The following is a 288,358-nucleotide window of genomic DNA, read 5'->3' on the forward strand; positions in this document are numbered from 1 at the left end:
AACGTCCAACAACTTGGAGTCCTCCAAGTCGCCAGTGGCCGCAGGCACCACAATAGGTTGGTTCAGGTGAAACGCTGATACCACCTTAGGGAGAAAATGCGGACGAGTCCTCAGTTCTGCCCTATCCGAATGGAAGATTAGATAAGGGCTTTTATAAGATAAAGCCGCCAATTCAGATACTCTCCTGGCGGAAGCCAGGGCCAGTAACATAGTCACTTTCCATGTGAGATATTTAAAATCCACCTTTTTCAATGGTTCAAACCAATGGGATTTGAGGAAATCTAAAACTACATTTAGATCCCACGGTGCCACCGGAGGCACCACAGGAGGCTGTATATGCAGTACTCCTTTAACAAAAGTCTGTACCTCAGGAACTGAGGCCAATTCTTTTTGGAAGAATATTGACAGGGCCGAAATTTGAACCTTAATAGATCTCAATTTGAGACCCATAGACAATCCTGATTGTAGGAAATGTAGGAAACGACCCAGTTGAAATTCCTCCGTCGGAACACTCCGATCCTCGCACCACGCGACATATTTTCGCCAAATGCGGTGATAATGTTTCGCGGTGACTTCCTTCCTTGCCTTAATCAAGGTAGGAATGACTTCTTCTGGAATGCCTTTCCCTTTTAGGATCTGGCGTTCAACCGCCATGCCGTCAAACGCAGCCGCGGTAAGTCTTGAAAGAGACAGGGACCCTGTTGTAGCAGGTCCCTTCTCAGAAGTAGAGGGCACGGGTCGTCCGTGACCAACTCTTGAAGTTCCGGGTACCAAGTCCTTCTTGGCCAATCCGGAGCCACTAGTATTGTTCTTACTCCTCCTCACCGTATAATCTTCAATACCTTTGGTATGAGAGGCAGAGGAGGAAACACATATACTGATTTGTACACCCAAGGTGTTACCAGTGCGTCCACAGCTATTGCCTGTGGATCTCTTGACCTGGCGCAATACTTGTCCAGTTTCTTGTTGAGGCGAGACGCCATCATGTCTACCATTGGTCTTTCCCAACAGTTTATTAGCCTGTGGAAGACTTCTGGATGAAGACCCCCCTCTCCCGGGTGAATATCGTGTCTGCTGAGGAAGTCTGCTTCCCAGTTGTCCACGCCCGGGAAGAACACTGCTGACAGTGCTATTACGTGATTCTCCGCCCAGCGAAGAATGTTGGCAGCTTCTGCCATTGCACTCCTGCTTCTTGTGCCGCCCTGTCTGTTTACATGGGCGACCGCCGTGATGTTGTCCGACTGAATCAACACCGGTTTTCCTTGCAGGAGTGGTTCCGCCTGGCTTAGAGCATTTTAGATTGCTCTTAGTACCAGAATGTTTATGTGAAGAGACTTTTCCAGGTTCGTCCATACCCCCTGGAAGTTTCTTCCTTGTGTGACTGCTCCCCAACCTCTCAGGCTGGCGTCCGTGGTCACCAGGATCAAATCCTGTATGCCGAATCTGCGGCCCTCCAATAGATGAGCCTTTTGCAACCACCACAGAAGATATACCCTTGTCCTTGGCGACAGGGTTATTCGCAGGTGCATCTGAGGATGCGACCCTGACCATTTGTCCAACAGATCCCTTTGGAAAATTCTTGCATGGAATCTGCCGAATGGAATTGCTTCGTAAAAAGCCACCATTTTTCCCAGGACTCTTGTACAGACACCTTTCCTGGTTTTAGGAGGTTCCTGACAGGTCGGATAACTCCTTGGCTTTTTCCTCGGGAAGAAAAACCTTTTTCTGAACCGTGTCCAGAATCATCCCTAGGAACAGCAGACGTATCGTCGGAAAACAGCTGCGATTCTTGGAATATTTAGAATCCAGTCGTGCCGTCGAAGAACTACTTTAGATAGTGCTCTTCCGACCTCCAACTGTTCTCTGGAACTTGCCCTTTTTAGGTCGTGCAAGTAAGGGATAATTTAGATGCCTTTTTTCTTTGAAGAAACATCTTTTCGGCCATTACCTTGGTAAAAAGGCCCGGGGTGCCGTGGATAATTCAAACGGCATCGTCTGAAACTGATATTGACAGTTCTGTACCACGAACCAGAGGTACCCTTGATGAGAAGGACAAAATTTGGACATGGAGGTAATCCTTGATGTCCAGGGACACCATATAGTCCCCTTTTTTCCGGTTCGCTATCACTGCTCTGAGTGACTTTATCTCGATTTGAACCTTTTATGTAAGTGTTCAAAACATTTTAGATTTAGACTATGTGTCACCAAGCCGTCTGGCTTCAGTACCACAATATAGTGTGGAAAAATAATACCCTTTTCCTTGTCGTAGGAGGGGTACTTTGATTATCACCTGCTGGATATACAGCTTGTGAATTGTTTCCAATGCTGCCTCCCTGTCGGAGGGAGCCGTTGGTAAAGCAGACTTCAGGAACCTGCGAGGAGAAGATGTCTCGACTCTCCAATCTTTACCCCTGGGATAATACTCGTACGATCTAGGGGTCAACTTGCGAGTGATCCCACTGCGCCCTGAGACTCTTGAGACTACCCCCCCACCTTGAGTCCGCTTGCACGGCCCCAGCGTCATGCTGAGGACTTGGCAGACGCGGTGGAGGGCTTCTTTTCCTGGGAAAGGGCTGCCTGCTGCAGTCTACTTCCCTTACCTCTATGTCTGGGCAGATATGACTGGCCTTTTGCCTGCATGCCCTCATGGGAAAGGAAAGATTGAGGCTGAAAAGACGGTGTCTTTTTTAGCTGAGATGTAACTTGGGGTAAAAAAGGTTGGATTTCCCAGCTGTTGCTGTGGTCCCCAGGTCCGATGGACCGACCCCCAAATAACTCCTTCCCTTTATACAGCAATACTTCCATCTGCCGTATGGGATCTGTATCACCTGACCACTGTCGTGTCCCTGACATCTTCTGGGAGATATGGACAACGCACTTATCTTGATGCCAGAGAGCAAATATCCCTCTGTGCATCTCACATACATATATATAGAATGCATCCTATTAAATGCTCTACATGAATAAAATATTTTCAGTCAGGGAATCCGACCAAGCCAACCCAGCACTGCATCTCCAGGCTGATGGCGATCGCTGGTCGCAGTATAACCACCGTATGTGTGTATATACTTTTTAGGATATTTTTCCAGCTTCCTATCAGCTGGCTCCTTGAGGGCGGCCGTATCTGGAGACGGTAACGCCACTTGATAAGCGTGTGAGCGCCTTATCACCCTAAGGGGTGTTTCCCAACGTACCCTAATTTCTGGCGGGAAAGGGTATAACGCCAATATTTGCTATCGGGGTAACCCTACGCATCATCACACACTTCATTTTATTTTATCTGATTCAGGAAAAACTACAGGTAGTTTTTTCACTCCCACATAATACCCTTTCTTGTGGTACTTGTAGTATCAGAAACACGTAACACCTCCTTCATTGCCCTTAACGTGTGGCCCTAATGAGAAATACGTTTGTTTATTCACCGTCGACACTGTATTCAGTGTCCGTGTCTGTGTCTGTGTCGACCGACTGAGGTAAATGGGCGTTTTTTAAAACCCCTGACGGTGTTTCTGAGACGCCTGGACCGGTCCTAATAGATTGTCGGCCGTCTCATGTCGTCAACCGACCTTGCAGCGTGTTGACATTCTCACGTAATTCTCTAAATAAGCCATCCATTCCGGTGTCGACTCCCTAGAGAGTGACATCACCATTACAGGCAATTTCTCCGCCTCCTCACCAACATCGTCCTCATACATGTCGACACACACGTACCGACACACAGCACACACACCGGGAATGCTCTGACAGAGGACAGGACCCACTAGCCCTTTGGGGAGACAGAGGGAGAGTCTGCCAGCACACACCAAAAACGCTATAATTATATAGGGACAACCTTATATAAGTGTTTCTCCCTTATAGCATCTTTTATATATATACAATATCGCCAAAATCAGTGCCCCCCCTCTCTGTTTTAACCCTGTTTCTGTAGTGCAGTGCAGGGGAGAGCCTGGGAGCCTTCTCTCCAGCTTTTCTGTGAGAGAAAATGGCGCTGTGTGCTGAGGAGATAGGCCCCGCCCCTTTTTCGGCGGGCTCGTCTCCCGCTATTTTTGAAGTTAGGCAGGGGTTAAATATCTCCATATAGCCTCTGTGGGCTATATGTGAGGTATTTTTTGCCTCTAATAAGGTTTTTATTTGCCTCTCAGAGCGCCCCCCCCAGCGCTCTGCACCCTCAGTGACTGTTGTGTGAAGTGTGCTGAGAGGAAAATGGCGCACAGCTGCAGTGCTGTGCGCTACCTTTATGAAGACTCAGGAGTCTTCAGCCGCCGATTTTGGACCTCTTCTCTCTTCAGCGTCTGCAAGGGGGCCGGCGGCGCGGCTCCGGTGACCATCCAGGCTGTACCTGTGATCGTCCCTCTGGAGCTAGTGTCCAGTAGCCAAGCAGCAAATCCACTCTGCACGCAGGTGAGTTCACTACTTCTCCCCTAAGTCCCTCGTTGCAGTGATCCTGTTGCCAGCAGGACTCACTGTAAAGTAAAAAACCTAAGCTAAACTTTCTCTAAGCAGCTCTTTAGGAGAGCCACCTAGATTGCACCCTTCTCGTTCGGGCACAAAATCTAACTGGAGTCTGGAGGAGGGTCATAGGGGGAGGAGCCAGTGCACACCACCTGATCTGGTAAAAGCTTTACTTTTTTTGTGCCCTGTCTCCTGCGGAGCCGCTATTCCCCATGGTCCTTTCAGGAACCCCAGCATCCACTTAGGACGATAGAGAAATTAGGGTCCATTAAGGTTCAAATTTCGGCCCTGTCAATATTCTTCCAAAAAGAACTAGCTTCAGTTCCTGAAGTCCAGACGTTTGTCAAGGGGGTACTGCATATACAGCCTCCTTTTGTGCCTCCAGTGGCACCTTGGGATCTCAATGTAGTTTTGGGGTTCCTAAAATCACATTGGTTTGAACCACTCACCACTGTGGACTTAAAATATCTCACATGGAAAGTGGTAATGCTGTTAGCCCTGGCCTCAGCCAGGCGTGTCTCAGAATTGGCGGCTTTATCCTATAAAAGCCCTTACCTAATTTTTCATACGGACAGGGCAGAATTGAGGACTCGTCCTCAATTTCTCCCTAAGGTGGTTTCAGCATTTCACTTAAACCAGCCTATTGTGGTGCCTGCGGCTACTAGGGACTTGGAGGATTCCAAGTTGCTGGACGTAGTCAGGGCCCTGAAAATATATGTTTCCAGGACGGCTGGAGTCAGAAAATCTGACTCGCTGTTTATCCTGTATGCACCCAACAAGCTGGGTGCTCCTGCTTCTAAGCAGACGATTGCTCGTTGGATTTGTAGTACAATTCAGCTTGCACATTCTGTGGCAGGCCTGCCACAGCCAAAATCTGTAAAAGCCCATTCCACACGGAAAGTGGGCTCATCTTGGGCGGCTGCCCGAGGGGTCTCGGCTTTACAACTTTGCCGAGCAGCTACTTGGTCAGGGGCAAACACGTTTGCTAAATTCTACAAATTTGATACCCTGGCTGAGGAGGACCTGGAGTTCTCTCATTCGGTGCTGCAGAGTCATCCGCACTCTCCCGCCCGTTTGGGAGCTTTGGTATAATCCCCATGGTCCTTTCGGAGTCCCCAGCATCCACTAGGACGTCAGAGAAAATAAGAATTTACTCCTAGTGGACCGATAATTCTATTTCTCATAGTCCGTAGTGGATGCTGGGCGCCCATCCCAAGTGCGGATTGTCTGCAATACTTGTACATAGTTATTGTTACAAAAAAATCGGGTTATTATTGTTGTAAGCCATCTTTTCAGAGGCTCCTCTGTTATCATGCTGTTAACTGGGTTCAGATCACAAGTTGTACGGTGTGATTGGTGTGGCTGGTATGAGTCTTACCCGGGATTCAAAATCCTTCCTTATTGTGTACGCTCGTCCGGGCACAGTATCCTAACTGAGGCTTGGAGGAGGGTCATGGGGGGAGGAGCCAGTGCACACCAGGTAGTCTTAAAGCTTTTACTTTTGTGCCCAGTCTCATGCGGAGCCGCTATTCCCCATGGTCCTTTCGGAGTCCCCAGCATCCACTACGGACTATGAGAAATAGAATTATCGGTAAGTAAATTCTTATTTTTGCAAATGGGGTGGAACTGGTACAATAACCTGTGATTCCACCAACTTCTGGATGACTTCCTGTAGGATAGCCCTGTCCGCCAGCAAAGCTGGCAAGCCTGATTTGAAGAATCGGTGAGGAGGGAGATCTTGAAACTCCAGCCTGTACTCCTGGGACACAATATCTTGCACCCAGGGATCCAGGGCTGACGACACCCAGATGTGACTGAAATGCCTGAGTCTCGCCCCCACTGGCCCCACCTCCAGGCCGCGCGGTCCACCGTCATGCTGAGGACTTTGGCGTACCTGAAGCAAGCTTCTGTTCCTGGGAACCCGCAGCAGCAGGTTTCTTGGATTTTGGCCGACCTCCTCTAAAGAAGGTGTTGGACGGCTTGGCCTTTCTTGTTTTAGCAGCCCGAAAGGACTGTGATGCAGCTGAAGAAAAAGGTTTCTTCGTAGCAGGTGCAGCTGAGGGAAGAAAAGGTGACTTACCCGCTGTAGCCGTGGAAATCCACGCATCCAACGCTTCCCAAAAGAGAGCCTGACCTGTGTAGGGTAGGGTCTCCACACCTCTCCTGGATTCCGCGTCAGCAGATCACTGGCGCAGCCAAAGTCCTCTACGAGCTGAGACAGACAAAGAAGATATCCCTGCAGCCATGGAATCCAGGTCTTTCATGTATTCCACCATAAATCCTGCAGAATCCTGAATGTTTCGTAAAAACAATTTAATGTCACTTTTATCCATTGTATCCAAATCCTCAAGTAACGTGCCTGACCACTTTACTATAGCTTTGGAAATCCGTGCACAGGCAATAGTAGGACGTAGTATCGCCCCTGAAGCCGTATATATGGATTCGAGCGTAGTGTCAATTTTGCGATCAGCCGGTTCTTTTAACGCAGTAGATCCTGGAACAGGTAAAACCACCTTTTTTGAGAGTCTGGATACAGACGCGTCAACTATGGGTGGGTTTTCCCATTTTTTCCCAATCCTCCTCAGGGAAAGGGAAAGCAACCAGAACCTTTCAAGGGATCTGAATTTTTTTTCTCCGGGTTTTCCCAGGCTTTCTCAAATATAGCATTTAATTCCTTTAGACGCAGGAAAGGTTAGTGAGGCTTTCTTATTGTCAGTGAAGTAAGCCTCCTCCAATTGCTCAGGCGTTGTATCAGCAATATTCAACACGCCTCTAATGGCCTCTATCATCAACTGCACCCCTTCTGCAAGAGAAGCCGCCCCCCGCAGCACATCCCCATCACCGTCTGCCGTGTCAGAATCGGTATCTGTGTCATCTTGCATAATCTGGGCAAGAGCACGTTTGTGGGAACATACAGTAGGGGGCCATGAGGTAACAGAACCGGACCAAACTGCCACAGAGTTTTGTAAAACTTGAATTGCAGACTCATTCTGTGCAACCCTAGTAGAAATCTGAGAAATCATAGTTTTAATAGAGGCTAACCACTCAGGCTCCATTGCTGGGACCTGCGCTAACACAGTGCAATCCTGATTACATGGAATGGGATCATCCTGAGAGGACACATCCTCCGCAGCATATGACACAGAGTCCCTGGACATACACTACACACACACACACACACACACACACACACACACACACACACACACACACACACACACACACACGCAGACAGTTTCCCCACTAAGAATGGCAAGAGAGACACAGAGATTGGAGTCAACCCACACACAGCGCTAATAGATAGGGAGACCCCTAACCAGCGCTTACTGTGTACCTTAATAGGTAGCACAGTACAGATATACAGCCTCCCCACCCTTGTACAACCCCCTGGTACCGTAAGAGATAGCTGGAGTTGATGTGGAGGGACAGCTCTCCCTGACAGCGCTTCTGCAGGCAGGAAAATGGCACTGAACGCTGCTGGGTCCGCTCTGAGAAGCTCCGCCCCCTTTCATGGCGCTGCTTCCCACTCTTCTGAAGATTATACTGGCCTGAGGAAAAGTGCTGGCAGCGATCCTGGGACCCCGACAGATAAGGCTTGGTGGTCAGTGTAGTGTGTAGGCGCTGGCTCATGGCGCCCCTCACAGCGCAACACTATGTACCACTGAGCCCCGGAGCGCAGTTAGTACTGCGCTCCATACCCTGTTACCGCCCTCTACACATCGGCTCCCCCATTGCCAGGGGGGCTGGTGACTAACTCGACACTGATCTTCTGGCTCTGTAAGGGGGTGGTGGCATGCTTCTGGGGTGAGCGATCCCCTGTGGCGGGGAACGTTTGATCCCCTCAGGAGCTCAGGGACAGATTTATTAAGCCTGGTGAAGTGATAAAGTGGAAGGTGATAAATGACCAGCCAATCAGCTCCTAATTTCCATGTTACAGGCTGGGTTTGAAAAATGACAGTAAGGAGCTGACTGGCTGGTGCGTTATCACCTTCCACTTTATCACTTCACCAGGCTTAATAAATCTGCCCCTCAGTGTCCTGTCAGCGGAGATAGTGGCTCAGACGCCCCCCCTCTTTGCGCCTCGAAGCAGGGAGGCTGTTGCCAGCAGCCTACCTGTGCCTAAACTCTATTTAAAATATTAAAACTAAAAGAACTCCTATGGAGCTCCCCTAGCTGTGACCGGTTCCTCCGGGAACATTTTCTAAACTGAGAGTCTGGTAGGAGGGCCATAGAGCGAGGAGCCAGCCCACACTCTCAAACTCTTAAAGTGCCAATGGCTCCTAGTGGACCTGTCTATAGCTCATGGTACTAATATGGACCCCAGCATCCTCTAGGACGTAAGAGAAATCAACATTAACAAGGAGAGGACAATGGATAAAATGTGAATTAAACTGTATTTCTCAGTTTGTTCACAATTGTAAAATGCTACTCAGTGTGCAGGTACTTTATAAATAAATGTTAAGAATAATACTACGAAATGTAAATCTAGATAGTAAACTTCTCTATATGATGTCTCAGAACATTCAGCACAGTCACCACTTTTACCCAAAGGACCTGAGTTACTTACTCCAGTCCAGATGCAATTGCTACATTTCGTAATAAATATGAAACGGGATCTAAATGAAAGGCATATAAAGCATGAAATCAGGGAGCTACAGCCTGGTACAGCTAAGCAGACATAAGGAAATATAGTGTGATTTGGATAAAAGGCAAGCGCCACGCCTGACACACCATCACATCACAAGTCACACAGCATTATCATTATCAGCCCCGTGACCGTGAATGCCGGGGTGCAGCGCAGACAATGGGGAAACTACAATTCCCAGACGGCACTGTGCGCTACTCTCGCGAGTTTTGTCCCGGAGGCGGGCACAGGGCCTTGTTGTTGGTGTCAGTGATGGCGGCAGCGGCGGTGGTGGCTCCCCAGGCTGAGGCCTCGGAGTCGTGGTACTTAGCATTGCTGGGTTTCGCCGAGCACTTCCGCACCTCTAGCCCACCCAAGATCCGCCTGTGCGTGCACTGCCTGCAGGCCGTCTTCCAGTTCAAGCCGCCGCAGCGTATCGAGGCCCGGACTCACCTGCAGCTCGGCTCTGTACTGTACCACCACACCAAGAACAGCGAGCTGGCCCGGCAGCACCTGGAGAAGGCGGTGAGAGGAGACTGCGGCACACGGCATGCCCGGGGGGGGGGGGCGGGGAACAGTGGGCTTTGGGGGGGTATCCGGAGTATGGGAGCGGGGCATTGATCTGGGAGGTGGTGGGGGCTAATGTGTATTAGGGGCATCTCCCATCCTAGTGTTGGCAGAGCTCCAGCATTGCCAGCCCAGCTCCATTAGATCAGCTCTGAATTCACAGACCTCTGATCAGCCCCAGCTACTAGTATCACTGGCTGTGCAGCTACGGATCATATTTGTTCATTAGGATTAGTGCCCAGGCAGAGCTAATGTAGTGTATGACATGTAACTTTATATCCAAATGGCATTTGTTACACACTGCTCGGAATTAATGTTTGAGTCCTCACATATAAATGGCAATGCCAGATCAGTTCTGTCCCCGCACACAGTGCCCTATCGCATCTGTTTCTCACCACAATATATACTCTCCTACATAGCCCTGACAGTGTATCATTGGTAACACTGTTAAATTGTCTCTGGTCACCTGTCTGCAGGAAATCTGTTATCCTGTTACTTATATCTATTCTCTAACAGCAGTTCATAAGGGCCTGACACGCTGGTCGATATTTTAAACAATATAGCTAATTTTCACCCTTCTGAGCGTCTTTGTTTAAAATATCGCCCAGTGTGGCCAGTATGAATGATGTGCGCTCCCGCAGGTCGTCAATGAGGTCGTCGGTCCCTGCAGCTCAATTCTGACTATGTCGTTGATGACACTGTGCATATCGTTCAGTGTTGCCAGTGCAAATGATGAGCGATGACATGTAAATGCAGAACAAACACAGGTGCCGAAACCCAGTGTCAAGCGATTTAGGCATATTGTTTATTAAATTGCTCAGTGTGGCTGCTCTATCACGTTCATTATTGTTAATCTGGGAAGTTCAAGGGAAAATATTGAACAATATTGTTCATGTCGTCCAGTGTGGCACTGCCTATAGCATTTTTATCCAGTAGGTCAGTTTTACCCCTTTTACACCGCCAGCATATAACACGGGTTATTGTACATGAGTGTGCACAACCCGTGTTTCTGCTCGGTGAAAAAGGGCCGCGTTGGAATAATCCAGGTCGAGTGATCCAGTATTCCAACTCGGGTAGTTTGCTGGGTTGAACACGTGTTCATCCTGGCAAACTGCAGTGTAAACGGTAGCTGGGTTGCATTGACCTGGCTTCCCGTTTACAATGAATGTACGGACGGCACTTGGAGATCATGTGATCGCCAAGCTTTGCTGCGTCACAAGCAACATCACCAACCTGACAATATGCTGGGCTGGTGACTACGGTGGGAAAGGGGGTTGATGCGGGTCGCAGCCAGGTAGCTCCCGTGTCAGGCTCCCGGCTGCGACCCGTGATATTGGTCTAAAAGAGAGAGAAATCACAATGTTTACTCCATTTTTTAATTTTTTATTTAAATCGTCTTTCTTGGTATCGTGAAAGGGCATTATCCTGTAAATGTATTAACTATTTTTACGGGTTCACTACGGCTGGCCGGCGGTCGGGCTCCCGGCGACCAGCATACCGGCGCTGGGAGGCCGACCGCCGGCTTACCGACAGTGTGGCGAGTGCAAATGAGCCCCTTGCGGGCTCGCTGCGCTCGCCACGCTATGGGCACGGTGGCGCGCTACGCGCGCCACACTATTTTATTCTCCCTCTATGGGGGTCGTGGACCCCCACGAGGGAAAATAAGTGTCGGTATGCCGGCTGTCGGGCTCCCGGCGCCGGTATACTGAGCGCCGGGAGGCCGACCGCCGGCATACAGAAGACCACCCATTTTTACACCTGGCCTTGTTTATTTGACCCTTTATTACTAATGGCGGTGCTTTAATTGCATTTTACTGTACATTCCTTTATTCAAAAACCCCACAGCACTTGTTGTCAAATGCCCTTGTTGCGTTGATAATCACTTGTAATATGCTTCACTAGTTTGGTCTTATTTACTAAATTATTTAATGCAAAAAGGTAAATTTATTTTACTTGCATGTTACAACTTCATGTATTTGTTTAATGGGGCGCTTTTTTTTTTTTTTTTTCTTCTTTTTTTTACTTCTGATTTTCTCAAAGAAAGAATAGTGGGAATTTTTGTCTCAAATGACCAATAAATGATGCCAGTGCCGCCATCTGGGCTAGAAGTTGAGTTTAAAGTCAAATTAGTTAGTATAATTTACTGTGGTCGTGTTATTGTACCATAGAGCAGTAATGGAGATACCGCATTATTGGTAGCTGTCATTAGTTTGTGTCCGCTCTGAGTCTATAAACATGTCAGTAAATTAAAGTCTGGTGTGTAAAGTGTTACTTGTGTAATAGGTCTGGATTTTATGGAACTAGCAGGATTTTAGAGAGACTGCAACTAAATTAAAAGTAATAAAGGCTTGTTCAGCCTTATCACTGATTACTGCTTTAAAGTTAGTGGTAATGTCGCTTTAATCCTGTTGGTTCCATGAGCGGAACAGAATGCATAACTCCCTGTAGCTCTGGGTTTCATCTTGTTTTGTACTAGTTGTAGATTACGGGATGTAGATATGTGACCTGACTGCTGGTCACAATACCGCCGGCTACATCCCGTCACCTCTAAATGCAGAGTAACAGTGACTTTTCCCACTTGTGGGTGTCCACGACCCCCATATACTGGGAATGGAACCTGCTGTGGCGAGCGCAGCTTGTCACCCAGCCCACATGGGGCTTCGTTGTGCTCGCCTCCCAGGGGCCACGACGTCTGTATGGTAACCGGCACAATCCCAACTACCGGTCACCCATACCCAATCCGTAGATTACATACTTTTCTTTATATGAGGTTGTAACTAATAAACTCTCTTTCTGGTCTTGTTTTTCAGTGGTTCATTTCTCAACAAGTATCCTTTTTCTGAGTGCTGAAAGTGAAAACAGCTTTTATTGATTGATTCATTTTTATTTTCTTGGTACTGTACAGGCATCTATGCATTCAGCAGGCATGGACAGCAGCCTTGTATAATCAGTGCATTAGGTTTCTACACCCCAAGTAAATGCACAGGAGAACAGCACTTTGTGGTGGTGTATTTATCAAAGCATGAAGAGAGATAAAGCACTAATCAATCAACTCCTGTCACTTTTTTTACTGTCTTTTTTTCAAGCACAGCCTGTAAAATGAGCGATAAAGGCTGATTGGTTAGTGCTTTATCTCTCTCCATAGGTGCTGGGCACGCCCCCAACAGTGACGCCGCCCACGCCCCCTGTAGCAACATCTGTGGGCCACACCGCCCACTTAAATGACGTTGTTTGGCCACGCCCTGCTTCGGACTACGCGCGCACACATATATCCTCGCAGTCCGGCGCCCTGCCCTCTACAATTTCTAGAGGTAACACTAATTACACATGGATTTCAGACCTAAACATGATCACAGTAGGTGCTTACACCCCAATGTTACAGGTTAAAACAAGTCCTTGTACAGTACGGATGGTGTAATGGTTAGCATTACTGCCTCACAGCACTGAGGTCATGGGTTCAATTCCCTCCATGGCCCTAACTGTGTGGAGTTTGTATATTCTCCTTTTACTTGCATGGGTTTTCTCCGGGTACTCCGGTTTCCTCCCACGATCCAAAAAGATACAGGTAGGTTAATTGGCTCCCAACAAAATTAACCCTAGTACAAATGTTTTTGCGTGTACATATGATAGGAAATATAGAGATTGTAAGCTCCACTGGGGTATGTGAATGGCTAAATGTTCTCTGTAAAGTGCTGTAAAATATTTGCGCTATATAAATAACTTGTAATAATAAGTCCTTGGACAGTGGGAAAAATGCTTGACGTTTTAACATTACATTAAAGGAAAAAAAGAAACCTTCTATATAATTGGGCAATGTGCCGTTTTAGCACCCCAGCAATAATCGCATATCACCTGCAGCTTCATAATGCTGTTGTGCAGCCATTAGACAGGTAATCTGCTCAGTTACCAGCATGGAGTAGTGGTAAGAAGTTATGCTCGGGGACATCCATATGTGAGACCTGGCCTGCATAGCGCCACCATAACAGATGGACCTCAGTATGTTAGCTGGTTGGAGAAATCTTTATATGCACAGATTCTGTAACTGGAATTGATTGTGTCTTCCAATTGAGTGTCGAAACAACCTATGCTCATCTGATTAAAGCTATTACTGTTCTAATTGTAAAGCGCAACGGAATGTGCTGCACTATATAAGACACTGTTAATAATAATAACAATTAAATGTATGTGTGTGTGTATATATATATATATATATATATATATATATATATATATATATATATATATATATATATATATATATATATATATATATATATATATATATATATATATATATAGTGTGTGTGTTTGTACACGTTACCAATTAATACGGTAGCCAAACATCACTAATTTTCCTGTGGACTTCTATGAGGAGCGAGGGGAAATTACTGATCATGAACTACCTTCTCCAGACTATTCCATGGCTTTTACAAACAACAGTTACAGTGGACTTCATAAGTAAATAATATTTTTGCATGGTTAAAACAGAAGAAGAAAAACGCATCTGGTGTTCTATCAACGTTTGCAAGCTTAACTCACTGTCTCTAGATTCCCCAGTTTGAAGATGTGAAGTTTGAAGCTGCAAGTCTTTTGTCAGAGTTATATTGTCAGGAGGTGAGTTATACCGCTTTCACATCGCTAATGCCGGATCCCACCCGGTAAAAGAAACGTGTCCTTACCGGGTGGGATCCGGCATTTGCTCCCGTCTGCAGGCTTTCCGACCCAGCAATATACCGGGTCGGTTGCCATAGCAGCGGGAGGGCGCAGCAGCAGCAGGGGCGGGGGTGGAGGCGGCGCTGGGAGATGAGCTCATCTCCTGCGCCGCCTCTCCCTATGCTGTGAATGGGAACCGTGTCGCATCGACACGGCTCCCATTCACACCGCACCTGACCCGGTAATCAACCCGGGTATAATCCTTCTTTTATACCGGGTTGAATTACCGGGTCAGGCGACCCGCTAATTCACAGAAAGTGCTTTCACATCGCACACTGACCCGTGTCGACACGGCAATTTGCCGTGTCGATACCGGGTTATTTGTGCGATGTGAAAGGGGTATTAGAGAGCTGTAGTGAATATTGTGAAACTAGCAATCACTTTGTAAGCAACTTATGAAACAGTGAGTTCTACATGTATAGAGATATATATATATATATATATATAGATTTATTATTACAAATTTGGTAACAAAATAAATAAATAAAAATTGTTTGCCTTTAAAACATGTACTCTGTCAATATAGAGGTTTTGGTTCCTTCATGAAGAATTGTGGTACTTTTTTATTTGTTTATTTTATGATCCTCTATTTCCTGGTGATAAAGAATTTTTGCTTGTTAACACAACTCAACTTCTCTGAGCTATATTGTTGTAAATCATGTATAGTTGTTCATTTAGTGCCTCACATTTAATGTTAATTGAGGTATATATGTGCAGGCTCCAGATGTTTAGCATGTCTCATATATTCTGTTGCAGAATTCTGTGGATGCTGCCAAGCCTCTCCTACGTAAAGCAATCCAGATCTCTCAACAGACCCCATACTGGCATTGCAGGCTGCTTTTCCAGCTCGCTGTGAGTAACTTCTTTGTGACTCTGTGAATGGAGTGTCTGCAGAATGAGTTTATATCTGATGGGGCAGTGTTCCTCTAAATACTTTAGTTACTCTTTTGTAGCAACTTCACACACTTGAGAAAGACTTGGTGTCAGCATGTGACCTGCTTGGAGTTGGTGCTGAGTATGCACGTGTCGTGGGCTCAGAGTACACCAGGTAAAAGCTATAAATATATACATACACCACTGGCAAAAACTAAATGTACCAATTATTTACAAAAAGTATTGCTGTTTTCAGTAAGTAGAAATGGGGTGTGGTTCATCAAATCGACAGTATCTAGGTCGACAATGTTTAGGTCGACCACTATAGGTCGACAGTCAATAGGTCGACATGGGTGGAAGGTCGACAGGGTTTCTAGGTCGACATGTGCTAGGTCGACGGGTCTAAAGGTCGACATGAGGATATATTTTTTTGGGTGTCGTTTTCTTCGTAGAGTGACCGGGATCCCAAATTAGTGCACCGCGTCCCCTCGCATGGCTCTTTTCGCTCGCCATGCTTCGGGCATGGTGCCTTCGCTTCGCTCGGCACAGATTACCGTTCCAATCGTAGTCCGCGTGGATCGTTAAGTATGAAAAAAAAAAAAAAAAAATGTGAAAAACTCATGTCGACCTTTAGACCTGTCAATCTAGCACATGTCGACCTAGAAACCCTGTCAACCTTCCATCCTAGATACTGTCGATCTTCAGACCGGATCCTGTAGAAATGTGTGTGTAAAAGTAAAGTTGTAAATGATTATGATCATTCACAAAGTAAATTTACTGACTGTCATTAATTAGACCATTATCTGTTGTACATATTGACACTTGCATATATACATTCCATGGCTTTCTGGACAGTATTCCAGTTGTCTGTTTTAGCTTTCTCCAATTAATCATATTTTTTTATTTATTTCAAATTATCTATCTATGACTCTATTTGATTACATTGCCTGATTATATCCTTACATAATCCTTTGTTGGCTTAACTAAGACTAAATGACTGGTATTTGAGATTTTGCCATATTTGAGTCTTCATGTTTTATTTTTAATCTCAAGTTTGTTGAATTAACTTCACTTTATGAATAGGTGTAGTGTTTGACACCACAGTATTCCAGTAATTGTTTAATAGTCGCTGTTCAGGGTATTACTGATTGCTCCAGCTAAGTACACACTGGCGGATATTTTTCGAAAATTGTGCCGATTATTCACCTAGGGGTCTGTTCAATGCCTGTTGGAAAGATGGCACTTTCCAACTTTTTTTAGGTCGAATCAGGATTAGACCTATTCAAATTTGTCGTTTTTCCGACTTGTCGGAAAACACGTGGATAGGCGGATTAACTGCAGATCCACGTATTTCGACAATGCTGATTCGATGTAAAAAAAAAAGTCAGATCAGCATTGTCAAAAACAGGTAAATGCCGGGAAATTGAATACTGAACTGTCTGATCCTCTCCGTCGGAGAGGATCCGACAGGCATTGAATTAACCCCCTAGACTGGGTTCCCGATATGTCTGTGCTATACACGTTTTCTCTTACGTCCTAGAGGATGCTGGGGACTCCGTAAGGACCATGGGGAATAGACGTGCTCCGCAGGAGACATGGGCACTATAAATAAACTTTAGAATGGGTGTGCACTGGCTGCTCCCTCTATGCCCCTCCTCCAGACCTCAGTTAGAACCTGTGCCCAGAGGAGACTGGGTGCTTTCAGGGGAGCTCTCCTGAGTTTCTCTGTAAAAAATAATTTTGTTAGGTTTTTTATTTTCAGGGAGTCCTGCTGGCAACAGGCTCCCTACGTCGTGGGACTGAGGAGAGAGAAGCAGACCTACTTCAGTGATAGGCTCTGCTTCTTAGTCTACTGGACACCATTAGCTCCAGAGGGATAGGAAAGCAAGTCTCACCCTAGCCGTTCATCCCAGAGCCGCGCCGCCGTCCTCCTTGCTGAGGCGGAAGATAGAAGCAGGGTTAGTATACGAAGAAAGAAGACTTCACAGGCGGCAGAAGACTTCGGATCTTCACTGAGGTAACGCTGCGCGCCATTGCTCACACACACACACACACACACACACACACACACACACACACACACGTGCAGGGCTCAGGGGGGGCGCCCTGGGCAGCAATAATCCTCTTGGCTGGCATAAATAAGTGTATATTAAGCTGTGGCATTACTATATACAGTCCCCCGCCAGGTTTTTTGGTATTTTGAGCGGGACCGAAGCCTGCCGCTGAGGGGGCGGAGCTTGATCCCACAGCACTGCTGAGAAGCTGGCTCCCCGGACTCTCCCCTGCTGAACACGGTGACAGAGGGCTTTAAAGGAAGGGGGGCACATAATTTTGGCGGTCAGTATATAAAAAAAGCGCTATATATATCTGGGAATTGTGTTTCCAGGGTCATTGGCGCTGGGTGTGTGCTGGCATACTCTCTCTCTGTCTCTCCAAAGGGCCTTGTTGGGGACCTGTCTCCAGATTAGAGATTTCCCTGAGTGTGTGGGGTGTCTGTACGTGTGGGGTACGGTACGCTCTGTTTCCACATAGCCTTCCTCGTCAAACATGCCGACACAAGCGTACCGACACACCACACACACAGGGGATGCTCTATTTGAAGACAGTTCCCCCACAAGGCCTTTTGGAGAGACAGAGAGAGAGTATGCCAGCACACACCCCAGCGCTATATTACCCAGGAGTCACACAGTAACTTAGTGTTAACCCAGTAGCTGCTGTATATACTGTTTCTCTGACGTCCTAGTGGATGCTGGGGACTCCGTCAGGACCATGGGGATTAGCGGCTCCGCAGGAGACAGGGCACAAAAATAAAGCTTTAGGATCAGGTGGTGTGCACTGGCTCCTCCCCCTATGACCCTCCTCCAAGCCTCAGTTAGGTTTTTGTGCCCGTCCGAGCAGGGTGCAATCTAGGTGGCTCTCCTAAAGAGCTGCTTAGAAAAAGTTTTTAGGTTTTTTACTTTACAGTGAGTCCTGCTGGCAACAGGCTCACTGCAACGAGGGACTTAGGGGAGAAGAAGTGAACTCACCTGCGTGCAGGATGGATTGGCTTCTTAGGCTACTGGACACCATTAGCTCCAGAGGGATCGAACACAGGCCCAGCCATGGAGTCCGGTCCCGGAGCCGCGCCGCCGACCCCCTTGCAGATGCCGAAAAGTGAAGAGGTCCAGAAACCGGCGGCAGAAGACTTTTCAGTCTTCGTGAGGTAGCGCACAGCACTGCAGCTGTGCGCCATTGTTGTCACACACTTCACACCAGCGGTCACGGTGGGTGCAGGGCGCTGCGGGGGGCGCCCTAGGCAGCAATGAGAATACCTTGTTCTGGCTAAAAAATACATCACATATAGCCCCTGGGGCTATATGGATGTATTTAACCCCTGCCAGGTCTCAGAAAAACGGGAGAAGAAGCCCGCCGAAAAGGGGGCGGGGCCTATTCTCCTCAGCACACAGCGCCATTTTCCCTCACAGAAATGCTGGTGGGAAGGCTCCCAGGCTCTCCCCTGCACTGCACTACAGAAACAGGGTTAAAACAGAGAGGGGGGGCACTTATTTGGCGATATGATTATATATATTAAGATGCTGTAAGGGAAAAACACTTATATAAAGGTTGTCCCTGTATAATTATAGCGTTTTGGTGTGTGCTGGTAAACTCTCCCTCTGTCTCTCCAAAGGGCTAGTGGGGTCCTGTCCTCTATCAGAGCATTCCCTGTGTGTGTGCTGTGTGTCGGTACGTGTGTGTCGACATGTATGAGGACGATGTTGGTGAGGAGGCGGAGCAATTGCCTGTAATGGTGATGTCACTCTCTAGGGAGTCGACACCGGAATGGATGGCTTATTTAAGGAATTACGTGATAATGTCAACACGCTGCAAGGTCGGTTGACGACATGAGACGGCCGGCAAACCAATTAGTACCTGTCCAGGCGTCTCAAACACCGTCAGGGGCGTTAAAACGTCCTTTTACCTCAGTCGGTCGACACAGACACGGACACTGACTCCAGTGTCGACGGTGAAGAAACAAACGTATTTTCCTTTAGGGCCACACGTTACTTGTTAAGGGCAATGAAGGAGGTGTTACAAGGCGCTCACACGCTTATCAAAACAAGTGGCGGTACCGTCTCCAGATAGGGCCGCCCTCAAGGAGCCGCCCTCCCTGATAGGAGGCTGGAAAATATCCTAAAAAGTATATACACACATACTGGTGTTATACTGCGACCAGCGATCGCCTCAGCCTGGATGTGCAGCGCTGGGGTGGCTTGGTCGGATTCCCTGACTGAAAATATTGATACCCTTGACAGGGACAGTATTTTATTGACTATAGAGCATTTAAAGGATGCATTTCTATATATGCGAGATGCACAGAGGGATATTTGCACTCTGGCATCAAGAGTAAGTGCGATGTCCATATCTGCCAGAAGTTGTTTATGGACACGACAGTGGTCAGGTGATGCAGATTCCAAACGGCACATGGAAGTATTGCCGTATAAAGTTATTTGGGGTCGGTCCATCGGACCTGGTGGCCACGGCAACAGCTGGAAAATCCACCTTTTTTACCCCAAGTCACATCTCAGCAGAAAAAGACACCGTCTTTTCAGCCTCAGTCCTTTCGTCCCCATAATGGCAAGCAGGCAAAAGGCCAGTCATATCTGCCCAGGGATAGAGGAAAGGGAAGAAGACTGCAGCAGGCAGCCCATTCCCAGGAACAAAAGCCCTCCACCGCTTTTGCCAAGTCCTCAGCATGACGCTGGGGCCGTACAAGCGGACTCAGGTGCGGTGGGGGGTCGTCTCAAGAGTTTCAGCGCGCAGTGGGCTCACTCGCAAGTGGACCCCTGGATCCTACAAGTAGTATCCCAGGGGTACAGATTGGAAATTCGAGACGTCTCCCCCTCGCAGGTTCCTGAAGTCTGCTTTGCCAACGTCTCCCTCCGACAGGGAGGCAGTATTGGAAACAATTCACAAGCTGTATTCCCAGCAGGTGATAATCAAAGTACCCCTCCTACAACAAGGAAAGGGGTATTATTCCACACTATATTGTGGTACTGAAGCCAGACGGCTCGGTGAGACCTATTCTAAATCTGAAATATTTGAACACTTACATACAAAGGTTCAAATCAAGATGGAGTCACTCAGAGCAGTGATAGCGAACCAGGAAGAAGGGGACTATATGGTGTCCCGGGACATCAAGGATGCTTACCTCCATGTCCCAATTTGCTCTTCTCACCAAGGGTACCTCAGGTTCGTGGTACAAAACTGTCACTATCAGTTTCAGACGCTGCCGTTTGGATTGTCCACGGCACCCCGGGTCTTTACCAAGGTAATGGCCGAAATGATGATTCTTCTTCAAAGAAAAGGCGTCTTAATTATCCCTTACTTGGACGATCTCCTGATAAGGGCAAGGTCCAGAGAACAGTTGAAGGTCGGAGTAGCACTATCTCAAGTAGTTCTACGACAGCACGGGTGGATTCTAAATATTCCAAAATCGCAGCTGTCTCCGACGACACGTCTGCTGTTCCTAGGGATGATTCTGGACACTGTCCAGAAAAAGGTGTTTCTCCCGGAGGAGAAAGCCAGGGAGTTATCCGAGCTAGTCAGGAACCTCCTAAAACCAGGAAAAGTGTCAGTGCATCATTGCACAAGGGTCCTGGGAAAATTGGTGGCTTCTTACGAAGCGATTCCATTCGGCAGATTTCACGCAAGAACTTTTCAGTGGGATCTGCTGGAAAAATGGTCCGGATCGCATCTTCAGATGCATCAGCGGATAACCCTGTCTCCAAGGACAAGGGTGTCTCTTCTGTGGTGGCTGCAGAGTGCTCATCTACTAAAGGGCCACAGATTCGGCATTCAGGACTGGGTCCTGGTGACCACGGATGCCAGCCTGAAAGGCTGGGGAGCAGTCACACAAGGGAAAAAATTTCCAGGGAGTGTGATCAAGTCTGGAGACTTCTCTCCACATAAAAATACTGGAGCTAAGAGCAATTTACAATGCTCTAAGCTTAGCAAGACCTCTGCTTCAAGGTCAGCCGGTATTGATCCAGTGGGACAACATCACGGCAGTCGCCCACGTAAACAGACAGGGCGGCACAAGAAGCAGGAGGGCAATGGCAGAAACTGCAAGGATTCTTCGCTGGGCGAAAAATCATGTGATAGCACGGTCAGCAGTGTTCATTCCGGGAGTGGACAACTGGGAAGCAGACTTCCTCAGCACGACCTCCACCCGGGAGAGTGGGGACTTCATCGGGAAGTCTTCCACATGATTGTGAACCGTTGGGAAAGACCAAAGGTGGACACGATGGCGTCCCGCCTGAACAAAAAACTGGACAGGTATTGCGCCAGGTCAAGAGACCCTCAGGCAATAGCTGTGGACGTTCTGGTAACACCGTGGGTGTACCAGTCGGTGTATGTGTTCCCTCCTCTGCTTCTCATACCTAAGGTACTGAGAATTATAAGACGTAGAGGAGTAAGAACTATACTCGTGGCTCCGGATTGGCCAAGAAGGACTTGGTACCCGGAACTTCAAGAGATGCTCACAGAGGACTCATGGCCTCTGCCGCTAAGAAGGGACTTGCTTCAGCAAGTACCAGGTCTGTTCCAAGACTTACCGCGGCTGCGTTTGACGGCATGGCGGTGGAACGCCGGATCCTAAGGGAAAAAGGCATTCCGGAAGAGGTCATTCCTACCCTGGTCAAAGCCAGGAAGGCGGTGACCGCACAACATTATCACCACATGTGGCGAAAATATGTTGCGTGGTGTGAGGCCAGGAAGGCCCCACGAAGAAATTTCAACTCGGTCGATTCCTGCATTTCCTGCAAACAGGAGTGTCTATGGGCCTCAAATTGGGGTCCATTAAGGTTCAAATTTCGGCCCTGTCAATTTTCTTCCAGAAAGAATTGGCTTCAGTTCCTGAAGTCCAGAAGTTTGTCAAGGGAGTATTGCATATACAACCCCCTTTTGTGCCTCCAGTGGCACTGTGGGATCTCAACGTAGTTCTGGGATTCCTCAAATCACATTTTAAACCGCTCAAATCTGTGGATTTGAAATATCTCACATGAAAAGTGACCATGCTGTTGGCCCTGGTCTCGGCCAGGCGAGTGTCAGAATTGGCGGCTTTGTCTCACAAAAGCCATATCTGATTGTCCATTCAGACAGGGCAGAGCTGCGGACTCGTCCCCAGTTTCTCCCTAAGGTGGTGTCAGCGTTTTACCTGAACCAGCTTATTGTGGTACCTGCGGCTACTAGGGACTTGGAGGACTCCAAGTTGCTGGATGTTGTCAGGGCCCTGAAAATATAGGTTTCCAGGACGGCTGGAGTCAGGAAAACTGACTTGCTGTTATCCTGTATGCACCCAACAAACTGGGTGCTCTTGCTTCTAAGCAGACGATTGCTCTTTGGATTTGTAGCACATTTCAACTTACACATTCTGTGGCAGGCCTGCCACAGCCTAAATCTGTCAAGGCCCATTCCACAAGGAAGGTGGGCTCATCCTGGGCGGCTGCCCGAGGGGTCTCGGCATTACAACTCTGCTGAGCAGCTACGGGGTCGGGGGAGAACACGTTTGTAAAATTCTACAAATTTGATACCCTGGCTAAAGAGGACCTGGAGTTCTCTCATTCGGTGCTGCAGAGTCATCCGCACTCTCCCGCCCGTTTGGGAGCTTTGGTATAATCCCCATGGTCCTGACGGAGTCCCCAGCATCCACTAGGACGTCAGAGAAAATAAGATTTTACTTACCGATAAATCTATTTCTCGTAGTCCGTAGTGGATGCTGGGCGCCCATCCCAAGTGCGGATTGTCTGCAATACTTGTACATAGTTATTGTTACAAAAAAATCGGGTTGTTATTGTTGTGAGCCGTCTGTTCAGAGGCTCCAACGTTTGTCATACTGTTAACTGGGTTCAGATCACAAGTTGTACGGTGTGATTGGTGTGGCTGGTATGAGTCTTACCCGGGATTCAAAATCCTTCCTTATTGTGTACGCTCGTCCGGGCACAGTATCCTAACTGAGGCTTGGAGGAGGGTCATAGGGGGAGGAGCCAGTGCACACCACCTGATCCTAAAGCTTTATTTTTGTGCCCTGTCTCCTGCGGAGCCGCTAATCCCCATGGTCCTGACGGAGTCCCCAGCATCCACTACGGACTACGAGAAATAGATTTATCGGTAAGTAAAATCTTATTTTTTGCGCCAAATTTATGTGCCCCCCCTCTCTTTTTACCCTCTTTCTACCGTGATCCTGCAGGGGAGAGCCTGGGGAGCTTCCTCTCAGCGGAGCTGTGGAGAGAAAATGGCGCTGGTGAGTGCTGAGGAAGAAGCCCCGCCCCCTCAGCGGCGGGCTTCTGTCCCGCGTTTTGTATAATGGCGGGGGCTCATGCATATATACAGTGCCCAACTGTATATATGCTGCTTTTGCCAAGAGGTACCTAATTGCTGCCCAGGGCCCCCCCCCCCCCCCCTCCCTGCACCCTACAGTGACCGGAGTGTGTGGGTTTAGTGTGGGAGCAATGGCGCACAGCTGCAGTGCTGTGCGCTACCTCATATGAAGACTGGAGTTTTCTGCCGCCGATTTCGAAGTCTTCTTGCTTCTGACGCCGGCTTCTGTCTTCTGGCTCTGCGAGGGGGACGGCGGCGCGGCTCCGGGATCGGACGACCAAGGGTGCGTTCCTGTGTACGATCCCTCTGGAGCTAATGGTGTCCAGTAGCCTAAGAAGCAGGACCTATCTTCTAGTGAGTAGGGCTGCTTCTCTCCCCTCAGTCCCACGTAGCAGAGAGTCTGTTGCCAGCAGATCTCTCTGAAAATAAAAAATCCTAACAAAATACTTTCTTTCCTAGCATGCTCAGGAGAGCTCACTAAGGTGCACCCAGCTCGTCCGGGCACAGATTCAAACTGAGGTCTGGAGGAGGGACATAGAGGGAGGAGCCAGTGCACACCAGTATCCTAATTCTTTCTTAAAGTGCCCTGTCTCCTGTAGACTAAGAAGCAGAGCCTATCACTGAAGTAGGTCTGCTTCTCTCTCCTCAGTCCCACGACGTAGGGAGCCTGTTGCCAGCAGGACTCCCTGAAAATAAAAAACCTAACAAAATTATTTTTTACAGAGAAAATCAGGAGAGCTCCCCTGAAAGCACCCAGTCTCCTCTGGGCACAGGATCTAACTGAGGTCTGGAGGAGGGGCATAGAGGGAGGAGCCAGTGCACACCCATTCTAAAGTTTATTTATAGTGCCCATGTCTCTTGCGGAGCCCGTCTATTCCCCATGGTCCTTACGGAGTCCCCAGCATCCACTAGGACGTTAGAGAAAATAAGATTTTACTTGCCGGTAAATCTATTTCTCGTAGTCCGTAGTGGATCCTGGGCGCCCGTCCCAAGTGCGGACTTCTTCTGCAATACTTATATATAGTTATTGCTTACATAAGGGTTATGTTATGGTTGCATCAGGGTTATCTGATGTTCTGTTGTTGTTCATACTGTTAACTGGGTAAGTTTATCACGAGTTATACGGTGTGATTGGTGTGGCTGGTATGAGTCTTACCCTGGATTCCAAAATCCTTTCCTTGTACGGTTAGCTCTTCCGGGCACAGTTTCCTTAACTGAGGTCTGGAGGAGGGACATAGAGGGAGGAGCCAGTGCACACCAGTATCCTAATTCTTTCTTAAAGTGCCCTGTCTCCTGCGGAGCCCGTCTATTCCCCATGGTCCTTACGGAGTCCCCAGCATCCACTACGGACTACGAGAAATAGATTTACCGGTAAGTAAAATCTTATTTTCGGCATGTCTGAAGCGGAAGGCTCTTCTAGGGAGGAGGTGGAGCATATGAGTGTGGTGTCTCCGTCGGCAACGCCGACACCTGATTGGGTGGACATGTGGAATGTTTTAAATGCAAATGTGAATTTATTACACAAAAGGTTGGACAAAGCGGAGTCCAGGGGAAAGTACAGGGAGTCAATCCCTGCCTTTTACTATGTCACAGGGCCCTTCTGGGTCTCAGAAGCGCCCACTATCCCAAGTAGTAGACACTGATACAGACACGGATTCTGACTCGTGTCGACTACGATGATGCGAGGTTGCAGCCAAAATTGGCGAAAAGTATTAATTATATGATTATTGCAATAAAAGATGTGTTGCATATCACAGATGACCCCTCTGTACCTGACACGAGGGTCCACATGTTTAAAGAAAAGAAACCTGAGGTTACTTTCCCCCCTTCACATGAGCTAAATGAGTTGTTTGAAAGGGCTTAGGAAAATCCAGAGAAGAAACTGCAGATTCCCAAAAGGATTCTTATGGCGTATCCTTTCCCGGCTAAGGACAGGATACGGTGGGAATCCTCCCCCAGGTGGACAAAGCGTTGACGCGCTTATCCAAAAAGGTGGCACTGCCGTCTCAAGATACCGCAACCCTCAAGGATCCTGCTGATCGCAGGTAGGAGACTATCTTGAAGTCGATATACACACATACTGGTACATTACTCAGACCGGCGATAGCATCGGCTTGGGTTTGTAGCGCTGTAGCAGCGTGGACAGATACCTTGTCTGCTGAAATTGATACACTGGATAAGGATACCATTTTATTGACCTTGGGTCATATTAAGGATGCTGTCCTATATATGAGAGATGCTCAGAGAGACGTTGGCCTACTGGGTTCCAGAGCCAACGCCATGGCGACTTCTGCTAGGCGAGCCCTGTGGACCCGCCAATGGACGGGTGATGCCGACTCAAAGAGGCATATGGAGGTTTTGCCTTACAAGGGGGAGGACTTATTTGGGGAAGGTCTCACGGACCTGGTTTCCACAGCTACTGCAGGTAAATCCACATTTTTGCCTTATGTTTCCTCACAGCCAAAGAAAACGCCACATTATCAGATGCAGTCCTTTCGCACAAATCCGAAAGAGTACGGGGATCTTCCTTTCTCACCAGAGGTAAGGGCAGAGGGAAAAAGCTGCCAACTACAGCTAGTTCCCAGGAGCAGAAGTCCTCCCCGGCTTCTACAAAATCCACCGCATGACGCTTGGGCTCCGCTGAGGGAGTCCGCCCCAGTGGGGGCACGTCTTCGACTTGTCAGCCACGTCTGGGTTCAATCACAGGTGGATCCCTGGGCAATAGACATTGTTTCCCAGGGTTACAAGCTGGAATTCAAAGAGGTGCCTCCTCGACGGCTTTTCAAATCTGCCCTACCAGCTTCTTCCCCAGAGAGGGAGGTAGTTTTAAATGCAATTCAAAAACTGTGTCTTCAACAAGTGGTGGTCAAAGTTCCCCTGCTTCAACAGGGGACGGGGTACTACTCAACCCTGTTTGTGGTCCCGAAACCGGACGGTTCGGTCAGACCCATTCTGAATTTAAAATCCTTAAACCTATACTTGAAAAGGTTCAAATTCAAGATGGAATCGTTCAGAGCTGTCATCGCCAGCCTGGGGGGGGGGGGGGGGGGGGGGATTATATGGTGTCCCTGGACATAAAAGATCCATACCTTCATGTCCCCATATAGCCTCCTCATCAGGCGTTCCTGAGATTTACTGTACAGGATTGTCATTACTAATTTCAGATGTTGCCGTTTGGGCTTTCCACGGCCCCGAGGATTTTCACCAAGGTAATGGCGGAAATGATGGTGCTCCTGCGCAAGCAGGGAGTCACAATTATCCCGTACTTGGACGATCTCCTGATAAAAGTGAGATCGAGAGAACAGTTGCTGAACAGCGTATCACTCTCCCTGAGGGTGTTGCAGCAGCACGGCTGGATTCTCAATCTACCAAAGTTACAGTTGGTTCCAACGACCCGATTGCCTTTCTTAGGCATGATTCTGGACACGGAACAAAAAAGGGTTTTTCTCCCGTTGGAAAAGGCCCAGGAACTCCAGAACTTGGTCAGGGACCTGTTAAAGCCAAAAAGGGTGTCGGTCCATCAATGCACTCGAGTTCTGGGAAAGATGGTGGCGTCTTACGAGGCGATTCCCTACGGCTGGTTCCATGCGAGGACCTTTCAGTGGGACCTTCTGGACAAGTGGTCCGGGTCACATCTACATATTCATCAGATGATCAGCCTGTCCCCCAGGGCCAGCGTATCTCTCTCTTGTGGTGGCTGCAGAGTGCTCACCTTCTAGAGGGTCGCAAGTTCAGCATTCAAGACTGGGTTCTGGTGACCACGGACGCGAGCCTCCGAGGATGGGGAGCAGTCACACAGGGAAGAAACTTCCAGGGACTGTGGTCAAGCCAGGAGGCTTCTCTACACATCAACGTACTGGAATTGAGGGCCATATACAACGGCCTGCGTCAAGCAGAGAATGTTCTTCGCGACCTACCGGTTCTGATTCAGTCAGACAACGTCACAGCAGTGGCTCATGTAAACCGCCAAGGCGGAACAAAGAGCAGAGTGGCAATGGCAGAAGCCATCAGAATTCTTCGCTGGGCGGAAAATCATGTAAGCACTCTGACAGCAGTCTTCATTCCGGGAGTGGACAACTGGGAAGCAGACTTCCTTAGCAGACACGATCTCCATCCAGGAGAGTGGGGACTTCATCAAGAAGTCTTTACAGAGATTGCAAGTCAGTGGGGACTGCCTCAAATAGACATGATGGCGTCACGCCTCAACAAGAAGCTTCCGAGGTATTGTGCAAGGTCAAGGGACGCTCAGGCGGTAGCTGTGGACGCCCTGGTGACACCGTGGGTGTTTCAGTCGGTCTATGTGTTCCCTCCTCTTCCTCTCATCTCAAAAATATTGAGAATCATCAGACGAAAAGCAGTACAGACAATTCTCATTGTTCCAGATTGGCCTCGAAGGGCCTGGTATCCGGATCTGCAGGAAATGCTCACAGATGATCCATGGCCTCTTGCTCTCAGAGAGGACCTGTTGCAACAGGGGCCCTGTCTGTTCCAAGATTTACGGCGGCTGCGTTTGACGGCATGGCGGTTGAACGCCGGATCTAAGCTGGGAAGGGCATTCCGGATGAGGTCATTCCTACTCTGATAAAGGCTAGAAAGGAGGTGACAGCGAAACATTATCACTGTATCTGGAGGAAGTATGTGTCTTGGTGTGAGACCAAGAATGCTCCTCCGGAAGAATTCCATCTGGGCCGTTTTCTCCACTTCCTACAGACTGGAGTGAATTTGGGCCTAAAATTAGGCTCCATTAAGGTACAGATTTTGGCCCTGTCCATTTTCTTTCAGATGGAATTGGCTTCTCTCCCAGAAGTCCAGACTTTTGTGAAGGGAGTGCTGCATATCCAGCCTCCTTTTGTGCCCCCAGTCGCACCATGGGACCTTAACGTGGTGTTACAGTTCCTTAAGTCTCACTGGTTTGAGCCTCTTCAAACCGTGGAATTAAAGTATCTCACTTGGAAAGCGGTTATGTTGTTGGCCTTGGCATCTGCAAGGCGAATGTCTGAGTTTTCCATGAGGATAGAGCTGAGTTGCGGACTCGTCCTCAATTTTTGCCTAAGGTCGTTTCCTCTTTTCATATGAACCAACCTATTGTGGTGCCTGTGGCTACAAGGGGCCTGGTGGATTCAGAGTCCCTTGATGTGGTCAGGGCTTTAAAAATGTATGTAGCCAGAACGTCTAGGGTTAGGAAAACAGAGGCTCTGTTTGTCCTGTATGCAGCCAACAAGGTTGGCGCTCCTGCTTCTAAGCAGACTATTGCTCGCTGGATCTGTAACACGATTCAGCATGCTCATTCTACGGCTGGATTGCAGTTACCTAATTCAGTAAGGGCCCATTCCACTAGGAAGGTGGGCTCTTCTTGGGCGGCTGCCCGAGGCGTCTCGGCGTTACAGCTTTGCCGAGCGGCGACTTGGTCGGGTTCAAACACTTTTGCTAAATTCTACAAGTTTGATACCCTGGCTGATGAGGACCTCATGTTTGCTCAATCTGTGCTGCAGAGTCATCCGCTCGTTTTGGAGCTTTAGTATAATCCCCATGGTCCTTACGGAATCCCCAGCATCCTCTAGAATGTAAGAGAAAATAAGATTTTAAACCTACCGGTAAATCTTTTTCTCCTAGTCCGTAGAGGATGCTGGGCGCCCGTCCCAGTGCGGACAACATTCTGCAAGACTTGTATATAGTTATTGCTTGCATAAGGGTTATGTTACAGGTTTGTTCAGTCTTTGACTGATGCTGTTCTGTTTCATACTGTTGACTGGTTCGTATATTCCAGGTTATACGGTGTGGATGGTGTGGATGGTGTGGGCTGGTGTGAATCTTGCCCTTGGATTAATAAAATCTTTCCTCGTACTGTCCGTCTCCTCTGGGCACAGTTTCTCTAACTGAGGTCTGGAGGAGGGACATAGAGGGAGGAGCCAGTGCACACCCATTCTAAAGTTTCTTTATAGTGCCCATGTCTCTTGCAGAGCCCGTCTATTCCCCATGGTCCTTACGGAGTCCCCAGCATCCTCTACGGACTAGGAGTAAAAGATTTACAGGTAGGTTTAAAATCTTATTTTTGCCTCTGAAAAATCCTGTTTTTTGTTTTTTTCCCTGACATCTTAAGAAATCGGGCGATGGAAAAAATCTGCCTCAACCACACACTACACGATTTACCCACCCTAACACATGGTTAGATTATTTATGAAAATTAATTACACCTCGGGCGCTACCACAAAAAGATTAAAAAAACAATCACACATGGAATCAAAATGAAAAATAAAATCGATAATAGTCCAAATGTATTCTCAACAAACTTGAATTTTTCAAAGGAGTGTCCTCCGTAGCATTGGTTTTCTTATAGACCTCTTTTCTGCATGAAGATACTTGCAAAATTATCACCGGGACATATAAAAAGGAAGAAGAACAAATGTATATAGTGTAATATGTCTTTAAAAAAAAGTCACAATTTAGTTTCCAATAAAACAAGAATATGGCCGTATTTTTCATCCAAATATATCAAATAAAATTTCCACCATAAACTTCAGGTAAAAATGGAGCCGTAACGAGCTTTCCAAGCTCCTGGCAAGTAGCAATGGAAAGAGCAATCAGTGGGAGGTTCCGGAACCCTTCCTTCCTCCCTCCAAGCTATTCACCAGCAGCAGGACACTGCGTGTTCCTCTCGATTCGTGGATGTAGGTGAATGGACCAGAACGCCGCCAACGTGTTTCGAGTTATCAACTCTCCCTCAGGGAGCTAGCACACCTAATCATAAACAACCAGAAATGCAGGTGCCATTCAAGTTGATGGAGGGGTTCTTTTTTCCAATATCATTCTGTCAGGGTCAGATTAAGGTGCCTAGGGATGATATTGTGTTGATGTTAAAAAGTATAAGGTATACATTCAGAGAGCACCACAAGTACACACAGTAACCCTAGTTCACATTTGCCACAATGCCCCCAATACTGTTGGTGTAGCTTTGGTGGTGGGTGGGGTCTGTGAGCGACCATCTCTGTTGCCGTGTTGTTAATCCAGCACTGCATCCTGTACAATGCTAACCTTGGGTTGTACATGACATTTCTTTAAAAAAAAATATTTGTAATCAGTCTATAGCTCTACACACCATATATTAAGGAAATCACTTTGGTACCGGATAATCTTTCCTCCCGCTCTACCAGATCAGTGAGCACATCCTTTGCAGCACAGCATGTAAACTTGGTTGAGCAATTGTAACCTGCTACCTGCTTCTCAGTTCATGCTTTTTGTGCAATTAATCACTGCTCTAATGGTATACAGCAGCTTTGTTAAATTAGAACAGTAACTATTTAAATTAGAAATGGAGCGCTTTATGAAGAAAAAAGAAAAAATATCAAAAAGAAAATGAGGGGAATGTGACACACAAACGTGAATACCTGTGAATGTAAAATGGATGTGGTTAGTGATGTTTACAGCACTTTTAGGACTGTGTGTAGAGTCCATACACTGCTGATGCCAGGGTTCCTTTAATTATCGGGTGCGGGAGCCGCACTATGTGGCAGTACTTGAGGCTAACTCTCTGACCCTACTGCTGCCTACCTCTTGTGCTTACCGTTGTGCTCTGGCTGGTTCCCTCGCTGTGTCTCTGCTCGCTGGCCCTTCGGTGCCTAGCAGATTGTCAATGTTCTTTGTGTATGGTTGTAGCGTTTTACCAACGTGTTTCGGGCATTCGAGCTCTTTCTCCAGGGTAGAGTTCTGATCTGAGGTCTCTTTTTATTAGGAATCTCTGTTGATTGATTTCAATTAAGTGTTAATTGAAGCAAAAACAACAAAAATGTGTCCCTTCAAAAAAACTTTAAAATACACAGGTATTACGTTTATATGTAAAAAAAAAAAAAAAGGGGGATTAGAAAAAGGGGGACAGGGAAGATGAAGGTTTATAATTTGAATGATAAATGTTGGAATTGTTTAAAAATGATAAAGCATTAAATTCAAAGTCTATATTTAACCCTGTCGGTTCCAGCGTTTGTAGGAAATATATCCATTTTGATTCCTTCCTTTTTTAACTCTTGCACAATATCGCCACCCCTCCAATTTGGACTGATTGATTTTTTTTTTTTTTTTTCTGTATTCCAGAAAAAGTGTATATCAGCCGGGGTTTTTTTGTGCTTTTCCTCAAAGTATTTTGAAACACTATAAGTCTTGAGTTCTTTCTTTTTTTTTTTTTTTTTTTTTGTATGTTGTAAATGTGCTCTGCTACACGTTCCTTTAGTTTCCTTTTAGTTTGTCCTACATATTGTAGCCCACAGGGACATTATTACAAATTACTCCTGTGTCACAAGAGATTGTTTCCTTCATTTTGTATACTTTTTTCGATACGGTGCCAGTGAAACTTGATACAGGCTGGGTAGATGCTTTTTTTTAAAGTTTTGCATGCTGTGCAGTTTAGACAAAAGAAATGTCCTCTTCCTGCTGTGGAAGTTGTTTCCTTTTTCTTTTGAATTAAACTTCTTACCAGTTCATGGCAGCGGCGGTGTACGGACTTCACACAGTCCTAAAAGTGCTGTAAACATCACTAATCACCCCCATTTTACTTTCACAGGTATTCACGTTTGTGTCACATTCCCCTCCATTTCTTTTTGATATTTTTATTTTTTCTTCTTTTTTGATTTATTCATAAAGCACTCCATTTCTCAGTTCATGCACTCTCCAAATACTATGGCTTTGTGTTCCAGAATGCCAGCTTTTGGCGAGTTTGCAATATATGAGTGTACTCGATCCTAGGGGCTGATTTGGAATTTCCAAGGTTAGCCGTTCACCTCAGTGCGAATAAAAGAAAAAAAACAACTTTATTTTTCACTGTTTGTATTTGCTGTTAAATCCATTTTTCCAGATCCCTTTCTGGGCATTGTGTTCCCATCCCCTTTTCACTGTTTGGTCCATGGTTTGATTTGCTTGCTTGTTCTTTTCTATCTACAGTATGGTATGCAATCCCTTGTACTTCTCAATCCGGGGAATTCACGTGTGACTGATAGTGAGCCTGCATAATTATTCAAGATTAAAAATAAGGCAAAAACCATAAAAATCAAAATCTTCTTGAGCTCCAAGATTAGATGGTTATAAACATAAAAGATTTATTGTCTGATCTGGCTGGTTGGAATGAAAATCCGGTGATGTATGGGAGCAAATGAAAATTGACAATCTGCTCCGAAAACGCTGGAAAACCGTCAAAAACGATCAATCAGGCAAATTGGTTAAATCCATTTGATTTAACCAATTTGTGTGAACGAACGTTTTTGTTTTACGGCATTTAGGAGCAAATGGTCAATTGCCACTTGCTCACATAAAGCACCGGATTTTCATTCCAAGCAGTGAGATCGGACAATAAATCTTTAGGTTATGACCAGCTTTAGGCTGAGCCCTCCAAGCTCATGCCTGTGTCTTTGATTTGACTTGCCTTCCTCCCTTGTGTCAGTGACTGTGTCTCTCGGACTCTGGTCTTGTTACTGTTGGTAAACAGACCATGGCAGCTGCCCCCTGTACAGAGTTGCCCAAATCCGATCTTCACTATAGGCAGGGGAGGGGCTAAACACAGGATGATGGGTCACAACAGGACTGAAGGAATCGGAAAGATGTACTCCCGCTTTCCTACTCCGGACGACTGTCAGTCATACGCTGGCTGCCCTGCTGCTGTTGGCTTTGATATAGGCCCTACACACTGGCCGATTTTCAGAAAGATATGAACGATCTCGTTCATAAATGAACGAGAACTAGTTCATATCTTTCAGTGTGGAGACTCCAGCGATGAACGATGCGCGTCCCCGCGCTCGTTCATCGCTGGTCTCCCCGCGCTCGTTCATCGCTGGTCTCCCGTCGGCTGTGCATGCAGGCCAATATGGACGATCTCGTCCATATTTGCCTGCACTTCAATGCAGCCGCGTGACGGGGGGAGTGAAGAAACTTCACTCCCCCCGTCACTGCCCCCCCGCCGCCGGGTCGCTCGTCGGCCGTATCGCCCGTCTGGCACCTCCGGCGGCGCATCGGGAAATGAGTAGGGCCCTTTAGTCTGTAAACTGACATCAGATTGGTTTATGGATGTAGAGTTACAACACCAAGGTCAGCTGTGTTGTCTTCTAAAAGTGAATACTGTGTAATGTGTTTAATAGTGCAAAGGTCCTTCTTCTTTTGTTTCCCCCTAAAATATCTGAAAATAATGTTGCACTGTCCTGTAATCATCAGGAGCTACTGCCCAGTCACTCCTTCCAGCTGTAGTATGCACTGGTTTATACTTCACTTGTCCATTGCCCTAATGGGGCATAAAATGGGTAATTCTGTTCTAAGAAGACTGCTCCTTTATATTTGAGGGGATTACGTTTCCTTTATCCCATCCGCTCTAGCCATATTTGGGTTTCCACTTGTAATGAGATACTCATATTTAAATTGGAAAACTCCTTTAATGTTTGCATTTGTATAGCTTTTTGACTTGAGTTTTGTGCATCTTTTTATTTATATTGGTCATTATTAAAATCTTGCCTACTTTTTGCCATTTTACATCTAATTTGGAGCATCAATAAATGAAAGGATGGATTAAGTTTTTTTTTTTTTTTTTTTTAAACCTTTTTATTAATCTTGAATTTACCAAACAAGTTATAAATATGAATTTATTATATTTATGTATTAGTATCATTTAACACTTTATCACTTTGTCCAGGTCATGGCCAGCAGCAAAGTTGTTTTTATAAAGAATAGCCACACGTTCCTGGCTGGTTTTATTTTATGTAGCAGCTGTGCTCCAGAAATGGCCACATACAACCGAGGCAATGGGGTTTAGTGTCTTTGGCTTGTTGCTTACACTTTTTCTCTTATTTTCAGAGCATTGTTCTTGCTGAGCAAAGGAATGGTAATTGTTTTTTGTATTTCTTCATAAATATTTGCCTGTTCTTCATTAGCTGTATTACCAGTTCTTAAATGTGTTATTAAATGCATAATCCTTGTGTTAGATGCTTTTGTCATGTTGATCCATGGCCTTGCATGCATCTTTACTGGTTGGCTGCATAAAGAAATGCATCAGTATGTGTTGTATGAGGCGTGTTTTCAGGCATTCATTTACTGTTTGTGTTTTAGTTATTGTTGATGGAGCGGAAGCTACAAGAAGTACACCCACTGCTGACGTTATGCGGACAGATTGTTGAGAATTGGCAGGGAAACCCTATTCAGAAGGAGTCCCTCCGGGTTTTCTTCCTGGTTCTCCAGGTGACACATTACTTGGATGCAGGACAGGTATGACTGACTCTACCAATCTCCAGCTGTCTCAGGTTTGATGGGTGCCTTCTCCAGACTGCATGTTTCAGCTCATTCCATAGATGTTCTTTAGGATTCAGATCATGGTTCATAGAAGACCACTTCAGAACAGTCCCAATATTTAGTTCTATCCATCCTAGGGTGCTTTTAGCTGTGTGTTTTGGGTCATTATACTGTTAGAGAACCCATGACCTGTGCTGAGACAGAGCTTTATGACACTGGGCACTATGCTTTGCACCAGAATGTTTTGATACCCTTGAGAGTACATTTTGCCCAGCGCAATTTCAATATAAAACAAAGATAATTTTAAAAACTGTGCAAACACTTGTAATTGTAGCCTTTGAAAGCCAAAATGGAGCCTTTACCGCCAACAAGTAAAAACCGTTTAGTAAAAAATGTCCCACAATGGCTCATCCACAGTACAAATAGATCAGCATATCAAATAAAGTCTTACTCTTTTAATGGTTCAAAAGTTGATGTGTTGGATTTTTTTCTTATGGTTGAATGCAATTCCTTTTATAGGACAAAATATTTTCACTGCACACTCCTCTTATAATGTATTTTCATTCTCACAAGCAAATAGGAAAACTAGTGCTATATGGCACAAAAATGGGTAACATTTATTTATTTATTTATCTATCACTCTCACATTTAGCATATATATAAAAGCATATATTGCCATAATAGGGTGTTAGATTCCCAGTGACCACTCGAAATCAGGTGCACCGTAATTATCCTCCTCCAAAGGAAACAGCTGGAGCTTCCAAGTCCCAGACACGGGTGCTCCTGTTCGCTGCCCAAGGTGACAATTTGAGACTGAGAGACCACTGGAGGAACCTACCTTTGCCTGACCAGTGAGCAGGAGCATCGGTGTCCAGGACTTGGGAGCTTCAGCTGTTTCCTTTGGAGGAGGGTAATCGTGTGGTACCTGATTGCGAGTGGCCCCTGGGAATCAAACCTACTATTGTGGTGGTATATGTTTTTATGTGTTTGTTAAATGTTAGTGCAATGGATAAATAAACTAACCCTTTTCTACCAGTATTGCACTGTTTTTTCTGCTTCTCTGTGTGCTTTTGAGAGTGAAAATACATCAAAAGGGGAGTGTGCAGTGAAAATATTTTGCCATATTAAACGGACTGCATTAAACCAGAAGAAAAAAAGGAAAGAAAACCCTACGCATCAACTTTTGAACCAGATTTGATGCACCTCGTGTCAAGTGCCGCAATGCCTCTTGCACATAACCAGTCCTGCATGTTTTACGGTAGGTATGGTGTTCTCTTCTTTTGAAGGATTCATTTTTATGTATTTTTAATTTGTGAACATAGAGCTGATTTGAGTTGCCGGGATGCTCCAGTTTTGACTCGTCTGTCCAAAGGCCATTTTCCAAGAAGCATTGAATTGTATCCGTATGCATTTTAGCAAACTCCTGTCTTGCTTTTTCTATGTTTTTTTTTCCCAAAAACTGAGGCCTCTGGGTCTTCTTTCATGGAGCCCACTGTCGCTCAAAAAGCATTGGATGGTGTAATCAGACACTGACACTTTGACCTTGGAGTTTAGCTTGTATCTCTTATTATAAGTTTTCCTCTGCCCATTTATACCATTATCGCTTTTGTTCAGTTTAATGTGGGGTTGATTTATCCTTTTGTGGTCGCGACCAGGCAGGTTGGCTACAGACACCTGGATTCCAAACTTCTTAATGTTTATAACAGTAGTCACAGGACTATCATGCTGCTTGAAAATGGTCTGATAGCTTTTACCTTTAACATGCTTGTCGATAATAATCTTTCTAATCTCCTCAGACAATTTGTGTCCTTTGCTTTCACTGGTCCATGCTCACTGTGGTGCACACAATGATACCAAACAGCAGAGTGATTACTGTTCTCCATTTGAATAGGCTGAATGACAAATTATTGGATTGAAGACGTGTGCTGCTAATTCAAGAAAGCAATTAGTTTGAAATATCACAATAATCCAATTTAATTATTTTCTAAGGGGTACCAGCACATCTGTCCAGGCCATTTTACAATATCTTTGAAGAATAAGAAGTAATACTGTATCTCTATGCAGTTTCTTTGTTTTATTCTATGACATAGTAAAGTTATGCAGTTATATGTGTGACAATAGCTCTTAATCTAATCCCTTTTCAATATGCTATCCATTGCAGTATAGATTGTCTGTTCTATAGACTCCAGCTGTACTCTGTTGGATAGAACTGACGTTTGTGTAAAGGATGTCTGGTTTTCTAATGTGCACCTTAGATGGCGACACATCAGTTTTACATAAGTAAAACTGGTTTGTACCGGTTTAAGCACATTCTTAGTTGGCAGCACTTTTGTGTCATGTACATTACTTATTTACATGTATAGAGCGTGCAGTGTTTTGTGTTGCAGGTGAAGAGTGTGAAACCTTGCCTCAAACAGCTGCAGCAGTGCATCCAGACTATTTCCACTCTCCATGACGATGAGATTTTACCCAGCAATCCAGCTGACCTGTTCCACTGGCTGCCTAAAGAGCACATGTGTGTTTTGGTTTACTTGGTAGGTTTCAACTTGCCCTTCTGTAAGAGTGTCTATCAAAGGAAAATGTGCTTTACAGTTCTGTCCACAATTATAAAATAACATTTAACCATCCGTATGTCGGTTTCATTAAAAGTTCTGTTCTTACCTTTTGTAATCTCTCATTGAGGCAGCTTGTTTTTGCTTTCCTTAGCTATGTCACATTTTATCTAATCTGCAGATCAGTTTGGTTTCATTTTCAACATCAACATGTGCACAGCACTTTGCATTAGTGAAAATGTAGGCTTTGGTGTAATGAATGGAAAGTCATTTTATTTCAGTGGTTCCGCCAGTGCAAAGTCATTTTATTTCAGTGGTTCCGCCAGTGCAAAGTCATTTTATTTCAGTGGTTCCGCCAGTGCAAAGTCATTTTACTTCAGTGGTACCGGCTTTATGTATTCATGCACAGGTGAGTTACTGTATTTGCGGGTTCAGTAACTGTCCCACCTGCTTCCGCCGACAGAAGTCCTCAAACATGACTTGTTAGGGGACTCTTGAGGGTTGAGAATCACTGGTTTAGTGTCATTTTATAGTGGTATATTTTTTTCATTGGGTGTAAATGATACAGCATCTTGTAGAGTACGATATATCTAAAGTCATAATGTTGATGTTCCATCATGTATACATGATTGAAATGTTAGAATGTTGACGTATCGTCCCAGGTGGCCGAGCAGTGATTTACCTTCTCCTGGCAGCTGCATCTTCCGAGTCAAACCTCCAATGCTGCAGTCCAGTGCTTCTTTCTACACTATCCCTAACTCTCCCTCTAGTGCCTAGCCTCGACCACCCCTCGCAGCTTAACCCTTACACCCACAGCTTAAGGGGTATATGCAATTGCTGTCGAATTCCCGAAATTGTCGAATTTCGGGTCATTTTCGACCAAAAAAAAAAATCGCCTATGCAATTCAGTGCTTTCCGCCCAAAAAACGGACTTTCAAAATTCGACTTTTTGAAATTCGAATTTTTGCAAATTCGACTTTTCTGCAATGATACAAGTGCTGCAATTCGACCAAAGCATATTCAATTCAAGTTTGGAAATTCGCCTGCAGTGCTTTTAGACAGCAAATTCGTCATTTTCAATCCGCCACACTTTGGAGGGTGAAAACAAATAAAAAAATTTTAAACATGTTTTTTTTTTGTGTTTTTTTTTGGGGGAATAGCAGATCTATTTATATTAGAAGGGATTAGGTACTTTTTTTTTTTTTTTGGGAGGCACAAATATTATTTATATATTTTTTTAAAATATTATTTTTTTTTATTATTTTTTTTTTTATGCTGGAACGGTAAAATCTGAAAAAAAAATGGCGTGGGGTCCCCCCTCCAAAGCATAACCAGCCTCGGGCTCTTCGAGCTGGTCCTGGTTCTAAAAATGCGGGGGAAAAATTGACAGGGGATCCCCCGTATTTTTAAAACCAGCACCTGGCTCTGCGCCTGGTGCTGGTGCCAAAAATACGGGGGACAAAAAGAGTAGGGGTCCCCCGTATTTTTAACACCAGCATCGGGCTCCACTAGCTGGACAGATAATGCCACAGCCGGGGGTCACTTTTATGCCGTGCCCTGCGGCCGTGGCATTAAATATCCAACTAGTCACCCCTGGCCGGGGTACCCTGGGGGAGTGGGGACCCCTTCAATCAAGGGGTCCCCCCCCCCCCCCCCCCCAGCCACCCAAGGGCCAGGGGTGAAGCCCGAGGCTGTCCCCCCCCCCATCCAATGGGCTGCGGATGGGGGGGCTGATAGCCTTTTGTGATAATAAAAAGAATATTGTTTTTTCCAGTAGTACTACAAGTCCCAGCAAGCCTCCCCCGCAAGCTGGTACTTGGAGAACCACAAGTACCAGCATGCGGGAGAAAAATGGGCCCGCTGGTACCTGTAGTACTACTGGGAAAAAATACCCAAATAAAAACAGGACACACACACCGTCGACAGTAAAACTTTATTTCATACGTCGACACACACATACTTACCTATGTTCACACGCCGACATCGGTCCTCTTCTCCATGTAGAATCCACGGATACCTGAAAAGAAAAGTTCAATATACTCACCTCAGCCATGGTCCAGAGATAAATCCACGTACTTGGCAAAAAAACAAACCGAACACCCGCTCCATGCCGGACTGAAAGGGGTCCCATGCTGACACATGGGACACCTTTCCACGAATGAGACCTGTCAGTGACAGCTGTCACAGAAAGGTCTCTAAGCCAATCAGGAAGCGCAACTTCGTTGCGCTCACCTGATTGGCTGTGCGCTGTCTGTACTGTGACAGCACATCGCAAAGCCGCTCCATTACTTTCAATGGTGGGAACTTAGCGGCTAGCGGTAAGGTCACCCGCCGGTCAGCGGCTGACCGGCGGGTGACCCCACCGCTACCCGCAAAGTTCCCACCATTGAAAGTAATGGAGCGGCTTTGCGATGTGCTGTCACAGTACAGACAGCGCACAGCCAATCAGGTGAGCGCCACGGAAGTAGCGCTTCCTGATTGGCTGAAGGGACGTCAGTGACAGGAGTCACGTGATGTCCCGGCATTCGGGAGAAAGGGGTCTGATGTGAAAGCATTGGACCCCTTTCTAGTCCGGTATGGATCGGTGTTCGTTTTTTTGTTTTGCCAAGTACGTGGATTATCTCTGGACCTGGATGTACCTCTGGACGCTGGAAGGTGAGTATAATTTTTTCACAGGTACCCTCGGATCGTCGGAGACCGTGGCAGTCGGCGTGTCAACATAGGTAAGTATGTGTGTGTCGGTAGTGTGTAATAAAGTTTTACTATCAAGGTGTGTGTGTCCTGTTTTTATTTGGGTATTTTTTTCCCAGTAGTACTACAGGTACCAGCGGACCCGTTTTTCTCCCGCATGCTGGTACTTGTGGTTCTCCAAGTACCAGCTTGTACTACTGGAAAAAACAATATTCTTTTTATTATCACAAAAGGCTATCAGCCCCCCCATCCGCAGCCCATTGGATGGGGGGGGACAGCCTCGGGCTTCACCCCTGGCCCTTGGGTGGCTGGGGGGGGACCCCTTGATTGAAGGGGTCCCCACTCCCCCAGGCTACCCCGGCCAGGGGTGACTAGTTGGATATTTAATGCCACGGCCGCAGGGCACGGCATAAAAGTGACCCCCGGCTGTGGCATTATCTGTCCAGCTAGTGGAGCCAGATGCTGGTGTTAAAAATACGGGGGACCCCTACTCTTTTTGTCCCCCGTATTTTTGGCACCAGCACCAGGCGCAGAGCCCGGTGCTGGTTTTAAAAATACGGGGGATCCCTGGCCAATTTTTCCCCTGCATTTTTAGAACCAGGACCAGCTCGATGAGCCCGAGGCTGGTTATGCTTTGGAGGGGGGACCCCACGCCATTTTTTTTCCGGGTTTTTCACGATTTTTACCGTTTTTTAAAATCGCGGCAAAATCCGCCAAATCGGCCGATTTTCGCCCGCGACTCTGGCGAATCCGTTTTTCATTGAATATGGTGAATTCCGGAAGCCACCTTCCGGGATTCACCTGTCGAATTGAGTCGAATTAAAAAACGGCGAAAATTGCCGCGAATTCGACCGCAATTGCATATACCCCTAAAACTTCTGAGAATGTTGACATGTTACCGGTGAACGTTTTGACAGTGCTGACCTCATAACTGTCAGTGGGGCAGATGTATTAACCTGGAGAAGGCATAAGGAAGTGATGAACCAGTGATATGTGCAAGGTGATAAAGGCACCAGCCAATCAGCTCCAATATGTAAATTAACAGTTAGGAGCTGATTGGCTGCTGCGTTTATCACCTTGCACATATCACTGGTTTATCACTTCCTTATGCCTTCTCCAGGTTAATACATCTGCCCCAATGTTTGTTGTTGTTGATCTGCTAATTACTTCCCCATTTTGACACTGTTGGAGAAAAGTAATGCAATCCTATCGTCACTCATGAAAATATTTATAGACTTATTTTATTTCTGAAATATTTACATTTGGTCCCTTTCTGTAAAATTACAAACTACAGGGATAAAGAGGATGTAGTCCAGTGGCTCTTCTGAGATTGTATACAATTTCTTTATGCATTGGCTTGTGCATTTAATGTAAACATACCCCTCCTCATTCCCCGTACTGTCCTGACAGCTCACAGTCTGCTACTGTTTGGTAAACCTAAGTAAATGGTTTCAGTATTTGTCACCAAATAAATGTGTGTGATCTTATGTCTCCCTGAGAAACGCTTCCAGTATTGGGTTGGAAATATTGTATAGGAGATCACTAATGTGAAATTTGTTTTTGCATTTTTTCTGTTTCCTGTGAATTTCATTATTGTAGTTGTGTATATGTTTTTGGTATGATTTCATCAAGGTTATCTCTGTATTGTTGATCTGACAGGTGACAGTCATGCACTCCATGCAGGCAGGCTATCTGGAGAAGGCTCAGAAATACACAGATAAGGCACTCATGCAGCTAGAGAAGCTTAAGAGTAAGTATTATGGGCTTCTGTTATTTGTGCTATACAGACTTCTAAGACAGTTATGTATGTTTACAACTACAAGTTAGGAGCACAGACACTTTCAAACTACAGGTGGTAGCATGGGTCAAAATGGTTCAAAAGCCAAAGGAAATGTACTGTTTGAGATCTCGTGTGTGTGAATGCACTGGGGGACATCTGTAACCTTTCACATAACCTCTCACAGGCAGGTACTACAACCCTCCACTAAAGTATTTCCACCTCAGTAACGAATAAGACCATTCAAGTGCTGTCCGGTATTGCCTAATTGAGGAACTAGTCAAATGGAAAATCGTCAATGCGGTTTGTTTATGAAGTTGGAGATAATTCTGGCACTAGTAAATGTAAATATGCCCAATTTAATGGCTATAATTCAAGTGAGAGAAAATAAAAAAAGAAGCATATGAAACAAAAAACATAAATGACTTACCTTTTAATGGTGAGATACACTGGGGTATCCAATAGCTGCGATAACGCGGCTTCGCAATATTTTATCGCATTTGCGATAACTTTTCGCAGCTAATTGGATACCAAGTTATCGGAGAAAAGTCTCCATAGGGCTTATCACAAATGCCTCTTCACCATCTCTAAGCAGATAAGTAGTGCAAAATCCCTATATTAAGGTAAAACGTATGCTGATTTGGTTAAGAGCCTCTGGGACACCTCCCCTAATGACTAATTAGGCATTTACATGTGTTTAATTATTTTTAATTGGTCAATTTTGGAGTAAAAAGTAATGCAAATTGATGGAAATTGGGGTACAAGGTATGGGACAGGTATATTGGGGTGCTTAATGAGTGAGACAAGCGTTTTTAGACTTGCAGGTGTGAATCGGTCCATTTCCACTTTTTTGAAAAAGTCCCCTAAAATGACCCAAATATTTAAAACGGGAATGCACAGTCTGCGATAAACTGATTTTTCGGGAGATTGGTGCGATTAACTTTAGTCGTGATCACGTTATTGTAGATAATTTGATACCTCGCCCATAGGTACCAAACAGTGGTGGTCAAAATATTCTCCTTTTATGCAGTCATTATTCACTGGGCTTCACATCCACATACTGTATAAAGAGAAGAGGTGCCACAATGGTATAGTATATGTAATATCAAGCTCAAATTTATTCAATATTAAAAAAACAAACAAAAATAAACCTCCAAGTAAGTATAACATGATATAGGCATAAGATCACATCAGCTGGTAAAGTAAGCAATGGGAACTATACCAGAAAGTTGCCCCTGCCACTTTTGTCTTACGTAATGGTCACTGGGTAGACCCTTTAAGTAGCGTGGCACCCGCCAGGGCTGCCCCATTTCCCCACGTATATTTGACCTAGCTATCAATCCCCTCCTATGTAGACTACAAAACGACACCCACATCAAGGGAATTACTGTTGGTTCCAAGGTATTAAACTAACAGCCTTTGCGGATTACATATTATTATACATTTCTAACCCTTCCAGGGGCGTCAGAATGTTTTCAGTTTGGGGGTGTGGGGGCAAGATAAACTCTTGTTTGGCGTCCCTAATTTATGGCTACCTTAGACGGGTCACTTGTACCTGTACGGAACTCTATGGAGCAGCTGGGAGTGAGTGACCCCCTAATATACAGTACATTATGTATGGTAGAGCTCCCTTACACACAATATGCCTGGTAAAGCCCCTTCTATACATTATTTCTGGTAGAGCCTCTTACACACATTATGCCTGACAGAGACCATTATATACATTGTAGAGCTCCCCCTCCTCCTCATTCCTCTCTCCTCTCTTTCTCATTCCTGTGCTCCACTTCCCTACCCCTTCTCCACGGTCAGCAACTATTCAGCTGAGAAAAAAATTGTATTTTCTCTGGTACGCAAAATGGGGTCAGCCTTAACAATTAGTACACTAGTGGGGCGCTTCCCACACCCCAGTGGGCAGTAACAAATAAAAATTTGTGTATCAATTGTTCCAGGTGCTCCCTTCTAAGATACACCCACAATATTGCATCAATAATATAGATCAATTGGGCAAATTTATTCGGGCATAAACAGAGATAATGCAGTAATTATATACTTTTCGGTCATATGCTTTTTACTTTGCATGTAATTCCAACTTTAGGCGCTTATTTTTTTTCCCTTGTGATGTCAGTCACAGTCATATAAAAAACAAGACTATATGAAGATCTCATGCAATACGTTTTTTAAGTTGGATGATCACGCAGACAGAAATTCCATACGTCACATGAAAAAATTACTCTTAAACTGTAAAAATTCTATTAAAAAAAGGTCCTTTAAACCATATAATCACACAGCACACATCGCACAGGTGAGGTCCCAGTATCGGACCAAAAGGAGGTAATTACCGGAAAGTCTGAGAACTGAACCAGTCCTCAAACAGATGTAAAACAATGACTCCAGATGGCCTCCCATATAAGCTACGTTATGGATTTCGATACAGAGCCCCTCTGGATCCAAACATGGTAGTCTCCTGTGCACCACCAACACGTTTCAATCCTTCCTAGGCCATTTTCAAGAAAATTTTATTAGGGGGGAGGGCCCAACCTGCCGAAGGGTTAATGGTCCCATTCCCCGCTGAGGGTCCTATTCGCAAGCCTCACCACGGCAAGCATACATACCCGCAGTACGCCGCCACCACTAACAGAGCCTGAAGAGTGGTGAGTAGGTCGCCGGCGGTAATGGCAGCATCAGGGTAGGAGCGCTGCATGCACACTGCGCTCCAGGCTTCAGGGGCACTGTGTGACCGCTGTGAGGGGCAGCTGGAGCCAATGTTATTACCCACTACTGGCACATATTACAGGGGTTTTAACCCACTGTAACCCTTATTCTGTCACCTCAGCCAGTATAAAAAGCGGGAAGACCGCGCACCATTAAGGGGGCGGGGCCTTCACTATGAGTGGATTTAGCAGCTCACCAGCACCATTTTCCCTTCTGCAGCTGAACACAGACAGCCTGACGGGAAAGCGCAGCTCCTCCACACGGACTCCAGAGCACCTCAGCGGTACCAGGGGGTCATAGCAAAGGGAAGGGGGGGGTGAGCAATAATCTGGTGTACTGAACCCTATTAAGGGTACTCAGTTTGCGACCCAGCTAAGTCTATACTTTAGCTATAGGGACGCTGTGTGGCTGGCTCCAATACTCTTGTCTCCCCCTAGAAGGGCTCTGTGTGGGTTTAACTGTGCTTATTAACCTATTCCTCTGTGTGTGTGTGTGTGTGTTCTTTTACATTATTATGCCAAAGGAGTGTGTATCATGCACAGCAGGGTGCTTTTCTCAATCGCAGGGATCATTAGTGTACTCGGGATAGTACACGTTCTCCAGCTAGTGGATCTGAACCTATATGGTTAGATTAATTAAAAGGGATGATTTCAAATATTTCAAACAAATTGTCCCAAAATGAGAAGGAGACGCAATACTTATGGCAATCTGTAGATGACCTGATGAATAGAGATTCAGTGGTCATCCTGGCTTCTCAGACCCCTGCTATTTGTCACCAGAAGCGTACTCAGGCCAAAATCATGCAGGCTGATACCGATGATGATGTATCAGACCCAGAGGAGGGGGAGGTGGGCTTGATGGGGGGGGGGGTGGGATGCAGCTTTAGCACAGGTAATACAGGCCCTGATTGATTAGAGAGGTCTCAGTGTTCACAAAACGTATTTTACCCGATTTTGAGGCACGGTAACTCACTTTTTCAATATGGGTGGGTCCTCGAGGACTCGCTCCACCTGGATTGGCTACAGGTTTAATGAATGATGTCTCCCTTGCCCAGCTGCAGAGAAGACACTAAAAGGGCAAATGAGACATCATTCATTAAACCTGTAGCAAATCCCACTGGAGCACGTCCCTGGGGACTCCCACCCATTCTGAGAAAGTAAATATGCCGCCAGCAGGGTGCCGCGCTCGGGAGTTAATGTTCCGCCTACCCACTAGTTCCTCCCGTGGCGAGCAGCAGCAGCCTATGCCAGAGCTGCTGGTGGAATTCCGATACCCAGTGGTGTAACTACCATTGGCAGCGTCCCACGCACCAGCCACACTGCAAGTTCAGCAATACAAACAGCCCTTCTCCGGTGGATAGCGGTGCTGAAGGAAGCAATGGACTCCGCGGCAGCTGGAGGGGCTGGCGGAGTGCCTGCTGCAGCAATACAGGGGCTCGGCCCGGAGAGACTGCGCAGAGGGACCCACCACTGGATGGAGTCTGCTGTGCCCCAGTTGTGGGGGTTTCCTTTTGTGACCCGGTGACTGCGGGCATACATAGCATGAGTTTAGAGCCTAGCAGGCGCTGCTGGGTGTCCCAGGGGGACATAGACAACTCTCCCCGCCAGACATGTGTACTGCTCTTACAGCTGGTGGATTGGTGTGTGCCCAGGAGCCAGGGCTAGCAGTACTAGGGCAACACTGAGCTGCTGAACACGGGTAACTCAGCCCGTGGACCATACCCTGTATGTTACTGATCATGCCGACATTGTGTGACACACTGTAAATGTGTGTGTGTGTGTGTACGTATGACCCCAACAGAGGCCAGGGCCACCGGAGGCGGGCATCCACAAGGTGACGGGCCGCTGCAGGCAGGATATAGTTGCAGAAAGTATGGAGAAGGGGTAGCAGAGAAAGTACATAGAAGACAGTGTGTGGCTGTAGTGACAGGGTAGTAGTGATTGATTATAGTGTGTGTCTTTAGTAAGAGTGCAGTGATTGCGGTGTGTGGCTCTAGTGACAGAGCGGTGAGCTAGGATCACAGCAATTTTTAAGTGTTATTACACTTAAAGCATTGAACACTACTTGCCCCTGCTGCTATCTACCCTTTCCTCTTCCGTACCCCCAGTATTGTCTGCCTCTAACCCCCGCCTTGCCCCCCAATACTACCCCAGCCGCTGTATACCCTTTGCCCCTCACTATCCCTAGCACTGCCTGCTCCTAGCCCCTTCCTTGCCCCTCAGCACTATCCCAACTGTTATCTTCACTTACCCCTCCCTTCCCCCAGCACTGCCTGCCCTTACCCCCTCTACCCACAGCTGTACTCTAACTTCTCCCTTCCTCTACCTCCAGCTCAAACCGGCTTCTCCCTGCCTCTTCTCCCATAATATGTGATGGGACCCAGAAACAGTGGAGTAGGACCCCAATTTTTTAACATAATTGGTCCCTGGGACCCACAAATTTTTTCGCTCAGCGCGATCACTGGGTCTTACACATTCCTGACAAGGTGTCAGAGGATGAGGAGGAATCCTTTTTTAATGTGAAAAAGAAATCCTCTGCTACTTTTCCTGCACCTAGGGAATTAAATTCCCTCATTGACGCAACTTCGGTTAATCCTGACAGGAAGTTTCAGATTCCAAAAAGGTTAATTACATCCTTTTCGTTCCCTCAGGATGACAGGGAAAAAGTGGGAAAACCCACCGATAGTGGACGCTTCGGTTTCCAGGCTGTCACATAATATAGTTTTACCTGTTCCTGGGGCAGCTTCGTTGAAGGATGCTGCAGACCGCAAGATTGAGTCCACTCTTAAGTCTCTGTACACAGCGGCGGGGGTGGCCCAAAGACCCACTATAGCTTGTGCATGGATCACTAGGGCCATTGCAAAATGGTCTGGTAATCTAATTGACGGATTAGATTCCTTATCCAGGGGAGAGATTATTTTACTCCTACAGCATATACAGGATTCTGCTAACTTTTTATGGTGGAGGCCATAAAGGAGATTGGATTTTTCAACGCATGCACCACTGCCATGGCAGTGTCAGCGGGTGTGGTTCATCAAATCGACAGTGTCTAGGTCGACAATGTTTAGGTCGACAGTCACTAGGTCGACAGGGTTTCTAGGTCGACATGTGCTAGGTCGACAGGTCTAAAGGTCGACATGAGGATTTTTTATTTATTTTTTGGTGTCGTTTTCTTCGTAGAGTGACCGGGATCCCAAATTAGTGCACCGCGTCCCCTCCCATGGCTCGCTTCGCTCGCCATGCTTTGGGCATGGTGCCTTCGCTCCTCTACCGCTTCGCTCGGCACACTTTACCATTCCAATCGTAGTCCACGTGGATCGTTAAGTATGAAAAAATCCCCCCCCCAAAAAATGTGAAAAACTCATGTCGACCTTTAGACCTGTCGACCTAGAAACTCTGTCGACTTTCCATCCATGTCGACCTAGTGACTGTCGACCTATAGTGGTCGACCTAAACATTGTCGACCTAGACACTGTCGATCTTCAGACCGGATTCCAGTGTCAGCACGCAGGGGCTTGTGGCTCCGCGAGTGGACTATGGATTCCAGGAAAGGCGTGGAAAGCCTTCCTTTCACAGGTGAAGCCCTTTTTGGAGATGAACTGGATATGTGGGTATCCAAGGCTACTGTGGGTAAGTCTACATACCTTCCTTCCACAGCACTCCCGGCTAGAAAATCTTATTCTGCACCTACTTTGCAGTCCTTTCGGACAGCAACATTTAAAGGTAAGGCCAAGGGTTCTTTTATTGCCTTCAAAGGCAATAGAGAAAAGCCTGCAAATGCAGTCTCACAGGATCAGACCTCAGGTTCTGCTTCCACAAAGCCTTCAGCATGACTCTGGACAGCACTGCCTGGTCAACAGGCAAGTGGGAGCCCAGTTACGATATTTTAGTCACGTATGGACCACATCATGCCTGGATCCATGGGTTAAAGATCTTATTGTCCAGAGCTACAGAATGGAGTTTCAGGAAATCCCACCTCCCAGATTCTTCAAACCTGGCTTACCAGCTTCACCGGAAGCAAGTATGACCTTACAAGCAGCAATTCAAACACTGTTATAGACTCTGGTCATTGTTCCAGTTCCTCTTCATATCGGTACATCTGTGCATTCACCTCCTGGGAAAGATGGTAGCCTCTTACGAGGCACTGCAGTACGGAAGGTTTCACGCAAGGACCTTCCAGCTGGATCTGCTGGACAAATGGTCCAGCTCGCATCTACACATGCACCAGAGGATCAGTCTGTCACCAAAAGCCAGGATTTCTCTATCGTCCTAGTGGATGCTGGGGTTCCTGAAAGGACCATGGGGAATAGCGGCTCCGCAGGAGACAGGGCACAAAAAGTAAAGCTTTTCCAGATCAGGTGGTGTGCACTGGCTCCTTCCCCTATGACCCTCCTCCAGACTCCAGTTAGATTTTTGTGCCCGGCCGAGAAGGGTGCAATCTAGGTGGCTCTCCTAAAGAGCTGCTTAGAAAAAGTTTAGCTTAGGTTTTTTATTTTACAGTGAGTCCTGCTGGCAACAGGATCACTGCAACGAGGGACTGAGGGGAGAAGAAGTGAACTCACCTGCGTGCAGGATGGATTGGCTTCTTGGCTACTGGACATCAGCTCCAGAGGGACGATCACAGGTACAGCCTGGATGGTCACCGGAGCCGCGCCGCCGGCCCCCTTGCAGATGCTGAAGTCAGAAGAGGTCCAGAATCGGCGGCTGAAGACTCCTGCAGTCTTCTAAAGGTAGCGCACAGCACTGCAGCTGTGCGCCATTTTCCTCTCAGCACACTTCACACGCAGTCACTGAGGGTGCAGGGCGCTGGGGGGGGGCGCCCTGGGAGGCAAATGTAACCTATATAAAGGCTAAAAATACCTCACATATAGCCCCCAGAGGCTATATGGAGATATTTAACCCCTGCCTGGATTCACTAAATAGCGGGAGACGAGCCCGCCGGAAAAGGGGCGGGGCCTATCTCCTCAGCACACGGCGCCATTTCCTCTCACAGCTCCGCTGGTCAGGACGGCTCCCAGGTCTCTCCCCTGCACTGCACTACAGAAACAGGGTAAAACAGAGAGGGGGGGCAAATTTATGGCGATATTTTGATATATATAAAGCAGCTATAAGGGAGCACTTATTATAAGGCTATCCCTGTTATATATAGCGCTTTTGGGGTGTGCTGGCAAACTCTCCCTCTGTCTCCCCAAAGGGCTAGTAGGTCCTGTCTTCGTTAGGAGCATTCCCTGTGTGTCTGCTGTGTGTCGGTACGTGTGTGTCGACATGTATGAGGACGATATTGGTGTGGAGGCGGAGCAATTGCCAAATATGAGGATGTCACCCCCTAGGGAGTCGACACCAGAATGGATGCCTTTATTTATGGAACTACGGGATAGTGTCAACACGCTAAAGCAGTCGTTTGACGACATGAGACGGCCGGACAATCAATTAGTGCCTGTCCAGGCGACTCAAACACCGTCAGGGGCTGTGAAACGCCCTTTGCCTCAGTCGGTCGACACAGACCCAGACACAGGCACTGACTCCAGTGGTGACGGTGACGAATCAACCGTATTTTCCAGTAGGGCCACACGTTATATGATTTTGGCAATGAAGGAGGCGTTACATTTAGCTGATACTACAGGTACCACTAAACAGGGTATTATGTGGGGTGTGAAAAAACTACCTATAGTTTTTCCTGAATCAGAAGAATTAAATGACGTGTGTAATGAAGCGTGGGTTGCCCCTGATAAAAAGCTGATAATTTCAAAGAAATTATTGGCATTATACCCTTTCCCGCCAGAGGTTAGGGAGCGCTGGGAAACACCTCCTAGGGTGGACAAGGCGCTAACACGCTTATCTAAACAAGTGGCGTTACCCTCTCCTGAGACGGCCGCACTTAAAGATCCATCAGATAGGAGGATGGAAAATATCCAAAAAAGTATATACACACATGCAGGTGTTATACTACGACCAGCTATAGCGACTGCCTGGATGTGCAGTGCTGGGGTAGTTTGGTCAGAGTCCCTGATTGAAAATATTGATACCCTGGACAGGGACAATATTTTACTGTCGTTAGAACAAATAAAGGATGCATTTCTTTATATGCGTGATGCACAGAGGGATATCTGCACACTGGCATCACGGGTAAGTGCTATGTCCATTTCGGCCAGAAGAGCTTTATGGACGCGACAGTGGACAGGCGATGCGGATTCAAAACGACATATGGAAGTTTTGCCGTATAAAGGGGAGGAGTTATTTGGAGTCGGTCTATCAGATTTGGTGGCCACGGCTACAGCCGGGAAATCCACCTTTCTACCTCAAGTCACTCCCCAACAGAAAAAGGCACCGACTTTTCAACCGCAGCCCTTTCGTTCCTTTAAAAATAAGAGAGCAAAGGGCTATTCATATCTGCCACGACGCAGAGGTCGAGGGAAGAGACAGCAACAGGCAGATCCTTCCCAGGAACAGAAGCCTTCCCCGGCTTCTACAAAAGCCTCAGCATGACGCTGGGGCTTCTCAAGCGGACTCGGGGACGGTGGGTAGTCGTCTCAAAAATTACAGCGCGCAGTGGGCTCACTCGCAGGTAGATCCCTGGATCCTGCAGATAATATCTCAGGGGTACAGGTTGGAATTAGAGACAGATCCACCTCGCCGTTTCCTGAAGTCTGCTTTACCAACGTCCCCCTCCGAAAGGGAGACGGTTTTGGAAGCCATTCACAAGCTGTACTCTCAGCAGGTGATAGTCAAGGTACCTCTTCTACAACAAGGGAAGGGGTATTATTCCACTCTTTTTGTGGTACCGAAGCCGGATGGCTCGGTAAGGCCTATTCTAAATCTGAAGTCCTTGAACCTGTACATAAAGAAGTTCAAGTTCAAGATGGAGTCACTCAGAGGAGTGATAGCGAACCTGGAAGAGGGGGACTTTATGGTATCCTTGGACATCAAGGATGCGTATCTCCACGTTCCAATTTACCCCTCACACCAGGGGTACCTCAGGTTCGTTGTACAAAACTGTCACTATCAGTTTCAGACGCTGCCGTTCGGATTGTCCACGGCACCTCGGGTCTTTACAAAGGTAATGGCCGAGATGATGATTCTTCTTCGAAGAAAAGGCATATTAATTATCCCATACTTGGACGATCTCCTAATAAGGGCAAGGTCCAGAGAACAGCTAGAGATGGGATTAGCACTGTCTCAAGAAGTGCTAAAACAGCACGGGTGGATTCTGAATATTCCAAAATCCCAGTTAATGCCGACAACTCGTCTGCTGTTCCTAGGGATGATTCTGGACACGGTTCAGAAAAAGGTTTTTCTCCCGGAGGAAAAAGCCAAGGAGTTATCCGAGCTTGTCAGGAACCTCCTAAAACCAGGAAAGGTGTCTGTACATCAATGCACAAGAGTCCTGGGAAAAATGGTGGCTTCTTACGAAGCAATTCCATTCGGCAGATTCCACGCAAGAATTTTCCAAAGGGATCTGTTGGACAAATGGTCAGGGTCGCATCTTCAGATGCACCTGCGGATAACCCTGTCTCCAAGGACAAGGGTGTCTCTTCTGTGGTGGTGGCAGAGTGCTCATCTATTGGAGGGCCGCAGATTCGGCATACAGGATTGGATCCTGGTGACCACGGACGCCAGCCTGAGAGGCTGGGGAGCAGTCACACAAGGAAGAAACTTCCAGGGAGTATGGACGAGCCTGGAAACGTCTCTTCACATAAACATTCTGGAACTAAGAGCAATATACAATGCTCTAAGCCAGGCAGAACCTCTGCTTCAGGGAAAACCGGTGTTGATCCAGTCGGACAACATCACGGCAGTCGCCCATGTGAACAGACAGGGCGGCACAAGAAGCAGGAGTGCAATGGCAGAAGCTGCAAGGATTCTTCGCTGGGCAGAGAATCATGTGATAGCACTGTCAGCAGTGTTCATCCCGGACACGATCTTCACCCGGGAGAGTGGGGACTTCATCCAGAAGTCTTCCACTTGCTGGTAACCCGTTGGGAAAGACCAATGGTGGACATGATGGCGTCTCGCCTCAACAAAAAACTGGACAGGTATTGCGCCAGGTCAAGAGATCCGCAGGCAATAGCTGTGGACGCGCTGGTAACGCCTTGGGTGTACCAGTCGGTGTATGTGTTTCCTCCTCTGCCTCTCATACCAAAAGTATTGAGAATTATACGGCAAAGAGGCGTAAGGACGATACTAGTGGTTCCGGATTGGCCAAGAAGGACTTGGTACCCGGAACTTCAAGAGATGATCACGGAAGATCCGTGGCCTCTACCTCTAAGGAGGGACTTGCTTCAGCAGGGTCCCTGTCTGTTTCAAGACTTACCGCGGCTGCGTTTGACGGCATGGCGGTTGAACGCCGGATCCTAAAGGAAAAAGGCATGCCGGAAGAAGTCATTCCTACTTTGATTAAAGCAAGGAAGGAAGTAACCGTGCAACATTATCACCGAATTTGGCGAAAATATGTTGCGTGGTGCGAAGATCGGAGTGCTCCGACGGAGGAATTTCAACTGGGTCGATTCCTACATTTCCTGCAATCAGGATTGTCTATGGGTCTCAAATTGGGATCTATTAAGGTTCAAATTTCGGCCCTGTCGATTTTCTTTCAAAAAGAATTGGCTTCAGTCCCTGAAGTCCAGACCTTTGTTAAGGGAGTGCTACATATACAGCCTCCTGTGGTGCCTCCAGTGGCACCGTGGGATCTCAATGTGGTTTTGGACTTTCTAAAATCTCATTGGTTTGAACCACTAAAGAAGGTGGATTTGAAATATCTCACATGGAAAGTGACCATGCTTCTAGCCCTGGCTTCGGCCAGGAGAGTGTCAGAACTGGCAGCTTTATCTTACAAAAGCCCATATCTGATTTTCCATTCGGACAGGGCAGAACTGCGGACTCGTCCGCATTTTCTCCCTAAGGTGGTGTCAGCATTTCATCTGAACCAGCCTATTGTAGTGCCTGCGGCTACAAGTGACTTGGAGGACTCCAAGTTACTGGACGTTGTCAGAGCATTAAAAATATATATTGCAAGGACAGCTGGAGTCAGAAAATCTGACTCGTTGTTTATATTGTATGCACCCAACAAGATGGGTGCTCCTGCGTCTAAGCAGACGATTGCTCGTTGGATCGGTAGCACAATCCAACTTGCACATTCTGTGGCAGGCCTGCCACAGCCTAAATCTGTAAAGGCCCACTCCACAAGGAAGGTGGGCTCATCTTGGGCGGCTGCCCGAGGGGTCTCGGCATTACAACTTTGCCGAGCAGCTACGTGGTCAGGGGAGAACACGTTTGTAAAATTTTACAAATTTGATACTCTGGCTAAGGAGGACCTGGAGTTCTCTCATTCGGTGCTGCAGAGTCATCCGCACTCTCCCGCCCGTTTGGGAGCTTTGGTATAATCCCCATGGTCCTTTCAGGAACCCCAGCATCCACTAGGACGATAGAGAAAATAAGATTTTACTTACCGATAAATCTATTTCTCGGAGTCCGTAGTGGATGCTGGGCGCCCATCCCAAGTGCGGATTATCTGCAATAATTGTACATAGTTATTGTTAACTAATTCGGGTTATTGTTGAAGGAAGCCATCTTTCAGAGGCTCCGCTGTTATCATACTGTTAACTGGGTTTAGATCACAAGTTGTACGGTGTGATTGGTGTGGCTGGTATGAGTCTTACCCGGGATTCAAAATCCTCCCTTATTGTGTACGCTCGTCCGGGCACAGTACCTAACTGGAGTCTGGAGGAGGGTCATAGGGGGAGGAGCCAGTGCACACCACCTGATCTGGAAAAGCTTTACTTTTTGTGCCCTGTCTCCTGCGGAGCCGCTATTCCCCATGGTCCTTTCAGGAACCCCAGCATCCACTACGGACTCCGAGAAATAGATTTATCGGTAAGTAAAATCTTATTTTCTCTTCTGTGGTTGCTACAAACTTCTCACCTGACGGAGGGCTGAAGGTTCAGGATTCAGAATTGGATTCTGCTAACCACAGACGCAAGCCTCGGAGGTTGGGGAGCAGTCACCCAGGGGGAACACTTCCAAGGAAAATAGTCAAGTCAGGAAACCATTCTTCCGATCAACGTTCTGGAACTAAGGGCCATATACACCGCCCTTCTGCAGGCTTCTCATCTTCTTCACAATCTAGCCATCCAGGTTCAGTCAGACGATGTGACTTACAATAACTGACAGGGCGGAACGAAGAGCAGAGCAGCAATGTCAGAGGTGACAAGGATCATCCTCTGGGCAGATAGACACGCGGTGGCGCTGTCTGCGATCTTCATTCCTGGCGTCGACAACTGGGAAGCAGACTTCCTCAGCACACACGTCCTCCACCCAGGAGAGTGTGGCCTTCACCCGGAGGTGGTCGGGTGCTTAACTCGTCAGTGGGGGACTCCTCAGATCGACATGATGTCCTCTCGTCTCAACAAGAAGCTCCAGCGGTATTGCTCCAGGTCAAGAGACCCACAGGCAGTGGTGGTGGAGACTCTGGTGACTCTGTGGGTCTATCAGATGGTGTATGTATTTTCCCCACTTCCATTGATCCCAAGAATTCTCAAAAGGATAAAAAGGGAAAGGGTTCAAACAATTCTCATTGCTCCGGATTGGCCAAGAAGGGCTTGGTACACAGATCTACTGGAACTGCTTCTGGAGGATCCGTAGCCTCTACCTCTTCGGAAGGATCTTCTCCAACAAGGGCCATTCGTCTATCAATACTTACTGTGGCTACGTTTGACGGCATGGAAGTTGAGTGCCTAATTCTAGCCCAGAAAGGGATTCCGGACACGGTAATTCTACCTTGATCCAAGCCAGAAAAGGGGGTAACGTCTAAACATTACCACTGGATTTGCAGAAAATACATCTCTTGGTGTGAAATCAGGAAATTTCCTGCAGAGAAATTTCAGCTGGGTCGTTTTCTGTTTTTTCTGCAGTCTGGTGTGGATGTGGGCCTACGCCTAGGATCCGTAAAGGTCCAGATTTCTGCCTTATTAATTTTCTTACAGAAACAGTTGGTTTCCCTTCCAGAGGTTCAGACGTTCTTGAAAGGTGTTCTGCACATCCAGCTGCCTTTTGTGCCCCCCACGACACCCTGGGATCTCAACGTGGTGTTGCAGTTTCTACAATCTGGTTTGAGCCTTTACAGGAGGTTGATGTAAAGTTTCTTACGTGGAAGACCATCGCACTGTTGGCCTTGGCTTCGGCAAGATGTGTGTCGCATTTGCGGGCGTTGTCTCACAAGAGCCCCTATTTGAGTTATCATGAAGATAGAGCTAAACTCAGAACTCGTCAGCTGTTTCTTCCAAAGGTGGTGTCTGCGTTTCATTATTCCGGTGCTTACTGTCACCTCTTCTACTTCAAAGTCCCTGGATGTTGTGCAGTCTTTGAAGATCTATGTCAAATGGACAGCGCGTCACAGAAAATCCGACTTGCTGTTTGTGCTTTATGATCCCAAGAAAATTGGGTGCTTCTAAGCAGTCTATTGCTCGCTGGATAAGGCTTACTATCCAGCATTCTTACTCTACAGCAGGTTTGCCTGTGCCTAAATCTGTTCATGCCCACTCTACTAAATCTGTGGGTTCTTCCTGGGCGGCTGCCGGGGTGTCTCGGCCTTACAGCTGTGCCGAGCAGCCGCTTGGTCTGGTTCGAACACGTTTGCTAAGTTCTACAAGTTCGATACTTTGGCCTCTGAGGACCTTCAGTTTGGTCAGTCAGTTTTGCAGGAACCTCAGCACTCTACCACCTGGTTTGGGAGTTTTGGTACATCCCCATGGTACTTATGTGGACCCCAGTATCCTCTAGGACGTAAGAGAGCGGTTTTAATTACCTACCGATAAATCCTTTTCTCGTAGTCCGTAGAGGATACTGGGCGCCCGCCCAGTGCTTTGTGTTTCCTTCATGGTTACTTGGTTAAGTATTGTTGGTTAAGCTGTTGCGGTTCCTGTTCCCGTTGTGTTAACATGATTTTTGTGATGCACCTATGCCCCCACAGTGCCAGATACACACACATGCCTCCACAGGATGCCTGGCAGGTGGGCAGGAGCAGGCGCCCCCTACATTTTCAAACAAGTCTCCAAGTCCCTCCACTGCTACGTCCAGCCCCAGCATAGTTTGTGCATTTTTAATGAGCGCTCATTACATATGCATGCTCGATGCAGTACTACACAGGAGGGGGGAGTACAGGCGCGTCCGCAGCAGCACTGACTATCGATAACAGTGAAGTCAGTGAATCACGGTACGCAGCCGGAGCGCCCTCTATGTGCAGCGCCTTACTCTGCCACATACTGTATTTATAGGGCTGGCACTGCTAGTATCGGCGGCGGCAGGCACAAGCGGGCAATCGCGGGTCTGGGTGAATGGCGCCTGTCATGTTTGGGGGAAACGAGCTGCCCCCACCCCCATTCCGACGCCTCTGAACCCTTTTGACTTATAAGTACATATAATTGATACATTGAAATTATTTGGGGAAGTATCTGGTTTCACTGTAAATTGGGCTAAATCTGACGTTTTTGGTTGTGATCCTCCTCTTTTTGTAGTGGATGCTGCCTCATTATCCTGGCAATCAGGTTTCTTACTATTGCCTATCTGGGGGTCAAAAACCCACAAAACCTGGGACTTCACTTACATTATTTTACTTGTCAGCTGTGTGAGCTGGAAGTTCCTCCCCATTTCATATATTGGTAATGAAAACCTCATTAAAATGATAACTTTCACCGTCTTGTGTACCTGATCCAGGTCTTCCCGTTACCATTGACTCCTAAAGATGTTACACATACATTTCTCTTCCGACGTTTTATTTGGCAAGGATGAAGGCCCCAAATTAAACTGCGGTATTCATTTCTGTAATGTACAGTGCTATTCCCAAGCAGCTCTCTTACGTTATCTCGAAGACTTGCTACATGATCAGATAGTTTATGCTGATACACCCTCGAGAGGAAATTTATGCTGATACGCCCTGGAGAGGAAATTTTGGGAAGGGGGAGATTCAGTCGCTTTTTTACACCTCCACGATTAGAAGGTTGCGATTTAGTGAGCGAGAACCCACTTCTTTGGCCTCTCAAGAGATTGTCGCGCACACTGCGCCACAAACATGACAAATCTTTGTATCTTAATTTCATGTCCAATTCTGACTTTCATGAGGGTCAGGCTATGTACCCCTCAGTGACGTGCGGTGAGGTCAATGGTGGGGGAGGCACTGGCTTCTCCAGTACATACCCAATCGCACAGGCAGATACATTAGAGTTCATGGGGGGTGGGGGGTGCAGCAGCCATTGTGTATATACTCTGATTACAGGAAGCACCCAGACAATAGCCAGGGCCGGCTCCAGGCGTACTAGCACCCTGAACGAAATCTTTTTGAAGCATCCCCCTCCCCCCAATGTGCACAATGAAGGCTTCTGGGAAAGTGGGCATAGCCTCACAACTATATATTAAGTTATCAAATTACAAATTGACTGCTCAAAAAAATAAAGGGAACACTAAAATAACACATCCTAGCTCTGAATGATTGAAATATTCTTATTAAATACTTTGTTCTTTACACAGTTGAATGTGCTGGCAACAAAATCACACAAAAATTATCAATGGAAATCAAATGTATTAACCCATGGAGGTCTGGATTTGGAGTCACACTCAAAATGAAAGTGGAAAAACACACTACAGGCTGATCCAACTTTGATGTAATGTCCTTTAAAACAAGTCAGAATGAGGCTCAGTAGTGTGTGTGTGTGTGTGTGTGTGTGTGGACTCCACGTGCCTGTATGACCTCCCTACAACACCTGGGCATGCTCCTGATGAGGTGGCAGATGGTCTCCTGAGGGATCTCCTCCCAGACCTGGACTAAAGCATCCGTCAACTCCTGGACAGTCTGTGGTGCAACGTGGCGTTGGTGGATGGAGCGAGACATGATGTCCCAGATGTGCTCAATTGGATTCAGGTCTGGGGAACGGGCGGGCCAGTCCATAGCATCAATGCCTTCGTCTTGCAGGAACTGCTGACACACTCCAGCCACATGAGGTCTAGCATTGTCTTGCATTAGGAGGAACCCAGGGCCAACCACACCAGCATATGGTCTCACAAGGGGTCTGAGGATCTCGTCTCGGTACCTAATGGCAGTCAGGCTACCTCTGGCGAGCACATGAAGGGCTGTGCTGCCCCCCAAAGAAATGCCACCCCACACCATTACTGACCCACTGCCAAACCGGTCATGCTGGAGGATGTTGCAGGCAGCAGAACGTTCTCCTTGGCGTCTCCAGACTCTGTCACGTCTGCTCAGTGAGAACCTGCTTTCATCTGTGAAGAGCACAGGGCGCCAGTGGCGAATTTGCCAATCTTGGTGTTCTCTGGCAAATGTCAAACGTCCTGCACGGTGTTGGGCTGTAAGCACAACCCCCACCTGTGGACGTCTGGCCTCATACCACCCTCATGGAGTCTGTTTCTGATCGTTTGAGTAGACACATGCACATTTGTGGCTTGCTGGAGGTCATTTTGCAGGGCTCTGGCAGTGCTCCTCCTGTTCCTCATTGCACAAAGGCGGAGGTAGTGGTCCTGCTGCTGGGTTGTTGCCCTCCTACGGCCTCCTCCACGTCTCCTGATGTACTGGCCTGTCTCCTGGTAGCGCCTCCATGCTCTGGACACTACGCTGACAGACACAGCAAACCTTGTCACAGCTCACATTGATGTGCCATCCTGGATGAGCTGCACTACCTGAGCCACTTGTGTGGGTTGTAGACTCTGTCTCATGCTACCACTAGAGTGAAAGCACCGCCAGCTTTCAAAAGTGACCAAAACATCAGCCAGAAAGCATAGGAGCTGAGAAGTGGTCTGTGGTCACCACCTGCAGAACAACTCCTTTATTGTGGGTGTCTTGCTAATTGCCTATAATTCCCACCTGTTGTCTATTCCATTTGCACAACAGCATGTGAAATTGATTGTCAATCAGTGTTGCTTCCTAAGTGGACAGTTTGATTTCACAGAAGTGTGATTGACTTGGAGTTACATTGTGTTGTTTAAGTGTTCCCTTTTTTTGAGCAGTGTATATAAATCGTATTATCACCCTCCTACACACACACACAATTGGCAGCCTTACACGTAATGCCTAATTATAGTGCCAGTAACACATAATGCCCCAGCATAGTGCCAGGTACACGTAATACGCCAGTATAATGCCGGGTACACGTAATACGCCAGTATAGTGCCAGTTACACGTAATACACCAGTATAGTGCCGGTTACACGGATGTGGGGGTGAACTGCCCCCCCTGCCCACACTACTTGTAGTCACTTTTCCTTCAGCCCCTCTCACCTGGGTCCTGTGCAGCCAGAGCCTCTGGCGGGAGAGTGCAGCAAGGCGCCAAAGCTTCTGCCTGAGAGAAGGCAGAGGAGGAGGAGAGCGCAGGTCGCCGCACGATTCACTTATACTGTAGCTCTGAGCTTCCTTCTGCCGCCATGCAGGTTAGTTCCTGCGCATTGCGGAACTTGTCTCTGCCCCCTCCCTGGTGCTGGCAGCTGCGGGGTAATGGGGCAAATCAATGAGTGGGCGCTGGTGGGTGGCCGCTGGCGGCTGCTGTCAGGCTCCCAACTCCAGCAGGATAGGAGTCAGGGGATTTATTAAATTGTTTATGGTCTTGACCCTAATTTGTAGATTTTGGCTACAAGAGCTCCTTTACGCTCAGGAACATTTTTTTACACCTCCACGATCAGAAGGTTCTGATTAGTGAGAGAGAACCCGCTTCTTTGGCCTCCCAGGAGATTGTGGCACACAATGCGCCACAAACATGACAAATCTTTGTATCTCCCTTTCATGTCCAATTCTGATTTTCAGGAGGGTCAGCCTATGTACCCCTGTTATCTGGAGAGTATGAAGAGTGAATATGTCATTGTCATTAACCTCTGAATGGGCATTGTTTAGTATTTTCCCATGAGGGCTTAGAATCTCAAATGGAGGCAGGTGGTTACTACTGGCAGTCAGCGCAGCAGGCCAAAAGTCTACTTTGCAGGTCTGGATATATCCTTAGTTCCCTACCATACAGTATCTCTTTTTAAAACAAAACTATTTTATCTCTTCCGCATGGCGTGGGTGGAGGTTGTGCAGGAAAAAGAGGCTAAAACCGAAATATTTCTTGAAATGTGGGAGAGCTTTGTGACCCTCTCCACAGCCATAAAGACCCCAATTCAGAACTTGGTACCTCCTAGGCATGTATGGTTAAGGGTGATCCTCCAATTTCAGTGTAATTGTGGGGGGAGGGTGCTCGGTCAGACTTTATTAAAGTTAAACATCATTTAATTGTCATTTTCTATTTGCTTGCTTTATTTCTGTGGGGCTACCAACGCCTGCTTTTTTTCTTTGACAACTGTACAACCAACTGTCCACAATATACCTTTGTCCAACAAATGTCTTCATGTTGGGCTTTCTTAAATATGTACATGCACTAACTACTTTGTACTATGTTTAATATTTCATGCATTACGTCAATAATAATGAAAAAAAACCCAAACAAACTGCTGCAGTGCACCACAGACAACCTAATAGGTTGACGTTCCCATCTGTTCTATTTCAGTGCTGGATAGCAGTCCAATCTTGTCGTCCTTCCAAGTTATCCTGCTGGAACACATAATCATGTGCCGTCTGGTCACAGGCCACAAAGCCACAGCTTTACAAGAGGTAAGTGGGGAAATGAGTGCACACCCTTATTAAGTGTTGAAGCCTTTATTAAAATTACTCTCCTCCCTTTTGCTTAGATCTCCCAAGTCTGTCAACTGTGTCAGCAGTCGCCTCGGCTATTTACTAATCATGCAGCTCAGCTCCACACGTTGCTGGTAAGGTGTTGCCCATCTACTGATTAAAGTATTCACATAGACATTTTTAGCCCGTTATTTTGTTCATAACATTTGCAATAAGCAGCGTGAAAACATAAGTTCATGTAACTAGCCCCAAGTAATGCCCAGGCACCTTATAACCTGAACAATGCATGCTATTTCTGCAGTATTTTTTATAGAGGTCCATCTTATATCATAATTCTGAACATTACTTCTCCCTCTAGGGTTTATACTGCATCTCTGTGAACTGTATGGATAATGCAGAGGCGCAATTCACGACTGCTCTTAGGGTGAGTTTACAATTTGCAGTTATTTGTACGTGTGAGCAAAGGCAAAGAAGTGGCAGTCCTGGGTGTATTTCTTCCTCTTGTGTTTCCTGAGGGCATATTCTCTTGTGCATTGAGATATTGGTGATCAGCTGGCTCCTCAGTACTGAGGAAACTGATTTAACGTCCTCCGTTGCAGTGTCACTACATTGATTATATATTTGCCAGTTCTTCCAATTTAGTCAACAGCGTTTTGGAGCTTTCGTTATCAATTTTTGTATCTTTGACAGCTCACCACGCACCAGGAGTTGTGGACTTTTATAGTGACAAATCTAGCAAGTGTTTATATTCGAGAAGGAAACCGACACCAAGAGGTAAGTAGAACCAAAGTTTCACAAAAAACATGGCAATCTGTTACTCAATCCCTGACCATATCTTGTCCTGAGACATTTTGAGGTGTATGTGAGTGTCTGATTTAACAAAAGATATTTCCGCAGCGGGGTACACTGGTATTCCACAGGGAATAACATCAGGGTGTAGAGTTGGATCTTGATCCGAGGCACCAACAGGCTAAAGCTTTGACTGACTGTTCCCAGGATGCACTGCACCGCCTCCTCTATAGCCCCGCCTCCAGGCACTGGAGCTCAATTTGTAAGTTTTTGCCTGCAGTGCAGGTCACTAACAGGTGGGGCTGCACTAGGCAGCCCTGAAAGAGTTTTTTTTTTTTTTAGAAGACTTCAAGGGCCGCAGCACTTTCTATGTCTTTATGACATGCTGTGCTGCGGCTCCATCACCTCCATCAGCGGCGCTTCATACTCCCGTGGCCTGGTTCCCGGGTACTTGCAGCAGAGATGCACAGGTTTTCTTCAGGCACACCACCGCTGCTGTCGCACAGGGACCCCACTATATCCACCAGGGCAAGGAGCACAGGTCGGATTTATTAAAATCTATTTGCACAAGGCTCCACAGTACCCGGTGGTGAAGTTCAGCAGAGGGGATAAGGCCCCTCCCCCAGGTTCGAGCGCCATCTTCTGCTGGTGTTCCCACCCTGAAGCTGCATCTCTCTCCCTCACTCCCTGAAGAGATTTTGGCGCCATTACATAGCTGGGCTGATCTCCGTGACTGCTGGGCACTGTATCCTTTGTAAATCCGCCTGTATCATCAGCGCTGTGCATTTACAGACACAAGTATTCTACATGTCATTTTAGACAGTGTTAGTTAAGAACAAGTGTACCTCTATCTGCATATTTAGTACAAGTATTCTGTGATATACATCCAGTGTTTGCTGTGCATTGTAATATCTGTATACATGCATATCTATGTGCAATTACTACTCCAGTGCAGTTTTATTGTTATATTATGATAATTCCTGCTTTGTGTGCCTGAGTGTGCCTATAGCTGCTGTGTGGATTACACTCTTGTGTATCGCACGTTTGCTATTACTATATTCTGTACCCTGGGGAACTAGGTGTGTCAGGGTCTCATATAATATATAGTGCTACACGGTTTATATTTCTCACTGTGTTTTTCAGTCACCCCACACCACTTTTATCCACTGTTTGTGCTCTGTATTTACTGACACAAAACACAGGATTATTTGCTGGGTTTTTTTTGTGTTTGTCTGACTATATTGTACTATTACATCCTAAGGCTACATCCCACATGATGTCTGCTACACAGGTTGGGACATCTGCGGACGCTCCTGCAGCATGCTGTGCTGTCGTCATGGATTCACCAGTGGGGGAAGTGTTAGCTGCTGGTTCAGGTGCTGGTGGTCATACATCTCCCAGTCCGTCTGTGGCACCTGTGGTCATTCAAGACCCAGCTTTTTCAAATATGCTGACTATGCTTGTAACGCGTCTCACGCCCCCTGTGGGGCCTCCTTTGCCATTGCAGCCATATATTGTCCCTTTAGTTAATCCGCCATCATGGGCGGATACTTTGTCTACCCAGTTACAACAATTAAATCAGACTTTGGTTAAACAAAAGTCCACCTCATGTCCCTCTGGGGCCAAGGGGTCATCTAAGCGGGCCATTTCTTCCTCACAATCCACTAATATTTTGGATTTCTCTGACGTCCTAGTGGATGCTGGGAACTCCGTAAGGACCATGGGGAATAGCGGGCTCCGAAGGAGGCTGGGCACTCTAGAAAGATTTATGACTACCTGGTGTGCACTGGCTCCTCCCACTATGACCCTCCTCCAAGCCTCAGTTAGATTTTGTGCCCGGCCGAGGTTGGATGCACACTAGGGGCTCTCCTGAGCCCTTAGAAAGAAAGTATAGATTTAGGTTTTTTATTTTCAGTGAGACCTGCTGGCAACAGGCTCACTGCAGCGAGGGACTAAGGGGAGAAGAAGCGAACTCGCCTGCTTGCAGCCGGATTGGGCTTCTTAGGCTACTGGACACCATTAGCTCCAGAGGGATCGACCGCAGGCCCAGTCCTTGGTGTTCGGTCCCGGAGCCGCGCCGCCGTCCCCCTTACAGAGCCAGAAGCAAGAAGAGGTCCGGAAAAACGGCGGCAGAAGACATCAGTCTTCACCAAGGCAGCGAACAGCACTGCAGCTGTGCGCCATTGCTCCTCATACACACTTCATACTCCGGTCACTGAGGGTGCAGGGCGCTGGGGGGGGCGCCCTGAGAAGCAATAATAACACCTTGGCTGGCAAAAACTCCACAATATATAGTCCCAGAGGCTATATATGTGGAAAATACCCCTGCCAGAATATGGAAAAAAGCGGGAGAATAGTCCGCGGGAAAGGGGCGGAGCTATCTCTCACAGCACACTGGCGCCATTTCTCCTTCACAGATCCGCTGGAAGGAAGCTCCCTGGCTCTCCCCTGCAGTCTACACTACAGAACAGGGTAAAAACAGAGAGGGGGGGCACTAAATTTAGGCGCAGTATATAATATATAGAAAAAGCAGCTATAGGGGACATAACTCAGTTAGTCCCTGCATTATATAGCGCTCTGGTGTGTGCTGGCATACTCTCACTCTGTCCCCTCAAAGGGCTTTTGTGGGTCCTGTCCTCATTCGGAGCATTCCTTGTGTGTGTGTGTGTGTGCGGTGTGTCGGTACGGCTGTGTCGACATGTTTGATGAGGATAATGATGTGGAGGCGGAGCAGATGCCTTTAGAAGGGATGTCACCCCCTGCGGGGCAGACACCTGAGTGGATGAGCTTATGGAAAGTAATGAGTGCACGTATAGACTCCTTACATAAGAAAATTGACGACATGCCAAATGTGGGACAGCCGACTTCTCAGCTCGTGCCTGCCCAGGCGTCGCATGGGTCGTCAGGGGCTCTAAAACGGCCGCTACCGCAAGCAGACCCAGATGTCGACACTGATACTGACACCAGTGTCGACGACGATGAGTCTAACCTGATGCCCACTAAGGCCATTCACTGCATGATTGAGGCAATGAAAGAGGTGTTACACATTTCTGATATAACTACAGGTACCACTAAAAAGGGTATTATGTTTGGAGAGAAAAAACTACCCGTAGTTTCTCTATCGTCCTAGTGGATGCTGGGGTTCCTGAAAGGACCATGGGGAATAGCGGCTCCGCAGGAGACAGGGCACAAAAAGTAAAGCTTTAGGATCAGGTGGTGTGCACTGGCTCCTCCCCCTATGACCTTCCTCCGAGCCTCAGTTAGATTTTTGTGCCCGGCCGAGAAGGGTGCAATCTAGGTGGCTCTCCTAAAGAGCTGCTTAGAAAAGTTTAGCTTAGGTTTTTTATTTTACAGTGAGTCCTGCTGGCAACAGGATCACTGCAACAAGGGACTTAGGGGAGAAGAAGTGAACTCACCTGCGTGCAGGATGGATTGGCTTCTTGGCTACTGGACATTAGCTCCAGAGGGACGATCACAGGTACAGCCTGGATGGTCACCGGAGCCTCGCCGCCGGCCCCCTTGCAGATGCTGAAACGAGAAGAGGTCCAGAATCGGCAGCAGAAGACTCCTCAGTCTTCTTAAGGTAGCGCACAGCACTGCAGCTGTGCGCCATTTTCCTCTCAGCACACTTCACACGGCAGTCACTGAGGGTGCAGGGCGCTGGGAGGGGGGCGCCCTGGGAGGCAAATGAAAACCTTTTTTGGCTAAAAATATCTCACATATAGCCTCCGGGGGCTATATGGAGATATTTAACCCCTGCCAGAATCCGTTAAGAGCGGGAGACGAGGCCGCCGAAAAAGGGGCGGGGCCTATCTCCTCCGCACACAGCGCCATTTTCCCTCACAGAAAGGCTGGAGGGAAGGCTCCCAGGCTCTCCCCTGCACTGCACTACAGAAACAGGGTTAAAACAGAGAGGGGGGGCACTAATTTGGCGTTAGAAATATATAAAAAAGATGCTATAAGGGAAAACACTTATATAAGGTTGTCCCTATATAATTATAGCGTTTTTGGTGTGTGCTGGCAAACTCTCCCTCTGTCTCTCCAAAGGGCTAGTAGGTCCTGTCCTCTATCAGAGCATTCCCTGTGTGTGTGCTGTGTGTCGGTACGTGTGTGTCGACATGTATGAGGACGATGTTGGTGAGGAGGCGGAGCAATTGCCTGTAATGGTGATGTCACTCTCTAGGGAGTCGACACCGGAATGGATGGCTTATTTAGGGAATTACGTGATAATGTCAACACGCTGCAAGGTCGGTTGACGACATGAGACGGCCGACAAACGATAAGTACCGGTCCAGACGTCTCAAAAACACCGTCAGGGGTTTTTAAAACGCCCGTTTACTTTAGTCGGTCGACACAGACACAGACAGGGACACTGAATCCAGTGTCGACGGTGAATAAACAAACGTATTCCTTATTAGGGCCACACGTTAAGGGCAATGAAGGAGGTGTTACATATTTCTGATACTACAAGTACCACAAAAGAGGGTATTATGTGGGATGTGAAAAAACTACCGTAGTTTTTCCTGAATCAGATAAATTAAATGAAGTGTGTGATGATGCGTGGGTTCCCCCCGATAGAAAATATGGGCGGTATACCCTTTCCCGCCAGAAGTTAGGGCGCGTTGGGAAACACCCCTTAGGGTGGATAAGGCGCTCACACGCTTATCAGAACAAGTGGCGGTACCGTCTATAGATAGGGCCGTCCTCAAGGAGCCAGCTGACAGGAGGCTGGAAAAATATCATAAAAAGTATATACACACATACTGGTGTTATACTGCGACCAGCGATCGCCTCAGCCTGGATGTGCAGAGCTGGGGTGGCTTGGTCGGATTCCCTGACTAAAAATATTGATACCCTTGACAGGGACAGTATTTTATTGACTATAGAGCATTTAAAGGATGTATTTCTATATATGCGAGATGCACAGAGGGATATTTGCACTCTGGCATCAAGAGTAAGTGCGATGTCCATATCTGCCAGAAGATGTTTATGGACACGACAGTGGTCAGGTGATGCAGATTCCAAACGGCACAAAGGTGTATTGCCGTATAAAGGAAGAGGAGTTATTTGGGGTCGGTCCATCGGACCTGGTGGCCACGGCAACTGCTGGAAAATCCACCGTTTTTACCCTAAGTCACATCTCTGCAGAAAAAGACACCGTCTTTTCAGCTTCAGTCCTTTCGTCCCTATAAGAGTCATATCTGCCCAGGGATAGAGGAAAGGGAAGAAGACTGCAGCAGGCAGCCCATTCCCAGGAACAGAAGCGTTCCACCGCTTCTGACAAGCTCTCAGCATGACGCTGAGACCGTACAGGACCCCTGGATCCTACAAGTAGTATCCCAGGGGTACAGTTTGGAATGTCGAGACGTTTCCCCTGCGCAGGCTCCTGAAGGCTGCTTTACCAAGGTCTCCCTCCGACAAGGAGGCAGTATGGGAAAAAATTCACGAGCTGTATTCCCAGCAGGTGATAATTAAATTACCCCTCCTACAACAAGAAAAGGGGTATTATTCCACACTATATTGTGGTACTGAAGCCAGAAGGCTAGGTGAGACCTATTCTAAATCTAAAAAAATTTGAACACTTACAAAGGTTCAAATCAAGATGGAGTCACTCAGAGCAGTGATAACGAACCGGGAAGAAGGGGACTATCTGGTGTCCCGAGACATCAGGGATGCTTACCTCCATGTCCCAAATTTGCCCTTATCACTAAGGGTACCTCAGGTTCGTGGTACAGAACTGTCACTATCAGTTTCAGACGCTGCCGTTTGGATTGTCTACGGCACCCCGGGTCTTTACCAAGGTAATGGCCGAAATGATGGTTCTTCTTCGAAGAAAAGGCGTCTTAATTATCCCTTACTTGGACGATCTCCTGATAAGGGCAAAGTCCAGGGAACAGTTGGAGGTCGGAGTAGCACTATCTCGGATACTGTTACAACAGCAGGGGTGGATTCTAAAGATTCCAAAATCGCAGCTGATCCCGACAACAAGTCTCCTGTGCTTAGGGATGATTCTGGACACAGTCCAGAAAAAGGTGTTTCTCCCGGAAGAGAAAGCCAGGGAGTTATCCGAGCTAGTCAGGAACCTCCTAAAATCAGTGCATCATTGCACAAGGGCCATGGTAAAAAAATGGTGACTTCCTTCGAAGCAATTCCAGTCGGCAGATTTCATGCAAGAACTTTTCAGTGGGATCTGCTGGACAAATGGTCCGGATCGCATCTTCAGATGCATCAGCGGATAACCCTATATCCAAGGACAAGGGTGTCTCTCCTGTGGTGGTTACAGAGTGCTCATCTTCTAGAGGGCCGCAGATTCGGCATTCAGTTTTGGATGTTGGTGACCACGGAGGCCAGCCCGAGAGGCTGGGGAGCAGTCACACAAGGAAAAAATTTCCAGGGAGTGTGATCAAGTCTGGAGATTTTTCTCCACATAAATATAGCTAAGGGTAAATTTATAATGCTCTAAGCTTAGCAAGACCTCTGCTTCAAGGTCAGCCGGTATTGATCCAGTGGGATAAAACATCACGGCAGTCGCCCACGTAAATAGACAGGGCGGCACAAGAAGCAGGAGGGCAGTGGCAAAAACTGCAAGGACTTTTCGCTGGGCGGAAAATCATGTGATAGCACTGTCAGCAGTGTTTCATTCCGGGAATGGAAACTGGGAAGCAGACTTCCTCAGTAGGCACGACCTCCACCCGGCAGAGTGGGAACTTCATGGGGAAGTTTTCCACATAATTGTAAACCGTTGGGAATTACCAAAGGTGGACATGATGGCGTCCCGTCTGAACAAAAAACGGGACAGGTATTGCGCCAGGTTAAGAGACCCTCAGGCAATAGCTGTGGACGGTCTGGTAACACCGTGGGTGTACCAGTCGGTGTATGTGTTCCATCCTCTGCTTTTCATACCTAAGGTACTGAGAATTATAAGACGTAGAGGAGTAAGAACTATACTCATGGCTCCGGATTGGCCAAGAAGGACTTGGTACCCGGAACTTCAAGAGATGCTCACAGAGGACTTATGGCCTCTGCCGCTAAGAAGGGACTTGTTTCAGCAAGTACCATGTCTGTTCCAAGACTTACCGCAGCTGCGTTTGACGGCATGGCGGTGGAACGCCGGATCCTAAGGGAAAAGGCATTCAGGAAGAGGTCATTCCTACCCTGGTCAAAGCCAGAAAGGAGGTGACCGCACAACATTATCACCACATGTGGCGAAAATATGTTGCGTGGTGTGAGGCCAGGAAGGCCCCACGAAGAAATTTCAACTCGGTCGATTCCTGCATTTCTTGCAAACAGGAGTGTCTATGGGCCTCAAATTGGGGTCCATTAAGGTTCAAATTTCGGCCCTGTCGATTTTTCTTCCAGAAAGAATTGGCTTCAGTTCCTGAAGTCCAGAAGTTTGTCAAGGGAGTATTGCATATACAACCCCCTTTTGTGCCTCCAGTGGCACTGTGGGATCTCAACGTAGTTCTGGGATTCCTCAAAACACATTGGTTTAAAACCAGTCAAATCTGTGGATTTGAAGCATCTCACATGAAAAGTGAACATGCTCTTGGACCTGGCCTGGACCAGGCGAGTGTCAAATTGGTGGTTTTTTTCTCAAAAAAGCCCATATCTGTTGTCCATTCGGACAGGGCAGAGCTGCGGACTCGTCCCCAGTTCTCTCCCTAAGGTGGTGTCAGTGTTTCACCTGAACCAGCTTATTGTGGTGTCTTGCGCCTACTAGGGACTTGGAGGACTCCAAGTTGCTAGATGTGGTCAGGGCCCTGAAAATATAGGTTCCAGGACGGCTGGAGTCAGGAAAACTGACTTGCTGTTATCCTGTATGCACCCAACAAACTGGGTGCTCTTGCTTTTAAGCAGACTTTTGCTAGTTGGATGTGTAATACATTTCAGCTTGCACATTCTGTGGCAGGCCTGCCACAGCCAAAATATGTAAATGCCCATTCCACAAGGAAGGTGGGCTCATCTTGGGCGGCTGCCCGAGGGGTCTCTGCTTTACAACTTTGCCGAGCGGCTATTTAGTCAGGGGCAAACACGTTTGTAAAATCCTACAAATTTGATACCCTGGCTAAGGAGGACCTGGAGTTCTCTCATTCGGTGCTGCAGAGTCATCCGCACTCTCCCGCCCGTTTGGGAGCTTTGGTATAATCCCCATGGTCCTTTCAGGAACCCCAGCATCCACTAGGACGATAGAGAAAATAAGAATTTACTTACCGATAATTCTATTTCTCGGAGTCCGTAGTGGATGCTGGGCGCCCATCCCAAGTGCGGATTATCTGCATTACTTGTACATAGTTACAAAAATCGGGTTATTATTGTTGTGAGCCATCTTTTCAGAGGCTCCGCTGTTATCATACTGTTAACTGGGTTCAGATCACAGGTTGTACAGTGTGATTGGTGTGGCTGGTATGAGTCTTACCCGGGATTCATAAATCCTTCCTTATTGTGTACGCTCGTCCGGGCACAGTACCTAACTGAGGCTTGGAGGAGGGTCATAGGGGGAGGAGCCAGTGCACACCACCTGATCCTAAAGCTTTACTTTTTGTGCCCTGTCTCCTGCGGAGCCGCTATTCCCCATGGTCCTTTCAGGAACCCCAGCATCCACTACGGACTCCGAGAAATAGAATTATCGGTAAGTAAATTCTTATTTTTTCCCCCATCAGATGAATTAAATGAAGTGTGTGAAGAAGCGTGGGCTTTCCCTGATAAAAAATTGGTAATTCCTAAGAAGGTACTAATGGCGTTCCCTTTCCCGCCAGAGAATAGGTCACGTTGGGAAACACCCCCCAGGGTGGATAAAGCGCTCACACGTTTGTCTAAAAAGGTGGCACTACCGTCTCCGGATACGGCCGCCCTCAAGGAACCTGCTGATAGAAAGCAGGAGGCGATCCTGAAGTCTGTATATACACACTCAGGCATTATACTTAGGCCAGCTATTGCGTCAGCTTGGATGTGCAGTGCTGCCGCTGCGTGGTCAGATAAACTGTCAGAAAATATTGACACATTAGACAGAGACACGATCCTGTTAACCATAGACCATATAAAAGACTCAGTCTTATATATGAGAGATGCACAGAGGGAAATCTGCCGACTGGCATCTAAAGTAAGTGCATTGTCCATTTCTGCTAGGAGAGGATTATGGACTCGCCAGTGGACAGGAGATGCAGATTCTAAAAAGCACATGGAAGTGTTGCCATATAAGGGTGAGGAATTATTTGGGGATGGTCTCTCGGACCTAGTTTCCACAGCAACGTCTGGGAAGTCAGCATTTTTACCCCATGTCCCCTCACAGCCTAAGAAGGCGCCTTTTTATCAGGTTCAGTCCTTTCGGACCCAGAAAAACAGGCGTGGAAAAGGCGGGTCCTTTCTGTCCAGAGGCAGAGGTAGGGGAAAAAGGCTGCAACAAACAGCAGGTTCCCAGGAGCAAAAGTCCTCCCCCGCTTCTTCTTCCAAGTCCGCCGCATGATGGTGGGGCTCCACAGGCGGAGCCAGGTACGGTGGGGGGTCGCCTCAAGAATTTCAGCGATCAGTGGGCTCGCTCACAGGTGGATCCCTGGATCCTGCAAATAGTATCTCAGGGGTACAAACTGGAATTCGAGGCGTCCCCACCCCACCGGTTCCTAAAATCTGCCTTGCCGATTGCTCCCTCAGACAGGGAGGCGGTGCTAGCGGCAATTCACAAGCTGTATTCCCAGCAGGTGATAATCAAGGTACCCCTACTTCAACAAGGCCGGGGTTATTATTCCACACTATTTGTGGTACCGAAACCGGACGGTTCGGTGAGACCCATTTTAAATTTAAAATCCTTGAACACGTACATAAAAAAATTCAAGTTCAAGATGGAATCGCTCAGGGCGGTTATTGCAAGCCTGGACGAGGGGGATTACATGGTATCCCTGGACATCAAGGATGCTTACTTGCATGTCCCCATTTACCATCCTCACCAGGAGTACCTCAGATTTGTGGTACAGGATTGCCATTACCAATTCCAGACGCTGCCGTTTGGCCTGTCCACGGCACCGAGGGTATTTACCAAGGTTATTGCGGAAATGATGATACTCCTTCGAAAAAAGGGAGTTTTAATTATCCCGTACTTGGACGATCTCCTAATAAAAGCAAGGTCCAAGGAACAGTTGTTGGTGGGAGTAGCACTATCTCAGGAGGTGCTGCACCAGCACGGCTTGATTCTGAATATCCCAAAGTCACAGCTGGTTCCGACGACACGGCTACTGTTCCTGGGTATGATTCTGGATACAGTCCAGAAGAAAGTGTTTCTCCCGGAGGAGAAAGCCAGGGAGTTGTCATCTCTAGTCAGAGACCTCCTGAAACCAAAACAGGTATCAGTGCATCGCTGCACACGGGTCCTGGGAAAGATGGTGGCTTCTTACGAAGCAATTCCCTTCGGCAGGTTCCATGCCAGAATCTTTCAGTGGGACCTGTTGGACCAGTGGTCCGGATCGCATCTTCAGATGCATCGCTTAATAACCCTTTCTCCAAGAACCAGGGTGTCTCTACTGTGGTGGCTGCAGAGTGCCCATCTTCTAGAGGGCCGCAGGTTCGGCATACAGGACTGGGTCCTGGTGACCACGGATGCCAGCCTTCGAGGCTGGGGGGCAGTCATACAGGGAAGAAACTTCCAAGGACTATGGTCGAGTCAGGAGACTTCCCTTCACATAAATATTCTGGAACTAAGGGCCATCTACAATGCCCTAAGTCAAGCAAGATCCCTGCTCCTACATCTGCCGGTGCTGATCCAGTCAGACAACATCACGGCAGTCGCCCATGTAAATCGACAGGGCGGCACAAGAAGCAGGATGGCGATGGCAGAAGCCACAAGAATTCTCCGATTGGCGGAGAATCATGTACTAGCACTGTCAGCAGTGTTTATTCCGGGAGTGGACAACTGGGAAGCAGACTTCCTCAGCAGACACGACCTCCACCCGGGAGAGTGGGGACTTCACCCAGAAGTCTTCCAGATGCTGGTAAACCGTTGGGAAAAACCACAGGTGGACATGATGGCGTCCCGTCTCAACAAAAAGTTAAAAAGATATTGCGCCAGGTCAAGGGACCCTCAGGCGATAGCTGTGGACGATCTAGTGACACCGTGGGTGTACCAGTCGGTTTATGTGTTCCCTCCTCTGCCTCTCATACCAAAGGTATTGAGAATAATAAGAAAGCAAGGAGTAAACACAATTCTCGTGGTTCCGGATTGGCCAAGACGAGCGTGGTACCCGGAACTTCAAGAGATGCTCTCAGAGGACCCGTGGCCTCTACCGCTCAGACAGGACCTGATACAGCAGGGGCCCTGTCTGTTCCAAGACTTACCGCGGCTGCGTTTGACGGCATGGCGGTTGAACACCGGATCCTAAAGGAAAAGGGTATTCCGGAAGAAGTCATTCCTACGCTTATTAAGGCCAGGAAAGATGTTACGGCAACGCATTATCACCGCATATGGCGGAAATATGTTGCATGGTGCGAGGCCAATAAGGCCCCAACAGAGGAATTTCAACTAGGTCGATTTCTGCATTTCCTGCAAGCAGGAGTGGATATGGGCCTAAAACTAGGCTCCATTAAAGTACAGATCTCGGCTCTGTCGATTTTCTTTCAAAAAGAACTAGCTTCAGTACCTGAAGTTCAGACATTTGTGAAAGGAGTGCTGCATATTCAGCCCCCGTTTGTGCCTCCTGTGGCACCTTGGGATCTCAACGTGATGTTGAGTTTCTTAAAATCACATTGGTTTGAGCCACTAAAAACCGTGGATCTGAAATATCTCACGTGGAAAGTGGTCATGTTATTTAGCCTTGGCTTCAGCCAGGCGAGTGTCAGAATTGGCGGCTTTATCATGTAAAAGCCCTTATCTGATTTTCCATATGGATAGGGCAGAGTTGAGGACTCGTCCCCAATTTCTCCCTAAGGTGGTGTCAGCGTTTCACCTGAACCAGCCTATTGTGGTGCCGGCGGCTACTAGTGAATTGGAGGACTCCAAGTTGCTAGACGTTGTCAGGGCCCTGAAAATATATGTTTCCAGGACGGCTGGAGTCAGAAAATCTGACTCGCTGTTTATCCTGTATGCACCCAACAAGCTGGGTGCTCCTGCTTCTAAGCAGTCTATTGCTCGCTGGATTTGTAGTACAATTCAGCTTGCACATTCTGTGGCAGGCATACCACAGCCAAAATCTGTAAATGCCCATTCCACAAGGAAGGTGGGCTCTTCTTGGGCGGCTGCCCGAGGGGTCTCGGCTTTACAACTTTGCCGAGCAGCTACTTGGTCAGGGGCAAACACGTTTGCAAAATTCTACAAATTTGATACCCTGGCTGAGGAGGACCTGGAGTTCTCTCATTCGGTGCTGCAGAGTCATCCGCACTCTCCCGCCTGTTTGGGAGCTTTGGTATAATCCCCATGGTCCTTACGGAGTTCCCAGCATCCACTAGGACGTCAGAGAAAATAAGAATTTACTCACCGGTAATTCTATTTCTCGTAGTCCGTAGTGGATGCTGGGCGCCCATCCCAAGTGCGGATTGTCTGCAATACTTGTAAATAGTTATTGTTAACTAAAGGGTTATTGTTGAGCCATCTGTTGAGAGGCTCAGTTGTTTTTCATACTGTCAAACTGGATATAGTATCACGAGTTGTACGGTGTGATTGGTGTGGCTGGTAAGAGTCTTACCTGGGATTCTAAATCCTTCCTTATTATGTCAGCTCGTCCGGGCACAGTATCCTAACTGAGGCTTGGAGGAGGGTCATAGTGGGAGGAGCCAGTGCACACCAGGTAGTCATAAATCTTTCTAGAGTGCCCAGCCTCCTTCGGAGCCCGCTATTCCCCATGGTCCTTACGGAGTTCCCAGCATCCACTACGGACTACGAGAAATAGAATTACTGGTGAGTAAATTCTTATTAATTCTTCTGATGAAGATGGGGAATATACTGATCCGTCATACACTGATTCAGTTGCTTCTGATGAAGAATCTGCAACCCGGGTTGCTGTTCCTGACCTTGTGGAGGCTATCAAGCTGATTCCATTGAGCCTCCTGTTACTTCTAAGAAGTTTAAACGTCAGAAGGTTGCTAAAGTAGTTTTACCACATTCTGACCTCTTAATTGACATACGTCAGGAATCCTGGTCATCTCCAGGAAAGAAATTTTCCCTGTCTAAAAAGATGCTAGCTTGTTATCCTATCCCTGCGGAGTTGATCAACAAGTGGGAAACCCCGCCACCAATGGACTCGCATGTAGCCCGTCTTGTGGTGTCATCTACTCTGCCTGTCACCACCGTCTCCTCACTGAAGGAACCGACAGATAAGCATGTGGAGGGATGCCTGAAGTCTATTTACACTCTTACCGGTGCTGTACATAGACCCACTATGGCTGCCTCTTGGGCGGCAAAAGGAATTGAAGTATGGGTTCAGGTAAATGAAGAGGAGCTACCTCAGGATTTTTCTGACACTGCCAGACAATACCACAGCCTCTCACTATATACAGGAGGCGGCTTCTGATGCAGGGGTCATGGCAGCCAAGGCTTCTACTACGTCTATCCTGGCTTAGCGGATTCTGTGGTTGAGGTCCTGGAAAATGGACCTGGACTCTAAAAAGACCTTGGAGGTACTCCCTTTCAAGGGAGACATCCTGTTTGGGGAAGATCTGAATAAGATTGTGACTGATTTGGCGACGGCCAAGACTGCGTTTCTCCAAAGTACTAATTCTTCTGCTCAGAAGGCTAAGAGTACCACTTTTCGTTCCTTTCGACCTCCAAGTTAAGCAAAAGGTCAGGCGTACCCGAGACAGGCTCGTACTTCCAAAACCACTAAGCACAAATCTAAACAATCCAGGGCCGCCCGTTAGCCTGCTTCCAAACAAGACAAGCCTTCTGCATGATGGGATGGGCCTCCCCCTGGGGGACCCCAGGGTGGGAGGACGACTTCTGCATTTCGCCCAGGCCTGGTTAAAGACCACTTCAGACACCTGGGTACGGGAAGTTGTCTCTCACAGGTACGCAATCTCTTTCAAGAGATGTCCCCCTCGCCAGTTCTGTTCAACGGTTAGCCCCTCAGATCCGTTGAAAGCGCAAGCTCTACACCTGGTTGTACAATCCCTCCTGGACACAGGAGTGGTAATACCGGTACCTCTGTCCTAGAGAGGCAGGGGATACTATTCGACCCTGTTTCTTGTTCCGAAACCGAATGGGTCTTTCTGGCCTATCCTCAACCTCAAATCATTGAACAACTTTGTAAGTGTGTCCAAATTCCGTATGGAAACTCTGCGCTCTATTGTACTGGCCATGGAACCCGAGGACTATATGGTATCCCTGGATATACAAGATGCTTACCTGCACATACCTATTGCCATTTCGCATCAGCAATATCTGTGGTTTGCTATTGGCAACCTTCATTTTTAATTCCAGGCTCTGCCATTTGGACTGGCCACGGCACCTCGGATTTTCACCAAGGTAATGGTCCTGATGACGGCTTTTCTCCGTCGTCAGGGAAACAGAATCCTGCCATATCTGGATGACTTGCTGTTTCTGGCGAACTCCCAAGATGTCCTCCTCAGTCAACTGCAGATGTCTGTTTAATTTCTTCAAGCCCACGGGTGGCTCATCAATTGGAAGAAGTCCTCGCTGGTCCCTGCTTGGAGCATGGTGCACCTGGGGACGCTGCTGGACACACAGCCAAAGACTGTTTCCATTTCCTGAAACTTCAGGACAAGATCAGATGCTTCCTCTCTAGGCCTCATGGTGTCTGCTTTCGACATGGTGGAGTACGGTCCATTTCATTCCCGCCCTCTACAGAGGTTAATCCTTTCCAAATGGGACCGCCTGCCTCGTTAGATCAGGTCTCAAATGATCTCTTTGACTCCGGAGGTTCGTCTGTCGCTGAGCTGGTGGCTACAGGACCAACAGTTGAGCAGGGGCCGTCCCTTCTGGATCTCCAGTTGGGTCCTCCTGACAACGGATGCCAGTCTGCGAGGTTGGGGTGCGGTGTTGGAGCAACACTCTCTCCTGGGTCGGTGGACCAGGGAGGAATCTCTCCTCCCGATAAATATTCTGCAATTGCGGGCAGTAACATAGTAACATAGTATCTAAGGTTGAAAAAAGACAATTGTCCATCGAGTTCAACCTATTTGTGGTCTCCTATGCAAGATTATTTTGTCAGTGTTCAATGCGTTAACACTGGCAATACTTCTGCTACAGAACAGGCCTGTTCAAGCACAATCAGACAACGCCACCACGGTGGCGTACATAAATCATCAAGGCGGCAATCGAAGCTGCTCGGCAATGATAGAAGTGTAAAAAATTCTCCAATGGGCGAAACGCCATCTGCCAGCCATATCTGCAGTGTTCATTCCGGGAGTCCTCAACTGGGAAGCGGACTTCCTCAGTCGTCGGAGAGTGGAGTCTTCATCCCGAAGTCTTTCAACTCCTAGTGGACAAGTGGGGCCTACCAGATGTAGACCTGTTGGCATCTCGACACAATCACAAGGTTCCGGTCTTCGGAGCACGGACAAGGGATCCTCAAGCAGCGTTCATGGACGCACTGGCAATTCCATGGAACTTTCGGCTGCCATACGTGTTCCCTCCAGTGTCACTCCTGCCCAGGGTAATACGGACGTTCAAGCAAGAAGGAGGAATACTACTTCTAGTCACTCCAGCGTGGCCCAGACGGCATTGGTTCTCAGACCTGCAGGGTCTATTGATCGAGCGTCCTCTTCTACTTCCTCAACACCCAGACCTACTCGTTCAGGGCCCTTGTGTCTACCTGGACCTGGCCAGACTGGCTTTGATGGCGTGGCTCTTGAAGCATCACTCCTGAGAGCAAGAGGATTTTCTGAGGCGGTTATTAAAACTATGTTGAAAGCCCGTAAATCAGCTTCGGCTCAGATTTATTACAGGGTCTGGAATTCTTACTTCACATGGTGTGCTGCTAAGATGCATGTACTTTCAAAACTTCCAGACTTTTGGCTTTTCTACAACAAGGCCTAGACTTGGACCTTCGTCTGGCCTCCCTGTAAAAGTCAAGTTGCTTTCTAACAAATATTTAAAAATGCCAGCTCTAATATATACTGTGGATGCCTGCGCATCTTATTACCATGTGCTATGAATGTGCGCTATACATTGCAAAAACACTACATCCCATAAGAGAAAACAATACACCCACACATTATCTGAGTTCCAAAGCTCATTGATGTATATATTTGTTATTAAAAGGATATGTATTCAATATATCACAATGTACAGTGTGTGTGTGTGTGTGTGTATGTATGTGTGTGTGTATATATATGTATATATATGTATAAATGTGTGTATATATGTGTGTGTGTGTGTATATATAATATATATATATATATATATATATATATAAATATAATTTATTTACATGGTTACAATTTATACAGTAAGCAGTTATTACAAACTAATTCAAATTCAGACGCGGCCAGCATTACAATGACCATATTTTGCTCAAATGCTCACTACGCTCCCCCCCTCCATGCTCACAGCAACGTATGTTCAGCATCTTGGACAAACAGGGCCATCTGTGTGTGTGTGTGTTCAGCAATACACTGAGAGTTGGGGGCGTGCACAGGTCTCTTGTTATTAGTCTAGGGGAGGGAACTTTCTCATTCATGATGAGTCATTGGCCAGTTCATATGCAAGCCTTGAAGACATCAAAAGGGCTGGCCTGAGTTTCCTGTCCATAACATGCTTTAAATGGGATGTCCATTGTTCTCATCAGAATTGTGGCTTTATATTCCTACATTCAATCATAACTACTCATGGCAATGTGCTACAACTTAATAATAGACCTAAAATAAATCTACACATTAATCTGGTTACTTTGACACCAAGCACGACATGTCCATCTTGCTCCGCTCCAATGATACACATACATGACGTTACTCCATTATATAATTTAAAACATTATGATGTTTGGCGCTTGATATGTTCAGTTTATGTGCTGTATGAAATATGTGTCGAATCTATCTTTGTTGCATGTCTGTGTAAATGCGTATGTTACCATATTTGATGTGCTCGCTGCGCGTATTTGCAAGCATAGCGACTCATAATGTGTGGAGTCTGTATGTTCTCTCTATGTAATATTTTTGACTTCGACATCCCCTAAAGTTCATATTTCTGCCTTGGTGTGGTCTCAGAGAAAAATTGTGTCTCTTCCTGACATTCACATTTTCACTCAGGGTGTTTTACAGATTCAGCCTCCCTATGTCCCTCCTGTGGCTCCATGGGATCTGTCTGTCTTAAATGCAAGAGTCTCCATTTGAACCTCTTGAGTCTGTGGACCTTAAATGCCTTACGCTTAAGGTCGTATTTCTTTTGGCTATTGCCTCTGCTAGGAGTGTGTCGGACTTGGCCCTTTATCCTGTCCGACACACTCCCTTTCTGATTTTTCACCGTGACTGGGCGGTTCTTCGAACTCGCCCTTGTCATTTGCCTAAGGTGGTATCATCTTTTCACCTTTACCAGGTTCCGGCCTTCAACCCTTCTGGTCTATCTTCCAAAGGAAAATCTTTGGATGTGGTACGGGTTCTCCGTGTTTATGTGGAGAGGACTGCCTCCATCAGGAGGTCAGATTCCATTTTTGTACTTTTTTTTTTTTTTGGTTTTCACAAACGTGGCTGGCCTGCGAATTAGCAGACCGTGGCCAGATGGATTAGAATGGTGATTGCACAGGCTTATGCGTAGGCTGGGCTCCCAGCTCCTGCTGCTATCAAGGCCTATTCTACTCAGTCGGTTGGACCTTCTTGGGCGGCCTGCCGTGGTGCATCCGCTGAACAATTGTGCAAGGCATCTACATGGTCCTCTGTGAACACGTTCATCAGGTTCTATGCCTTTGATACTTCCGCCTCCCAGGATGCTTCCTTTGGATGCCGTGTTCTTGTGCCCGCTACGGTGCGTCCCCTCCCATGAGGAACTGCTTTAGGACATCCCCGATATTATTCCCTGTGGCATACCGGTGTACCGCGCTGCAGAAAAGGAGATTTATGGTAGACTTACCATTGTTAAATCTTTCTTTCTGCGAGGTACACTGGATTCCACAGGAGGCGCCCACCCTGACGCACTTAGCTTCTTTGGGTTTGTATGGCATGATCTACTAGTCCCTTCTCCTGTCATGAAAATGTGGTTCTATGTGACTAACATCTACCATCTCTCTTGCCTGCTACTGCATTGGACTGGTTAACAGAACTGAGCTCCAGTGCCTGGAGGCAGGGCTATAGAGGAGGCGGTGCAGTGCATCCTGGGAACAGTCAAAGCTTTAGCCTGTTGGGGCCTCTGATCAAGATCCAACTCTACACCCCGATGTTATTCCCTGTGGAATCCAGTGTACCTCGCAGAAAGAGATTTAACAATGGTAAGTCTACCATAAATCTCCTTTTCTCGTTGCTCTTGTATTTAATTTTTAGTTAACTGCAAATATTTGCTGGTGGTTTTATGGGGAAGATGTCCACCTATTTTGTGAACGTTGTCATTTGTTCATTACCACCTTTAAACATTTTGTTCCTGCTGAAGACTCTACACATCAATCTCTTTTCAGCTGGTTTCCCACAGCCATTGCATGTTCTAGCATTTGTTTACATAATTTTGTGGCGTAAAACGCAACTTTCTGCAAATGGTTTAGTAATGGTCCCACCTTTTTGGGAGGGGACAGTTATGGTTAATAGTAGGGTTAAAATACTTACCAGGATCTGTTGGGATGCTACTGTCAGTATTCTGATGGTTGGGATAGAGAGTGCTGGGATTTCGATACCAACCCTTAGTCGTGCATTGCATAAAGTGCTGAAAATTGCACCATCTCACGAGGGGCAAAGTAGGTGCAAACCTTTGGCAGTAAAAGGCTTAAAAGGAGTTGCTGTCCACAAATAGAATACCCAGTTCATGAGATTAAGCATTGCTCTGATTTCAGTCTGGAGTGAATTCATTTCCCTGCTAATTTTACTAATTTCAGCATGTTAGGCATACTGTTTATTAGTTAGTGAGTGGTGACTGCTCACCTTGCATTATACGAGGTAGCCAGTTGACATTCTCAAGGTTTTACATGTTTTTAATGTTGACATGGCGACACACCATTATGTCTGCATGATTAAAATATCAATGTGTTTAGAATGTTGACATTTAACACGTCAGCATATACTTTTTGTTGATGGGCTAAAATAAGCATAAACCATGTTGACTTTCTAAACGAGTAGATATTGTAACCTTGTCTACTTACGTGAGTGTTGACATATTGGTTGTCAACCGAACATCCATGTTGACTAGTCATGCCACACCCATCTATAAAATTGTGCAGTGTCTAAACTAGCTGTAAAAGATGGACTTCGTGAAGTTTACTACCTGGTGTGCGGGTTGTTAGGTAATATATGCTTAAAGCTTTCAGTAATCTTGTTTAAAGCAACTTGTTTTTTTGTGTGTTTAATACAGCTTTATAGTTTACTGGAAAGAATTAACCCAGATCATAATTTCCCAGTGAGGTAAGACTCGTCTGTATCTATATTGTGCATTAAATGGTTTCTATTCTAACATAAATTACATTAACTTGTATAAGCTGCCATATACCACATAAACCTTTTTAATGTGACATTGGCCATTTTAGGGTAACCGTAGGCAGAAATTTCCGGTTTATTGACCTGGTAGTAAAGTATATACACATCATAAACATTGCTGCTTCGTTCTCATTCTGCATTACTTACTGTACAGTACTGCAGAGTGTATAAAATACACTCATCACGTAATAATTTCTTTCTATATATACGTAGTATAAGATTGTTTCATAGTTGATTTTTTTATTTTTATTTGGTCATATACCCAACATTGCACAATAGTTATCAGTTCGTCAAAGTGATGGAACAACAAAACTGTAATGTCAGTGCTGGCGGCTGTCCGTCTGAACGGAGCAACACTTGAATTGCTCCATAAGGCGCCATCTAGTGGCCGCTGGTGTGCAGAACACTTGAATTCCCCACCATAGAGGGGAGGAGCAGCGTTGTCCTTTTATTTTAGAGCATATCCCTGGAATGTTATGTAGTCAGGATCCCAGTGGTCAGAATACCGATGCTGGGATCCCGACCGCCAGAATGCCGGCAGCGCCGCCACAGCTATTACCACGCCTGGGTGTCCATGACACCCATGAAGTGGGAATAGAACCTGTAGCGAGCCACCGAGCCCGCAAGTGGCTTCGTTGCACTCACCCCCCTACTGGCATTCTGGCGGTTGGGATCCCGGGGTCTGTATTCTGACCGTCGGGATTCCATACACAACCCCTCTGGAATAGAAAAGTCGGCAATACACAGGAGTTGTTGTTGGTGGTTTTATTTTATTTTTTTGATTTTTATAGAATCAGTGAGTAGCACTGTTAAAACCATTTATGTAAAGCAGTGACTTCCAAACTTTAGTTCCATAACTCTTCCTGTGTTGGGAATGGGTCATGTACATGGTTGAACTGTTACTTACACCGAGACTGGTTTTGTACTGACTTCTCATTAGATACTGCTCTCTGTGCTGCTGACTACAAGGTGCAACCATGTGCATTTATCCACAGCATATGCTCTACATGTATACTACTTGGTGTAGAGCTTTCTTGACATTGTTGTGTATGGTAACTGTCCTGGAACGTCATTTGTTTTTGTACAGTAAAATGTTGCAAAGGACATTTATTTCAGTTGTGAAATAGTTGTTTACTGTATGAGATCCAGTTTAATGTACTTAGCATGTAACATTTCTGTCCTAATTGTGTGTTCTCTTTTAGCTCACATTGTCTCCGTGCTGCTGCCTTCTATATTCGTGGACTTTTCTCTTTCTTTCAAGGCAGATACAATGAAGCAAAGTAAGTCATTAAAGGGTCTGAAATTCATTTAATGGGCTCAATTACATCATGTGTGTGTGTATGTGTATATATATGTATGTATGTATGTATGTATGTATGTGTATATATATGTATGTATGTATGTATATATATATATATATATGTATGTATATATATATGTATATATATATATATATATATATATATATATATATATATATATAATATTTATTTTATTGTATATGTATGTGTGTATGTAGGTATAAAAGTTCACCGTGTTTGTAATGCACTGTCTAACACCAGTCTTGTCATCGCCTCAAGTCCTGGCTAATTCAACCTTACCAATACTGTATATAGGGGGTTATTCAGAGTTGTTGGCAAACCCAAAAAAGTTAGCAGTTGGGCAAAACCATGTGCACTGCAGGTGGGGCAGAATGTATCATGTGCAGAGAGAGTTAGATTTGGGTGGGGTGTGTTTAAACTGAAATCTAAATTGCAGTGTAAAAATAAAGCAGCCAGTATTTACCCTGCACAGAAACAAAATAACCCACCCAAAATAAGATTTTAAACCTACCGGTAAATCTTTTTCTCCTAGTCCGTAGAGGATGCTGTGGACTCCGTAAGGACCATGGGGTATAGACGTGCTCCGCAGGAGACATGGGCACTATAAAGAACTTTTAGTATGGTGTGCACTGGCTCCTCCCTCTATGCCCCTCCTCCAGACCTCAGTTAGAAAACTGTGCCCAGAGGAGATGGACAATATGAGGAAAGGATTTTGTTAATCTAAGGGCAAGATTCGTACCAGCCCACACCAATCATACCATATAACCTGGAATATACACAACCAGTCAACAGTATGAACAAAAAACAGTATCCGTCAAAGACCGATTCCAACTGCAACATAACCCTTATGAAAGCAACAACTATATACACAAGTCTTGCAGATTTAGTCCGCACTGGGACGGGGGCCCAGCATCCTCTACTGACTAGGAGAAAAAGATTTACCGGTAGGTTTAAAATCTTATTTTTTCTTACGTCCTAGAGGATGCTGGGGACTCCGTAAGGACCATGGGGTTTATACCAAAGCTCCAAACCGGGCGGGAGAGTGCGTATGACTCTGCAGCACCGACTGAGCAAACGCAAGGTCCTCCTCAGCCAGGGTATCAAACTTGTAGAATTTTGCAAAAGTGTTTGAACCCGGGACCCAGACACCCCCCTTTGGTACTCTGACTGGCTTCCTGAGCTGCATGCGCTTGAGGGACGGGAGGTGTGGGCCCCTAGAGCAGTGGTCTCTATTTCCCAACTCTACCTAAATGACTCACTCAAATCCTTCCAGCAACTGAAAGATGAGTTTGGCTTACCCAACTCATTTTTTTTCAGATACCTTCAACTTCGACATGCCCTCCAGTCCCAGTTTGCGGATTCCCCCCCGCGAATCCTCCCATTTCCCATCAAGACTTTTGTAACTACATTGGGTCGAACCAAGATGGTTTCCCTTGCGTATGGATATCTTCTCACCAAAATCCATGCGGACCCGCTGACACGTCTCCGTGGAAAATGGGAGGAGGATGTAGGCCTTATGGGTGAGGAGGACTGGGCTCTTGCTCTGGAATACCCCGCCACGGTCACCAAGTCCCTCAGATACCAACAGATTCAATTTTTCATTCTACATAGGACATATATGACTCCAGCTAGGCTGGCCTCTTTTGGGACTGGTAGATCTGGTCTCTGCCCTAAGTGCGAGGCGGATATGGGAACATTTTGGCATATGGTGTGGGATTGTCCAAGGCTGAGGGTGTTCTGGTCGGGGGTTAGATCGGTGCTGGGGAGTACGGGAGTGACTGGCGGACTGCTTACCCCACAGTTCTGCATTTTGGGGATAGGAGGCTCTACTTCTGAGACTGGCCCAGTTGATCTGTATGCTCGCAATGTATGTGCCTTGGCTAAGGTGTGCATTGCGAGACTGTGGATGGCCCCTAGCGGTCCTTTAGTCTCTGCATTCAAGACCTTGGTTAATGACACAATACTTAAGGAAAGATATATTTATATGAAGCAGAACGCATCGGCCAAGTTTGAAAGAATTTGGTCTCGCTGGCTGGAATCTCCCCACTCCCACCTAGTCCCTTGATCATAATTGATACCGAAGAGCTATTGTGCCACTGATCTGATCTAATATATAATGATGTATATCTAGAGGGCTGACAGCGTAGCTCTGCGGGCTTGCCTTAATACATATGCGACTGACAAGGTCCTAGTTCAGATGACATTACGTCCTTCTTATGTTTCTTATTTCTCTTTCTTTTTCTTTTTCTTTTCTTTTTACGTACCCTTATGTGGGTTAGTTTAAGGGTAAAAATTAAAAAATCGATATGTTGATTCATATATTGGATGCAGATGTTGCAAGTGCAGACGGGCTGACAAAATGTATGGTAAAGAAGATGCGATTAATGTGATGATGCGATATGCTGATGATATGCAATGTCTGTAACTCAATCTACATATTATTGAATAAAAATTACTTTATTAAAAAAAAAGTGTTTGAACCCGACCAAGTTGCTGCTCGGCAAAGCTGTAATGCCGAGACGCCTCGGGCAGCCGCCCAAGAAGAGCCCACCTTCCTAGTGGAATGGGCCTTCACGGAATTTGGTAACGACAATCCAGCCGTAGAATGAGCCTGCTGAATCGTGTTACAGATCCAGCTAGCAATAGTCTGTTTAGAAGCAGGAGTGCCAACCTTGTTGGCTGCATACAGGACAAACAGAGCCTCTGTTTTCCTAACCCTAGCCGTCCTGGCTACATAAATCTTTAAGGCCCTGACTACATCCAGGGACTTGGAGTCCTCCCAGTCCCCCCGTAGCCACAGGCACCACAATAGGTTGGTTCATATGAAATGAAGAAACCACCTTGGGCAAAAATTGAGGTCGCGTCCTCAACTCAGCTCTATCCACATGGAAAATCAAATGGGGGCTCTTGTGTGACAAGGCCGCCAATTCGGACACCCGCCTTGCAGATGCCAAGGCCAATAACATGACCACCTTCCACGTGAGAAATTTTAATTCAACTGTTTGAAGAGATTCAAACCAGTGAGACTTCAGGAATTTTAAGACCACGTTAAGGCTCCACGGTGCCACTGGGGGCACAAAGCGTGGCTGGATGTGCAGCACTCCCTTCACAAACGTCTGGACTTCTGGGAGAGAAGCCAATTCCCTCTGAAAGAAGATCGATAGAGCCGAAATCTGTACCTTAATGGAGCCTAACTTCAGGCCCATATCCACTCCTGTCTGTAGAAAGTGGAGAAACCGGCCCAGATGGAAATCTTCCGTAGGAGCATTCTTGGCTTCACACCAAGATGCATACTTCCTCCAGATACGGTGATAATGCTTTGCCGTCACCTCCTTCCTAGCCTTTAGCAGAGTAGGGATGACCTCCGGAGGAATACCTTTCTCAGCTAGGATACGGTGCTCAACCGCCATGCCGTCAAACGTAACCGCGGTAAGTCTTGGAACACACATGGCCCCTGCTGTAACAGGTCCTCCCTGAGAGGAAGAGGCCACAGATCTTCTGTGAGCATTTCCTGAAGATCTGAGTACCAGGTCCTTCGAGGTCAATCTGGGACAATAAGTATTGCCTGCACTCTCTTTTTTGTCTTATGAGTCTCAATATTTTTGAGATGAGAGGAAGAGGAGGAAATGCATAGACCGACCGAAACACCCATGGTGTCACTAGGGCGTCTACTGCTACTGCCTGAGGGTCCCGTGACCTGGCACAATACCTCCGAAGCTTCTTGTTGAGGCGTGACGCCATCATGTCTATTTGAGGAATTCCCCATAGACTTGTTATCTCTTGAAAAAATTCTTGATGAAGTCCCCTCTCTCCTGGATGGAGATCGTGTCTGCTGAGGAAGTCTGCTTCCCAGTTGTCCACTCCCGGAATGAAGACAGCTGACAGAGCGCTTACGTGATTTTCCGCCTAGCGAAGAATCCTGGTGGCTTCCGCCATCGCCACTCTGCTCCTTGTCCCGCCTTGGCGGTTTACATGAGCCACGGCTGTGACGTTGTCTGATTGAATCAGAAACGGGAGGCCCCGAAGAAGTTTCTCCGCTTGTCGTAGGCCGTTGTATATGGCCCTCAATTCCAGTATGTTGATGTGTAGACAAGCCTCCTGGTTTGACCATATTCCTTGAAAATTTCTTGCTTGCGTGACTGCTCCCCATCCTCGGAGGCTCGCGTCCATGGTTACCAGAACCCAGTCTTGAATGCCGAACCTGTGACCCTCTAGAAGGTGAGCACTCTGCAGCCACCACAGGAGAGACACCCTGGCCCTGGGGGACAGGGTTATTTTCTGATGTATTTGTAGATGGGACCCGGACCACTTGTCCAGAAGGTCCCACTGAAAAGTCCTCGCATGAAACCTGCCGAAGGGGATGGCCTCGTAGGTTGCCACCATTTTTCCCAGTACTCGAGTGCATTGATGAACAGACACTCTTTTTGGTTTTAGCAGGTCTCTGACCATGTTCTGGAGATCCTGGGCTTTTTCCAATGGGAGAAAAACCCTCTTTTGTTCCGTGTCCAGAATCATGCCTAGGAACGATAGTCGAGTCGTTGGAACCGATTGTGACTTTGGCAGATTGAGAATCCAACCGTGCAGCACTTTCAAGGAGAGCGACACGCTCTCCAGCAATTTGTCTCTCGATCTCGCCTTTATCAGGAGATCGTCCAAGTATGGGATAATTGTGACTCCCTGCCTGCGCAGGAGCACCATCATCTCTGCCATTACCTTGGTGAAAATCCTCGGGGCCGTGGATAGCCCTAACAGCAACGTCTGAAACTGGTAATGACAGTCCTGTACAGCGAATCTCAGGTACTCCTGATGAGGAGGGTATATGGGGACATGAAGGTATGCATCCTATATGTCTAGTGACACCATAAACCCCCCCCCTTCCAGGCTGGATATGACCGCTCGGAGTGATTCCATCTTGGATTTGAACTTTTTCAAGTACAGGTTTAGGGATTTCAGATTTAAAATGGGTCTGACCCGAACCATCTGGCTTCGGAACCACAAACAGGGTTGAATAATACCTTTTTCCCTGTTAAACCAGGGGAACCTTGACCACCACTTGCTGTTGACACAGCTTTTGAATTGCAGCTAACACTACTTCCCTTTCCGGTGTCGAAGCTGGCAAGGCCGACTTGAAAAATCGGCGGGGGGGGGGGCACCTCTTCGAATTCCAGCTTGTAGCCCTGGGAAACAATTTCGATTGCCCAAGGATCCACTTCTGAAAGAACTTAGATTCGACTAGGGGAGCCCCAGCATCATGCGGTGGATTTTGTAGAAGCCGGGGAGGACTTGCTCCTGGGAACTAGCCAACGCAGGTGTTCTCTTTCCTTTACCCTTGCCTCTGGCAAGGAAGGAGGAGCCCCGACCTCTTCTGGCCTTATGCGACCGAAAGGAATGCATCTGATACTGTGGAGTTTTCTTTTGCTGATAGGGAACAAAAGGTAAAAAGGTAGATTTACCCGCGGTAGCTATTGCAACCAGGTCCGCGAGCCCCTCCCCAAACAACACTTCACCCTTGTAAGGTAAAACCTCCATATGTTTCTTGGAGTCTGCATCACCTGTCCATTGGCGGGTCCATAGAGCTCGTCTCGCAGAAATAGCCATGGCATTGGCTCTGGAACCCAGCAGCCCAACGTCTCTTTGAGCGTCCCTCATAAATAAGACTGCGTCTTTAATGTGGGCTAATGTTAATAAAATGGTATCCCTATCTAGGGTATCCAGGCCATCTGACAAGGTATCTGTCCATGCTGCAACTGCGCTACATACCCATGCCGATGCTATTGCCGGTCTGAGCAAAACATCCATATGCGCATAAATAGACTTTAAAGTAGTTTCCTGTCTGCGATCAGCAGGATCCTTGAGGGTTGCCGTGTCTGGAGACGGTAGCGCCACTTTTTTGGACAGGCGCGTCAAAGCCTTGTCCACCCTGGGAGAGAATTCCCTACGCACCCTGTCCTAAGCAGGGAAAGGATACGCCATAAGAACCCTTTTGGGAATCTGCAGTTTTTATCTGGAGTTTCCCAAGCTTTTTCAAACCACTCGTTAAGCTCATGAGAAGGGGGAAAGGTTACCTCAGGTTTCTTTTCCTTATACATGCGCACCCTCGTGTCAGGGACAGAGGGGTCATCTGTGATATGCAAAACCTCTTTCATTGAAATAATCATACACTGAATACCCGTAGCCACTCTTGGGTACAATCTTGCATCATCGTAGTCGACACTGGAATCAGAATCCGTGTCTGTGTCAGTGTCTGCCATTTGGAATAGGGGACGTTTTTGAGACCCAGACGGGCCTTGTGACCCAGACCAATCCGTGAATTGACCCCCTGCATTTTCCCTGGACTCTGCCAGGTCCAGTCTCTTATGTAATGAGGCCACACTTGCATTTAACATATGCCACATGTCCATCCACTCATGAGTCGGCGTTGCCGACGGAGACACACCACTCATTCGCTCCACCTCCTCCTTGGACGAACCTTCCGCCTCAGACATGCCGACACACACACGTACCGACACCCCCACACACACAGGGATATATCTATAAGGGGACAATTCCCCAACAAGGCCCTATGGAGAGACAGAGAGAGAGTCTGCCCGCACACACCCAGCGCCTAGAAATACTGGAAAATCACCCAGATAGCGCTTTTTATTCTCAAACAATGTGTAAAACACTCACTGCGCCTTGAAAATGCCCCCCCCCCCCCCTCTTTTTCAGCCCTCTGTCACCGAGTTCAGCAGGGGAGAGTCCGGGGAGCCAGCTTCTCTACAGCGTTCTGTGGAGAAAATGGCGCTGTTAGTGCGGAGGGATCAAGCTCCGCCCCCTCCAGAGGCGGGCTTCGGTCCCGCTTCAATATGTAAAAAATGGCGGGGGATTTTTTCATTTACTGCCTCCGGAGCCTAATGTACCCAGAAATGCCATACCCGAGGTTTATTGCTGCCCAGGGCGCCTTCCCCCCCCCCCCCCCCCCCCCCCCCCCCCGCGCCCTGCACCCATCAGTGCCTGTTCCGTGTGTGTCTTGTGTGGGAGCAATGGCGCGCATACCCCATGGTCCTTACGGAGTCCCCAGCATCCTCTAGGACGTAAGAGAAATATAACTTTCTCTGCAAATGTTATATCTGCCTCCCCTGCAGTGCAACATGGATTTGCCCAATTGCTAACATTTTTGGTTTGCTAAAAACTAAATAACCCCCATAGTGTTTCAACATTGTACTTTCAAAATAAGACCTTGGAAACCTGTATAAGTGTGACTATTATTTTCCAGGTATTTCATTGAGAAGTATATACTTTAAGGTGTTTCAGGATCATAATTATAGAGCAATACTTATACAATGTATACGACCATAAATTATTTTATAATGTACTATGCTGCTGTATGCAAATAATAGAATTAAGTCAGAAATATATTTAATACGGTTACCCCAGATAAGGTTTCTGGTTCTTCTTGCCTATCCTTGTTTGATATCTAGGTATTAAATGGCAATAATGATGATGCCGGTGTGGGTGTCGATAGATCAACACTAAAAAGGTCTACAGTCAATAGGTCGACCACTAATGGTAGACATGCATTAAGTCGACAGGGTCAAAGGGTTGACTGTTTCACTATGATATGTCGGCCATCAGTATACAGACAGCGGCGTTTTGCCCACAAGTATGTTGGAAGCGTGGCGAGCGATAGGAAGCCCCTTGCAAGTACGGTGGCTCACTGCGCTCGCCACAGGTTATGTTCTCTCTCTCTATGGGTGTTGTGGACACCCACGGAGGGAGAATAGCCTATGTCGCTGGTATTCCGTCGTTGGCGTTTTACCGCTTGTTGGGATTCCGGTATCTGTATTGTGGTCGCCAGGATCCCAACTGGCGGTTTGGTAACCCCTTTCCGACATGACAATGGTCAAGATAAGTTTAAAATGTTGTGTGTTTTTTTTAAATTCATACTTAACCATCCACGTAGACTACTATTGGGAATAGTATGCAAAGTGAGATCTAATCTCTACTAATATATCAAAATGAAACGTATGTTTGTTGTTCAATCATGGGCAAACCTTAGAATAGACTGACTTGACAATTGGCAAAGAATAGCTTAGAGGCCAAGTTAGAACGTAGGGGGTGTGTTTTTTTTTTTTTTTTCCCAATCGCTCCCACTCATTCCTTATTATTGGGTACTGGTATACCAACTCCAACACGCATGTGTGGCTTGGAACCTACCACGCACAGCACATAATAGGGAGATCTGTAGTTCTGCCAGTCACACAGCCATTTAAATGCAAGCGTACAGTGATCATGCACACCAGTTTAGACACAGCCCTTTTAACTTTGTTTAAATCTTTACAGTTTAAAGGCGAACTACACTACTATTTTTGTTCTTCAGAATGTTCCTTTAAATGTCACTCCCCTTTCAGTTTTACTCTGATGTTTGGTCGTGAGCTTGCCTGGGCAGCAAAGTAATATTGTCTCATAAGACAAACCAAAATGTCCTTGTCATGATGTCACAAAGCAGTCTGTGTGCAAAATATTCATACTTCATGGGACTTGACATATAAATATGTTGTCCTATCTTGCAAAGTGTAGACATTCATGGTGAGATATACTAAGCCTTGGGGAGTGATAAAGTGGAGAGGGATAAATTACCAGCTAATCAGCTCCAAACTGCCATGTTACAGGCTGTGTTTGAAAAATAACAGGAGCTGATTGGCTGGTACTTTATCTCTCTCCACTTTATTATTATTATCAAAGTCTTAGTACAGCTGCCCTGCAGCACTTTATTGCACATGATGGAGAGAATCAAACCTCAGACTTATGTACGTTTCACTAAAACGCGATCACAGATGGGGGAGGTGTAGTGTTCCCCAGTGCTATTAAAGTTTTGAATGGGAGTGACAGGATTGTTCTCTAATTTGGCCATAGGCATGGGTGATCAAATTGCGCTATCTCTGTTAGTATGGATAGGAAATGATGCCTGGCTAGGGAGGCCAATCCCAGACCATTTTTTCAATCCCGGGCATCGGGATTGAAAAATTTTCAATCCCCTGTGTGGCTGCCCCCCTTGCCCCACCCCGCACACATAACTCACCATACACCAGGGGTGGGCAGGTGGGCAACATCAGCTGCTCTCTCCCGGTGGCTCTTAGGGGCTTGTGACAGCGCAGCATGACCTCTCACTGCACGTCACGCTGCGGAGTCGGGAGGAGGAAGCCAGACAGCGTCTGAGCGTCCTGAAGACAATCCCTCAGTTCCTCGGATTGGAGCCCAGGCGTTTTTGGGCCTAAATCCTGGGATCCCGCCGATCCCATTCCCTGGATTGGCCTTCCTAGCACTGGCCAATAGCATCTTCAGCTAATAATGTTTTCCAACAAGCTGAAAACCAAATCGGTTTTCATCAGATTATTACCAGACAAATGACTCGTGTTTGGGGGCACATGCTTCCAAATGGTCTGTATTACGTGTAGTTTAATTGTGCGTGTGTGTGGCCAGTTACGGTAATACGCATCATTTGTTGTATGCATTTGCAGACTAACTTTTATTATAAAACTCTTATTGTGTGTCATGACTGTGCTGCTCTGTCTGAAACTGTTCTAATACAAGCAACATTATACTGTGATAGCTACCAATATATTATATATATTGTTGCAATAGTCCTTGTATGTTCACAAAGATGTGTTTATAAGCTTGTCCTTTCACTCTATGGCCAATACGTCGGCTACATTGTAGGGATGACATTTGTGCACATGTGCAAAAGAATGTGGATAGCTACTGCGCACGTACATTACTTACAAGTGAGGGTATTTTGCCATCGGAATACTACCATCGATGGCTAAACTGTTTACCATGAGGAGGGAACCATCGATTGCCAACCATGCTTTATAGATTATTTGACACAGCCCACTAAGAACAATGTTAAAGAAATACTGCATTGAAGCTCCCCACCCCTCACACTCACTCGGTAACAACCAAGGCGGAGAATGGGGGAGAAGTGGAATCTGACTTGGAATGATTGTTGGTGCCACACAATGTGGTTGAGTATTGGCCCACATACATTAAAGATATATTGGGGCTATGTCCCGATCCCCCGATAGCAGGGTCAGACAATTGGGAATATTAACTGTAAAAGGGGAGAGAGAGAAGGCTCTTGTGTGGGCGCACTCTTTAGAAAGAAAGGAAAATTCCTATACCATATGAAAAGAAATGTTTAAAACATAATTTTTAATGTTAACATTTAAAACGAGATTACCCATATAAATGGTGGGGACATTACCAAGGAACTCTACAAGAAAGAGAGCGAATGGATCTATCGTCTCAACAGCCTCAGGCCCTTTGGCCTGAATGAAAACATCAATTATGCTGTTTTCCTTGAATTGCAACCAACTCTAGCTCCTTCACCTTTTTTCCTTTTCCCTTTTCTTCCCTCCCTCTTTTCAAACTCCCCCCCCCCCCCCCTTTCTTCTCCCCTTTCCTCCCCCCCCCCTGTTTCCCCTGCCAGCCCATCTTCCCACTTTCGCACAATCCTTTACATCCATACACCCCTACACAGAGTAACACGGCCATCACAACACTCCTGCCCCCCACACTCCATATTCACCATTTTTCACCACAGTCACATTTTCATCATTCGGCAAATCCTTTCCCTGACACCTTCTGCATCCTTTACATCCTTTACCTAATTCCTCAGTATCACATCCACAGGCACTCATTCACTGGTCCATCCTATCAATTTGCACCTTCCTCATCTATTTTTAACTCACATCCCCTTTCTTTATTCTTCACTCTCTTAATTTTTCACCTCCTCCTTCCTTCTGGTATTTACCCCATTCATCTCACCTTTCAGTGAGTGTTAGTGTCTCCTCTCCCCTCCCCCCACCCCTCACCTATTCAGGATCTCACCTCCACATTGTCCCCCCAACTAACGTCCAACACGGCCGCCTATACACCTCAACCATCCCTCTTCTCACTTCATTCCTTACTCACACCAATATCCAGCTATTGACACCGGTCCATTTTGTATTATTTTAGGTCCATTACACACTCACTATTGCATGAATTTCACAACATATTAATTTTATTTCATTTTATTATATATATGTATTATTTTATTATATATTTTCTCTTACGTCCTAGAGGATGCTGGGGACTCCGTAAGGACCATGGGGTACAGACGGGCTCCGCAGGAGATAGGGCACCTAAAAAGAACTTTGACTATGGGTGTGCACTGGCTCCTCCCTCTATGCCCCTCCTCCAGACCTCAGTTAGATCTTGTGCCCAGAGGAGAATGGGTGCACTGCAGAGAGCTCTCCAGAGTTTTCAGTTGAAGAAGAATTTTGTTATGTTTTTTATTTTCAGGGAGTCCTGTTGGCAACAGGCTCCCTGCATCGTGGGACCGAGGAGAGAGAAGTAGAGCTGGCTTGTTAAGTTGGGCACTGCTTCTAAGGCTACTGGACACCATTAGCTCCAGAGGGAGTCGGAACACAGGTCTCACCTGGGGTTCGTCCCGGAGCCGCGCCGCCGTCCTCCTCACAGATGCCGAAGATAGAAGCCGGATGAGAAGGCAGAAGACATCTTAGGCGGCAGTAGACATCAGATCTTCATGAGGTACCGCTGCGCGCCATTGCTCCCAGTCTCACACACACAGAGCAGCACTGAAGGGTGCAGGGCGCAGGGGGGGGGGGGCGCCCTGGGCAGCAATAAACCTCACATTTGGGCAAATGCAGATTGATTAGGCTGCGGAGGCAGTAAATCTATGATCCCCCGCCATTTTTATTGAAAAATCACTGGGACCAAAGCCTGCCGTCGGGTGGGCGGGGCTTGATCCTCAGCACTAACCAGCGCCATTTTCTCCACAGAAGCTGCATGAGGAAAACGCTGGCTCCCTGGTCTCTCCCCTGCTGAACTTCACAGGCTGGAAAAAAAAGGAGGGGGGCACATTAGCGACGCAGTGAGTGGGAATTGCCATATTGTATATAGAAAAGCGCTATCTGGTCATATTTTTCCAGTGTTTTTAAGCGCTGATGTGTGCTGGCATACTCTCTCTCTCTCTCTGTCTCTCCTTAGGGCCTGGTTGGGGTTTTGTCCCCTTATAGGTTAATCCCTGTGTGTGTGGGGTGTCGGTACGTGTGTGTCGACATGTCTGAGGCGGAAGGCTTCTCCAAGGAGGAGGTGGAGCAAATGAGTGGTGTGTCCCCGTCGGTTGTGCCGACTCCAGATTGGATGGACATGTGGCATATGTTGAATGCAAGTGTGGCATCTTTACATAAAAGGCTTGATAAGGCTGACTTAGGGGGGACATCAGGGGGTCAATCCTCGGATTGGACCGACTCACAGGGCCCGTCGGGGTCTCAAAAGCGTCCCTTAACACAAGACACTACTACCGACACGGATTCTGATTCCAGTGTCGACTACGACGAAGTAAAATTGCACCTAGGGTGACTAAAACCATTCAGTGTATGATTGTGGCAATAAGGGACGTGTTGCATATTGAGGATGAACCCTCGGTCCCCGACACAAGGGTACACATGTTTAAGGAAAAGAAACAGATTATTAACTTTCCCACATCTCATGAATTGAATGATTTCTTTGGAAAAGCTTGGGAAACTCCGGAAAAGAGACCGCAGATCCCCAAAAGAATTTATATGGCATACCCCTTCCCTAAGCAGGACAGGGAGATTTGGGAATCACCCCCCACTGTGGACAAGGCCCTGACGCGCTTGTCCAAGAAAGTGGCGCTACCGTCTCCTGACACAGCAGCCCTTAAGGACCCTGCAGATCGCAGGCAAGAAACTACCTTAAAGTGTTTTTATTCTCATACGGGTGCTGTGCTAAGACCGACAATTGCGTCGGCATGGGTGTGTAGCGCAATTGCAGCTTGGACAGATGAGCTGACAGATCAATTTGGTAATATGGATAAGGATACTATATTCTTAACTCTAGCCCATATTAAAGACGCAGTCTTATTTATGAGGGATGCTCAAAGGGACATTGGATTGCTAGCTTCTAGGGCCAATGCCATGTCTATCTCAGCGAGAAGATCCTTATGGACTCGCCAATGGACGGGTGATGCGGATTCCAAAAAACATATGGAAGTACTACCCTATAAGGGTGATGTATTGTTTGGGGATGGGCTGACGGACCTGGTTTCCACAGCTACAGCAGGTAAATCACATTTTTTACCATATATTCCCCAACAGCAAAAGAAAGTAACACCCTATCAGATGCAGTCCTTTCGGTCGCACAAGTCCAAAAGAGGTCGGGGATCCTCTTTCCTCGCCAGAGGTAAGGGCAGAGGCAAGAGAGCACCTGCTTCGGCAGGTGCCCAGGAACAAAAGTCCTCCCCGGCTGCTCCAAAACCCACAGCATGACGCTGGGGCTCCCCTGAGGGAGTCCGCACCGGTGGGGGCACGTCTTCGACTTTTCAGTCAGGCCTGGGTCAGTTCGGACCTGAATCCCTGGGTGTTGGAAATAGTTTCCCAGGGTTACAAATTGGAATTCGAGGAGGTGCCCCCGCGCCGATTTTTCAAATCGGCCCTACCAGCTTCCACATCGGAAAGGGATATAGTGTTAGCTGCAATTCAAACGCTGTGTATACAGCAAGTGATAATCAAGGTTCCCCTGCACCAGCAGGGAAGAGGTTACTACTCAACCCTATTTGTGGTCCCGAAACCGGACGGTTCGGTCAGACCTATTTTGAATCTGAAATCCCTAAACCTGTACATAAAAAGATTCAAATTCAAAATGGAATCTCTCAGAGCGATAATAGCCAACATGGAGGAGGGAGAGTTTATGGTGTCTCTGGACATAAAGGGTGCGTACCTTCATGTCCCCATATATGCCCCCCATCAGGAATACCTGAGATTCGCTGTACAGGATTGTCATTACCAATTTCAGACGTTGCCGTTTGGACTCTCCACGGCCCCGAGGATTTTCACCAAGATAATGGCGGAAATGATGGTGGTCCTGCGCAAGCATGGAGTCACAATTATCCCATACTTGGACGATCTCCTGATAAAAGCGAGATCAAGGGAGAAATAGCTGAGCAGTGTGGCGCTCTCTCTGAGAGTGCTCCAGCAACACGGTTGGATTCTAAATCTACCGAAGTCACAGTTGATTCCGACAACTCGACTACCGTTCCTAGGTATGATACTGGGTACGGAACAAATGAAGGTCTTCCTCCCAATAGAGAGCCCAAGACATCCAGAACATGGTCAGAGACCTGCTAAAACCGAAAAGGGTGTCAGTTCACCAATGCACTCGAGTTCTGGGGAAAATGGTGGCGGCCTACGAGGCCATTCCATTCGGAAGGTTCCATGCAAGGACTTTTCAATGGGACCTTCTGGACAAGTGGTCCGGGTCCCATCTGCACTTACATCGGAAAATAACTCTGTCCCCAGGGACCAGAGTGTCCCTCCTGTGGTGGTTGCAAAGTGCTCACCTCCTGGAGGGTCGCAGGTTCGGAATTCAGGATTGGATCCTGGTTACCACGGACGCGAGCCTCCGAGGATGGGGAGCGGTCACACAGGGAAAAAAATTTCAGGGTCTTTGGTCAGACCAGGAGTCCTGTCTACACATCAATGTGTTGGAACTCAGGGCCATTTACAACGGCCTTCGACAAGCGGAGAGTTTTCTTTGAAACCTACCGGTTCTGATTCAATCAGACAATGTCACAGCAGTGGCTCATGTGAACCGCCAAGGCGGGACAAGAAGCAGAGTCGCGATGGCGGAAGCCACCAGGATCCTTCGCTGGGCGGAAAATCATGTAAGCGCTCTGTCGGCTGTCTTCATTCCGGGAGTGGACAACTGGGAAGCAGACTTCCTCAGCAGACACGATCTCCATCCAGGAGAGTGGGGACTTCAGCAAGAAGTCTCTGTAGACGTAACACGTCTTTGGGGAACTCCTCAAATAGACATGATGGCGTCACGCCTCAACAAAAAACTTCGGAGGTATTGCGCCAGGTCTCTGGACCCTCAGGCAGTAGCAGTAGACGCTCTGGTAACACCGTGGGTGTTCAAATCGGTCTACGTGTTTCCTCCTCTTCCTCTCATCACAAAAGTGTTGAGGATCATAAGACGAAGAAGAGTACAGACGATACTCGTTGTCCCAGACTGGCCTCGAAGGGCCTGGTACTCGGATCTACAAGAGATGCTCACAGGAGAACCCTGGCCTCTTCCTCTGAGGGAAGACCTATTGCAACAGGGGCCCTGTGTATTTCAAGACTTACCGCGGTTACGTTTGACGGCATGGCGGTTGAACGCCGAATCCTAGCGAAAAAGGGGATTCCGGAAGAGGTCATCCCTACTTTAATAAAGGCTAGGAAGGAGGTGACGGTAAAACATTATCACCGTATCTGGCGAAAGTATGTGTCTTGGTGTGAGACCAAGAATGCACCTACGGAAGATTTTCATCTGGGTCATCTTCTCCACTTCCTGCAGACAGGAGTGGATATGGGCCTGAAATTAGGCTCTGTTAAGGTACAGATTTCAGCCCTCTCGATTTTCTTTCAGAAGGAATTGGCTTCTCTTCCAGAAGTCCAGACGTTTGTAAAGGGAGTGCTGCACATCCAGCCCCCTTTTGTGCCTCCAGTGGCACCATGGGACCTGAACGTGGTGTTGCAGTTCCTAAAATCACACTGGTTTGAACCGCTTAACAAGGTTGAGTTGAAATTTCTTACCTGGAAGGTGGTCATGTTGTTGGCCTTAGCATCAGCAAGGCGAGTGTCAGAATTGGCGGCTTTGTCACACAAGAGCCCCTACTTGATTTTTCATGTGGATCGAGCTGAATTGAGGACACGTCCGCAATTTTTGCCTAAAGTGGTTTCTTCGTTCCATATGAATCAACCTATTGTGGTGCCTCTGGCTACAAGTGACCTGGAGGATTCCAGATCCCTGGACGTAGTCAGGGCCTTAAAAATGTATGTAGCCAGGACGGCTAGAATTAGGAAAACAGAGGCTCTGTTTGTCCTGTATGCGGCCAATAAGATTGGCGCTCATGCTTCGAAGCAGACTATTGCTCGCTGGATCTGTAATACGATTCAGCATGCTCACTCTACGGCTGGATTGCCGGTACCAAATTCGGTTAAGGCCCATTCCACTAGGAAGGTGGGCTCTTCTTGGGCGGCTGCCCGAGGCGCCTCGGCATTACAGCTTTGCCGAGCGGCGACTTGGTCGGGGTCAAACACTTTTGCTAAATTCTACAAGTTTGATACCCTGGCTGATGAGGGCCTAGCGTTTGCTCAGTCGGTGCTGCAGAGTCATAAGCACTCTCCCGCCCGATTGGATGCTTTGGTATAAACCCCATGGTCCTTACGGAGTCCCCAGCATCCTCTAGGACGTAAGAGAAAATAAGATTTTAAACCTACCGGTAAATCTATTTCTCCTAGTCCGTAGAGGATGCTGGGCGCCCGTCCCAGTGCGGAAACTCTGCAAGACTTGTATATAGTTGTTGCTTACATAAGGATTATGTTACAGTTGACCTCGGTCTTGGACCGTTACTGTCGTTTGTTCATACTGTTAACTGGTTATGTATGTTCCAGGTTACATGGTATGATTGGTGTGGGCTGGTATGAATCTTGCCCTTGGATTGCTAAATCCTGCCTTGTATTGTCCATCTCCTCTTGGCACAGTTCTCTAACTGAGGTCTGGAGGAGGGGCATAGAGGGAGGAGCCAGTGCACACCCATAGTCAAAGTTCTTTTTAGGTGCCCTATCTCCTGCGGAGCCCGTCTGTACCCCATGGTCCTTACGGAGTCCCCAGCATCCTCTACGGACTAGGAGAAATAGATTTACCGGTAGGTTTAAAATCTTATTTTTTAATTATTTTACCCCCTTTCCCTTTTCATTGACCCAAGTTCAAACTTTAATCCTGTTATGTCAGGCGCAAATATGACTAACCCAATAATTCTTTGACTATTGCAAATTTCATGTTATCTCCAGTGTCCCTCACTACCCTTCAAACTATTCTCTACCCTGGTATCTTTCCCATCACACTGTCTCCCAACCCTGTTTGTTATCCATTCTCCACGACTTTTCCCTTCCTCTCTGTTCCTCTATTATACATTTGCCATCTACCAAGATGGCGCCCGGGGTCTCGCGGTCTTCGTTCCTCTATGGCCACCTGACCATCCTTCCCCTACAGTGTCACGAACTGCCAGCTAGTAATATGGCGCCTTAGGTCTCGCAATCCCCGCCTCGCAATCCCCGCCACGCTCCGTCTCAATCACAGCTGACCGGCGCTCCGTAGCGGCAGCTGATAGCTCCGGCCCACTGCGCCCGATTCACCGGATAATTGGTCAGCGCTCACCTATTAGCTGCCTTAAAACCCCGTTCCCCACCCACCCCTCCAAACCCGGAAGTGAACAAGCCCGCCAGGGCGAAACGCGTCTTCCACGGGGGGGACCGCATATGGAGTGAACTCTTGGCTCCTGCATTTGTACCTGACCTGCCCATCCTGACTCTTTCAATCCTGGTGATCGTAAGCCCACAGCTGTCCTGTGTAGAATACACACAAACAGCAATATTATATCTGTGTACAATTATATTCTGTATTTCACCACATATCCTAGCAGACTCATGAAGTGTACATACAGATTGTTGCCATAGGCTTTATTCCCAAACAGAAGCTGTATATACATATATTTTTTCCATTTGATTTGCTATTGCAGTACCTGGTAGATACCTTACACTGTTTGGCTGATTTATCACCAGCCGAGGCCAGTATACTGCTATATGATTTCCATCCATTGTGATCTTCAGTGCTATTTTGGTTACTGATAATAATATTGCTTTTCTGGCTTAGTCTGTGTGATTTATAACACTTGATTTTCCAACGTAAATTAATTTCTCCACTCAGCACAGGGTGTATTATGATCCTTAATGAGATTCCTCAAATTGATGCTTAAATACCACGATTGCATTGTTTGCCCAGCCAGAGTAAAATGCTATGTATTTAAATCTTGGAAACTAATTTTCTCTTTCCACCTTTGTGCAAATACCAGCGCTTATTGTTAAGGGCTGATTTCTCTGGTGACACAGATAATTATTGTATGATCTATCTGATTTCTAACGCAATCTCTCACCAGTTTTTGTGCTGTCTTTTGTTAGACAATTTAACCAAAATCAGATTTTGTGTCTCCTGTTCATGCTCTACTATTTTTCTGTGGACTCTCATCTGCGATCCACGGAGCACAATACCACAGACGTGGGATCTGATGAGCCGTGCCTAACGTAGAAAGCAGATCCACACAATTTCTACTTTACTTATTCATCTCTTTCTTTGGCTTCCCAAACTCTCTCCACTCTCTCTTATTTCGTATATAGGTGCACTCTCATTGGTGTACTATCATATAAATTCTCTACTATCATACCACGCTGCCAATGTCCGATCTTGGAAGCCAAACCGCGTTGGGCCGGGTTAGTACCGGGAGAGGAGACTTCCTGCGAATACCTGGTGTTGTAGAGCAGGGATTATTTCCCTTTCTATGTGAGTTGTTACGCCAACAGCAGTATCGCCACTAATTCTTACTTCTATGATATTCTTTCATATTTGAGGCTTACGACCAATCATTGTGGCATACGTCAGAAAGTCAGGTCCTTTTGAATGCTGGTGACCATTAATTCTTGAATTTAAGTAGCCCTATTGGGACGCACTTATCAAACAATTCTTTATGACCACTCCCCGATCCCATCAATACAGATATTCTATACTGGTCAGGGGAAATGGGGGTAAGACGATCAAGTGTCTACAACCTTTCCATTCACATACTGTGATAAAATAGACCATAACATTTTAAAAATCTTTAATTATTATATCTTTATTTCGCATGGATCATTTATATGGGTAATCTCGTTTTAAATGTTAGCATTCAAAATTATGTTTTAAACATTTCTTTTCATATGGTATAGGAATTTTCCTTTCTTTCTAAAGAGTGCGCCCACACAAGAGCCTTCTCTCTCTCCCCTTTTACAGTACATGTACTCTCTGGCTCTGGGCGCACCACCAACTAGGATGACGCCATTAATTTAAGAAAAAACAGCAGCTTTTTTCTTTCCAATTTTGGAGTGTCTATTTGTCCGATTTTGGTTTTCTCATATCAATACTGTATCAATTTGACTGGTGCCCGATCGTCGTCTGTCTAGTCAATTGGGAATATTAAACAGGTTTACAAATCCAGATTCCCAGATACCAACTGAAAAAGGGTTGGGATAATCAAATCATGCATTTGTAACATGTTTGATTTCCCCAATACTCTAACTGATCTCTGGCCGACTAGCGGTGTCGGTTGATTGGCGAATCGGGCCGCCTGATGTATAGGGGCCATATCTCAGAAAATGTTGGATTCTTGCACACAATTTACAGACTGTGGTACACAAAACAAAAACTTAGTGAGTGGCAGTTTTGTGAGTGAGGCAAAAGCATATTTGCCAGTTTATCTCTGCATCGTGTAGTGGGGCAGGACCCCAGTACCGCCCCTAATAAGCATCACGTTCCCCCCAGCCCCCTATCAATATGGCATTGAAAACATGAATCAAAGGTTCCATCCTGCAATATTTTAATGGTTCGGGCTGGTAGTTTGGACATGATTTTCTTGAAATCCATTTAGGCTCCTTAAATATCAAGTGAGCAAATGAGAACACAATGGTTACAAAGGAGACAGAGCTGCATGTGGACTATCCCGCTGAAATCAGACATTGACCTTCACAGGAAAAAAAACACACATTGGCCCCCACAGTAATAACACATTGGCCACACACACAAACACAGGCCCCCACAGGAAGAAAAAAAAAATATTGCCCTCCACAGAAAAAATAAAAGATAAAGTACATGAAATTGCCCCTGCTTTAACACAGAAGACTGACACCTGGCCTAGCCGCAATACATTTGGTGCAGCGGACAATCAAAATCACCTGATTCCTGTTGGCTACTACTGACTGTTGAATGTCCACTGTGGTTGACTGGTCAATCGCAATTAACACTTTGGCCACCACTGATTTGCTTTTTCTTTTTTCTTTTTCTTTCTTTTTTTTATAGCTTTTCAATGTAAAAACATTGCTATTACAAAGAAATAGAAGATCAATTAAAACAGTTCACAGTTGGGGGAGTGTGGCCTGGACATGCATGGAGTAATAGACACATGTCTTGGTGCTATCCAGCCTGTTTCTCATGTGCGTATTCTGTTGCCATCCAGGAACTTCACTCGCATATGTATAATGCAGGAATCCCTTCTGACACTCTGAGTGACCTGGCTGGATTCTGGTACTGTTTAGATGCTTCTGCCTCCTTTTTCAGCTGTGTAGTCTCTACTTGCTATAGACCCCTCTGGGTCATCTTGGAATCACCTTTTCTGCTCTCCCAGCTGATTACGGTGCCTCTGTCATCCATTCCATCATATCCTGTGCAGGATATGGGATATTTGCCTGTGGTACTTCATCACTGTGAGTGGTACCAGTTTCCGGCAGCATTATACTGTTCAACTGCCCCCCGCCCAGCTGGTAATTAACTATGAGTCCCTGCAGTGCTGGCTTCCTGCTTGGTTCTTCTCTGTGCTATGGCCACCTTCAGGACCCTGGTTCCCATCTGTGCGAGGCTCAAGGCTACTGTATTTCTGCTTAATTAAACCTGCTTCTATACAATGTCTCTGCCTGTCTCTGTGCAGTGTCTCCAGGGGCTCCTGCGTATTGCTTCAATTGTGCTGCCCTGTATGAACTGCTGAGAAGCCTGCGTTCAGCCTACTGCTGTTCCCTTGTGTCCTGCTGAGTCCTCCTGTGGCCCATTGTTATCACTCAGCCAAAGTTGTCCTGCATTGCTGCTTCTGTTCTAATGGAGCCTCTACTGTGGACACTGCTGATTTTCATCTGCAAGTGGGCTTCATGTTGCCTTCAATAATTGTTTACATATTCTCTTACTGCATTGGTATATGCCTTTGTTCCTGCAGGCTGCAGGTATATCCCCATGCCTCCAGGTTTTCTTCAGGAAACATGTCCTGTATATCTGTCATGTTTTTACGTTCTTCTGGTTCAGGGACGTTTTTTTTTTTTTTTTCTCTCATAATCCACGTGTTTTACATGTCTTTATTACTGTGTTTTATGCATTTGCCTCTTCTGGCTGTGGGTATTCCCATGGTAGCGTCAAGATTCTCTTCGTGCAGAGGACCTTTCCCATAACCCCCTGGGTCCATGTCACAATCTATTTGGAATAGAAAAGTGTGGCGAGCGGAGCGAGACACCGAGCCCGATGCGAAGCGAGCCCGCGAGGGTCCACTGCTGCATAGAAAAAACAAAACAAAAACCCAGACGATCGGAGAACGAAGAAAACATTTAGGAGCTGTAAGGGCGGAGGTTCTGTCCTGCCCTCTCGTTTTGTCACGTCCAGGTCCTTTGCACGAAGGCAACATAGACACAACCGTATTCCCATGCCTTCAGGGTTTCTTCAGAAATCCTGTCCTCCTTCCCATGATTTTATTTTCTCTTACGTCCTAGAGGATGCTGGGGACTCCGTAAGGACCATGGGGTATAGACGGGCTCCGCAGGAGACATGGGCACTTTAAACAACTTTTGAATGGGTGTGCACTGGCTCCTCCCTCTATGCCCCTACTCCAGACCTCAGTTAGTTCCTGTGCCCAGAGGAGGTAGGGTGCATTACAGGGAGCTCTCCTGAGTTTCTCTGAAAAATAATTTTGTTAGGTTTTTTTATTTTCAGGGAGCACTGCTGGCAACAGGCTCCCTGCATCGTGGGACTGAGGAGAGAGAAGCAGACCTACTTAAATGCTTCTTAGGCTACTGGACACCATTCGCTCCAGAGGGTCGGAACGCAGGTCTCACCCTCGCCGTTCGTCCTGGAGCCGCGCCGCCGTCCTCCTCACAGAGCCGGAAGATAGAAGCCGGGTGAGTATAAGAAGAAAGAAGACTTCAAAGGCGGCAGAAGACTTCAGATCTTCTCTGAGGTAACGCTGTGCGCCATTGCTCCCACACACACAGCGGGCACTGAAGGGTGCAGGGCGCAGGGGGGGGGGGGTGCCCTGGGCAGCAATTATAAACCTCTAGGGACTGGCTAATATATAGGCTGCGGAGGCAGTATATTATATAATCCCCCGCCAGTATAGCAAATTTGAGAGGGACCGAAGCCCGCCGCTGAGGGGGCGGAGCTTGATCCTCCAGCACTAACCAGCGCCATTTTCTCCACAGCACACAGCTGAGAAGCTGGCTCCCCGGACTCTCCCCTGCTGAACACGGTGACAGAGGGCAAAAAAGAGGGGGGGGGGGGGGGGCACTTTTTATTGGCGCAGTGAGTGTATATTTATATAAAAGCGCTGTTTTGTCTGGGAATTTGGTTTCCAGTGGCAGTTGGCGCTGGGTGTGTGCTGGCATACTCTCTCTCTGTCTCTCCAAAGGGCCTTATTGGGGAACTGTCTCCATATAGATATATCCCTGAGTGTGTGGGGGTGTCCTTACGCGTGGCGGCATGTCTGAAGCGGAAGGCTCATCTATGGAGGAGGTGGAGCAGATGATTGTGGTGTCTCCGTCGGCAACGCCGACACCTGATTGGTTGGATATGCTGAATGTTTTAAATGCAAATGTGTCTTTATTACATCAGAGGTTGGACAAAGCAGAGTCCAGGGATAGAACAGGGAGTCAATCCATGGCTTCGGCTGTGTTACAGGGCCCTTCAGGGTCTCAGAAATGTCCCCTGTCTCAAGTAGCAGACACTGATACCGACACGGATTCTGATTCCAGTGTCGACTACGATGATGCGAGGTTACACCCAAGGGTGGCCAAAAGTATTCATTATATGATTATTGCAATAAAGGATGTTTTACATATCACTGATGACCCCTCTGTCCCTGACAAGAGGGTACACATGTTTAAGGAAAAGAAACCTGAGGTAACCTTTCCCCCATCTCATGAGCTGAACGCGTTATTTGAAAAGGCTTGGGAAACTCCAGACAAGAAACTGCAGATTCCCAAAAGAATTCTTATGGCGTATCCTTTCCCTGCGCAGGACAGGTTACGGTGGGCATCCTCACCCAGGGTGGACAAGGCGTTAACACGCTTGTCCAAAAAGGTGGCGCTACCGTCTCCAGACACGGCAGCCCTCAAGGATCCTGCTGATCGCAGACGGGAAACTACCTTAAAATCTATTTATACACATACGGGGGCCTTGCTCAGACTGGCAATAGCGTCTGCTTGGGTTTGTAGTGCTGTTGCTGCTTGGACGGATACTTTGTCAGCTGACATTGATACCCTGGATAGGGATACCATTTTATTGACCTTAGGTCACATTAAAGACGCAGTCTTATATATGAGAGACGCTCAGAGAGACGTTGGTCTGCCAGGTTCGAGAGCCAACGCCATGGCGATTTCTGCTAGGCGAGCCCTGTGAACCCGCCAATGGACTGGTGATGCCGACTCAAAGAAGCATATGGAAGTTTTACCTTACAAAGGTGAGGATTTATTTGGGGAAGGTCTCGCGGACCTGGTTTCCACAGCTACCGCGGGCAAATCTACTTTTTTACCTTATGTTTCCCCACAGCAAAAGAAAACGCTGCAATATCAGATGCAGTCTTTTCGGTCGCATAAGTCCAGAAGAGGTCGGGGCTCTTCCTTCCTCGCCAGAGGTAAGGGAAGAGGGAAAAAGCTGCCTGCTACGGATAGTTCCCAGGAGCAGAAGTCCTCCCCGGCTTCTACTAAATACACCGCATGACGCTGGGGCTCCACTGAGGGAGTCTGCGCCGGTGGGGGCACGTCTTCGACTCTTCAGCCACGTCTGGGTTCAGTCAGATGTGGATCCTTGGGCAATGGAAATTGTATCCCAAGGCTACAAGCTAGAATTCGAAGACATGCCTCCTCGCCGGTTTTTCAAATCGGCTCTACCAGCTTCTCCCCCAGAGAGGGAGATAGTTTTAGCTGCAATTCAAAAACTGTGTCAACAACAAGTGGTTGTCGAGGTTCCCCTAGTTCAACAGGGGAAGGGGTACTATTCAACCCTATTTGTGGTACCGAAACCGGATGGCTCGGTCAGACCCATTCTAAATTTAAAATCCCTAAACTTGTACTTGAAAAAGTTCAAATTCAAGATGGAATCGCTCCTGGCAGTTATCTCCAGCCTGGAGGGGGGGGGGGATTTATGGTGTCACTGGACATAAAGGACGCATACCTTCATGTCCCCATATATCCCCCTCATCAGGCGTACCTGAGATTCGCTGTACAGGACTGTCATTACCAGTTTCAGACGTTGCCGTTTGGGCTTTCCACGACCCCGAGGATTTTCACCAAGGTAATAGCGGAAATGATGGTGCTCCTGCGCAGGCAGGGAGTCACAATTATCCCATACTTGGACGATCTCCTGATAAAGGCAAGATCGAGAGATCAGTTGCTGAAAAGCGTGGCGCTCTCCCTGAGAGTGCTGCAGCAACATGGCTGGATTCTGAATCTACCAAAGTCACAGTTGGTTCCAACAACTCGGCTATCTTTCTTAGGCTTGATTCTGGAACGGAATAAAAGAGGGTTTTTCTCCCAATGGAAAAAGCCCAGGAACTCCAGAACATGGTCAGAGACCTGTTAAAACCGAAAAGAGTGTCAGTCCATCAATGCACTCGAGTACTGGGAAAAATGGTGGCGACCTACGTGGCCATCCCCTTCGGCAGGTTTCATGCGAGGACGTTTCAGTGGGACCTTCTGGACAAGTGGTCCGGGTCCCATCTTCAAATTCATCAGAAAATAAGCCTGTCCCCCAGGGCCAGGGTGTCTCTCCTGTGGTGGCTGCAGAGTGCTCACCTTCTAGAGGGTCGCAGGTTCGGCATTCAAGACTGGGTTCTGGTAACCACGGACGCGAGCCTCCGAGGATGGGGAGCAGTCACACAAGGAAGAAACTTTCAGGGGATATGGTCAAGCCAGGAGGCTTGTCTACACATCAACGTACTGGAATTGAGTGCCATATACAACGGCCTACGTCAAGCGGGGAATCTTCTTCGCGACATACCGGTTCTGATTCAGTCAGACAACGTCACAGCTGTGGCTCATGTAAACCGCCAAGGCGGAACAAGGAGCAGAGTGCCAGTGGCAGAAGCCACCAGGATTCTGCGCTGGGCGGAAAATCACATAAGCGCTTTGGCAGCAGTCTTCATTCCGGGAGTGGACAACTGGGAAGCAGACTTCCTCAGCAGACACTATCTCCATCCAGGAGAGTGGGGACTTCATCAAGAAGTTTTTTCAGAGATAACAAGTCATTGGGGACTTCCTCAAATAGACATGATGGCGTCACGCCTCAACAAGAAGCTTCGGAGGTATTGTGCCAGGTCAAGGGACCCTCAGGCAGTAGCAGTGGACGCCCTGGTGACACCGTGGGTGTTTCAGTCGGTCTATGTGTTCCCTCCTCTTCCACTCATCTCAAAGATATTAAGAATCATAAGACGAAAAAGAGTGCAGACAATACTCATTGTTCCAGATTAGCCTCGAAGGGCCTGGTATTCCGATCTTCAGGAGATGCTCACAGAAGATCCGTGACCTCTTCCTCTCAGGGAGGACCTGTTGCAACAGGGGCCCTGCGTGTTCCAAGACTTACCGCGGTTACGTTTGACGGCATGGCGGTTGAACACCGAATTCTAGCTGGGAAAGGCATTCAGGAAGAAGTCATCCCTACTCTGATGAAGGCTAGAAAGGAGGCGACGGCGAAACATTATCACCGTATCTGGAGAAAGTATGGATCTTGGTGTGAATCCAAGAATGCTCCTACGGAAGTTTTCCATCTGGGCCGTTTTCTCCACTTTCTACAGACAGGAGTGGATATGGGCCTAAAATTAGGCTCCATTAAGGTACAGATTTCGGCCCTATCAATTTTTTTTTCAGAAGGAATTGGCTACTCTCCCAGAAGTCCAGACTTTTGTAAAGGGAGTGCTGCAGATACAGCCTCCTTTTGTGCCCCCAGTGGCACCATGGTACCTTAACGTGGTGTTACAGTTCCTAAAATCTCACTGGTTTGTACCTCTTCAAACGGTTGAATTGAAATTTCTCACTTGGAAGGTGGTCATGTTGTTGGCCTTGGCATCTGCAAGGCGGGTGTCTGAATTGGCGGCTTTGTCTCACAAAAGCCCCTATCTGATTTTCCATGTGGATAGAGCAGAATTAAGGACTCGTCCTCAATTTTTGCCTAAGGTGGTTTCATGGTTTCATATGAACCAACCTATTGTGGTACCTGTGGCTACGAAGGACTTGGAGGATTCCAAGTCCCTTGATGTAGTCAGGGCCTTAAAAATATATGTAGCCAGGACGGCTCGGGTTAGGAAAACAGAGGCACTGTTTGTCCTGTATGCAGTCAACAAGGTTGGCGCTCCTGCTTCTAAGCAGACTATTATCTGTAACACGATTCAGCAGGCTCATTCTACGGCTGGATTGCCGTTACCAAATTCGGTAAAGGCCTATTCCACTAGGAAGGTGGGCTCTTATTGGGCGGCAGCCCGAGGCATCTCGGCATTACAGCTTTGACCGAGCGGCGACTTGGTCGGGTTCAAACACTTTTGCTAAATTCTACAAGTTTGATACCTTGGCTTAGGAGGACCTCATGTTTGCTCAATCGGTGCTGCAGAGTCATCCGCACTCTCCCGCCCGGTCTGGAGCTTTGGTATAATCCCCATGGTCCTTACGGAGTCCCCAGCATCCTCTAGGACGTAAGAGAAAATAAGATTTTAAACCTACCGGTAGATCTTTTTCTCCTAGTCCGTAGAGGATGCTGGGCGCCCGTCCCAGTGCGGACATGTTTCTGCAAGGCTTGTATATAGTTATTGCTTACATAAGGGTTATGTTACAGTTAAGATCAGACGTTGGCTGATGCGCTTTTGTTCATACTGTTAACTGGTTGCGTATAATCCATGTTATACGGTGTGGGTGGTGTGGGCTGGTATGAATCTTGCCCTTAGATTAACAAAAATCCTTTACTCGTACTGTCCATCTCCTCTGGGCACAGTTTCTCTAACTGAGGTCTGGAGGAGGGGCATAGAGGGAGGAGCCAGTACACACCCATTCTAAAGTTCTTTATAGTGCCCATGTCTCCTGCGGAGCCCGTCTATACCCCATGGTCCTTACGGAGTCCCCAGCATCCTCTGCGGACTAGGAGACAAAGATTTACCTGTAGGTTTAAAATCTTATTATTTTTTCACGCCTGGTTTCGGAAATGGGCTTGGTTGATGCATGGCACCAAAGGTCTCCAGAAACCTGCAGCTATTCCTGTTTCTCTGTCACATAGGGGTATATGCAATTGCGGTTGAATTCCCGAAAATGTAGAAAAACTGGACATTTTCGCCCAAAAAAAAAATTCGACAATGCAATTCAGTACTTTTCGTCAAAATAACGGACTTTCCAAATTCAACATTTCTGCAATGGTACAAATGCGGCAATTCGACAAAAGTATATTCTATTGAAGATTGTAAATTCGACAACAGTGCTTTTAGACCGTAAAGTCGTCATTTTCAATCCGCCACACTTTGCTGGCGGAATCTAATACAGGTTGAGTATCCCATATCCAAATATTCCGAAATATGGAATATTCCGAAATACGGACTTTTTTGAGTGAGAGTGAGATAGTGAAACCTTTGTTTTTTGATGGCTCAATGTACACAAACTTTGTTTAATACACAAAATTATTAAAAATATTGTATTAAATGACCTTCAGGCTGTGTGTATAAGGTGTATATGATATATAAATGAATTGTGTGAATGTAGACACACTTTGTTTAATGCATAAAGTTATAAAAAATATTGGCAAAAATGACCTTCAGGCTGTGTGTATAAGGTGCATATGAAACATAAATGCATTCTGTGCTTAGATTTAGGTCCCATCACTATGATATCTCATTATGGAATGCAATTATTCCAAAATACGGAAAAATCCAATATCCAAAATACCTCTGGTCCCAAGCATTTTGGATAAGGGATACTCAACCTGTAAAAAAAATTTAGAACATGTTTTTTTTTTGTTTGTTTTTTATTGGTAATAGCATATCTATTTTATATTAGAAGGGATTAGGTACATGGTTTGTCTATTTAGGAGGCACAAGTATTATTTATATATTTTTAAAAATATTTTATTTTTAATGGAATGGGGTAAAAATCAGAAAAAAAAATGTGTGGGGTCCCCCCTCCAAAGCATAACCAGCCTCGGGTTCTTCGAGGCTGGGGGGGAACCCCTTGATTGAAGGGGTCCCCACTCCTCCAGGGTACCCCGGCCAGGGGTGACTAGTTGGGTATTTAATGCCACGGCCGCAGGGCGCTGTATAAAAGTGACCCCCGGCTGTGGCATTATCTGTCCAGCTAGTGGAGCCCGGTGCTGGTGTAAAAAATACGGGGGACCACTACGCTTTTTATCCCTCGTATTTTTTGCACCAGCACCAGGCGCAGAGCCCGGTGCTGGTTTTAAAAATACGGGGGATCCCCCCTGTCAGTTTTCCCCCCGAATTTTTAGAACCAGGACCGGCTCGAAGAGCCCAAAGCTGGTTATGCTTAGGAGGGGGGACCCCACGCAATTTTTTTCCGGGCTTTTTACCGTTTTTACCCGTTTTTTAAACATTTTTAAAAATCTAATCAAAATCCGTCAAATCGGCCGTTTTTTTTCGACAGCGGGACTGTCGAATCCGTTTTTTATTGAATATGTTGAATTTTGGCACCCACCTGCCGGAATTCGACGGTCGAATTGTGTCTAATTAAAAAACGGGCGAAAAATTGCCGCGATTCGCCGGCAATTGCATATACCCCATAATGTTTTCTCTAGCATTGACATGGCTTTGCTTTCCTGGTCTCTGCTTCCTGTGGTTACTCAGATTATTTGTCAAGAGGTGTTGCGGACCACTCCCCTCTGCTGTTGACCTTTTTTAAGGGCCAAATTTACAGCAAATTTCGAAACTTGCCTATTCAATTGTCCATGAAAATTAATTTGTGGTAATTTTACCACAAATTTCAATTCACCACCTCTGAGCAGGTAAAAAGTGAAAAATGTTGTGATTTGGTTCAGGACCCCTGGATACCACGGGATCCGGACTGAAAGTCGACAGTAACTAGGTCGACAATGTCTAGGTCGACCACTATTGGTCGACAGGGTGTCTAGGTCGACAGGGTCTTTAGGTCGACATGTTCTAGGTCGACAGGTCAAAAGGTCGACATGAGTTTTTCACAATTTTTCTTTTTCATCCACTAGGGGTCACTGGAGTACTCTTGGGGATATGGACGGCTTCCACCGGAAGAAGGCACTGAATAAATTAATTTTGAGACTACTCCTCCCCTCCATATCCTGCAGCACTTCAGTGTTTTTTCTGTGCTCGACACAGTTAGAAGGCATAGTGGAGCTCGTCCACAAAGTATTGGAATTTTTTTTTTCTAAGTTTTTTTTCGTCAATTTCCACGTCCTTTCCCCCCTTCTAACAGGCGTGGGTCAGGGACAGTGGAAGCGGCTGAGTAGCCGTGAGTGTCGGACCTCTCTGTAAAGAGCTCCCTCACTCCACTTGCAGGCTGCCTGCAGGAAAGCTGGACGGAGCTTGGATGAAAGCCCCGTCATAGACTTCTGTCACGGTCCAGGTATGTTGGGTTGGGGCGGTCAGCGCTTGCTGCCGCTCCACTGTGGGCCGGCCCCCAGCATCCTAGGAGACCGCTGCTCCCTGCGCAGCAGCAGCGCTGCTTGGCTACACAGACACGCCGCCATGCTGTGTGTGGCGGGCGGGAGCACGTGTGCATAGGCCGCTCCACGGCTCTATGCAGCACGCTCTCTGCTTCCGCCATCCGCCCGCAGCAGCCGAGGAGTTCCGTTGTCCGGGGCCTACAGGACAGGCCGCTCACACGGCCCTTTGCAAAAACTTCCACAGGCCCAGACCCGGTGCTGTACACGGAGGTCGTGGGAGTGGGGGGGGGGGAGACTTTAACAGTATTGGGCAGTGTTAAGTTTTAAGAAAAAAAAAAAACTTGGTGCTTAGTATGTTTAATGTTCTCCTGTCTGTTCCAGGTTTCCTATTTTACATCTCAGCTAAGAGTGGTACTAGGGGAATTTTTGGGTCAGTTTTCGTATTAGCAGGCACTGCACTTGCCTAAGATATATACCAGGAACTTTGGTGTTATTACTGAGTCGTGCAGTCTGTCTGTGTGGAGTTTGTATTGTCTGTCATAATGAGTAAGACACCAGCAAAATCTAAGAAACATTTGTCATGTCATGTCTGTAAGAGTGTGTTGCCTGATGGATCCACCACATGTACAGCATGTGTTGTTAATACAGCCATAAATACGATTTCCATTCCAGAAGTAAAGCCAGCATCTCAGGACCCTCCGTGGGCTTTACTTGCAGATGTATTAGTTGGTTTACAATCAGAGCTGGCCGCCTCTCGTGAAGAAAGAGAGGCGGCAAGATCTGAGTTTAAAATGAGACCATTTGAGTTACCTGGAGAATCTCAAGCTGGTCATAAGTCCACCTTGAGTGGAAAAGATAAGTTTCCTTTTCCTACTAATTTTCCTGTCTCTGGGATACTAGATCTCACTGAACAGGAGTATGAGGAGGGCGAAATAGAACAACAGTCAGAAGGTGACGACTTTGACAGCCCAGGTATTGACAATCTCATCAGAGCAGTTCGTCAGTCGCTGGAGTTTACAGAAACTGAGGAGCCACTGACGAATGATGAAGTAGTCTTTACTAAACGACAGAGATCTCCGATGTGTTTCCCTATCTCGGAATCTCTTAATAAAATGTTACTGGAGTCACGGAAAAATCCGGACAAACGGTTTTCTATTCCTCGTAGATTTAAATCGAGTTACCCGTTTCCAGAGGCCATGACAGCTACATGGGAGAACCCACCATTGGTGGATTCATCCGTATCTAAACTTACGAGGAAGTTAACCATACCAGTACCAACTGCTACTACACTTAAAGACCCTGCAGATCGTAAAATAGAGGCTATGCTAAGGTCCATGTATACAGCAACTGGAGTGCTGTTAAGACCTGGGTTGGTTGGCATTTGGGTTACTAAAGCTTTAATGGTATGGATAAAAGAGCTCAAGTCGGCTCTGCAAGATGATCATCTTATACTTCTCGCAGATCAAATCTGGGAAGCTGCTGAATATTTATGTACAGCTTCTACTGACGTCTGTCAGCTTACTTCTCGCCTGTCCTCATCGCTAGTCATAGTACGACGAGCACTTTGGCTGCGTTCGTGGCAGGCGGAGACGGAGGTTAAAAAAGGTATAGAGGCATTGCCTTATGATGGCGAGAAACTTTTTGGTCCTGAATTGGACAAATGGATTTCTGAGGCTACTGGAGGGAAGTCTGTTTTTCTTCCTTCGCCTACAACTATACCTAAACGGAAATATTCTGGTCCGGCGTTCAAATCCTTTAGAACTCAGCCCTTTCGTGGGCAGGGCACAGGAGCAGTCACGCCGGGCAGAAGAGGTCGGGGACGTAGTGCCCGACAATCCAATGCACGTCGTCAAGACACCAAGACCACTAACAAACCAGTGGCATGACGGGCTCCCAGCCCATCTCGGATCCCCAATTGTGGGAGCACGCCTTCAGAGCTTTCAGGGGGCGTGGCTGCAGACGTCCACAGATGGGTGGATCCGCAATTTAGTATTAGAGGGTTACAAAATAGAGTTCGATTATCTTCCGACAGGAAGATTTTTCACGACAGGACTGCCTGTGTCGGACGACAAGAAAGCAGTTCTGCAGGTTGCCATTCAGTCTCTGCTGAATGCTGCAGTGATAATTCCAGTCCCTGTGCAGGAACAGGGGCAGGGTTATTATTCCAGTCTGTTTCTGGTACCAAAACCAGATGGCTCAGTCAGGCCAATATTGAACCTAAAAGGTCTCAATCATTACGTCACTTACCACAGATTCAAGATGGAATCTCTCAGGTCAGTAATTGCAGGGTTAGAGCCACAGGAATTCATGATTGCACTAGATCTCAAGGATGCGTATTTGCACATTCCGATTTGGCCACCTCACCAAAGTTTTTTAAGGTTTGCGATAAGGCGAGACCATTACCAATTTCAGGCTCTACCGTTTGGCCTCTCATCAGCGCCTCGGGTATTCACCAAGGTAATGTCCGTGATGACAGCTCATCTCAGGTCCCTAGGGGTAATAATTGTTCCGTATTTAGACGATCTACTCATAAAGGCTCCGTCTCAACAATTGCTTCTCCAACATGCCTTGCTAACGTACAATGTACTAGTTCAGCACGGTTGGATAGTCAGTTTAAAGAAATCACATCTAATTCCGTGTCAACGACTTCAATTCCTAGGGATGATTCTCGATACAGTAAAACAAAGGGTTTACTTGCCACAACAGAAAGTACAGGGCATTCGTCATCTGGTGCAATTAGTGCTCAAGCCACGCACAGTCTCAGTACATTTGTGCATTCGCCTTTTAGGCACAATGGTGGCGGCTTTCGAAGCACTTCAGTTCGGAAGATTTCACTCACGTCCGTTTCAACTGGAGGTGTTAGCACAGTGGTCGGGATCACATCTGCAGCTGCACCACAGGGTGAGGTTGTCACCACAAGTCAGGGTGTCTCTTCTCTGGTGGTTAAAAATACACAATCTATCTGCAGGGAGACGATTCGGAGTCGCGAATTGGATAATTCTGACAACGGACGCAAGTCTCAGAGGTTGGGGAGCTGTAGTTCAGAGTTATCGGCTCCAGGGCCTCTGGGCGGATCACGAAAGATCGCTATCCATAAATGTTCTGGAACTCAGGGCGATTTACAATGCTCTAAGACAAGCGGTGTACATGTTTCGTTTTCAGACTGTGCAGGTGCAGTCAGACAATGCGACGGCAGTCGCATACATAAACAAACAAGGAGGAACGAGAAGCCGCATGGCTATGCGGGAAGTAGCTCGGATCCTCAGATGGGCCGAATATCACCAGGTGATATTATCGGCAGTGTTCATTCCTGGAGTGGACAACTGGGAGGCAGATTTCCTCAGTCGTCGGGATTTTCATCCAGGAGAGTGGGCATTAAATCCAGAAGTTTTTCAGATGTTGATCCAGAAGTGGGGTTACCCTCAGGTGGATCTAATGGCATCCCGCCACAATCATCAGGTGTCAAGATATGTGTCCAGAACAAGAGATCCAGGGGCAGTGGCGGTGGATGCTCTCACAGCCACGTGGCCATACAGCCTTGTGTATCTGTTTCCACCGTTTCCGCTGCTCCCGCTGGTGCTAAAACGGATCAAGAGAGGGTTCGTCACAGTCATTCTAATAGCGCCTCATTGGCCTCGGAGGGCTTGGTTCTCGGATCTTCTCGGGTTACTCGCAGACGATCCATGGCCACTCCCACTACGTCCGGACCTGTTACAACAGGGTCCGTTCCTCTACCCCGATTTAGCGCGGCTGCGTTTGACGGGGTGGCTGTTGAAAAGGCCATCTTAAGGAAAGAGGGCATTCCTGAGTCTGTTATACCAACCATGGTACGAGCTAGGAAGCAGGTTACGGCAGCTCATTATTATAGAATTTGGCGTACTTATATAGGTTGGTGTGAAGCTCGGAAATTTCCGACATCGTCTTTTAAATTATCCCGTCTTTTGTTATTTTTACAAATGGGGTTAGATGGAGGACTACGTCTTTCCACACTAAAGGTGCAGGTATCTGCGTTGTCAATTTATTTTCAAAGGAAATTGGCCTCGTTGCAGTCAATACATACGTTTCTACAGGGTGTAAAGAGGATACAGCCTCCTTTCATTCCACCTACAGCACCATGGGACTTGAATCTGGTTTTAGATTTCTTACAGTCCGATTACTTTGAACCCTTACAACAAGTGGATATTAAATTTCTCACTTGGAAAACGATTTTTCTTTTAGCCTTAGCCTCGGCTAAGCGTGTTTCAGATTTGGGTGCCTTGTCATGCAAGTCACCGTATTTAATTTTTCATGATGACAGAGCGGAACTTCGGACGAATCCCGTTTTTCTACCAAAAGTAGTGTCGTCTTTTCACATCAATCAACCAATAGTAGTTCCTGTGTTAACAGGAGATTCTGGAATGTTGGATGTAGTTCGCGCATTGCGCATCTATGTTTCCCGAACGTCTACTGTGCGTAAGACAGATACGTTGTTTGTTCTCTATGACGCAGCTAAGAGGGGTTGGCCAGCCTCTAAGCAGACCTTATCCAGATGGATCAAACTGACTATACGTCAGGCTTACCTTTATGCTAAGTTACAGCCACCTACTTCAGTAACAGCTCATTCCACACGTTCTGTGGGGACGTCATGGGCAGCGAGTCGTGGGGCTTCTACGACACAGCTTTGCCGTGCGGCTACTTGGTCGTCAGTGCACACGTTTGTGCGCTTTTACAAGTTTGATACGTTCGCGGCATCAGCATCTAGCTTTGGCCGTTTAGTGTTACAAGGGCCAAACAGCTCTCCCGCCACGGAGGAGACTTTGGTACATCCCAAGAGTACTCCAGTGACCCCTAGTGGATGAAAAAGAAAATAGGATTTTGGTACTTACCAGGTAAATCCTTTTCTTTGAATCCATAGGGGGCACTGGACGCCCACCCAGAGCAGTTTACCTGTTTTAGGAGTTCAGTGGTTCTTATGGTAACACACTTTCACGACTGGTTTAAATTTAACAAGGGTTAATCAGTTATGGTGTCAACTGTTTAGTTGTCTGTTACGTTGTGTCAACTTTATTGTTGTCTGTGAGACTATATGTAATTCTCCTTTTGTCAATCTCTCTATCGATCCTGTTCGGCTCAGTAAAAAACACTGAAGTGCTGCAGGATATGGAGGGGAGGAGTAGTCTCAAAATTAATTTATTCAGTGCCTTCTTCCGGTGGAAGCCGTCCATATCCCCAAGAGTACTCCAGTGCCCCCTATGGATTCAAAGAAAAGGATTTACCTGGTAAGTACCAAAATCCTATTTTTTCTTTTTTTGAACTTTTTCATACTTAACGATCCACGTGGACTACGATTGGAACGGTAATCTGTGCCAAGCGGTAGCGGAGCGAAGGCACCATGCCCGAAGCATGGCGAGCGGACGCGGTGCACTAATTGGGGTTCCCGGTCACTCTACGAAGAAAACGACACCAAAATAACATTAAAAGCTCATGTCGACCTTTTGACCTGTCGACCTAGAACATGTCGACCTAAAGACCCTGTCGACCTAGTTATTGTCGACCAATAGTGGTCGACCTAGTTACTGTTGACTTTCAATACAACACCCGGATACCACCCTGACTGACTAATTGGGCAATTAGAATTTTTTTATTATTTTTAATTGGCCAATGATGACAGGTAATTTTTGGGGTGAAAGTGCAAAAAGATTGAAATTGGGGTACAAGGTATGGGACAGATAAATCGTGATGCTTTTATGAGTGGGACAAATATTTTTACGCTTGCAGATGGGAGTAATCTGTTTTTTGGGAGGGTTAAGCTTTTTTCAAAGTGGCGTAAAATGACAAATTTATACTTACTGTATACCCATTTTTATGTACAGCATTTTCATTTTAGCACTTATTCCGCGGAAAAACGGCTGCTTTCTATAAAAAATTTTTTTTACTTTATAACAATTCATATAACAGCTGTTTGACCCAATTTACTTTTATTATAACCAATAATAAACTTTTATACTGTTATTTGGTTAGTTTAGCTTTTGGGGTGGGGGGGGGGGTACAGGAAGATATGCCCATTTTTCACTTTGAACTGCCAACAACAATTTTCGTGGTAATCCAGTTTTCGTGAATCAAAGTGACCTCTTTACTTCATAGCTCATGACTACTATGTACAGGCAGATCTAGTTAGCAGATGAATGGCATTTATGGCTAGAGTGGAGGTTTCTCCTGCTACTGTGCAGAGATTACAATATGTCACTGTTGGCTCATGAGGGCACTCCTGTGGTGGTTGCTGTTTTAAACACACTTTACTGAAATTTACCACTTCTAGAGCTCTTTGTTCTCTTGCAGAAATACTGTAGCTTCTTTTAGATCAGTTAATCTTGCCTTCCCTGCCTGATTCTAGTCAACAGTATTTGTAGTCCAGAGGATGTTATTTAATTAGTTCCCATCCTGGGGTAGATGTTCTCCCTACTGAATCATACAGACCTCATTTGGGCTTTTTTTTTTTGGTCCCTAAATTATTGGAGGTTTTTGAGGCTTTTTGAAGATGGGTTTCCTCCTCTGCTTTTAGTGGTTGTTCCGAAGCTGGGTAAAGATGCAATATAATCTGACTTCTATCGTCCCATCTCTTTATTATCCATTGGCAAAACGTCTTGCTCTCTGGCTAAATAAGTTAATTATCCAAATTAATTATCCCAAACAAATGATCTTAATGCTTGAGAGATCCGATGCCATTAATCTTAGAAGTCTCTATACCAATTTACAAGTACCTACTGATTGTTGACGCTGTGGTTGTATCCCTCGACGTAAAGGCGTTTGATTCTGTGGAATGGCCGTACTTCTGGGAAACACTTTCTATATTGGGGAGTAAGTCTGCGATTTCCTGGTTTGGGTTAAATTACTATTTCTCTAACGTCCTAAGTGGATGCTGGGAACTCCGTAAGGACCATGGGGAATAGCGGCTCCGCAGGAGACTGGGCACAACTAAAAAAAGCTTTAGGACTACCTGGTGTGCACTGGCTCCTCCCTCTATGACCCTCCTCCAGACCTCAGTTAGAATTTTGTGCCCGGCCGAGCTGGATGCACACTAGGGGCTCTCCTGAGCTCTTACAAAGAAAGTAATATTTAGGTTTTTTATTTTCAGTGAGATCTGCTGGCAACAGACTCACTGCTACGAGGGACCTAGGGGAGAGAAGCGAACCTACCTGCTTGCAGCTAGCTTGGGCTTCTAGGCTACTGGACACCATTAGCTCCAGAGGGATCGAACACAGGCCCAGCCTCGGTCGTCCGGTCCCGGAGCCGCGCCGCCGTCCCCCTTGCAGAGCCAGAAGCAAGAAGACGTTCCTGGAAATCGGCGGCAGAAGACTTTGGTCTTCATTAAGGTAGCGCACAGTACTGCAGCTGTGCGCCATTGCTCCCCAGGCACACCACATACTCCGGTCACTGATGGGTGCAGGGCGCTGGGGGGGGGGGCCCTGGGCTGCAATATAAGTACCTTACTTGGCAAATTGACACACAATATAGCCTTTAAGACTATATATGTGTAAAATCCCCTACCATAACTGTATAAAAAAAGCGGGAGAAGTCCGCCGGAAAAGGGGCGGGGCTATCTCCCTCAGCACACTGGCGCCATTTTCCCTCACAGCTCCGCTGGAAGGATCGCTCCCCAGGCTCTCCCCTGCAGTTCCAGACTACATAGGGTAAAAAAGAGAGGGGGGGCACTAAATTTAGGCGCAATCTGTGATATATAAGCAGCTATAAGGGGTAAAATCACTGTGTAGTGTGTATCCCTGTTTTATATAGCGCTCTGGTGTGTGCTGGCATACTCTCTCTCTGTCTCCCCAGAGGGCTTTGTGGGGTCCTGTCCTCAGTCAGAGCATTCCCTGTGTGTGTGCGGTGTGTCGGTACGGCTGTGTCGACATGTTTGATGAGGAGGCTTATGTGGAGGCGGAGCAGGTGCCGATAAATGTGATGTCACCCCCTGCGGGGTCGACACCTGAGTGGATGGATATGTGGAAGGAATTACGCGACAGTGTCAGCTCCTTACATAAAAGGTTTGACGACATATCAGATGTGGGACAGCCGGCTTCTCAGCCCGTGCCTGCCCAGACGTCTCAAAAGCCATCAGGGGCTCTAAAACGCCTCCTACCTCAGATGGCAGACACAGATGTCGACACAGATACTGACTCCAGTGTTGACGATGATGAGACTAGTGTACATTCCAATAGAGCCACACGTTACATGATTACGGCAATGACAAATGTGTTGCACATTTCTGATATTACCCCAGGTACCACAAAAAAGGGTATTATGTTTGGGGAGAAAAAACTACCAGTGGGTTTTCCCCCTTCTGATGAATTAAATGAAGTGTGTGAAGAAGCGTGGGCTTCCCCCGATAAGAAACTAGTAATTTCTAAAAAGTTACTAATAGCGTACCCTTTCCCGCCAGAGGATAGGTCACGTTGGGAGACATCCCCTAGGGTAGATAAAGCGCTCACACGCCTGTCAAAGAAGGTGGCACTACCGTCTCCGGACACGGCCGCCCTAAAGGAGCCTGCTGATAGGAAGCAGGAGGCTATCCTGAAGTCTGTTTATACACACTCGGGTATTATACTGAGACCAGCTATTGCTTCAGCATGGATGTGCAGTGCTGCAGCTGCGTGGTCAGATTCCCTGTCAGAAGATATTGATACCTTAGACAGGGACACTATATTGCTAACCATAGAGCATATTAAAGACGCAGTCTTATACATGAGAGATGCACAGAGGGATATTTGCCGGCTGGCATCTAAAATAAGTGCAATGTCCATTTCTGCCAGGAGGGGTTTATGGACTCGGCAGTGGACAGGGGATGCAGATTCTAAAAGGCACATGGAAGTTTTGCCTTACAAAGGTGAGGAGTTGCTTGGGGATGGTCTCTCGGACCTCGTTTCCACAGCGACAGCTGGGAAGTCTACATTTTTACCCCATGTTCCCTCACAGCCAAAGAAAGCACCGTATTATCAGGTACAGTCCTTTCGGCCCCAGAAAGGCAAGCGGGTTAAAGGCGCATCCTTTCTGCCCAGAGGCAGAGGTAGAGGAAAAAAGCTGCAGCATACAGCCAGTTCCCAGGAACAAAAGCCCTCCCCCGCTTCCTCTAAGTCCACCGCATGACGCTGGGGCTCCACAGGCAGAGCCAGGTACGGTGGGGGCCCGTCTCAAGAACTTCAGCGACCAGTGGGCTCGCTCACGGGTGGATCCCTGGATTCTACAAGTAGTATCTCAGGGGTACAAGCTGGAATTCGAGACGTCTCCTCCTCGCCGTTTCCTCAAATCTGCCTTGCCAACAGCTCCCCCGGACAGGGAGGCAGTGCTGGAGGCAATTCACAAGCTGTATTCGTAGCAGGTGATAGTCAAGGTACCCCTCCTTCAACAAGGAAGGGGTTACTATTCCACAATGTTTGTGGTACCGAAACCGGACGGTTCGGTGAGACCCATTTTAAATTTGAAATCCTTGAACACCTATATAAAAAGGTTCAAGTTCAAGATGGAATCGCTCAGGGCGGTTATTTCAAGCCTGGAGGAAGGGGATTACATGGTATCACTGGACATCAAGGATGCTTACCAACATGTCCCCATTTACCTTCCTCACCAGGAGTACCTCAGATTTGTGGTACAGGACTGTCATTACCAATTCCAGACGTTGCCGTTTGGTCTGTCCACGGCACCGAGGGTATTTACCAAGGTAATGGCCGAAATGATGATACTCCTTCGAAAAAAGGGAGTTTTAATTATCCCATACTTGGACGATCTCCTTATAAAGGCGAGGTCCAGGGAGCAGTTGTTGGTCGGGGTAGCACTATCTCGGGAGGTGCTACAACAGCACGGTTGGATTCTGAATATTCCAAAGTCACAGCTGGTTCCTACGACACGTCTACTCTGTCTGGGTATGGTTCTGGACACAGACCAGAAAAAGGTGTTTTTCCCGGAGGAGAAAGCCAAGGAGTTGTCGTCTCTAGTCAGAGATCTCCTGAAACCAAAACAGGTGTCGGTGCATCACTGCACGCGAGTCCTGGGAAAAATGGTAGCTTCCTACGAAGCAATTCCATTCGGCAGGTTCCATGCAAGAATCTTTCAGTGGGATCTGTTGGACAAGTGGTCCTGATCCCATCTTCAGATGCATCGGCTGATAACCCTGTCTCCAAGGACCAGGGTGTCTCTGCTGTGGTGGCTGCAGAGTGCTCATCTTCTAGAGGGCCGCAGATTCGGCATACAGGACTGGGTCCTGGTGACCACGGATGCCAGCCTTCGAGGCTGGGGGCAGTCACACAGGGAAGAAACTTCCAAGGGCTATGGTCAAGCCAGGAGATTTCCCTACACATAAATATTCTGGAACTAAGGGCCATCTACAATGCCCTAAGTCAGGCAAGACCCCTGCTTCAAAACCAGCCGGTACTGATCCAGTCAGACAACATCACGGCGGTCGCCCATGTAAACCGACAGGGCGGCACGAGAAGCAGGACGGCGATGGCAGAAGCCACAAGGATTCTCCGATGGGCGGAAAATCACGTGTTAGCACTGTCAGCAGTGTTCATTCCGGGAGTGGACAACTGGGAAGCAGACTTCCTCAGCAGGCACGACCTCCACCCGGGAGAGTGGTTACTTCATCCAGAAGTCTTTCAGCTGATTGTAAATCGCTGGGAACGGCCACAGGTGGACATGATGGCGTCCCGCCTCAACAAAAAGCTAGAAAGATATTGCGCCAGGTCGAGAGACCCTCAGGCAATAGCTGTGGACGCTCTAGTGACACCGTGGGTGTACCAGTCGGTTTATGTGTTCCCTCCTCTTCCTCTCATACCCAAGGTACTGAGGATAATAAGACGAAGAGGAGTAAGAACTATACTCATTGTTCCGGATTGGCCAAGAAGAGCTTGGTACCCAGAACTTCAAGAGGTGATCTCAGAGGACCCATGGCCTCTGCCGCTCAGACAGGACCTGCTGCAGCAGGGGCCCTGTCTGTTCCAAGACTTACCGCGGCTGCGTTTGACGGCATGGCGGTTGAACGCCGGATCCTGAAGGAAAAGGGCATTCCGGAGGAAGTCATCCCTACGCTGATTAAAGCTAGGAAAGAAGTGACCGCAAACCATTATCACCGCATATGGCGAAAATATGTTGCGTGGTGTGAGGCCAGGAAGGCCCCAACGTAGGAATTTCAGCTGGGCCGTTTTCTGCACTTCCTACAGTCAGGGGTGACTATGGGCCTAAAATTGGGTTCCATTAAGGTCCAGATTTCGGCTCTATCGATTTTCTTCCAGAAAGAACTGGCTTCACTACCTGAAGTTCAGACATTTGTTAAGGGAGTGCTGCATATTCAGCCCCCTTTTGTGCCCCCAGTGGCACCTTGGGATCTCAACGTGGTGTTGAATTTCCTAAAGTCACATTGGTTTGAACCACTTAAAACCGTGGATTTAAAATATCTCATGTGGAAAGTGGTCATGCTGTTGGCCTTGGCTTCGGCCAGGCGTGTGTCAGAATTTGCGGCTTTATCATGTAAAAGCCCTTATCTGATTTTCCATATGGATAGGGCGGAATTGAGGACTCGTCCCCAATTTCTCCCTAAGGTGGTTTCAGCTTTTCATTTGAACCAGCCTATTGTGGTGCCTGCGGATACTCGTGACTTGGAGGATTCCAAGTTGCTGGACGTAGTCCGGGCCCTGAAAATCTATGTTTCCAGGACAGTTGGAGTCAGAAAGACTGACTCGCTATTTATCCTGCATTCAAAGCAGACTATTGCTCGCTGGATCTGTAGCACGATTCAACTAGCACATTCTGCGGCTGGACTGCCGCATCCTAAATCTGTAAAAGCCCATTCCACGAGGAAGGTGGGCTCTTCTTGGGCGGCTGCCCGAGGGGACTCGGCTTTACAACTTTGCCGAGCAGCTACTTGGTCGGGGTCAAACACATTTTCTAAATTCTACAAGTTTGATACCCTGGCTGAGGAGGACCTAGAGTTCGCTCATTCGGTGCTGCAGAGTCATCCGCACTCTCCCGCCCGTTTGGGAGCTTTGGTATAATCCCCATGGTCCTTACGGAGTTCCCAGCATCCACTTAGGACGTTAGAGAAAATAAGATTTTACTCACCGGTAAATCTATTTCTCGTAGTCCGTAGTGGATGCTGGGCGCCCGTCCCAAGTGCGGATTGTCTGCAATACTTGTATATACTTATTGGTTAACTAAAGGGTTATTGTTGAGCCATCTGTTGAGAGGCTCAGTTATATTTCATACTGTTAACTGGGTATAGTATCACGAGTTATACGGTGTGATTGGTGTGGCTGGTATGAGTCTTACCCGGGATTCCAAATCCTTTCCTTATTGTGTCAGCTCTTCCGGGCACAGTATCCTAACTGAGGTCTGGAGGAGGGTCATAGAGGGAGGAGCCAGTGCACACCAGGTAGTCCTAAAGCTTTCTTTAGTTGTGCCCAGTCTCCTGCGGAGCCGCTATTCCCCATGGTCCTTACGGAGTTCCCAGCATCCACTACGGACTACGAGAAATAGATTTACCGGTGAGTAAAATCTTATTATTCCTCGCCCGCTGTCCGGGTTAATGTTAATGGTTTTGTTACTGGTTCCTTTTTATTAAAACTGGGCTCTAGACTGTGCTGTCTCCACTGTTCACTATTGCCATGTGTGATTAGAACCTCCTCAATATTTCCAAGTTAATAATTTATGTCCGTGTGCAACAAAATGGTCTGTATGCGAACTATCTGGTTTTACTTATGGGATGCTCTCCACCTTGCACTGCTTTTATTTGATGGATAGTTTAGGAACTTACTTGGGTATCCACATTAACTAGGATAAATCTGTCTCTAAACCACCTGACTTTGATTTTCCCTTCACTTGTATACACAGTTTACATACCTTGCTATTCAAGTTACACACTCCCTGGCTGACTGCGTTCCTCTCAGTCTCTGTACTCCAATTGAGTTGTTGAAGGCCAAATCTCATGTCTGGGACACCCTTTATCCATTACAGGGAGGTGTAACTTTGATAAAAATGGTGATTTAGCCAAAATTCTTGATTTGCAAAATTCTCCTGTATACATTCCTGTAACTATTTGCATCTCCCGCCCATTTTGTGACTTCGTTGTTCTACAGGAACAGAAGAACCTGTATAGCCTATAGGACACTCTATAGCAGGCCTGGCCAACCTGTCACTCCCCAGCTGTTGTGAAACTCAAAATCCCCAAATGGTTTGCCACAGTTTTGCTGTTATGGAATGCTTAAACTGTGGCAGGGCATGCTGGGATGTGTAGTTTTCCAACAGCTGTAGAGCCACGGGTTGGTCAGGTCTGCTCTCTATAGTGTCAATCTGTACAGTTGCGTGAATGGGCATGATCAATGGAACGTAGGGATGCGCCTCAGTCTCTCCTGACAGGGCTGGTTTGAAGCATACTCCGCTCCAATGTCTCTTTGCTAAAATTTTGCTTTCCCGTAGCCTCACCCACCCCGCCACTACAGTCTGATAGAATTTGGATTGTAGTTGATTAGCTTTTGTGTGACTCTGGATTTGACCCATGTTCATCAATAGGCTCTCACAGAGCTGCAGAAGCTTGAGGGCGTCTTCATATGGAAGTCTCATGAAATTGATGCTGTAGGTCATTTATACCATAATGGGATCCTACATTAATTTGCATACCTGTCCTCCACTTTTAGCCTTCCCTCTCAATTGTTTATTAGATACATAAAGCTTAAACATGCTCTCTGTGCATAGTAGGTGAGAGATGCCCCTGTTTTTTTCCAAATCTCCAATCCATTGTAGTCCTCACCCTCTCTAGTCGGAATTCCATTTCTCAAATATTCCTCTCTTCTATCTCACCTTGGGACCATTGGGCTGTGCACGCTTAGAAATCACTGGGATACCGACTTTATCTTGACTGAGGAAGATTGGAGTTCCCTGTTGGGTTCTCTTTAGGCCACTGTGGCTTATGCCAGTTATCGCCATATTCAACTTTATATTTTACTTAGTGTTACTGGACTCCTGTACGACTTCACTGTTTTGCGGGACTGTCCAGAGACACCTGTTCCAAGTGTGCAGGCTCCTTTGCTGGTTTCTGGCATTTACTCTGGTCCTGTCCCTGGGTTGCTTTTTTTTGGTCTCGAGTTTTTACATGTATACAAGACACTGGAATCCAAAGCCTGTGCTTGTCTTTTTGGTCTCTTCCTGGTGCATTCTCTCAACACCTCCTTCCTACTATATGCCAACAGATCCCCTTTTCCCTTGTGTTGCTTTGGTCAATGTTACTATCTCACATGAACGTTTTATGTATCCTAAGCGGAACTGTCCCCTTGCATTTGACTTGTTTTGGCCCTATAGCAATTATCTAGGTATGCTATTGAGCGGCATCGGTATGAATGGCCGATGGACGGGATGCCGGTGGTCTGCATACAGACACTGGCATCCCGTCCATCATAATCCTGACATTCCCCCGATAAGCCCCCTAACTTCCCCCCCCCGGTGGTGCCTATCCCTAACCCTCCCTTCCCCGCTGCCTAAACCTAACCCTCCTCGCTTGATGCCTAACCTTTCCCCAGCTACATGCCTAACTTTCCCTGGTCCCTAACCTTCCCTGCGCTTAACTCTATCCCTGCTTCTTCAGCCCAACTCTAACCTCCCAAGCAGTCCCCTCCGCAACAGGACGTTCGGGATGCCGGCGTCGGTACGTAGACACCGGGATAGCTTCCTTCATCGGTATGCCGGCATCAGTATAGCGACTGCCAGCATCCCGGGCATCGGTTATGTAACTGCTTCCCTTGTGAGCCTCCCACTCCAGACCAACCTTAGTCCCCTTGAGTTGTGCCTACTGGGTGCCCCTGCCAGTTTCTCTTATCCTGTTATAATATTGTGTTTTTACTCTTACTCTTAACATTGTCTTTCTTCAGTACTCCTATTCCTCTTACTGTGGAATTGCTTTGTTTGTACAGATATTGTCTGCTTCTGTACTAAAGTGCATTGTTATGCTCGGGTTCTCTTCTTATGGTGTTAATGCATATGCCATACTTTTGTGTATTGTACTCTTGTTGTATGTGTTAAGAAAAAAATCCTTCAATAAGAATTCTTGATTACAACAAAACATATACAGTAACAGCCTTTCAAAAATGGTAGGAAGAGCAGGAGTCCGTTCAGCTCCCTAAACCATTTAATATTTTTCATATGCTTTTCCAAACTCCACCAAACACTAAGTGGCATCCCTTCCCACATGTCAGATGAGTCAGGGTTTAAAGAGGAATTCATCAAACATTCTTAACTTAAGAGGAGAACTGGAGTTGTTGCCCGTACCGACCAATCAGATTCTAGCTATCATTTGAGAGTTATACAGCTAAATGATAGGTAAAATCTGGTTTGATGCTATGGGCAACCCCTCCACTTGTCCTGATTAGAAGCTTTGATGAATTTCCCCCTTACACCTTGACTCATCTGACAGATGTTAGAATGGATGCCCGTTACCATAAAGGTCTGTGAGAGAAAAGCAGTTTGTTTACTATGGAAGTTCTGATAATTAAGATAACCATGGAGAGGGAATTATTTGAGTCCTAGAGTTTTGGCATTCTGAAAGATCTAGTTCTGTTCCATAAGATGCATTCAGCAAGCCGCACAGCCAAGTAATATTGCTTAAAATTTGGAATACCCAGACTTCTGCCCTGCAAGGATTTTTGAAGGACCAGCAGATGTAGCCATGGACGTTTACCTTCCCATATAAAGTGGTGTGTGCAATTCTTGCTGTGAAGGGTCCTATAATTAGCACAAAAAATTCTGAATGGAGATGATGACAAGCCAGTGTCTCTAATGGCAAACAATACAGGATTGATAATGCATCCAGAAACTTCCCAGAAAGGCACACTAACCCAGGCACGCCAAACCTGAATGGCTAGAAGATGCAGTCAAATGCTTTTTCTGGGTCTAATGCTGGGATAAGAGAGAGAAGTTTTAATTTATGTATGGAGTGGATCGTGTCTATGGTCTAGCTAGTGTTTTCTAGGGTCCTTCACACTGGAATAAACCTGACTTGGTCATGATATTAGTGTGTACAGAGGAGACCACTCATTTTTAGCATATATTTCCAAGTTGGCATTTGCAGAGGCCTGTAATTTCTACACTTGATGGGAGCTCTCTCCAGGTTTAGAATCGCCACTATGTTTGCCAAAGTGATTATTAAAAGGAGATCCCCTTAAGTACACTTTTAAAAAGATTTGTAAGGTGTAATTCTTGGCTGTTAGCCTTTCAGTCCCAGAACCAACGAGAATTTGAGGGTTTTGGTAGTTGTTTCCAGAGTGATATAAGCATATAAAGAAGTAGGTTAAAGAAGGTTATGTCGAAGTTGAAACTCCACAAATCTTGGACTCTTCTGCGAGGGAGATCTGGGTAAATTTGTTTAAGACATTTAAAAGTCCTGAAGTACTTACACCATCTTTTAAAATTGTTAGAGACCCATTTTCTCTTTATTTTTTATTATTACAAGTTGAGCCCTGTTCTGCTTAAGCTTTCTTACTAGCGTAAAGTCCACTTTGTCTGCCTAATTGTAAAAGCCTTGCAGGAGTTTTTTTGAGAATATTGCCTTCTCTGCGAGTAAGGAAGGGTATAAAAGAGTGTTATACTGTCCTCTGATAGATCTCTGTTTTCAGAGAGAAGACTTTTATTAGGGGATTGTTTTGTGTTCTAAAACTGAAGATATTTCTCTTACGTCCTAGGGGATGCTGGGGTCCACATTAGTACCATGGGGTATAGACAGGTCCACCAGGAGCCATTGGCACTTTAAGAGTTTGAGAGTGTGGGCTGGCTCCTCCCTCTATGCCCCTCCTACCAGAATCGGTTTAGAAAATGTGCCCAGAGGAGCCGGTCACAGCTAGGGGAGCTCTCGAGTTTCTCTAGTAAAGTTTATTTTAGAGTTTATTATTGTTGCCAGCTCTCCTTCCAACTGGATCTCCTGGACAGGTGGTCGGGATCCCATCTACACATGCACCAGAGAATACGGGTTCAGTATGGTATGCCGGAGGCCGGTCTCCCGGCGACCAGCATACCGGCGCCGGGAGCCCGACCGCCGGCTTACCGACAGTGCGGCAAGCGCAAATGAGCCCCTTGCGGGCTCGCTGCGCTCGCCACGCTACGGGCACCACGCTATTTTATTCTCCCTCCAGGGGGGTCGTGGACCCCCACGAGGGAGAATAAGTGTCGGTATGCCGGCTGTCGGGATTCCGGCGCCGGTATACTGTGTGCCGGGATCCCGTCAGTCGGCATACTGAAGACCACCCAGAGAATACGTCTGTTGCCAAAGGCCAGGATTTCACTCCTCTGGTGGCTGCAATTACCTCATCTTCTGGAGGGCCACAGGTTCGGCATTCAGGACTGGATCCTTCTAACCACGGATTCAAGTCTCCGGGGCTGGGGTGCAGTCACTCAAGGGGTAACCTTCCTTGGAAGGTGGTCAAGTCTGGAAGCCGGCCTGCCGATAAACATTCTGGAACTAAGAGCCGTCTACAACGGTATTCTCCAAGCAGTCCATCTTCTGAGAAATCGGGCCATTCAAGTGCAGTCAGACAATGTGACAACAGTGGCTTACATAAACCGACAGGGCGTAACGAAGAGCAGAGCTGCAATGGCAGAGGTAACAAGAATCATCCTCTGGGCAGAAAAGCACCCGTTAGCGCTGTCGGCAATATTCATTCCAGGAGTAGACAGCTGGGAAGTGGACTTCCTCAGCAGACACGCTCTCCTTCCAGGGGAGTGGGGTCTCCATCCGGAGGTATTCAAGGAGGTAACAGATCTCTGGGGCGTATCCCAGATCGACATGATGGCCTCTCGTCTCAACAAGAAGCTTCGGCGGTATTGTTCCAGGTCGAGGGACCTGCAAGCAGTGGCAGTGGACGCCCTAGTGACTCCGTGGGTGTTCCAGTCGGTGTACGTGTTTCCTCCACTTCTACTCATCCCATGAGTTCTAAAGCTCATAATGAGAACAAGGGTTCAAGCGATCCTCATTGCTCCAGACTGGCCAAGAAGGGCTTGGTATGTGGATCTTCTGGATCTACTGCAAGAAGGAGGACCTGCTGCAGCAGGGGCCGTTCGCCTATCCAGACTTACCACGGTTATGTTTGAAGGCATGGAGGTTGAATGCCTGATATTAGCATGGAAAGGGCATTCCGAACAAGGTTATTCCTACCCTGATACAGGCTAGGAAAGGAGTAACGTCTAAACATTACCATTGACTTTGGAAAAACCATGTATCTTGGTGTGAGTCCAAGAAATTTCCTGCGGTGGAGTTTCAACTGGGACGGTTTCTCCTCTTTCTATAAGCTGGTGTGGTTATGGGCCTGAAGTTGGGATCTGTGAAGGTCCAGATTTCGGCCCTATCCATTTTCTTCCAGAAACAATTGGCTGCCCTCCCTGAGGTTCAGACCTTTTTGAAGGGAGTTCTGCACATCCAACCTCCCTTTGTACTGCCTACGGCGCCTTGGGACCTTAACGTGGTGTTGCAGTTCCTCCAATCGGACTGGTTCGAGCCTCTACAGGAGGTTGAGGTTAAATTTCTTACGTGGGAGGCTGTCGCGTTGTTGGCTTTAGCTTCTGCTAGACGTGTGTTGGCGTTGGGGGCTTTGTCCTGTAAAAGCTCATACTTGATCTTCCATGAAGATAGGGCTGAGCTCCGGACACGTCAGCAGTTTCTTCCGAAGGTTGTGTCGGCATTTCATATCAACCAACCTATTGTGGTGCCAGTGGCTACTGACTCCTCAATTTCATCAAAGTCCTTGGATGTTGTAAGGGCTCTGAAAATATATGTGAAGAGGACTGCTTGTCACGGAAAATCGGACTCTGTTTGTCCTGTATGATCCCAAGAAAATTGGGTGTCCGTACTGGATCAGGTTCATTATTCAGCATGCGTATTCTACGTCCGGCTTGCCATGTCCTACGTCTGTCAAGGCCCAGTCTACTCGTAAAGTGGGGTCTTCCTGGGCGGCTGCCCGGGTTGTCTCTGCGTTACAACTTTGCCGAGCTGCAACTTGGTCTGGGTCGAACACATTTGCAAAGTTCTACAAGTTCGATACTTTGGCCTCTGATGATCTGAAGTTCAGTCAATCCGTTCTGCAGGAGTCTCCGCGCTCTCCCTCCCGTTCTGCGAGCTTTGGTACATCCCCATGGTACTAATGTGGTGCCAGCATCCTCTAGGACATAAGAGAAAATAGGATTTTGGTTACCTACCAGTAAATCCTTTTCTCGTAGTCCGTAGAGTATGCTGAGCGCCCGCCCAGCGCTTCGTTTTCCTGCAATTGTTATCTGGTTCAGTACAACTTTTGTTTAGTTAAGTACTGCATTGTTACTTGGTAAGTACTGTTTTAGCGGTTGCTGAGTTCTCAAGCTAAGTTAGCTTGATGTGCCTTGTATGTGTGAGCTGGTATGAATCTCGCCACTATCTGTGTTAAATTCTTCTCTCGAAAATGTCTGTCTCCTCGGGCACAGATTCTAGACTGAGTCTGGTAGGAGGGGCAGAGAGGGAGGAGCCAGCCCACACTCTCAAACTCTTAAAGTGCCAATGGCTCCTGGTGTACCAGTCTATACCCCATGGTACTAATGTGGACCCCAGCATCCTCTACAGACTACGAGAAACCGGTAGGTAACCAAAATCCTATTTTTTCCTTCTAAGCTGTGAACGTTTTGAAGGTAATTATTAAGATGATGAGCTGACCTCTTCTCTTATGGGCTTTCTGTACCAAACCTGTTGTTGTGTCACTTGAGGATTTGTGTGAAAATAGCAATTGCATTAATATGAAAGAGAAGGTGACCTTTTTAGAAGGAGGTTGGCATCTAACTGACACTTAAGGGGGCTAGAGCAAGGACAAATTATGTTGCACATACTTGTCCAAGAGAAGTGAGCTTTTGACGCAATGGCCTTGAGTGTTAATGTAATATGCCTATCGCATCTGTGCAAATTTTAGGTAATGAAGGGAGAATATCTTTTGTAACAGGTTTCTGTGTGCAATTCCCCCACCCCCTCTCATGCTGTTAATTACAGGGCACAGTTGTGATCAATTTTACAGATATCGTTCTGCACTCTTCCTTTATCGATCACTACGTGTGGCTATACTAAAATAGTGTCCATTATAGGCAACCCTGTCAGTATAATAATAATAATATTAATCCTACTGTGGAAAGTATTTTAACAAAAAAAAAGTTTGTTTCAATTTGAAATTTCATGTAATATACAATATAATTACTATACAACATAATTACTATATATCCACTCCCAGTTTATTTGGCTAAGAACTGTCCCACAATCTGACTCTGACTACCTAATTTCAAAAGTTTTAGACGATATCTCTGATGGCTCATTGTGCTTTCTGACACAACTTGATAGCATTTTTGATGACCTAATTTCCAAGCTCAAGTGAGCCGGCTCACTCTATGCTTTTAACACGGGCCCAGGTCCAACCCTGCTTGCTACATGGGTTATTTTTAGGGACTCTTCCACTGAGCTGCAACCCGTGTTAACCCGGCACTAACCCAGGTTATTGCAGCAATGGAAAAGGGGTATTATGAATTTCTGAGAAACTTTGAGGAAAAGTCTGATGGGTGCTGTAAAAATTGTGATGAAGACTCATGCTTGGTATAAAGTTGTGTTTTATGAGGACAATAACCTCATCAGCGTGTCATTTTATCTTCAATCACTTTTTCTCTTCCTTACAGACGCTTTCTCCGTGAAACTTTAAAAATGTCTAATGCTGAGGATTTGAACCGATTAACTGCATGTTCGTTGGTGCTTCTTGGCCACATCTTCTATGTTCTGGGAAATCACAGGGTACGTATATAGTGTATTGTGCATTTATTTTCCCACCCCACTGTGTTTTTTAGTCTAGGCACTGAGCATTCTACCACCATTCTACCACATAATTCTCACATGTGCATATCATCCATTGCATCCAGTCATTGCCTGAGTGATATAAGGCAGTTTGACAAACTCTGTCATTACAGTACAGGTATTAAGGATATCCATGCTTGAGCCAGGTTAAATCAAATTGTCTTGAGGTACAGTACTTATCAAAAGCACACCAGTATATTTTAAGGAATTTTCATATCAACTGCACAGTAACGAATTAAAACGTGTTTTATTGGCTTTGTTTACAAAATAAACTGTTTGAACAATATGGAAACAAAATAAATACTTGTTTTGACTTTTAGACAAGTTTATTTAGGTAGTCTGCTTTCAGCGAAGTGATGACCCTTAGCTTTGATAAGCGCTTTGCATATCCTTGGCATCCTATTGACTAATTTTGGCGATCCATTCGACTCCAGCAGCTTTGAAGAGCCTCCCAGAGGCCCTCAGTGTTGGTAGGCATCTGTTTTCGGACTTCCGTGTCTAGTTCTTCCCACAAAAGCTCGATGGGTGAAACATCTGGTGATTGAGGTGGCCATTCTATTTTTGTTACGATTTGAACGTCTTCTTTCTTTTGCAAATTAGTACTCAACTTGGACGTATGTTTTGGATCAATATCTTGTTGGAAAACGAAGTTCTGACCCACAAGTTGCCTTCCAGAGGGAATCGCACTAATATGTTGTGGTACATCTTTTGATCCATTATTCTGTCGATTTTGACTAAGTCACCAACTTGGTTGCCCGCTAAACCTCCCTAAACCATCACATTGCCTCCTCCATGCTTAACTGTTGGCACTACACAGTCTGGAAGAAAGCGCTCACCTGGACAACGACGCACAAAAGCACGGCGATGCGAGCCAAAAATGTCAAATTTTGATTTGTTGGTCCAAAGCACCCTCTTCCACTGTTCATCAGTCCAATCCTTATGCTTCTTAGCCCATGCATACCTTTTTGCTACGTTTGTAGCACGTAGAAGTGGTTTTCTTACCGCAACCCTACCTCTAAGGCCATATTTCTGCAAGCGCCTGGCCACTGTCCTATCGGATACAGGCTGGGAACGACTTTTCCGCAACTCCCTTCCTATTTCCAGAGCGGTCAAACATGTTACGCTTGCTAGTAGTCACAATGAAGTTGTCCTCACGAACAGTTGTTTTTGGATGACCAGTTTGTTTTCTTGTAATATTTTGACCGGTTTTTGACTTTCGTTCAATAGCCCGACGCACGGCCCCAACGGATACCTTCAACCGTTTCTGGATTTGCCGCAAAGAATAACCTCCTTCCCTAAAAACAATGATATATTTTATTTTTTTATCATGCTCCATTCATACACAACTAGCAGAATGTACGATAAAAAAGCTTCTTTTTGATTTCAGGGGGTGTGCTCAGACTTTTGGCAAGTGCTGTACTAATTAAATCACCTATGCTCAAGCGTGGATACTCTTAAAACCTGGACTGTGTAATAGTGGAGTTTGGGAAACTGAGAGGGGAGAGGTACCAAACCTTGTCGAGAGAGAGAGTACCAACCAATCTGCTTCTAACTGTTACAGTTTGTGTTTTGAAAAATGACATAAGCTATTTGGTTAGTACTTTTTCTCTCTCCAGTGTTACCCCATGTTGCAGTACGTTGGCTAGAAGTTGAGCTGCATACACACTATAAGATTAACTGTCCAATCTTTCTGGTTGGACCAGAAATCTGGTAATATATGAGAGCAAATGATAATTGACCATTTGCTCCCAACATCCGGGAAACTGGCAGCGGTGGTTTGAATAAATTGGTTAAATCAAATGGATTTAACCAATTTGTCTGTCTGTCTGACCATTTTTGTCCATTTTACAGTGTTTGGGAGCAAATGGTCAATTGTTGTTTGCTCCCATACATTACCAGAGTTCCAACCAGGAAGATTAGACAGTTACTCTTGTATTGTGTATCCAGCTTTACACTACTATTCTACAGAATCTACAGCGAACAAACATGCACAGCAGTTAAACACCATGCGGCAGATGTGCTTGTAGGCAGTTTATGGAAATGTATTATGTTTTTGAATATGTTCTGGGAAATCTGTTCTTGTGACTGGTCTCACCTCTCCTGGGTCCTTTCACCTCCCCCCCCTCCCCCCCTCTTCCTCCCCTCCCTCTCCCCTCCCTCTCCCCCCCCCTTCCCACACACAATTTCCCAGAACCTTAATTAGGGTTAGAACACTTAAAACTATTTCAAATGCTGAGGACACTGTGTTTATGCAACATTTACCTAGAGAGAATATAATAAACTATCTCATTTTCTGCAGCAGAGTACACTGTGTTCCACAGGGAATACATCGGGGTGTAGAGTTGGATCTTGATCCAAAGGCACTAACAGGCTAAAGCTTTGACTGTTCCCAGGATGCAATGCATGGCCTCCTCTATAACCCCGCCTCCGGACACTGGAGCTCAGTTTTTGTAAGTTGGTGCCTGCAGAGCAGGTAACTTAACGGGGTGCTGCGCTAGGCAATCCTGAAAAGAGCTTATAAGAAGACTTCAAGGGCTGCAGCACTTTGTCATTGTGACATAGTGTGCTGCGGCTCCATCACTTACCCAGCAGCGCTTCATACTCCCGCTGGCCGAGTTCCTGGGTACTTGCGGCGGAGGCGCTCCGGTTCCCAGGCACACCGCCGCTGGGGCTCTCCCGGATCGCGTGGTTGCTTCTTAGGGAGGAGGTAAGAGGGTCCCAGGCAGGACCCGCCGCTAAATCGCGATCTGGTCGCGGTCCCAGGAGATGGACTGCGCCGCTGGCGTGGACACTGTCAGTACAGGGAACCCACTATATCCACCAGGGCAGGGAGCACAGGTCGGATTGTGTAAATCCGTTTTCATAAGGCTCCACAGTACCCGGTGGTGAAAACCAGCATAGGGGTTAAGGTGCAGACCTGTAGCCCCTCCTCCAGCCTCGGGCGCCATCTACTGCTGGTGTTCCCGCCCTGGAGCTGCTTCTCACTCGCCCTCACTCCCTGACTGAGTTTTCGGCGCCATCTTCTCAAGTAGCTGCATCTGGTCTCCAGGACTGCAGGGCAAAGTCTCCTCTGTAAATCCGTCTGCCTCATCAGCGCTGTGATTTTACAGTCTCCGAAGTATTCTACATGTCATTCTAAAGACAGTGTTAGTTAAGAACAAATTTTTAGTACAAGTGTTCTGATATACACATCCAGTCTCTGGCTGTGCATTGTTATATGATTTTTCCGTATTTTGGAATAATTACATACCATAATGAGATGGCGATGGGACCTACAGTAAGTCTAAGCACAGAATACTTTTGTGTTTCATATACACCTTATACACACAGCCTGAAGGTAATTTTAGCCAATATTTTTTAAAATTTTGTGCATTAAACAAAGTTTGTGTACGTACACACAATTCATTTAGGTTTCATATACACCTCCTACACACAGCCTGAAGGTAATTTATATCAATATTTTAAACAATTTTGTGTATTAAACAAAGCTTGTGTACATTGAGCCATCAGAAAACAAAAGGTTTCACTATCTCTCTCACTCAAAAAATTCTGTATTTCGGAATATTATTTGGATATGGGATACTCAACCTGTGTGTGCATATGTATATATATGTGTGTGTATGTATATATACATACATACATGTTCGAGGGTGGCTGGCACTCCATCAATCAGGTCCAATATTGCCCAGGTGCCTTCCTTACCACTCAAAGTGGAAATGAATACGTGGAAGATGCTGGCGGCACTCAAGGGACTTGGTACATATGGTAAGAAGTAAAGGCGTGAGTGCCTTTACTTCTTACCATATGTACCAAGTCCCTTGAGTGCCGCCAGCATCTTCCACGTATATATATAATATATATATATATATATATATATATATATATATATATATATATATATATATATATATATATATATATATATATATATACACTGCTCAAAAAAATAAAGGGAACACTAAAATAACACATCCTAGATCTGAATGAATGAAATATTCTTATTAAATACTTTGTTCTTTACATAGTTGAATGTGCTGACAACAAAATCACACAAAAATTATCAATGGGAATCACATTTATTAACCCATGGAGGTCTGGATTTGGAGTCACCCTCAAAATTAAAGTGGAAAAACACACTACAGGCTGATCCAACTTTGATGTAATGTCCTTAAAACAAGTCATAATGAAGCTCAGTAGTGTGTGTGGCCTCCACGTGCCTGTATGACCTCCCTACAACCCACACAAGTGGCTCAGGTAGTGCAGCTCATCCAGGATGGCACATCAATGTGAGCTGTGGCAAGAAGGTTTGCTGTGTCTGTCAACGTAGTGTCCAGAGCATGGAGGCGCTACCAGGAGACAGGCCAGTACATCAGGAGACGTGGAGGAGGCCGTAGGACGGCAACAACCCAGCAGCAGGACCGCTACCTCCGCCTTTGTGCAAGGAGGAACAGGAGGAGCACTGCCAGAGCCCTGCAAAATGACCTCCAGCAAGCCACAAATGTGCATGTGTCTACTCAAACGATCAGAAACAGACTTCATGAGGGTGGTATGAGGGCCCGACGTCCACAGGTGGGGGTTGTGACTACAGCCCAACACCGTGCAGGTCGTTTGGCATTTGACAGAGAACACCAAGATCGGCAAATTTGCCACTTGCGCCCTGTGCTCTTCACAGATGAAAGCAGGTTCTCACTGAGCACATGTGACAGAGTCTGGAGACGCCATGGAGAACGTTCTGCTGCCTGCAACATCCTCCAGCATGACCGGTTTGGCAGTGGGTCAGTAATGGTGTGGGGTGGCATTTCTTTGGGGGGCCGCACAGCCCTCCATGTGCTCGCCAGAGGTAGCCTGACTGCCATTAGGTACTGAGATGAGATCCTCAGACCCCTTGTGAGACCATATGCTGGTGCGGTTGGCCCTGGGTTCCTCCTAATGCAAGACAATGCTAGACCTCATGTGGCTGGAGTGTGTCAGCAGTTCCTGCAAGACGAAGGCATTGATGCTATGGACTGGCCCGCCCGTTCCCCTGACCTGAATCCAATTGAGCACATCTGGGAGATCATGTCTCGTTCCATCCACCACAGACTGTCCAGGAGTTGGCGGATGCTTTAGTCCAGGTCTGGGAGGAGATCCCTCAGGAGACCATCCGCCACCTCATCAGGAGCATGCCCAGGCATTGTAGGGAGGTCATACAGGCACGTGGAGGCCACACACACTACTGAGCCTCATTTTGACTTGTTTTCTCTGACGTCCTAGTGGATGCTGGGGACTCCGAAAGGACCATGGGGGAATAGCGGCTCCGCAGGAGACTGGGCACAAAAGTAAAAGCTTTAGGACTACCTGGTGTGCACTGGCTCCTCCCCCTATGACCCTCCTCCAAGCCTCAGTTAGATTTTTGTGCCCGAACGAGAAGGGTGCATACTAAGGGGCTCTCCTGAGCTGCTTAGAGTAAAAGTTTAAAGTAGGTTTTTTATTTTCAGTGAGACCTGCTGGCAACAGGCTCACTGCACCGAGGGACTAAGGGGAGAAGAAGCGAACTCACCTGCGTGCAGAGTGGATTGGGCTTCTTAGGCTACTGGACATTAGCTCCAGAGGGACGATCACAGGCCCAGCCATGGATGGGTCCCAGAGCCGCGCCGCCGGCCCCCTTACAGAGCCAGAAGACTGAAGAGGTCCGGAAAATCGGCGGCAGAAGACGTCCTGTCTTCAATAAGGTAGCGCACAGCACTGCAGCTGTGCGCCATTGCTCTCAGCACACTTCACACTCCGGTCACTGAGGGTGCAGGGCGCTGGGGGGGGGGCGCCCTGAGACGCAATAAAAACACCTTATTTGGCAAAAAATACATCACATATAGCTCCTGGGCTATATGGATGCATTTAACCCCTGCCAATTTTTCCTTAAAGCGGGAGAAAGGCCCCGCCCCCTTCTCGGCGGCCTATCTCCTCAGCACACTGGCGCCATTTTTTCCTCACAGCTCCGTTGGAGGAAGGCTCCCTGACTCTCCCCTGCAGTCCTGCACTACAGAAACAGGGTAAAACAAGAGAGGGGGGGCACTAATTTGGCAGATAAATATATACAGCAGCTATATCAGGGAAAAACACTTATATAAGGTTATCCCTATATATATATATATATATATATATAGCGCTCTGGTGTGTGCTGGCAAACTCTCCCTCTGTCTCCCCAAAGGGCTAGTGGGGTCCTGTCCTCTATCAGAGCATTCCCTGTGTGTGTGCTGTGTGTCGGTACGTTGTGTCGACATGTATGAGGAGGAAAATGGTGTGGAGGCGGAGCAATTGCCTGTGTTAGTGATGTCACCCCCTAGGGAGTCGACACCTGAGTGGATGGTCTTATGGAAAGAATTACGTGATAGTGTCAGCACTTTACAAAAGACTGTTGACGACATGAGACAGCCGGCAAATCAGTTAATACCTGTACAGGCGTCTCAAACACCGTCAGGGGCTCTAAAGCGCCCGTTACCTCAGGTGGTCGACACAGACACGGACACTGACTCCAGTGTCGACGGTGAGGAAACAAACGTATTTTCCAGTAGGGCCACACGTTACATGATCACGGCAATGAAGGAGGTTTTGAACATTTCTGATACTACAAGTACCACAAAAAAGGGTATTATGTGGGGTGTGAAAAAACTACCCGTAGTTTTTCCTGAATCAGATGAATTAAATGAGGTGTGTGATGAAGCGTGGGTTTCCCCCGATAAAAAAACTGCTAATTTCTAAAAAATTATTGGCATTATACCCTTTCCCGCCAGAGGTTAGGGCGCGTTGGGAAACACCCCCTAGGGTAGATAAGGCGCTCACACGCTTATCAAAACAAGTGGCGTTACCGTCTCCTGATACGGCCGCCCTCAAGGAACCAGCTGATAGGAAGCTGGAAAATATCCTAAAAAGTATATACACACATACTGGTATTATACTGCGACCAGCAATCGCCTCAGCCTGGATGTGCAGTGCTGGGGTGGTTTGGTCGGATTCCCTGACTGAAAATATTGATACCCTGGACAGGGACAATATATTATTGACTATAGAGCATTTAAAGGATGCATTTCTATATATGCGAGATGCACAGAGGGATATTTGCACTCTGGCATCAAGAGTAAGTGCGATGTCCATTTCTGCCAGAAGAGGGTTATGGACGCGACAGTGGTCAGGTGATGCGGATTCCAAACGGCATATGGAAGTATTGCCGTATAAAGGGGAGGAGTTATTTGGGGGCGGTCTATCGGACCTGGTGGCCACGGCAACAGCTGGGAAATCCACCTTTTTACCCCAGGTCACCTCTCAGCAGAAAAAGATACCGTCTTTTCAGGCTCAGTCCTTTCGTCCCCATAAGGGCAAGCGGGCAAAAGGCCACTCATATCTGCCCCGGGGCAGAGGAAGGGGAAAAAGACTGCAGCAGACAGCCTCTTCCCACGAACAGAAGCCCTCCCCCGCTTCTGCCAAGTCCTCAGCATGACGCTGGGGCCTTACAAGCGGACTCAGGCACGGTGGGGGCCCGTCTCAAGAATTTCAGCGCGCAGTGGGCTCACTCGCAAGTGGACCCCTGGATCCTGCAGGTAGTATCTCAGGGGTACAAATTGGAATTCGAGACGTCTCCCCCTCGCCGGTTCCTGAAGTCTGCTTTACCAACGTCTCCCCCTGACAGGGAGGCGGTATTGGAAGCCATTCACAAGCTGTATTCCCAGCAGGTGATAATCAAGGTACCCCTCCTACAACAGGGAAAGGGGTATTATTCCACGCTGTTTGTGGTACCGAAGCCGGACGGCTCGGTGAGACCTATTTTAAATCTGAAATCCTTGAACACTTACATAAAAAGGTTCAAGTTCAAGATGGAGTCACTCAAAGCAGTGATAGCGAACCTGGAAGAAGGGGACTATATGGTGTCTCTGGACATCAAGGATGCTTACCTCCATGTCCCAATTTGCCCTTCTCACCAAGGGTACCTCAGGTTTGTGGTACAGAACTGTCACTATCGGTTTCAGACGCTGCCGTTTGGATTGTCCACGGCACCCCGGGTCTTTACCAAGGTAATGGCCGAAATGATGATTCTTCTTCGAAGAAAAGGCGTCTTAATTATCCCTTACTTGGACGATCTCCTGATAAGGGCAAGGTCCAGAGAACAGTTAGAGGTCGGAGTAGCACTATCTCAAGTAGTACTACGACAGCACGGATGGATTCTAAATATTCCAAAATCGCAGCTGATTCCGACGACACTTCTGCTGTTCCTAGGGATGATTCTGGACACAGTACAGAAAAAGGTGTTTCTCCCGGAGGAGAAAGCCAGGGAGTTATCTGACCTAGTCAGGAACCTCCTAAGACCAGGCCAAGTGTCAGTGCATCAATGCACAAGGGTCCTGGGAAAGATGGTGGCTTCTTACGAAGCGATTCCATTCGGCAGATTCCACGCAAGAACTTTTCAGTGGGATCTGCTGGACAAATGGTCCGGATCGCATCTTCAAATGCATCAGCGGATAACCCTGTCTCCAAGGACAAGGGTGTCTCTCCTGTGGTGGTTACAGAGTGCTCATCTCCTAGAGGGCCGCAGATTCGGCATTCAGGATTGGGTCCTGGTGACCACGGATGCCAGCCTGAGAGGCTGGGGAGCAGTCACACAGGGAAGAAATTTCCAGGGCTTGTGGTCAAGCATGGAAACGTCACTTCACATAAATATCCTGGAACTAAGGGCCATTTACAATGCCCTAAGTCAGGCAAGGCCTCTGCTTCAGGGTCAGCCGGTGTTGATCCAGTCGGACAACATCACGGCAGTCGCCCACGTAAACAGACAGGGCGGCACAAGAAGCAGGAGGGCAATGACGGAAGTTGCAAGGATTCTTCGCTGGGCGGAAAATCATGTGATAGCACTGTCAGCAGTGTTCATTCCGGGAGTGGACAACTGGGAAGCAGACTTCCTCAGCAGACACGATCTCCACCCGGGGGAGTGGGGACTTCACCCAGAAGTCTTCCACATGATTGTGAACCGTTGGGAAAAACCAAAGGTGGACATGATGGCGTCCCGCCTCAACAAAAAACTGGACAGATATTGCGCCAGGTCAAGGGACCCTCAGGCAATAGCTGTGGACGCTCTGGTAACACCGTGGGTGTACCAGTCAGTGTATGTGTTCCCTCCTCTGCCTCTCATACCCAAGGTACTGAGAATCATAAGAAGGAGAGGAGTAAAGACTATACTCGTGGCTCCGGATTGGCCAAGAAGGACTTGGTACCCGGAACTTCAAGAGATGCTCACGGAAGACCCGTGGCCTCTACCTCTAAGAAAGGACCTGCTCCAGCAGGGACCATGTCTGTTCCAAGACTTACCGCGGCTGCGTTTGACGGCATGGCGGTTGAACGCTGGATCCTGAAGGAAAAAGGCATTCCGGATGAAGTCATCCCTACCCTGATCAAAGCCAGGAAGGATGTAACTGTGCAACATTATCACCGTATTTGGCGTAAATATGTTGCGTGGTGTGAGGCCAGGAAGGCCCCTACAGAGGAATTTCAACTGGGTCGTTTCCTGCATTTCCTGCAAACAGGACTGTCTATGGGCCTAAAATTAGGGTCCATTAAGGTTCAAATTTCGGCCCTGTCAATATTCTTCCAAAAAGAACTAGCTTCAGTTCCTGAAGTTCAGACGTTTGTCAAGGAGGTACTGCATATACAGCCTCCTTTTGTGCCTCCAGTGGCACCTTGGGATCTCAATGTAGTTTTGGGATTCCTAAAATCACATTGGTTTGAACCACTCACCACTGTGGACTTAAAATATCTCACATGGAAAGTGGTAATGCTGTTAGCCCTGGCTTCAGCCAGGCGTGTATCAGAATTGGCGGCTTTATCCTATAAAAGCCCTTACCTAATTTTTCATACGGATAGGGCAGAATTGAGGACTCGTCCTCAATTTCTCCCTAAGGTGGTTTCAGCATTTCACTTAAACCAGCCTATTGTGGTGCCTGCGGCTACTAGGGACTTGGAGGATTCCAAGTTGCTGGACGTAGTCAGGGCCCTGAAAATATATGTTTCCAGGACGGCTGGAGTCAGAAAATCTGACTCGCTGTTTATCCTGTATGCACCCAACAAGCTGGGTGCTCCTGCTTCTAAGCAGACGATTGCTCGTTGGATTTGTAGTACAATTCAGCTTGCACATTCTGTGGCAGGCCTGCCACAGCCAAAATCTGTAAAAGCCCATTCCACACGGAAAGTGGGCTCATCTTGGGCGGCTGCCCGAGGGGTCTCGGCTTTACAACTTTGCCGAGCAGCTACTTGGTCAGGGGCAAACACGTTTGCTAAATTCTACAAATTTGATACCCTGGCTGAGGAGGACCTGGAGTTCTCTCATTTGGTGCTGCAGAGTCATCCGCACTCTCCCGCCCGTTTGGGAGCTTTGGTATAATCCCCATGGTCCTTTCGGAGTCCCCAGCATCCACTAGGACGTCAGAGAAAATAAGAATTTACTTACCGATAATTCTATTTCTCATAGTCCGTAGTGGATGCTGGGCGCCCATCCCAAGTGCGGATTGTCTGCAATACTTGTACATAGTTTTTGTTACAAAAATCGGGTTATTATTGTTGTGAGCCATCTTTTCAGAGGCTCCTCTATTATCATGCTGTTAACTGGGTTCAAATCACAAGTTGTACGGTGTGATTGGTGTGGCTGGTATGAGTCTTACCCGGGATTCAAAATCCTTCCTTAATGTGTACGTACGCTCGTCCGGGCACAGTATCCTAACTGAGGCTTGGAGGAGGGTCATAATAAGAATTTACTTACCGATAATTCTATTTCTCATAGTCCGTAGTGGATGCTGGGGACTCCGAAAGGACCATGGGGAATAGCGGCTCCGCAGGAGACTGGGCACAAAGTAAAAGCTTTAGGACTAGCTGGTGTGCACTGGCTCCTCCCCCTATGACCCTCCTCCAAGCCTCAGTTAGGATACTGTGCCCGGACGAGCGTACACAATAAGGAAGGATTTTGAATCCCGGGTAAGACTCATACCAGCCACACCAATCACACCGTACAACTTGTGATCTGAACCCAGTTAACAGCATGATAACAGAAGGAGCCTCTGAAAAGATGGCTCACAACAACAATAACCCGATTTTTGTAACAATAACTATGTACAAGTAATGCAGACAATCCGCACTTGGGATGGGCGCCCAGCATCCACTACGGACTATGAGAAATAGAATTATCGGTAAGTAAATTCTTATTTTCTCTAACGTCCTAGTGGATGCTGGGGACTCCGAAAGGACCATGGGGATTATACCAAAGCTCCCAAACGGGCGGGAGAGTGCGGATGACTGCAGCACCGAATGAGAGAACTCCAGGTCCTCCTCAGCCAGGGTATCAAATTTGTAGAATTTAGCAAACGTGTTTGCCCCTGACCAAGTAGCTGCTCGGCAAAGTTGTAAAGCCGAGACCCCTCGGGCAGCCGCCCAAGATGAGCCCACTTTCCGTGTGGAATGGGCGTTTACAGATTTTGGCTGTGGCAGGCCTGCCACAGAATGTGCAAGCTGAATTGTACAACAAATCCAACGAGTAATCGTCTGCTTAGAAGCAGGAGCGCCCAGCTTGTTGGGTGCATACAGGATAAACAGCGAGTCAGATTTTCTGACTCCAGCCGTCCTGGAAACATATATTTTCAGGGCCCTGACTACGTCCAGCAACTTGGAATCCTCCAAGTCCCTAGTAGCCGCAGGCACCACAATAGGTTGGTTTAAGTGAAATGCTGATACCACCTTAGGGAGAAATTGAGGACGAGTCCTCAATTCTGCCCTGTCCGTATGAAAAATTAGGTAAGGGCTTTTATAGGATAAAGCCGCCAATTCTGATACACGCCTGGCTGAAGCCAGGGCTAACAGCATTACCACTTTCCATGTGAGATATTTCAAGTCCACAGTGGTGAGTGGTTCAAACCAATGTGATTTTAGGAATCCCAACACTACATTGAGATCCCAAGGTGCCACTGGAGGCACAAAAGGAGGCTGTATATGCAGTACTCCCTTGACAAACGTCTGAACTTCAGGAACAGAAGCTAGTTCTTTTTGGAAGAATATCGACAGGGCCGAAATTTGAACCTTAATGGACCCTAATTTGAGGCCCATAGACAGTCCTGTTTGCAGGAAATGCAGGAATCGACCCAGTTGAAATTCCTCCGTAGGGGCCTTCCTGGCCTCACACCACGCAACATATTTACGCCAAATACGGTGATAATTTTGTACGGTTACATCCTTCCTGGCTTTGATCAGGGTAGGGATGACTTCATCCGGAATGCCTTTTTCCTTCAGGATCCGGCGTTCAACCGCCATGCCGTCAAACGCAGCCGCGGTAAGTCTTGGAACAGACATGGTCCCTGTTGGAGCAGGTCCTGTCTTAGAGTTAGAGGCCACGGGTCTTCCGTGAGCATCTCTTGAATTTCCGGGTACCAAGTCCTTCTTGGCCAATCCGGAGCCACGAGTATAGTCTTTACTCCTCTCCTTCTTATGATTCTCAGTACTTTTGGTATGAGAGGAAGAGGAGGGAACACATACACTGACCGGTACACCCACGGTGTTACCAGAGCGTCCACAGCTATTGCCTGAGGGTCCCTTGACCTGGAGCAATATCTGTCCAGTTTTTTGTTGAGGCGAGACGCCATCATGTCCACCTTTGGTTTTTCCCAACGGTTTACAATCATGTGGAAGACTTCTGGGTGAAGTCCCCACTCCCCCGGGTGAAGATAGTGTCTGCTGAGGAAGTCTGCTTCCCAGTTGTCCACTCCCGGAATGAACACTGCTGACAGTGCTATCACATGATTTTCCGCCCAGCGAAGAATCCTTGCCACTTCCGTCATTGCCCTCCTGCTTCTTGTGCCGCCCTGTCTGTTTACGTGGGCGACTGCCGTGATGTTGTCCGACTGGATCAATACAGGCTGACCCTGAAGCAGAGGCCTTGCCTGACTTAGGGCATTGTAAATGGCCCTTAGTTCCAGGATATTTATGTGAAGTGACGTTTCCATGCTTGACCACAAGCCCTGGAAATTTTTTCCCTGTGTGACTGCTCCCCAGCCTCTCAGGCTGGCATCCGTGGTCACCAGGACCCAATCCTGAATGCCGAATCTGCGGCCCTCTAGGAGATGAGCACTCTGTGACCACCACAGGAGAGACACCCTTGTCCTTGGAGACAGGGTTATCCGCTGATGCATTTGAAGATGCGATCCGGACCATTTGTCTAGCAGATCCAACTGAAAAGTTCTTGCGTGGAATCTGCCAAATGGAATCGCTTCGTAAGAAGCCACCATCTTTCCCAGGACCCTTGTGCACTGATGCACTGACACCTGGCCTGGTCCTAGGAGTTTCCTGACTAGGTCGGATAACTCCCTGGCTTTCTCTTCCGGGAGAAACACCTTTTACTGTACTGTGTCCAGAATCATCCCTAGGAACAGCAGACGTGTCGTCGGAATCAGCTGCGATTTTGGAATATTTAGAATCCATCCGTGCTGTCGTAGTACTATTTGAGAGAGTGCTACTCCGACCTCTAACTGTTCTCTGGACCGTGCCCTTATCAGGAGATCGTCCAAGTAAGGGATAATTAAGACGCCTTTTCTTCGAAGAAGAATCATCATTTCGGCCATTACCTTGGTAAAGACCCGGGGTGCCGTGGACAATCCAAACGGCAGCGTCTGAAACTGATAGTGACAGTTCTGTACCACAAACCTGAGGTACCCTTGGTGAGAAGGGCAAATTGGGACATGGAGGTAAGCATCCTTGATGTCCAGAGACACCATGTAGTCCCCTTCTTCCAGGTTCGCTATCACTGCTCTGAGCGACTCCATCTTGAACTTGAACCTTTTTATGTAAGTGTTCAAGGCTTTCAGATTTAAAATGGGTCTCACCGAGCCGTCCGGCTTCGGTACCACAAACAGCGTGGTGTAATACCCCTTTCCCTGTTGTAGGAGGGGTACCTTGATTATCACTTGCTGGGAATACAGCTTGTGAATGGCTTCCAATACCGCCTCCCTGTCGGGGGTAGACGTTGGTAAAGCAGACTTCAGGAACCGGCGAGGGGGAGACGTCTCGAATTCCAATTTGTACCCCTGAGATACTACCTGCAGGATCCAGGGGTCCACTTGCGAGTGAGCCCACTGCGCGCTGAAATTCTTGAGACGGGCCCCCACTGTGCCTGAGTCCGCTTGTAAGGCCCCAGCGTCATGCTGAGGACTTGGCAGAAGCGGGGGAAGGCTTCTGTTCGTGGGAAGAAGCTGTCTGTTGCAGTCTTTTTCCCCCTCCTCTGCCCCGGAGCAGATATGAGTGGCCTTTTGCCCGCTTGCCCTTAAGGGGACGAAAGGACTGAGCCTGAAAAGACGGTATCTTTTTCTGCTGCGAGGTGACTTGGGGTAAAAAGGTGGATTTCCCAGCCGTTGCCGTGGCCACCAGGTCCGATAGACCGCCCCCAAATAACTCCTCCCCTTTATACGGCAATACTTCCATATGCCGTTTGGAATCCGCATCCCCTGACCACTGTCGCGTCCATAATCCTCTTCTGGCAGAAATGGACATCGCACTTACTCTTGATGCCAGAGTGCAAATGTCTCTCTGTGCATCTCGCATATATAGGAATGCATCCTTTAAATGCTCTATAGTCAATAATATATTGTCCCTGTCCAGTGAATCAATATTTTCAGTCAGGGAATCCGACCAAGCCACCCCAGCACTGCACATCCAGGCTGAGGCGATTGCTGGTCGCAGTATAACACCAGTATGTGTGTATATACTTTTAAGGATATTTTCCAGCCTCCTATCTGCTGGCTCCTTAAGGGCGGCCGTTTCTGGAGACGGTAACGCCACTTGTTTTGATAAGCGTGTGAGCGCCTTATCCACCCTAGGGGGTGTTTCCCAACGAGCCCTAACCTCTGGTGGGAAGGGATATAGTGCCAATAATTTTTTTAGAAATTAGCAGTTTTTTGTCGGGGGTAACCCACGCTTCATCACACACTTCATTCAATTCATCTGATTCAGGAAAAACTACGGGTAGTTTTTTCACACCCCACATAATACCCCTTTTTGTGGTACTTGCAGTATCAGAGATGTGCAAAACCTCCTTCATTGCCGTGATCATGTAACGTGTGGCCCTACTGGAAAATACGTTTGTTTCTTCACCGTCGACACTGGAGTCAGTGTCTGTGTCTGGGTCCGTGTCGACCCACTGAGGTAACGGGCGTTTAATAGCCCCTGACGGTGTTTGAGACGCCTGGACAGGCACTAACTGAGCTGCCGGCTGTCTCATGTCGTCAACAGTTTTCTGTAACGTGCTGACACTGTCACGTAATTCCTAAATTACGGCCATCCATTCAGGTGTCGACTCCCTAGGGGGTGACATCGCCATTATAGGCAACTGCTCCGCCTCCACATCATTTTCCTCCTCATACATGTCGACACACACGTACCGACACCCAGCACACACACAGGGAATGCTCTGATAGAGGACAGGACCCACTTAGCCCCTTGGGGAGACAGAGGGAGAGTTTGCCAGCACACACCAGAGCGCTATATATGTATAGGGACAACCTTACAATAAGTGTCTATCCCTTATAGCTGCTTATATCTGTTATTTTGCCAAATAAGTGCCCCCCTCTCTTTTTTACCCTGTTTCTGTAGTTGCAGGATGCAGGGGAGATTCTGGGAGCCTTCCTACCAGCGGAGCTGTGTGGGAAAAATGGCGCTGTGTGCTGAGGAGATAGGCCCCGCCCCCTTCACGGCGGGCTCTTCTCCCGCTTTTTACTGGAAAACTGGCAGGGGTTAAATACATCCATATAGCCCAGGAGCTATATGTGATGTATTTTTTGCCAAATAAGGTAAATTCATTGCTTCCCAGGGCGCCCCCCCCCCAGCGCCCTGCACCCTCAGTGACCGAAGTGTGAAGTGTGCTGAGAGCAATGGCGCACAGCTGCAGTGCTGTGCGCTACCTTATGAAGACAGGAAAGTCTTCTGCCGCCGATTTATGGACCTCTTCTTGCTTCAGCATCTGTAAGGGGGCCGGCGGCGCGGCTTCGGGACCCATCCATGGCTGGGCCTGTGATCGTCCCTCTGGAGCTAATGTCCAGTAGCCTAAGAAGCCCAATCCACTCTGCACGCAGGTGAGTTCGCTTCTTCTCCCCTTAGTCCCTCGATGCAGTGAGCCTGTTGCCAGCAGGTCTCACTGAAAATAAAAAACCTATTTAAACTTTTACTCTAAGCAGCTCAGGAGAGCCACCTAGATTGCACCCTTCTCGTTCGGGCACAAAATCTTAACTGAGGCTTGGAGGAGGGTCATAGGGGGCGGAGCCAGTGCACACCAGCTAGTCCTAAAGCTTTTACTTTGTGCCCAGTCTCCTGCGGAGCCGCTATTCCCCATGGTCCTTTCGGAGTCCCCAGCATCCACTAGGACGTTAGAGAAAGGGGGAGGAGCCAGTGCACACCAGGTAGTCCTAAAGCTTTTACTTTTGTGCCCAGTCTCCTGCGGAGCCGCTATTCCCCCTTGGTCCTTTCGGAGTCCCCAGCATCCACTACGGACTATGAGAAATAGAATTATCGGTAAGTAAATTCTTATTTTAAGGACATTACATCAAAGTTGGATCAGCCTGTAGTGTGATTTTCCACTTTAATTTTGAGGGTGAGTCCAAATCCAGACCTCCATGGGTTAATAAATTTGATTTCCATTGATAATTTTTGTGTGATTTTGTTGTCAGCACATTCAACTATGTAAAGAACAAAGTATTTAATAAGAATATGTCATTCATTCAGATCTGGGATGTGTTATTTTAGTGTTCCCTTTATTTTTTGAGATATATATATAGATATAGATATATATAGATATATATATAGATATATATATATATATATATATAGATATAGATATAGATATAGATATATATAGATATATATAGATATAGATATATATATAGATATATATAGATATATATATAGATATATATAGATATATATATATAGATATATATATATATATAGATATATATAGATATATATATATATATATAGATATATTATTTTATTTTTATTTTTTTATATTTTCTGGTCCAGTGTAGTTTTGTGTGTCTAAAATAATTTCTGCTTTGTCACTGTGACTGTGTGTGCCTGCTTCTGCTGTATGAAATTGACTTTCCGTGTATCACAGCTGTAGCTATCACTGTATTCTGTACCCTGGGGGGCTAGGTGCGTCAGGGTCAAATATATAGTGCTGCGCAGTATATATTAAGTGTATTTTATTGCGCTCTTCAGTCACCTCATACCGCATTTATTCTCTTTTTATGTTCTGTATTCACTGTCACATAAATAAGGGAGTGTTTTGCAGGTATTGTATTTGTCTGGCTATATTGTACTGTTAAGCTCTACGGCTACATTCATTATAATGTCTGCCACAAAGGGCGGGAAACCCGCGGGCGCTCCTGCATCATGCAGTGCTTGTGCCAAGGATTTACCTGAGGGGGAAGTTTTTACTGATGGTTTGTGTACTGGGTGCCATACATCTCCCAGTCAGCCCGCAGCCACTGTAGCCAATCAGGGGCCACCTTGGGCAGCGTTCTCAAGTATGCTGAATACGCTTGTGACACGTCTTACGCCCCCTTTGGGACCTCCTGTACCATTGCAGCCACATTGTCCCTGTAGTTAATCCGCACTGGGCGGACACTCTGATTACCCAGATACAACAATTAAATCAATCTATGGTTAGACAAGTCTACACCACGTCCCTCTGGGGTCAAGGGGTCATCTAAGCGTGCCGCTTCCTCCTCACAATCCACTAATATTTCAGATAATTCTTCTGATGAGGATGGGGGATATATTGATCCGTCTGACACTGATACAGTTGCTTCTGACGAGGAACCTCCAACTCAGGTTGATGTTCCTGACCTAGTGGAGGCTATTAAGCTGATTCTACAAATTGATGATAAAGTAGATCCCACTACTGCATCTAAGAAACCTGATAAGTTCAAACGTCAGAAGGTTGCTAAACTAGTCTTACCACATTCTGACCATTTAATAGACATACGTCAGGAACCTGGTCTTCTCCAGGAAATAAATTCTCCCTGTCTAAGAAGATGCTAGCTTTTTATCCTATCCCTGCGGAGTTGAGTAACAAGTGGGAAAAGCCACCGCCGGTGGACTCTCATGTCACCCGTCTTGTGCTGTCATCTACTCTGCCTGTCACCACTGTCACCTCACTGAAGGAACCGACGGATAAGTGTGTGGAAGGATGCCTGAAGTCTATTTACTCTCTTACAGGTGCTGTACATAAACCCACTATAGCAGCCTCCTAGGCCGCAAAAGGACTTGAAGCATGGGTTCAGATATTAGAGGATAAGCTGCCTCAGGATATTTCTGACACTGCCAGACAATATATGTCTCATATTACCACCGCCTCCCACTATATCCAGGAGGCGTCCTCTGAGGCAGGTGTAATGGCGGTCAAGGCATCCACTACGTCTATACTGGCTCGCCGAATTATGTGGTTGAGGTCCTGGAAGGTGGACCAGGACTCCAAAAAGACCTTGGAGGTGCTCCCCTTTAAGGGAGATATCCTATTTGGGGAAGATCTAAATAAGATTGTGACTGACTTGGCAACTGCTAAGACTGTATTTCTCCCAAGTACTAATTCTTCTGCACCGAAAGCAAAGAGTACCACTTTTCGTTCCTTTCGTCCTTCAGGGAAAGCAAAGGGTCAGGCGTACCCGAGACGGGCTCGTGCTTCCAAAAGCACTAAGCCCAAACCTAAACAATCCTGGGCTGCTCGTCAGCCTGCTTTCAAATAAGACAAGCCTGCTGCATGATGGGCCGGGCCTCCTCCTGAGGGATCCCAGGGTGGGAGGTCGGCTTCTGCAATTCGCCCAGGTCAGGTTAAGGATCATTTCAGACGCCTGGGTGCCGGAAGTTGCCTCTCACGGGTACACTGTCTCTTTCAAGAGACGTCCCCCTCGCCAGTTCTGCACGACTGTTATTCCTTCAGATCCGTTGAAAGCGCAAGCTCTACACCTGGTTGTGTGATCCCTCCTTGACACAGGAGTGGTAGTGCCGGTACCTCTGTCCCAGAGAGGCAGGGGATACTATTCGACCCGGTTTCTAGTCCCGAAACCCAATGGGTCCTTCCGGCATATACTCAACCTGAAATCATTGAACAAATTTGTGAGAGTGTCCAAATTCCGTATGGAAACTCTGCGCTCTATTGTACTGGCCATGGAACCCGAAGACTCTATGGTATCCCTGGACATACAGGATGCTTACCTGCACATACCTATTGCCATATCGCATCAGCAATATCTAAGGTTTGCTATTGGCAACCTACATTATCAATTCCAGGCTTTGCCGTTTGGACTGGCCACAGCCCCTCGGATCTTCACCAAGGTCATGGCCGTGATGACTGCCCTTCTCCGCCGTCAGGGAATCAGGATCCTGCCGTATCTGGATGACTTGCTGATCCTGGTGAACTCCCAAGATGTTCTCCTCAGTCATCTGGAACGGACGGTCCAATTCCTACAAGCCCACGGGTGGCTCATCAACTGGAAAAAGTCTTTGCTGGTCCCTGCTCGGAGCATGGTGCACCTGGGGGCACTTCAGAGAAAGTCCTGAAACTTCAGGACAGGATAAGTTACTTCCTTTCTCGCACAAGAGTGTCGATACGCTCGGCGATGCAAGTACTAGGCCTCATGGTGTCTGCTTTCGACATGGTGGAGTACACTCAATTTCATTCCCGCCCTCTGCAGAGGTTAATACTTTCCAAGTGGGACGGCCTGCCTCATCGGATCAGGTCTCAAATGATCTCCTTGACTCCGGAGGTTCGTATGTCACTGAGCTGGTGGCTACAGGACCAACAGTTGAGCAGGGGCCGTCCCTTCTGGATCTCCAACTGGGTTCTACTGACTATGGATGCCAGTCTGCAGGGTTGGGGCATGGTGCTAAAGCAACACACTCTCTCCAGGGTCGGTGGACCAAGGAGGAATCTCTCCTCCCGATAAACATTCTGGAATTGCGGGCAATGTTCAACGCTTTGACTCTTGCCCTACCTCTGATACAGAACAAGCCAGTTCAAGTACAATCACACAACGCCACCACGGTGACATACATAAATCATCAAGGCGGCACGTGAAGCCGCATGGCAATGATGGAAGTGTCAAAAATCCTTCGTTGGGCAGAACGCCATCTGCCAGCCATATCGACAGTGTTCATTCCCTCAGCTGGGAAGTGGATTTCCTCAGTCATCAGGACGTACGCGCCGGAGAGTGGAGTCTTCATCCGGAAGTCTTTCAACTTCTAGTGGACAAGTGGGGCCTACCAGATGTAGACCTGATGGTGTCTCGACACAATCACAAGGTTCCGGTCTTCGGATCAAGGACAAGGGGATCCTCAAGCAGCGTTTGTGGACGCACTGGCAATTCCATGGAACTTTCAGCTACCATACGTGTTCCCTCCAGTGTCACTCCTGCCCAGGGTACTACGGAAGTTCAAGCAAGAAGGAGGTATACTACTTCTAGTCACTCCAGCGTGGCCCAGACGGCATTGGTTCTCAGACCTGCAGGGTCTCTCGATCGAGCGTCCTCTTCTACTTCCTCAACGCCCAGACCTCCTTGTTCAGGGCCCTTGTGTCTACTCGGACCTGGCTTTGACGGCGTGGCTCTTGAAGCTTCACTCCTGAGGGCCAAAGGATTCTCCGAGGCGGTTATCCAAACTATGCTAAAGGCCCGCAAACCGGCTTCTGCACTGACTTATTACAGTGTCTGGAATTCTTACTTCACCTGGGGTGCTGCTAAGAATTACGATGCATACAATTTCAGAACTTCCAGACTTTTGGCTTTTCTGCAACAAGGCCTAGACTTAGGCCTTTGCCTGGCCTCCCTCAAGGTTCATATTTCTGCCTTGTCGGTGTGGTTTCAGAGGAAGATTGCATGTATTCCTGACGTTCATACTTTCACTCAGGGCGTTTTACGTATTCAGCCTCCCTATGTCCCTACTGTGGCTATTGCCTCTGCTAAGAGGGTGTCTGACTTAAGCGCTTTATCCTGTCGTCCACCCTTTCTGATTTTTCACCGTTACCGGGCAGTTTTTAGGAATCGCCCCGGTTATCTACCTAAGGTGGTATCATCTTTCCATCTTAACCAAGAGATTGTGGTTCCGGCTTTTATCTCCTTATGATTTGTCCTCCAAAGAGCGGTCTTTGGCTATGGTATGGTCTCTCCGTATTTACGTGGAGAGACTGCCTCTCTCAGAAGGTCCGATACCCTTTTTGTACTTTTTTGGTTTTCACAAACGTGGCTGGCCTGCGAATAAGCAAACCTTGGCCAGATGGATTAGAATGGTGATTGCACAAGTATATGCACAGGCTGGTCTTCCAGCTCCTGCTACTATCAAAGCCCATTCTACTCTGTCTGTTGGACTTTCTTGGGCGGCCCGCCGTGGCGCGTCTGCTGAACAATTGTGTAAGGCGGCTAAGTGGTCCTCGGTGAACACGTTCATTAGGTTTTATGCCTTTGATACTTTTGCCTCCCAGGATGCTTCCTTTGGATGCCGGGTTCTTGTGCCCGCTACGGTGCATCCCCTCCAATGAGGAACTGCTTTAAGATATCCCCAGTGTATTCCCTGTGGTACACCGTGTACCCCCCTGCAGAAAAGGAGATTTATGGTAGACTTACCACAGTTAAATCTATTTCTGTAAGGTATACTGGGTTCCACAGGGCGCCCACCCTGACGCACTTAGCTTCTTTTGGTTTGTATGGCATTAGCCGCTGGTCCCTTCTTCTGTCGTGAGAATGTGTTTCTGCGTGATTAAATCTGCCTTCTGTTTTAACATTGGACTGGTTAACGAAACTGAGCTCCAGTGTCCGTAGGCGGGGTTATAGAGGAGGCCATGCAATGCATCCTGGGAACAGTCAAAGCTTTAGCCTGTTGGTGCCCCTGGATCAAGATCCAACTCTTCACCCCGATGTATTCCCTGTGGAACCCAGTGTACCTCGCAGAAAGATATTTAACTATGGAAAGTCCTCCTTTTTTTAAAGGTGTTTCAGTAGGGAAATAAGATAATTTTTTTTATTTTTCTGACTTGCGTGTTTAATCAGTTCCTGGGGCTATCTTCTAAGCTAAGGCACCCTGTAATATAATAAATCTAATGTTTCATCAGGAGAGCAACAATATGGTTGTCCCAGCGATGCAGCTGGCCAGCAAGATCCCAGATATGTCTGTGCAGCTGTGGTCCTCTGCTCTGCTTAGAGGTAAGCTCCGGCCTGTATTTTACCTTGATAGTGGTGCACTAAAGCTGACACAGTAATCATTCCAAAGGGTTTTTTTTTTGTTTGTTTTTTTTATTCCAGTTTGTAACTAGCTATTCTGAAATGGTCCACAAGATGACTCTACTGCACAATTGTCTCTAAACATGTAATATGTTATACAGCCGTCTCTGTTACACAGCCGTGTTAATTACTTGTTTAGAACACTAGGCCACAGTATCTGTATTAGAACAGGTAACAGTTGATTTACCGACAGACACAATACCGACGGCCATTGACCGACAGTCAAAATACCGACATTCATTATACCGACATGTCCAATTAGAACATAGACTAAAATGTTACGGACACGGAAGGAAATAACACAAGTAGTTATATCGAGCGCTACCAAAATCAAATATTTTTAGCATAAATTGAGTTATTGTTAATCTTGTTATATTGGACATGAAGTTGTGTTTATGGCAAGCAGGTAACATTTGGGTACTGTGTAGTATGCGTATTATAGACACCTTTTTTTATTCTTCCAGGCACTCACCTGAAACCTGATCATCACCTTGTGAAACTTAGCTTAAATGGTAACTCCATGTGGCAGTTGTTTGCTGAACTTAGATCATTATGTTGGGTACTACAACTGATGCTTGAAATAGGTCTTTTGCTTCAAATTGCCTGTTGAAATTGTATGATAAATAGCTGGCCTTCATTAGGTACATCTATAATCATGGAAACAATTGATTTTGTTTCTTCATGTTTACTGATGTTTCTAACAAAAGTAAGTTATACACACCATATCCACATTACTGCATTGGTGTATGTTTCAGTTTTCTGCTGCTGATATCGGGCATTCCTGTTTCTCTTTAAACCATGCTATCAAGAGGTAAGTTGTCGTACCCAGCATAATTTCAGTTGGGTATATCCCCCCTTTTTTTTTTTTTTTAAGTATTATTCTGTTTTACATTCTTGTTTTACTTTAAGTAGCATTATAATTTAAACTGCCACTACATAGTTGAGGGTGCATATGGAAACTTGAAGGAATATTCAAGTATGTGCACATAAAAGGTGTGTGATCATCACCTCAATAATAGTAGTTATAATAGTAATTGTTTTTTTTTTTTTTTTTGGAGGAGCCTAAATATAAAAGCGGAGTGAAGTTGTTACTAAATAAGTATATTTCTGCTGCGGGGTACACTGGGCTCCACAGGGAATGACATTGGGGTGTAGAGTAGGATCTTGATCCGAGGCACCAACAGGCTCAAAGCTTTGACTGTTCCCAGAATGCGCTGCCTCCTCTATAACCCTGCCTCCGTGCACAAGAGCTCAGTTTTGTAGTTGGTGCCATGCAGTAAGCAGGCATACAACAGGGGGGCTGCTCCTGCAGCCCTAAGAAGAAGCTTTTAAAGAAAATTGAAGACTTCAAGGGCTGCAGCAGAGACGCTGACTGTGTTAGATGTCAGTCAGACATCTCCTGCTGCAGCTCCATCACTTCCCCCAGCGGCGCTGTACACTCCCGCGCCCTGGTTGCCGGGTACCTACAACGGAGGCTCCGGTTTCCTTCCAATTAGTCACACACACGACCGCTGTCTCCAGGATTGCGTGGCCGCACTCAGAGAAGGAGGTAAGTGGGACCCGCTGTAAATCGTGATCACTCGCAGCTGGTGGGAAGCGGGCCGCGCGCACTGGCGTGGACACTGTGGCAGTACAGGGACCTCACTAGACCACCAGGGCTTGGGCACAGGTTGTTTTTCTCTTATAAAACCGTTTATTTACGCCCCCAGTACCCGGTGAAGTCCAGCAGGAAGATGAGGCTTTGACCTGTATCCCCTCCCCTAGCCCTAGGGTACCATTTAGAGTAAGTTTTCCCGCCCTGGAGCTGCATATCTCTCCCTTACTCCCTGTCAGCGTTTGGGCGCCATTGGGACAAGCAGAGCTGATCCTGGGACTGTTTGGGCAAATCCTCCTCTGTAAAGCCACCTGCCTGTCAGCGCTGTGCATTTTACAGGACACTTAAGTATTCTACATGTCTGCTGACAGTGTTAGTTAAGAAAAAGTGCATTTAGTCAGGGTTATTTAGTACAAGTACCCTGTGATATGCATCCAGTCTTTACTGTGCATTGTTATATCTATTAAGTGTATAGCTATACTTAGTACTGCTATTGTATTGCTAGTCCAGTGCAGTTTTATTGCATGCCATAATTTCTGCATTGTACAAACTGTGACTCTGTGTGTGCATATAGCTGCTGTGTGACCTCCATTTCGTGTATCTCACTCAGATAGCTATCCCTATATTCTATAACCTGAGGGAGCTACGTGCGTCAGGTTTATCATTAGTATAGGTAGTTCACAGGATATACTCAGTGTGTATTTTTCTCTGTGATCTGTAGTCACCATATACCTCTAGAATTCCCTGTTTGTGCTGAAATGCACTGCACAGGGGGTTCTTGTCAGGTACTGTGCTGCTGATATTGTACTGTGTTGCCTTGCATTGAGCTTTTGATTATGTCAGCTACAAAGGGCAACTGTCCTGGGGCTGATCCCACATCTCGTGGTGTTGACGCTTCAGACACATTTGAGGATAACATAGCAGCTGATGGTTCAGGTTCTGGGGGTTCCTTACCCCCCTAGTGGGACTGTAGCAACGGGGGTTCAAAATGACCCACCTTGGGCTACCTTCTCCACGCTATTGAATATGCTAGTAACTAGACTAACGCCCCTTATGGGACCTCCTGTGCCGGTACAACCGCTTATGGTCCCTGCGGTTAACCTGCCGTGGGCAGATCAACTGTCCAATCAGTTACAGCAATTGAACCAATCACTGACTACTAAGAAGTCTAGCCCTTGCTTGCCTAAAGACCAAGGGGTCCTCTAAGCGGGCAATTACTTCCTCACAATCCACCAACGTCCCAGACACCTCGTCTGATGAGGATGGCGTTTATACTGACCCCACAGATTCTGATCCCGATGCTTCTGATGGGGAAGCTGTTACACAGGTGGATGTTCCTGACTTATTGGAGGCTATCAGACTCATTCTTCAAGTTGATGATGACCTGGAGCCTGATGCTGCCTCTAAGAAACCGGACAGGTTTTAACGTCAGAAAGTGGTTAAACAAGTTTTAACTTACTCTGACCATTTAGTTGACATACGTCAGGAGTCCTGGGAAAATCCAGGAAACAAATTCACTCCTCACAAGAAGATGCTGGCTCGCTACCCCCTCGCGTTGGAGCCAAGTCAAAATTGGGTAACACCCCTGCCAGTAAATTTGCAGGTGGCACGGCTGGTGGTATTCTCAGCTCTGCCCGTAACTACCGTCACGTCCCTGAGAGAGCCAACTGATAAGCGTGTGGAGGGTTGTTTAAAGGCAATTTACACCATAACCGGTGCTGCGCATAGGCCCACCATTGCAGCGACATGGCCTGCAGAAGCTGTGGAAGCGTGGGTTCAGTAGCTGGAGGCGGAGTTACCGTCCAACGCTTCTGATCATGCTAGACCATGCTTGTCATATATTGTCACAGCGTCTCATTACATTAAGGAGGCGGCTTCTGATGCCGGTATTCTGGCGGCCAAGGCTTCTACTACGTCCATTTTGTCTCTCCGGATTCTCTGGTTACGGTCCTGGTCTGTGGATCAGGACTCTTAAGAAAACCCTGGAGGTACTCCCTTTTTAGGGAGACATTCTTTTCGCACAAGACCTCAACAAGATAGTGGCTGACTTAGCTTCTGCTAAAACAGCATGTCTGCCTAGTACTGCTCCTTCGGTGCCGAAGGCTAAGAGTACTCCATTTCGCTCCTTTTCTTCCTTCAGGGAAAGCAAAAGGTCAGGCATACCCTAAACAGGTTTGCACTTTCAAACCCAATAAGCCCAAACAGGCCTGGGCTGCCCGTCAGCCTGCTTCCAAAACTGACAAGCCTGCCGCATGACGGGGCTGGCCTCCATCTGGGGGATCCCAAGGTGGGGTGCCGACTTCTAGGGTATACCCACTTCCGATGCCTGGGTACGGTAAGTCGTCACTCGAGGTTACGCCGTATCCTTCAAGAATCATCCCCCTCATCGATTTTGCCTGACAGACGTCCCTTCGGATCAGGTGAAGGCAAAAACTCTTCATTCGGTGGTACAGTGCCTCCTGGACACAGGAGTGGTAGTGCAGGTGCCTCTGGCTCAGAGAGGCAAGGGGTACTATTAACCGCTGTTCCTAGTCCCGAAACCGAATGGGTCCTCCCGGCCCATTCTCAACTCAAGTCCTTGAACAGATTTGTGAGGGTCTCCAAGTTTCGTATGGAAACGCTTTGCTCTATTGTTCTGGCCTTGGAACCTGGGGATTATATGGCCTCCCTGGACATACAGGATGCTTACCTACATATTCCCATTGCAGTGTCGCATCAGCTGTACCTGAGGTTTGCGGTTGGCAACCTCCATTACCAATTTCGGATGTTACCTTTTGGTTTGAATACTGCTCTGCGAGTCTTCACCAAGGTCATGGCGGTAATGACGGCTGTCCTCCGCCGTCAAGGGATCAGGATCCTACTGTACCTGGACGACTTGTTGATCCTGGCAAATTCCCCTGAAATTCTCCTGCGCCATCTAAATCGGACTATCCAATTTCTGCAAACCCACGGGTGGCTCATCAACTGGAAGAAATCTTCCCTGGTCCCTGCTCAGAGCATGGTGCACCTGGGGGCGTTGTTGGACACTCGCAACCAGTGGTTGTTCTTGTCTCAAGAGAAAGTCCTGAAGTTTCAGGACAGGATTTGATGCTTCCTATCTCGTCCGCATGTGTCGATACATTCGGTGATGCAAGTGCTAGGTCTCATGGTGTCGGCTTTCGACATGGTGGCGTACGCTCAATTCCATTCCCGCCCTCTGCAGAAGCTGATTCTTGCCAAGTGGGACGGCCTGCCTCACCGGATCAGGTCTCAAATGATCTTCTTGTCTCCGGAGGTCCGTCTGTCACTGAGCTGGTGGCTTCAGGACCAACGATTGAGCAGGGGTCGTCCCTTCTGGATCTCCAACTGGGTTCTTCTGACGACTGATGCCAGTCTGAGAGGTTGGCGCAACACTCCCTTCAGGGTCGGTGGACCAAGGAGGAGTCTCTCCTCCCGATAAACATTCTGGAATTGTGGGCGGTGTTCAACTCATTGAACTTGGCCCAGCATTTAATACAGAACAGACCTGTTCAAGTGCAGTCGGACAAAGCCACCACGGTGGCGTACATAAATCATCAAGGCGGCACTCGAAGCCGCATGGCAATGAGGGAAGTATCACGGATTCTTCAGTGGGCGGAAAGCCATCTGCCAGCCATATCGGCAGTGTTAATTCCGGAGGTCCTAAACTGGGAAGCGGACTTCCTCAGTCGTCAGGACGTACACGCCGGAGAATGGAGCCTCCGTCCAGATGTTTCAACTCCTCATGGACAAGTGGGGCTTTCCAGATGTGGACCTGATGGCATCTCGACACAATTACAAGGTTCCGGTTTTCGGAGCAAGGACAAGGGATCCTCAAGCAGCGTTCGTGGACGCACTGGCAATTCCATGGAACTTTCGGCTGCCATATGTGTTCCCTCCGGTGTCACTCCTGCCCAGGGTAATAAGGAAGTTCAAGCAAGAAGGAGGAATCCTACTTCTGATCGCTCCAGCGGTGCCCAGATGGCATTGGTTCTCAGACCTTCAGGGTCTCTTGATAGCGCGTCCCCTTCTACTTCCGCAGCTCCCAGATCTTCTCGTTCGGGGCCCCTGTGTATATCAGGACTTAGCCCGGTTGGCTTTGACGGGCGTGGCTCTTGACGCTTCCGTCTTAAGGGCCAAGGGATTTTCTGAGGCTGTCATTCAAACCATGTTGAAGGCCCGGAAACCGCCTTCTGCTCGGATTTACCATAGGGTCTGGATTTCTTACTTTGCTTGGTGTGCATCTTATAATCATAACGCTTACAAGTTTAGTACGGCCAAACTTTTGGCCTTTCTACAACAGGGTCTGGACTCGGGCCTTCGTCTGGCCTCCATCAAGGTTCATATTTCTGCCTTGTCGGTTTGGTTCCAGAGAACAATTCAAATAGATGTGTTCTTTCCGTGCTCAACAGTAGAAGCTGCTCCAATTAAAAATGAAATTGTAGATAGGGTATGGGAGCGCTAATGTCTGTTGTATGTGTACCTGCAAAGTCAAACAAGTTAAAACAAAATAGCAAATATTGATTAAAAGTATTGACACTACTGCAATGCAGAATGTTTACACTCTTTTCAGAGTATTTGTATTGCAAACCGGGTTGACGGTATGGAGGTTTGCCAATGTCTGAGTTTCCGTATCCTTGCGGGCGGGAGGTGGATCCCCTATCTATCTGTCCCTCTCCTACAGCTATAGGTACACACATACAACAAACATTAGCGCTCCCATACCTTATCTCCAGAGAACAATTGCAACTTTACCTGATGTTCATATGTTTACTCAGGGTGTGTTGCGGATTCAACCTCCTTACGTCCCGCCGGTGGCTTCTTGGGATTTGTCGGTTCTGGAGGCGTTGTAAGTCTCTGTTTGAGCCTCTTGAATCAGCAGACCTTAAATGGCTTTCTCTTAAGGTGTTGTTTCTGCTGGCTATTGCATCTGCCAGACGGGTGTCGGATTTGGGTGCTTTGTCATGTAAGTCACCATATCTGATTTTTCACCGTGACCGGGCAGTTCTTAGAACACGTCCCGGGTATCTACATAAGGTGGTGTCTTCTTTCCACCTTAATCAGTAGATTGTGGTTCCGGCCTTTGCCTCTCCTGAATTGTCTTACAAAGAGCGGTCTTTGGATGTGGTACGGGCTCTCCGTATCTACGTGAAGAGAACTGCCTCCATCAGGAAGTCTGATTCTCTCTTCGTACTGTTTGGTTTTCACAAAGTGGCTGGCCTGCTCACAAGCAGACCTTGACCAGATGGATTAGAATGGTGATTGCACATGCTTATGTACATGCTGGTCGCCCAGCTCCTGCTACTATTAAGGCCCATTCTGCTCAGTCTGTTGGACCTTCTTGGGCGGCCCGCCGTGGTGTGACCCTTGAACAATTGTGCAAGGCGGCTACAGTGAACACGTTCATAAGGTTCTATGCCTTCGATACATCCGCCTCCCAGGATGCTTCTTCCGGACGCCGGGTTCTTGTGCCCGCTACAGTCCGTCCCTTCCCATGAGGAACTGCTTTAGGACATCCCCAATGTCATTCGCTGTGGAGCCCAGTGTACCCCGCAACAGAAAACGAGATTTATGGTAAGAACTTACCGTTTTTAAATCTTTCTGCGAGGTACACTGGGCTCCACAGGGCGCCCATCCTGACGCACTTAGCTTCTTTGGGTTGGTACGGCATTAGCCGCTGACACTTTCTCCTGTCGTGGGAATGTGGTGTATGTGGCTACTAACGGTTGTCGTTTCTTTTGCCTGCTACTGCATTGGACTGGTTAACAAAAACTGAGCTCCTGTGCACGGAGGCGGGGTTATAGAGGAGGCGGCGCTATGCATTCTGGGAACAGTCAAAGCTTTGAGCCTGTTGGTGCCTCGGATCAAGATCCCACTCTACTCCCCTATGTCATTCCCTGTGGAGCCCAGTGTACCTCGCAGAAAGAGATTTAACAACTGAGTTCTTACCATAAATCTTGTTATTTATTTATATTTTATACAATTAATTGTATTACTCCATTTTGTCATAACAGTATGTCTTGTAATATTGGATGGAATCTTTTGTTTTTGTTTGTATTTAATGTTTTGTTTGCGATTTACAGATCTAAATAAAGCATGTGGAAATACAATTGATGCTCACGAGGCAGCACAGATGCATCAAAGTTTCTCTCAGCAGCTGCTACAAGATCACATAGAGGCCTGCAGTCTTCCTGAACACAATCTCACAACGGTTAGTGTTGAGATTATCCAGTGTTTGATTCTGACTTTTTTAGCATTGCTATTATATAACTTAAAGATTCACAAAGAACATACAGATATAATGCAAAACTAATGGGGCATACACATTGTGCGATATGAACTACCCAAATGGACTATATAGTCCATATCTGTAGAAAACATAGTGCATATCGCACCGTGTGTATACAGTTTGTGGTGCCAATGTGCGCTCCCGTGGGGTCGGCATCGCAAGAAAAAAATAGACTGTGCAGGCAGGTCAATATTGACTATATCAGAGGTTCATATCATATAGGCCATATCGCCCGTAGCACAAATTGCACCATGTGTATGCAGCTTAAGGTGTATATATAGACTATTTGGTTCTTTCTAATGATAGAAAGGTAACAAGACAGTGTGGGCTGTGCAAGTTGCAGTCAGACTAGAAAGTGTTGATTTTAAAAAATGTTGTCCATCCCAGGGTAAATGAGGAAATAGGAAAACAAAAGCACAGATTGAGCATCCGCACAGGATCCCCACCCTACTTTAATCAAATAAAATTTCACTTGATATAAACAACTTGTGAAAGAGACCAACTACCATTAATAATAGTTCTATAACGGATAGAATCCAGTAGTCGGGTTGATGGTGCTCCCCTAAGTCAGTAAGAGACAATATGAAAAGTACAGAAAAAGAAGACACTTTTTTGGGGCACGCTTACAAAAGATAAATATTCAAAAAAATGCGTGTGCTGTTGAAGGAAATTTAAAACATAACTTTTAATACTTCACAGTGAAATAGTGTGGTGCCACAAATATGACTGAAACTGAACCATCCGAACCAAAACACCACTAGAAAAGTTATTTTTTGTGCAAAAAGAATTTATATTCAAAATCCAAAGAATTATTCTCAATGTTGCCTTGACAGTAATTAGGCTTTTTGATAAGTTATTTGGTGTGACTTTAAATTATGCAAACTTAAATCCTTATATATTCCAAGGACCAAAATATGCGTAATCCAAGTACCTAATATCTATTTTCAATAGAAAAACGCTTATTCAAGTGTCTCCTACCCCCAGTTGTTCTGGGTTCAGAAGGGTGAGATATCAATAATGCACAGAGTCCACATATACCCACATTAATAGTGGTCAAGCAGTAGTGATCTAACATAAACATGTCCAAAGGCACCACGTACGAAATACATTTTGCATTGCCATCAATGGTGTTTGTGTTCATATATTATGCATCTGGTTATTGTATCAATATTCCAAAGACCAATTTGTGTAGCCAGAACTCGTATAGAGTGGTAACAATGTAACTAATGAAATTTAGTCACTGCCATGATGCATAGTATTTTATTTATTTTTTCAAAAATTGTACCTCAAAACCCTTATATGCAGAGTACATAGTGTGAAATTATGTGACGTTTTAATTGTACTCTCAAAAAATAAATATATTGGGGGAGATTCAATTGTTTGAAAAGTCAGTTGGGCGTCTTTTTTTCCTCCGAATCTAACAGACAGGAAAAAACAGACACCCAACTGACGTTTCAAACATTTGAATCTCCCCCCAATGATAGTGATGCGGTAGAAGTAAAGAGCAGAGCACTTCTGCATTCAGTGTTGGACGGTTTCAGCACCAGTGATGTCGCGAGGCACTTGCAAGGGAACTGCACTAAATTTGCTGATGAATGGGTGCTGGAATAGTTGGAGAAGAAAAGGCAGTAAGACAGTTATCCCTTATTGTTATATTAAAGGGGGCCAGAATCGGCCAGTCCAATTATTAGATAGGAAAGACGTGTAAAAGAACTATTCTGCTGTCGGAGAAGGAGAGAGCAATGCCCTGGTGCACATACACATTGCAGAGCATCCCCTCCGCAATCGCTAATGAGAGAGAGTACTAAGGTAAAGAAGTGAATACCTGTATTAGGAGGGAGAGCAAGGGCGGTGTGCAATGCCGCAGTGTGCTGCTCCAATGTGACTTTCACCTTGCGATCTGCACTAACTTTCCTTGCGATTTTGACTATATAGTCAAAATTGCTAGCAAAAATCTCACCGTGTGTACAACCCCTAAGGCCTTTCCTTCACAAACTATTTCAGCACCCTCTCATCAGCAGATTCGGTGCAATTCCCTTGCAAGTGCCTCATCACATCAGGGGTGCTGAAACCATCTAACATTGACAGCAGAAGTGCTCTGCTCGTTACTTCTACCGCATCACTATCAATATATTTATTGTTTATTTTTTGAGAATATAATTAAAACTGCAATTATTTCGCAGTATGTTCTCTGCATATAACTGTTTTGAGGTGCAATTTTTGCAAGAAAAAATATGTATCATGGCAGTGACTAAATTTCATTAGTTACATTGTTACCACTCTATACGAGTTCTGGCTACACAAATCTGTCTTTGGAAGATTGATACAATAACCAGATGCATAATATATGAACACAAACGCCATTGATGGCAATGCAAAATATATTTTGTACGTGTACACATTGGCGCCTTTGGACATGTTTGTTAGATCACTACTGCTTGACCACTATTAATGTGGGTATATGTGGACTCTGTGCATTACTGATATCTCACCCTTCTGAACCCAGAATAACTGGGGGTAGGAGACTTTTGAATTAGCGGTTTTCTATTGAAAAGAGATATTACTGGTACTTGGATTACTCATATATTTTGGTCCTTGGATTATATAAGCATTTAATGTCGCATAATTTAAAGTCACACCAAGTAACTCATCAAAAAGGCTAATTTCTGTCAAGGCAACTTTGAGAATAATTCTTTGGATTTTGAAAAGAAATAATTTTTGCACAAGAAATAACTTTTTCTAGTGGTGTTTTGTATCGGATGGTTCAGTTGCAGTCATATTTATGGCACCATACTATTTCACTGTGACAACATTTTTTTTATGGATTTCTTTTCACCTTAATCCAGAGACAGTGGAAATATTTTTAGGGTCTATAGTAATGCATTGTTGGATTTTCATAGTTAAAATCCTGGTCTCTGCAAGATTATTGTGTACTAGTCAGATATTTACAACCTATCAGAGTTTTTTTTTTTTTCCCCCCCCCCTCTTACAGGGTTTTAGAACAGCAGTATCTATCCGTTGTAGTATATTTACTACAACTGATGGATACTGCTGTTCTAAAACCCTGTAAAAGGAAAATAAGAAGAAAAAACTCTGATAGGTTTTAAATATTTGACTAATACACCTATATCCCTGCCATAAAACAGGCAGTATTTGTGACGTATGAGGCCAGGTTTGAAACTTGCTGGTTTATTCTGTATACCTCATCTAATAGGTCTATTATACCATTCCTCATGTTTTTAATTTTATATATTTATTAGAATTTTCAGGAATCTTGGATGTGGGTTCATTGATTTTACAAATGGTGTTTGTGTTTTGTTTGTTTTTTCACTTGAACACCTCACTCAACCTTTTGTGTTCCTTTTACAGTGGACGGATGGGTCACCACCTGTACAGTTTCAGGCTCAAAATGGACCCAACACCAGCCTGGCTAGCCTTTTGTGAAGACTAAACCCTTGTTTAAAACATAACGGACTTATACAGCGGACTCGCTCGCTGAACAGGATCCTCCTCTACAACCGGAACTGTGGAGGGTCTGGAACTGCAAGAGAATGCACGACGCAGTGGACATCAATCCTACAGATGAAGGGACCATGTTCCAGACAAGCCAACAATACACAGAAAATCATTTCTAAGGTCCTCCTATCAGAGACTCCATATTTTGGAGACTGACCTACATGCTGCAAAATTCTGACACTCCCGTCTGCAACTGATACTGGCTCCCTCCCCAAGTGCATGGTGCGTGGCTAAGGTCATACCTTCCCTACAGCACGATAAGGGGATTAAAATTATTTTGGAACTAATTTTTGTTCTATATTTAATATCTGCCTTCAACTTTGTTTCCCTCTACTGAATAGATTTAACAGAGAAGGGCATTTTTTTAGATTTTATATCCATAAATATATATATATATATATATATGAAAAACTTAAGTTTATCAATGTTTTAAACTTTTCTGTGCACAAAAAATTTGATTTTGTTGGGATAGGGGGTTTTTCGTTCCCTCTTTCATTCTCCCTTTTGGATAAATTATATTTTCAGGGGAATGGTTTTGATATTTGATAATAGTTTTTTAGCAAGCATCACACAGCCCTTTTGCTAAAGCAAACAGGCTGCCAAAGGACTAGCCATTAAATCATGAGTAACTTAAGAGTGAGGGATATTAGACAACTTAAACTGATTGAGGTTTTTTTTTTTTTTTTTAATTATCAGGAAATATTTTAAAACTTTTTTTTTTTTATTTATCATGCGTATACCTGTAAGTATTGTCACATGAAGAATGTTTAAGTGAACTTTTGATGCCCCTATGTTCTCTATTACTGTTAAGAAGTTAATAAGAAGTTATTGTAAATTATTCTGCTTATTGTGGTCCCATGCTCGCAACCTCCAGAATAGCAACTATCCTTAAAATTGCCATACCCGTACATCAATGTTGTATCACTCAGGCAAGTATTCTTGTGTGTCACAAGGTTAGAAATTAAAATAACACTCCCCCCTTCCCCACCTTTCATTAAATTCCCCTATCTGTATATTATTTGGGCATCAGAAGTGTTGCCAGTGGTTCAGAAGTTTTTATTTAAAAAGTTATGGTTCTTGCTCAATAGATATTAAAGCTCAAACTATTTTTCAGAGTTGTGAATAGTGCCTCTATTTTGTTGTAGGGATTTGAGATTGTGAAGAGTCTCTACAGGCAGGCAACAATAGCCTACTAGAGGAGACATTTATAAAAAGTAGTCTTTTCCCATGGGGTGCCATATTACAGAAATTACATGCCAGTCAGGACTTAAACAGCATGTGTAGAAAATAGGGTTCTCTGCTCACAGAAGTTTAAGGATTGTGCTGACATTTAGCCACCTATGATTTGTCAGTCTCTAAAGTCATAAAGAAAAAAAAATATTAAGAATAATATTCTATTGCCAAGTAACCACAGACGGAGGAGCTAGGAATATAACTTTTAACCCCTTTGCTGCTAAAGCTTTTCTCACGCCTAGCCTGACCCTCCTTTTTTTTTTCCTACTGGTCACATTCTAACATCAATCAGGATATGTCTTCCATTTTGTGGCATGCCAGTGTGAGAGTCTGCATCTTCCAACGCAGATTTCCTGGCCCGGCAGAGGAGTTTTGGCGGCCATTCTGAGTAAGATTAGGTTTGCAATGGTGATCTGATGCTTTCTAGGCACAGAAATAAGGCCACTTGTGTGTCAGCGGGATCAGTATGAGATCCCGGCAGTCGGGAGCCCGACAGCCGGAATCCTGGCGGTGAGCGCGGCGTGTCTACTCGTGGGCTCCCTGCGCTCGCCACGCTTCTGGCATGGTGGCGACCTATTCCCATCTCAGGTAGTGGCGTAGACCACCACCCAAGTGGGGGAACTACCCGGCGGTCGGGATTCCAGCATCTGTATCCTGAGTGCCGGGATACCGACCGGCGGTCAATTGACTGCCTCCCGTGTCAGCAAGAGACGTCTTTTTTTTTTTTTTTTTTTTTTTCCTTCTTTTCTTCTTAATATGCTTCCTGCAGCATTAATGCACTTGTGCAATGTTGCACAGCTGTTGCATAGAAAGATGCAGTTCGGGTTCAGTACTGTGCAACTATGAATCAGTCCCATTAACCACTAAGGGGTATGTTCAATAGGAGTCGGATCCATTCCGACATGCAGTTGTCGGAATGGATCAGACAACCCCTATTCAATGGACGGCCAAATCCAACTGTCGGATTGGTCCGTACACAGGGACCCGTCCTGCCGCTGCTGACAGCGGCTGCAGATGTGCTGACAGCAGCGCCAGGTGCGCAATGGCGGTGGGCAGGAGTGGGACGGTGGTGTGGGTAAGCTGGGGAGCAGAGATCGGCGGCAGGAGGAGTTGGCTGCAGGGAGAGATGTGCCTGCGGGCGGCGGGGAGAGCACAGATCGGCAGCCGGCGGGAGGAGCTGGCTGTGGGGAACAGGTTGGCGACGGGAGGGAGGCGCTGCAGGGAAAGAGGTACCTGGCCTGGGGCCAAATCATTTGAAAGGATTCCTCTATTTAAAATCCTGTTTCCCCTGAATTGAAGCTAACACGGAGGAACTCTAGTCTGGTGAATCTATTCTCACCAGTCACCAGACAATACAGTCTGCAGTTTTGATGTATATGTGGAGACAAGCCTGACTTGTCGTCTGCAGTGAAAAGGATTACTAAATGTTTTCATAGTACAATAAAAAAAATTAAAAAAGAACTGAAATCCTAACCATTATATAGGCATTTCAGCAGACGCCAGAGTGATTGTGGTTTCAAAAATCAATTCAGAGAGCAAAATTAATAAAAATGTGTGATAAACCCCAAAAGTGAAGAAGTAATCTCCATGTTATTACCACGTTACTTGTTGATAATCAAAACGCCACATATGGCATTGATATACAATAAGATGCATATCCTTTTCATGTGATTACAAGTTTTTTTTTTGCCTTGCCTGAAGCTTAGACACCACCTACTTGTACACTACAACTCATTGATTTCCATACACCCCCAGATTCTTCAATTTCTCTGTAAAGGATGAACTTGATACGTGTGTTTTGCACAGAAATTAGGCTATCTACTGTGACTCGGGGGTTGCGATATTTCCCGGAGGCCACATCATCTAACTGTGAGGCCACTTTTCTTGAGGTAAAGAAGTCTGAAGGTCACGAGGTGCTCATAGTGATTTCAGATACATGCCCAAGCTATTTTGAAACAAATTTGTCAACAGATACACAATGGAAGAATTGTGGTGTTCGCCTTGTATTGTGATACTGTGAACACTTTTGAAAACGTGTAAATTGGTTCATAATTGGCTGCCATAGTCACTTTGACAATTTTAGGGCATATTTTGCGTGAAGTTGCTCGCCTTGAGAAGGTTTCTCTTGGTGAGCGGTATATGTGATCGTCCAAGGCTGAACAAGCTTGAGGGATCGCAAAACAGGAGGACAAATTTACCAGTGTGTTCCTAACAGCTTGACAGATCCGTGCTGCTCTGATGGAGATGAGGAAGAAAAGTGTGCTAGTTGTGATCGTCAAACTCCGCCTCCTGGCCGGTGGCTTGAAGAGTTGTGTTGCAGCCCGAAAACCATTGCTTAAGCCCATAAATAAAAAGAGGCTATTGAGATCTGAAATGCACAGAAGCTGGACCACTAGTCAGTGGAAGAAGGTTCATCTCACAGCCTAATTGAAGTTTGAAATGTTTGGGTCCAAGAAGCGCAAGTTTGTTCGTCATGTGACAGGCACGCGCATGCTTCCTGCGTGCGTTAAGCAGACAGTCAAGCATGGAGGAGGTTCCATTATGGTCTGGGGTTGTTTTGGAGGTGGTGCGGTTGGTGGTAGTGGTGGTGGTTCGAAGGATTCATGGACTCCAAACGTTAACACAACATAACTGGTCCACCATGCCACCACTTTTGGCACCTGCCTTATTTGTTTCACACTACAGCAAGATAATGATCCAAAACATACCTCCAGTCTTTGCAAAAAGCAAATTCAGTCAAAACAAAAACTGGTGCTGAAGAATATGGTTTGGCCACCCCAGAGTCCTTATTGCAATCCAGTTGAACTCCTTTAGGATCATCTGGACAGGTGTGTTCGAGATGTGCAAGTAACAAGCCAAAATCACCCCTGGGAGTTTCTACAGGGCAAGTGGGATGAAATCAGAGATGAAACTTTAGACAAGTAGACAGAATGCCCTGCGTTTGCACCGCTGTGGTTGCTGCTAAGGGTGGATACTTTGAGAAAAATTTTTATGGATTTCAAAACTCAGTTTCTTTGTAAACAATGTGCATGAGTACAAAACATGTTTATTTGCAAAATAAATCAACAATTTGGATGGTGTATTGAAATTGAGTAGTAGTGTAACTAAGAACATTTAAACATTCTGCCAATTCAGTATAATTTGTCGATGATGATAGTAGGTAATATTGACCATTATTATGTAGATATGAAATATTGACTTTGAACATGTCTGCATGTGAATTGTCAACATTCTGCATGGACCGACAGCAGAGGGTTAGGTTACAGGAGGGGAGGTATGGGTTAGTCACTAGGAAGAGAGTTAGGATGAGAAGTTAAGGGATATACTCACCGCTGGATCCACCAGTAGTAGTCATCACCTGACCGTAGGACCCGGAAGACGCCGCAGTGCCAGGTAAATCGCCACTAGACCACCAAGGATGTTTTGTTCGCATTCTGTGTTAACATTTCATCAGTATAGACAGATGAATGTTGATGTGGTCAGTGTCTATATCGGATCGGGGTGAGCGCATCGAGGCCCCTTTTTGTGCTTGCTGCATTCGCCACTCTGCAGGCACGGCGGCTCACTTCACACACCACAGGTTCTGTTCTCCCTCTATGGGTGTCGTGGACACCCACAGAGGGAGAATCGCCTACCTTGCCGGTATTCTGGTGGCGATATTGTACCCTTGTCAGGATTGCGGCTATCGAGATACCGACGGGTGTATTTTAAATGCATACATCCTGCATGTATAAACAGCCCTCAGAACATTCCACAGCAAGTAATCATATGGTTATTATGGCCCATAAGTTTAATTGCTGTGGAGTGTCTAGAGTGCCATTTATTGCCTGCTAAAATATATATTTTATTTTTTTGAAGTGAGGTAACATGTTTATAGTGCGTCTAGCCACCTCATATTAGCATACTAAGTATTCTACTTATTGCTGTCTTAGAATGATTTGTGACACTTATTTGAAGTGATAGAGGTTTATCGAAAACACAGGTTCTCAAACTCGGTCCTCAGGACCCCACACAGTGCATGTTTTGCAGGTCTCACAGAATCACAAAATAAATAATTAACTCCACCAGTGGACCTTTTTAAAATGTGTCAGTGAGTAATTACTACACCTGTGCATCTGCTGGGTTATCTGCAAAACATGCACTGTGTGGGGTCCTGAGGACCGAGTTTGAGAACCTGTGATCTAAAATATATAACGTTAACAAAATTCTAAAGGCTAATTGATTTTGAAAACCTAAGCCAGGCAGCCAAGTATGAAGGCTATAAGTTTCCATATTTAGTTTTAGAAGTTATAAGGGCCAATTCAATTGTTTTGGGCATCTCATTCCTGTCTAAACGGGACTGTTTAGACACCCAAACAACTAGCACAATTCAGTTGTTTGTGCGCACTTGCATGTTGTGGCCACACAGGGTTTAGCAGTTTAAAACTACTGCTTGGATGCCCAAAGTGCTGATTTAGCGCATTTTTCTTCTCACACTTCAGGACACTGCAAAAAGAAAGGTCATCCCTGCAGCTACCGGGCATCTAACCGAGGCAACAATTTAAACTGGTCTGTTTTGCGCCCCCTAGTGGTAGCCATGGGGTTCATGTAATTAAAATATTACTTTTCTCCTGTAGTTACTTGGCACCAGGATTTTTTAAATTAACATTTGTGGTCAACAAGATTCCTGCCCTTTTCCATGTTTTATACTGTGTAGTATAGACAATCTTTCTGAAGTGATTTATATTCATGGATGGTAGTGTGATGTTCAAGGAAGAGGTTTCTTAATTACCACTGAGTCGCTTAACCCAGAAATTGAAACTTATGTTCCCACATTTCCTGTTTTAGCCTCTGATCTTTTTCTTTTTTTAAATATATATATATATATCTTTTGGAGTAAAACATGACTGTATTTTACTGAGATGGGTGGTCTTGCTTTACCTCAATTTAATGCAGCATAGTGTTTGTAAATCTATAATTTTGTCATGAAATTGTTGGGTGTAGCACTATTGTCCTTTTAATATTAGAATAGAATGGGTTTAGTTTCCACATTTTTCAAAAAGTCCTTTAATTGAATATTTTTCTGCAAACTAAAAATATTTGCCTTGCAGATTGCTCATACAGGCTTGTAGTTAGTGATTCCATAGAAATATAATCTTTACGGGGACATGGAACAATTTGCAATCCAATGGAGATTCCCGCAGGACTCACCAACAGTTATTTCAATGTAAATTTAAAAAATAGTTCCTTTTAAAGCATGACTTAAAGGGTACCCTTGAGGAACTTATTTTGTAACTGCAGGTTTTGTTAAATCTCCTTCAGAGCTAGCATTTTAGAGAGCACAATACAGCTCTAATAAATATATAAAAATGGTTGCTAATACCTGTGGATGCAAGAACCGTTCACACAGACGTTTGGGGTAATGCAGTTAAAATATAGGAAACAGTGTAGATGGGGGAAAAAATAATTAAATATACCAACTGTGCTGCGTTGGGCATTCTCATTGCTTATTGAAATACTGCTGAGACAGGATGCGGTCGGGATCCTGGTAGAATACCGACACAGCAGCATCCCACTGTTAAGTATGGGGGTTTTGGTTAGGCTGCGTGAGGGTGGGATCTGTTGAGATTTTAACTGTCGGGGAAACTGGTTGGGATTTCATACCCATCCCGCTGAGACAGTGGGACAACATAAGCTGGCCACCTATGTACATGAACCACGAAAGGAACACTAAGTCCCAAAATTGATTTCATGGAGCATTTCTGATTAGAAAGATTTTTCTCTTCCCACGACACTACAGTCCTGACGCTCCTCTCACATGTTTAGAATGGGTTGGGGCTGTATTGCTGCCACAGGTTCTATTACCGCTGGACACCCACGGGTGGGGATAGCCCCTGCTTAGCCGGCTTTCTGCATTATCAGCGGTCAGGTTTCCGGCGTCTATCATCCCGTTTAGAATCATGGGGAATATATAATAGGGTCTGAGTTTGCCGGAGGTACGGGATGCCGGCCAATCTCTGATGTCTCTTTAAAGCTGCACTCATTTAAAACCTTGCCTTGTAAATGATTGCCACTTTAAAAAAAACATCAGCGATCGGCTGGTATCCCGCACCTCCGGCTAACTCAGACCCTGTTACATATGTCCACATGTGCAGAATGGATCTTGTTACAGGTCAAGAAGCTGAGAATGTAGTAATCTGCGATAATGTGACAACACTACCCTCGTGTATAAATCGGCCAGTCCACACTGCATTTCTGCACAAGCCTCCAAAGCAATTGCTCACACTCTGTCAGCTACTAAGCACCTTCAGTATACTGGTTTGAGGCCCCTTCTGTCTCTTCCCCTTACTCAAACACATATGTTAACATTATTGTGACCCAAAGTATAAAACAAACATGATTTTTTGTTATAATACAATTAATTCCTTTGTAAAATGCAAAACAGTGGGGCCTTCTGAGTGGTAATAATACAGCCTGAGTATTAGCCGATTTGTAGAGTGCAGTTATTGAGGCACATAACCGTCATGGAGAAAAAGCCACTACAAAACTTCCTCAGGATACACAGTGAATATGCTCATGCCAGTTTATGTTCACACTCTTATTAATACAAGTAAAAGGTGAATATGAACAAAACTTCAGCTGTGACACGTTAATACACTTGTGGGTATGTGTCAAGTACTCTAAATGTGTATTTACTGTATTGAGAAAGTAGGTTTTTGCTACTATGGTTTAAAGATGCTAGCATTGTGTGGTACCTGTTACAGTTTATTATTTTGTAATGCTGATACTTTGTGGTACGTGTTCAATTATGGATATATAGTTGAAGATCATGATGAGGTTGCCTTTGAATGTTCATTCTAATCACTATGATTGAAAACAAAATTGTGCCTGGTGTTCAGCATCAAGTGTCTGAAAAGCCAACACTCACTCATGATGTAAAGCTTGTTTTCCTCAGTCAGACTCTGCAGTGATTGACCAGCCCTACTGTGCAGGCAATTCTGTCACACCTCTCCCATGCTAGTAGTAGTGTATATATCCTGTTAGGTAGGGGAACGCCACAACAGGAACCGCATATATTTTTAAACAATAGCTGTAACATTTTTATGTATATGTATATTGGTTTATTATTGTATATAAAGTTGCTATTTATAGAGGGAAACTTATTTTTTATAAAATTAGTTATTGTAACTGCTTAATTTGATAATATCCTTCAGTTTAAGTTAGTATGAAAAATTACCTCACTAAATGTTTTCATTTTATTTTATTTTTTTGTGTGTACCTTTTTATTTGATAGTTTTAAATGCAGCCTGCTAACTGGGATTTTTTATTAATTTGTTCTAAAAGAGTGAATAAAAGAATTAAACAATCTGTTGTTCAGTACATACTTAAAAACAAATTATTATTATTTTTAATTACATTCTAGACTGACCGTATACTGGATAATGTGCATTATCGCCTTTGACATTGTGGAAATAACTCTGGTCATTTCAATGCCAATCAATGTACTACACTCTAGGTCAGTGGTTCTCAAACTTTTTTGAATCACAGCGCCCTAGAGTACAAGATTATTATTTTTTTTCACGGCACCCCTAGGCCAAAAGTTTCTTATTGAGAAACTTAGAAAGAAATATAAAATTAAGTAAATTGTGTTTGTCATTTTTGGGTTCTATTGTGTGGTGAGGGACAAGATTTGCTTCTGTTTGTCCAAATATTTTATGATTGACAGCCGGCAGCTCTGGTTTTGCCTATTACATTGACCATCAATATTTTGAATTGGTCCTGTACCACAAATCCAAGGCACCCCTGCAAGTGTCCTGCAGCACCCCAGGGTACCACAGCACACAGTCTGAGAACCATGACCTAGGTAGTAAAACAATGTAGATAAACCCTATTTAATGGACATGTGTTATACTCCCAAGTTTAATGTTTGGGATAGACAAACCAATAGGGAATATTATATAGAAGTCCTCCTCCAACAGCACAAGGCGCAGCTTTTTTTTTTTTTTTCATAAGGTGGGTATGCACCTATACAGCCATCTGCCCGACTCTTGCATAGGTGTACATGCAGGACCTGCTTAATACACTCCTGCAGCTGTCTGGATCGGGAGGTCGCATCTTATGTGCTGCTTAATATTTTAGATGCCGACCTTCCGATCCCATAGAAGACCTTACACACTAAATTATTTCTATCACAGGGTCATAGGGGGTCAAGCTGGGTACACACTACTCAGATGGTTGGGACCGATTAACCCGATCAGCCAAGTGATCACAAAGGTGTATATAAAAGAGGTGTCTTTGACACCAGAAATTCCCTGGCTAAAGTTCAGACATCTAGCTTGATAAGGCTCAGAAGTGTTTGTCACTTAAATGCAAAGTGACATTAAAGAATAATAAAAAAAAAAAATTAAGAGCCAAATAATACCATTGAATTCCTGCGCACTTTTTCCTTTGTGTGTTTTTTTTTCTTGTTTTATCAGTATGTATTAAGCAGAGTAAAACATTCTTGTTTTAAACATGTGGTATTCTTCCTAATGTGAAAAGTATATTGTGTAGTTTACAATTATATATGTGGCATAAAGCATGTGAAAGATTTATACACACAATGTAGATCCTTTCTGTATGAGGTATAATTATAGAAACATAGAGTTTGACAGCAGATAAGAACCACTTGGCCCATCTAGTCTGCCCCTTTTTTTTTTTTTTTTTTTTTTATCCTTTAGCCAATCTCAACCCTTTTTTAACCTTAATTATTTGTAAGGATATTCATATGCCTATCCCAAGCATATATTGCTCTACAGTCTTAGCATCTACCACAGAGGTTCTCAAACTCGGTCCTCGGGAGCCCACACAGTGCATGTTTTGCAGGTAACCCAGCAGGTGCATTAATTACTCACTGACACATTTTAAAAGGTCCACAGGTGGAGCTAATTATTTCACTTGCGATTCTGTGACAAGACCTGCAAAACATGCACTGTGTGGGCCCCCGAGGACCGAGTTTGAGAACCTCTGCTCTACCACCTCTGATGGGAGGCTATTCCACTTATCCACTACCCTTTCTGTGAAGTAATTTTTCCTTAAATTTCCCCTGAACCTCCCCCCCTCAAGTCTCAGTGTATGTCCTCGAGTTCTAATACTTCTCTTCCTTTGAAGAATGTTTCCCTCCTGAACTTTAAGACCCTTGATATATTTGAAAGTTTCTATCATGTGTCCCCTTTCCCTTCTCTCCTCCAAACTATACATGTTAAGATATTTTAGTCTTTCCGGGTAAGTTTTGTGATGTAGGCCATGCACCATTTTAGTTGCCCTTCTTTGTACACTCTCTAATGTATTTATATCCTTCTGGAGATATGGTCTCCAGAACTGGACACAGTATTCCAGATGGGGCTGAACCAATGACCTATACAGTGGCATTATCACTTCTTTTTTCCTGCTACTGATATCTCTCCCTATGTAACCAAGCATCTGACTAGCCTTTCTCATTGCTTTGTTGCATTGCTTTCCTGCCTTCAAGTCACTTGAAATAGTGACTCCTAAATCCCTTTCCTCCTCAGTAGTTTCCATTATAGTACCCTTGATACTATACTTAGCCTTTGGGTTTTTGAGACCCAAGTGCATGATTTTGCATTTTTCTCTGACGTCCTAGTGGATGCTGGGAACACCGTAAGGACCATGGGGAATAGCGGCTCCGCAGGAGACTGGGCACAAAAAGTAAAAGCTTTAGACTAGCTGGTGTGCACTGGCTCCTCCCCCTATGACCCTCCTCCAAGCCTCAGTTAGATTTTTGTGCCCGAACGAGAAGGGTGCAAGCTAGGTGGCTCTCCTGAGCTGCTTAGAAGTAAAAGTTTAAATAGGTTTTTTATTTTCAGTGAGTCCTGCTGGCAACAGGCTCACTGCATCGTGGGACTAAGGGGAGAAGAAGCGAACTCACCTGACTGCAGAGTGGATTGGGCTTCTTGGCTACTGGACATTAGCTCCAGAGGGACGATCACAGGTTCAGCCTGGATGGGTCCCGGAGCCGCGCCGCTGGCCCCCTTACAGAGCCAGAAGAGCGAAGAGGTCCGGAGAAAGCGGCGGCAGAAGACGTTCCTGTCTTCAAATAAGGTAGCGCACAGCACTGCAGCTGTGCGCCATTGCTCTCAGCACACTTCACACTCCGGTCACTGAGGGTGCAGGGCGCTGGGGGGGAGCGCCCTGAGACGCAATAAAAACGATATAAAAACCTTATATGGCTAAAAAAAATGCATCACATATAGCTCCTGGGCTATATGGATGCATTTATCCCCTGCCAGTTTCCTGAAAAAAGCGGGAGAAAAGGCTGCCGTGAAGGGGGCGGAGCCTTTCTCCTCAGCACACAAGCGCCATTTTCTTTCACAGCTCCGCTGGAAGGACGGCTCCCTGACTCTCCCCTGCAGTCCTGCACTACAGAAACAGGGTAAAACAGAGAGGGGGGCACTATTGGCAGCTAATATATAAATACAGCAGCTATAACAGGGAGTAACACTTATATAAGGTTATCCCTGTATATATATAGCGCTCTGGTGTGTGCTGGCAAACTCTCCCTCTGTCTCCCCAAAGGGCTAGTGGGGTCCTGTCCTCTATCAGAGCATTCCCTGTGTGTGTGCTGGGTGTCGGTACGATTGTGTCGACATGTATGAGGAGGAAAATGATGTGGAAGCAGAGCAATTGCCTGTGTTAGTGATGTCACCCCCTAGGGAGTCGACACCTGACTGGATGGTAGTAATTAAAGAATTACGTGACAATGTCAGCACTTTGCAAAAAACTGTTGACGACATGAGACAGCCGACAAATCAATTAGTGCCTGTTCAGGCGTCTCAGACACCGTCAGGGGCGCTAAAACGCCCGTTACCTCAGATGGTCGACACAGACCCTGACACGGATACTGAATCCAGTGTCGACGGTGACGAGACAAACGTAATGTCCAGTAGGGCCACACGTTACATGATCACGGCAATGAAGGAGGCATTGAACATTTCTGACACTACAAGTACCACAAAAAAGGGTATTATGTGGGGTGTGAAAAAACTACCAGTGGTTTTTCCTGAGTCAGATGAATTAAATGAGGTGTGTGATAAAGCGTGGGTTTCCCCCGATAAAAAACTGCTGATTTCTAATAAATTATTGGCACTATACCCTTTCCCGCCAGAGGTTAGGGCACGTTGGGAAACACCCCCTAGGGTAGATAAGGCGCTCACACGCTTATCAAAACAAGTGGCGTTACCGTCTCCTGATACGGCCGCTCTCAAGGAACCAGCTGATAGAAGGCTGGAAAATATCTTAAAAGGTATATACACACATACCGGTGTTATACTGCGACCAGCGATCGCCTCAGCCTGGATGTGCAGCGCTGGAGTGGCTTGGTCGGATTCCCTGACTGAAAATATTGATACCCTGGATAGGAACAGTATATTATTAACTATAGAGCATTTGAAGGATGCATTACTATATATGCGAGATGCACAGAGGGATATTTGCACCCTGGCATCTAGAGTAAGTGCGATGTCCATTTCTGCCAGAAGAACGTTATGGACGCGACAGTGGTCAGGTGATGCGGATTCCAAACGACATATGGAAGTATTGCCGTATAAAGGGGAGGAGTTATTTGGGGTCGGTCTATCGGACCTGGTGGCCACCGCAACGGCTGGAAAATCCACCTTTTTACCCCAGGTCACCTCTCAGCAGAAAAAGACACCGTCTTTTCAAACCCAGTCCTTTCGTCCCTATAAGGGCAAGAGGGAAAAAGGCCGCTCGTTCCTGCCCCGGGGCAGAGGAAGGGGAAAAAGACTGCACCATGCAGCCTCTTCCCAGGAGCAGAAGCCCTCCCCCGCTTCTGCCAAGTCCTCAGCATGACGCTGGGGCTCTGCAAGCAGACTCGGGCACGGTGGGGGGCTGTCTCAAGAATTTCAGCGCGCAGTGGGCTCACTCGCAAGTGGACCCCTGGATCCTGCAGGTAGTATCACAGGGGTACAAATTGGAATTAGAGACGTCTCCCCCTCGCCGGTTCCTGAAGTCTGCTCTACCAACGTCTCCCTCCGACAGGGAGGCAGTATTGGAAGCTATTCACAAGCTGTATTCCCAGCAGGTGATAATCAAGGTACCCCTCCTACAACAGGGAAAGGGGTATTATTCCACGCTGTTTGTGGTACCGAAGCCGGATGGCTCGGTGAGACCAATTTTAAATCTAAAATCTTTGAACACTTACATAAAAAGGTTCAAATTCAAGATGGAGTCACTCAGAGCAGTGATAGCGAACCTGGAAGAAGGGGACTATATGGTATCTCTAGACATCAAGGATGCTTATCTCCATGTCCCAATCTACCCTTCTCACCAAGGGTACCTCAGGTTTGTGATACAAAACTGTCATTATCAGTTTCAGACGCTGCCGTTTGGATTGTCCACGGCACCACGGGTCTTTACCAAGGTAATGGCCGAAATGATGATTCTTCTTCGAAGAAAAGGCGTATTAATTATCCCTTACTTCGACGATCTCCTGATAAGGGCAAGGTCCAGGGAACAGTTAGAGGTCGGAGTAGCACTATCTCAGGTAGTGATACGTCAGCACGAGTGGATTCTAAATATCCCAAAATCACAGCTGATTCCAACAACACGTCTACTGTTCCTAGGGATGATTCTGGACACAGTCCAGAAAAAGGTGTTTCTCCCGGAGGAGAAGGCCAGGGAGTTATCCGAGCTAGTCAGGAACCTCCTAAAACCAGGACAAGTGTCAGTGCATCAGTGCACGAGAGTCCTGGGAAAAATGGTGGCTTCTTACGAAGCGATTCCATTCGGAAGATTCCATGCAAGAACTTTTCAGTGGGATCTGCTGGACAAATGGTCCAGATCGCATCTTCAGATGCATCAGCGGATAACCCTATCTCCAAGGACAAGGGTATCTCTCCTGTGGTGGTTACAGAAGGCTCATCTTCTAGAGGGCCGCAGATTCGGCATTCAGGATTGGATGCTGGTAACCACGGATGCCAGCCTGAGAGGCTGGGGAGCAGTCACACAGGGAAGAAATTTCCAGGGCTTGTGGTCAAGCATGGAAACGTCTCTTCACATAAATATCCTAGAGCTAAGGGCCATTTACAATGCCCTAAGTCAAGCAAGGCCTCTGCTTCAGGGTCAACCGGTATTGATCCAGTCGGACAACATCACGGCTGTCGCCCACGTAAACAGACAGGGCGGCACAAGAAGCAGGAGGGCAATGGCAGAAGCTGCAAGGATTCTCCGCTGGGCGGAAAATCATGTGATAGCACTGTCAGCAGTGTTCATTCCGGGAGTGGACAACTGGGAAGCAGACTTCCTCAGCAGACACGACCTCCACCCGGGGGAGTGGGGACTTCATCCAGAAGTCTTCCAAGTGATTGTAACCCGTTGGGAAAAACCAAAGGTGGACATGATGGCGTCCCGTCTCAACAAGAAACTGGACAGATATTGCGCCAGGTCAAGGGACCCTCAGGCAATAGCGGTGGACGCTCTGGTAACTCCGTGGGTGTTCCAGTCGGTATATGTGTTCCCTCCTCTTCCTCTCATACCAAAAGTACTGAGAATCATAAGAAGGAGAGGAGTAAGAACGATACTCGTGGCTCCGGATTGGCCAAGAAGAACTTGGTACCCGGAGCTGCAAGAGATGCTCACGGAGGACCCGTGGCCTCTACCTCTAAGGAAGGACCTGCTCCAGCAGGGACCTTGTCTGTTCCAAGACTTACCGCGGCTGCGTTTGACGGCATGGCGGTTGAACGCCGGATCCTGAAGGAAAAAGGCATTCCGGATGAAGTCATCCCTACCCTGATCAAGGCCAGGAAGGATGTAACTGCAAAACATTATCATCGCATTTGGCGAAAATATGTTGCGTGGTGTGAGGCCAAGAAGGCCCCTACGGAGGAATTTCAACTGGGTCGTTTCCTACATTTCCTGCAAGCAGGATTGTCTATGGGCCTAAAATTAGGATCCATTAAGGTTCAAATTTCGGCCCTGTCGATCTTCTTCCAGAAAGAACTGGCTTCAGTGCCTGAAGTTCAGACGTTTGTCAAAGGGGTACTGCATATACAGCCTCCTTTTGTGCCTCCAGTGGCACCTTGGGATCTCAATGTAGTTTTAGGGTTCCTAAAATCACATTGGTTTGAACCACTTGCCACAGTGGATTTGAAATATCTCACATGGAAAGTGGTAATGCTGTTGGCCCTGGCTTCAGCCAGGCGCGTATCAGAATTGGCGGCTTTATCCTATAAAAGCCCTTACCTGATATTTCATTCGGATAGGGCGGAATTGAGGACTCGTCCTCAATTTCTCCCTAAGGTGGTTTCAGCGTTTCACATGAATCAACCTATTGTGGTACCTGTGGCTACTAGGGACTTGGAGGACTCCAAGTTGCTGGACGTAGTCAGGGCCCTGAAAATATATGTTTCCAGGACGGCTGGAGTCAGAAAATCTGACTCGCTGTTTATACTGTATGCATCCAACAAGCTGGGTGCTCCTGCTTCTAAGCAGACGATTGCTCGTTGGATTTGTAGTACAATTCAACTTGCACATTCTGTGGCAGGCCTGCCACAGCCAAAATCTGTAAAAGCCCATTCCACAAGGAAGGTGGGCTCATCTTGGGCGGCTGCCCGAGGGGTCTCGGCTTTACAACTTTGCCGAGCAGCTACTTGGTCAGGGGCAAACACGTTTGCTAAATTCTACAAATTTGATACCCTGGCTGAGGAGGACCTGGAGTTCTCTCATTCGGTGCTGCAGAGTCATCCGCACTCTCCCGCCCGTTTGGGAGCTTTGGTATAATCCCCATGGTCCTTACGGAGTTCCCAGCATCCACTAGGACGTCAGAGAAAATAAGAATTTACTTACCGATAATTCTATTTCTCATAGTCCGTAGTGGATGCTGGGCGCCCATCCCAAGTGCTGATTGTCTGCAATACTTGTATATAGTTATTGTTACAAACAAATCGGGTTGTTTATTGTTGGAAGCCATCTTTTCAGAGGCTCCTACGGTTATCATACTGTTAACTGGGTTCAGATCACGAGTTGTACGGTGTGATTGGTGTGGCTGCTATGAGTCTTACCCGGGATTCAAGATCCTTCCTTATTATGTACGCTCGTCCGGGCACAGTATCTTAACTGAGGCTTGGAGGAGGGTCATAGGGGGAGGAGCCAGTGCACACCAGCTAGTCTAAAGCTTTTACTTTTTGTGCCCAGTCTCCTGCGGAGCCGCTATTCCCCATGGTCCTTACGGAGTTCCCAGCATCCACTACGGACTATGAGAAATAGAATTATCGGTAAGTAAATTCTTATTTTTAGCATTAAACTGTAGTTGCCACGTTCTTGACCATTTCTCAAGCCTACCTAGGTCATTAATAATTTGTTTAACCCCTCCCGGTGTGTCTACCCTGTTGCATATCTTTGTATCATCTGCAAAAAGGCATACCTTCCCTTCAATACCATCTGCAATGTCACCAACAAAGATATTAAAGAGAGCAGATCCCTGGGGTACTCCATTGGTAACATTTCCCTCCATAGATTGCACTCCATCAACTACAACTGTCTGTTTCCTATCCTGCAACCAGGTTCTTATCCATTTTTTTTTAATAGAGTATTTTTATTCAACAAGAATGAACTTATTACAGACATTTCAGATTACACTGAGAGCTTCAAAAGTTATTATACAATCTAATCATGCACAGATCCGTATCAAATAATATGTGCATATGCGTGGTGCAACAGGTGGTCGCAGATCCACATAATATCCACCCACAGATACCAGTTTCTCTGAAGTCTGCAAGCAAGGTCAAAACACATACTAACATTTCTTGTTTTCTCCCCGACACACGTCGGTAAACCCCCCCAACTATGGGGCCTAATAAAGCCTGCCCAAGAAGAAAAAAAAAAACATAAATAAAACAGACCAGAACAACACCAGCAAGCCTAAATGCCTACCGTTGTGTGAGATGAGGTGCATTATCCGTACAGTGTAGAATACGGGAGAGGAGCTTGGCTCGTCCCCGCGGGTCCAGAGGGGCTGGGCCGCCGTAAAAGGTATACGACAATTTGAGTTAAGTTATAAATCTTTAAATTCTAAGGGCAGGGGAGGAGTATGTAGAGTTGATCCAGAAGGACCATACCTTCTCGTGTTTAGAAAGGGCATTATTTTTCATATAAATGTACCGATCCTTCAATACTGTGTCATTCACAAGGGCTTTAAATGCAGACATTTTAGGGGAGTGTGAGGCCATCCATGTCCGCGCAATGCACACCTTGGTGAGGGCGCATATACTGCGAGCATACAAGTCCTCCCACTTAGTCCCAGAGTCAGTTCCTCCTACTCCCAGAATACAAAATCCTGGAGTCAGCATGCCTCTCGGTATCCCCGTGTGTTCCAGAATCGACCCGACCCCAGCCCAGAACGCCTGCAAGGATGGACACTCCCACACCAGGTGCCAGAATGATCCGCCACCGGTCCCAAATCTGGCCAGCCTGTCCGGAGTCATATATGATCTATGCAACATAAAGAGTTGGATTTGTTGGAACCGTAATGATTTGGTGACTTGGCTCGAGTTCCCCAGTGCCAGCTCCCAGTCCTCCACATCCATGGGGCCCACGTCACGCTCCCGAAGGTTCGAGAGTGGGTCAGCGTGAATGGTTTTTAGAAGGTACGAGTAGGTGAAGGAGATCACCTTGACCCGACCCAATGAGCATAGAAAGGTCTTTATAGGGAAGGGGAGTAGCACCGGGGGGGGAATCCCCGAATTGTGATTGTAAAGCGTGCCTGAGCTGTAAAAATCTATAGAAGTAAGAGTTTGGGAGACCAAACTCTTCCTTTAGTTGCTGAAAGGACTTTATTGAGCCATTGTTGTACAACTGGAATATGGAAGTTACTGAGTACGGGGTCCACACCACCACCACCACCCCCCTCCAAAGACCCCAGTTCATGGAGTGATACGGAGTGCCAAAGAGGAGTATCCGGGTCCATACTATCATACCCAAGCATACGTATCAAAGCCATCCAGATCTTCATGGCTTGAAAAACAATAGGAGGGGACAGCCGAGAAGCGCTCCCCCCCCCCACTAGAATCTGTGTCGGAGAAAGGTCCGGGTAGTAACATTGGAGAAACGCCCAGCACAGACCGGCCCCCTCTCCTCCCCGCAGCCAGATACCGATGTGTGCCAGCTGGGCCGCATAGTAGTATAATTGGAAGTGAGGCAAGTCCAAGCCGCCATCAACTTTTTGTCTAGTGAGGGTATTTAACTTTATTTTAGGCCTTTTATTGGCCCATATCAGAGATGATAGTATACTGTTTAATTTCTTAAAGAAGGCCGGGAATATGTATACAGGGGATTGCGAAAGAACATACAGTAGTTTGGGCAAAACTATCATCTTAATAAGGCTAACCCTACCTGTCATTGTCAGCGGGAGTTTACACCAAGCCCTCGACTTGCGTATAATCAGCTGTACAAGTGGGTCCAGGTTCAAGGGTATAAAATCCGAGGGGTCATTAGTAACCTGGATCCCAAGATATTTAAACTAGCCTGTCCAGCTCAGCGGTAGGGAAATCTTTGGGGCCCGGGGAGGAGAGCCCAGAATGGGCATTATAAATGATTTGGACCAGTTGATGCGGAGACCAGAGAAACCGCTAAAGGTCTCTATGACCTGCAACACTACAGGCATATCCACACTGTAGTCGTGTAAAAAGAGTAATAGGTCGTCTGCATAAAGGGCTATTTTGTCAGTACATGGGCCCGTGTTGACTCCCCCAATGTCCGGATGCGATCTGACCAAACAGGCCAAGGGTTCGATGGCTATGGCAAATAAGGCTGGGGAGAGGGGGCATCCCTGTCTGGTACCCCGAGTCAGAGTAAAGGAGGATGAGACATAGCCATTAACCAAGATCCTGGCGCGTGGGCTTTGATATAGCAATTTGATCCATCGAATAAAATTAGGGCCGAAGCCCATACATGTCATGACCCCCCACAGATATGGCCATTCAACACTGTCGAATGCCTTAGCCGCATCTAAGGAAACCACAACCGTGTCCGAGGGGAAGTCATGAGGAGCCTGCAAAATAGTGTATAGCCTGCGCAAATTAATGGACGTGGATTTCCCCGGCATAAAGCCAGATTGATCCTGGTGTATTATAGATGTAATGACCGAGTTGAGCCGGACCGCAAGGATTTTTGCCAGGATCTTGGCATCGGTAGGGATAAGGGAGATCGGCCTATAGGACTCTACTAGTTTGGGGTCCTTACCGGGCTTTGGCAGTACTATAATTACGGCCTCAGACATTGAGGGAGGAAGTTGATTAGTGGCAAATATGTCTGTATACATCTCATGCAGCTTGGGACCAAAGAACTGTATGTATTGTTTATACAGCTCGGTGGGGATGCCATTGCTTCCCGGAGACTTGCCACTGGGAGACATACCCACCGCTGCGGTCACCTCCTCCAGAGTTAAGGGCGCTTCTAGAATATCCCTGGCCTCGGGGGAAAGCTTGGAAAGGGGTATATTGGACAGGTACAGGTCTAGGTCCTCCATGGAGCATGTCGACTGAGAGTCATAGACCTCTTTAAAGTATGAAAAAAACATCTGCGCTATGTCGGGGGTATTATCTACTATGGAGCCATCAGGGTCAGACATCTGCACTATCGTGGACCCAGGACGGTCATAGTGCACCAAATGGGCCAATAAGCTACCTGGCCTGTCCGCCTGCATATATATATATTGGTGGCCCTGAACAAAAGGGAGCGCGCATTTCTATCTGAGAGGTGAGCTAGCCAGGCCTCCTGAGCTAGTATCCATCTTGCCTTTAGCGCAGAGGTTCCCTGAGCCAAGTAGCGGGTCTCTAGATCCCTATATTCAGACTCAAGCCGTCTCTCCGTCGCTCTGTACTCTATCTTGCGGGCAGCTATTTTGCCAATCAGCGTACCACGTAAATAAGCTTTAAATGCATCCCATATAACTGGTGTCGGGGCCAAGCCTATATTATCCGCAAAGAAACCCTCCCACCTAGGCGGTAAATCCGGGCACTCTCCCAGCTGAATCAGCCAGGACGGGTGTAACTTCCAATAGGACTGTCCCCTCCGGCACTCCACATCGAGGGACAGTAGCAGGGGCGAATGGTCGGACACCCCCCGTGCCTCATAATGAGCATCCGTAATACTAGGTAGGAGCATGGGCGAGACCAGGGCCAGGTCGATTCTGGAGAAGGAGCCATGCGTACCGGAGAAACATGAGTACTGCCTAAGCGTAGGGTAGCGGGCCCTCCAGACATCCACCCACTGCATGCTATCTATAAAATCCGCAAACTTAGATTGAGTTATAGATTGGCCGCCCCCCGAATCCCGAGAAGACCTCCATCTATCCAGAGAGGCATCCAGCACGTTGTTAAAATCCCCTACACAAATAACAGGAGTATGTGGAGAAGCAGCAATAAATGAGGCCGCCTTCTGCAGGACATCATACGAGAATGGGGGAGGAACATAAACAGACAAAATAAAGAAATTACGGGAGTTCAGCTTGCATTCCAGAAATACAAACCTACCATATGGATCCGTGTTTACCGTAATAAATTCAAACTGTACAGTTCTCTTTATCATGACTGACACCCCCCTGGAAGAGGAGGAGTGAGAGGAATGATACGCCCAGCCTACCCAAGGCCTGCGGAGCGACAATAGTCTATTTCCCTCCAGATGAGTTTCACTCAGACAGATAATATCCGGGCCATATTTCTTAATCATTTGAAATACTAAGGATCGCTTCACTTTATTATTAATGCCCCGGACATTCCATGCCAGAATCTTTAAGGCAGACATGTCATCCTTTGTACCATCTGGGACACAGCGTGCAGAGACCCTACAAGGTGAGAAGGGAGCCCCCCATCACCATTATTCAAGTTTTTATCTGCCCATACACTGTACCAACCCTGGAACCGTATCGCCCGCAGGCCCCGGGCCCTGAGCCAAACCCCTCTAAATAGCACAGCATCACCTCGCAATTTGATAAATGGTCACATAAAAAAAAAAAAATTGAAAAAAAAAGAAATAGGAAAACAACAGAGAAACAAACATCATCCCAACAGCATCCCCCCTCCCCGTATACCTCCCCGAACTGTGGCATACACATAACCCTAACAGAGCTCTAACCTTGGTGATCCGAAAGCCTACGGCAGTGCTATACGTATCGTACAAATTCAAACGAAAAACCCCCAATGCAAAACCCAATGCGTAAAAGTCACTACCCAGCAAAGTCCAGAACAACTAGTACAGAAGGAAGCTCCCCGGACTTATACTTGCATATTGTAGGCCCATATAGAACGGACACTGGATGTCAGTCCGTAGCCATCTGGCGGGCACCCGGAGCATATCTGTCCAGCCAGGCCGCCGCCTCCCTCGGAGAACTGAAGAACTTCGTTTCCCCGTCCGCCACCACACGCAGCCTGGAGGGAAACAACATCGAATAGGGAAGATTCAGGTCTCGAAGACGCCGCTTGATGGGCAGAAACTGGGCCTGATCCTTCTGGACATCCGCTGCAAAATCTGGAAATGCCGACACCCGAACACCATTTCGAAGCAGGGGGCCCTTCACGCGGCCCAGGCGCAGGACGGAGTCCCGGTCTTTGTAGTGCAGGAACTTGGCTATAAATGTTCGCTGAGGTGCACCCGGAGGCAGAGGCCGGAATGGCACTCGGTGCGCCCGCTCCACCGCAAATTGAGGCGGAAAGGATTCAGCGACATACGCCTCTTTCAGCCAGGACTCCAGGAAATCCTCGGGATGTGCCCCCTCCTCCTTTTCAGGCAGGCCCACGAATCTCACGTTGTTTCTGCGAAGGCGTCCCTCCATATCCAGGAGTTTAGTTTGCATAGCCGAAACTTGCTGGGAAACAGCCGACACAGACCGCTGCAAGGGATCAGTGAGGTCCTCTAGGTTGGAGACCCGCGTCTCGGTTTCGCCCACTCTCTCTCGGACGCGCTGGACATCCTGGCGTAACAGTGATAAATCGCACTGCACCTTCTCCATTTTGTCCGACAGGCGTTGTTCGCTGGCCGCTATGGCCTCCAAGACTTGTTGAATGGAAGGAGCAGACGGCTGCATGTCCGCACCCGTATCGGCCCCAGCCGGGGGAACGGGTCGGGTAGATGGGGAGGTTTTAGGAGAGGATTGCGTCGGCTGGGTGGGAGGCTGACGGGCGAACCTCTCCAATTTAGCCGCCACCGCGTTTTGACCTCCCCTCACCATAATATCAATGTTCAAGCAGCACTCAAAGCCCAGGTATTCAGTGTCAGGAGGTGCAGCAAAGGACAGTAATTGCAGTGTCAGCAATGCACCAAGGCCCCAGGCGTCTTGTAGTGAAACAGAGGGGGGATGAGGGCCAGGGGGACCCAAGAGGAGGTGTTATAATATAATATAAGCTGAGCAATAAAAGAGAAACATGGCAGCATGTCCTGGGTCACTTTATCCAGCCCTGCAGCTCCTGTAAAGTCCCAGAGCAGTGCAGTGCAGAAGGGATAATGCAGGGAGGAACTTCCAAAATGGCCGCCGGGCCCACTGCCTCACCTCCCTCACTCAGGCCCACGGATCTCGGGCTCCAGGGGACAGGAGCAGCCAGGTATGGGATCCAGGTGGCGTAAGGGGAAGGTGCCGCTCACCCCTCGCCGCCAGCAGCGGCAAACTTCACCGCAGGTCCGCGTCCGTGCGCGCCCGCGGCAGTGTCCCACAAATCGAGGCCGGGGATGTGCTGGCGGCCTAGGCCCGATAACCGGGCGGCAGCCGGCGCCGGCCGGAGACGCGGCCAGAAGTCTCACCGCAATGCCCGCCGCCTCCCCAGAGAGACTGTGATCGTTAGGAGCCGGAAAGCAGGTTTAGGGGAGCCCAAGGAGTTAGTCAGGATTAATAATCCGGGGAGCTCCTGTATCCTGCTTCCTACCCGCTTGCCGCCGTGGCCACGCCCCAGGTTCTTATCCATTTAACTGATTTATAATCCACCCCCACGCTTTCAAGTTTATTTAGCAGTCTGCGATGTGGGACAGTGTCAAATGCCTTACTAAAGTCTAGATATGCTACATCTACAGCTCCCCCTTGATCTATTATTTTCGTCACAGTCTCAATTGATGCCACATACAGTTAAGCAATAGTTTAAAAACATTTCTGTGTAGCCCCTTTCACACATGCAGCAAAACCCCAGGTTTTTGCTTGTGAATGTGCACCCTCCTGGGTTTTAGGTATGTATGAAAGCCAACTGGCAGGAACAAAGTCCTGGGTCACCAACCCTGCTCTGAGGCTTGGGAATTTGCCGGCTTGCTAGACCCATCAATTTCCCGGCTTGTATGTGTGAAAGGGGTAAAAGAGTTCAGATTCTGTTTAGAGGAGATTTTGTTACTGGTTCTGCATGGAGTTCTGTTTAAAAAAAAAAAAAAAAACATCTCCCCTGTATCTCCAAAATTTGTTTCGGTCTATTCTGTACATTGTAAGTGTACTGTTTCAGACTAAAACTACTAATGGCATCAAATTAACTTTTAGTTTCATAACCACTGTGTAGGTATTTTGTGTGATTTGATTGTTTTTGTACAATTACAATGTTTTTTCTTGTATATGTTTTGTCATTTACTTATACATTTTAGTTATATATTGCATTATACTCCTATTGTGTTTCACTGTAGAACTAAAGTATGTTAAGTCTTGTCAGGTACCTGCTTTGAAATGGTTAATCGCGGGGCTAAATCAAATGGTAATGGTTATACATCAGTCACATTAGTTTTGAGATTAATGTCTGGCACTGACAGCTTTTATCCAATCGTCATTGTCACTTGTCAGCGTCAACCCAAATATTCATTTGAATGAGACCTGATGCTGAAATCTGACTGTCAATCATTTTACCTATTGATCTTCCTATTTTTTTTCAATTTAAATGACTGATAATTATACAGAATGATGTGTGTAAATGTATATCAGTTCTTCAAGTATGCACATGTAAATAGTGATGTTAGTCCCAGGACAAGGACTCTTTGTCAGCCAAAGGCATTTGTTGTTCCACAACAGCTAGAGAGCCAAACGTTGTCACAGCTTGCTGCAGGAGTATAGCATGTTGTAAATGATTAATGCAGAGACTCTTTATAATACATAAAAATAATTGCTGGGACCCTTCGGCTGACTTGGAGTTTCCCAACAACTGGAGAGTTTGCCTTTGTTGATTCTGTTATGGTTATAATATTACATTTTAAATCTTTGAATCTATGATGTAATTCTTACTGTAGTTTGTACTACAGAGGCAAATATAAAATGGCAGCATTTACACACAAATACTAATTCTATGATTATTAGAGGCACATTCAAAATGTCATGACGTTGGTACAATTAGTTACAAGCTTTCCCTCGCAGTTATGATGGTGCATCACTCCTAGCTGTATTACTCCATTATTGGTAGATTATCTTGAAATAAAAACACAGGATTATGTGGCAAAAAATATTGCTTTAAATAAAATAGGCTGACTCTGGGAAAGTTAGATGTCAGTCTCATTGTAATTTAAAAACTAGACACTTGCAATTTTTGGGCATCTTTGTCCATGAAACATGAAATAGCAGATTGAATGGGCAGCTGTAATTTACCACGCTGGGAAAAAGGTGGTAGCTTCGAGCTTTTACACCCGCGGTTATTTTATTGCAGCACCTTTTCTTGGCACTGTAAATTACCCGGTAATGCGCGTTAACCCATAGAATCCGGAGCTATGGGTTAACGTGTTAGTGGCACCTGCTCTAAGGTCACTTAAAGCAGATTTTGGTTTGAGCCTCCCCCAGACTCGAACAGAAATCAGCGTTAAGTGCTAGCTGATCGCAGGCTCTAATTGAATAGCCCCAGCAGATCAATTAAATATGTGATTGTCAAATCATTTCCACATTCTTAGGTCTATCCTAAATGGCCATTGGATTATTTTGTTTGAGGACGTTTTATTCTTTATTTTCCTGTGGAGCACAGACACTACTTTGGCATTCCGTTATAAGACTTGCCCCAAGCATGCCTAGATGACCCTAAGGTGTGATGCTGCTTTTCTGTGTAATAACTAGTCTTGTAGCATTTGGCAGCATGTGACCATGGATTACATGGGGTATAGACGGGTCCACTAGGAGCCACTGGCACTTTAAGAGTTTGAGAGTGTGGGCTGGCTCCCCCCTCTATGCTCCTCCTACCAGACTCAGTCTAGAAACTGTGCCCGAGGAGACTGACAACTTTGAGAGAAGGATTTTACACAGATAGTGGCGAGATTCACACCAGCTGACACATACAAGGCAAACCAAGCTAACCTGCTTGAAAACTAAGCAATAGCTGAACAAGATTACTTAACCAAGTAACAAAACAGGACTTAACCAAGAACTAAGCAGTACGGAACTAAGTAACCACTGCAGGATCACGAAGCGCTGGGTGGGCGCTCAGCATCCTCTATGGACTACGAGAAAAGGATTTACTGGTAGGTAATTAAAATCCTATTTTCTCTTACATCCTAGAGGATGGTGGGATCCACATGAGTACTGTGAGGATGTACCAAAGCTCCCAGAATGGGAGGCAGAGCGCGGAGGCTCCTGCAGAACCGCTTAACCAAACTTCAGGTCCTCAGAGGCCAAAGTATCGAACTTGTAGAACTTTGCAAACGTGTTCGACCCAGACCAACTAGCCTGTCGGCAAAGCTGTAAAGCCGAGACACCCCGGGCAGCCACCCAGAAAGAACCTACGTTACGAGTAGAGTGGGCCTTAACAGATGTAGGACACGGCAATCCTGCCGTAGAATATTCATGCTGGATAGTGAACCTGATCCAGTGAGAGATCGTCTGCTTAGGAGCAGGACACCCAAGTTTCTTGGGATCATACAGGACAAACAGAGTCCGATTTTCTGTGACGAGCAGTCCTCTTCATAAACATTTTCAGAGCCCTTACAACATCCAAGGACTTTGATGAAATTGAGGAGTCAGTAGCAACTGGCACCACGATAGGTTAGTTGATATGGAATGCCGACACAACCTTCGGAAGGAACTGCTGACGTGTCCGTAGCTCAGCTCTATCTTCATGGAAGATCAAATAGGGGCTCTTACAAGACAAATCCCCCAACTCTGACACACGTCTAGCAAAATCTAAGGCCAACAAAGTGACAGCCTTCCACGTGAGAAACTTGACCTCAACCTCCTATAGAGGCTCGAACCAATCCGATTTGGAGAAACTGCAACACCATGTTAAGATCCCAGGGTGCCGTAGGCGGCACAAAGGGAGGCTGGATGTGCAGAACCCCTTTCAAAAAAGTCTGAACCTCAGGGAGGGAAGCCAGCTGTTTCTGGAAGAAAATGGATAGGGCCGAAATCTGGACCTTCACGGATCCCAACCGCAGGCCCATATCCACACTTGCTTGCAGGAAGAGGAGAAAATGTCCCAGTTGAAACTCCACTGTAGGAAACTTCTTGGATTCACACCAAGATACATACTTTTTCCAAATGTGATGGTAATGTTTAGACGTTACTCCTTTTCTAGCCTGTATCAGGGTAGGAATAACCTTGCTCGGAATGCCCTACCGAGCTAATATCTGGCGTTCGACTTCCATGCCGTCAAACGTAAGCCGTGATGTCTTGATAAGTGAACGGCCCCTGCTGCAGCAGGTCCTCCCGAAAAGGAAGATGCCTCGGGTCTTCCAGCAGAAGACCCAGAAGATCCGCGTACCGAGCCTTTCTTGGCCAGTCCGGAGCAATGAGGATAGCCTGAACGCTTGTTCTCCTTATGAGTTTTAGAACTCTTGTAATGAGTGGAAGTGGAGGAAACACGTATACCGACTGGAACACCCACGGAGTCACCAGGGCATCCACCGCCACGGCTTGTGGGTCCCTTGACCTGGAACAATACCTCCGAAGCTTTTTGTTGAGACGGGAGGCCATCATGTCTATTTGAGGTACACCCCAAAGATCTGCCACCTCTGTGAACACCTCCGGATGGAGGCCCCACTCTCCTGGATGGAGATCGTGTCTGCTGAGGAAGTCCGCTTCCCAGTTGACTACTCCTGGAATGAAGATTGCTGATAGCGCCAACGTGTGTTTTTCTGCCCAGAGGATGATTCTTGTTACCTCCGACGTCGCAGCTCTGCTCTTCGTTCCGCCCTGTTGGTTTATGTAGGCCACCGTCGTTACATTGTCCGACTGCACTTGAATGGCTTGATCTCGCAGAAGATGAGACGCTTGGAGAAGACTGTTGTAAGCGGCTCTTAGTTCCAGAATGTTTATTGGAAGACTGGATTCCAGACTTGACCACCTTCCTTGGAAGGTTTCTCCTTGAGTGACTGTGCCCCAGTCCCGGAGACTTGCAACCATGGTTAGAAGGATCCAGTCCTGAATCCCGAACATGCAGCCCTCCCAGAAGGTGAGGCATTTGCAGCCACCAGAGAAGTGAAATCCTGGCTTTCGGCGACAGACGTATCCTCTGGGGCATGTGTAGGTGAGATCCCGACCACTTGTCTAGGAGATCCAGTTGGAAGGACCGAGCATGAATCCTTCCGTAGTGTAGAGCCTCATAGGAGGCAACCATCTTCCCCAGAAGGCAAATGCACTGATGAACAGATACCCGGTATGGCTTCAGGACATCCCGGACCATCGTTTGAATCACCAACGCTTTCTCCTGCAGCAGAAACACCCGCTGCACTTCCGTGTCAAGGATCATCCCCAGAAAGGACAATCTCCTTGTCGGCTCCAAATGGGATTTTGGAAGGTTCAGGATCTAACCATGTTCCCTGAGCAGATGATTCGTGAGAACAATGGACTGTAACAGCATCTCCCTGGATGACACCTTTATCAGGAGATCGTCCAGATATAGGATTATGTTCACCCCCTGCCTGAAGAAGAACCATCATCTCAGCCATCACCTTGGTGAACACCCTCAGTGCTGTGGAGAGGCCGAATGGCAGTGCCTGAAATTGATATTGACTGTCTAACAGTGCAAATCTGAGAGAAGCCTGGTGAGGTGGCCAAATCGGAATGTGGAGGTACACATCCTTGATATCCAGGGATACCAGAAACTTTCCCTCCTCCAGACCTGAAATCACTGCTCTGAGAGACTCCATGTTGAATTTGAACACCCTCAGGTAAGGGTTCACCGATATCGGGTTCAAAATCGGTCTGACCGAAGCATCTGGTTTCGGTACCACGAAAAGTTTTGAACAATAACCCTTGTTTTGCATATGAGGTGGAACTGGGACAATGTCCTGTGACTTTTCCAATTTTAGGATGGCCTCCTGATTAGAAAAAACGGTGAGGTGGAATTACTTGAAACTGGAATCTGTACCCCTGGGACACAATATCCTGTACCCAGGAATACAGGCCGGACGACACCCAGACTTGGCTGAAATGTCTGAGTCTCGCACACACAAGGCCGTATACCAGGCTGTGTGGTCCACCGTCATGCTGAGGATTTTGAGGCACCAGAAGCGGGTTTCTGGTCCTGGGAGCCTGCGGGTGCAGGCTTTTTGGATTTTGCACCACCACCTCTAAAGAAGGTGGTAGTAGGCTTGGACTTTTTTGTCTTAGTGGTCTGAAAGGACTGCGACGCAGCTGATGAAAATGGTTTCTTCGTGTAAGGTGTAGCAGAGGGAAGGAAAGGAGACTTACCCGCGGTTGCTATGGAAATCCACACATCCAATGCTTCCCTGAATAGAGCCTGACCTGTGTAGGGTAGGTTCTCCACACTTCTCCTGGATTCTGCATCTGCAGACCATTGGCGTAGCCAGAGTCCCCTGCGAGCTGCGACCGACATGGAAGATATCCATGCAGTCAGCGTACCCAGGTCCTTCATGGATTCCACCATGAACCCTGCAGAATCCTGTATGTTACATAAAAACAATTCAATGTCACTTCTATCCATTGTATCCAAGTCCTATAGTACATGCACAGGCAATAGTGGGCCTTAATGCCACTGCTGAAGCAGTGTATATGGTTTTGAGCATAGTGTCAATCTTACAATCAGCCGGTTCTTTTAACGCGGTAGATCCAGGGACAGGTAAAACCACCTTTTTTGACAATCTGGAGACTGATGCGTCAACTATGGGTGGGTTTTCCCATCCTCCTCAGGGAAGAGAAAAGCAACCAGAATCCTTTTGGGGATCTGGAATTTTTTCTCCGGGTTTTCCCAGGATTTTTCAAATATAGCGTTTAATTCTTTAGATGCAGGGAAGGTCAGCGAGGCTTTTGTATTGTCAGTGCAGTAAGCCTCCTCATCCTGCTCATGTGGCGGGTCAGTAATGTTTAACACATCTCTAATGGCCTCAATCATGAGCTGCACCCCCTTTGCCAGGGATGCTACCCCCCTTAGCACGTCCCCATCACCGTCTGCAGTATCAGAGTCGGTATCCATGTCATCTTGCATAATCTGGGCAAGTGCATATTTCTGTGGGAACATGCTAGGGGATTTTGCCGGAATAGGAACAGAACCTGACCAAACCGCCATAGACTTCAACACCTAAGTTTCAGTCCTGTATGTGCTACCCTAGTAGAGATCTGAGAGATCATTCCCTTATTAGAGGTTAACCACTCAGGCTCAGCAATAGGGATCTGAGACAATGCATTACATTCCTGTGTACATGGAATGGATTCTTCCTGAGAGGAAACATCCTCTGCAGCATATGATACAGAGTCCCTAGACATGGCTATGGGAGATAATAAACACACACAGTTTCACCCCAAGTATGCCACAGAGAGACAGAGATTGGAGCCAACCCACACACAGCGCTTTCTGAGTAGATATAACACAACTACCCAGCACTTACTGTGTACCTTAATAGACTTCACAGTATAATCACAGCCTCCCCCCCCCCCCCTGCCCCCTTCTACATCCCCTTGGTACCGCACAGGATAGCTGGAGTTGCTTGGAGGGACAGCTCTCCCTGTCAGCGTCTGTGTACAGGAACTGCAGGCTGGAAAATCGCACTGAACGCTGCTGGGTCCGCTCTGGGGAGAAGCTCCTCAGAGCACTCCCACCCTGTTGCCGCCATCTTTGCACCGGCTCCCCGCTTGGCAGGGGGGCCGGTGACTCACTCACCACCAGAATCTTCTGGCTCTGTCAGGAGATGGCGGCATGCTGCGGGAGTGAGCGGTCCCCTGGGGTGGCTAGCGATCAGCACCCTCAGGAGCTACTGTCCTGTCAGCGGAGATAGTGGCTCAAAACCCCGAAGGGCAGACACTACTTCCCCCTTTAGTCCCACCAAGCAGGGAGGCTGTTGCCAGCAGCCTCCCTGTGCCTATACTAACTCTTAGAAAAAAACAAAACTAAAGAAGCTCTAGGAGCTCCCCTAGCTGTGATCGGCTCCTTCGGGCACATTTTCTAAACGGAGTCTGGTAGGAGGGGCATAGAGGGAGGAGCCAGCCCACACTCTCAAACTCTTAAAGTGCCAGTGGCTCCTAGTGGACCCGTTTATACCCCATGGTACTAATGTGGACCCCAGCATCCTCTAGGACGTAATAGATATTAAATTTAAATGCTAAGCACCCTCACTACCTTCCTAGGCTCATTATAGAGTCACCTTCCATGAGCTGTAAGCTTTCATATGACTTTTTTCATGTCCGTATACACCACCTGCCTTTCTGCCATTCCTGACTGCTCTCTTGGGTTACCTGGTCCATTGTACCCCCCTGATCTATTACTACAATGGTCTTTTCTTGATGTATTTTCAACTTTCTGAATCCCTTACAACATTGCACACAAACTACAGGTCCGCACTTGATGGTTAGGTATATGATTTCTACAACAATGGCAGCAAACATAATATACTGTATTATTCCAGAGAAAAGCTTTGCAATACTACCAGGGCCGGTTCAAGGGCGCTCTGCGCCCCGGGCAGGAAAAGGGCGTGGCCTAATACAGGGGGCGTGGTCAGTTACGCCCCCTGTACATTGCTAGCGCCGCTTGAATGCTGAGCGGTGCGCGATGACGTCATCGCGCACCGCACAGCAAAAGGTCCTCTCCACGAAGGGAAACTAGATGCTATGCGTCTAGTTCCCTTCGTGGAGAGGACCTTTGCTGTGCGGTGCGCGATGACGTCATCGCGCACCGCTCAGCAAAGTTACTCTCCACGAAGGGAAACTAGACGCATAGCGTCTAGTTCCCTTCACAGGAGGCGGACGGGAAGGGCAGCGGGCAGCGGAGGCGGACGGGGGACACAGCGGGCAGCAGTGGCGGATCTTGCCACGGTGCGGCGCCCTCCGGATGGCGCCAGCGCCCTTCGGAAAGGCGGCGCCCCGGGCAAAAGTCCTGCTTGTCCGTGGCAAGATCCGCTACTGAATACTACCTCCCAACCATCCAAGTGGACCCCAACCATCACCAGCTCCTAACTTTCTAATTTCCTTCTGCAATTCTTACACTTTGCTTAAATTGGCACCAATCTCAGCACTATGATCCTCAATGTAAGTACAACATTCTTGTCCCACCACAGCACATGTGTCACCTTCTGCTGCCAACATAGGCGTGCGCACGGGGGGTGCCTGGTGCGCACAGGCACCCCCTAATGTCCGGCACCCCCGCACATAACGCCTGCTACAGCAGCACTGACATTAAATGATGATCGCCGCTGCCGTAGACAGCGAGGCGCCACCGAGCCCAGCCTGCCGAAGTGCTGCTCATTCTTTGCTGTCTTCTGTGAACCACCCCCCACCTGGACCCCGCTGCGCCCGCCGCCAGCCGCCCTCAGTGGACGATGTACAGTATCAGTATAGCCTTGCTCTACTGTGTATTCTAAGGGAGGACTGACGTCAGGCTCCGCCTAGCGTTGTGACGTGTCACACCGCGAGCCCTCCCTGCCTGCGCTTTCTTACCGCGCTCTCAGCCCATGTGTGCCCTGGCCCCTGCACCTTCCCCCTGGCGATGCCACTGGCCCAGCCCATGCAGCTACTCTCAGAAGGACTCGGAGCCCAGAGCAGAGGACACAGTTGAGGAAGCCAGAGACAGTTTAGCAGAGGGTGAGATTCTCTCTGTCTGTCAATGTCACTGAGACAGCTGACTGCGTGCTGCAGCCTACCCTGCCACTGAGCCTGCAGGGGAAAGAGAGAGGGGCCAGGCCAGCCATGGGGAATAAAATTATGTAGTATATGTTTACAGCAGTAAATTCATGATAGTTTGTTACAAAACCAAAAAAAGAGATCCATTGACACAACTACAGCTCCTGCAGCAACTGCGGGGACTTGGCTTTGTTCCCCCCTGAAAGCCTGGAAACTCCATCCCCCGCAGTGGCTGCGGGAGCTGTAGTTACGTCAGTGGATCTAATTTTTTTGGTTTTGTAACTAACTATCATGGATGTACTGCTGTAAACATATACTACGTAATTTTATTCCCCATGGCTGGCCTGGCCCCGTGTCATTCCCCTGCAGGAGCAGCTGCAGGCTCAGCAACAGGGCAGGCTGCAGCACGCAATTAGCTGTCTCAGTGACCTCCAAAAATGGCTGCAGCCTTGGAGGAGACAGATGCTAGAGGTCATACTTGACCTCTAGCATCAGACTCCCGTGTCCCTATGCAGCACAGCAGCATTACCCGGATGTGCCGGGAGCGCTCAGTGCTGGCGGCAGTGCCAGCCACATACACCCCTGTCAATAAGCATGACACCTAGCGCATGAAACCTGTAGCAATGAGAATTACACCCAGAGCATGAAACCCCTGGCAACGAGCAAGAGCATGAGACCCCTGGCATACAAACATGACACCTAGAGCATGAGACACCTAGCAACGAGCATTACACCCCTGGCAACAAGCATGACACACAGAGCACGAAACCCCTGGCAACGAGCAGGTAATTTAAAAGTAATTTGAAGCTTTACTGTGGTGCATAATGTGTCAGGGGCATTGTTGTGTGTGGCATAACGGAAACTTTTTTGGCTTGTGGGTGCAGAATTTCTAGTTATGCCACTAATGAGATCTGTAGGTGCAGTGTGCACAGTGCACTCTTGAGAAATATATTTATATAACCATTATTCTCTTTTTATTTATTTATTTTTTCCTGAGTGCATCCACAGAACTTCATGTATATGGCCAAATACAGTAAAGGTCCATACACACTTAACGATATAATGAGCGGCGTCGCTCATTTTCCCCCTCCTTGAGCGACGTCGCTCATTATATCGTTAAGTGTGTATGCCGCCAGCGACGACCGATGCGCGGCCCCGCGGGTCGGCAACGATCGTCGCTGTCGGTAGGGCATGCATGAAGGATGTGGACTGTCGTCCACGACCTTCATGCAGGGCTGGCGGGGGCGTGACGTCACTGAGCGATATGAGCGGTCATATCGCTCAGTGCGTACAGGCGGCCGCCGACCGGCCGGCCCGGGAGGGGGAGACGTTAGACGATGTCGCTCACAGAGCGACATCGTCTAATGTGTATGGGCCTTAAGATACAAAAAAGAAAAAAAAATAGATCTGTGGGTGCACTTATTAATTATTATTATTATTATTATTTTTTAAATACTTAAATTATGTATAGTGGCTGAGCAAAGCATTCAGTAGTTTCTTGAGTGCACCTATAGTCAATTGAACTACTGAATGCTTGGATCAGCTAATATATATATATATATATATATATATATATGTAATCCTTTTTTTTTTTTTTTCTTCATGTGCAGAGTTTCTTAAATAAACCACCAACACCCACCTTCTAAGCCATTCACACAACAGGCAATATAATATATCTGCTGTAATATAGGGGGCAACTATCAGATGCCAATGAGGTGCCAGTGCTGTACACTCTATTTAATCAGATTCCCTATATTATTTAGTTTGCAATAAGGAGCCAATATACAGTGCTAGACATGCCCAATAGACAGTGCTAGACATGCCCCAATGGTTGATTCTATATCGGAGTGGGAGAAGGGACCTTCTGACGTACCTAGGGGAGGAGACACGTCACCAGGGAGAGGAGCTACGGCCGAACAGGGTGCCCGAAAAGTACCCTCGCGGGCTCGCTTTGCTCGCCACGCTTCGGGCTCGGTGGCTCGCTCCGCTCGCCACCTGATTACTAAAGGTAATAGGTGGTGGCGTGGATAGTAGAGGAACTATCCCGCTGGCCTAGCTCCTCCCCCTTGTGTCGTAGCTCATCCCCGACGGAAAAGGTCCCTTAGCCCACTTGGATCTAGCATCAACCATGCCCCAATGGGTGGTGTTAGTCACGCCCAATAGGTGGTGTTAGACATGCCCCAATAGGCGGTGCTAGACATGCCACTCCAATAGTGCACCCCCTAATAAAATGTGCTGCGCACGCCTATGGCTGCCAACCATTGTCCCAATGCCATTTTATTCTGGAAAAGCCACCTTTCTCACCTGAGAAAGTTCTTCTACTGTCTGGTTAATTGAAACCACCAACTCCCCTACCATCTGATCTAGTACTGTCAATATCTGGGACACAGTATTTTCTACAAGATAAATAGTAGATAATGGAAACAGAGTTCCAGCAGTTCGTTCACCATTAGAAAAGCTTAGATATGTCTCCTCTTCTCACTTCCCTCTTAATGTGATGTTTTAAATATGTCAAATTATCTAGTACCAAATATGTTCTACGGGAAGATTTCTTGGGTATTGATCTAAATAAATTAGTGGCTTTAACAAAAGGAAAACATAGTAGAGTTGTTGCAACTCTACCATGCATTTCTATCATGGAGTTACCTGTAAATTGATTTTTATAGTTTTCCCTCTGCAGGGTCATGCATACACATTTTCTTCTAGCATACAATTTTTGTATAATAGAGATTTATTACCTGTATTCGCTGTCATGTTTTTCATAGGATTTGGAGTGTACATATCAAACTCGGTCAGAACAAATTTTATTGTAATCAGAAATGCCCATGAGACCCAGAGGTGTAGCAAGGTATCATGGTGCCTGGAGCAAGGTATGTTTCGGCACCCCCCTTCCCTGTACTGAATTGGGGGCGTGGCCACCTGGGCCGATTCTAGACCATGTGGCACTCAGAGCGAAAGTTTCCTTTGGCGCCCCCCCCCCCACACACACACATCCCCGCAGGCGAAACATAGTGCGCGCCAAAGAAAAGAAGCATGGCTTCATAGGGAATGGGCATTGCCACAGTTATGCAGCCTGTAGTTATGGACCCAGTAGTTGTGCCGGAGTAGTTGTGCCAGCGGTAGATTTGCCCCCTGTAGTTGTGCCCTCAGTAGAGTTGCCACCTGTAGTTTTGCCCCCCGTAGTTGTGCTCCCTGTAGATTTGCCCCCCGTAGTTGTGCCTCTGTAGCTGTGCCCTTAGTAGTTGTGCCCCCAGTAGCTGTGCCCCTGTAGCTGAGCCCCCTGTAGATTTGCCCCCTGTAGTTGTGCCCTCAGTAGTTGTGCCCCCTGTAGATTTGCCCACAGTAGTTGTGCCCCCTGTAATTTGTCCCCAGTAGTTGTGCCCCCTGTAGATTTGCCCCCAGTAGTTGTGCCATCTGTATATTTGCCCCCAGTAGTAGTGCCCCCTGGTAGTGCCGCTTACACACACAAAGGAAACACAAAAAAAAAAACAATACTCACCTGCCCCGCTCCTGCTTGACATTGCTGCTGCTCCGTCTCCGCAGTCCTGTCCCGTCTTGCTGCGGCATGTCTCCACTCTCCACCCGTTGGGCGTCTGACGTCATGACGTCAGCCGCCCGTGCATCACAAAGCATGGAGCAGGGGAGGGAGGTAGAGAGCTGATGCTGCTCCGGCTCGCAGCTGTCAGTGACTGACAGCTGCGAGCTCCGTGCAGCCAGATGGAGGTCCCGGTGGAGCTGAGCTGCTGCGCCCTGTACTGTCTTGCGCGCCTCGAGCTCGAGCTCCACCGGAACCACCCTCCCTACGCCCCTGATGAGACCATGCACCCCCATAGTCCATAGTTTTGCCTTTGGCCCATTTACATCATTCTGTTCACATAGTCTTTGATCTTCACAGTACTCATCAATAGTTATGTACCCTCCACAGAGATAATGTGTTGGCAAGTGGCTCAAGGGATTATTATGCCCGAACCACTCACTTGCTGGTTTCACTGGTGAAGAGGCTATGGGGTATATGCAATTCCGGGCGAATTGCGGCACTTTTTCGCCCGTTTTTAAATTCGACACAATTCGGCCATCGAATTCCGGCCGGCGGGTGCCGGAATTCGACATATTCAATAAAAAACGGATTCGACAGTCCCGCTGTCGAAAACGGACCAATTGACGGATTTTGATTTGATTTTTAAAAATGTAAAAAACCCGGTAAAAAACCCGAAAAAAAATTGCGTGGGGTCCCCCCTCCTAAGCATAACCAGCCTCTGGCTCTTTGAGCCGGTCCTGGTTGCCAAAATACGGGATAAAAAATGACAGGGGATCCCCCGTATTTTAACAACCAGCACCGGGCTCTGCGCCTGGTCCTGGTGCAAAAAATATGGGGGATAAAAAGCATAGGGGTCCCCCGTATTTTTTGTACCAGCACCGGGCTCCACTAGCTGGACAGATAATGCCACAGCCGGGGGACACTTTTATACCGCTCCCTGTGGCCGTGGCATTAAATATCCAACTAGTCATCCCTGGCCGGGGTACCCTGGAGGAGTGGGGACCCCTTCAATCAAGGGGTCCCCCCCCAGCCACCCAAGGGCCAGGGGTGAAGCCCGAGGCTGTCCCCCCCATCCAAGGGCTGCGGATGGGGGGCTGATAGCCATGTGTAAAAATGAAAGAATATTGTGTTTTGCAGAAGAACTACAAGTCCCAGCAAGCCTCCCCCGCAAGCTGGTACTTGGAGAACCACAATTACCAGCATGCGGGGGGGAAATGGGCCCGCTGGTACCTGTAGTTCTTCTGCAAAAAAAATACCCAAATAAAAACAGGACACACACACCTTGAAAGTAAAACTTTTTTACATACATGCCGACACATACATACTTACCTATGTTGACACGCCGACTCTGGCCACGTCTCCGTCTGTCGACATCCGGGGTACCTGAAAATAAAATTATATACTCACCTGATCCAGTGTCCGGTTCTTTTATTGTAATCCTCGTACTTGGCAAAAAAAAAAAACCGCATAGCCGATCCCGATGGACTGAAAGGGGTCCCATGTTTACACATGGGATCCCTTTCCCCGAATGCAGAGACCCCCGTGACTGCTGTCACAGAAGGTCTCTTCAGCCAATCAGGGAGCGCCACGTCGTGGCACTCTCCTGATTGGCTATATGCGCGTCGGAGCTGTCAGACGCGCATCGCACAGCCCCCTCCATTATCTTCAATGGTGGGAACTTTGCGGTCAGCGGTGAGGTCACCCGTGGTCAGCGGCTGACCGCGAGTAACCCCACCGCTGACCGCAAAGTTCCCACCATTGAAACTAATGGAGGTGCTGTGCGATGCGCTGTCTGCCAGCTCAGACGCGCATAGGGAATCAGGAGAGTGCCAGGACGTGGCGCTACCTGATTGCCTGAAGGGACCTTCTGTGACAGGAGTCACAGGGGGTCTCAGCATTCGGGGAAAGGGGTCCCATGTGTAAACATGGGACCCATTTCAGTCCGTGTGGATCGGGTAAATGCGTTTTTTTATTTTGCCAAGTACGTGGATTACAAATATCACTGGACACTGGATTTAGGTGAGTATAATTTTATTTTCAGGTACACCCCGTGGATTCTACTTGGACAAGTGGACCGAACGTCGTGTCAACATAGGTAAGTATGTGTGTGTCGACATGTATGTAATAAAGTTGTACTTTCAAGGTGTGCGTGTCCTGTTTTTATTTGGGTATTTTTTTTGCAGTAGAACTACAGGTACCAGTGGGCCCATTTCCCCCCCGCATGCTGGTACTTGTGGTTCTCCAAGTACCAGCTTGCGGGGGAGGTTTGCTGGGACTTGTAGTTCTGCTGCAAAAAACAATATTCTTTCATTTCACAAAAGGCTATCAGCCTCCCATCCGCAGCCCATGGATGGGGGGGGGGGGGACAGCCTCGGGCTTCACCCCTGGCCCTTGGGTGGCTGTGGCATTATCTCCCCAGCTAGCAGAGCCCGGTGCTGGTTCCAAAAATACGGGGGACCCCTATGCTTTTTGTCCCCTGTATTTTTGGCACCAGGACCGGACGCAGAGCCCGGTGCTGGTTCTGAAAATACGGGGGATCCCCTATCATTTCCCCCCCCCCCGTATTTTTACAACCAGGACCGGCTCAAAGAGCCCGAGGCTGGTTATGCTTAGGAGGGGGGACCCCACGCATTTTTTTTTCTGATTTTTAACACATTCCATAAAAAATAATATATATATATTTTAAAAAATATATAAAAAATACTTGTGCCTCCTAAATAGACAAACCAAGTACCTAATCCCTTCTAATATAAATAGATATGCTATTACCAATAAAAAAAACACAAAAAAACATGTTTTTTAAATTTTTTATTAGATTCCGCCAGCAAAGTGAGGCGGATTGAAAATGACGCATTTACTGTCTAAATGCACTGTTGTCGAATTTACAATTTTCAATTGAATATACTTTTGTCGAAATGCCGCATTTGTACCATTGCAGAAATGTCGAATTTGTCAAATGTCGAATTTCAAAAAGTCGAATTTGGAAAGTCCGTTTTTTTGACGAAAAGTACTGATTTGCATTGTCAAATTTTTTTTGGGGGGCGAAAATTAGAGATGAGCGCCTGAAATTTTTCGGGTTTTGTGTTTTGGTTTTGGGTTCGGTTCCGCGGCCGTGTTTTGGGTTCGAACGCGTTTTGGCAAAACCTCACCGAATTTTTTTTGTCGGATTCGGGTGTGTTTTGGATTCGGGTGTTTTTTTCAAAAAACACTAAAAAACAGCTTAAATCATAGAATTTGGGGGTCATTTTGATCCCAAAGTATTATTAACCTCAAAAACCATAATTTACACTCATTTTCAGTCTATTCTGAATACCTCACACCTCACAATATTATTTTTAGTCCTAAAATTTGCACCGAGGTCGCTGTGTGAGTAAGATAAGCAACCCTAGTGGCCGACACAAACACCGGGCCCATCTAGGAGTGGCACTGCAGTGTCACGCAGGATGTCCCTTCCAAAAAACCCTCCCCAAACAGCACATGACGCAAAGAAAAAAAGAGGCGCAATGAGGTAGCTGTGTGAGTAAGATTAGCGACCCTAGTGGCCGACACAAACACCGGGCCCATCTAGGAGTGGCACTGCAGTGTCACGCAGGATGGCCCTTCCAAAAAACCCTCCCCAAACAGCACATGACGCAAAGAAAAAAAGAGGCGCAATGAGGTAGCTGTGTGAGTAAGATTAGCGACCCTAGTGGCCGACACAAACACCGGGCCCATCTAGGAGTGGCACTGCAGTGTCACGCAGGATGTCCCTTCCAAAAAACCCTCCCCAAACAGCACATGACGCAAAGAAAAAAAGAGGCGCAATGAGGTAGCTGTGTGAGTAAGATTAGCGACCCTAGTGGCCGACACAAACACCGGGCCCATCTAGGAGTGGCACTGCAGTGTCACGCAGGATGTCCCTTCCAAAAAACCCTCCCCAAACAGCACATGACGCAAAGAAAAAAAGAGGCGCAATGAGGTAGCTGACTGTGTGAGTAAGATTAGCGACCCTAGTGGCCGACACAAACACCGGGCCCATCTAGGAGTGGCACTGCAGTGTCACGCAGGATGTCCCTTCCAAAAAACCCTCCCCAATCAGCACATGATGCAAAGAAAAAGAAAAGAAAAAAGAGGTGCAAGATGGAATTGTCCTTGGGCCCTCCCACCCACCCTTATGTTGTATAAACAAAACAGGACATGCACACTTTAACCAACCCATCATTTCAGTGACAGGGTCTGCCACACGACTGTGACTGATATGACGGGTTGGTTTGGACCCCCCCCAAAAAAGAAGCAATTAATCTCTCCTTGCACAAACTGGCTCTACAGAGGCAAGATGTCCACCTCATCTTCACCCTCCGATATATCACCGTGTACATCCCCCTCCTCACAGATTATCAATTCGTCCCCACTGGAATCCACCATCTCAGCTCCCTGTGTACTTTGTGGAGGCAATTGCTGCTGGTCAATGTCTCCGCGGAGGAATTGATTATAATTAATTTTAATGAACATCATCTTCTCCACATTTTCTGGATGTAACCTCGTACGCCGATTGCTGACAAGGTGAGCGGCGGCACTAAACACTCTTTCGGAGTACACACTTGTGGGAGGGCAACTTAGGTAGAATAAAGCCAGTTTGTGCAAGGGCCTCCAAATTGCCTCTTTTTCCTGCCAGTATAAGTACGGACTGTGTGACGTGCCTACTTGGATGCGGTCACTCATATAATCCTCCACCATTCTATCAATGTTGAGAGAATCATATGCAGTGACAGTAGACGACATGTCCGTAATCGTTGTCAGGTCCTTCAGTCCGGACCAGATGTCAGCATCAGCAGTTGCTCCAGACTGCCCTGCATCACCGCCAGCGGGTGGGCTCGGAATTCTGAGCCTTTTCCTCGCACCCCCAGTTGCGGGAGAATGTGAAGGAGGAGATGTTGACAGGTCGCGTTCCGCTTGACTTGACAATTTTGTCACCAGCAGGTCTTTCAACCCCAGCAGACCTGTGTCTGCCGGAAAGAGAGATCCAAGGTAGGCTTTAAATCTAGGATCGAGCACGGTGGCCAAAATGTAGTGCTCTGATTTCAACAGATTGACCACCCGTGAATCCTTGTTAAGCGAATTAAGGGCTGCATCCACAAGTCCCACATGCCTAGCGGAATCGCTCCCTTTTAGCTCCTTCTTCAATGCCTCCAGCTTCTTCTGCAAAAGCCTGATGAGGGGAATGACCTGACTCAGGCTGGCAGTGTCTGAACTGACTTCACGTGTGGCAAGTTCAAAGGGCATCAGAACCTTGCACAACGTTGAAATCATTCTCCACTGCACTTGAGACAGGTGCATTCCACCTACTATATCGTGCTCAATTGTATAGGCTTGAATGGCCTTTTGCTGCTCCTCCAACCTCTGAAGCATATAGAGGGTTGAATTCCACCTCGTTACCACTTCTTGCTTCAGATGATGGCAGGGCAGGTTCAGGCGTTTTTGGTGGTGCTCCAGTCTTCTGTACGTGGTGCCTGTACGCCGAAAGTGTCCCGCAATTTTTCTGGCCACCGACAGCATCTCTTGCACGCCCCTGTCGTTTTTTTAAAAATTCTGCACCACCAAATTCAAGGTATGTGCAAAACATGGGACGTGCTGGAATTTGCCCATATTTAATGCACACACAATATTGCTGGCGTTGTCCGATGCCACAAATCCACAGGAGAGTCCAATTGGGGTAAGCCATTCCGCGATGATCTTCCTCAGTTGCCGTAAGAGGTTTTCAGCTGTGTGCGTATTCTGGAAAGCGGTGATACAAAGCGTAGCCTGCCTAGGAAAGAGTTGGCGTTTGCGAGATGCTGCTACTGGTGCCGCCGCTGCTGTTCTTGCGGCGGGAGTCCATACATCTACCCAGTGGGCTGTCACAGTCATATAGTCCTGACCCTGCCCTGCTCCACTTGTCCACATGTCCGTGGTTAAGTGGACATTGGGTACAACTGCATTTTTTAGGACACTGGTGAGTCTTTTTCTGACGTCCGTGTACATTCTCGGTATCGCCTGCCTAGAGAAGTGGAACCTAGATGGTATTTGGTAACGGGGGCACACTGCCTCAATAAATTGTCTAGTTCCCTGTGAACTAACGGCGGATACCGGACGCACGTCTAACACCAACATAGTTGTCAAGGACTCAGTTATCCGCTTTGCAGTAGGATGACTGCTGTGATATTTCATCTTCCTTGCAAAGGACTGTTGAACAGTCAATTGCTTACTGGAAGTAGTACAAGTGGGCTTACGACTTCCCCTCTGGGATGACCATCGACTCCCAGCGGCAACAACAGCAGCGCCAGCAGCAGTAGGCGTTACACGCAAGGATGCATCGGAGGAATCCCAGGCAGGAGAGGACTCGTCAGAATTGCCAGTGACATGGCCTGCAGGACTATTGGCATTCCTGGGGAAGGAGGAAATTGACACTGAGGGAGTTGGTGGGGTGGTTTGCGTGAGCTTGGTTACAAGAGGAAGGGATTTACTGGTCAGTGGACTGCTTCCGCTGTCACCCAAAGTTTTTGAACTTGTCACTGACTTATGATGAATGCGCTGCAGGTGACGTATAAGGGAGGATGTTCCGAGGTGGTTAACGTCCTTACCCCTACTTATTACAGCTTGACAAAGGGAACACACGGCTTGACACCTGTTGTCCGCATTTCTGGTGAAATACCTCCACACCGAAGAGCTGATTTTTTTGGTATTTTCACCTGGCATGTCAACGGCCATATTCCTCCCACGGACAACAGGTGTCTCCCCGGGTGCCTGACTTAAACAAACCACCTCACCATCAGAATCCTCCTGGTCAATTTCCTCCCCAGCGCCAGCAACACCCATATCCTCCTCATCCTGGTGTACTTCAACACTGACATCTTCAATCTGACTATCAGGAACTGGACTGCGGGTGCTCCTTCCAGCACTTGCAGGGGGCGTGCAAATGGTGGAAGGCGCATGCTCTTCACGTCCAGTGTTGGGAAGGTCAGGCATCGCAACCGACACAATTGGACTCTCCTTGTGGATTTGGGATTTCGAAGAATGCACAGTTCTTTGCTGTGCTGCTTTTGCCAGCTTGAGTCTTTTCATTTTTCTAGCGAGAGGCTGAGTGCTTCCATCCTCATGTGAAGCTGAACCACTAGCCATGAACATAGGCCAGGGCCTCAGCCGTTCCTTGCCACTCCGTGTGGTAAATGGCATATTGGCAAGTTTACGCTTCTCCTCCGACAATTTTATTTTAGGTTTTGGAGTCCTTTTTTTACTGATATTTGGTGTTTTGGATTTGACATGCTCTGTACTATGACATTGGGCATCGGCCTTGGCAGACGACGTTGCTGGCATTTCATCGTCTCGGCCATGACTAGTGGCAGCAGCTTCAGCACGAGGTGGAAGTGGATCTTGATCTTTCCCTAATTTTGGAACCTCAACATTTTTGTTCTCCATATTTTAATAGGCACAACTAAAAGGCACCTCAGGTAAACAATGGAGATGGATGGATTGGATACTAGTATACAATTATGGACGGGCTGCCGAGTGCCGACACAGAGGTAGCCACAGCCGTGAACTACCGCACTGTACTGTGTCTGCTGCTAATATATAGACTGGTTGATAAAGAGATAGTATACTCGTAACTAGTATGTATGTATAAAGAAAGAAAAAAAAAACACGGTTAGGTGGTATATACAATTATGGACGGGCTGCCGAGTGCCGACACAGAGGTAGCCACAGCCGTGAACTACCGCACTGTACTGTGTCTGCTGCTAATATATAGACTGGTTGATAAAGAGATAGTATACTCGTAACTAGTATGTATGTATAAAGAAAGAAAAAAAAACCACGGTTAGGTGGTATATACAATTATGGACGGGCTGCCGAGTGCCGACACAGAGGTAGCCACAGCCGTGAACTACCGCACTGTACTGTGTCTGCTGCTAATATAGACTGGTTGATAAAGAGATAGTATACTCGTAACTAGTATGTATGTATAAAGAAAGAAAAAAAAACCACGGTTAGGTGGTATATACAATTATGGACGGGCTGCCGAGTGCCGACACAGAGGTAGCCACAGCCGTGAACTACCGCACTGTACTGTGTCTGCTGCTAATATATAGACTGGTTGATAAAGAGATAGTATACTCGTAACTAGTATGTATGTATAAAGAAAGAAAAAAAAACCACGGTTAGGTGGTATATACAATTATGGACGGGCTGCCGAGTGCCGACACAGAGGTAGCCACAGCCGTGAACTACCGCACTGTACTGTGTCTGCTGCTAATATATAGACTGGTTGATAAAGAGATAGTATACTCGTAACTAGTATGTATGTATAAAGAAAGAAAAAAAAACCACGGTTAGGTGGTATATACAATTATGGACGGGCTGCCGAGTGCCGACACAGAGGTAGCCACAGCCGTGAACTACCGCACTGTACTGTGTCTGCTGCTAATATATAGACTGGTTGATAAAGAGATAGTATACTCGTAACTAGTATGTATGTATAAAGAAAGAAAAAAAAACCACGGTTAGGTGGTATATACAATTATGGACGGGCTGCCGAGTGCCGACACAGAGGTAGCCACAGCCGTGAACTACCGCACTGTACTGTGTCTGCTGCTAATATAGACTGGTTGATAAAGAGATAGTATACTCGTAACTAGTATGTATGTATAAAGAAAGAAAAAAAAACACCACGGTTAGGTGGTATATACAATTATGGACGGGCTGCCGAGTGCCGACACAGAGGTAGCCACAGCCGTGAACTACCGCACTGTACTGTGTCTGCTGCTAATATATAGACTGGTTGATAAAGAGATAGTATACTCGTAACTAGTATGTATGTATAAAGAAAGAAAAAAAAAACACGGTTAGGTGGTATATACAATTATGGACGGGCTGCCGAGTGCCGACACAGAGGTAGCCACAGCCGTGAACTACCGCACTGTACTGTGTCTGCTGCTAATATATAGACTGGTTGATAAAGAGATAGTATACTCGTAACTAGTATGTATGTATAAAGAAAGAAAAAAAAACCACGGTTAGGTGGTATATACAATTATGGACGGGCTGCCGAGTGCCGACACAGAGGTAGCCACAGCCGTGAACTACCGCACTGTACTGTGTCTGCTGCTAATATATAGACTGGTTGATAAAGAGATAGTATACTCGTAACTAGTATGTATGTATAAAGAAAGAAAAAAAAACCACGGTTAGGTGGTATATACAATTATGGACGGGCTGCCGAGTGCCGACACAGAGGTAGCCACAGCCGTGAACTACCGCACTGTACTGTGTCTGCTGCTAATATAGACTGGTTGATAAAGAGATAGTATACTACTAATATTATATATACTGGTGGTCAGGTCACTGGTCACTAGTCACACTGGCAGTGGCACTCCTGCAGCAAAAGTGTGCACTGTTTAATTTTAATATAATATTATGTACTCCTGGCTCCTGCTATAACCTATAACTGGCACTGCAGTAGTGCTCCCCAGTCTCCCCCACAATTATAAGCTGTGTGAGCTGAGCAGTCAGACAGATATATAATATATATAGATGATGCAGCACACTGGCCTGAGCCTGAGCAGTGCACACAGATATGGTATGTGACTGACTGAGTCACTGTGTGTATCGCTTTTTTCAGGCAGAGAACGGATATATTAAATAAACTGCACTGTGTGTCTGGTGGTCACTCACTATATAATATATTATGTACTCCTGGCTCCTGCTATAACCTATAACTGGCACTGCAGTAGTGCTCCCCAGTCTCCCCCACAATTATAAGCTGTGTGAGCTGAGCAGTCAGACAGATATATATAATATTATATATAGATAATAGATGATGCAGCACACTGGCCTGAGCCTGAGCAGTGCACACAGATATGGTATGTGACTGAGTCACTGTGTGCTGTGTATCGCTTTTTTCAGGCAGAGAACGGATTATAAATAAAACTGGTGGTCACTGGTCACTATCAGCAAAACTCTGCACTGTACTGAGTACTCCTAATGCTCCCCAAAATTAGTAAATCAAGTGTCTCTCTAATCTATTCTAAACGGAGAGGACGCCAGCCACGTCCTCTCCCTATCAATCTCAATGCACGTGTGAAAATGGCGGCGACGCGCGGCTCCTTATATAGAATCCGAGTCTCGCGATAGAATCCGAGCCTCGCGAGAATCCGACAGCGTCATGATGACGTTCGGGCGCGCTCGGGTTAACCGAGCAAGGCGGGAAGATCTGAGTCGCTCGGACCCGTGAAAAAAAACATGAAGTTCTGGCGGGTTCGGATTCAGAGAAACCGAACCCGCTCATCTCTAGCGAAAATGTCCCGTTTTTCGTCATTTTCGGGAATTCAACCGCAATTGCATATACCTCTATATCTTGAAGAATCTTTTCCGCTTGAGCTGTCTCAGGAGATGTGAGATTTCTGCAGCACATGGCATGAATCCATGATGTCTTCTCCTTTATCTTAACAGCAGTTAGAGTTGTCAGAAAGACTTGTTAAAGTCCTTCCCACCAGCCTGTCAGCGAGTCCGATCTTGGGAAATTTCTGACCATTACCTTATCACCAGGTTGTAGATTATGACAAGCATCTTCTATAGGAGTTGGTTGTGTGCTGGTCACAGCAATGTGTATTTTCTTCAGCTGGTTGCTTAATGAAATAAGATAATTCAAAGTTAAGTCATTTGTTTTACTGAGCTGGTATGCGGGTGCAATAGCAACACTGGGCAATCTTCCAAATCTCATAAGGGGAAATAATAGGATTTTAATTACCTAATGGTAAATCCTTTTCTCGTAGTCCATAGAGGATACTGGGGTCCACATTTGTACCATAGGGTATAGACGGGTCCACTAGGAGCCTTGGGCATTTTAAGAAATCAATAGTGTGCACTGGCTCCTCCCTCTATGCCCCTCCTGCCAGACTCAGTCTAGAAACTGTGCCCGAGGAGACGTACATACTTTGAGAGAAGGATAGTTAAGGATAGTGGTGAGATTCCGAACCAGCACACACAACAAGAGAAAAGCTAAGCTAACCAAACTGGAAACATGAACAGCAACGGCCGAACCAACATTACCAAGTAACCGTGCAGGAAGAACGAAGCACTGGGCGGGTGCCCAGTATCCTCTACAGACTACGAGAAAAGGATTTACCGGTAGTTAATGAAAATCCTATTTTCTCTTACATCCTAGAGCAGGCTTTTTTAACCAGTGTGCCGAGGCCAGTTGTAAGGTGTGCCGCGGAGCCAGAGCAGCTTCCTGCACCTTCAGAGTGAACTGTTGGCCCGGGATCTTTCAGAGGATCAGTCGTGGTCCGGCCGTGACGTATGCCTTGAAGACGCGGCGGTGTGATATAGGTCACGGTCGCCGCGTCTCACCACCCAGCCAGCCCACATGCCTGCATACACATCTTCCAGTTCCTGTCTGCATACACAGCTTTCCTTGCCCACCCACATCCACACCTGCCCGACCGCCCGCTGCTCAGTATTCACAGAACTCCACTATGAACAACCCCCGCCACTGAGGGACAGGGAGGACGACAGCTGACCGGTAGTGGCTAATATTTGTTATTTTTTTCTCTTGTGGGGAACAATAGGATTTATGGAGGGAACAATGTGAATAATTCATGTGGGGAGCAATAGTATTTATGTGGGGAGAAATGTGATTGATTTATGTGGGGAGCAATAGGATGTATGTAGGGAACAATATGATTTATGTGGGGAGCAATGTGATTGTTTTTTTCTGTGTAGGCCAATGTATGTGTGGATTTTTTTTACTATGAGGGCCAATGTGTGTTTTGTTTTTTTTTTTCTGTTGGGAACTGATGGTGTGCCTTGGCAATTTTAAAATATTGGGGGTAATTCCAAGTTGATCGCAGCAGCATTTTTGATAGCAATTAGGCAAAACCATATGCACTGCAGGGGAGGCAGATAAAACATGTGCAGAAAGTGTTAGATTTGGGTGGGTTATTTTAATTCTGTGCAGGGTAAATACTGGCTGCTTTATTTTTACACTGCAAATTAGATTGCAGATTGAACTCACCACACCCAAATCTAACTCTCTCTGCACATGTTCTATCTGCCTCCCCTGCAGTGCACATGGTTTTGGACAACTGCTAAAAAAATTCCTGCTGCGATCAACTTGGAATTACCCCCATTGTTTGGTGTGCCGCGAGTAAAAAAAAAGGTTGAAAATCACTGTCCTAGAGGATACGGAGGTTCACATTAGTACCATGGGGATGTACCAAAGCTCCCAAACCGGGTGGGAGAGTGCTGAGGTCCTTGCAGAACCGATTGACCAAACTGAAGGTCCTCCGAGGCCAAATTATCGAACTTGTAGAACTTAGCAAACGTGTTCGAACCAGACCAAGTAGCTGTTCGGCAGAACTGTAAGGCCGAGACACCCCGGGCAGCCGCCCAGGAAGAACCCACCGACCTAGTAGAGTAGGCATGTACAGATCTAGGAACCGGCAAACTTGCCGTAGAGTAAGCATGCTGGATAGTAAGCTTGATCCAGCGAGCAATAGACTGCTTTGAAGCAGGACACCCAATTTAATTGGGATCATAAAGTACAAACAGCGAGTTCGATTTTCTGTGACGAGCTGTCTGTTTGACGTAGATTTTCAAAGCCCGCACAACATCCAGGGACTTAGAAGTGGAAGAGGTGTCAGTAAGCATCGGAACCACAATAGACTGGTTGATGTGAAACACATACACCACCTTTGGAAGAAATTGCTGACGAGTCCTGAGTTCAGCTCTATCTTCATGAAAAATCAAATAGGGCTGTTGTGAGACAACGCCCCCAATTCCGACACACGTCTTGCCGAACCTAGGGCCAGCAATGTGACGGTCTTTCACGTAAGAAACTTTACATCAACCTCTTGTAAAGGCTCAAACCATTCAGATTGTAGAAACTGCAACACCACGTTGAGATCCCAAGGTGCTGTGGGAGGCACAAAGGGCGGCTGGATGTGCAGAACACCTTTCAAGAACATCTGAACCTCAGGGAGGGAAGCCAACTGCTTTTGGAAGAAAATGGATAGGGCCGAAATCTGGACTTTTATGGAGCCCAGGCGTAGTTCCACATCCACATCAGACTGCAGAAAAAAACAGAAACCGACCCAGTAGAAATTCCACTGCAGGAAATTTCCTGTTTTCACACCAAGACACATATTTTCACCAATTCCGGTGGTAATGTTTAGACCAGTGTTTTTCAACCACTGTGCCGTGGCACACTAATGTGCCCTGAGCAGTCTCCAGGTGTGCCGCCATAGAAGCAGAGCCAGGCCCGTCAGTGTTTTGCCGCTACTGAGGCCCTGGAACGATCAATACTGCTGGATTTAGTGGTTGCAGACCAGTTCTAAATTTGGGCCCGGGCAGTGTTGGGCTCTTCTGGCTTTCTCAGATGCAGCTCAGGCGTTACCTATGGAGAAGCTGCGACATGACATCCTAGGACACGCAACTGCACCATGCATCACCATTATATGTGAGTGTGCCTTGGCAATATTTAAATCTTGTTCAGTGTGCCGCGAGTTGTAAAAGGTTGAAAATCTCTGGTTTAGATATTACCCCTTTTCTGGCTTGGATCAGGGTAGGAATTACCCTGTCCGGAATTCCTTTCCGGGCTAAAATTTGATGCTCAACCTCCATGCCATCAAACGTAGCCACGGTAAGTCTTGATAGACGAACGGCTCCTCTTGCAGAAGATCCTCTCGGAGTGGTAGAGGCCAAGGATCGTCCAGAAGCATGTGCAGTAGGTCTGCGTACCAAGCCCTTCTTGGCCAATCCGGAACAATGAGAATTGCCTGAACCTTTTCCCTTTTTAGTCTTTTGAGAATTTTTGGGATCAGTGGAAGTGGCGGAAACACATACACCATCTGGTAGGCCCATGGAGCCACCATAGCGTCCACCACCACTGCCTGTGGGTCTCTCAACCTGGAACAATACCGCCTGAGATTCTTGTTGAGACGAGAGGCCATCATGTCGATTTGTGGAGTTCCCCCTCGATGTGTCATGCACCCGAACACCTCTGGGTGAAGGTCCCACTCTCCTGGGTGGAGGTCTTGTCTGCTGAAGAAATCTGCTTCCCAGTTGTCTACTCCCAGAATGAAGATAGCAGACAATGCCACAGCGTGTCTTTCTGCCCAGAGGAGAATCCGTGTTACCTCTGACATTGCTGCTCTGCTCTTCGTTCCGTCCTGTCGTTTTATGTACGTTACCACCGTCACATTTTCCGACTGAACCTGGATCGCCTGATCTTGAAGAAGATGTGCTGCTTATAGAAGGGCGTTGTATATGGTCCTTAGTTCCAGAATGTTGTTTGGAAGAATGGTTTTCTGACTTGACCATTTTCCTTGGAAGTGTTCCCCCTGGGTGACTGCTCCCCAACATCTGAGGCTTGCGTCTGTGGTTAACAGAATCCAATTTTGAATCACGAACCTCTAGCCCTCGGTCAGGTGAGAAATCTGGAGCCACCACAGCAGAGAATCCTCTGCTGCATGTGGAGATGTGATCCGAACCATTTGTCCAACAGGTCCAGCTGAAAGGGTCTGGCATGAAACCTTCCATACTGCAGAGCCTCGTAAGCGGCTACCATCTTTCCCAGAAGGTGAATGCAGATATGCACCGATATCCGGGTTGATTTGAGAACATCCCGCACCATCGACTGGATCACCACTGCCTTCTCCAATGGAAGGAATACCTTCTGTACTTCCGTATCCAGTATCAATCCCAGGAACGTAAGCCTCCATGTTGGTTCCAGATGAGATTTTGGTATGTTCAGAATCCACCCGTGATCCCGGAGAAGCTGAGATGAGAGTGCAATGCTGTCCAACAACCGCTCCCTGGATGGTGCTTTTATCAGCAGATCGTCCAGGTACGGAATTATGTTTCCTCCCCGTTTGTGGAGGAGGAACATCATCACCTCCATTACCTTGGTGAACACCCTCGGAGCTGTTGAGAGGCCAAAAGGCAGAACCTGGGACTGGTAGTGACAGTCCTGTAAGGCAAACCTGAGATAAGCTTGATGAGGCGGCCAGATGGGTATATGAAGGTATGCATCCTTGATATCCAGAGACACAAAGAATTCCCCTTCTTCCAGACTCGAGATCATCGCTCTCAGAGACTCCATCTTGAATTTGAACACCCGTAAATAGGGGATCAACGACTTAAGGTTTAAAATGGGTCTCACCGAACCGTCCGACTTCGGTACCACAAACAGGTTGGAATAATACCCTCTGTTCCGTAGCTGAGGTGGTTCTGGAACAATGACCTGACTTTGTATCAGTTTTTGAATTGCTTCCTGTAAATTTATACTTGCCCCCTGGTAAGCCTGACTTGAAGAATCTGTGAGGTGTTGGAGGTCCTGAAACTCCTGTCTGTATCCCTGGCCGATGAGCTCTTTGACCCAGGGATCCCGGCATGATGTCGCCTATACATGACTGAAATCTTTTAACTGGGCTCCCACCTGCCCGTCTTCCAGGCAGAGGTCCACCGTCATGCTGAAGGCTTTGAGGAAGCAGAACCGGAGTTCTGTTCCTGCGAACCTGCAGTTGCTTGTTTTCTGGGTTTACCACTATTGCCTTTGAAGGCTGTAGAAGAACCCTTGGCTTTATTTTTATTTTGCTGTCTGAAAGGACTGCAGAGTCGGATCAGAATAGACCTTCCTAGAACGGGGTGGGGGGCTGCGGAAGGAAGATATGTAGACTTACCCGCCGTAGCCTTGGATATCCACGTATCCAGTTAGTCACCAAACAGGGCCTCGCCTGTAAAAGGTAGGCTTTCCACCCCCTTTCTGGAATCCGCATCCGCCATCGTAGGCAAAGGCCCCTGCGTGCAGACACTGCCATGGCCGTGGTGCATGCATTGAGCAATCCGATTTCTTTTATGGCTTCCACCATAAAATTTGCAGAGTCCTGTATATAGGGGGTCATTCCGAGTTGTTCGCTCGTTATTTTTTTCTCGCAACGGAGCGATTAGTCGCTAATGCGCATGCGCAATGTCCGCAGTGCGACTGCGCCAAGTAAATTTGCTATGCAGTTAGGTATTTTACTCACGGCATTACGAGGTTTTTTCTTCGTTCTGGTGATCGGAGTATGATTGACAGGAAGTGGGTGTTTCTGGGCGGAAACTGGCCGTTTTATGGGTGTGTGCGAAAAAATGCTACCGTTTCTGGGAAAAACGCGGGAGTGGCTGGAGAAACGGAGGAGTGTCTGGGCGAACGCTGGGTGTGTTTGTGACGTCAAACCAGGAACGAAACTGACTGAACTGATCGCAGATGCCGAGTAAGTCTGGAGCTACTCAGAAACTGCTAAAAAGTGTCTATTCGCAATTCTGCTAATCTTTCGTTCGCAATTTTAATATGCTAAGATTCACTCCCAGTAGGCGGCGGCTTAGCGTGTGCAAAACTACTAAAAGCAGCTTGCGAGCGAAGAACTCGGAATGACCCCCATAGTGCAGGAGTAAAAGTATCTCATCACTTGGTAAGGAATCTAACCCCTCAATTAGGTTACCTGACCATTTCGCAATGGCCCTAGTGATCCAAGCACAAGAGTGGTCTCAATATTGCGGTCAGCCGCATCCTTTAAGGAGGCTGCCCCCGGTACCGATAAGACAGTCAACAATCGGTGGGTTTTCCCATTTTTTTCCTATCGACCTGAGGAAAAGGGAAGGATGTCAGTAACCTTTTAGGGATTTGAAACTTGTCAGGATTAACCCAAGTTTCTTCAAATAGGGAATTTAATTCCTTAGATGCAGGGAAAGTAGCAGAGGATTTCTTTTTTACATTAAAATAAGATTCCTCCTCCTCCTCTGTGTGGAATGTGCAGGACATCTCTAATAGCGTCTATCAGGGCCTGTATTCCCTGTGACAAAGCTGCATCCCCCCCTCCTGAGTCCACCTCACACTCCTCAATGTGTGATACATCATCATCAGTATCAGTTTGCAGGATTTGGGACAGTGTACAATTTTGTGGACAAATGGCAGGGGCCTGAGACGCCGGAATGGCCACTGAATCTCTATTCATCAGGCCATCTACAGACTGTCTTAAGTATTGCGTCTCCTTTTCATTTTGGGATAATTTATGGGAAATATTCGAGATCCTCTCTTTCAATGATTCTAACCATACTGGTTCAGATCCACTAGCCTGAGAATGTGTACTATCCTGAGTACACTGCAATGATCCCCCCGAGTGAGAAAAGCACCCTGCCAGGCATGAGACACACTTCTTTGACATAGTAAAATGTGAAAGAAACACACCCACACAGGACAATATGTTAAAAGCACAGTTAACCCACACAGAGCCCTCTAGGGAGACACAGAGTATGATGGAGCTAGACCCACTGCGCCCGTATAGCTAATTTCCAAGTGTATCTGGGTCGCAAACTAAGCAACCTTAATAGGGTATTAGTACTATGACCCCTGGTACCGCTGAGGTGATCTGGAGTCTTTGTGGAGGAGCTGCGCTTCCCTGGCAGCCTGTCAGTGTGAGCTGCAGAGGGAAAATGGTGCTGGTGAGCTGCTGGATCCGCTCATAGTGAAGCCACGCCCCCTGAATGGCGCGCAGTTTTCCTGGTTTTTTATGCTGGCTGAGGTAATACTTCTGCTCTACAGGGGGTTATAACCCCTGTAAGATGTACTGCCAGTGTGGGTATCAATAGTTATGGCTTCAGCTCGCCCCTCACAGCGGACCACGCAGCACCCTGCATGTTTCTGAAGCCTGGAGCCGCAGCCTGCTTATCAGCGCTGCGCTCCTACCCTTGTGCCACCATTACAACCGGCGACCCGCTAACCGGGACGCCGGCCACCTACTCACCACTCTTCTTACTTCTGGCTGTTAGGGGAGGCGGTGTGCTGCAGGTCTGTACGCTCGCCGTGGTGGGGCTTGCGAATAGGACCCTCAGGAGCTCAGTGTCCTGTCAGCAGGGAATGGGACCATTAAATCTCAGGAGATTGGGCCGTTCCCCACCTAAGTCCCACGAAGCAGACAGGTTGGTGCCAACCAGACCTGCCTAAAAACAGAAAATGAATGCAGAAAACTCTTCAGGAGCTTCCCAAACATGACCGGCTCCTCAGGGCACATTTTCTAAACAGAGTCTGGTAGGAGGGGCATAGACGGAGGAGCCAGTGCACACTATTGATTTCTTAAGTGCCCAAGGCTCCTAGTGGACCCGTCTATACCCCACGGTACTAATGTGGACCCCAGTATCCTCTAGGACGTAAGAGAAATGAAGTTCTCCTCTAGGCGTGGTCCAGATTGAGTGTAGTATTAATGGCAAAGCTCCTGCCCAATGCAAACTAGTTTTTTTACATATTTTGCCCAACTTGTTTTTAATAGTCCCATTGTAATGTTCAATTTTGCTGCTGGTTGGCACATCTTTTAAACACTAGTCCCATAAAATGTATGCCTTGGTTTGATATCACATAGTATACTATACTTACAGACAAATTCTTTTACCAATTTCTGTGCTGCATTTGATGCATACTTGCCGACTTTTTGGCTGCTCTTTCCGGGAGAGAGCAGCCAGGTCGGCTCAGCAGGGGGCGGGCTGCGATGTGCCGTGCAGAACGGGGGGCGTGATGGAGGTGACAATGTATATAATATTTGTCCTATTAAAAACACGTTAAAGGTTAAAGAACACAGTACGCAATTGGCGCAAAAAGTACCGCAAGGGTACTCCCTTAACTATACCTTAAGGAATGTACTTATACTGTAAACATTTGTGCAGTGACAATGTGTAGATGTAATGCAGTGTAACCTTGTTAGCTTAAAAGCTGTATGTGCGACTATGACGCTCTGAGAAACCTTTATGCATTTATAATAACCAATCAAATACCGGTCTAAGGTTCTAACGCCTTTAGTGAGAGAATGAACGTTCAAAAAGAATAATACAATACAAGCTATACACTACCAAAATAACATAGAATATCTAACCAAGTTACTACACATAAAATACAATAAAGACACAATTACTTTTAAAAGGGGAAGGAGAGAGAGAATGGCTTATAACATTAAATAAGAGACAATATGGTTGCAGATAAAACTACACATGTGAGGGACAATCGCTGTGCAGTTAGTCAATGCTGAATACCGCATGGGATGGAAGCTAGACTCCATTTTGAGAAAACTCCCATGATTCCAAAGACTGCAACACAGGGTTGAAAGGGGGAGGGGAAAACACCCGGCAGCAGCCATTTTAGATTTGCAGGTCTAAACACATGGCACTCTCTGCTACACCACAATCACATAGCAGAAGACACAAGACTCCATTTTATTCCAAAATGTCCAAGCCTCAAAACAATGCATATGTTCTGATTTTACAATTCCAAACCATCTAAATCACCTTTCACAATTTCAAGCAAACACAGTATCTCAATAACCAGAGCATATGAGCTATCACAAGACCAGACCACCAGGTACCCACAAGTATCAGCCTGCCATTGCTACAAGCACATGTTCAAAAGTACTGCATGGTGGTATTCATGATTAACAAGATATATTATAACAAACCAGCACAATCTATTTTAAATCACCATAGGCAAACAAATACCACAAATACTATGCTACAGATTGTCTACTGTTCCAATTCATCACAGACTTCACAGAGTATCAACACAAACACCCAACAATCACACAACTGCCCAAACCTCGTTAACCTTAAGCCATTTGTATCTCCAAACTAACTAATCTATGCCAATCATTCTACAACTACTTTACCACAAACACATATTTAAAACTATTCTATGCCAATCAGCCATGAGATATTGAGATTATGATACTTAGCCTTTTGTAAGGAGCCTGGTGATGATCCAGCCATGCTTGCTGTGTGTAAGGTAGCTGTGTGAGTGAGTTACAGTATATCTGTCCTCAGAGGCCCCCACAACTGACCCCCCCCCCCCCCAGACAGGAACTATTCTCCTGTGTGTCTGTTCCTGGGGGAGGGGTCTCTCTCTCTCCTTCATGATTGAGTCACTATTCTCTTTGTATATGCTGATCAGGTTCAGCCCTGAAAACTGGCAAAAGGGTTGGCTTGATCATTCATTGTTCTAACAAAGTGATCTTAGCTTTTATACATATAATCATATCTATCCGCTGCAATGTCCCACAACTTCACAACAAGCATCAAACTAACCCACACATCAATCTGCTTGCTTCAATACCAAACATGACGGGCGCATCTGGTTCTGTTCAAATAATACACATTCATGACATCAATTCATCAGCCAATTCTAAATCTCCATGATGTCTGGTGCCCGACATTATTATAACCATGTACTGTATGAAACAAGCGCCGAATCCATCTCCGTGCCATGTCCGAGCAAATGCGTGTGTTACTATATATTGCTGTGCTCGCTGCGCATATTTGCAAGTATAGCAACTTAAATGTGTGCAGTTTGTATGTTCTCTCTATGTAATATTTTTGACTTTGACAGTCCACCCTTTGGCAGTCACCAATAACTGCCACTTCCTAAAACATTTCAAAAAGAGAAAAATATATGTCATATGTAAATACATTTCTATGATTGGGTAAGGGAGGAGAGAAGAAGGTGGGAAAAAGGTATGACCTAGTGAGATAGCAGAAGCATGTGTGTATGAATCCATGTTTGGGGGGTCATGTATCATCGTGCCGTACGTGTTTTAAATCAAGCTTCGAGGTATTGCGAAGTATACATTTGAATTCCTTCTTATCCCGTATTAAGGGTCTGTGGATGGGCTGTCAAACTTTACCGAGCTCTTTTCGGCTTTGGTTGCAACAAAATGGGGGAGCACATCTTAGTTGATGATACATGAATGGGGGGATATGTGATTGCTGATATCTGTGCCTGTATTCCCTATCGACTATGTGTGTCATTACCTGAAGGTTGTAGAAATGAAGATAAAGAACAATTATGGTAAATGCAGTGGTATTCTATGTCAGGTTAATGGACATTTGTCGGTTGAAGTCTTGTCTGGTGTCTGTTGAATGCAGTCTTCTTTGTGCTTTTGCCAAAAAGGTGCGAGCAAAAGCTTTGTCAATGTCCATAGACTTACAAAAGTGTTGGGCTAGCGTAAATTTTAAATTTCTAGGGAAACTGGGGGTCTATGGCATAGTTCATCAAATATCTGTGTATAAGGTTGTCAAAACTTCTTCTTTAATCCATCAGTTGTCTGTATACAGGCTCATCAAATTCCTCTTCCAAGTGGGTCTTTTTTACCTTGGAGAAAACGGAGAAACAGGTGAAAGAAACGGACCGTATAATCGCATTTTCATCACATCATTGTTTCTACCGTTGGGTCATAAATCAAATCTATTGGAATTACAATTTCCTCACTCCTTAGACTCATTACCTCAGGTAGTACTTTTCCAATATAACACAATCCTTCAGAGTTTGGGGCAAGCCACTTTATACGCCTTCCTCCCGCATATGAAATATGCATCATCGGGGAGAACATATGGGACGGAGTAGGACATTACCATATTACACATCTTCCATGTGAAATCTCCTAACCCTAATTCTCCCATCTGTTTAGTACACGTATCAGTTTGTACGATATGTGCACAGTATCCTGGTGATACCTCTCCAACTCTCGTAATCCTACTTCCTAGGGTATACATATACCGGAAAGATTTTCCTCTACTGGCTATGTGGCGTATAAGTTCTGTATCTGTGGGCATTCTATCTGTTCTATATGAAAAGGTCATGGTTTGGTTACTCCATGACACTTCCCAATTTCCCGGCTTTCGGGGATTGGAAATGTTAAAACATATTAGGGACCTATCCACATGATATTGGTGGAGCTTCAAACTAGGAGGACTGGAGATATTAAACCTCCTGTCCACCGGTCTCCCACCCTTTAGCTCAAGTACCTCCCCTATCGTTAAAGGGAATGGTACTAATCCTGATTTGCTATGGCCTTGAGGTACTTGAGAGCATACCCAACAATCTGTCTGATTTAACACATTACCCACTAAGGAGTGATAGTCACTCAATGGATGCCGGTTCATGTTAATGTTAAAACTGGACTGACATTCCTTGATGCACCCATCCTCTACTACACTGTCACAGAGTCTACAGATACAGTTCTCTTTTCAGCTAACAATGTTTACAAATAACATGGCTGCTAGATCATTTCTGGTACTCGTCTTTGCTTGGTGGTTGTGTTGCTATTGGAAATTTACACCTCCATCTCAGTCATCAGAACCTTTCTGGATCCTTTCTCGACCTCACTGGTACTCTCACCGAAACAGACTGCTCTGGTCAACATCAGGGTCAACATGAAAAATCCATATCACAGTCTCTTGGGGCAAGTCCATCTTACAGGAGGAGAAAAGGAGAAATTTGTAATGGGGGTACAGAAAATCAGTTTGAGGGGGAGAGAAACTTGTTACGATAATTAAGTTCTCTAGTCTTTGTCGTTCTTCCTGTTCTGTCGTCATCTCAAAGGTGCTGTCTCTCAGTCTTCCAACCGAACATTCCGGTGATGCAATATTCCTTCCAAACCAGCGATCTCTCTGTAAGGAGCAAAAATCTTGCATTACCATTTGTCTAACTGATGTGTGACATACCATCTTTAAAACATGAAAACATGAGAAAGAAGAGAGAAAACAAAAAAAAACAAAAGAGAGAGAGAACAATTCATATATGTATATATCACATAAATCAACAGAGAACAACAACAGGGAAAAAAAAAACATTTTTCAAACATTTTAAAACATTGTCAGATCATCAGGCTGTCATATCTACATGTCCAATGGTTTCCTTGCGCAGTCCCTCCCACCAGCACCTCCATACTCCACCCTCTGTATCTGGCCAGAATACATTGATGCGGATAGGTCATGCTGGGGTTTGGTAGACTTCTGCAAAGACCAAGTAGATATGCAATGTTTGAGTCCTATCAATAATCGTCAGAGATGGGGAGAGAAAAGAAACATTTCACAGATACATTTACAACGTTTCACCCGGTCATTCCTGTGTCTTCAGGGAATGACCTCCCAATTTATTAACTGTTACCTCAGGCTTACCATCCGTCCTAGTGATCACCTTTCTTGACTACATATTATGGGTGTGGCCCAAAATTCTTCCTATATGATCCCTGATTATAATTTGGTGTGTCATATTCATGCTCATATTCATGTCTAGGGGGTCTGACTTTATGTGGGCTGTTGCAGTTACTGGCATAATGCCCTTCTCTTTTGCAAAGATCACAAACCCTGGGCTTCCTCCAAGTGTCAGTGAAATGGGGTCTTGGTTGATTTGATGCCTCCTCAAACGCTTGGATGCTCATCACCATTAACCGCTTTCCCTGTACCTCCCTGATTCCTTGGATACCATGATTATGTCGTTGTCTAGGGAGTTGATATACCTTCTGTGAATCTTTGATCATACACTTAGGTCTTTCCTAGGATCTGGGAAATCAGACATGATTGATCTCAATTCGGTCCGGGACCAGGGACAGCGCATTGCACTGTCCTTGACGGGAATGATTCCCTGATCGTCAGTCTTCCCATTGGGGACTGTGATCACCCTGACAGGACTAAATTCAATTACATCACCTTGTGTTGGTCTTACAATATAGGGTACATTTGTTTGCGCGTGATATATAACACCGTACGTACCTGTGGACACGACCTCACCTGACCCTCCGTTAGGGGGTTTGATTATTGCCTTTACCGATTTGGTCGCGTCCACCTGGATGTCTTGTGTGATGGCTGCTGGAAGAGGTGCCGACATCATGCTGAGCTCACTTTCTTGCTTGTATTCCTGAGGGAAGTTTAACATGGGGTGCAACTTGCATAGGTTAATAGTTGTACATTTAACAGTATTACAATTATCATTGTTATGTTTATTACAATTATTCTTATCATCTATAATACAGTTGCTAAGTGCATTTTTATTGTTCAACCTTGTGCCCTTCTCCGCAACCATAATTCTCTCCATTGCCATGTCTCTCCTCCCAAGATAAGAGTCAGATATGTCAGTTAACTCTCTTTGCAATTCACTTTCCTGTTGCCATAACTGCAAATAATCATAATGTTTGATTTGTCTCTTTGCTGATTTAATGAGACATATCCTCCTCCTTAAATTTTGTAACACTTCTGGGCTAAAGCTGCCTACTCTTGGGGATTTCTCCCCGTCATGTACCGTCATTCTCTCCCATTCATCACATAAAACTTCTGTGTGTCTTATCTTGCCGACCCGACTGGTCGGTTTACAGAATCAACCCGAACCGAGGTTGATCGCCCCCTTCCTGAACAACTGGCCCCCATAATTTGCAGGTGTTGCTTGCTCTACCTCTGACCTCTATATCAGGGTGTTCAGCGAACCCTTACAAAAAACCAAAATATTCAAAGATAGGTTGACGGTGAAGTTTACCGAGCACCTCACTCACTCGCCCACGCCGACCAATATGCCCACACACTGATATAGTGCTGGCGTACTCGACCCAGGGCCCCTATTAACCTTCGTTTACTGGAACATGTGAGTGTGATCCGAAGAGCATTAACCCTTTCCAGTAAAGGTGGGGTTGTCGGATAATTCCTGAGTGACCAGCGAACTTCCCTTTTTGAAAAAATAAAAAATTACACAAATCACGTTAGAATGTACAAATAGCGTTTGTGACCCCTTTACTCTAATGGTACTAGGTCAGATTACTAACTAATGTACACAATTACGTGCGGTACAATCGTTCAGCACATAAGCAACTAATCTTATGTACGGAGCGACCAACGGAATCGACATTCGGCAGCTGCGAATTCCTTCAGCCTGAGCTTTATTGGCCTATATGGGTGTTGCACCAACCCTTCTTGGTGTTGTGCCTTGTCTCTATAGCGGACTTCTTTGTACCTAGACCTCCTGGTCTGTTATACGACCTCCTGGTCTGCTATACCTCCTGGTCCGCTACACTCTAATGCTCAAATTTTATGTTTAACCAGAGATGCCTCCCTAGCCACCGTGCATGTCACTTACACGTATGTACCTTCACGAGAACTCGATGATTTCTGTGGTTCAATACCCAAAATTGTAAAAACAAACAATCACTCACCACATATACACTTTTGTTTCTATTTCTATTTCTGCGCAGAATTTTTTTTTTCTTTAGACCAGATGTGTTGTGAATTTGGAGAAGGATCTGTTAATTTAAATTTCGGATATTAAAATAGATTTGCGCTATTTATCGCCTGTTGCGCTATTTATCGCCTGTTGCGCTATTTATCGCGTTGCCACCTTTTCGCTTGTTAAAAATCAACACTATCGTGTGACTTGAGTTACGTGGGCGTACCCAGACGCTCCGTTGCGTAATTTACGCAGCGTGCGTCGACCTTTGCGCACGCGAGTCTCACCCTTTGTTAGAGACACGTGTACACCAGTCTTTTATCCACCGTAACACAACTAACACGTTTATCAATGTAGATGATCCTCGATCGTCTACCGAGCACCACACCAATCTCTCCTTGTACCGTTAGGTAGAGCTGCGTGTGTGCTTTTTACAATTATAACCTTAAATATTACTTTTTATCTTTTTAACTACTAATAGCAACAAATCTTTCTTAGCATGTTATCAATGCAAATGGCAAACAGGAAGGTGAGATGTGAAACTTACACAAATGAACATGCAATTCTAAATTTAATCTAATAACATACATTGATGTAAGCACACGCATATAGATTTTACATATAAGTACCAATCACTATTACTTATGATTGACTATGATATAGATTAAATAAATGCATAAAAAAACTCATTAAATGATGATTTCTTTTTGACAGTGGATGGCTGATTATTTCCCGAGTCAACTGAAAATCAGCCGCTTAGGGGAGAGAAATTTTTTTTTTTGACCTTCCCAAAATGGCCGCTGCTCCTCCCCCTTTCACCTCCATGAGGGTCACACAAAATGGTGGACAGACCATGCTGCTTCTTGTCACAAAGAAAGTCATCATTCAAACTCCTAAAGTTATTCTAGGCCTGAGTTTTTTTTTTTTTAAACTATATCAAGGCTATGCAGAGCGATTAAAAATAATTTTAAACCTATTTAAACAGACAAACCATCCAATCTGCGTGTGTAGTTGGCACCAAATAGAAATAAAAAAAAAGATTTTCAAAGACAATAACGTACTGTTCCTACCTTCCAGTTCCCGAATTCCCTCAGCACTCCTTACCAAGTGAAGCAGACAATTAACTGATCAGCACTGCAGTATCCCCGACCTCCAAACGGTTTAACGAGGGATACTACCTTCCACTCTTTGCTGACCGATAATGTCTGCTGAAGTTACCTAGTGCAGATATGTGAAGACCGGAGGAGAGCCCCCAATTGACAATGTATATAATATTTGTCCTATTAAAAACACGTTAAAGGTTAAAGAACACAGTACGCAATTGGCGCAAAAAGTACCGCAAGGGTACTCCCTTAACTATACCTTAAGGAATGTACTTATACTGTAAACATTTGTGCAGTGACAATGTGTAGATGTAATGCAGTGTAACCTTGTTAGCTTAAAAGCTGTATGTGCGACTATGACGCTCTGAGAAACCTTTATGCATTTATAATAACCAATCAAATACCGGTCTAAGGTTCTAACGCCTTTAGTGAGAGAATGAACGTTCAAAAAGAATAATACAATACAAGCTATACACTACCAAAATAACATAGAATATCTAACCAAGTTACTACACATAAAATACAATAAAGACACAATTACTTTTAAAAGGGGAAGGAGAGAGAGAATGGCTTATAACATTAAATAAGAGACAATATGGTTGCAGATAAAACTACACATGTGAGGGACAATCGCTGTGCAGTTAGTCAATGCTGAATACCGCATGGGATGGAAGCTAGACTCCATTTTGAGAAAACTCCCATGATTCCAAAGACTGCAACACATGGTTGAAAGGGGGAGGGGAAAACACCCGGCAGCAGCCATTTTAGATTTGCAGGTCTAAACACATGGCACTCTCTGCTATACCACAATCACATAGCAGAAGACACAAGACTCCATTTTATTACAAAATGTCCAAGCCTCAAAACAATGCATATGTTCTGATTTTACAATTCCAAACCATCTAAATCACCTTTCACAATTTCAAGCAAACACAGTATCTCAATAACCAGAGCATATGAGCTATCACAAGACCAGACCACCAGGTACCCACAAGTATCAGCCTGCCATTGCTACAAGCACATGTTCAAAAGTACTGCATGGTGGTATTCATGATTAACAAGATATATTATAACAAACCAGCACAATCTATTTTAAATCACCATAGGCAAACAAATACCACAAATACTATGCTACAGATTGTCTACTGTTCCAATTCATCACAGACTTCACAGAGTATCAACACAAACACCCAACAATCACACAACTGCCCAAACCTCGTTAACCTTAAGCCATTTGTATCTCCAAACTAACTAATCTATGCCAATCATTCTACAACTACTTTACCACAAACACATATTTAAAACTATTCTATGCCAATCAGCCATGAGATATTGAGATTATGATACTTAGCCTTTTGTAAGGAGCCTGGTGATGATCCAGCCATGCTTGCTGTGTGTAAGGTAGCTGTGTGAGTGAGTTACAGTATATCTGTCCTCAGAGGCCCCCACAACTGACCCCGCCCCCCCCCAGACAGGAACTATTCTCCTGTGTGTCTGTTCCTGGGGGAGGGGTCTCTCTCTCTCCTTCATGATTGAGTCACCATTCTCTTTGTATATGCTGATCAGGTTCAGCCCTGAAAACTGGCAAAAGGGTTGGCTTGATCATTCATTGTTCTAACAAAGTGATCTTAGCTTTTATACATATAATCATATCTATCCGCTGCAATGTCCCACAACTTCACAACAAGCATCAAACTAACCCACACATCAATCTGCTTGCTTCAATACCAAACATGACGGGCGCATCTGGTTCTGTTCAAATAATACACATTCGTGACATCAATTCATCAGCCAATTCTAAATCTCCATGATGTCTGGTGCCCGACATTATTATAACCATGTACTGTATGAAACAAGCGCCGAATCCATCTCCGTGCCATGTCCGAGCAAATGCGTGTGTTACTATATATTGGTGTGCTCGCTGCGCATATTTGCAAGTATAGCGACTTAAATGTGTGCAGTTTGTATGTTCTCTCTATGTAATATTTTTGACTTTGACAGAGGCGTGGCTACGGGATTGCATCATGTAAGCCACGCCCCCCCCCACTGTGTAATGCCATCATTACCGGCATTATACGGCAGGGGGCGTGGCTATGATGATGCGATTCAACAAGAATTGCGTCATCGCCTGCCCGGACCGCCCACTTTACTCGCTAAGTGGGCGGCCGGGCAGGGAGGGACCCCTGAAATCGGGAGACTTGCCTGCTTTTCCGGGGGGCCGGGAGGGTCACCCGATTTTCGGAAGCCACCCGGCCATTCCAGGAGAGTAGGCAAGTATGACTTGATGCTCTACTCAGCCACTGAACATGTATACACAAACCAACATATACTAAAACATCCTAACCTTTGAAAGCTGAATGATATCAATTTGTATAACTTGAAAAGGACCAGTTGTCTGGGGAAGATGTGAAGGTACTGTATTGTCTTAACTGGTCTTCCGGCATTCCTCCTCAAGCAGATAATGCAAGAAGCACAGTATTTGGCATGCAACTGAAGGAAAACCAGGTGCATACCAATAAGTCTGAATCATACCAAGTATGGCCATCTTACTGTCACTGGGCAGTCCATGGGACATCCTTGCCAATGCTGACCAGAGTGATTTTGGGGCAACAGTCTTACCTTCAGAGCTGTGTCACAAGCCTTCATTGCATTTTCCCTCTTTAGTCCTTTCCTATAAATAACAACAAGCTTTCTCTTACGTCCTAGAGAATACTGGGGATCCATTTAGTACCATGGGGTATAGACTGGTCCACTAGAAGCCATGGGCACTTTAAGAATTTGATAGTGTGGGCTGGCTGCTCCCTCTATGCCCCTCCTACCAGACTCAGTCTAGGAAACTGTGCCCGAGGAGCCGGTCACGCTGAAGGAAGCTCCTGAAGAGTTTTCTGCATTAATTTTTCTGTTTGTTATTTTCAGGCAGGACTGGATGGCACCGGCCTGCCTGCTTCATGGGACATGGGGGGAACGGCCCAACCTCTTGAAGGGTTAATGGTTCCGTTCCCCGCTGACAGGACACTAGCTCCTGAGGGAACTGTTCGCAAGCACCACCACGGCGAGCGTACATACCCACAGCACGCATATCCTGCAGTCTGACTCTGACGCTGGGGGGTCAGACATGGAGGAGGGGGAGGTGGATTCAGAAGGGGGGGACGCTGCTCTGTCACTGGGAATAGAGGCTATCAAAGATGTACTACAAATTCCTGATAAGGTGACAGAGGAGTGTGAGGAATCTTATTTTAATGTAAAAAGAAGTCCTCGGTCACTTTTCCTGTGTCAAAGATTGAATACCCTGTTTGAAGAACCGTGGGTTAATCCCGAGAAGAAATTTCAAATCCTAAGAAGGTTACTCTCATCTTTTCCTCCTGAGGATAGGAAAAAATGGGAAAGTCCACCGATAATGGATGCATCCGTGTCCAGGTTGTCACTGAAGATTGTGTTACCCGTCCCTGGTGCAGCCTCCCTGAAAGACACAGCTGATCGTAAGATTGGGACTACACTCAAATCCTTGTACACAGCTGCTGGGGTAGCCCAGAGACCCACTATAGCATGCACGTGGATTACTAAAGCCATTGCTAAATGGTCGGGTAACCTTATTGAACTGTTGGATTCCTTATCTAGGGGGGAGATTGTTTTGGTCCTGCAACACATACAGGATTCTGCAAACTTTATGGTGGAAGCCATAAAAGAAGTAGGTTTGCTTAATGCACGTACTACTGCTATGGCAGTGTCAGCACACAAGGGCTTATGGTTACGCCAGTGGACTGTGGACGCAGACTTCTGGAAAGGCGTGGAAGGCCTATCCATCACAGGAGAGGCCTTATTTGGAGATGAACTGGACAAATGGATCTCCAAAGCTACTGCGGGCAAGTCCACATATCTTTCTTCTGCAGCTCCCCCAACCAGGAAGACCTACTCAGGACCTACCCTATAGTCTTTTTGGACTGCCAAGTTTAAGGGCAAAGTCAGAGGATCTTCTACTGCCAACAGAGGCGCTAAAGGTAAACCACGCAAACCAGCAACTGCCGGTTCTCAGGAACAGAGCTCCAGTTCTGTTTCCTCAAAGCCTTCTGCATGATGGTGGACCGCGTGGACTGGAAGACTGGCAGGTGGGAGTCTGACTAAGAAATTTCAGTCACATCTGGAAAACGCCATGCCAGGATCCCTGGGTCATAGATCTTATTTCCCAGGGCTTCAGACTGGAGTTTCAGGAGCTCCCTACTCACATATTCTTCAAATCAGGCTTACCAGCTTTACAAGAGGCAAGTATAACCTTACAGGATGCCATTCAAAAACTGGTACAGACTCAGGTCATTGTTCCAGTTCCACCTCATTTGCAAAACAAGGGGTACTGTTCCAACTTGTTTGTAGTACCGAAACCGGATGGTTCGGTGAGACCGATTTTGAATCTAAAATCGTTGAACCCGTACTTACGAGTGTTCAAATTCAAGATGGAGTCTCTGAGAGCGGTGGTATCAGGTCTGGAGGAGGGGGAATTCTTTGTGTCTCAGGATATCAAGGATGCGTACCTTCAAATTCCGATCTGGCCACCTCACCAGGCTTATCTATGCTTTGCTCTACAGGACTGTCACTACCAGTTCCAGGCCCTGCCATTTGGTCTCTCCACGGCACCGAGGGTGTTCACCAAGGGGATGGCAGATATGATGTTTCTCCTTTGCAAGCAGGGAGCGAACATAATTCCGTACCTGGACTATCTGCTGATAAAGGCACCGTCCAGGGAAAGTTTGTTGAGCAGCATTGGTCTAACAACCAAACTACTCCTGGATCACGGGTGGATTCTAAATCTCCAGAAATCTCATTTAGAGCCAACTCGGAGGCTCCCATTTCTGGGAATGATACTTCGTAGAAAGTTTTTCTTCTGTTGGAAAAGGCATTGATACTCCAGTTGATGGTTCGGGATGTCCTGAAGCCAACCCGGATATCGGAGCATCTATGCATTCGCCTTCTGGGGAAAATGGTGGCCTCTTACGAGGCACTTCAGTACAGAAGGATTCATGCGAGGCCCTTCCAGCTGGATCTGTTGGACAAATGGTCCGGATCGCATCTTTACATGCACCAGAGGATCCGTCTGTCGCCAAAGGTCAGGATCTCCCTTCTGTGGTGGCTACAGACTTCTCACCTAGTAAAAAACAATAATAAACAACAATAGCACTTGTTATTAGGCGCAAGCTTCCTTTGGGTCTAAATTGAACACTTGTAAATAAATAATTGTAGTTGCTGCTCCCAACAGGTGATTTGGATTATCACCTAATTAAAGACAATAGTTGGAAATAAATGAGAGCGCAATTGCAATTAATAAAATTGTATATACTTTAATACATGCACATCATATATTAGACAGAATTAAAAACAAGGTTAAAAAGTCAAATTGATATTGGTGCTTGACACACCCCCAGAGGGTTCCACAACCTGTAACTGATCCGGTAATTGCCTGTAAATCAATCACTGTCTCAAGTGTTGGTAGCTTTTTCTACTATGTTTGAATAGAGTTCCACAGAATATTAAATGATGGTTTTTAGGAGTAAAGTCTGATGCTCACCGCTGCTGGAGTTCAATAGCAATAAACTTCCCAATATCTGGTGCAGCGGAAGGAGAAGGAGCATACACCTCTCTGGATCCAAATGCCGTATGAAGAGAGGGAGAGCGGCTGTCAGCAGCGCCACTCACAACGTCCCTGTCAGCCCGTGCTCCGTACTCCACAATTAGGGGCGAGCTGATAAGATGTTTCTCAGGGTACACGTGGAAATGAGCGCGGCTGTAGACTGACAGTGGAACAGTGGAGACAGAGCCCGGAACAGTGTTGTGGTCCTCACAGGGGTAGCCTTTACGCGTTTCTCCGCTGCCAACGTATAGCGGTTTCCTCAGAAGGTACCAACACTTGAGACAGTGATTGATTTACAGGCAATTACCGGATCAGTTACAGGTTGTGGAACCCTCTGGGGGTGTGTCAAGCACCAATATCAATTTGACTTTTTAACCTTGTTTTTAATTCTGTCTAATATATGATGTGCATGTATTAAAGTATATACAATTTTATTAATTGCAATTGCGCTCTCATTTATTTCCAACTATAGACTTCTCACCTAATCGAGGGCCGATGGTTCAGGATTCAGAATTGGATTCTGCTAACCACAGATGCAAGCCTCAGAGGTTGGGGAGCGGTCACCCAGGGGTGCAGTTTCAAGGAAGATGGGTAAGTTAGGAAGTCGTCCTTCCAATCAACATTCTGGAACTCAGGGCTGTATACAACACCCTTCTGCAGGCCTCATATCTTCTTCAAGATCGGGCCATTCCGGTTCAGTCGAACAATGTGACGGCAGTAACGTACATAAACCGACAGGGAGGAATGAAAAACAGAACAGCAATGTCAGAGGTATCAAGAATTCTCCTCTGGGCAGAACACTGTGGTGTTGTCGGCAGTCTTCATAGACAACTGGGAAGCAGACTTCCTCAGCAGACATTACCTGCACCCTGGGGAGTGGGGCCTTTACTCAGAGGTGTTCAGGTGCTTGGCAAGTCAATGGGGATGTCCACAAACCAACATGATGGCCTCTCGTCTCAACAAGAAGCTCAAGCGGTATTGTTCCAGGTCAAGAGACCCACAGGCAGTGGCGGTAGACGCTCTGACAAGTCCATGGGTCTATCAGATGGTGTATGTGTTCCCTCCACTTCCGCTGATCCCAAGAATTCTCAAGAGAATAAAAAAGGAAAAAGTTCAAGCAATTCTCATTGCTCCAGACTGGCCAAGAAAGACATGGTACGCAGATCTTCTGGGGATGCTCCTGGAAGATCTGTGGCCTCTACCTCTGCGCGAGGATCTCTTGCAACAGGGGCCAGTCGTCTATCAAGACTTAACATGGCTACGTTTCCTGCTTTTTCTGCAGTCAGGTGTGGATGTGGGCCTACGTCTGGGCTTTATAAAAGTCCAGATTTTGGCCTTGTCCATTTTCTTTCAGAAACCATTGGCATCTCTTCCTGAGGTCCAGACATTCTTGAAAGGGGTTCTGCACATCCAGCCTCCCTTTGTGCCTCCCACGGCACCTCGGGATCTAAATTTGGTGTTGCAGTTCCTCCAATCAGACTGGTCTGAACCGTTACAGGAGGTAGACATAAAATATCTTACGTGGAAAACCGTCACACTGTTGGCCTTGGCTTCTGCAAGACGTGTGTCGAAGCTGGGGGCGTTGTCTTACAAGAGCCCCTGTTTAATCTTCCATGAGGATAAAGCTGAACTCAGGACTCGTCAGCAATTTCTTCTTAAGGTGGTGTCGGCGTTTCACATCAACCAACCAATTGTGGTTCCGGTTGTGAACGACACCTCTGTTACTTCAAAGTCTTTGGATGTTGTGAGGGCTTTGAAGGTGAATGTGAAGAGAACAGCTCATCGCAGAAAATTGGACTCGCTGTTTGTTCTTTACCATCCCAATAAAATTGGGTGTCCTGCTTCAAAGCAGTCAATTGCGCGCTGGATCAGGGTCGCTATCCAGTATGCTTATTCCACGGCAGGATTGCCGATACCAAAATCTGTACAGGCCCACTTGACTAGGTCGGTGGGTTCTTCTTGGGCAGCCGCCCGCTTTTTCTCGGCCTTACAGCTCTGCAGAGCAGCTACTTGGTGAGGTTCGAACATGTTTGCAAAGTTCTATAAGTTCGACACCTTGGCCTCTGAGGACTTTCAGTTAGGTCAATCAGTTCTGCAGGACCCACAGCACTCACCCACCCGGTTTGGGAGCTTTGGTACTAAATGGATCCCCAGTATCCTCTAGGACGTAAGAGAAAATAGGATTTTAATTACCTACCGGTAAATCCTTTTCTCGTAGTCTGTAGAGGATACTGGGTGCCCGCCCAGTGCTTCGTTCTTCTTGCACTGTTACTTGGTTAAGTAATGTTGGTTCAACCGTTGCTGTTCCTGTTTCAAGTTTGGTTAGCTTGGCTTTCCTCTTGTTTGTGTGTGCTGGTTCGGAATCTCACCACTATCCTTTTATATCCTTCTCTCAAAGTATGTCCATCTCCTCAGGCACAGTTTCCTAGACTGAGTCTGGTAGGAGGGGCATAGAGGGAGGAGCCAGCCCACACTATCAAATTCTTAAAGTGCCCATGGCTCCTAGTGGACCCGTCTATACCCCATGGTACTAAATGGATCCCCAGTATCCTCTACGAAGTACGAGAAAAATATTTACTGGTATGTAATTAAAATCCTATTTTTTGCATTTTGATGTTTGTGTATGTGGTATACATATATCTTTTAGTGAACATGTAAACATTTTTATTACAATTTCTCTTACTGCTGCTGCCTTGGTAGCTATTATCAGCATAGTCAGGGTTCTTCATACGTTAAGCAAGCATGAGGAGTTACACTTTCCTCCCCCCATTCCTCTCTCTGAAACTCATTATTGTCATTAACCATTAGTAAAGTAGCAGACTTCAAGATATTACATTCGATCAGGGTAATGGTGGTAGGAATAATGAGGACCAGTTCCCATTCTGGCAAGCATGCTGAAGTGGCATGTTGGGTTTTCTGTCAAGTTAGTAGAGCTGCTATTACAATTATTTTGCTTTGCCAGGGATTTCTGTTAGAATGGTTTCTTATACAATATGAGGTGAAATTAGATAAATAGCCTTAATTAACAATTAATATATACTTTATTATTCTATGGAACTGTCCAGCATGGTCTACAGGTCAAATTAACTACTTATTATCTGCAGTTGGTTTCTACAGAATTAACAAACAATTTCAGCCTGGCAGCGCAAGTATCCAGTTAGTCAGGCTGGACACCTGGCTGTTTCATGCTGAAGCTGTCTATGTCTAGGGATGGTACCTTTCTGTTGCCCACCCAGCCATATCACAAGTGGCTTAACTTTAACTTGTAGCTTCATAAGCTTAGCTTTCTTTTTGTAACTTTATTAAACACCAAGTTATCTTCATGATGTACTGCTAAGGTTGCCAAATCCTCTGGGACTTTTGTATGCCACAGTAGATCATTAATGGTCAACAGAGTTTTGAAATGCAGTCTAAGACCCTCAACAAAAGCAATGGTCAACATTTGGAAAAAAGTTTCTTGTGATCAAATATCTCTTTTATTTGTCCATAATTTTGTACTTTTGGTTTGAACCCTACCCAATAATTTCTGGTATGTTTCTTTGTGGGTCCCTGGGAAACATCTTTTCTTACTCTATTTTTATCCTGTGTGTTCGAAATGTTTTCTCAACCTGCTTCTTTAGTGAGTGTCTTTTATTCTTCAGTTGTTAATAAACCAGTAAACAATTTGTACCATATTACTACGTGTAAATTAATGTATCTTATACAGCCATTCTAGCTTGAGTTTAACTTACTTTGGCGTTCTCCTATAATCAGCACATTAAGTACACATTTGGTTTATTTCTTCTCTGGTCCAGGGCACATGGATTGACCATAAGATTCCCTCATCAGTAGTGACCACTCTCAGTGGAGCACGTAAAAGTGTTTGTTGCTGTGCTACCTTACTTAGTGTACTTCTAGTTGTAGTTATGTTATCTGGGTGTATGTTGGCATAATTTTTTCTTTTCTTTTTTTCCCTACTCTTCTCTTTAAGTGGAACACATTCATTGTCTTAATTTCTCTCTAAACAATGATATCTGTGCTAAATAGGCTGAAGGGAGAACATAACTAGATGCTTCTAGATATAATGTATATACCTTCCATTCTTTAGCCTTTTTCCCTTAATTTATAACTTAATCCTTTCCACTTGTTTATGCTAAAGGTTCCTGGTCCTATCAATTATATATCAGGATATTTTGCATTCCATCATCCATGAAATTTTCACAGCCACACTCCCATGTCTCTGATACATCACACTCACTGGAATGCATTGCGGGATCTCTATCATTGAAGAGCCCTTCAGTGTGGATATCTCCTGTTCCATTGTAATGGCTAATTTTTATTTTAAAGGCCAGCCTCAGTGTCCAATACAATGATAATAGGGATGCTTCCCCTATTAAGGAGATATTACTCCCTTCTCAGGAAACCACACCACCTCATCAGGTGCCACTGTCCTGAACAGACGCACATTTCCCACACTCTGCTAAGCTTGGCCTTATAGTGTACAAGGTGTTTTTCACAGTGGGTGAGTATCCCTGATACTATCTGGCATAGGAGAGTTTAACTGGAGCCTCTCTCCTACCTGAGCCCTGTCCAGACTCTGCCGGCGTTAAGCCTCAGCCAATCACACTCACAATCACTCATAGACCTCACCCTTAATTTATTAAGTTATGGCAGACAAAATATCCCACAAAATTTGAAACTTAGTAATAAAATTGCAATCCTAACAATACTGTAACATTTTTAAAGTTTGGTTCCATATTTGCAATCTCCAAAAAGACTTCAAGGAGTTACAAGCTGACAATGACACACAAAGGCAGCAGACCAATGCATGGACACGTGGCGCAGAAGTAAGATAACAGCTCAAACCTGTGGCCACTGTTGATCCAGGTATCCCGGCTCCAGCCCACCTTCCTTCTTCATGTTTCAATGTAGGGTTGATCTTGGTGGGACCTCCAAGTGATATAGTATCAATAAAGTATTGAATAAAAATGAAGTCTCTTTGGTAGATTTATTTTGTGTAACGTACACAGGAGATCACAATAGAAAAGAATTATGAACTGAACACATACATAATGATTTAATCTTATATACCTTAATGACAGTATTACATAAACCAATTAAACCAACAGGTCAATCATATAAATAGACCAATTAAATTTCAAATATCAGAATATATTATTACTTTAATATTAAAAATATATTTTTACATTCAACATACTTTTGACTTTCCTTTTCTATAGGATACTATATAACCACAGTCAATGAAATACTGTAAAGCTAGACTAACTTCCTTAATTGCTACTAAAATCAAAGTTTCTTTGCAAACATATAAATTATTTTTAAAGCAACAGTTTCTTTTAAGCAATAGACAAACTGACATCCAGCTTCCATTTTGTGTATTCAATTATCCATATCACTTTGTTCAAGCGTGACATGTGCCACCAGGTGAGGGACAGATGCACCCCCAGAGACAGTACCATCATCTGGGCCCTGATCTGATGATACTGCTTGTTCCACCTGGAAAGGATCAGATGTTGTAGGGGCCTGGCGTGAAACTGGGCATACTCCACTATATCAAAGGTGGAGACCATGGACCCCAGAACCTGCATTGCCGAATGTGTGGACACTGGGGATTGTGCATTAAGTTGCGGACCGTTGACTGCAGTCTGACAACTTTTTCTGCTGGTAGGTAGAGCCTCTGTTCCTGTGAATCCAGGAGAGCCCCTAGATGCAACATCCGTTGTGAAGGGACAAGGGAGGTCTTTTCCCAATTGATCAGCCACCAGTGGGTTTGTAGAAAGGCAATAGTTAGTTGAAGATTGTGGTACAAAACTTCCTGAGATTGTGCCAGGAGCAACAAGTTGTCCAAATATGTTCCCTTGACGATGCAGCTGAGCTACCATAATCACAATCAGCTTGGTAAATACCCATGTAGCCATAGCCAGCCCAAAGGGTAGTGCCTGAAATTAGCAATGCTGTTGCAGAACGGCAAAGCGGAGGAATCTCTGATGAGTAGGTGCTATAGGGGCATGTAGGTAGGCATCCCAAATATCCAGGGGTACTATAAAGCCCCTTGGCCAGAGCAATAGACCATTGTATTTCCATATGGAATCTGGGCACCCGCAAAATATTATTCAGAGATGTCAGATTGAGGATAGGCTGATAGATCCCACTGGGTTTCCAAATCGGTGAAAAGGGGGGAGTAAAAACCTTTCCCCTGTTGTTCTCAGGGAACAGGGATAATAACCCCTATGTTCATTAAAAACTGAACAGCTCCTCGAGAACCATGGCAGCGCCTCGATTTGATGGAGGATTGGTGCAGAAAAATTGTGTGAGGGGGGGAGGTATCTCACAAATGAGAAGACGTACCTGCAACGGACCACTTCTCACACCCAGGCATCTGTAGGTGACTGATGCCATGAGGCTGGGAATCGCAGAGGTTTGTTTCTGCATCCTCCCACCCTGGGGTCCCCCAAGAGGAGGCTGCCTTGTCAGGGCTTATCCTCCTGCTTGGGTGTCAGGCATCTGACTGTCCAGACTTGCTTAGCCCATGACTTAGCCGCTTGCTGGAGACAACCTTGCCTTGAAGCTGATGGTATAGGTAATGAGGAGTAGAGCACCGGGCATGCCACATAAACATCTGTGTAGTAGCATGGCGACCAGAAAGTAACCCCGCCAGAAATGTCAGTCTGTCAGCCTCACTAATGTTGAGGCACCGGGTGATCGGTGGAGTTGTAGCACTGGCGCTCAAACAGACTCCTAGCGATGCGCCCACATTCATGCTCAGTAAAAAAACAAAAAACTTTCAGCTGTGTGAACGGTGCTGTGGCTTCTGCCAGCACCAACACTAAAACTGGCTTCCCTAGGTCGAGGGCAGGGTAGATGGGGAGGAGGACCGGAGCATCAACTCCTGCCACCTACATCCAAATGTAAGGACTATGGATCACTATGGTCCCTGATGAAGAAAAGTGCTTTTGGGATAATTTGAGGCAACATTCATAAATATTACACAATTGTAGGCAAGTGGTTTTAATGTTATGGCTGAAGGACCTATACAAAAGTTCACCGTACCCAGGAAAAAATATAGGATCTCAATGAGGCCAGTGGCTGAAGGTGTGGTAGATGTTAGCCTTCAAATTGTAGAGGGTGAGGTAGGAAGTGTAGCGGGAGACTAGCAGGAGTACATTACTAATAAGGTCCTTTATGATCCATTTTCTTGGAGGATCAAAGTCACAGGAAGTAAGCAGTGACTGCTGTGTTTCTATCTGAGCTAGGGATCACTATAGTGAGGGGTTGACCACTGGTAGATTTACAGGGGCATATTTATTAAATGATGCTGCCAACCATGAGACATGAGGGTGTGGGAACTTAGGGGACTGAAGACACTATTAGGGAGAGCAGGAGGCATAGACACATGGGTAGTGGGGACTCAGGGGGCTAATGACAACTGCTATGAGAGAGGTGGGGGAGACATACAGGGATTGGGTGCCCAGGGATATATGACTATGCTATGGGCACGGGTGGACTCCATCATCCACATTGATAAAAAGGGACCCAGCATGTAGACTAGTGATGATTATGGTCACCAGGTTGGAAGGAAGTAGGGAGTAACCCTCACAGCTCTGCCTCCAGCTTTGCACAGCAAGGAGCTGGAAAAAGCAGGGGTGGCCACACACACTTAAGAGTCTTAAGTAAGTCAGTTTAGTTGTCAGCCTGTATTGTGAGTGAGGGGTGCTGCTACTGCGACCTGTGCTGTGTGAGGGATGCTGGATGAGAGGGGTGTGCTGGGTGAGGGGTGCTATGCCATGATGGAGAATCTGCCCTATAGAATGCCTTCTGAGGTGGAGGTACAAGGGACCATTTTTAATTACAGAAGTGTAATGTGAGGGAGAGACTGTGATTATCTGCTTGAATCAGTATAGATTGTAAGCTTGCGAGCAGGGCCTTCCTACCTCTATGTCTGTCTATTTTTACCCAGTTTTGTTCTATTACTATTGTTCCAATTGTAAAGCGCAACGGAATATACTGCACTATATAAGAAACTGTTAATAAATAAATCACGAATATCAGCATTTTTTCCTGTGGCACCCCTAGGCCAAAAGTTTATCAATGAGAAATTCAGAGAAAAAAACCCTGTTAATTTTGCCTAACTTGTCATTGTTATGTTTAATTATATGTATGGTAGACAGGTTTCCACTTCTGTTTGTCACATATTTTTATGATTGGCAGCCACTTGCACTGGTTGTGTCTATCATATTGGCCAATTTGACTTGGTCCTAGACCTCCAACTCCTGGCATCCCTGTAAGTATTCTGTTGCACCCCAGGGTGCACTGTTACAGTTTATGAACCACTGGCTTAGAGGACTGTTTGCATATTGTGAAAGTTCAATTATAAAAATACAATTCCTTATTAAAGAATAAAGATAGATAAATTACAGTATACCTTGGATTATTTTGGTGATGGATGTGTGTACAAAATAATACATTGGTAAATTCACCACTTTAAAATGGCTGCAAATAAGGTGGTGAACCATGGAGGCCAATTAACCACTTGCCTGCACAGTCGAATCAGATATGACTGCGATAGGCTAGACTTTGACAATGCCTATAATATACCTTGTATAATACACTCTAAAAGGTTAAAGAACACAGTACGCAATTGGCGTATGGAATACCATAAGGGTACGCACGTAGCGTAACGAACGCTTAGCCGTGGATGAGACGCACGAGCGGCACGTTCGCTCACGGCTTTGAGCGTAAAGGCAAGCACGCTAGAGGCTGCCGACTAACGTAATGATACGCTATCAGCGTAGCGGACGCTCGGGACCACGAGGAGATCACAAGCGGCGCTGACGCTCACAGTGTTAAACCTTTATAACTATACCATATACAATGTACTTATACTGTAAACCCTTGTGCAGTGATAAGGTGTAAATGCAACACAGTGTAACCTTGTTAGTTTAAAAGCTGTATGAGCGTATGTGACGCTCTGAGAACCCCTTAGCAATATAATAAACACTCAAATACCGGTCTAAGGGTCTAACGCCTTTTAAGGAAATGAATGAACGTTCAATTGCAAAAGAATAATACAATACAAGTTATACACTACCAAGATAACATAAAATACCTAACCGAATCACTACACATAAAATACACTACAGATACAGTTACATTTAAAGGGGAAGGAGAGAGAGAGAATGGCTTATAACATTAAATAAGAGACAATATGGTTGCAGAGAACTTACGCACCAGGGGAAACAATCGCAAGCGCCTTTCTGGATATCCAGCTCCCGATTATCAGCAATGAGAACCGTTGAAGAGAGTAGAGAGCTGGCCCAGATCGGCTTGTCCTTTTATACACTACACACAATACAGTACAATGGTCCCTACATTCTTATTGTTCATTGGACACAGGAATTCGTCTTCGCATTATAACAAAAGGTCATAGGTTGGTTCATACAGGTGGGCTGTGACTATTCCTAACTGCTCAGGTGGGTGGGAAACTGTGTTTCCCGCCGCATGGGTAATAAAGTGCAAATATAGTAAATGTCCATAAACTTCTTATGTCCATAACTATACGCACGAGCGATTAATCCGCTTCAAACCAACACCGGAATATTGCTAATTATATTCTCTTCCGATGGATACTAAACACCACTGTGTAACCCCTGTCTGACCCTTCGTATCAAACAAAGAGGGATCTCTTTGTCCCCGAACATACTACATTAACTAAACTTTCAGATTCTATCAAAGGGACCATAATCTACAAAATACATTATATGACTAAAATATGTTACGATTGAGTCGCCCGCTAGACGCACACAAACTCTACCGTAAATGCGCATACCGTGCGCCTGCGGGTGCACGCAACTGAGAGTATGCGCACGCACGGGAGGGCTCATGCACACGCAGCAGGCACTCGCATGAGGTGCATATATGGCAGTGTGTAGCGTGATATTTTTCTGACTTTGACAGTCCACCCTTTGGCAGTCACCAATAACTGCCACTTCCTAAAACAGTTCAAAAAGAGAAAAATATATGTCATGTATAATACATTTCTATGATTGGGTAGGGGTGGAGAGGAGAAGGTAGGAAAAGGGTATGACCTAGTGAGATAGCAGAAGCATGTGTGTATGAATCCATGTTTGGGGGGTCATGTATCATCGTGCCGTACGTGTTTTAAATCAAGCTTCGAGGTATTGCGAAGTATACATTTGAATTCCTTCTTATCCCATGGTACGGGTCTGTGGATGGGCTGTCAAACTTTACCGAGCTCTCTTCGGCTTTTGGTTGCAACAAAATGGGGGAGCACATTTTAGTTGATGATACATGAATGGGGGAATATGTGAGTGCTGATATCTGTGCCTATATTCCCTATCGACTATGTGTGTTATTACCTGAAGGTTGTAGAGATGAAGATAAAGAACAATTATGGTAAATGCAGTGATAAACTATGTGAGTTTAATATACATTTGCCGATTGAGGTCTTGTCTTGTGTCTTGTCTTGTCTTGTCTCGATGTACATGTTGACTGTAGTCTCTTTGGGCTTTTGCCAAAATGCAAGCAAAAAGCTTTCTCAATGTCCATAGACTTACAAAAAGTGTTGGGCTAGCGTAAAATTTAAAGTACTAGGGATATGGCATAGTCCATCAGTTGTCTGTGTAAAAGGTTGTCAAATTCTTCTTCCAAGCGGATGTCTTTGTACCTTGGAGGAAAACAAAGGAGAAACGGGTGAAAGAAACGGACCGTGGAATCACATTTTCATCACAACATTGTCTCTATCGTTGGGTCATAAACCAAATCAGTCGTTGTTATTACAGTATCTTCACTTCTTAAACTCATCACTCGGGCGCTACGTTTACACTTTGTTAAAACCCGAACGCATCTAAATATCAGACCGACCAATATGATGACACCCAGAATACACAAAAGAAATTTCCCTACATCCATGATAATTCCTTGAGTCCATTCTCCTAAACCAGAGAACCAATTTCGTGGGTTCAACCATGACACCCAACTGGTCAGCTCATTACCCACAGCGGCAAGGGTGAGATTGTGTTTCCTTCGGAACTCCCATTTTAATTGCAAAATGTCATCCATCTTTTTGTCTATGACCTCGACCGGGTCCTCGGTGCTGTTTGTAATATATGTGCAGCACTTTATTCCATACTGAGTCGCTAGGGTAACACAATACCCGCCCGTCATAGCTGTGAGATAATTGAGAATCATCCTATGCTGAACCAGTTCTGTTTTATAAGCTTGGAGCTCCCTTCCGGTATACCTGAATGTGTCATCATACATTTCAGTGATATTGTCTAATAAATTTGCAAGCGCAGATATGTATTTATAATTTATCACTCCTCTGGCGGTACGAGTGATATCTAACGCGATTAGGAATTGAATCCCGGTGGATTCATTGATCAGGTCAGAGGCCGGATGCTCTGTTCTTTCTATTAGGTGCCGTTTAACGATGTGTTCGTAATGAGTGTGAGTATAAGGAGCTTGGGCACTGCGGTGAATATCCTTCATTTTAGTGTGGGATATGGTCATTACCTCAGGCAGTACTTTTCCAATATAACATAACCCTTCTGAGTTTGGGGCAAGCCACTTATACGCCTTCCTCCCGCATATGAAGTATGCATCATCGGGGAGAACATATGGGACGGAGTAGGACATTACCATATTACACATTTTCCATATGAAATCTCCTAACCCTAATTCTCCCATCTGTTTAGTACACGTATCAGTTTGTACGATATGTGCACAGTATCCTGGTGATACCTCTCCAACTCTCATGGTCCTACTTCCTAGGGTATACCTATATCGGAAATATCTTCCACTACCGGCTAAGTGGCGTATAAGCTCTGTATCTGTAGGCATTCTATCGGCTCTATATGAAAAGGTCATGGTTTTGTTATTCCATGACACTTCCCAATTTCCCGGCTTTCGGGGGTTGGAAATGTTAAAACATACTAGGGATCTATCCACATGATATTGGTGGAGCTTCATACTAGGAGGACTGGAGATATTAAACCTCCTGTCCACCGGCCTCCCACCACTTAGCTCAAGTACCTCCCCTATAGTTAAAGGGAATGGTACTAATCCTGATTTGCTATGGCCTTGAGGTACTTGAGAGCATACCCAACAATCTGTCTGATTTAACACTTTACCCACTAAGGAATGATAGTCACTCAATGGATGCCGGTCCATGTGGATATTAAAACTGGACTGACATTTCTTGATGCACCCATCCTCAACTATCACAGTGTCTACAGATACAGTTCTTTTCAGTTAACATTCCTTCACAATGTTTACAAATAACATGGCTGCTGGATCGTTTCCGGTACTCGCCTTTGCTCGGTGATTGTGTTGCTATTGGAAATTTACACCTCCGTCTTAGTCATCAGAAACCCTTCTGGATCCTTTCTCGACCTCACTGGTACTCTCACCGAAACAGACTGCTCTGGTCAACATCATGGTCAACAGGAAAATCCATATCACAGTCTCTTGGGGCAAGTCCATCTTACAGGAGGAGAAAAGGAGAAATTTGTAATGGGGGTACAGGAAAACAGTTTGAGGGGGAGAGAAACTTGTTACGATAATTAGTTCTCTAGTCTTGTTGTTCTTCTTGTTCTGCTGTTATCTCAAAGGTGCTGTCTCTCAGTCTTCCAACCGAACACTCCGGTGATACAATATTTCTTCCAAACCAGCGCTCTTTCTGTAAGGAGAATAAATCTTGCATCACCATTTGTCTAACTGATGTGTGACATACCATCTTTAAAACATGAAAACATGAGTGAGAAGAGAGAAAACAAAAAAAAAACAAAAAAGAGAGAGAGAACAATTCATATACATATATATTACATACTCCAACAATAAACAACAACAGGAAAAAAAAAACATTTTTCAAAAATTTTAAAACATTGTCAGATCTGCCGTTCATCATCAGGCTGTCATATCTACATGTCCAATGGTATCCTTGCTCAGTCCCTCCCACCAGCACCTCCATACTCCACCCTTTGTATCTGGCCAGGATACATTGATGCGGGTAGGTCATGCTGGGGTTTGGTAGACTTCTGCGAAGACCAAGTAGCTATGTAATGTTTGAGTCCTACCGATAACCGTCAGAGATGGGGAAAAAGAAAACATTTCACAGATACATTACAAATTTTTGCCGGTCATTCCTGTGTCCTCAAGGAATGACCTCCCAATTTGTTAACAATAACCTCAGGCTTACCATCAGTCCTAATGATCACCTTTCCTGACTACATATCATGGGTGTGGCCCAAAATTCTTCCTATATGATCCCTGATTATAATTTGGTGTGTCATAATTTTGCTCATTTCTTTGTCTAGGGGGTCTGACTTTATGTGGGCTATTACAATTGCTGGCATAATGCCCTTCTCTTTTACAAAGATAACAAATCCTTGGCTTCCTCCATGTGCTAGTGGCCTGGGGTTTCGGTCGACTTGATGCCTCCTCTAGTGCTTGGATGCTCATTACCATCAACCGCTCTCCCTGTGCTTCCCTGGTTCTTTGGATATTGCGGTCATGCTCGATAGCGGACTCTCTTAATGCAGCCACCGAGATACCTCTCCAGTGAGGTAGAGAGGTTTGTACCCTGATTCTTAGTGTGTCTTTTAAGCCGTCCATTAATACAGACACAGCTACCTCTCTGTGGTGTACATTAGTTTTAATGTCATCTATACCAGTGTACCTAGCCATATCCTGCAGAGCCCGGTGAAAATACTCTGTTGTGGATTCACCTTCTTTTTGTCTTATTGTAAAGATTTTATTCCACTTTACTACTGCAGGAAAATATACTCCTAACTGTAGATTGATTCTTTTTACATTATCTTGGTTATACTTGTCTGTTAGTGGTATTTCTTCATCTAGTTTACAGTCAGCGATAAATTTCACTGAGTCGACATCGGGGGGTAAACATGCCCTCAAAACTGTCCTCCAATCTTTGTTATTTGGCTCTGCAGAATTTCCTAGCTCTCTAATATACTTTTGACATGCAACTAAGTCTTTCCTAGGGTCAGGAAATTCAGACAAAATTGTTCTTAATTCTGTTCGGGAAAAGGGGCAGTGCATGGCGATGTTCCTGACAGGAGTGACTCCTGAAGTGTCAGTTTTCCCATTTGGTACTGCAATTACCCTGACAGGATTAAGTCCAATAACGTCATTCTGAGTTGGTTCTACAATATGAGGTACATTTGTTTGTGCGTGATGTATAACACCATACGTACCTGTGGACACGACCTCACCTGACCCTCCGTTAGGGGGTTTGATTACTGCCTTTACCGATTTGGTCGTGTCCACCTGGATGTCTTGTAGGATGGCTTCTGGAAGAGGTACCGACATCGTGCTGGGCTCACTTTCTTGTTTGTAATCCTGAGGGAAGTTTAACATGGGGTGCAACTTGCATGGGTTAATAGTTGTACATTTAACAGTATTACAATTATCATCGTTACGTTTATTACAATTAGTCTTATCATCTATAATACAGTTGCTAAGTGCCTGTTTATCATACCCCATCGTGCCATTCTCTGCAGCCATAATCCTCTCCATTGCCATGTCTCTCCTCCCAAGATGAGAGTCAGATATGTAAGTTAAATTTCTTTGCATTTCACTTTCCTGTTGCCATAACTGTAAACAATCATAATGTCTAATTCGTTGTTTCCAGGATTTTATGAGACAGATCCTTCGCCTTAAATTATGCAATACCTCTGAGTCAAAACTACCTATCCCAGGAAATGGTGCTTTATCCCCCACAGTCATTCGTGTCCATTCGTCACAAAAGGTCTCAGTGTGGGGACCATACCTCCCCCACATTACTAACCGAGCAGACCCTCGGGGTCTGCGAGCCTCTTCAGTCTGAACCCTGACTGCTGAACGTCCCTGTGTTGTGCACTTGGCTGCCATTGTGGACCTTTTTAACACAGAAAAACTTCCTAAAATGCACCAAACACAGAAGTCTACGGTGGAAGTTCTCCAAGCTCTACCACCAGCTTCTTCTGCTCCGAGTACAATGAATCCGCCCCTTTTTGCAGACCCACGTAATCGTTGCAGGCCCTACCAGCGAAAATTCCTTATTTTTACACAAATCACACTTGCATGTGCTCCCTACAACACGCATGGGGGGAATTTAATATATGACCTCATATCACGTTGCGTTATTGGTCACACATACAACCGTGCGGTCCAATCGTACCACTTATAGACACTTGTTGCCTATAAATTGTAGGATCATTGGAGTCTCCCTACTGTGCTCCAAAACAGCCAGAGCGTAATACAACAAAAACTTTATCACACTCCGTCGCACGTTTTCACCTAGACCGTGCTCATATTCACCAAGACTTACTTCACCAAGATTTACTTCACCAAGATTTCACCAAGACTTCACCAAGAGGAGTTCAATACACTCATACCGTTTTCAACCCACTATCATTCTATAGTTTTCTGATCAGAAAAATCATTTCCCGTAATCTGATAGCTCTCCCCAGAGGCATTACAGTAAAGTAAGGTATTTAAACTAAGTTTTGGAAACTGAAATCAATTTGTGCTATTTTTGCGTGGCTATACTATACCGCCCCCACTAAAACAATGCTATTGTGCGATTTGAGTTTCGGTGGGCGTACCCAGATGCTCCGTTGCGTAATATACGCTCCGTGCGTCGACCTTTGCGTCGCGCACGCTAGTCTCACCCTTTTGTTAGAGACACCTGTGCGCTGGCCAGATATGTTCACAGAAATACAATTAGCACGTTTATCAATGTAGATGATCTTTAACTGTAATCATCTACCGAGCACCACACAGGTCTCTCCTTGTATCTTAGGCAAAGCTGTGTGTGTGTTTTACAAATTACCCCTTAATGTATTATTTTTACTCTTTAACTACAAATAGCACCAAATCTTTCTCAGCACGTTATCAATGGTATGTGGCAATCAGGAGAATGAGGCACGAACAAATAATACTAAACAAGAAATACAGGTGTGTATGCTTATTGCTTATGCGTATGTTCGCAAAACAGAAACTAAACAGGTTTTAAAAGACAATAACGTACTGTTCCTACCTTCCGGTTCTGGATTCCTTCAGCACTCCTTACTAAGCGAAGCAGACGCTTATCTGGTCAGCACTACGAGGAATATTACCTCCCGCCCTTTGCTGACCGATAATGTCTGCTGAAATTACCTAGTGCAGATATGTGAAGAGCGGGCGAGTCCCCAATTGACAATGCCTATAATATACCTTGTATAAATTACTCTAAAAGGTTAAAGAACACAGTACGCAATTGGCGTATGGAATACCATAAGGGTACGCACGTAGCGTAACGAACGCTTAGCCGTGGATGAGACGCACGAGCGGCACGTTCGCTCACGGCTTTGAGCGTAAAGGCAAGCACGCTATAGGCTGCCGACTAACGTAATGATACGCTATCAGCGTAGCGGACGCTCGGGACCACGAGGAGATCACAAGCGGCGCTGACGCTCACAGTGTTAAACCTTTATAACTATACCATATACAATGTACTTATACTGTAAACCCTTGTGCAGTGATAAGGTGTAAATGCAACACAGTGTAACCTTGTTAGTTTAAAAGCTGTATGAGCGTATGTGACGCTCTGAGAACCCCTTAGCAATATAATAAACACTCAAATACCGGTCTAAGGGTCTAACGCCTTTTAAGGAAATGAATGAACGTTCAATTGCAAAAGAATAATACAATACAAGTTATACACTACCAAGATAACATAAAATACCTAACCGAATCACTACACATAAAATACACTACAGATACAGTTACATTTAAAGGGGAAGGAGAGAGAGAGAGAGAATGGCTTATAACATTAAATAAGAGACAATATGGTTGCAGAGAACTTACGCACCAGGGGAAACAATCGCAAGCGCCTTTCTGGATATCCAGCTCCCAATTATCAGCAATGAGAACCGTTGAAGAGAGTAGAGAGCTGGCCCAGATCGGCTTGTCCTTTTATACACTACACACAATACAGTACAATGGTCCCTACATTCTTATTGTTCATTGGACACAGGAATTCGTCTTCGCATTATAACAAAAGGTCATAGGTTGGTTCATACAGGTGGGCTGTGACTATTCCTAACTGCTCAGGTGGGTGGGAAACTGGGTTTCCCGCCGCATGGGTAATAAAGTGCAAATATAGTAAATGTCCATAAACTTCTTATGTCCATAACTATACGCACGAGCGATTAATCCGCTTCAAACCAACACCAGAATATTGCTAATTATATTCTCTTCCGATGGATACTAAACACCACTGTGTAACCCCTGTCTGACCCTTCGTATCAAACAAAGAGGGATCTCTTTGTCCCCGAACATACTACATTAACTAAACTTTCAGATTCTATCAAAGGGACCATAATCTACAAAATACATTATATGACTAAAATATGTTACGATTGAGTCGCCCGCTAGATGCACACAAACTCTACCGTAAATGCGCATACCGTGCGCCTGCGGGTGCACGCAACTGAGAGAATGCGCACGCACTGGAGGGCTCATGCACACGCAGCAGGCACTCGCATGAGGTGCATATATGGCAGTGTGTAGCGTGATATTTTTCTGACTTTGACAACTTTCCCTGACATGGTCACAACCTCCTGATGGCCAAGCTACAGTAGGTAGGTGATCCTAAAATGATCTCCCAACTGCAGCTGCAATCTTCCAGCAGCCAAACTCAAGGATTCACAAACGAAAAAAAGGGGGGGGGGGGGGGGGGGTTGGAGGGCGCTTGGTGAAATGGCTACAAGACACCTAGAATGCTATTACTGTTCTCTGGCAGCAGCTTCCCAAGGTCGAGGTGCTGATCCTCAACCCAAAAATTCACAGAACAAGAAATACTCAGAGAAGCGCTACCATTAAACAGTATTGATATAATTTATTGTTTAAAAGATGTTTTGTATATAACTGTCACAATTCAGTGAATAAACCATTTATCCTGGAATATTATTCATGTAATATACACCAAAACTTTAGTAGTTAAAAATGGTAACATTTGTAAGATACATTGTAAAAACTCCCTTAAAAGAACGTAACCACTTGTATTTCTAATAAACACTGCAGCATTTATATTTCATTAATACTTATTGGATTAAGCTCCATGCATGGGCTGATTGGATCACATGAATTCATTAGATGTTGCTTAGGAAGTCCATCCACAGTGAAGTGATATATATTTATAACTATCCACCATAAAATAATCAACTTGAATATTAACAGTCTCATCCAATTGAAGAGAGGCTTTTTCTGGGCAGCTTAAATGAACATGTTTCCATGTGTATGCAGTGACTTTTAAGCTGGAACCGCTATTTGTACAGTCTCATGCAGAAAAGCTTACCCAGGTCTTACAATGGTGGAGAGATTTCCCGTGGTCACCTTCCTGATGGTGGGCGCCGGCTGCCCACACCGCTAAGCAGCGGCACAGAAAAGGCTGTCAGTGACACTGGATGGATGCTGCACTTCACAGAGCCATGTCGGAGCGCGGCTGGTCAGGGCCAAAAGCCGTTCGCTCGTGCTTCCGTAGCAGGAGCCGCTAAGTGCACTGATGGTGTGTTGGATGTTGAATAATGACCAGGATACCGGACAGAACGTCGGGCGGGATGCTTGACGCGTTTCTCAGCCTCGAGAGCAGGGGCTGTTTCATCAGAAGTCTTTAATGGTAGCGCTTCTCTGAGTATTTCAAACTCAAGGATTACTTTGGATCCTGGAATTCCACCAGGGTGTAATTTATAAAGACATTCATCCAATGACCAATGTTTAAGATGAATATCTGATAGCAAGGGCTGGTGTAAAGAATTTACTTTTTTTCATTTGAATAAGAAGATTACTTGGTGGGGAATATTAAAGAAAAGCTTAACAAATTTGCAAAAACATTTTGTAAACTTAGATTTTATTGGTTCTAATAATATGTACAAAAAACAACATGGAGCACCTTCCGAACATTTTTAGAGAGAATCTCTATCAAAATAGTCAAGTTAGTGGTGTGCCAGGTCAGGCTTGTGAGAGGTTTGCAGCGAGTGGACTGAACCTGGGGAAGATGAGACCTCAGGAGGATGGAAGCGAGAAGGACGGATGTAGTTCCTTCTCATGGAACATCAAGGTCCCTAGAAGCTTGAATGGACTCAGATGTCGTCAACAGAGAAGATCTTAGCTGAAGAACAGTTACTGAAATTATAATCACTTGAAAGCACGAACTGTAGAAGACTGGGTGCTGGTGTAACTGTGGCAAGAAATGACGGACTGTTGAAGACTGGAACTGGGTGAAATGGAACTTGAAAGAACTGCTGAAGACTGGAACTGGAATGAGTGAAACTTGAAAACATGAACTGCTGAGGATTGAAGCTGGACTAGGTGAAAGTTGAAAAGATGAACTGCCGAAGACTGAAGATGAATAAATGAAACTTGAAAACACAAACTGCTGAAGACTGGAGCCGGAATAGGTGGAGCTTGAAGACATAGACTGCTGAAAACTGAAGCTGAATAAGTGAAACTTGAAAATACAAACTGATGAAGACTGGAGCTGGAATAAGTGAGGCTTGAAAACATGACCTGCTAAAGACTGGACCTGGGTTGCTGTATAGAGAACCAATGATATAAAAGAATAAGATTGGGGAGAACACTTAGCCAGCGCTGTATCAGTTTTTCTTTCCTTGTGGCTCCACTTCAGATCTCACAGATAAGATTGCATGTAAGATAATAAAATAAGAATATATATATAGTGAAGTACAAAACATATATGTGTGAATACAAATAAAACATAGGATCAGATATGACAAAATCCTTAGAAGACGTATATGATGGGTAATTACCAAGATCAATGGGAACTGTGGTTAAGCAGTCCCAACAGCGTTTGTGTCCCAAAAATGGGTGCTCCGGATCAGCCCACACTTTGCACAGATGGTAACTGCTGGATCCCGGCAACGACACACCACTTGTTTAACGCCTCCACAGGAAAAACCAACGCGTTTCCTCCCCTAGCTGGGGACTTTTTCAAGGTGCAGTCAAGATACTGATCCTTTCCCTCCAACCCTCTATTTAAATATAAATGCTCCAATCAAAACGTTTTTACACAGCTTTCCATCGTTGTACTGATTGTATCTCTTAGTCCTTTTGTTCCTCCTGACTCTCCGTCTCATGTCAGGAGGAACTTCCGTGTATCATGGTGTCCATGGTAACCAGGATTCCCCCAGTCTAATCTCTCTGTGTATCCGCTGACGATCGCGTCCGCAGCAGCGGGTATCCATGGTAACCGGGACTTCCTGGTTGATGTGTAACCGCTGACGATCGCGTCCGCAGCAGCGGGTATCCATGGTAACCGGGACTTCCTGGTTGTAGCGTCGCGTCACTTCCGGTCTTCGTTAGAATGGAAGCAAACAGTTTATAAGTCTAAAAAAAGTCCGTTTTGTATATGTCCAGTTTTTTTAACAGTCCACTAGGGATATTGATTCTTTATGTTTGTTTAATTTGTGTGGAACGCAACCAGCCGAGACATCACTTCCGGTGACGTCATGGGCTGTCATATACAATTCTCCTTCTACAATGTAAAACAACGATTAGTATATAGGTTTTACATATAATAAATACACCTTTGCATTGATGAAAAAATATAGTAAAAATTGAGAGATTTTTATAAAAGAATATACATATGTTAAAACACAGCAAGTTTGTGAAAATAAAAGCACAGTGGGACTTTTTCATTGGCTAATAGTTAAAAAGACCCCTTTATAAAAACCATTTGACCTCAAAGTCAGAATTTAACCCCCTGGGTTTTAGTGTCCCTAGTTCAAAAATGGCCTTCATTTCTGCCTGTGCTAATTGATTAACTTTGTCACAACGTCTCCAATGTCCTTTTATGTGTCGTATTCCACAGAACATTTTTATTGCTCCTATATTACTTTGGTGGTGTGTCTTAAAATGTTCAGATAGTGAATGAGTTGTCAGTCCATTTCTGATGTTTCGTAAATGTTCGCCAATACGAACTTTCAGAGACCTAGATGTACGTCCAATGTACCAGAGATCACAACTGCAGCTTATTGCGTATATTACATTGGAACTATTGCAAGTTATGAAATCATTTATTTTCCATTTGATTTCATTTATTGAAATCTCAATGATCTTGCTTGTCGCTGTTTTTATGCCTCTACAGCCTAAGCACATCCCACATCTAAAGAAACCTTTAGACTTTATCGTACTCATCGGTTTTTTGGGGGGTAATGCGCTTTTGACTAAGTTGGACTTCAGGTTAGGAGCCTTCCTGAATATACATTTTGGTTTACCTGGAAGTAACTTTCCGATAACAGGATCTTTCCGTAAGATTCCCCAGTGTTTGTTGAGTGTTTGTTCAATATTCTTTCGTTGGCCACTAAAGGATGTGATGAATGCCCATTCAAATCTATTGCTTTCTTTTTTGTTTGTCTGTGGTTGTAATAATATTTCTCTGTCAATCTCCTCCACTTTGTTGATGGCATTCTGTAGTTGGCTATCTTGATATCCTGATGCGAGGAATTTTCCTCTCATTTCTTCCGCCTGTGATTTAAATATTTCTGGTTTGGAGCAATTCCTTTTTAGGCGTCTAAGTTGTCCTTCTGGGATTGATCCTAACCAGTTGGGATGGTGACAACTGGTTATCCCTATGTATGCCCCTGAGTCTGTTTGTTTCCTAAAATTCATGGTTTGGATTTGTTGATCTTCAATATAAATGGTGATGTCCAGAAAATTAATTTTCATCTTACTATATTCAAATGTTAAATGAATATTTAGAGTGTTGTTGTTTAAATAATCCATAAAATCCTTTAAAAGTTCCTCTCCTCCTCTCCAAATAAAAAAGATATCATCTATATATCTTTTCCATGTCACCAGGTTCGCTCCGAATGGGCCGTGGTTCCAGATAACATCTTTCTCCCACTGACCCATAAAGATGTTGGCATAACTCGGAGCGAACCTGGTACCCATGGCGGTGCCAACGTTTTGGAGGTAAAAAGCATTGTTAAATGAAAAATAATTGTTTTGTAAAATGAATAAAACTCCTTTCTGTATAAAATCCTGTAGACCAACATCTAAGTCGCTCTCACTTAATGCCAATGATAAAGCTCTGACTCCAGTTGTGTGTTCGATAATGGTGTACAGAGAACTTACGTCCGCTGTCACCATTACCAAATCTTCTTCCCATTTGATCCTCTTTATAGAATTTAAGAAGTCCCTGGTGTCTTTCAAATGGGATGGATTCTTCACCACCAGTGGTTGTAGGAAAAAGTCTATAAATTCTGAAAGGTTGGACGTCACTGATCCTATACCCGATACTATCGGTCGTCCCGGTGGTTTGATTGGGTCCTTGTGGATCTTTGGTAGCACATAAACGACAGGGATAATTGGTTCCTCTATAGAAATGAATTTCTTTTCCTTTTCTTCTAATATTCCTTTGTTGCTATATTCTTCTAGTAACTTTCCCAGATCCGATTTAATTCGGGCGGTCGGGTCTGATTTCAATTTCTTGTATGTATCCCCCTCATTTAATTGCTTGAGAATTTCACCTTCATAATCTTCTCTGGTCATAATGACGACCCCCCCTCCCTTATCTGCCGGCTTTATAATCAGATCTTCATTGGCTTTTAAGTTCTTGAGGGCCTTCCGTTCCTTAAAAGTGAGGTTGTGTTTTGGCACCTTTGTTTCTATTTCTTGTATGTCATCCATCATCAACTTTAGAAAGGTTTCTAAAAAATTCCCACGTGTGTGTAGTGGATTAAAAATTGACTTTGGTCTGAAGGGAGTATTATTTTTATTGGAGGTTTCTCTTTCGTTCTGTGTTTCATTCATTATAAAAAATTTCTTTATACTTAATTTTCTGATGAATTTTTGTAAATCTACAAACGTATTGAATTTATTCAATGGGAGAGAGGGAGCATATTTTAGGCCTTTTTCTAACAGTGTAATTTCTTCCTTTGCCAAAACATATTTTGTTAAATTGAAGATTTTCATCTTTCCTTCTGTAGCTGCTTCCTTTTCAATTCCTTTCTCTTTAGTATTTTCTTTGTTTGTTTTTCTTTTCCTTTTATTGTTTTTCCTCCTCTTCTGTTTGTTCATCTTGTTGCCTTTGCCTCCTCTCTTCCCTCTTTTTCTTGTGCTTATCTTAGCGTCCTCAAATCTCTCCGCCTGGATAAAAAATGGGATGTTTCAGAATGATCTTCCAAAGGTCTGAATCGATTGGATTCCCGTGTTTCTCTAGGGGTACCTCCTCTCCAGTTCCTCCATCTATCCCTGTTAGGTGATCTTCCATATCTTCCTCTTCTTTCAGAATGATGATTATGTTCCCATTTCTCCCTTTCCACTCTACCATTCCTTTGTCTGTATCCATCCTCAAATCTTAAGGGTCTTAGTTCAGGATCTGTGTAGGTATTGGTATAGGGAAGATTTCTTTTTCTTTGCCCCCTCACGTTTGAAACTTCTCTCCTCTTCTCTTTATGTGGTGGAATCATCTTCTGATTCCTTATTTGTATTGGGGTGGTGACTTCCATTTCGTTCTCCTCCTGTTCTTCTTCTTCTATGTCCTCCTCCACTGATTCTGATATCTCTTCCCTATTTATATTTGATTTTTTGTCTCTATTGAATTTACGTACTTTTTTCTCAATAAGTGCTTTCTCATTTTTCTTAAGGTTATTTTCTATTCTTTTTTCAAAATCTTTGTATTCCTGGAGGTCTACAAAGGGATGACTTAGGGCTTTGTAATCATTTATCTCGGTCTCTAATTTAGTTAATTCTCGTCTCCTATCTGCGATAATCAGACTTATCAAGGACAGGGAGCATGTTCTTAAAATATTCCCCCATTCAGTTTTGAAACTCTCATCTGATGAAGAGAAAGTGGCATATTTCTGAATACATAAGCCTTTCGGGATTATTTGGTGGGAAAGGTATCTCTCCATTGTCACCATTTCCCACCATATCCTACTTTCCCTCAATAAAGCAAAACAACGCAGAACCAATGATGCCACCAGTGGATCAGGACCACTGTGAAACCCTGCTCATTTCTTCAGTGCCGCTCCCTGCAAACTGTAGGCAGTTTGCAGGGAGTGGCACTGACGAAATGATCTAAGAGCCTTCAGGGAATTAAGCAAATCAGGTTGAGTGCAGGATAGCCTGCAGGAACACAGAGAAAAGACACTTGCCTATGAACTGCATATTAAAGCACTGGCAGTGTTTTCATGGTCCAAACCCCTTTTAAAAGGAATGACAAGCCAGGATTGTCTGAGAAACTTAGCAGAACTGCCACTGGCTTAAAGTGCATGGTTTTGGTCTCCAACATGGATGTGCCCAGAAATGCAGACACTCAAGTAAGCACTCGTCTGTGCTTGCTGTCCCCACTCCCTGAGCTCCAGAATTGCCCACACCAGTCACCTTAGTCTGCCTCTTCCTGCCGCAGCCAGGGGCGAAGACCGGCCACCCGCTGCTGCAGCATCGCCAGCACCCACACCGGCAGTCCAAGAGATCACGTGCCATGGGTAAGTCCCCGGATCCTGACATGGTGCTAATATATACAATAAGACTAGTCCCAAAAAATGTCTCTTATCGTAGGGTATGTTCACTCTGGACACTTCCCAGTCTTTGGGTAGCTGCCTTTGATCAAGATCATATAGTTCACATAGGTAGTCAATCTGAAAAAATGAAGACAAATAGTGCCCTCGAGTGTAGCATATTATAGCGAGACATCAAAAAATAATGTAGTTTACAAGTTCACAACCCTCTCATTTCTTACAGTCCAAATAAATTTCTGCAACCACGTTATCTACGCTTTTGATTCACTTCAAACTAAATTTACACCCATTGAGCTTACACTGCTTTTCTCACCTGCATTTCTGCAATTATTCTGCTCTGATTCCCTTACAGCCTCCACTCCTAGTTCCAGTTTCCCTCACCTATTTACCTACTCCACACTATGGGCCAGTGGCGTGCGGTGAGGTCAGTGGCTGGTGAGGCACTGCAGCCATAATGTCCGCCAAATCCCGCCGATGACCCCTACCGCCGCTACTGCCCCTGAGCCGATGCCCACTACCCCCGCCACCGCCAATGGCTTACAAACTCACCCACCATCAACTACCCGGACCCTCCACCACTAATTTGCATCTCAGTCCGATGCCGCCACCGCCGCCAATGCCTGCAGTCTGCCTGCTTATCAAACATGTGATGAGCAGGCGGATAATATATTGTAAATTTTTTATAGGAAAAAAAATTGTGTTTGGGACTGGGGAGGGAGTGGGAGGAGAACATGAATGCAATTTTGTTGTCCAAGGCTTCCATTAACTTAATAGCACTGTGGGTGTGGCACTATTAAGTTAATGGAAGTTCTGGACAACAAAATAGCCAGCAGTGGGTGACAGGGAGAGCGTGACACCAGAGAGAGGGTGACAGCTGTTGGTGACATGGAGTGGGTGACGCCAGGGAGAGGGTGTCAGGAAGAGTGTGACACCAGGGAGAGGGTGACACTAGGGAGAGGGTGGCAGCAGTGGGTGACAGGGGCATGGCTTCATGGGGAAGGGTCGTGGACACAGAATAGTACCAATTCACATTACACCCCACAGTAGTGTCTGTCAGTCACATTACACCACACAGTAGTACCCTTTATACACATTACGCAAGGTAGAGCCCCCTATACAACACAGGAAAAATAAAACACAGGGGGAAAAACTATTCATGCCCTTTCCACATTATTTGTCATTTTTGCTCCTTATAGTAATGCCCTTTACACATTATGTCACACACCTTAATGCCCATTCCACATTATTCCACACACCGTAATGCCCATTCCACATTATTCCACACACCGTAATGCCCTTTCCACATTATTCCACAAACCATAATGCCCATTCCACATTATTCCACACACCGTAATGCGCTTTCCACATTATTGCACAGACCATAATGCCCATTCCACATTATTCCACACACCGTAATGCCCATTCCACAGTATTCCACACACCATAATGCCCATTCCACATACCATAATGCCCATTCCACATTATGCCACATACCGTTATGCCAAATACCATTTTATGCTCCACACACAATAATGTCCCATACAAATTATGCCACAGTAAGGCCTCTAATTATTTTTAAATTACCTGCTCATTGCCAGGGGTCTCATGATCATTGCCAGGGGTCTCATGCTCGTTGCCAATGGTTTCATGCCCTGGGTTCCATGCTCATTGCCTGGGGTCTCATGATCGTTGCCAGGGGTCTTATGCTTGTTGCCAATGGTTTCATGTCCTGGGTTCCATGCTCATTGCCAGCGGTTTCATGTTCGTTGCCAGGGGTCTCATGCTCGTTACCAATGTTTTCATGCCATGGGTTCCATGCTAGTTGCCAGCGGTTTCATGATAGTTGCCATTGGTTTCATGCTCATTGTTAGGGGTTCCATGCAGGGAGCCCCAGCAGCACAAGGCAGCACTACCCAGTGTTAACCCCTCGTGCGTTGAATGTACCGACAATAGTGTGGACACTTTAAATCGGTATAATTGTGTTTTAATTCAATCAATAAATAAAATGGAGAATCTTGCTTAATTAATAATAAGTTTACTAAATTGTGATTAAGATTAATACACTTAAAATAATCAGTTATACCAATTATTCAGACATATGTTTAAACATATGTCTGAATAATTGGTATAACTGATTATTTTAAGTGTATTAATTTTCATCATAATTTAGTAAACTTATTATTAATTAAGCAAGATTCTCATTTTTATTTTGTCCACACTTTTGTCCGTACATTCAAATTTAATGTGGCTGCGTCCACTCCAGCAACCACATACCTTGGCACCCGGGACTATTGAAATCAGAAGGCGGGCGGAGGACGGATCCGCGGCGGCCCGAGTGTGCGGCACACAGGGGGATCGGGCTACCCGGCTCCCTGATCAGGCATCTGCGGCGGCCCGTGTGCAGCACACAGGGGGATCGGGCTACCCGCTCCCTGATCAGTGCAGGGTCCGCGGCGGCCCGAGTGTGCGGCACACAGGGGGATCGGGCTACCCGCTCCCTGAATAGTGCAGAGTGCTGAGGTCCGGGAGCTTAGCTCCCAGTGCCCCAGGCAGCGTCACATGCAGGCAGAGCAAGCGCTCACACGGAGCTTGTCTGCACGGCTGGGGACCGGGAGCTCAGCGTAGCACTGCACACTCCCACTGGCCAATCACCTCCTCAACAGTGACAGGGGCGTGCTTTCATATGGACTGAAAGCACGCCCCTGTCAAAGCGGCACTTATACCAGTGCTGCTTATAGTGCTTTTTTTCAATGGGATTTTACTCCCTGCTGCTTGGCCCCGCCCCCCGCTTCCGCCCATTTTACATTGTCAGCGTGAGGCACCGACAGCGGTGCCTCTGTAACACAGATTTTTACAGGATAAAAATGATTAAAATAATACAAATATACTTATGACACAAAATCTGTGTCATAAGTATCTTCTTTGTATTATTTGAGTCATTAATGACAGGGGAGGCACTGCCTCCCCTGCCTCCCCTGACTGCACGTCCCTGCTATGGGCCTAATTCAGATCTAATCGCAGCAGCAAATTTGTTAGCTAATGGGCAAAACCTAGGGGGTAATTCCAAGTTGATTGCAGCAGGAAATTTTTTAGCAGTTGGGCAAAACCATGTGCACTGCAGGAGGGGCAGATATAACATTTGCAGAGAGAGTTAGATTTGGGTGTGGTGAGTTCAATCTGCAATCTAAATTGCAGTGTAAAAATAAAGCAGCCAGTATTTACTCTGCACAGAAATAAAATAACCCACCCAAATCTAACTCTCTCTGCAAATGTTTTTTTTTTTTTTTTTTATAATTTCTTTCTTTATTGAAGCATTTTCGTAAAGGAAATAGCAATAAGTATAGGGACATTGTGAATAATAACAGAGAAGAAAAACAAAAAATGATGTAATAGATACAAAACATAGTGCACGGTGTAAGGAGGAGCACCAACATGAATAATCTGTACAACATTATACAATAGCAAATAGCATCTGTAAATACGCCAGGAATCTTCTGAGAGATGGGGACACTCCCCAACTATTGTCTATCATTAACAAGAGCGATGGGAGGAAAATCCTAGTTTCATACCAGAGTGTGCTATGAAAACAAGAGCTAATGGCCTCTTTGGTGTGAGTAGGAAGGGTTTCAATAAAACTGTCCCATGTTGCAAAGAAGGATTCAGTGCGAGATTCTTTTTGAAGTGAGGCCTCCAGCCAATCCATATGGCAAATATAAAATAACTTTTCTCTGAACATTTCCAGTGTCGGGACAGAACTTTGAACCCACATATGTAAAACAGCCTTTCTGGCTGCCGATGAGATTGCTAAAAGTAACTTTTTCACAGGTTTAGGAGCTCTAATACCAGGGGGTAGGATGCCAAATATGGCCCATTCTGGCGTAAAAGGGATGTAGTTCACTAAATGTTGGGAGGCAAAACGCCATATTGCTATCCAAAACCGTCTCAAGAGTGGGCAGGCCCAAAAACAATGGTAGAGATCTGCCAATTGATGGCCACATTTGGGACAGGAAGGGTCATTTAATATGCCTATCAAATAGCCTCTGTGGGGAGAAATATAAGATCTGTGAAAGATATTAAGATACATTTCTGTGTACTTTGCAGCAGGGAACGTAGCCATTGAAAAATTTAGCATTTGCAATAATCTATCAACATCTAAGTTAGGAAAATGCTCTACCCATTGGGCTATGCCAGTTTTGTATGCAGAATGGTCTAATATAGTACGAAGTTGCGTGTAATAAAACGAAATGGCACCTTTGGATTGTTCCGGTCGCAATAGTATGTGGTCTAATTGGCTATCCCAGTCAGTCGCAGGCAGTAATCTGGAAACTTTGCTAGCATAATGTTGGGCTTGAAAAAAAGCAAAGTTTTGAGGGCCGATATATGGGTATTTAGATAGGGCCTCTGCATATGTGAATGGTGTACGGGACCTGGGATTAATGAGCTGTCCTACATTACAAATACCTAATGCTTTCCAATCACGGAAAGTGTAGGTGGCCTCTCCATTTTGAAAACTCGGGTTATGTAGAAAAGGCAGATGGATAGATATGTGTTTGTGTAATTTATATTTGTGCCTCAAGGATAGCCAAACTTTCCTCGTAGTCATTAGGAGGGGGTTAGTAGTTAAGTCGGTAGAGATCTCGGCATCAGTCAGGTGAATAAAAGCAATCAGAGATACGTGAGGAATGAAATTTTGTTCAAGAAGTGAATCAGTGTATGTTTGGGTATCGGACAACCAGTCTTTAATATAGCGAACATGGGAAGCGTAACTATACGTCTGAATGTCCGGAAAGTTGACCCCCCCATTATTTTTAGGCTGACTTAATTTAAATAGACCAATTCTCGCACGCTTATTGTTCCAAATACATTTTCTAAAGGTCGATGTTATCAGTAAGAGGTCTTGTCTAGACAACAAAAGGGGGAGAACTTGTAGTGGGTATAGAAGTTTTGGGAAATATATCATTTTAATTATATTCGTCCTTCCTAGGAAGGAGAGTTGTAAATGGACCATCGCTTCAAGCTCCCTTGTGATTTTGGAAAGTGTTTTCCCAATGTTGAAGTCGTAAAGATCTGTGACATTTTTGGGAAGAAGGACACCCAAGTACGGGAGTTTCCCTCTGGCCCAATTCAAAGGTAGTCGTGTCGCCCACGAGGGCCTGTAAAAGCCTTGTTTCAAATAAAGCGCACTAGATTTTTCAAAATTAATAAAAAAGCCAGAAAGGGATCCCACCCTATCAAGCAATTCGAGCAATGGTTCGAGGGAATGTTTAGGATTGGATATGTGGATCAAAACATCATCCGCAAAAGCAGTGAGTTTCACTTCCATCTAGCCCACCGATATGCCCTTCAAGGTTGGCCAAGAATCAATTATACGAAGTAAGGGGTCAAGGGACAAATTGAAAAGTAGAGGGGATAGGGGACAGCCTTGGCGGGTACCTCTGGACATAACAATAGGGTCGCTTCTCGTGCCATTTACTAAGAGGAAAGTCGTGGGGGAATTATAAAAGAACTTTATAAGATTAATAAAATGTGGGCCGAAGTTTATAATCGATAGGATTTTAAATAAAAAGGGCCAGGACACTGTATCAAATGCTTTCTGAGCATCAAGGCTCAGAAGCATGTTGGGAGCGGTAGGATTATTATTAGAAGCGATAATGGAGGCTATAGCTGTGCGTATACCTTTAACTAATTGTCTGCCTCGGGTGAAACCTAGTTGGTGAGATGAGCAAAGGGAGGAGGAGAACGATTGTAATGGAGAGGACATAATTTTGGATTGAATGTTAAAATCCACATTTAGTAGAGTGATGAGGCGATATGAACCCACTAGTGTAGGGTCGCGGTCGGGCTTTGGGATAAGGGTAGTGAAGGCAGCATTAAAAGAGGGATAATATGGGCATTTTTTATGGATAGTGCGATATAGTTCTAGTAGAATCGGTATAATGTCAGTGGACAAGATTTTAAAATATTCTCCCGCGAATCCGTCTGGGCCCGGGGCTTTTCCAGTATGTAGGGAAGAGATTGCCGACCTTATTTCCTCCTCGGTGATTTCCGAGTCTAAAAGATCAATTTGATCTGGGTCTAGGCTAGGCAGATTTGCTTCTCTGATGATTTTGTCTAAGGACTCTGGGGTCGATGGTCTAGCGGAGTACAGATTACAGTAATAGTCATGAAAGGCCTTTGATATATCAGATGTTCGTGTCAGATTAGGGGAAGACCCAGTTCCCTTAATGGAAACGATATGGTTTCGTCGTTTGTAGCCTTTAGTCAATGAGGCCAACAAACGTCCCGTCCTGGCACCCCACCTGTAGTATTTATTTTTCCTAAAATCTAGACGTGATTGAGCTTGGGAGAGTATCAAATTTTCCAGTATAGATTTAGCTTGTTATATATAGTGAATTTTTCCTCTAAGGGATCTGCCACATATCCAGCAAACGCATTTTGTAACGTATGGGAGAGGGAATGATATTGGTCTTTTTGGATTTTATTACGACCAGATACATATGAGATGATACTACCTCGCATCACCGACTTTGATGCCTCCCAGAAAAGGATTGGGTTATCCCAGTGGGCGATGTTGTTATCAACATAATCTAGCCAGTTGTGCTTTAAGTATTCTCTAAATTTTTCTGATTGAAATAGATATACAGGAAACTTCCAAGTGCGGTGTGTGGGGCCCATATGTGGTAATTTAAATGAAAACTCAATCGGTGCATGATCCGAAACCAATATTTCAGCAATATTTGCGGAGGTCACCTCAGATATCAAAGAGTCCGCTACTAAGAAGTAATCTATGCGGGAGACTGTGCGGTGAACCCCTGAATGAAAAGTAAAGGATTTATCTGATGGATTAAAGAGTCTCCAGACATCAGTCACTTGGAGCTCTAACATAAATTTCACAAGTGTGGACCAAATAGCAGAATGTCGGTTGGACGGAATCGGGGTCTTATCCAGGGTCGGATCGTGCACCGTATTGAAGTCACCCCCCAGCACCAGTGAAAAAAACCTCCCGCTGTTGTATCAAAAAGGTCATTTCAGTCAAGAATTCCGACACCTGAGTGTTGGGAGCATATATATTTAAAAGGGTGTATGTGGCATCTCTGATCTTGACATCAATCAACAAGTAACGGCCATCAGGGTCTGGGACAGTATTCAAAATGGTGTACGGGAGATGACGTGCAAAAGGGATGGCCACCCCTCTAGTCTTATTGACATAAGAGGCCGAAAAGCAATCTCCTAACCAACCAGCGCGAAGAGAAGAGCCCTCGCCCTCCTTCCAGTGGGTCTCTTGTAGAAAAATGATGTCCGGGCTAAATTTCTTAAGGTGGGATAGGACCCTCTGATGCTTAATGGGGGAATTGAGCCCGCCCACATTCCATGAAAGACATTTAATTGAATCGTGGGGGGGTGAGTATGGTAAGGTGTGTGTGTTATTCGCCATCATCCAATCCCAATTCTCGCAGCGCAAAGTTCACAATACAATCCCATTAATATGTGTCAGGGCCCCCAGTCCCAGCAAGCAGGGGACAACCCACAAAATATGGATATGGCTAAGGGTCCCCATCTCTCCATCACCAATGCACCAAAATATAACATAGAAAATTGAAATTTTTGTAGACTAAATATGTCACATGTATCAAAAGACAGAGAATCATGCTTCAATAACCTTTTCTGAATTTTCTTAAACCAAAAATTCACTTGGAGGGTCACAGTAACGATACTGTAACCGACCATGAGAATCAACAAAAACCAAACAGGAAGTAAAATAAGGAGAACCAGTCTCCTAAACAATAACATTGTAACGGTGAAACATGAAGGGGCGTATGAAATGTAGGGCCCTGCCCCCCTCTGCCAAATGGAAAATAGGACTAAAAACACTTATCTTGGCATACACATTCAGTGATTGGGGGATCTCAGGGACAATGTTGCTGGTGAACTTTGTGAGGAGGGAGAGGACAAAAAGTGTCTACGGGCCACATCTGGGTCATCAAAAAATATGGTACGGCCATTATCAGTAACCCTCAACTTGGCAGGGTAGAGCAGGGCAAAACTTTTTGCGATTCTACTAGGAATTTGCAAACTGGCGAGAATGCCTTGCGTTTTTAGGTGACCGCCATTGAAAAATCCTGAAAAATTAAAATGCGGGTACCATCAATGACCAATTTGCCCATTCTCTTATATGATCGTAATATTATTTCCTTCGTCCTATAGTCAAAATAGCGGGCCACCACCGGTCTAGGAGGGGGATTAGGACCATCTCTCTCAATTCCCACCCTATGGACCCTTTCGACCTGAGGAAATTCCATCTTGTCAGAAATACAAAGAGCAGGGATCAATTGAGATGTTAGGTAGTCACCCAGTAGGGAGGGTTTGACATGTTCCGGGATACCAATAAAGCGAAGGTTATTTCTCCGATTTCTATTCTCTAGGTCATCTAGTTTGTCTTGGAGCTCCCGAATCATGCCAATGGACGAGTCAGCCGAGGATTCCACGGTATGGACCGTGTCCTCCAGGTCACTAACTCTCTGCTCCACCTCTGATATTCTTGAAGTGTTTGAGGCCACTTCACGTAGGGTGGACTGAAACGAGTCTCTAAACTCATCTAATTTCCTATCAATATGGGGCATGAGAACCGATAGGATCTCTCTAGCCGTTTGGGACACTGGGGAGGACGTGTCAAGTTGAGGGATAGGGTCGGGGTTCCCGGCCATGTTCGTCACAGGTTGCGACCGAGAAGGGGAAGAACCACCTGACTTATGGGATTTCCTTCTAACCATGTTTTCTGAAACAGTCCTATTCAAAAACCTCTCCATCAATTATGAAATGCTTATCATAAGAGACCCAAAGGGGTCGGCCAAAGTTCACCAGTAAATAGAGGTATCAGATGATAAACATCTGAAATCGTAAAGTATAACGCCCCCAAGAGGTATATAGAATGTCACATAACAAAATATGAATCACATGCCCCCTAGTTACATTACTGCATATCAACAAACAACGGTCTCTAACACTGTAGTGGAGGAGGTGTTGACACCTAAGTGTTAAATATTACATACAGAGAAACAGTTGTATATAGGGTAACTGGGGCAACGGTAATTAAGAGTTCAAATAATTTTGTCTACAGCGTGTGTAGAGGTATACAATAGCAGTGCAACGTACAATAAAATATTGTATCTATAAACACTGTAAATGTTAGATATGAGCACTAATATCTATGACGTATTTGAAGTAAAAGCAGAACAGGTTTAGCAAAAGTTGTTAAGAAAATAAAAATAAAATAATAATAATAATACAAAATGGCCACAAGGCGTCAGTATCCACCAAACCAAACTATGAGGCCATGTGCCGGGCCGTGAATGGAAATACCTGTAGCACTGCAGTGATGAGAGAACAGGCACAGCCAGAGTGGGTTCAGGGTGGGGGAGAAGAAAAGAAGGTGTGATAGCAGAAAAGTAGGAAAGGAAGCAAGAAAAGAACAAGGTTCGTAACAGAGAGGGGGTAGCTCAGGGGAAAGGCAGTAAAGAGTAGAAAGCAGAAGAATGTAGAGGGAATGTTCAGTGAGCAGAAAGCAGGTAGGGTGGTATGGATAATAAATAGAGCCCTTATAGGGAACAGTGGGTCGGCACCACAGGGTCTCCGTGAATTACAGGGCCAGTGACAGCGTTAATAAGGAATCTCCACCACTATCTCCATGGAGCAGGACACACTGGTACAACAATCAATAGCCTCCCAAGGCACCAAGGAAACAGCACAGCAGTCGACGGTTAGTGCCCGGAACGACAATGCTACTCCATGGGCAGAGCGCTGGCGTCTCCCGGAGCAAGGTAGGGGATGGGACCAGCTAAAGTCTTCGGCCGCAGTAGCGGGTGTCGCCCAGAGTAAGAGTCCCGCACCCCCGAAGATATCCGGATGGGGAGTAACGACCAGTCCTACAGAGAGATCAGGGCAGCGTTCGCGATAGGGAGAATCTACTGGGAGCCCGGTATACCGAGCGGCGGGACCAACGGGGCGCCGCAGGTGGCCAGACAAACGGAAGTCAATCCTTCAGGTGAGTAGGGGCGGGTGAGAACAAGGCGGCAATCAGGGTGACGGAGCCCCGAACACCCCAGTCCGCAGGTCGTCAGCACAGCTCCAAGCAAACGGTATGGGTGCCAACCTCCACACTCACCTTCCCAGCAGCGGATCAGGCATCCCAGATGCAGCTTCACAAGCACCCGTGTAGGATTCCCCGTCAGCCGGCGGGGAGATGGTGGTCCGAAGCAACGGCCTCTTCCGAGACCCGAGTAGGGGAACAGCAAGCCAGCCGGCCACAGCCACAAGGCAACTCGGAGGGGAGGGTGGGGAGCACGTGCGTCCAGAGCCCCGCACCCCCGATGGCAGCCGAACAGGGACCAGCGACCAGTCCTTCAGGGAGATCAGGGCAGCGTCCACAGTGAGGAGGATTCAGTGGAGGGGAGTCAGACACACCAAGCGGCAGGACCAGCGGATCGCCGCGGGAGGCCAGACAGACGACAACCAGCACGGCAGGTGAGTAGGGGCGAATAGGAGCAAAGCGACTGCCCGAGTGATGGAGCCCCGATCACCCCAGCCCGCAGGCCGCCAGCACAGTTCCAGGCAGTAGGTGAGGGTTCCCACCTCCACACTCACCGGTTCGTCGACGGATCAGGCGTCCCGGAAGCAGCTCCACGGGCACCCACGCTGGACTCCCGGCCAGCCGGCGGGGAGATGGTGGTCCCAGGAGATGGAACAGCAGTCTCCACTAGAGTCCAAGTAGGGGAGCGGTAAGCCAGCCGGTGATAATCCCAGGGCAACTCAGACGGGAGGGCGGGGAACGAGGACGCTCACCACGCGGCGGCCCAAGCACGGGCCCGACTCCGGGGAATAAGGCTCCCATCCAACAATTCCCTCTGGAAAAGTCACTAGCGGGTACCCCAAAGCTAGGGGAAGGCAATCCCGTTGATATATCCCGAGTTAGTGACTAGGAAAGCAGCAGATGGTGATGGATGGGGCTATTGTGAGCAGAGCTTAGTTAAGATGTGGCCATCTTGGATGCGCCACCCACCGGACTCTCTGCAAATGTTATATCTGCCCCCCCTGCAGTGCACATGGTTTTGCCCAACTGCTAAAAAATTTCCTGCTGCGATCAACTTGGAATTACCCCCCATGTGCACTAGAGGTGGGGCAGATATAACGTGCAGAGAGAGTTAAACTTACATTCTCTACATTTGAAGTCCATGCAATACGGCTTTTCCAACGAGTCCATCTTAGAGTAGCAGTCATTTATCGCCCTCCTAGCATTGCCTCTAAATTCCTCGACAACTTTGCTTCCTGGCTTCCTCACGTCCCCTATTCTGACAGTCCGTCCATTATCCTAGGCGATTTCAACATCCCTATTGATATCCCCACAAAATCCCCTGCTTCTAAACTCCTTAACCTCACCTCTTCACTTGGTCTCTCCCAGTGGACCTCCTCATCCTCCCATGTGAATGGGACCTCACTGGATCTGGTCTTCACTCACCGTTGTGATATTTCTGATTTCTCCAACTCCCCATTTTTCCTCTCTGACCATCACCTGCTCTCCTTTAACCGATCTCTCTCTGCTTCCCCATCTCTACCTCCTAAGGCTATTATCACTAAGTGTAACATTGAGGCTATTGACACCACATTCCTATCCTCCATGTTTGATTCAATTCTCTCCCCTATTCTCTCTCTCTCTCATGCCCTGAACAAGCCACTGCCCTATACAATGCATCCCTTACTTCTACTCTTGACTCTGTCGCTGCGCCAACCACTGCTCACCCTCTCAAATTAACACCTCAACCCTGGCACACCAAATGCACCAGATATCTGCAAAAATGCTCACGTACTGCTGAGCGACACTGGAGGATATTGCTTTCTAAGGCAGACTTCCTCCATTTCAAACTTATCTTCTCATCTTTCAGTGCTGCCCTTTCCCTGGCTAAACAGTCATACTTCAAGAACCTCATTTCCTCACAGTCTTCCAAACCCTGGCGCCTCTTTGCCACTCTCAACTCACTCCTTTGCCTACCTCCACCTCATCTCCCCTCCTCACTCTCTGCTCTTGATTTTGCTACTTACTCCACATCCAAAATTGACTCCATACATCAGGACAGCACATCATACCAGACCATCAGCAACCAGCCTCCTCTCATCCCTTACCACCCCTCCCCATCCCTCTCACCAACTCGGACATCTTTCTTCCATGTATCTAGTGAGGAAGTCATGTCCCTCATCCATTCCCCCCCCCCCTTCACCTCCTCCCCACTTGACCCTATCCCCACCCGCCTCCTCCGCTACCTCTCTCCTTCTGCCTGTTGACATCTTTCCCACTTTCTCAATCTCTCCCTCTCATCAGGCACTGTCCCCTCACCTTCAAGCATGCACTCATCCCTCCTATTCTTAAAAAACCTGCCCTTGATCCAAACACTCTCTCCAACTACTGATCCATCTCTATCCTCTCTTTTGCCTCCAAACTCTTTCAGCATATTGTCTACAACCACCTTACTTCCTTTCTTTCCTCACACTCACTGCTTGACCCCTTCCAGTGTGGCTTCTGTCCTCGCCACTCCACTGAAACTGCCCTCACAAAAATCTGCAATGACCTCCATGCTGCCAAATCTAAGGGCCACTACTCTCTACTTATGCTTCTTGACCTCTCTGCTGCTTTTAACACTGTGGACCACCCTCTAATTTTCTTCAGCAAATCATTCACTCCATTGGTCTACATGATACTGCCCTCTCTTGTCTGTCTTCCTACCTCTCTAACCGTTCATTCTCTGTCTTCTCTCATGACTCCACCCCCCCTCACTTTCACTAACTGTAGGTGTCCCCCAATGTCCTGTCCTTGGTCCTCTCCTTTTCTCTCTCTATAAGTCCTCTCTCTATATGTCCTCATTAATGGGTTAATGGTAATGGTTAGCATTAATGCCTCACATCACTGAGGTCATGGGTTCGATTCCCACCATGGCCCAACTGTGTGGAGTTTGTATTTTCCCCCTGTACTTGTGTGGGTTTCCTCCGGGTACTCCGGTTTCCTCCCACAATCCAAAAATATGTGTGTGCGTGTACATGTGGTAGGGAATATAGATTGTAAGCTCCACTGGGGCAGCAACTGATATGAATTGCCAAATATTCTCTGGAAAGCGCTGCGGAATATGTGTGCGCTATATAAATAACTGATAATAAATAATAAATAAATTATTTGGTGAGCTCATTTGTTCTTTTGACTTCCAATATCATCTCTATGCTGATGACACTCATATCTACCTTTTCTCCCCGGACCTCTCCCCCACTCTCCTCACTCGTATCTCCAGCTGTCTCTCTGCTGTCTCTTCTTGGATGTCCCAGCGCTTTCTTAAACTTAACATGTCTAAGACCGAGCTGATCATCTTCCCTCCCTTCCGCATAACCTCACCTCCCACAATTTCATTATCTATTGATGGCACTACTATCTCCTCTAGCCCCCAAGTGCGCTGTCTTGGAGTAATCCTTGACTCCTCCCTCTCCTTCAAACCACACATTCAGCACCTCTCACAAACCTGCTGTTATAATCTAAAAAATATTTCTAGGATCAGACCCTTTCTGACCCAGGATGCTACTAAGGGGTCTATTTACTAAGCTTTGGATGGAGATAAAGTCGCTGGAGATAAAGTATCAGCCAATCGGCTCCTAACTGTCATTTTTCAAACACAGCCTGTGGCATTGCAGTTAGGAGCCGATTGGCTGGTACTTTAGCTCCAGCAACTTCATCTCCATCCAAGGCTTAGTAAATAGACTCCTAAGACCCTTATCCACTCACTGGTTATCTCTAGACTGGACTACTGTAATCACCTACTAACTGGCATCCCTGACAAATACCTCTCTCCACTCCAATCTATCCTCAATACTGCTGCCCGGCTCATCTTCCTCACCAAACACACTATGTCCACCTCCCCTCTCTTACAAGACCTTCACTGGCTCCCCTTCCCTTTCAGAATCCATTTCAAGCTTATCACACTCACAAAGCCCTCACCCACTCCTCTCCCACTTACATCTCTGACCTTATCTCCCCTTACACTCCCACCCGTCCTCTTCGTTCTGCTAATGCACGCCGACTCTCCGGGTTCACTACGATATGCCAGCGGTCGGGCTCCCGGCGACCAGCATACCGGCGCCGGGAGCCCGACCGCCGGCCTACCGCCAGTGTGGCGAGCGCAAATGAGCCCCTTGGGGGCTCGCTGCGCTCGCCACGCTACGGGCACGGTGGCACGCTACGCGCGCCACACTATTTTATTCTCCCTCCAGGAGGGTCGTGGACCCCCACGAGGGAGAATAAGTGTCGGTATGCCGGCTGTCGGGATCCCGGCGCCGGTATACTGTACAGTATACAGTATACCGGCGCCGGGATCCCGTCAGTCGGCATACAGAAGACCACCCCGACTCTCCTGCCTACTGATTACTTCTTCCCACTCCTACCTCCAAGATTTTTCACGTGCTGCTCTGGAATTCCCTTCCTCTCCCCCTAAGAGTCTCCACCTCTCTACCAAACTTCAAACGTGCTCTCAAGACTTCTTCACCAAACCCAGCCAAATCGCATCCTAACCCTCTGTTCCACGCTCTCTGTCTACCCCATCTGTGTCACCCTTGTCTGTCTACCCCTCCCCTTTAGAATGTAAGCTCTCACGAGTAGGGCCCTTTTCCTTCATGTGCTTATCCTTTTCTTACTTTACTAATCTTCAACTGCACCAAATCCCATGGTCCTCTGTCACCTGATACTTATTTCAGTATCATTTGCTGATGTAGCTATGTTTATTTACCCTGTACTTGTCCTATATTGTCTTCAACTGTAAGTTGCCGGTTTCCTGTTTTGAATATTTGTTTATGTACTCTGTAATTGGACCTTGTAGCGTATAATAAGATTTTACTTACCGGTAAATCTATTTCTCGTAGTCCGTAGTGGATGCTGGGGACTCCGTAAGGACCATGGGGAATAGACGGGACCTTAATGGAACCCAATTTCAGGCCCAAAGTCACTCCCGACTGTAGGAAGTGAAGGAAACGGCCCAGCTGGAATTCCTCCGTAGGGGCATTCCTGGCCTCACACCAAGCAACATATTTTCGCCATATACGGTGATAATGTTTAGCCGTCACGTCCTTCCTAGCCTTTATCAGCGTAGGAATAACCTCATCCGGAATGCCTTTTTCTGCTAGGATCCGGCGTTCAACCGCCATGCCGTCAAACGCAGCCGCGGTAAGTCTTGGAACAGACAGGGCCCCTGTTGCAACAAGTCCTGTCTTAGAGGCAGAGGCCATGGGTCCTCTGTGAGCATTTCTTGCAGATCTGGATACCAAGTCCTTCTTGGCCAATCCGGAACAATGAGTATTGTTCTCACTCCTCTTTTTCTTATGATTCTCAGCACCTTTGGTATGAGAGGAAGAGGAAATACATAAACCGACTGGAACACCCACGGTGTCACTAGTGCGTCTACAGCTATTGCCTGAGGGTCTCTTGACCTGGCGCAATATCTCTGTAGCTTTTTGTTGAGGCGGGATGCCATCATGTCCACCTGTGGCAGTTCCCACAGCCTTGCAATCTGCGTGAAGACTTCTTGATGAAGTCCCCACTCTCCCGGGGGGAGGTCGTGCCTGCTGAGGAAGTCTGCTTCCCAGTTGTCCACTCCCGGAATGAACACTGCTGACAGTGCTCTTACGTGATTCTCCGCCCAGCGAAGAATTCTGGTGGCTTCCGCCATCGCCACCCTGCTCCTTGTGCCGCCTTTAAATGAGCCACTGCGGTGATGTTGTCTGACTGAATCAGCACCGATTGGTCGCGAAGCAGGGTCTCCGCTTGACTTAGGGCGTTGTATATGGCCCTTAGTTCCAGGATATTGATGTGAAGGCAAGTTTCCTGACTTGACAACAGACCTTGGATATTTCTTCCCTGTGTGACTGCCCCCCACCCTCGGAGGCTTGCATCCGTGGTCACCAGGACCCAGTCCTGAATGACGAAACTGCGGCCCTCTAGAAGGTGAGCACTCTGCAGCCACCACAGGAGAGACACCCTGGCCCTGGGGGATAGGGTGATCAGCCGATGCATCTGTAGATGTGATCCGGACCACTTGTCCAACAGATCCCATTGAAAGGTCCTCGCATGGAACCTGCCGAAGGGAATGGCCTCGTATGATGTCACCATCTTTCCCAGGACTCGTGTGCAGTGATGCACCGACACCTGTTTTGGTTTTAATAGGTCTCTGACCAGTGTCATGAGCTCCTGAGCCTTCTCCATCGGGAGATAGACCCTCTTCTGGTCTGTGTCCAGAATCATGCCCAGGAAGGGCAGACGAGTCATAGGAATCAAATGCGACTTTGGAATATTTAGAATCCAGCCGTGCTGTTGTAACACTTCCCGAGAGCGTGCTACGCTGATCAGCAACTGCTCTCTGGACCTCGCCTTTATGAGGAGATCGTCCAAGTATGGGATAATTGTGACCCCTTGCTTTCGCAGGAGCACCATCATTTCCGCCATTACCTTGGTAAATATTCTCGGTGCCGTGGAGAGACCAAACAGCAACGTCTGGAATTGGTAATGACAATCCTGTACCACAAATCTGAGGTACGCCTGATGAGGTGGATAAATGGGGACATGAAGGTATGCATCCTTTATGTCCAGAGACACCATAAAATCCCCCCCTTCCAGGCTTGCGATGACCGCTCTGAGCGATTCCATCTTGAACTTGAACTTTTTCAGGTATATGTTCATGGATTTTAAATTCAATATGGGTCTGACCGAACCGTCCGGTTTTGGTACCACAAACATGGTCGAATAATAACCCTTTCCTTGTTGAAGGAGGGGAACCTTGACCACCACCTGCTGAAGATACAATTTGTGAATTGCAGCTAACACTGTTTCCCTCTCTAAGGGGGAAGCTGGCAGGGCCGATTTGAGGTATCGGTGAGGGGGCATCTCTTCGAATTCCAGCTTGTATCCCTAAGACACAATCTCTATCGCCCAGGGATCCAGCTGGGAGTGAACCCACTTGTGGCTGAAATTTCGGAGACGCGCCCCCACCGGGCCTAGCTCCGCCTGTGGAGCCCCAGCGTCATGCGGTGGATTTAGTGGAAGCCGGGGAGGACTTCTGTTCCTGGGAACTAGCTGTGTTGTGCAGCTTCTTTCCTCTGCCCCTGCCTCTGACAAGAAAGGACGCACCTCGGACTTTCTTGCCTTTTTGTGATCGAAAGGACTGCATTTGGTAATACGGTGCTTTCTTAGGTTGTGAGGAAACATATGGCAAAAAATTTGACTTTCCAGCAGTAGCTGTGGAGACCAGGTCCGAGAGACCTTCCCCAAACAACTCCTCACCCTTGTAAGGTAAAACCTCCATGTGCCTTTTTGAGTCGGCATCACCTGTCCATTGCCGAGTCCACAGGACCCTTCTGGCAGAAATCGACATTGCATTTATTCTAGAGCCCAGAAGGCTAATGTCTCTTTGAGCATCTCTCATATAGAGGACAGCGTCTTTTATATGCCCCAGGGTCATTAATATAGTATCCTTGTCCAAGGTATCAAGTTCCTCAGATAAGGTATCCGTCCATGCTGCTACAGCACTACACACCCAGGCCGACGCAATTGCCGGCCTTAGTTAGGTACCTGAATGTATATAAATGGACTTCAGGGTACCCTCTTGCTTTCTATCCGCAGCATCTTTTAGGGTGGCCGTATCCTGTGACGGCAGGGCTACCCTTTTGGATAAGCGTGTGAGAGCTTTGTCCACCCTAGGGGAGGATTCCCAGCGTAACCTGTCCGATGGCGGGAAAGGATACGCCATAAGCATCCGTTTGGAAATCTGCAGTTTTTTATCTGGAGATTCCCAAGCCTTTTCACATAACTCATTTAGCTCATGTGAAGGGGGAAAGGTTACCTGCGGCTTCTTTTCCCCATACATATGAACCCTCTTGTCAGGGACTGGGGTTTCCTCTGTGATGTGCAACACATCCTTTATTGCTATAATCATATAACGGATGGCTTTAGCCAATTTAGGCTGTAACTTTGCATCATCGCCATCGACACTGGAGTCAGAATCCGTGTCGATATCTGTGTCAACAATTTGGGATAGTGGGCGCTTCTGAGACTCTGACGGCCTCTGCGACATAGGATCAGGCATGGGCTGAAACCCCGACTGTCCTAAGGTTTCAGCTTTATCCAACCTTTTATGCAAGGAATTAACATAATCATTTAAAACCTTCCACATATCCATCCAATCAGGTGTCGGCGCCGTCGGCGGCGACCCCACATTCATTTGCTCCCGCTCTGCTTCCACATAGCCTTCCTCGTCAAACATGTCGACACAAGCGTACCGACACACCACACACACACACACAGGGGATGCTCTTTTTGAAGACAGTTCCCCCACAAGGCCTTTTGGAGAGACAGAGAGAGAGAGTATGCCAGCACACCCCCCAGCGCTATATGTCCCAGGAATCACACAGTAACTTAGTGTTAACCCAGTAGCTGCTGTATATAATGTTTTTGCGCCTAATTTATGTGCCCCCCCTCTCTTTTTACCCTCTTCTACCGTGTTTCTGCAGGGGAGAGCCTGGGGAGCTTCCTCTCAGCGGAGCTGTGGAGAGAAAATGGCGCTGGTGAGTGCTAAGGAAGAAGCCCCGCCCCCTCAGTGGCGGGCTTCTGTCCCGCGTTTCTGTGTAAAATTATGGCGGGGGCTCATGCATATATACAGTGCCCAACTGTATATATGCCCAACTTATGCCAAGAGGTCTCTAATTGCTGCCCAGGGCGCCCCCCCCTGCGCCCTGCACCCTACAGTGACCGGAGTATGTGGGTTTAATGTGGGAGCAATGGCGCACAGCTGCAGTGCTGTGCGCTACCTCAGTGAAGACTGGAGTCTTCTGCCGCCGATTTCGAAGTCTTCTTGCTTCTGTTACCGGCTTCTGTCTTCCGGCTCTGCAAGGGGGACGGCGGCGCGGCTCCGGGATCGGACGACAAAGGGTGAGATCCTGTGTACGATCCCTCTGGAGCTAATGGTGTCCAGTAGCCTAAGAAGCAGGACCTATCTTCAGTGAGTAGGGCTGCTTCTCTCCCCTCAGTCCCACGCTGCAGAGAGTCTGTTGCCAGCAGATCTCTCTGAAAATTAAAAAACCTAACAAAATACTTTCTTATAGCAAGCTCAGGAGAGCTCACTAAGTAGCACCCAGCTCGTCCGGGCACAGATTCAAACTGAGGTCTGGAGGAGGGACATAGAGGGAGGAGCCAGAGCACACCAGTATCCAAATTCTTTCTTAAAGTGCCCTGTCTCCTGCGGAGCCCGTCTATTCCCCATGGTCCTTACGGAGTCCCCAGCATCCACTAGGACGTTAGAGAAATATATATATATATATATATATATATATATATATAACAATGAGGCAGCGGCACTCCGTCAATAAGTAAATCAAATGTGTAATTAATCAAAGCATAACAAACAATGGTCACGGTAAACCAACGTTTCGGGGTCCTTGAACCCCTTTGTCAAAGGGGTTCAAGGACCCCGAAACGTTGGTTTACCGTGACCATTGTTTGTTATGCTTTGATTTATTACACGTTTGGATTACTTATTGACGGAGTGCCGCTGCCTCATTGTTTTCTATTTTGATGCACCTTTTGCTGCGGAGGGCACCCGGATTTACAAAGCATCCCAGAGTGCCGGGCATTTTCAAATTGTATATATATATATATATATATATATAAAAGCAGCAGGTGGGTCCGGCTCTCCCATTAATTCAGAACCAATGTGCTGGGTGCCTTCACAAGAGTAGTATACAAACAGTGAACGGTGCGGCACTCCAAGCGGCTAAAACAAACTGGCAGTCAAGTCCTCTGTGCAGACAACGTTTCAATGCAGTTTATTGATGCATTTTCGTCAGGTCCTATATATATATCAAACAAATACTCTCCCTCTGCGCTAATGGATTACTCCAATTAATACGATCACTATAATTGATACAAGGGCAATTATAAATGGCAGCCTAATTAGACTAAGTTCCCTGTTAGGAGGAACTAAGTGTAAGAATATGTAACAATAGAAGAATTGGCGCCAGGGGGTCGTGTCAACACCCATTATTAAACAAACCCTTAATCGGTTTCATAATGTAAAACATAATAGTAACATGTTCTATCATAAAAATTTATTAAAACAACACAATGACAATTAAATATCAGTATTTAGACAGAGAAGATATGTTGTTCCACACTTATAACAACAACACGGCTTTAAGCGCTGAAGACAATTGCAGGTAATTCTCTACAGTCTCCTCCTTCTCCTTAATGTTGATTCGGAGATAACATCACAATAAAGACAACCCTCAGTCAGAGAGCGGGATGTACTAACCTCTAGCAGTACATCCCGCAACTTACCACACTGATACTAATCTCATATGTACTAACATATGCAATTAGTATTGCATAGGGCAGCTCTTATAGGGAGAGCTGCCTTTGCGATGGCTGCTGGTCCCTGGACTTCTGGGTTTATGACCCAGTAGTCTTTCTGCCTGTATTGATGCTTTAGAGATCCGATCGGAACCCTCTGACAGCACTGATGTGGAAATAAAACCCTAGGCTTTTATAGAATAATGCAAGCTTTACAATCTGCATCGGAAACCCAGCGTCTGGGTCTTGGTACTTACTGGAAATGCAGTAAAAATCTGAACACGTTTTTTATTGCATTTTCCCGTTGATACATTCTGCCCAGAGTGATGGAAAGGTCCAACAGCAGAACAGCCCCAACGCGTATAATCCTTCAAAACTTCCCTGCACTTAATCATGGGGATAATTAAGCTATGCCACCAAAGCTCCTTGTACTCTATCCAATTAAAAACCAATTGCCGTGTGTTTGTAAAAACCAGAACCGGATGTTATTCAGCAGGGGGTGATGTCAGCAATTTTAAAACGATGTGTATAGGAAAGATGCTCCAATGTGTAGGTATGAGCAGGGCTGTCATCAGAAATTGTGAGGTCCAGGACTGACCAAATGGGCAAAGCCCCACGGGGGTTAGGCAAGATACAGATGTGGGCAGATCTGTGGATAGATGTGACAGAGAGGATGACGGGGCAAGGGTGACAGGGAGAGTTAGAGGGTGACAGGGAGAGGGTGAATGGGAGTGGGTGATAGGGAGAATAGAGAGGGAGAGGCTGATAAAGTACTAATTACAATTTACTTACCTGGGCATGGCAAAGCTGCAGCAGAAACTTAGCACCAGTCACACAGGGAAAAGGGTGGACCCGAGAGCAGAGAACGGCTCCCCCTCCCCCTCTGGGCTTCACAGCAGTAGCCAGGTTGCAGCGGTGTAGGTAGCGCCGGGTCGTCAGTGTTACAGCTAGCAGCCTAGTGCACCGGCTGCAGCACGCAGTTGTCATGTAGAGATAAGGACAGCGGTACTTCACATGTGACAATGGCCGCAGCCTGCGAGCCAATTGGAGCTCGCCGACTGGCAGCCAATCAGGAGCCATCAGCTCCTGATTGGCTGCCGGTCCATGAGCTCTGATTGGCTTGCGGCCAGTGGCACATTTAAATTGCAGCTGTCCTCGTCACTAGCTGTAAAGGGCCCTACAGACACGGCGATATGCCGCCGAGCTGCCCGACCGCCGATACGACAGACCGGCGACCCGGTGGCGGGGGGAGTGAAGTTTCTTCACTCCCCCCATCACCCGGCTCCATAGAAGTGCAGGCAAATATGGACGAGATCGTCCATATTGGCCTGCATGCACAGCCGACGGGGCACCAGCGATGAACGAGCGCGGGGCCGCGCATCATTCATCGCTGGTGACTCCACACTCAAAGATATGAACGTTATCTGTTCAATAATGAACGAGATCGTTCATATCTTTGAGGAATGTCGGCCAGTGTGTAGGGCCTATAACACGGACGACCCAGTGCTACCCACACCGCTGGGCCCGGGACTGAAGCACCCACAGTACCCCCCTGATGGCGGGCCTGGGTATGAGCAATACAAAGATATATTGCTATATTCGTAATACCCATGGCATGGTGGCATAAGATAACCAAAAACTTTAGTTTAAAAACTGTTAAAAATAAATGGCTGGGGGTGTGGCTTGGTGTTTGGAGGAGACAGTCATATGGCTTCTGAGCTCCTGCACTGGGGCTGCTAATTCCATCCGCAGCAGCAACACCCTCTATTATACCCACCTGGCATTACCATTAGCGGTCCCCAGGAATGTAGCGACCTGCTTGAAGGCTAATTCTGAACTTGCGGGATCTTTCCTCCACATTGCCCGCACCTGTGGTCTAGGCGCCGTTATCCAGATCCTCCTGCAGTGCCGGCTTCCGCCCGGAGATGCAGGCTTGTCATCGGGAGAGGGGAGGGGCTCCAAGATGGACTCGGTGACTGCTTTCTTGTCACCCGCCACATATCCTCGACTTGGTGTGGCCGACAGTGACAGGGGGGTTGATTTATTAAGCTCGGTGAAGTGATGAAGTGGAAGGTGATAACGCTCCAGCCAGTCAGCTCCTAACTGTCATTTTTCAAACCCAGCCTGTGACATGGCAGTAAGGATCTGATTGGCTGGTCCTTTATCACCTTCCACTTTATCACTTCACCAAGCTTAATAAATCTGCCCCACAGTCCCAGAACGCGGCTTACAGCGTTACATGCAGTTGGCCCATTTGAGCTGCACGTCTACCGTGACTACACAGCACAGGGACTGCAGAGGCTCCTGTCATTTTTAATACACAAACATGCACAAGATAACAATATATCTCCATACTACTATACCTGGAGTGTACCACATTGCTTACTTGTTACTAGGGGCTCCTGCCTCTTTGGGAATACCTCTACTCTCCTTTGTGCCTTTCTTTATTTAATTTCACTGTAGTGTTGTATGAAACCGTGCACAATGAATTTTCATGAGACCTACTAAAATTGTTTTTGGCTAGCAATAAGAAAAGCCTGCATTTGCTGGACACTCATTTCAATTGTTATGGTTCCCACAATCAGTGCTGATCTGTTGCTGCCATCGAGTGGTTATAAGTAAATCTACTAAACTTCTTACTCCAGCTTCTGTTACACATACCCGCTCAGGAAAAAACAGGTGAGGCCACGCCACTCAAAGATGCTCCTGGAACATCCTCGATATTGACCCCTGCCTGCCCATCATCCACCCAGGGCCTAATAGCGAGCTCCATTATGGCACTTGTAATACCCTGGTTATTTCAGCCAGTTTATTGGGAAATTCAAAATTAATTACTAAAGAATATATATATATTTGTATAAATACAAAGGAAAAATAAATTATAATAGCTAATATTATCTATGTAACCCTCGCAGAGGGGAGTTAGAGTAGACTGAACGGACAGCGCCATTAAACTCAATGGGCGCATGGCAACGGGACGTTCTCGTGCCGAAAACAGAACGTTGACTGCCTGCTAACGTGCCGCTGGTGGGACACATCCGGGGAACCCTAGAAGAGAAGATAAGAGGGGGCACCGACTGGACCGTTGAGATTCAACGGAGAGGAAGCTCGCTGTGAAGTGCAGCGGCGAAGACGACCGGCTCCTTCTGCGGTGTGTAGCGGAAGTGACGGAGAGAGAGGGAGTTAATCTGCCTTACCCGGTTCCAGCCGGACCCCAGCAGCTACAGATGACAGAGAGTGGAAGCGCTCCGGGCAACCGACGTGAGCTCCGTCAGTGACAGGGACGGCGCAGGACTCTCCCCCAAGGGCGTTGGTAAGGCAGTGGCTCCCTGCTTGCGAAAGCCTGTAGCATCGGCCGGAGGCGCGGTCCGGCCTGGAGTGACAGCGAAGGGCGGAGTAAGCACGGCAACCCGGGTAAGGAAAGGAGGCGGCCGGGAGGCGCGGTCAAAGGCGGAGCTGTAGTAAAAGGCCAGCCTTACCTTCCCCAGCCCCTGGTGACAGCTGAACTGACAGGAGGTTTAGATATAAGTGCTGTCAAAACCTGAGGTCCCACACAATTTATGGAGGGGTCTGTAAACCCTCAGTGACAGGTGCTTCGTACAATGTCATCACTCCAACTGGGGTCGAATAAAGTGCAGTTTAACCCTGTCTAAATATCCTCTGAGCCGCCTAATGTTAACATATGAACTAGTCGGACCTACTACATCCGTGTAAACTAAGCCGCTAAATGTTACACGCTAGACAGGACATTTAGAAATACAAAATTTACCTCAGAGATGGACAGCTACCGTTCCCTAATTGATTGAAGGAGTGCCAGCATAGCAGAGAGCGCATTGGATTTTAAGTAGTGACAACGAGCGTTCTACTCCCGAAGGAATATAGCACATCACCTCTTAATTCAGTATTCCCCAGCCTTAAGTGAGATTTATCGAACAAACCTGCTGAGATCCATTGCCTGGGTTGACTAGAATAATACTTCGTTGCCAGGGAGATATGTAGTCAGATGAACACTGTATTGTGGCTCCCTGAGAGACAGACTTACTGATGCAACAGCGCAGATATAGTAAATGATTATATATGAGACATCCATGTCAGCTCCCTGTCATTCTACTTCCAGTGCAGCAAACTTTCTCCTGAAAGTTAGCGCAAGCTAAATTGGATAAGGATACTCATTGACTGGTCATCAGTTATGCCTCAGGACGAATAGCTGATTACAGTACCATATAGCCTAGCCAGACTATTTGCAGCTACAGGTCGACAGGTGTTTCCAAGACACCGCAGATTAAATCCCCGCTACTCAGGGCCTCAGTTAGAACTCAGTTTTCCTGGGTTTAGTCGGGCCCAATTCACCCTTTGGAAGATAAAGTTCGCTTTATTCAGTTGATCAACTGATCCACAGAGGCTTTATACAGGATTACAGCTCAAGCTATAGTAAAGAGTAATACTCTTTGTTGACTGCCCTTAAGGCCACTGATCATTCAAGACTCCATGTGCACCACCGTAATGGCCATTTAAACAACTAACTGCGCAGTATTGACCTTTAGTGTAATTTAAGGATATCCGCATTAGTGAATGGTATAGATACAATAGTGTACACTTAGGAAAATCTGTCTCATGTAACTTTTCTTCCAAGAGAAATATTACATTGTAAGATTATCCAACTGTTTTTTGTTTTTTTTGCTTAACCAAGTAGGTGTGTTGCATTAAGTATAGTAACATTCTATTTCCTTTAGGAACGACTAATATCATAGGTTGTTGTAAAATAAAACGCTCTCTATTTTCTGAGTTGTTTCCAATTTATATGTTGCAAACACTAAAACTGTAATTGACACAGGAGATATTGTTACCAAGAAAAAGCTTTACTTGGTGCATCCTTAAACCCTCCACCCAAAGAAAGAATATTCAAGCAGGAGCAGGTACGACGAAAGCAAGCAACGATATACTCATCACTATCATCTGTAAGTGGTATATTTATAATGGTGTAGTTCGTGCCATAAAAGATAGTGTTACTCCTATTGTAGAAACTCAGTCAAAACATTTTCTGCCGCTATCAAAGAGCTGAAAGTACAGCTGGACCCCACAGATTTACAAGTTGTGACGAACCAAACAAAAATTGAGGAGCATGAGCAGGCCTTATATGACTTGCAGCAGTAGCTGGATCAAGTGCGGAGTATTAATCACCAACTTCTAAACAAAGTCTATGATTTAGAAAATCGTTTGATGCATAATAACCTTCGCATTATGGGACTCCCAGAACATCTTAAGGGCCCGGAATTGTATGACTTTATCGGCAAAGACTTTTTACAACTCCTGGACTTAACCTCAGAGCTCCCCAACTTTGTAGTGGAGAGGGCACATAGGCTTGGTCCCCTCCGTAACTCCAGGAAACAACGCACAGTCATATTCCTGAATTCGGCCCATAAATCCGCTATTTGGATAGCAGCTCACTAGAAAGACAATATTGTATGGCAACAACATCGCCTTCTAGTATTTCAAGACTACTCCGCAGAAGTCTCTCGTGCTCGAAAGGAGATGGTGTGCTCCAAATTATTTCAGGTGTAACGTAAATTTGCACTACTCTTTCCGGCAAGACTGAAAGACTTTACCTCAGCCGCTGATGCGATGGCTTTCATAGAGGAAGAATCGACGACTGGTTCGGCTTCGCCCAAGTGATTCAAGCCGAGGCTTCGCACTATAAGTCTGTTTACTTTTATGCCTCATGTTTATGTTTCCCTTGCAAGAAACTTATCTCACTGACCCCGAGCAGGAAAAACTTTCCATGCTAGGACAGAAAAATGTGGCTTATGCTTCTATTAGCTCCAGATCCAGAGGTGTCACCATACTGGTTAAAAAAAAAAATCTACAGTTGTCCATCAGCGGTCAGACTCTGAGGGGCAATATGAACTCTTAGTGGTTAAGATATTTGATACACAGTATACGCTTTGCAACATATATGCCCCTACAATTCATATCTGGATTCTAATGTAATTTTGGGTGGTGACTTTAATATTGTGGCCTCCCATTTTATGGATCACCAACCTGAAGACAGTCCCCTCCCTCCACCCTAGGAAAATTGGTATTCAATACCTTCTTTGAAACCTCAAGTTAGTTGACATTTGGAGACTTCAACACCCAATAGAAAAGGACTTCACTTTATATTCTGCCCCTCACTAGATGTTTTCTGTTACTTTAGCCTCCAAAATTTTGAAATCCGATATTGATACTTTGGGACTGACAGACCATGCCCTTAATTGGGCTTACTCTTTGCACTCAAGTTGTCATTGGTGGCCATAGGCTGTGACGTTTTCCCGCATATATGACTGCTCATAAATTTCGAATCACTATCCAATCTACCTGGAATTAATATCAATTTGCTAATGCTCAACACCAACAGGATCCAGCTCTTTATTGGCAGACAGTGCAGGCAGTCTTGAGAGGCAGATTGCTGTCATACACGTCCCATCACAATAAACACCATTCCAAGAAGATACGGGTAGCAAAGACAGAACTGACACAAGCTTATGAATCTATGAAACACTCCAGCCCATAATTTCAAATTTAAAGTATGTAAAATGGCTTTTGATACATTGATCCAACAGACTGGAGACAGACTCATTAATAACAATAAATACCAATTTCATATTCATGTAATAAGAATAGCAAACTGCTCTCTATTCTTTTGAGTGGAGATAGGTCTAGCTCCGCTATCCTGGCATTAAAAGATGACTCAGCGCTACATACCTCAGGCCCCGAGATAATAGATATTTGACACACTTTTTATGCCAACTTCTACACACAGTAACCCATCAACCTAGCTCATAAAAAGGACTTTTGGGATACACTTACACATCCATGTTTATCAGAAGAGCACACATCCTCCTATTTCGGGAGTTGAGGGTCTTAAACCTGGAAAATCACCCGACCCGGACAGATGCACTGGGGAATTTTACAAATGCCTCCAAAACGCAATAGTTCATCTGCTTACCTCTTTTTATAATTCCCTCCTAACTGGTGATCCATTTCCATCTCTATTTTCATGATGCCATCATAAAAATTCTCCCAAAACCAGGCAAGGACCCTCTACTACCTTCTTCATATCGTCCAATATCATTATTGAATGTAGACTATAACATTTTCACAAAATTATAACAAATAGATTTAAATATTTCCTACCGTCGGTGGTCCATGAGGACCAAACAGGGTTTATTTGAAAACGTAGTGCTGTCTCGAATATTCACAAGGTCTTTGCCCTTTTACAACGCTTAGATGAGCTGCATGAAGATAAACTTCATCTGCTCATCTCTCTAGACACCGAGAAGGCGTTTGATCTTGTGGTTTGGGATCACTTATATAAAACGCTTCACAGATTTGGTTTCTCTTCCCAATTTATAGAAAATCTGAAGTACTGCCACTGTCTACAGTGGATCTCGTACACCAATGTTTACTGCTTATTATCAATTCTCCAACTATCTAATCGAAAATAAAATACCTAGGGATTTATTGTACACCCTCAGTTGCTAGGATTTACGAGGCAAACTTTCCACCTGTTATTACCAAAATCTTGCAGAAGATCCAACATTGGATGACACTCCAACTCTAACTTATGGGCTGGATAAAGGTTATAAAAAGCATTCTTTTTCCAAAATTGGATTACCCACTTCAGATGATTCCTATGTTTTTGACTAAATCTGACTGACACAAGTGCATGACAGCTTTTCACCATTTCACATCATGCAACAAAAAGTCCCAAATAGCGGGTCACCGCTTATTCCAACCAAAGCAGAAGGGATGCTTGGGATTGCCTGATGTCTCTACATATTCTTGCTCTGCTGCATTTCGATACATCTCGGACTTGGCTTGATCCCCATATAACTAAATTTATTCCCTTGCGAGGAAATCCTGAATTTTCTCCATCCCTTACTATTTCATACTATCTCATTTGGAAACAGAAGGAATTGGTGTCCATACGGAACATTTTGGATCCTGGCGGCACCTTGTACTCTTTCCAACAACTAAAAGAAACTTTTGTCCCTAACTCTCAATTTTTTTTATGTATCTACAGGTTAGACACTTTATTCAGTGTCAGTAAGATCAAACCGGAGTCCTATAATACACTGTTACATTCCATTACCCCATACCCCTTGACCTTGCAAGTCAAATTCTGAATCCATTATATATAATGATCTTTTGCCTACTGATGCAGACAAACTGTGGAGTAAGATATGGTCCACTTGGACTCATGATCTTCTGGACTTTCCTCCCTCAACTGTAGTTTTTAAACAACTCCCTTATATATTGAAATGTATATATTGAAATGAGTGAAATCGGCCAAACTACAGGAAATCTGCATTAAATTTCTCAATAGGGCCTATCTCTCTCAAGCCCAATGGGGTCACATCACTAATTCAACCTCTACTGGTTGCCCAAAATGCTCTGTCTCTTCAGCCACTTATATCCATAACCAGAGACGTAACTAGGGTCTTTGGTGCCCAGGGCAAAATGAAGAATGGTTCCCCAAAACACACAAAAAACAACAACTTGCTTGCGCTCTGAAAAAGGGACATTGTAGGGTGAGTAACAGTGAACGAGAGACCAGGGCAGAGATATAGAGATCATTGGCAGAGAGAGAAGGAGACATGGGGGGAGGAGAGAGAGAGAGAGACCAGTGGCAGAGAGAGAAGGAGACATGGGAGAGAGAGGGATAGAGAGATGAGACCAGGACAGAGAGAGGGAAACATGGGAGAGAGATTAAGGGAGTCATGGGAGAGAGAGAGACCAGGGGCAGAGAGAGACACCATGTGCAGAGAGAGAGAGAGAAACCAGGGGCAGAGAGAGACCGGGCACAGAGAGCAAGAAAGATTCAGGGGCAGAAGAGAAAGAGAGAGACCAGGT

The 288,358-nt window shown here is 46.3% G+C and overlaps 1 protein-coding gene across 2 annotated transcripts; it reads left to right on the forward strand.

Annotated features, from left to right (window-relative positions):
* Positions 1-9,208: 9,208 nt before the first annotated feature.
* MAU2 (MAU2 sister chromatid cohesion factor) lies at positions 9,209-168,126 on the forward strand. 2 transcript variants are annotated; one of them, XM_063914566.1, is made up of 20 exons: positions 9,209-9,601; positions 12,454-12,471; positions 14,192-14,257; positions 15,113-15,208; positions 15,310-15,404; positions 34,409-34,436; positions 34,661-34,816; positions 37,228-37,374; positions 41,743-41,833; positions 61,103-61,206; positions 61,284-61,361; positions 61,586-61,651; positions 61,918-62,001; positions 81,440-81,489; positions 82,764-82,841; positions 133,128-133,239; positions 155,447-155,537; positions 156,080-156,127; positions 163,290-163,417; positions 166,865-168,126. In XM_063914566.1, exons 1-20 carry the CDS (start codon positions 9,257-9,259, stop codon positions 166,937-166,939), a joined length of 1,956 nt encoding a protein of 651 aa, XP_063770636.1. In that variant the 5' UTR covers positions 9,209-9,256; the 3' UTR covers positions 166,940-168,126. The 2 variants fall into 2 exon arrangements, with proteins under 2 accessions (XP_063770636.1, XP_063770637.1); XM_063914567.1 differs by lacking the exon at positions 156,080-156,127 and having other exon boundaries at positions 9,211-9,601.
* Positions 168,127-288,358: the final 120,232 nt, after the last annotated feature.

Source organism: Pseudophryne corroboree, chromosome 1, assembly GCF_028390025.1.
Source record: "Pseudophryne corroboree isolate aPseCor3 chromosome 1, aPseCor3.hap2, whole genome shotgun sequence".
NCBI classification, from domain to species: domain Eukaryota; kingdom Metazoa; phylum Chordata; class Amphibia; order Anura; family Myobatrachidae; genus Pseudophryne; species Pseudophryne corroboree.

Excerpts from the sequence above, each read along its gene's own strand:
- MAU2 (XM_063914566.1), top strand. The coding sequence starts at position 9,257 with ATGGGGAAACTACAATTCCCAGACGGCACTGTGCGCTACTCTCGCGAG. Across the intron at positions 61,207-61,283 it reads AAGCCACAGCTTTACAAGAG|ATCTCCCAAGTCTGTCAACT; the intron begins GTAAGTGGGGAA and ends CCTTTTGCTTAG. Across the intron at positions 61,362-61,585 it reads CTCAGCTCCACACGTTGCTG|GGTTTATACTGCATCTCTGT; the intron begins GTAAGGTGTTGC and ends TTCTCCCTCTAG.